Source organism: Triturus cristatus, chromosome 2_1, assembly GCF_964204655.1.
Source record: "Triturus cristatus chromosome 2_1, aTriCri1.1, whole genome shotgun sequence".
In the NCBI taxonomy this organism is placed as follows: domain Eukaryota; kingdom Metazoa; phylum Chordata; class Amphibia; order Caudata; family Salamandridae; genus Triturus; species Triturus cristatus.
In genome coordinates this window covers 1,098,598,744-1,098,887,101 of record NC_140581.1, presented here as the reverse complement: position 1 = coordinate 1,098,887,101, position 288,358 = coordinate 1,098,598,744, and positions in this window count along the sequence as shown.

Here is a 288,358-nt window from a genome sequence, read left to right as displayed (position 1 = left end):
CGCAAGTAAACATAAATCACTAAGAAGGTTGCCTTGTTAGGAGAGGTAAAGGTAACCGTGACATAGAGATGGAACAATAAAATCAATGTCCGATGGCAAGTCTGCTAATTGTATGAACAGTTCGACAGAAGCGGTGTTTCAAAACAACGGCCTAGGTGGAAAGAGCGGTGTTCCCATAATTATTCCTTGAAGAGTGGCATTACAACTAGTCAATTGAATAATAAACAATTTGCTAATTGAAAACAGTCTGTCACACAGAAAATGGTGCGGTGAAGGAAAGCAAATTATTGTTCCATCTCTATGTCATCTTATCTTTTGTCTCCTTCTTCCTTCCCAATTTTTCGTCAATTTGGTTATTGTTGTTATTCTTCACTTATGTAACACACTTCAGGCTTTTGTACATGGGCAATTTTTATTTAATTAGTCCTGATGATGATCTGATATCCCCCTGATAAGGATCGAAATGCCGTCAACATAGTTGTCTACCTTACACACCCTATTTATTGTATATAAATTATTGTGAAGGTGACTCTTTGTGTATCAGATGTTTCACTATCTGAAGTATTTACTGATTGAAACATCCATGAAATTGCCTGAACCCTCTTTCGCACTTTGTTTCCTATGTGATATGTGAGTTCTAGGATACAGGCTTGTATCCCACTGTGATTGAACTTACATCCCTTGAATTATTGGAATTTAAAGATTTTATGTATTAGAAGTGCCTCTGTCCGGCTGGACACTGGCTGAAATATAGTACAGATTGTGGCTATATTTATTGTACCATTGATCACTCTGTTTTCAGGGACTGCTGTTTCCTGTAACATATAAGTTCCCAAGGTCCCTGACCAATCCCATTGGGGGCCCTTGTGTTTTTTTCACCTAGGTATATAGTATACCATATACTAGGGACTTATAAGGGTAGCCCAGAATCCAATCTGAAGTGTACCTAAAGTACATGCAATCAATTTAGTGAGAAAGCAGCTAGGCTGGGGTCCTGGACAGCAGGATCCCAGCCAGACTAAGTCGAAAACAGTGAAACATCAGCAAAAAAGTGGGGGTAACTATAAGAAGCAGATCATACTCTCCTACAACGAACAGTTGTTGGTAATGTTCTATCACCTCCCTCCGTAACGATGATCCTGTTTTCTTGCGGACTGAACCGCGTCTTCCTCTTCTCCTTGGCCTTCCCCGACCCTGGGCTTCCCTGCTGGTCGTCTGTGGAGCTTGTGGAGTTCGCGTTGTCCTCCATGTTGCTATGCAGTTAAATTTTTTTGTGATGTATTTTTCTCTGCTTTTATAGTGCATTTTCCCGCATGACGCGTGGGAATTGCAGTCCTGTCGCTGGTTATCGCTGATTTTTGTATAGCGATTTGGGACATCGCAACTTTTTTCGCGATTGTGTTTCGCATTTTTTTGGCATCACGTTAATTTGAATGCTGTCATTTGGCACATTATCGTGAGACTATCGCATGGTGCCACCGAGTTGAGAATACAATGTTAACACTGCGTTATTTTCCCATGATAGACGGCGATGCGCAAAGTTGCCTTAAGCTAATTCTGTGATAATTAACACACGTTCTTAAGAATATCCCCCTGTATCTCATATATATGGTGCATTCTTGCCCTTTGATTTGGCGTAAGAAAGCACATTCAAAAAGAGTTGTGGTGTTTCCTTATGCCAAATCATTGTCCCATGCGGGTTTTAAGCTCCAACTGACGCTTCAGTAAGAACCGGGTTTTCCCGTTGTTCTCTCTGCAGCGAGCACGGAAGACGCTGAGCTGCTGCCTTGGGTCTCGCAGTTCACCAGCTCTTGGACCTCGGCCCCCAGCCCCCGCTGGTCCCCGTTGATTTTTTCTTCTACACAGGGGCCCGTGAAACCATCTTTGACGGAGGTGACCAGCTGAGTTCGTCCCCCGCGGTGGGCAGAGTGGGTTGAGCGGTGGCAGTTGAGCAGCAGTAACAAAGCGAGAGGCAGGAAGCACAAAGCGGAGAAGAGGTGACAAACTGAGAACTGAGAACGGTGACAGAGGGAAGCAGACTGAACAGCAACTGCAAGCCCCCCCTGTCTTTTTGCCCCGCAGAAGTGGCTAGGTGGTCTGAGACTGGGTGTAGATTGCGGGTGTGGCCAGTGGGCTCAAGGATAATTGTGGTAAGTGGTGTCACCACAAACAGGGGACCTCGCCGGAACTTAGGAAACCTTCCAAGGTCTTCCATGGTCCCCAACCTCAATAGGTACTGTTCTGCCTTACGTCTACATAGTGTCTGCCTCATAGTTGCCTCATAGCTGCTTCCGCATTAAAGTTAAAGTATAAATAAGTACAACATATTCAAAACGCTCGCTGGCTTGCTTGTCTGCCTGCTGCCCATTTTTCACAATCTACAACCCATAGCCCATGACCCATGGCTCATTAAATCATCAGTTATTGTTACTTATTACTTTACTTCGGATTAACCAGACTATAACCCATTCACTTACCAATTTTTGTCGGAATTACCAGACTATTAGACCCCCTGAAATGTAGCGGCAGAATTCCCTAAAGGAGTTGTCGACTGATCGAGTGAACTCCCCAGATATATGTTAATTCAAGTCTTATGCTCTCCCAGTGTGTTTTATTGGTGATTGTTGGCTACACTATGAGATCTGGTTGTGTAAGGGGTCAAGCGCAACTGTCATTTCAAGAACAGTTACAAAAAAGGGTTGCCAGGAAAATGCTAACTCGTTCCAAAAAGAATACCCAGGAGGCAAATGAGAAACCAAACGAGAGTGTATTGGGCAAAAATGGAATAAGAACAAGCCCGGGGGTTGCCTTGAGGACTGTGGGGTAAAGTAGTAACCCACTCTCTGTTGGAGGAGTAGGGGGACCACCTCAACCCAGCCAAGAATTAAGGATTTCTTTATACAGAAGGGTGTTGTTCAAAACAAATGCAATGGTGATGCTAAACTGCCCCACGTATTGGTAATTTAGAAAACAGATCTAGCCGCACTTGAGGACCCTACTCCCCCCAGGGAGGAGTTGAGAGATAGTGGAAACCAAGTATTCGGCTCTATACAATCAATACAACTAGTCAAATTAAACCAGAACGTATCTTCTGCTAAAAAATCACCGTACAAAATGGTAGTCAATGCACAAGTCCATGCTGTCCCAACCAACGAGTATATAAAGGTGGGGACAACCAAAATGATGACGCAGCTTGGTGCGAAAGTTGAACACCAGACAGCGGACACTTTCCTGGACTTTTCAAGCTGCTCCATGCCCTTGAATGACAGTAATGCCTCTGTTATCTGTATAGGGGAAGTGCAGGTTAACAAAGTGTTACAAGGCCTTTTGATACCTGGGATGCCTGCATTTGGGGTTGACGAGAAAAGTGAGAAACCAGGATCACCTATTTTTGAGATAACAAATTATAAGAATACATTAGGCATATTTGGTCCAGGAATATGTGATGATGAACAGGCTCCGGATGTTCATGCAATTTTAATTCCTGTAAAAAATGAAATTACAAAGAACCATCAGGGTGCTCATATTTTAGGTCAAGTTGATATATCACTGAATCCGGTAGATCTTATTCCTGGTAAGCCTGACAATTCACTGAACCCTGCTGACCTTTAATTCCTGGAAAAATATAATGTTTTACCCAATGTTGATACACATACTACAATGAATAAAAGTGCCGATGATATTGGTGTATGGAAAAGTTTGCTAAATACAATGAATGTTATAACAAGCGCACTTGACTTCCACTCAAATAAACTTGAAATTCAGGTGGACCTTCTAAATACTTTAGCACTGTATGTGGCCGGTATTGACTCAAAACTACAAAACCTGACAAGATCGGTGGTTAAGGCCCAGACTGAGGTTAATGACCAATTGATAAGATGCACATGTTTCCACATTTTGGATAAAATGTCTGATCTCCCAGAAATTGTAGGTTCCCTTGTGAAAGAAGTTAAAAAAACAGTGAGGTATCCTGTTTTGGATCGTAATTTAGTTTGTACTAAGAAAAGGGATGATAAAGTATATAGTGAAAACAAGAGGCAGCAAGAAGTTGCGACAAAGGTGGGTTGTGATAACTCTGGATTTCTAGAGGAAGTAGAAAGGGAGGCTGAGGTCAGCTTGTGTTCGGATGTACAAGTAGAGGATGGCCATGTCTTGCATGGAACCAAGTATGGCAAATCACTGATTACTGCTAAACCACAGTGCTCAAGCGCTGGGGATAGTCTAATCAATTGTTCGCCTTTATCTAAACGTTCAAGGAAAAGGCTGCGGAAAGTACGGATAAGGCCAGGAGGTCAGCTGCCTTAGTAGCTAAAGCAGCAAAACCTAAGGATTATTATCCTATACTTAAATCAGTTGTTAAAAAATGCTTACCCCAGGTTGGTGTCGTTGCAGATGGAGATTCCACTATAGCAGTGGTTCCCAAACTTTTGACTCCTGTGGACACTCACTGAGTCAGCACTGGAAGCCAGGGACCCCCAAGCAATTTGTATGATGTAAATTTCAAACACTAAAACAGTAATTCCCAAAACCTAAACACACATGTGCACACTTTTTCGACGTTACCTTGGCAATAGAGGGTTCGCCTTATTTACAAGGCAACGTTAAGCCACATAACATGGCTTAATGCTGCCTTTTAAATAAGCCCCCCTGTCACGCAATGCTTTGCATGAAAGGGGTGGGCAATGGGCGTTTCACCGCAACACACAGTGATTTTGACACTGCCTCCTATTTACAAGGGCAGCATAAATAGGAGGTAGCGCCAAACTTAAGACCAGGGAAAAACAGGTCTTAACTTGGCAAAACGAGGAGAAATCCTTTATTTCTCCTTGTTTTTGCCTTTTCCATGTGGCTTGCCTTGTACAGCACACATGGAAAAAGCAAAACACCTTGGATTCTTTATGTTCAGGAAGGTGACCCTTCCTGCACATAAACAACCTTTTTTAAAAAAATGCCATTTTGTAACTTCCATGTGTGCTGCATTAAGCAGCACACATAGAAGTGACAACACGGCATTTCAGGATTGTGTATGTGCAGGAAGGGGAACTTCCTGTACATAAAGAATCTTCCCCTGCATGCGCACACCCTTGCACTATGGTGTTGCCAGCACTGGGGAAAACGCAGGGCTGCACCATATTCTTGTAAATATGGTGCAGCCCTGCATTTCTGAAGTGGCGGAGCCTATCGGTAAGCCAAGGAGGCTAATGACACGCTCTGCCACTTCTGTTATAAATATCTCCCTTAGTTTTTTATATTCAAAGAATTTGCAAAAAACAAAACAATTTAATGGGAAGGTTGGTGCTGCAACTCCGTAACTAACTTTTAATTGGTTGGTTTATTTCGCAGTACGAGGCTCCTGCTCCTGCCAGGGCCAGACTGGAAACCCAAAGCATCCCTGGCAAATCTTTTCAAACCAGTCGCAATACGGTGCACACCAAGTGCAGTGAGTGAGCCTTACTACTACAAAGGGGGCTTTGGGAGGCTCTCCCCCCAAGAAATTTGGGAAACAGTGGTGCATTCTAAAACACATTTATCATGATATATTAAATTGTATTAGCTTTTAATGAATACTAAATGAAGACCTTGCTATGCACTAGGATACGACAGTCTTTGTTGGGGTTCTTCAATGATTCCCTTATTATCACCCTTCAACAGTGCCTCTCCTCTCTCCATAGCCTTTCAGTCACATGTATTTCATTTGTTTTATAGCATCTCTCATACCATTGTAGGATGTCAGAGCACTTTACATCACACACATATAGAGACAATGAATCATACGTGTAAATCAGTGTATAGAACATGGTACATAAGGCAAAGGGTAATACAAGGTGTAGGATTCACATGTCATTCATACTGGTAGGCATTTTTAAAGAGTGCTTGGTCTGGAGAAACACAAACTTGGAATTCAGAACATCACCCAGTGGTTAGCATTGACTTTAACAATAAAAATGTATTTTTGCCCAAATAAACCTTTTTAGCAGCATCAGGATAATGAAAGCCTGGGAAAAACATAAGTTACTAACTTGTACCATGCAGTTTGCAAGCAGCTCTTTAATCATAGTTTATAGGTCACTGTGCTAGATTTCGGTTGTCACTTATGAACTGCACAGTAACAAAAGAATCTCTGTGACAAAAGCAGTAACACACTCACCTATGCACATAAAATACTGCTTTTTTAAATGCATGGTACATGTTCTTTGCAGTAGGCATATTAACCCTCTGCCACTACATTAGATAACTCAAAGCTGCTACTGGACAAAACTCTCATCTCTCCAGCAGGTGCATTAATCACTGGCTTTATTTTGACACTTATATTGTTGCACGAAAACGGCTAATTAGACAAGGAACTTTGCAGTGCTTTTAAAACTGCCTCTTGCTAGCCCCCTGGAAATGTGTCACGGACCCCTGGGGGGTCAGCGGACCACAGTTTGGGAAACACTGCACTATAGTATTGCCGGTTCCAATAAGGGATAATGATCAGGGATTTGCAAATGGTAATAATAATGATGTTCTTAAACCTGATGGTACAACAAAATTGGATTTAGTAGTTTCCAATGATGAAGGGGTGACTAGGTTGAACAACAAACTACAGGGGCTTGGACTTTTGCCTAATGATCAGGGATTAACAAATGGTAGTAATAATGATGTTCTTAAACCCAATGGTAAAATAAAATCGGATCTGTGAATGGAGGACTGGTCTTGGTTGCCTGCATCATTGGCAAAGGTTTCTCGTGGAGACAGTAATTGAATAATCAGAGCTATGGATGTTAATGTAAATGAAGTAAGTCTATCCTCCTGGAATGTCCACGGATTGCTCCATTTATTGTCAGACCCAGATACAATATTATTTTTAAATTCATTTGCAATTCTATTATTCCAAGAAACATGGTGTGAACAGATGACCCCTTTGTCTGGATTTAATGAATATAGTATACCGGCAGTGAAAACCCAAAAATTTGGCTGTGCTAAATGTGGATTCGCATGTTACATTGCGGCCGACTTAAACCTAGTTGTGGATATGGTAGATTTCAATCTGGGTTGGCTACAATGTCTTGTGGTAAATACCACTGATCTGCGTATAATTATTCTTAACGTGTATCTGAGTGCCAGTAAAAACAAGTCTGCACAGTTATATATATTGAGTTATATATATTGTGGGATGTGCTGACCACATTAATAGTTCAACACCCAGATGCTGGTTTAATAGTAGCAGGTGATTTTAATTTGCAGCTAAGCCGGTTCTCAGATTTTAACTGTAAGTCTGAAGGTCTGGCAAAACAATGCTGTGACATTATGTCTGAGGCTGGAGTCAGCCAGTTAAAAGAAAAATCTAGGTTTACTCCAACGCTTAAGAATTCTAAACATGGTTCAATCATTGATTACACATTTGTATCAGACATCTTGAGATCAAATATGTCTGGGCTATAAGTTAATCGGCCGGCCAGAAAGTGATCACAACCCCCAGGTTGTAAAATGTAATCTTCTTGTGAAGTATCACTCTAAAACGAATGATCTTCCCAGTATGGCACATTCTGCATATAATCTGAAGAGGCTGGTTTGGCATTTAGCCAAAGAGGTGGAAATTATGCAAACCGCTCAGGTATTACTAAAGGAATGTGACTTGGGAGCCCAGGGCGATATCAATATGATTAATAAATGGAACTTTATTACAAGGTCCCTTGTGGGGAAATTTGTAGCCGGTAAGACTAGGAAAATTAATACCCATGTCAATACTCCAAAAATATGTTTTCCCGCCAAAATACAAACGTTAGAGAAATTACTGAACAGAGCTGTTCGGGTGGCATATGCACATAGATTTTGCCAGTCCTATTCTGTGTATTAAGAACATTTGAAGGAACGTAAGAAGACCTATAAACAAGAAGTCTGGAAAACTTAAACACCAAACTGGGTTATGGAATAGTTTATTATCCGCCTCAAAGCAAAACAATGCAAAACAAATTTGGGCGGTTATTAATAGCTCGCAAGGGGAGACTGTAGGGCTTTTTCTGTAAATATATCAGAATCAAGTTGGGTATAGTTTATAGCTAATTTGTATAGTTCGCCGGGCCAGAGGGAAAATCCTATTGATACATTAGATGGATGTGTGGGGAATAATATAATATCAACCAATGTGGGGAATGGAGAATGCCTGGATTTGAATTGCATTGACCATCTTATCGACCCCAGTTTTGATCCAAATCTTGACCTGGAAATCCCGAGTTGTGATCAAGTATTGACCCTGCTAAGTAGGCTTCGAGCAAATGGTGCCCCCGGACCCAATGGGTTACCTAATGCCCTGTTTCGTGCTAATGGTGACATGTGGGCTGGCATTTTGCATCGTCCATTCAGGGAAGCGTTGACTCTGGGAATGGTCCCAGAATCTTGGCAAGGCAGCATACTGCAAACCATTTATAAGAGCCGCCCGGTTGGCAACCCTTCTAACTATCGATTAATATCGCTTACCGATATCGATGCAAAGGTGTTCGCTTCTACTCTCTTGATAGAATTGGAAGATTGGGCTACGCAGGTGGGCATTATTCCATTTAATCAGACTGGTTTCTGGATAGGACAATCCACTATCACAAATCTTCTGGCTTTCACCTTACTTGCAGAGAGGGCTGTCTTAACTAAACAAAATGTATACATTGCTTTTATTGATCTTAAGGCAGCCTTCGACTCTGTGCCACAAAACTTGTAATGGAAAAAATTGGTGGATCGGGGCATTTCAAGGAAACTGTTGAAGGCTATCATTCTTTTGTATACCGATACTTGGGATCAAGTTAAGTTGGGTGATGGCAATTCCTTATCAAGGACATATAACGGCCTAAAGCAGGGATGTGTCCTTGCCCCTTGTCTATTTAATTTATTTTTATCAGATCTTTCCCAACATTTGGATGTTGTTACTGGACATGTTCCTAGGATGGGGGGGGGGGGGGGAGAAAATGAATTACCTCCAGTATGCCGATGACACCATCCTCGTGAGTCATATTCCTATCGGCCCACAAAGGCTTATTACCACCTTTGATGACTACATCCAACAGAATGGCCTTGAATTGAATGCCAAAAAAGCCAAAGTGATGAAAATTGGTGTAGCAAAACAGAAGTTTAATTCCTGGAGGGCCAGAGCAGGTATAATTGACACTGTTAAGACGTATAGATACCTGGGGGTGGTGTTTGACAACTGTGTGTCTTTTAAATTTCATCTTAAGGATATAAGGGCCAAGGCTGTGACCTTAATCCATGCTTTTAAATGTCTTAAAAAGTCACTGAACTGCCAATCATATGATTTTATTCTTAAAGTAATTAAAGCCAAATTACAACCAACCCTCATATATGGTTCTCCCATTATTAGAGGGAAAGATTTGAAGATGCTTGACCTATTGGTTGTCAAGGTCTTCAAAGCAACTTTTGGGATTGCCAAATCAGTGTGTCAAGCAGAAATATGAATGGAATTTGGTCTCCAGAGACAGAGCCTGGTATCAAAAGGAGCTTTTTTAACATCAGTACCAGCATCCTTAGGGAACATTTGTTGGCAAGAAATAGACAAGTCTGTCTATGCGGCTAAATGGAGATCTTATATTTTAGCTTCCCTAAGAGATATCGGCCTGCAAATTGCACTGCAAGATCTGAAAATGCACAATTACAAGTTAATTATAAAAAAGCTTATTAAAACTGAATCGCTTAAATTGGATAAAATTGAATTAGCAGAGGAAAATTATGCACGGTATGTGATTAATTCATACCAATCTCTGCGTATTCAGCCGTATTTGAATGTCTTTTTCTCAGTGAAGTTTAAAAATAAGTTTTTAAGGTTACGTATGGGATTAAACCCAACATAAGAGGGCACGAAATTGTGAATCAAGCAGTGGCCGGACTCTAACTGCAGACTTTGTGGTTGGCCACAGGAAAAACTACTTCATATAGTGTGTGTGTGCCCCAAGTTGATTAAGCTTCGACGTACAGTTTTGAGATCACATTTCTTGAAGAGCGGGGTGAGATCTGCTCACCAGGCCTTAATCATGTCACTATCTGGCGAATCGATTCCATTATTGTGTCATTTGGTAAAAAGTTTATTGGCAGTTGAAAAAATGTTTGATACAATATGGTAGATCTCCAGTATTTTTATGGTTGTGCTAACTAATAGTATTGTTTGGCTTATAATCATTACTACTTGCTACAAGGGTGACATTTTGACATGTTAAAACAGACGTGCCACTACTAAGATCATTTCAAGGCGAGAGGAAGACCAGAGTTTTCTCAACAGGTAGGTGTATCGACAGACCCTTCAGATACCCCTGTAAAGGTGGGAGGGAGACTAGCCCTTTTCTCTGGCAACTGGACATTGATAACCCAAGATCCGTGGGTCCTACAAACCGTTCAAGGTTACAAAATAGACTTTATAGACCTTCCCTTCCAATCAGAAACACCCGCGAAATATTCTTTTCCCAAGAACAGAAAAAACGAGTATCTCAGGAAGTCAAGGATCTTCTCGCCAAAGGGGCTATAAGAGAGAGCTCACAAATAGGTTTCATCAGCAATATTTTTCTTGGTCGAAAAGAAAGACAAGACACAGAGACCTGTCATAAACTTAAAAAGCCTGAACAGTTGGGTATCCTACCACCACTTCAAGATGGAGGGAATACATCTCCTCAGAGACGTTTTGAGAAAAGGCGACTGGCTAACGCGCCTAGACTTTAAAGACGCCTACCTCACAATTCCTATCTGGCCCCCACACAGGAAGTTCCTCCAATTCACCTGGGAGGAAAAACTCTGGGAATTTTCCAGTCTTCCATTCGGACTGTCATCAGCCCCCTGGTGCTTCACCAAGGTCCTACGTCCAGTAGTAGCATGGCTAAGGGAAAGGGGTGTAAGACTAATAATCTATCTAGACGACATCCTTATCATGGCTCAGTCCAAGACGACAATTTATCACCACACGGACCTTACTATCCGCCTTCTGGAACATCTAGGCTTCGTCATAAATACAAAGAAATCTTGCATTATCCCTTCTCAAGATACCCAATTCCTGGGGTTTATGGTAAACATGATATCGGGAGAATTAAAGTTACCAAAGGAAAAGATAAAGAAACTCAGAAAGGAGTTAAAAAAGCTTCTTTCTCTGGAATTTTTCCCCTTGAGACTTTTAGCGAGAATTCTAGGTCTCCTATCCTCAACCATTCAGGCAATATTTCCGGGCCCTCTTCACTACAGGGCCCTTCAGAGACTCAAAGCGAAAGCTTTGAAATCGAGTCTGTCTTACTCCCAGATGACTTCCTTAGACGTAGATTCGAGGAAGGAACTTTCTTGGTGGCTCAGAAATGCAGAAGCATGGAATGGCAAAGCCATGTTCGGAGAAACCACAGATTTGATAATAGAGTCGGATGTGAGTCTAGAGGGTTGGGGTGCAACTTGCGCCAACCTTTCCACAGGGGGGCGATGGACACGCAAGGAGAAGAATCTGCATATCAACTGCCTGGAACTTTTAGCTGGTTCCTTTGCGGTTCGAAGCTTTACCCAGAATTCAATGAAATGCTCTATAATGCTCCGAATGGACAATGTCTCTGCGGTAAAATACGTCAACAAGATGGGGGGACCACGTTCGAAAGGTCTGAGCGAAATAGCGAAAGTTTTCTGGGACTATTGTTTGAACAAGGGACTGTCAGTCACGGCAGAACACATCCCAGGTTTGTGCAACGGCGTAGCAGATTGGTTCTCAAGAAATTTCAGGGACTCCAGCAACTGGAAGTTGAACAGGGGGATATTCTTGATCATTCAAGACCAATAGGGCCCCTTCAAGACGGACCTCTTCGCAGACAGACTAAACACTCAGATGGGGAAGTTTTCCAGTTGGAGGCCGGACCCTCAGGCATCGGGGTGGATGCCTTCCTCCAGAACTGGCAAGGCTTAAGACCATATGCCTTCCTGCCCTTTGTAATGCTTCCGCGCCTTCTCTTACACACTCACCGATACCTTCAAAGTATGGTCATAATAACCCCCCTCTGGAGGTCTCAAGCATGGTTCCTGGTCATCTTGGAGATCCAGTTTCAGCTGATTTAGTTCACGAAGTCAATTTCCTATTGGAGAAATTTGCTTCTAGACCTAGCTATAGAACCGTTAATAACTATAGGTCAGCAATAGCTGCAGGTCATTCACTAATCGATGGTGTTTCTGTTGGTCAATCTGTCTTAACTAAAAAGATTATGAGAAGCATGCAGGTTCTCAATCCTCCAACTCCAAAATATACAGCCTTATGGGACGTGAGAAACATTTTACATCTTATCTCCTCCTGGGGAGATAATGCTTTTCTCTCTTTCAAACGTATTTCTTATAAACTTACTGTCTTACTCTGCTTGGTTTCCTTTAGAAGTATGTCAGATGTCAAAGCTTTAGATGTTACTAGCAGTGCTTATCAACCAGAGGGTGTTTGTTTTTATCTTAGAAAAAGGACCAAAACTATGTCTTCCTCTATCTTCTATCCTTACTTTCCTGAGAACGAAAGTTTGTGTGTTGCCAAATGTCTTAAAGAATATGAAAACAGAACTGTTAGTTTGAGAGGAACTGATACACAACTCCTGATCTCCCATAGATCTCCTCATAAACCAGTTTCTTCTCCCACTCTCGCAAGATGGGTGAAAGAAGTGATGAGTGAATGTGGTGTCGACATTTCTATTTTTGGCGCACACTCTCTTAGGGGTGCTTCAGCTTCTAAAGCTTTTATGCTTGGTGGACGGCTCCAAGATATTCTAAGAGCCGCTGACTGGTCTAATGAGAATATGTTTTAAAAGTGTTATTTTAGACCAATCAATAATGTGATTGACAAAGTTGTCAATTCACTTTAAACTTGCATAATGTTGGCCTCCGTGTCATGCCATAAAATTTTGATTTTTCACAGCCTGCTGGGTAGAAAATCTGGATTTTATTAAAGACACGGAGGCTAATATTATGCCTCCTCTAAATGTCCCTCCCTAAGGGTTTTATCTTTAACATTTTTTATTTCTTTCTTTTCAGAATAGAATCTCTACGTTTGGTTAATGGAAATGACTCCTTCAAACGTCATATTTGAAAGTTTGGATTTATTGACCTTATTCTTTTGGTTCGCAGCATTGGACAAAGAAGGATGATGGCTGTGTGCTCATGGACTTTATACTATTTCAAGAATGTTCACAAGTTCTGTATTCTCTTCATTGTTACTGCTGAGCTGTGGCAATAAAGGAGAATTTGCATAATATTAGCCTCCGTGTCTTTAATAAACTCCAGATTTTCTGCCCAGCAGTCTGTGAAAAATCTAAATTATTCGTTAGAATATCTTTCCATTATGTATAAGGAAATAGTATGCTGTGAACGCCGTCACATTTAAAATATAAAATGTGCAATATTATTCTGTAATTATTGATGTTATGTGATTGGATTTTATTTTATTGATAAGTTTTAAAATTGTATGTATAGGACTGTTTCTTATTTTATGTGATGGGAAAATGTTTTGCTCGTAATGAATTGAATTTCTAATGATTAATCTAGTTTTTAAGATTGAGATGTGAAGTTGTTATAATTGCAATGATTTTAAATAATCAAGCAATAAAGATTATCACTTACTATGCCAAATCATTGCAAATGAGGCCCTTAGTTTCAGCAGCAAACCAAGCAGATATCTGAAATCAGAGCTACCACTTGCAGAATTGTGGTGCATTGCAATAGGTTTAGTGCAGTTCGTGAGTTATCTTCTTTGCTCAAGTTGCACTCCCTCTGTATTATATTGTTTACATTCAAACCAAACCCATGCTGGCTGATGGCGCAGCAGGTGAGGATTCCAGCTGACTTGGTCAGTTCATCCTGGGATCCGACCTGGCCGTTCTCTGCCTGTCGTGGGTGAGTTCTGTGGCAATAACCTCCTAAATCCATCAACTGTTTCCTGCACATTTTTTTGACACAAGATTCAATGCTCAAGTGAATTCTATTAAAAAAGCAGTAGAGAAGGAAGCACTTCAATGAGGTAGAAAGTTTAAAAATGCATAAGGAGGTTCTGAAGATTAATATTTAATAATTGAAGATCTATTCATACAGACATAATATCTTCATTATTGTAATATCAAATGTGACAGATTAAGAGTTAAAATCCTTTATCTTTAAATGTTTTCATGAGAAATCGAAGGAACTTTCACCTTTGGCGGCAGGGATTAAGAGCATACATAGAGAATCGAACCCATGATAACCAGAGGGATCCATCATAATCAAACAAATTCTAGTACATTTACAGACATATTCCATAGTGGACAGAATACTTACAAAGACTTGTAAAACTATCACATAACAAAAATAAACAATTCCCTTTCATCTAGATACAAGTAAACAAACCAGAGACATTTGGAATTAAAACACTTGCATTGCTTAAAAACTGAGGGTACAGCGCTTATCTTGAGTTTCTCTCCAGATTAAAAGTAGGCTCAAGTGAAATTTCAATGACAGGGGTGTAATTCAAGTAAATTTGGGAATTTTGCTTTACCCTTGTTACAAAAATCCAAAATGATGCTCTTAAATCATGACGCCTAATTATTCGCTTTTCATGGCAAAGGTTTACAGTAAATGATTGAGAATAAAGCAAATGGCTAGAGCCAGAAGAGCTGTGGTCACACCACTTGTATTTATTACGCTATTTATTTACCCGCAATATAGCATCCTGTCAAAAATGTATGTCAGGATGCATTTTAAGCTATAATGCAGTGCTCAATTACGAATTTGCATTTTGCATAATTATTACGCAAATGCAAATTATGTAAATTTCACACACCCCTAATTAAAAGTAGATGTTAATGGGACACCTATATTTGTCTTATTTAAACTGGAGGCAAAGAGACTACTAGAATCACAATTCAGCAAGAATAGGGTTAAATAAAGTAACATCATCAAAGTAGTTTATTGTTCTCCATGTTTGAACCGCCTGCCAGATTAGGAGTTCTCTCCTGTCTGGCAGGTGGTTCTTTGGCATTCCCACAGTGAAATTGGCAAAAAATGGGAATGTTAAACTCAGTACCTGCACGGCATGGACTGCTGCAGTTAATGCCGTGCAGACATTGATGTGCATGCACAGATGGGGGCACATGTTGTGCCCCCCTGTGTGCATCCACATGGTGTGAGGTACCAAGGGTCCCTGCAGTGCCCCATTTGTTTCCTCACCACCACACTTTTCATGGCGGTTGCACCGCCATGAAAAGTGTTGCGGTGAGGAAGCTTGTAATATTCTTGCCAGGGCTGAAGCATATTGTGGCCTCAATACTGCAGCCCCACCGCCAGGGATTTCTGTTCCCTGGCGGTTGGGGTGGTCCTAGGGCAGCACGATCGCGCTCGTCGTTGGGGTCGTTGGGAAGAGCGCTACCACCGGCTCCCCCGAGTCTAGCGGTCTGTGGACCGCAGACTCGTAATAAAGCACTCAGACTTTGAGTATAAGGACATGGAATAGTAACCAACTGCTGAGTGATAGACAGAAAAATATCACAGTGCTCCAAATTCTGTTTAATTTGGGGATTGATGTATTGCTGTTACAATAGATTCTCATATAGTACAGTCAAATACACTTATCGGAGACTTAATGGGTCACAATAATTTCACCCTCTAAATGGGAAATTAGAGATAGGTACATTATGATTAGAAAAAACATTCAATTTGAGATAACTGCAATAATGGCCAAATTGATTGGCAGCTGCAGTGGGAGTAAAACCATACTCCGAAATGTGGACACCCTAAAATGTACCTCATTCAGTTTACCCAGACTTGGATTGTAGACAGTGTTGAATCTCAAATTTATGAGGCAATGTGTCCCATGCTAAGCCACTTCCTCAACCATCATTAAGTAATAGGGCCCACTCAATAACTGAGTTCTAGATCAATTAAATGTTAAAGGGATTTATTGCAGAAATGTAAAATAAGAGAATGCTTCAGAGACAGAGTTATACAGAGTATGTAAAAATCTAAAAAATGAAGTCTGAAATAAGCAGAAAAACTATAAGAAAATTGGGCAGCATTCCTAGCAGCGTAAGAAAGCTCAGAAAAATCTCTAGCTTAACCACAAAATAAAGGAGTTTTTATGCACAATTCTTACATAGTAAATTAGAAAAACTGCAGAAGTACGAGATGTTGAACTTTTGACAGAGCATTGATAAAGGATACCACATTTCTGGTTTTGATTACAAATCTAATTCAAGAATTCAGTATAAAGATCCCTTCATCATTTTCAGGTGAGGGATGTGTGTAAGGCTTCCACAAGGGGTATCATAACAGAATCTACAGCGAGGAAGTTGCAAAACTATAAATTAGAAAGGGGAAATTAGTTGCAGAATTTGGAGAGTTACAGCCATAAATCCATGTTTAAAAAGACTATTCATATCAAAGATAAAATTGTCGATACCCCCAAATGGGAATTCACTCAGGCAGCACGGTGGAAAGTAAACTATCAAGAGAGACTATATGAGATGAGTGAGAAAAGTGGCAAACTCTTAGCTTGGCAATTAGCACAAAGACTAAATATAAATCATATTAAAGCCATAAAGGATAAAGGGCACAATCTAAATACAGAGGGGCATATTAGCAAGACCGATGATAAAATCATTGCCGTTTTAGTGGCAGGAAACTTCAGCTAAAATGGCGATAATGGTCTTGCTAATATGCGTTATAGAATTCCAATAGAAGCCCAGGTTAGATGTCCTGCACATCTAACCTGGGCTTCTATTGGAATTCTATAACGCATATTAGCAAGTCCGTTATCGCCGTTTTAGTGGTAGTTTCCTGCCGCTAAAACTGAGAAAATGTTATCGCCGGTCTTGCTAATATGCCCCAGAGTTTGTCATACAAGATGCCTTTGTCAGATTGCCTGGCTGCCTGGCCTGGTAGCTCGGAAAGAATTGTTCTTAATGGAACAGGACCAAGGGGCTGATTTGCACATGGCTGGTTCCTGTCTGGCGTGGCATGGTGGGCACAAAACAATGGATTGGATTGCGGTCAGGAATAATTGCCATTGGCTGCGATTAATTCAAGCAATTTACCCATCACTTGTTTTCCTCAGAGTGATGCCCCTAAGTGCAATGGGTATTTCCAGACATGGATTCTGGGCTCACTGTGCCATATGACTCAAATTGCACTGTACTAGCAAGTCCACATATGATGAAACCAGTCTGGAGTTATTTGTGTTCCTGTTTAGAGGGGATGGGATACTTCCACCACCGTGTTAGAGATCTTCATACAGAAATGATAGAAGGCAGAGATCTCTAGCCGGACGTTTGTGAATTGTATTTTGAAATATGGAAAGTAGTTCTACTTTGCTTTAACTTTATTTTATCAAGACAAAAGTCAGATATCAAATCGCAGCCACCAATACGTCTCTTCATTTTTGGAGCAACCAGGAGAGAGGAAGTTGGTGATTGCATCAAATATATTGAGCAACTGCTAAGTTTCAACAAATTAAATTAATGCTGCTCTTTGAAAATGACAAAGCTTGTTGTATAAGCTCACAACCAAAACCTGATACTTGTAAATTGGTCAATTAATGTTTAATGTGTGTCAAACTCCACAAAGGAGGTCAAGGCGCAGGCAAGGGCTATTGCACCACAACTGTGGGGATTTAACCTCTTGCCAGTGGCTGCCCTGAGGCCTGTCTTACTATGGCTGTGCAAACTGGGCCAAGTACAACCCTTTCTGCACTTGGCTCTCAGTGGTAGCAAAGGCAGTCAAGTCACAGGCTTCTCAGGGAGGTTACTGTGGGGGTACTCAGGGATCAATACTACCATCTCAGCAGCAAAATAAGATCAAAGTCCAGTCCAGTGCTTCTCTTTGTATAAAAGACAACTGCTTTACGACACAGAATACATAGAATTCTACAACACATTAAATAGTGCTCAAATACCAGATGTACAGGTGTGAGTCTTTGTGCCCACAGGGGTCTCTGCCTGCTAATCCAGTTACCACCCCCACAACTGTCCCTTCTTTGGGTTTCCACTCCAGGTTCTGAGTTCTAGGGAAGGTCTATAGGTCCAACTTATGCTCCCATCGGTTTGTTCTCATTACTCAGTCTCTTGATCCTAGGCCCACTAAATCTCTCAACCAGTTTGTCTGACCAGTGCTGGCCCTCATTCTGCACTCCTGCCAGAGTGGGATCTCACCATTAGCAGGAAGCTTCCAGGTGGCACTGGGCAGTCTTCAATGAAGCTGTGCGGCAGAATGCATCACAGCATGTCACTTGGAGAGTCGTGGCAGGGGTAGATGCTTCTGTCAGTGGCCTTCTTTCATACAGCTAGCTGTAGATCATGGCTCATTCCGGCGCTCTGGTGGTTACTTCACTCACTGTGGAGATCACACCAACACTCCAGTGGGTATTTGCCCCTTGTCCTTGAGCGCTATGGCCACATGTCTGAAGGTGATGATTTTTAGCGTTGCATATGCAAGGCACTATCTAAGGCACATAGTGCCTCGAGGAGACAACTGTGATTCTTCATGAGCCACCCCAGGGGCACCTCTCTGGTCACTTGATATTCAGGACTTTCTCGACCCAACTGCACACTTAGGCTGTGCCATATTCACGCAGTCCACTTGTAGGGTACACTGGCCATCAACAGGCATTTATCCTGTCTTCAGTTGAGCCTAACACTTGGGCACACAGCTCCAGGTGCATTGGTAGCCATGATGAGAATACATCTCTGTGAGACGAACTCTACAGCAGGGTCAAATACAGCAGTTCCTTCCCATGATCAGCTCCTCCTGCAGGTCTGGCGCTTCCTTCCTTTAGAACAGGCTGACTCTCTTGGCACCCAGAGTAGTCCAGTAGGTCCTCCTCATATTGGAGTCCTTTAGATTGGATGCCAGGTGATGTCTCTCACCTCTGGGGAGTTGGCTGCCTTGGTTACATCATAGTCCCATAGTACTCTGCAGACTACTCGCTTCTCGGTAAAAGAGACCACAACAATGACCAACGATGGATCGTGGCTTCCCATATTTATACCAATTTTCAGACAGAGGATGTGTATTCCAGATGTGCTTCCTTTGAACCAGTCTAGGTTAATTCCCTTTTCATGTTTCCTCGCAAGGCCACCTTAAAGGCTTCATTTTTGTCGGCCATGATGCTCTGCCCAGTAGGAGAGTGTCCAGGTGGATTGCCTGCCACAGAAGTACGAAGAGGTATGAGTAGGCTACACAAAGCTATTTACAGGCCCTCTTCACAGAGATCAGGAAAAGAGACAAGAATCTGTGCCCCTTCAAAGGACTACTTTCCCTAACAACACATACTGCATGCTCCCCACCCCCCCCCCATTTACTAACAGCAGCCTCAGTCAAAGTCATTTACAACCAAATGCATTAGGAAAGACCCTGTCACTTCTAAAGAAGGCCGGTTTGCTTTTTCTTCTATATAATAACTGGTGTTCCCCCTCCAAAGTAGTAGATGCCAGCAAAACACATATGCTGGTTGGGGAAAGCAAACTCTCCTCCATATTGTACTCTGGTCCAGGCTATGGCCTTCCATAATGGAACCCGCAGGGCTGTATCACTCTTTCACGGCACACTGTCAATCAATCGGCATTCAGGGTTCCAGGTTCATCATCTGCTGGGGAACTTTAGATGAATGGACCTGTAAGGGCACATTTGTGTCTCACAGGTAAGAAGCCTGTCACTATAATTCACTAAGAATGGTACACTACTACCACCACTCTCCATGCATGGAACCCACAAGAGGGACAGTAGTTCTCTGTCACTATGAGGGTGTTCAAAACAAGGTCCATGACTGATCATAGTCAAAGACTGGGCCTATGTCCGTGCGTGCACATGAGATTAGTGAGTGGCATTATCAAAACTCAAAATACCAGGATCATAAATATATACAGTTCGGGCATGCAGGGCAGGGGTCACAACTGTACATCCTGCATGGAACATTCCTGTCCCAACAATGTGTTGTACCAGAAGTAAATGTTATTAATTAGACTATTATTCAAAAGGTTTCCAATTGCTTTACTAGGGTCATCTATGTACATCTGTAAAGATTTTGAAAAATAAACTGTGTTGACCCACAAATAATTCTATACGATCCATTTCCTGCTGAAAGTTGTCGGATATAGAGTTGATATTTCGCTTCAGCTACTAGTGGTTCAGTTCACAAATGCACCACAATCAAGAGCACTTGTGGCTCTTGATTGTGGTGGAAAATGCATTTATACCATGAAGGCCTAATCAGAAAATCAAAGAATTTGTGAATTAATCTACACTGTGGCGGATTTTCTGTCATCATTAGCATAGTCCTAGTGAAGATAAAAACGGAGGAGAAAAGGCCAGACGATGGGTGAACATGCAAAGGGGCCGATTTACAAGCCCCTTGCGAGACATTTACGCTGCCGTTGCATCACTTCTGTGACGCAGCGGCGGCGTAAGCCATGCGCCATGTTGCGCCTTATTTACAATGTGACGCATCTAGGGAGATGCGTCACGTTGTAAAGCCCTGCGCTACATTAAACCTGCGTCAGGTTTAATGTATGCAGGGTGGGCGTTCCGTCGGAAAAAGCCTCGGAAAAGTGACGCAGTGAAATCTACAAGATTTCACTGAGTCACTTTTCCGACGCTGCTGCGTCAAAACCCTGCGCCTGCTTGAAGCAGGCGTAAGGCATGACGCAGCATGTTCGGTATGGGCAGCCCCTGAGCATTGCTGGAGTTGCGTCGTGCTTGCGACACGACTCCAGCAATGTGCTGCCCTTATGCCATTAGATCAGTCATGCATCTGTTTATCCTTGCGCCATGATGCGCTGCATTGTAAATGCGGCGCATCTGTGGTGGCGCAAGGGTAAACTTGCGTGACGAATCTTTCCTGGCGCATCCCTGCTGATTTGCAGGGATGCGCCAGGAAACATAATTTTGCCCCAAAGTTTTTGGGAGCTCCCACAATGTCCGAATTCACAAAATATCTGCAGGCAGTTTCACACTTAACAAACATTAGTACATTTCGACCAAAAATATGCTGGTGTCAGGAGAAGGGTCACCCCCGAAACTCCATTGTAATATCAGGAAGTGATTCCACAGCATTATCATTTAAAAAGCAAGGAAATATGCTTAGGTGCACTGGCTACGACTCCACTGGTGAAAAATGGCCACAGCGGTGGTCAGTGTCGTAGCTAGGCCTTAGGCTGCCCTTGGCGGCCCTTGCGTTTACCGCCCACAGAGGCCTGATAGAAGAGGGGAGGGGTGAAGTGGTTCTGGCAATTCATGCAGTCGCTACGGCCGCAGGTAAGACCAGGGCAAGGAGGGGCTGGCCGCCGCCCCCTAAACTTGTGCTGCCTGGGGCGGTCCATCCCCACTGCCCCACCTAGCTATGCCACTGGCGGTGGTAGTGGTGATTAGACCTACAACTGCAAAGTTATAAACAGCATAGCTGCAAGACATATTTTTTGCTTCTGTGAATACTCAATAAGTTGCAAAATCTAAGACAGAGGTAGTCACTTTTCTACTGTCTTCCGGGAATAAATTCAAAATGAAGTCTCCAAATCATTTCATGATCCTTCCAAACTTATTTACTACATCATAATAATATATACATCAGTACATATGTCAAACCGAGTGCCATTTTGCATGCTTAGGTATTATGGAGTATTGACTATTTAAGCTTAACTTTCTCTTTCTGGTTTTGTTACTATTTGTCAGGATCTGGAGTTGTAGGCCTGTTGAAAACCCAATTTACAGGAATTGGGATAGAGGCAGGGAAAGAGGAAAATGCTTGACTGACATCCACACTCCTTCAAAGTTTGTATATTTGAAAGGATAGTATCACTTTGGTTAGATGTTGCAGAATGGGTAGATCTACACCAGTTGGAAGACAGAGGGAAGATAGTAGGTTAGCAGTCCGGCCGGAAATCAAATAGTCACAGATCACCAGGTTCATGAACTAACAAGTAACTGTGGGTAATATATATCAGGTTTCTCCCAAAACTATAAACTTGAATGTAAAAAAAAAAGAAAGAGAAACTATGGCTAAAACAATTATGTGTTTCTATACTCATTATTGTTCCTTATAGCTAGAAGAAAAATCATTGCCAACAATTAAAGATTCAACATTATTCTGCAAGGAAATTGACAGGTCTAGACAGATCGGCCCATACCCCTTCTACTCTGATGAGATTGCATTGCCTACCCACAACTGCAAAAATTGACTTTAAAATGTGTTGATCATTTTAAGAAAAGCTTCATTCTAGGGTGTGAAAAATTCTTGTAGTGATGTTTCGCATAATCATGTCAACCTATGATGCGAGAACATATTTCACGCAAAAAGAATAGTGCGAACAACAGAACTTTCGTGAGCAACAGCAGCTCGCGTTTTGGTTGTTCACGTTGTTCCCGTGTTCCAGCACTAAATTTTTACCATGGACAGAGGCATAATTACACATCATTTCAGGATAATAAGCGTAATGTACAATTGTCAAAAATACTCGAATTATGGCGGCATAATTTAAATTTTGCCTGGTCCTACTTAATACCTTATATAGGCAGCAATCATATTGATACAGGACTTTTTAATTGTTATAGAAAGATAACTGAATTGATTAGGATGAAATTTGAATTTGATGAAGTTAGATGGATAGAATGAAGAGTTTTTTTAGGACATTTAAATCAGGAATTCATATTTCTTGAGTTAAATGGAACACAAGAGAAGGGGGATAGCTGATTTGGAATTTCCAAATAGCTTGCCTAAAAATAAGTATATTCTCCATATTCAGAAAGCCATTTATGGCTACAATTCACTATTAAGCAAATGAATGGGTTATGCAGACACTAATGAAAAGGCTGTTTGTTTTGTGTTGGCGAATAACTATCGTAACCTGTTTAAAATTGAATAAAACAAATTATCTGCGCTAAAAGATTAGACGGTTCTGTGACTTCTCATACATTATTAACTATGGAGTAATGTGAAAGTAGTTCTAGTGCAATTGTTTATTAATCCTGCTAATCATTCAGATATAGCATTAAATCAATTTCTGAAAAATCCTGATCTTCCAAGGAAGTCATCAGATAATAGGCATTTGATGGATAAAACACTTCTAAAAGTCAAATAATTTCATCTATATACTCTGTAAATTTTCATTCATATAAACATTGTAAAAATGTTTCAGTGTTGGTTAAATCCCCATTTACTGATTTATATTTATTTCTCCCTCCAATGGCTTTAAGTAGAAGGTCCTTTATGTTTACAACAGTAAATCCAAGCACTGTACCTCAAAAAGACCACTATGATATTTCAAATTATCACTCTACTTCCTTAACTAATTTTAATTGTAAATGTTATGATAAAGTGTTTGCTGAAAGATTATCTAAAATAATTCAGAGATATTATACCCTGGTCAGGCTGGTTTTCTCAGAGATTGAATCTGTGGAAAATACTAGACTACTTTGCTGTATCATTTCAGAATATTATTATTATATATTCCCAGTGGGCCTCTTACCACAGGTTGCTCAAAAGGCCTTTTATCAGTTGTCATTTTCTTTTATCTTTAGTATACTCCAGCTATTTGATATAGGCACATTTTCTATTACAGTGATTAAGAACTTGTAGTCCCCATGCATTTTCATATGTCAAATGGGGTGTGCAACATATGTTCTGACATCCCTCAGGGGTACACACACATCAGTTACCAGTCTGTTTTAATGAATATGACATTGATGTTAAGAGATGTGAGCTTGTAATAAGGAGAGTAGTCTCACACACTGGTATGCTGCTACCATCATCTTGTAAGCACTGATGTGGAAATAGACTACTGCCACGATGGAGTTAAAGGAGGGCAAGCTATGTTCATGCCATCTCTCATGCCCTCCACATGCAGTACTCCCACTCATGATGACTTTAAGGCATGACAATACCAACTATATCACCTCCCCGTGATGATTCATTACATGATGACAGTCAGTGTTCTCGTAATGGTCTATGTCCTGCTGGTCTTTAGGTAAGAGGGCATCATCAGCCTTCTATTCAGAGGACTGCGTGTCAAGAGAAAGAAGTAGGTAGCCATTGGAGGTTGAGCAGGATGGATTCTTGTGTGGTGGCTCTTGCTGAGGGACACAGCTCCTATTTGTATGGCTCTGTAAATATCAAGAGATCCTACTGGTATCCAGGATGCTACCATCATGCTAAAACCCAAGTATGATTTGGAATACATTATGAAGCTGAAGACATTCCAAATCCAGGAAAGTCAAGGAGTACGGCCATTTGTTGGAATCTCTCCCTTATGTTGGCTAACCTCATCTTACAGCCTTCTCACATGAATGTGTGCTACCTGGACATGCATATTCATGAGGGCAAGCTATTCTGCCCGGCTGTTGTTATCACCATGGCTCACTGGGCAGAGCCTTTGTTATGTTTGGTTTGAGGGTTGAGACTGAAGTTATTCAATTGTAATACATATTGGGTCTATAGAAGTGCTTAGCTCTGCAGACCTACATATTACCATGTAGTGATTATGATTTTGCAGATATTTTTTGGAAATATGTTTTCTTACCTTTATCATTGCATTTTTCTTTGCATAGATTAAAATTTGTCCTTTGCACTAGCTTTAGTGTTTGCATTTTTTTCAATTGTAGGCTGGGGAGAGGATGTGGCCCTAAGGCTAGGGCGGTCGATCACGAACCTGGGGAACCGGGTTAGAGTCTCTGCAATGACCCTCAACATCCTGTGATTCTGGCCAAATCACTTACTCTCCCTGTGCCTAACAAAAAAAATGATTTTGTCAGTCTGTGACAGAACTGGTGCTCATGTAAAGCACTCTGATACCTTCGAGTCAAGTTTGCTCTATATAAAACTCCTGATTTTCTTGTTGTAAATTTATTTCTTTTATTGGTGATATTTTGTTCTTAGCGGGTGGGTGTGTTCAGCTGTTTTTGGCATAATTAAGGTTTTTGTCATATAAACAGTTTCTGTATGAACATTTGATTCAGTTGTAAGTGCACGTTTTCCTTTATTTGCTCCACTGCAGCACAATTGGGCATGATCAATCAACTATATCGGGAATCACACCACTCAGCCTCCGGTTTGGGCAGTACCAGCTAGGTTTACTTAAAGACGCATTAATATTCCTTCCTCATCTTAAAGTATTTTCTGATTATTATCCCTACTGGTGATGCCTCAATCACATTTGTCTGAGACTATTGCTTTATTCACTCTGATACCGTGGGGCCTTTGTATTTACGAGCTGGTTTGCGTCGCTGTTGCACCACACAACGTGGTGCAACAGCGACTCAAACCTTAAGTCTGATTTATGAAGCCAAACAAGGCCCTAAGTGGCTCCATAAATCTGGAGTAAGGCAACGCTGCGGAAATAGCTGCGTTGCCTTACTCTGCCCGGGGAAGGCTTTCCATATGCATTGTGTGGGTGTTCCCACACAACTCCCATGCTCTTTGATGCATTCCCAGATTTCCCAGAACTGGTGAACCTGGGAATGTGCCAAAAATATACTCCTTGCCAGAAGAGGAGAAACGAGGAGAAATATCTTGATCTCTCCTGCTTATTTCCTCTTTCTATGTGTTCTGCAATCCGCAGCACACATAGAAAGAGGAAAATGCCTCTCAAGATTGTTTTTGTGCAGGAAGATGTCCCTTCCTGGACAAATACAATCCTGCATGCAACACAGGGACCTTTGCACTCTGGTGCAAGGATGCCTGCTGTTGGCACCAGGCTGTCAAAAAGGCAGGCAGGAATGTATGGACTGCCTTAAATACAATGCATTTTCCCCTTTCTCTGTCATGCAGCGCAGCAAGATATCTTTTTTCATAAATATGCCCCTTACTACCTAATTAATTAATTTCAGCAGTGTTATTAAACAGAAATCAAACATTTTTTAAAGCATTATGATAAACTATTAACCAAAGTAATCTTCTTGCAAACAAATAGAATGAACCTGCAGGTTAGATTTCTGTAAGGTGTGAGAGCAGCATTAGAGTCCCTCAATACACATTGATATCCTGCCAACAAGCTAGGTAAATAGTGTGGGTAATACTTGGCTGCAATCTGTTATTTGTTGCTACTGATGTGAACAAGCTATGAATATTCACACATTTTAACATGCACGCTTTAAGGGCCTGAAACTATTGGAACGATTCAGGCCTATGCATACACAGCTGACCAGCTTTATCGTATTGAATTCCCTGATATTCTGATAGCTGAGTTTGTATTTCACACTCATGGTACCTTAGCCTTTCCATTTGAACATACCATCAGCAAATATTGACAAATCTGGTGATTTTCAGGTCAGCCCGACTTATTCTGCTCTGATGTTGGCATCTAATATAGCATTTCACTTTCACTGAAAAAGCCATGTGATCATCTTAAACACAAGGACTTAGCTTCGGGGGGTGGGTGTGTTTGGGGTGTTACACCCCCTTAATAAATGTATTATTTAGTAATTAGCTGGGTACAGGCGCTTTCAGTCGGGTATGTGTCTGTCGGATTTCCCCGGGGTTTTTAAATACTCACTCAAATACACACGCACACACTTCTGTTTTGAAGGCCATAAAACATGGGTATTTTACAAAACAAAGTGTTTTAAGTGCCCCTCAAAATTCACACTCCTTTCACTTTCTCTTGGCTCTTAAGCCCCCCTCATGCGCTGCTTCTCATATAATAGTTAACATGATATACCAGCGTGATTGTCGGAAAATCTGAAGCTCATCCTTACCCAGTCTTACTGACCAAGCTACGCCCCTGCTTATACACAGACCCAATGATGCGAGTTCCCACACACTGGATCAAAAATGGTAGTTTTAAGGGTTTTGAGATGTGTTTGTCCCAGTGAAGGAATGGTTCAGATGCCCAGATTTAAAAAGCTGCTGGGGGTAGAAGTCCATTCCCAATCTATAGAGTATCTGTGCTCACCAGGCAGGTTCTCAAGCTCAAAAGAAAAGAATAAGAATTTTACATTAGTGGAGGCTGCTTAGGTTAGGTAGTGTCTTCTAGTGACTTGTGGCTCTTCAAGAATGCTAACTCCACAGCCATTCAGGGGATCAATAAGAAGCAACTTCTGACCACTGACTTATTGTCAGTGAAATTGCTCTCCCACCCTCGCAGCTCCACCATCATGCGAGGCCTGTCTGAGCCCCTGCACTCTCGAGTGTTGGTGTTCGAGGCCCTCCTCCACCCGCAGGCTATACCCGTGCCTCATCCCTGGTGGTCCACTGGACCTCTCACTCTTTCTCTCGCTCTGTTTTTCCTTGCCTTTTCCTTTCATCTCTTTCCTTTCACCTTCGTTTTTCACCCTTTTACTGTTACTCTTTCTATCACTTTCCATCCTCCTTTTCACTTTTACTCTGTTTTCACTCTACTCTTTATTCTGTGCACCTCTCTCCCGCTTTTCCTTGCCGCTGCTACCCCCGAGGCTCCTCTCCCAGCGTGACCAGCCCAAGCCAGTTTCCCCTCCCTGCTCCCGCCTCCCAGCTGCCCAGACCTCCCCGACCCCTACTTAATGGCGGCCGCTGTGCAGGCACGCTACTGGTGCGCCAAAGGCCAGCCCGTCTGCACCCATCCATGACCCAAACACGCCCAGCGCCAGGAACCCAGGACCTCCGAACCACCAATGCTACAACCCAGCGGCACTCTATGCACTCAATCCAGCTCGCAACAACAACTGGAACCTAGCATCACCAGTCGACACCCACGGACCCTTCAGCTGTCACCGCTGCCACCACTCTTGCAGTACCGCCAAAACCACGGATCCAGCACATCCCACCCGCAACAATGCAACTGCACCAAAGACCCTGCAATGCATCCTCCTCAACATCCGATCCCTCCACAAACACGCCACCGAAATCTGGGACCTCCTCGACAGCATGACCCCGGACATTGCATTCTTCACTGAAACCTGGACAAACACCACCTCGGGACCCGACATTGCCATTCCCCAAGGATACAAAATCTCCCGGAAGGACCGCCCTGGGGGGGGGGTAATCGCCATCGTACACAAATCCAGCCTCTGACTGAGCACACTTTCCGATGAGCCCACAAACCTGATAGAACACCTACACTTCAAGATACAGGTCAGCCCTACCATCCCCCTCCAGGGAACCCTCATCTACCGACCCCACGGACCATTCACCAACTCCATCACGAACAGCATCACCCCGCAGGCCATCGCGTCCACCAACTACACCTTGCTGGGAGACCTCAACTTCCACCTCAACAACCAACAAGACCCCCAACACCACATCCCTCCTGGACGACCTCCACAACATAGGACTACGCCAGAATGTGACTGACCCACGCACTCAGCAGGACACACCCTTGAGCCCATCTTCACCACAGGAAACTCCATCACTTTCAGCCACACCACCGAACTCTCGTGGACAGACAATCGCTGCATCCATTTCACCTTCAGAACACCCACCATCCACAGAACCCAGCACCTGCTCCCACTCAGAAATTGGACTAAAATCACCAACTAACAGCTCACCACCTCACTTGGCAACTTCACCCCAACCATCACAGACAACGACGACCCCAACACTGCAGCCTGAACCCTGCACAGATGGATCTCCGACTGCCAACACCATAGCCTCCCTCAAGAAGAACAACAACACACACTCCAGGAAAGCCAGCTGGTTCACCACCGCCGCCACCTCAAAAAGGCCTGGAGAAACTCCAAATATACAGAAGCCTACAACAACTTCAGAGCTGCCACCAACTTATCAGAAATACAAGAAAGAAAGCGATCCAAGACAGAATCTCCACACACGCGCACAACAGCAAAGAACTCTTCAGCATCATCAAGGAGCTCGCCCAACCCATCAGCGAGTCCACAGACATCTCTCCCACACAAGACTTCTGCGACAAACTCAGCACCTTTGTCCACCACAAAATCAAGAACATTTACGACAATTTCGATGAAGACAGCCAACACACAGAACCCTCACCAACCACCCGACACCTTGAAGCCAATGATTGACAGCTGGATAGCCCTCACCACTGAATACACACTGAAGACAATGAAGTCAATCCACTCCGGGCCCCCACGGACCTCTGTCCCCACCACATGCTTCGCCACACCATCAACCGCTCCCTTGCGAACGCCTCCTTCCCCTATGACTGGAAGAACGCTGAGATCAACCCCCTCCTGAAGAAACCCTCAGTGGACCCCACTGACCTCAAGAACTACAGACTCATCTCCCTGCTCCCGTTCCCAGCGAAAGTCATCGAGAAAGCCATCAACAACCAACTCGCCACCTTCATCAAAGAGCGCAAATCCTTGACTCCTCCCAATCCGGCTTCAGAAAGAACCACAGCACAGCTCTCCTAGCTGCAACAGATGACATCCGCTCCCTCCTTGACAGAGGAGAGACAGTAGCCCTCATCCTCCTCGACCTTTCAGCAGCCTTCGAAACAGTCTCTCACCGCACCCTAACAAGCAGATTTCACGACGCAGGGATCCGGGACAAGGACCTCCACTGGATCCGCTCATTCCTCTCTGGCAGAACGCAGCGGGTCAGACTCCTTCCCTTCCTCTCAGACCCCACACCGACCACCTGCGGATTCCCTCAAGGATCCTCCCTCAGCCCCACATTGTTCAATATCTACATGGCTCCGCTCGCCCCCATCGTCAGAACCCACGAACTCAACATTGCTTCATACACAGATGACACTCAACTCATCCTCTCCCTATCCAACGAACCCAACGCAGCCAAATACAACTTTCAAGAAGGCATGGAAGCAGTCACCAAATGGATGAAGAGCAGCTGTCTACAACTCAACACGGACAAAACAGAAGTACTCATCATGGGCCCACACCGGAACGCGTGGAACGACACCCGGAGGCCCCCTGCCCTCGGAAGCCCGCTCACCCCTTCGGACCACGCACGCAACCTCGTAATCATCCTGGACTCCGAACTCAAAATGGACCGCCAGATCAATTCTGTTGCATCCTCCTGCTTCCACACCCTCCGCCTCCTACACAAGACCTTCAAATAGATACCCCTTAAACACAGAAAGACCGTCACACACGCCCTTGTCACCAGCAGACTTGACTATGGCAACGCACTCTATGCCTGAATCAACAAAAATCTCACCCTCAAACTTCAAAACATCCAGCACGCGGCCGCCAGACTAATCCTCAACCTGCCACGACACTGCCACATTACCCAGCACCTGCGCACACTACACTGGCTCCCCATCGAGGCAAGAATCACCTACAAGATTCTCACACACGCATACAAAGCCCTCCACAACACTGGACCAGCATACCTGAATAGCGGACTCACATTTCACGCACCCCAAATGACCCTACAATCAGCCCAGCTCTCCCACGCCATGGTCCCTCGCACCAGGAAGTCCAGATCGGAAGGCCGCTCCTTCTCCTTCCTCGCAGCCAGAGCCAGGAACACCCTCCCGCTCCACCTCAGACAGACGACATCACTCCCCAACTTCACGAGGGACCTCAAGACATGGCTCTTTGATAGACCCCCTCCTTGATGGACAGGACCCTGTGCCTCCCCCCGCCAGTGCCTTGAGAGCCTTACGGGTGAGTAGTCGTGCTCAACAAACCCATGATTGATTGATTGATTGACCCTGATTGGGAGACTCTGTCATTGCCGATTTTGGAGTATATCGTATTACTGCCGGTTTAGACAGAGAAACTTTTGGGCCTATTCACTAAGGTAAATCAAATCATCGGTTATCATGATATATTATTTACTTTTTTATCAATAAAAAATTTAGATTTTTTAAAAAAGAATTTGGAATAAACTAATTTTAGTTAAATCCCTACCTCCTTAATTATCAATGGGAGGGTATTTCAGTACCAGGGGCTGGCCATGTGTGGCGCTGGACCTGCTCCAGGTCTGAGCTGGATGACATTTAGTACTGTTTGGGGTAAGTTTTTGGCTTTAGTAACTTTAGAAATCCAGTTTGTGAATAGGAAGGTGCTTACTCTAGTGTGGGTAGGTGTATGTTCCTCTATAAGCCCGTTGTTAGCCTACCTTACACCCCTTCTTCCTACTGTATGAACACCTCCATTTAGTAGTAAGTATTCCCCATTTTCCAGCCACTCCCCTTGGCCCCACCCATATTTATTGCTAAGGAGTTAACTTATATGTGTGAGGATTACTCCATAGAAAATATAAAAGAGCTGGAGATGGGTATTGCCACCCGTAGGTTTGTAAACTGCATTTTGCAACAGGTAAGTAGTACTACGGTAGTACTACTTTACGTACTACAAAATGCTATTTTTTAATCAGGCGTTTTGTGTTTTAGTTATGTGCTTCTGCCAAAAGTAACATAGGAGTTCATTATTCTACTGAGTTAAGCATGATTCGTTGGAAGTTATTGACAAAAGATTTGGAGAGTTCATCCATCTGTTTTATCAAGGAACAAAATGTTACATGGACCATAATGGCTGCCATAAATGGTAACCCTGATTGCTCATACTACCTGGAATTATACATTGAGGATATTTAGAATCACCAAACCCATTGTATTATTTACTCTTCATCAAGACTCTAACACCTCTTGTTGGAGCACTTTTTTGTGGATCTGAGCAGTTGTTGCACCAATGCCAAGGTGACTTCTCAGATCTGCCTTTATCTGGAAAACCCAGTTAAGCTCAAGACCCACATGCCTCCCCCCCCCCAGTGAGCCTACTGCTCAGTAGGAGGAAGGTTACTTGAGATGGAAGTTGCACTCAAGACAATTTCACCCAAGGTACATTTATCACGAAAACCAGATGTTTAAACCCCAGGTTACTCAATGTATTCACACAAGGGAGCCTGAAGCAAAGAGAAGATGAAAGCAAGGGTGTCACCTGTTTGTGCTTGTTAGTGCAGGAGTCAAAAACGGATATATTTCCTGACTCCTGCGCAATTCCAGTCCACACAATCGCAACAACATTGCACTCATCAGAATGTGGCCTAAGAGCCTGGGCTGCTGACTTTGAAACTGGGAGGTCCCGTCTCCAATATGATGGTGGTCGGACGTGAGTCACTATGATGGTGTCCTGGAGAACCTATCTCCCTGGACACAGTCTCTTTCCTGCATGCAAGAGCGTGGGCACAGAGGTCTTCTGTGCTCCAATCAACGGGAGCAGAGAGGCTCCTGCCAGTTGGAAGCACAAAGGTTTCTCTCTGTCGAAGCTTCTACAGGAAGGGAAACATAGAAAATAATCTGCTCCCGGCAGGTAGGAGCAATGCTGCCTCCCACTGCACCCAGAATGGATTCTGGAAAAGGAGCTGGTGGGCCTAGAGGGTCTGTGGTCTACCCCACTGCCCCCTCTGTATAAAAGGCTGTGGAGTGCCGTGGGTGAGTACCAGGTCATCCCAGTATTAAATAAATAAACATAGTGTCGCCGGCTTCTGCCTTTCAGAGTGCCAATGGGGCTGCCTGATCCCCGGGGCTACCCTGCAGCACCAATGCCGAAAATGTTGTGGGGTGCGCAGGGTTGGCACAGGGGCTCCTCAGTGTTTTAAGTAACTTTAAGTAACTATAACTCATGCCCTCGCCATGCATTGCTTATGTCCTCACATACTATATGACTTATTACATATTCTATCACATTATTGATAACATCAATATGACAACTGAAATGAATCATTGTTGACAACACTGTGCATAGCAGGGGTGTGAGTTATTGTTACTTGAAATAACTATAACTGGGCATTTCAGTGTTTTTTTGTGTAAAATGCTGCATTTAAACTGACATATTCACCTAACTATGACATCACTTTAACGTTTGCTTTTTAAGTTAATTTTTAGGCATTTTTTAAATGTAAACTGATATTTTATGATGATGCGTAACTATGCCAACCCCTGCCATGCACGGCCTTTATTGTGGGGTTGGCCCTGCACTCAACCCCTTGCGGGTGGTCATTTGGTCAGCCAGAGCGCATGGAGTGTTGTTACTGTTGGCACTGTAGATAAAGCAGCTGGTTTTCAAGATGATACGAGCATGTTGGGGAGCCAGTGGCTATTTATCAGAGTACTGGTGATATGGTCAAATTTGTTAGGTCTTGGTGAGCTTTGCTGTGGCATGCTGTATGTCTTTCAGTGGGCCAGGATAGAACCTGAGCAGCCATGGAGCAATGCATTGCCTCCATCTATGTGTAAGAGGAGGGTGTACATGTCAGTTCTCAATTTATTTCAGAAAGAAAAGGTTCCACTCTTTTCACAAGAGAGAGAGAGAGAGAGAGAGAGAGCTTTTACCACTTAGTATCGGAATTCTTGGGGATGTCCTCCTTAACAGAGGTCGGTGGTGAATCCAAATTAATTGGTGCTGGATGATAGTTGGGTGTTTAAGCCATACAATTTCATGTTGCTGAGCCCGGTTTGGACTTGCTGTTGTTTATTGTTGTTGGCGAGCAGGAGTAACTCCATCTTGGAGAGGTTGAACGCCGATGTTCCTATGGTTGGCAAGCAACAACCCCTGTTCTACTGTAAGCAGGTGAAGTGGTTCTGTTGTCCAGAGCCGCAAACGGCCTTCAGTGCCTAATAGAAAATTTCTCTGCATACATGGAAGAAAAATATTTGAAGTTAAATGTTGAGAAAACATATACAATGACAATAGGGAAAGGGAAACCTAAAAAAAGAATGTATCAAATTAAGAGGGTGCCAGTAGCCAAAACCACACCTTCACATATCTGGGCATACCATTTTCATCTAATGGACATTGGGGTCCGCAGTTAGAAATTAGTAAATTAAAATTTCTATGATCAATGGGGGCTAATTTTAGATTTTCTGCCAAAATAGGAAACAATCCAATTAGAGTTATACTGACATTATAAGAACAAGTGCTTAAATGGTGCTCGTTATGGCACTGCACCATGTGGAATGTCTAACTGTGCTTTACTTCAGACTCAAAAGAATGTTTTTGTGCGAAGACTACTGGCAGTTTCAAGCTCAACTTTATCTTACATTGTAAATAAAGAGCTTGCAGTTCCCTATATAGAGGACTGCATTAGGGTGAGCCCAATCATTGCTTGGCATAGTATATGGAGCAGCACTGGAACTTAATATACCAAAGAAATTATAGCTGACTGCTTAGCTCTTGATCACAGTAAAACAAATCCCATGGTTTGTATATGTCAATAGTCTCTTAAAGGAGTTTGATGAGAACATAGGGGCAGATTTATGTTAGACTTGCGCCACTTTTACGCCGCCGTTGCATCACTTTTGTGACGCAGCGGTGGCGTAAACCATGCGCCATGTTGCGCCTTATTTACAACGTGACGCATCTAGGGAGATGCGTCACGTTGTAAAGCCCTGCGCTACATTAAACCTGCGTCAGGTTTAATGTATGCAGGATGGCCGTTCCATCGGAAAAAGCCTCGAAAAAGTAACGCAGTGAAATCTACAAGATTTCACTCAGTCACTTTTCCGACGCTGCTGCGTCAAAACCTTGCGCCTGCTTGAAGCAGGCGTAAGGCATGACGCAGCATGTTAGGTATGGGCAGCCCCTAAACATTGCTGGAGTTGCGTCGTGCTTGCGACGCGACTCCAGCAATGCGCCGCCCGTACGCCATCAGATGCGTCACGCATCTGTTTATCCTTGCGCCACGATGCGCTGCATTGTAAATGCGGCGCATCTGTGGTGGCGCAAGGGTAAACTTGCGTGACGCATCTTTCCTGGCGCATCCCTGCTGATTGGCAGGGATGCACCAGGAAACATAAATCTGCCCCATAGATATTAGTGAAACTACTAATGTCCTGTGTTACAGCAAAAAAGAACCGAAGACAGGTTTTATATGAGCCAGTAAGTCTGTAAGAGAAGCTCGTGAATGTGTGAAGACTACTATAAAGATTTAGGGGCAGATTTATGACGTCTGGCGCATCTCTGCTAATCAGCAGAGATGCGCCAGAAGAGTTGCGACGCATCTGCCCACCCGTGCGCCACCATTGATGCGCCGCATTTACAATGCGGCGCACCGTGGCACTCGGATGGGCAGATGCGTGACGCATCTTCTGTCGGAAAGGCGGCGCATTGCTGGAGTTGTGTCGCAAGCGCGATGCAGCTCCAGCAAGGCTCGGGGGTGCCCTATCTCTTACATGCTACGTCAATCCTGACGCAGCATGGCCTTAAAAGTGACTGAGTGAAATCTTGTAGATTTTAGGAGGCGTTCCTGTGCCGGAACACCCCCCCTGCTCCAGAACGCCTACATGTGGCGCAGGGCTTTACAACGTGACGCATCTGCCAGATGTGTCACGTTGTAAATACCCCATAGCATGGCGCAGGATTTGCGCCGCCGCTGCGTCACAAAAGTGACGCAACGGCGGCGTAAATGAGGCGCAAGGGGCTCATACATCTGCCCCTTAGAGTGAAGAGCTAAATGAGCAAGGAATTCAAAGATATTTGTTGCTGGTAACAAAAATACCAAAACAACAGTTGATGGACAGAATGCAGAACAATGTCATACATTCACCCCAGTACAGAGATCTGGGCCTAAATCCATCGTTTTTTTTGCTCACCATGCCATTCCAGTTTGAACCCAGCCATATGCAAATCAGTCTTGACCCTGTGCTTCATGGGAACAGTCCAGCCCGAACTGCCAAGCCAGGTCCTCCCAGGACTGGAAACAAGCATCCTAGGACCGGTTTCGGGGTTTCACCCCTCTTCAGCCAGGATAGCTTGATTCCAGTGGCATGGAGAGCACGGGACTCACGTCTGAGCATACCCGTCCCACTCGGGGGGACATATGCAAAAACAACAGTTGAAGGACAGAATGCAGAACAATGTCATACATTCACCCCAGTACAGAGATCTGGGCCTAAATGCATATTTTTTTTTGCTCACCATGCCATTCCAGTTTGAACCCAGCCATATGCAAATCAGTCTTGACCCTGTGCCTCATGGGAACAGTCTAGCCCGAACTGCCAAGCCAGGTCCTCCCTGGACTTGAAACAAGCATTCTAGGACCGGTTTCGGGGTTTCACCCCTCTTCAGCCAGGATAGATTGATTCTATTGGCATGGAGAGCACGGGACTCACGTCTGAGCATACCTGTCCAACTTGGGGTGACAAATGCAAAAACAACAGCTGATGGACAGAATGCAGAACAATGTCATACATTCACCCCAGTACAGAGATCTGGGCCTAAATCCATCGTTTTTATTGCTCACCATGCCATTCCAGTTTGAACACAGCCATATGCAAATCAGTCTTGACCCTGTTCCTCATGGGAACAGTCCAGCCCGAACTGCCAAGCCAGGTTCTCCCTGGAATGGACACAAGCATCCTAGGACCGGTTTCGGGGTTTCACCCCTCTTCAGCCAGGATAGCTTGATTCCAGTGGTATGGAGAGCACGGGACTCACGTCTGAGCATACCCGTCCCACTCGGGGTGCCAAATGCAAAAACAACAGTTGATGGACAGAATGCAGAACAATGTCATACATTCACCCCAGTACAGAGATCTGGGCCTAAATCCATCGTTTTTTTTGCTCGCCATGCCATTCCAGTTTGAACCGAGCCATATGCAAATCAGTCTTGACCCTGTGCCTCATGGGAACAGTCCAAACCGAACTGCCAAGCCAGGTTCTCCCTGGACTGGAAACAAGCATCCTAGGACCTGTTTCGGGGTTTCACCCCTCTTCAGCCAGGATAGCTTGATTCCAGTGGCATGGAGAGCACAGGACTCACGTCTGAGCATACCCGTCCCACTCGGGGTGACAAATGCAAAAACAACAGTTGATGGACAGAATGCTGAACAATGTCATACATTCACCCCAGTACAGAGATCTGGGCCTAAATCCATCGTTTTTTTTGCTCACCATGCCATTCCAGTTTGAACCCAGCCATATGCAAATCAGTCTTGACCCTGTGCCTCATGGGAACAGTCCAGCCCGAACTGCCAAGCCAGGTCCTCCCTGGACTGGGAACAAGCATCCTAGGACCGGTTTCGGGGTTTCACCCCTCTTCAGCCAGGATAGCTTGATTCCAGTGCCATGCAGAGCACGGGACTCACGTCTGAGCATACCCGTCCCACTCGGGGTGACAAATGCAAAAACAACAGTTGATGGACAGAAACAAAAAAAATACAGCATAGATTTTATCTTGCCAGATTAGGAATGGATACTCTGCACTTTATGGTAGCCTTTCCTGTAATGGGTAAATGGAGTCAAAAGCTACCAAAATGCCCATGTGATGGCAAATCGCGCCTGTCAGCCCTACATTTTATTCTCTTTTGTCATTTTTATAGGGATAGTAGGAAGTTTTCAGTCCCTTTTGTTATGAGAAAATATATTTTTACAAAGATGCATTTAATTTTATCTGTGGTCTTGAAAGTGAGGGATTGTGTGCAGTGGCGTTACAAAATCCCCCGCGGTGTGGGGGGGCCACGAGCTCCAGTGGCCCCCTCCGGCACTGGCAGACCTGTGGCCTGAGAGCTTCGGACTCGATCTGGAGTGTAGTGGGGGGACCTGCATGTACTTTGCAGGGGGGGTCCCCTCAAGTTTTGTTACGCCACCAATTGTGTTCTGCTGTGGTTGCTTATGTCCAATTAACTATTAAAAGAAGGAAGGCCAATTCACATCTTGAGTCCCTAGTTTATGAGATGGATTAAAATGTATAAGACTGGAGTAACTCCTGTGACTCAAAGTAAGTGTTATATCCCCTATTATTATTATATTTATGCTAAGCACTTTTGCACTCTATATTTTAATTGTGATTCTACAATTTGTGATTTGTGAAGCAAAATGAAATGTAAGATGACTTGTAGGTGAAACGTTTAGCATTTTCTCTTTGCTGCTTAGCATTTGTGAAATTCTGCCTCAGGGAGAGTATTTCAATGTCCCTTAATATGTGATAATTCTGTTCCTATGCTGTAAGTTTATTTTGTGGATTTTTATACTAAATAAGATTTTTGAAAATTGAATTTGAACTCCATCTTGGATTGGTTGAGTTTCCAGTAGGTGCTGAACATCCAGGTCTGAAAGAAGTGGACATACTACTTCAGTCGTTGACTATTGAGAGCAAAGGATACATTAATTTAGAGCTAGGAGCTAGGTGTAGTCAATGTGTTGTTGTATTTTGTTGTTGCTGTAAAAGAGTGCAATTCTCCGAGCCCCCATGTAAAGGTTGAAATTAACAAGAGACAGGATGAAGACTTTTTGTACTGTGAAGGTAACAAGGGGATCACTGACATGATATTGGAATCAACAATATAGTGTAACCTAGATATTGTTTCAAAAATATCATTTACAATAATGTTGATTTCCCATCCTTATAATGGTAAATACCAAAAAATCCTGAATTTTGTTTTTGTTTCACACTAATATAGTTAACACACATACACAAATATTGTTTCTTAATTTATATGTAGTTTAAAGCAGTAAATCTTATATATTTTAATCTAAACCATCAATATAATGTCAAAAAATAAATCTCACTAATATTTAATACTATATATAAATATATACTTACATAAACACATACATATAGATAAGTATATATGTCTGTGTAAGTTATATTTATATAAATATATATATACATATGTGTAATGTAACACAATTATTAAAAATATATATATTTAACATTTTATTTTATATTCTTTGTTCAATTCTTTAAATTCACTACTATAAAAACACATTTTATATATATAAATATTAACAATTCCATTCGAAAATATTAATTACCAAACAAATAAAATTTTAAACACATTAAAAATATATATATATATATTTAACAGCTATTAGGAAATGTTTGGAGTCTGGAAATAATAGATATACTATTTCCACTTCAGTTTATGCAACCCAGAGGAGTTAAATATATTATCACCACTCCAAACAGCGCAACAGTAAGGAAACCGTTGGACTTCAGTGGGATTAAATTCACTATTCCCACTCCAGTCTGTGCAACAGTACGGAAAACACTGAACTTTGCAGAGGTTAAATTTAGTAGTCCCACTCCAATCTAAGCAACAGTAGAAACAGCATTGGACTTCGGACAGGTTAAATGTACTATTCCCACTCCAGCCTGCGCAACAGTAGGGAAAGCTTTGGACTTCGGAGGGGTAAGATTTACTATTCCCATTCCAATCTGTGCACCAGTAGTTAAAGCATTGGACGTAGAAGGGGTCCAATTTGTTTTTCCTGCTTCAGTCTGTGCAACAGTAGGGAAAGAATTGGACTTCGTAAGGTTTACATTTGCTATTCTCACTTGAGTCTAAGCAACAGTAGGGAAAGTGTTGGACTTCAGAGGGGTTACATTTAATATTCCCACTCCAGTCTGTGCACCAGATGGGAAAGCTTTGGGCTTCATAAGGTTAAGATTTGCTATTCCATTTCCAGTCTGTGCAACAGTAGGGAAAGTGATTGAACTTCTAAGGGGTAAGATTTACAATGCCCATTAAAAAGTCTGTACAACGGCAGGGAAAGCATTTGACTTTGGGAGAGGGGGTTACATTTACTATTCTGATTTCAGTCTATGCAACAGTACTGAAAGCATTGGACTTTGGAGGGGTTACATTTGTTTTTCCAACTCCAGTCTGTGCAACAGTAGGGAAAATGATTGAACTTCTAAGGGGTAAGATTTACTATGCCCATTAAAGTCTGTGCAACGGCAGGGAAAGCATTTGACTTTGGGAGAGGGGGTTGCATTTACTGTTCTGACTTCAGTCTATGCAACAGTACTGAAAGCATTGGACTTCAGAGTGGTTACATTTGCTTTTCCAACTCCAGTCTGTGCAACCGTAGAGAAAGCATTGGAATTTGGGGGGGTAAGATTTACTATTACAACTCCAGTCTCAGCAACAGTAGGTAAACTACTTCACTCAAACACATTACATACTTGAATGACGCTATGAATATTGAAAAAAAAACTCTAAATATAAACATTATTACTTAACATACAGAATGTATAAAAATGTGAAAAATAAATACCAATTTTCCTATAAACAAAAATTCATAAACAATGTAATGCTTAATTTTCCAATACAAATATTGCCTATTTAATTATTACTTAATTAACGTTCCACCCTATACCCCCAGAAACCTAGCAACCCGCAACTAAAATATAACAAAAATAAATCAGTATTACATATAACAAAAATAAATCAATATTACGTAATGTACATAATTTATAATCAATTAAATAATTGATCATACATTATTAATTAATTGTTAATTATTAATTAACTTCCCATCATATACCACTACAAACCCAGCAGCTAGCACCTAAATATAACTCACATATGTGATTATTGCACAATTTACATAATGAATAATCAATTGAATAATTAATAATAAATGATAAATTAATTAACTAATTAACTTTCCATGATATACCCCCTAAAAATGTACCAACATGCACCTAAAATATAAGTATAATAAATCAATATTACATAAGTTACATAATGCATATCAATTACATACTTACTTAGAAATTAATAATTAATTGATTATTAATTATTACTTAATTAACTTCCCACCCTATCCCCTAAAAACCTAACAATGCTGTACAACACTATAAATTACTATTAACAAGTAAATTAAAAATTCTAAATTACTTAAAATTACAAATTATATTTAAAAAAAAGGTTTGACAATTATACAAAAAATACTAACACAGAAAACTAATATATAAACCAAAATACATTAAATTAATTAAAAAATTGTATTCTTTACAACTATACTATTGAAAACGATATTTACAACAACAATATTCTTAACAACTATATCACTAACCTGAAAAAAATAATACTCTTGACAATAATATTCCTGCATCGTAATATTTTTGTATTACAATTTTTTCCCCAATATTTAAAACTTTATATTTTGTTCTAATACCATGAGAAGGAGCTTCTGGATCTTTAGGTATCTAGCTGGATGACCTGATGTTGGTTAGAAAGGTGGATGGAGACCCAGTACGGAACATTGTCTGTGAATCCCATTGTAGGTAGTTGGCAAGGTAAAAAAGGGTTAAAGGTTGGATTATTGAGGAGTGAGAGAATCTGGCAGGTCTTAAGGGCTTCTGGGAAGATGCACTGGGTGTGTTAGTCATTGATGAAGAAGAGCAGAAATGCAAAAGCTTCTGCCACATGGACTTTGATGAAGATAACTTTGAGACAGTGTTTCTTTGGGAAATGAATTTGAGGGAATTTAGCATATCAGCGAAGAGAGAGGAGGTTGAATGATGACCAATGCAGGATGCTACACACTTAGGTAGTAAAATGGGTGTAGGCTTGATGCAGTCTACTTTTCTGTATTTTTTAGTTGAAGAATAGGTTGAAGGTATTGAGTCCTTGTTAGGTGAGAATACAAGGGGTCTCCATGGGAGGGGGATGCAAGATGATCATCCCAAAGAATGTTCTGCTACTGATGAATGCTGTAGTAAGGACTCCCTTAATACGTACATACATTGTTAAGTTAGCATAACCACGTCAGAAGTTAGAAAGCCATCTTGCTGCTTTTGCACACGACACTGCGTTCACATGTTATTGCTTAAACGAACTGCTGACTCGAGTTTTGCCTCACACGAGAGCAATCTGTTGTTACCATCCCGAGCTCTGCGAAGCGACCTTGGTCTGCACACGATGTGACAAACAGTCTGAGTTGTTAGACAATGCATGTTTTCCACTCTAGGTTGATCGACCCACTATTTAGTCATAACACAAGAGCAGCTGCACATACCTGAAAGTTGGTGCTTTTAATATCACGGACATCATGTTTATTATTCAGACCGAAGACGAGCCTTCCTGCGAGAAGACTCCTGATGCTCCTGTGATGTGATTTCACTAAGCTGATCTTTGAGGTATGGGGTCCCCTATTCAAGCCTAAGAGACCTTCTGTTAGTCTAATAATAATATTAGCTTCTTAGTAAAGGGAAGGTGGTAGTATCCACTGTCATTATAACATGATCACCCCTTTTATATTCTATGGAATTGTAACTATGTTGATGGTTTTGATTTTAATCATTTGTCTGCTTGTATTAGCCAAAGTACTGCATATTAGGACACGTGGTCTATAAAAATAAACTCTTTTTATTTTCACCGTGTCTCTGTTGATTCTTGTTGTGGACTGATGTGAGAATAATATACGAACAGGTATTTCCGATTCCCACCATTCCTGAGTATGTACTGAGTCGCGTGTTCTGGGTTGTCTTTTCATTGGGACCTCCGAGCTAAATCTCGGATAACGAATGGGACACTTATGCTAGCCGGATACTGGGTTCTGGGTTCTGAGGTGAGTTTCTGGTACACCACAACTCACTGAGGTCCTGGGGTTCTACGCATAGTTCTGTGTATAAGCAGAATCCCTGCAACATGGCGCACCTAACGTTTGGTCTATGAGTTGAAACGCCTTAGTAGTGCTCGCGTTTGTCCACAACACCCTCATTCTTGTTTCCGGATAACAAGTCTGACGGATTTAAAACCTACCTAGGTCTATTGATATAGGTTCTTTCAAGCTTGATAATTAAAAAGGTAATTGAACCCTTGTGCTACTGGTAGTTTCAAGTGTGTGTTGTCCTAATGTCGGTGGAGATTGCGGCGCACAGCCGTGCGGCTGTGAAACGTCATTTGACGCAGTATGGGGTACCGGACACTGGTATGAACGTCATCTTTGTAGTAGGAGCCGATGCGGCTCATCCCTATGAGTTGTTCTACTCTTGGGTGACGATTCCAGCGGTGGGGGATGATGACACCTTTCATTCTTACACTGCCGCTGCAGTGCCGGCGAACTATACGCCGTATAGGAGACAGGAAATACCAATATCTGCTTGGCAGCACCATATTTGGTTTAATGGCGCCCTTCCCCATGTGGTTATACCGCCGAGAATGGGCCCTTTGTCTATTGCAGGGGCCACTTGGCCGGTACTAGCCGGATTTACGCCTCATCCCCGTTACCTCACGGTGACGGTGGCTGAGTTGCGTGTACTACACACTGCCCTCATTACGGTATATAGGGCGTTAGTGCAGTATGTGTCGCGCAATATGCAGGCGAGGGCACCTGCTGTTGCGGGACAGCCTACTGATCATCACGCGGTGGTCATTAGTCCTGTTATGGTTAATTCTGTTATGGGCAAGCGCCCCCAAACTAGGGATGATTTCCCCTTTTGGCTTGCTGAAAAATTTGACCAAATAGAAGCGGTTTACCCGAATACTACTCCTGTGGAGAAACACAGGATCCTTACCATTAGTTTGCCTAAAGACTTGGTCCCCCACATTGATGATTGTGTAAATTGGGGCAAGGTCTTTGCAGCGACGTACGCGCAGTGCTTTGGCACTCCGTCTATGTTGCAGCTGCCCTCCGTTATCAAAAGAGTTCAAGAGAACCATGGTGCGGAGTCTGCGATAGAGTTAGGGATGCGGCTCCTCGGGCAATTTGACCTGGTGGCTACCATGATAATTGGTAACCTGAAGGGTGATGCTTTGCATTTCCAGGTTCGTAATGAACTGAAACGAGTTGCTGAGGAGGACAAACCGCAGGAATTTGCGAAAATAATCGCAGAGGCATATCGGGATTTGGGTCGTAGCACTTTAGGAGTTAAGCCTGTAATAAAGAATCCCGATCTAAAACAGCAGGGTAAGGCAGAAACGTCTGGTAAGGACGAACGGCCCTTTTTTCCTAAACAAAAATGGCAGGTTAAACAACAGGGAAAGCAGCAGCAACAGAAACAGGGCTCTCGGCCTGCCTCTCCCGTACAGTCTAGTAGTGAACGCACTTATGATCTGCGCGATCGTGCTGCTATAAAGTCTCCTGATAGATTTCAGGTTTCTGAACAGCGCTCTCCTCGTTCTTCACAGGAAACATCGGCTACACAGTCCGGTGGCGGAGGTGGTGGCAAAGGTCGGGGTGCTCCACAACAGCGTGACCAGCCCCGACAGACTGAGGGTAAAGGCAAGCAGGACGAATTTGCACGACAAAGACCCCCGTTTCAGAAGAAGAAAGTGGCGGCTCTGACGGCAAGGTATGCCTCAGATAGTGCGGACACAGCTTCGGAACCGGACATGGGCGCTGACGCTCCTGGACAGCGCAGCGGAAATTACCATAGTCCGTCAAGCTCTGCGTCCATTTCTGGCGGTGACAGCAACTGATATATCGGTTACTGTTGAAACAGCTGACACCAGAGTGGCTCCCCCTGACAGACTTTATGAAATAGTCTTATTAATAGAGGGTGACATACAACGTACAATAAAAGGGATTTTTTGGGATAATCTGACCACCACCTATGATATCCTCCTAGCGGAGGCAGATTGGCCCCCAGCTTTCATTTTAGAGGCTCCTAGAGGGGAGGAAGTAATCCTCCCGTCCTTTGCGCACACAGTGCCTAAGGACCAAGCTGAAGTGTATGCTGAGGAGTGGGCGCTTGCGCTTGCGCCGGCGGTGTATCGTACTCAGGTGGGATGGGACAGATTGTCCCCCTGCCATGAGATTCCATTGCGGTCTATGCCCCAGCCTCAACCTCAATATCCCATGCGTCGTGAAGCTAGACCCCACGTCGCGGCAATCCTTGAACAATTGGAATATCAGGGTGTTATTGAAACATGTGTGTCCCCTATGAATAACCCTTTATTCACTGTAACGAAGCCTGACGGCTCGTACCGTTTAGTTTTGGATTACCGGCACCTAAACTCCCATTGCCGGACCTGCGCGGTACAAAATACACATAGCTCGGCTTTGGTCGACAGTCTCGTGCGTAAAAGATTTAAAACGACACTTGACATTTCCAATGGCTTTTTTAGCCACAACCTGTCCACACTGAGTAGCCAGTGGACAGCGTTTACTTCAGGCGGAAAACAAAAACAGTTTACAAGATTAGCCATGGGTTACAAAAATAGCCCTGGCGTCTTTTCTGCTCGCGTGGTTTCTCTCTTAGAAAGAATAGACCCCGAAGCATACTCATATGTTGACGATATCTATCTTACGGATGATGAGCTGATGCCGCATCTGTCTCGGGTTGACAATATTATCGTGAGTTTTGCTGACTATGGCTACAAATTCAATTTTGCGAAGTCACACATCGCAGAATATACGGTGTTGTTTTTGGGCTACGAGCTCAACAATGAAGGTAAGGGGTTAGCCCCCCACTTTCTGGAAAAGTGTGCACGCTTAAGTGCTCCTACGACACTGAAGAAATTACAATCTCTGCTGGGTTTTCTGAATTTCGGCCGTACGTACATTCCTGATTATGCCCAGCGTATCAAGCCGCTTTACGCCTTGGTACAGCCTTCGTTTTCGAAATCTAGCTGGCAGCTAGAACACTCTGCAATTTTACAGTCTTTACAGGCTGACCTTCTTGCTTCACAATACTTGCTGACACGTGATAACCGCACTAACCTGGTAATAAGAATAGTACCAGGCGCCGTGGGGTTCACGTATTTGACGTTCAATGAGGGCGACACAGTCCCCATTGCCAACAAATCCCACTTGTACACCTCTGCTGAATTACGTTTTTCCACGGTCGACAAAGTTCTGACTGCTGTGCAGATGGCGATCCTCAAGGAACGCGCACTGTCGCATGGGAAACAGATTCTGGTTGTAACTCCATATCCTGCTTTAGAGGCAGTGACTAAAGCAAGTGTACCAAATTCTAAAGCTTTGCATCCACGGTGGATACAATGGGCCACAACACTGACGTCGCCAGACGTCACTTACATCTTTGATGCCTCATTACAGACTCAAGAGTACTTGCAGTATGAATTCGTTCATCCGGCACCTCTGTCTTTGCGCCCGCTCGAGGAATACCATTGTGTCATATACACTGACGGGTCTGCGCAACCCGCAATTGGATCGAAGCACGCTTATTCAGCGGCTTGCGCAATTGTCGTAGGTACATTCGTAAATGGTGAATTCCAATCTGATGCAGTGCATACGCAGTCATTGGGTGATTGTACCGCGCAATTAGCGGAGCTCCGGGCTCTGGTGCTTGCACTGGAGTTTGCTGATCCCCGAGTCACTACTCTTATAGTGAGTGACTCCTTCTACTGTGTCCAGTCCTACAATGACAATTTACACTTCTGGTCTCAGAATGATTATCGAGACACTAAAGGTAGCACAATTAAGCATAAAACGCTTTGGGTTCGAGTGGCAGACTTTAAAGAACGTCTCCCTCTCGTGAGTGTTATACACACTCTGGGTCACCAACGACTTGGTGTCCATGCTGTCGGCAACAGCTTAGCTGACGAGGCAGCGAAAACAGCAGTGGCTACATACTTAGTGGCAGCAGTTACAAGATCCAAAAGTAAGATTGATGATGACATCTTGGCAGCTATTGCTGCTACAGAGAAGGGAGGAGATTACCCGAAGGGTTTTCCCTCTCGGTATATTTATCATTTAAGTCCTGATAACGTCCCATTAGTGAGGATTAACGACGTTGGTGATAGAATTATTCCCAACGCGGACTGCAGACCAGCACTGATCTTGGCTGCGCACGAGGGGTTGGCGTCAGCCCACGCCGGTGTGTCAGCTACAATATCTCTGCTACAACAACGTTACTGGTGGTTTGGTTTATATAAACAAGCGCGCGCTTATGTTCTTGATTGTGACATTTGCCAACAGATTAAACCTTCTACTGTTGCGCGCCCACCACAGACACAGCTGTACATCTCTAATAAGCCATTTGGTTGTGTTTATTTAGATCACTGCGGTCCTTTTTCTTCTGATACTGCGTACAAGTACATCTTGGTTGCAGTGGATTCGTGCACACGTTTTCTATGGGTATGGCCACAAAGGAGTGCTGACTCGCGGACTGTCATCAGGGATTTGCGTGTCTTTGTGGGAACTTTTGCGTGTGGTACCTTCCATTCTGATCAGGGCCCTGCGTTCGCCTCTAAGGCTTACAAGGAGGCTATGAAAAATTTGGGGGTCCTAGTCAAATTTTCGTCTCCCTACCGACCTGAGGGTAATAGTGTGGTGGAGCGAATGAACCGTGACTTAAAGCAATCATTGACAGCACGTGTTTTAGGCACAGGCCGGAACTGGCTAGCCCATTTGTATAACGTCCAACGTGCACTAAATAATCTCCCTAGAAGGTCTCTGGGTGGGCGGACCCCGTACATGATGCTCTTCGGAATCAGAATGTTTGTTCCAGACCTTGATGGTCTAGACATTGCGGCGTCGACCGCACCCTTTGACGTAGATGATCACTGTGCTGTTTTGCAGACTCTACAAGAAGCCAGAGACTCTCTTTCGAAAGAACATTTGCCCTCCACGTCTGAAGCTGAGGTTCAGATTCCGGTAGTCGGCTGGCTACCCCGAGTTGGTGATCTGGTCCGTGAGAAGGTGGAGAACAAGAAGGAGTTCGGCCCCTCTTATCGTGCACCAGTTCCAGTGCTTGGAGTGCAGGGTACAAGAACAGTCATTTTACCTCCACTTCCTGGTCGCAAAGAAAACAGGTACATCTCTATTGACAATGTCAAACTTCAGCGAGTGGCCGATACTTCTTAGTATGACTCCGGCAGTTTCATGCCAGACAATGCAAAGTAATTCAATGATGGTTCCTGCTTCTACCACCTTGTCTGATGTTGCAATCGAGATGCATTCAGTTACTGATCCCTTGCTGATACCACCGGCTGGTGGTTTGCCCGAAGAGACTGAGTATGCTTATCCTACACGTGGACCTTCGCCTGTTTTACAATCTACAGCACTTGGCCAGTCCCGTTTTTCCTTTGACACTAACTCTTTGCCCTCAGCTCCCCCATCAAACATTGCTGTTTTTGTGAGCTGGTTTAAGAAACATTTTTTGATAGCTCCTTGGACATACATCTGGTTGATGCTTTTTGGTATTTTTTTGTTTATGTCCATTGGATTTGTTGTAGTTTTCTTCCGTTTGGTGGATGGCCATTATCTCAAAGAGAGATCGACAATTAGACTTATCAATGGAACTTTGGCCCCCCACTCCTCATCCCACATCATGTAAAGGGACCAGACTTTTGTGAATATTACTGCCTGGCCCGTCATGGATGGAATCGCATGGGATGCAGTTAAATTTCAAATTCATGGGCCTACAGAGGTCATTAATGTGCCTAATGTATTTCGTGTTTCTATGGGTGATGTAGTTAAACAGAACATACGTTCTGATGATTGGGATGTACACGCCATTGAAGCACTGTTTTCAGATTTGAAATATTATGCCGCCTTTGATGCTGAGGATTTGTATGAAAATGCGGCTAATTATGCGGAACAGTATTGTTTTCAACATTATGGCAATCACTTCCTGCATAAATCGAATTCGTTTAGAAATTTTGTAAATTTTACCCAGTGGGAACATTGTCCCACCCCCTCGTTTGGCAGTTCACATACATTAGTTGATAAGTTTACTTACTTTACTGATTTCGGTGTTACAGCCCCGGCATCCTTTTATTTTAAAGTTAAGCCTGAGTCTGCCTCCAAGGTTAGACTGACACACACCAAATTGCTATATTCTAAGTCCTTTATGGATGAGTTGTCAATCAAAGGTTATGATCTATGGAAGGCTACTATTGATCTTAAGTCGGTTTGGGGTTCCAAACCGTGGCAGGTTCAGGGAACTGAAGCTTTACACCGTGCCTGTCTAGTACCAAATCATATGTTGTTTTTAAATGCAACCATCTTCCAAACCACCTGTTTCGGATTGGCCACTTCTAAAAAACTAAATTCGCCTTCTGTGCCGGATCTGGGTGCTTACCCAAATTGGAATAATCACACAGATCTGTCCCTTCCTGCTTTGCAGTTATTAGTTTCTAATTCATCTTTCAATATTTCGAAATTTAATAGTGAGGGATGGTTAATTTGGCAAAGCAGTTCTGATACCTGTCAACGTCGTTTTCTAGGACTGAAACTGGGGTATACTCAAGATCGCGTGGACCCCCGGTTTGAGTCATCGCATACAGTAACTACATACTCTGTAGGGAAATTATGTCAGTCCTGGCTGCGACATTCCACCTTGGCATCTGTCAAAGTTCATTTATCAAAGTTACATGACAAAATAGATTTGAATGATTTTGTTAAAGGTCCTGTGGGTGGCAGATCCAAGAGATGGGCGTATGCTATTTACAACGAAGTATGGAAGCTGTCGCAAATTGAGGCAGCTTCAAGATTGAGAGCTATTGATCAGGCTAATATGGAAAAAGTATTAGCAGTTATTGATAACAGCATTAACACTCTTTCTTCTCGCATTTATACATTAGATAATATTGTTTCTTCAATTGTGGATATTGTGCAGGATGATATGTCTGTGTTGTATCATGGTCAAAACCAGTTGCGTTCTGTTATGCAGTTTGCATGGACATTACAAACATTGAAGGCAGGGAAGGTCCCTTGGGACTATCTGAATACAACATCGTTATTTCTTCCCTTTAACCTTACTGACAAACAGCAGTTCATGTCCATGAAGGATGCTACATATTCCTTGCTCCATATTGAGAAATTGGAGCCCTTACCTTTTTCTGTTGCGGAAGTCGACTCCGCTGTGTGGCTCTTACACGGATTGATAAGACTACCGTTTGCGCTTTTTAAGTTTACCTCTTGTATGAAACACTATGCTCTGGGTCGATATGAACAGCTGGGTACCGCTTTCATACATGAAGTCTGGTCCCTCCCCTTTACGTATAGATGTACAAGGGATGGTACTGAGGTTTATCTGAAGGGTGAAGAATGTACAACGTCACCTGATCATTCTGTTATATGTAGGCACATTCAATTGCACGGTGCTTGTAATGTACACGCTCCGAATTTGGCCTGCGTCCTCAAAGGTATCCCGGTACCAGTGATTACGCCATCTTTCACGCTGCTTGCAAACGGTAGTTATTTAATTTTAAACAATGAAGCTTGCTGCGGGATGTTAGTAGGGATCCCGTATATAGTAACTGTAACACAGAGGGTTGTCTGCTGCAATAACGTCCTGTTTCCACCCCCGCATGGGAGGCTGGATGCTTCTATCTGGCCTTCAATTCCAACCATGAAAGCAGAGTTCGACAAGATGAGCAGAATAAGAGCGCTATTGTCCCAAAAGGAGGTGCCATTGACTTCCTCCGGGGAAACATTTGTCCTTCACGTAGCAAATACGCGCACCGAGGTACAGGCGCTTTTGAATACTGACCTCCCCCTGCATTTTGGAGCTTTGATCCAAACAATTTTCAATGCCTCGTCCACGACTGGCCTGGCTCATTTTTTTAAACTTGTGGGCTCGGGCCTCGTGACCTCTTTCCAAACTATTTTTGGTGTGATTCCGGCATTTTTTCATTCTATTTTCTCCAGCGTCTTTGGAGGTGTCCCGTTAATTCTGGCGCTAGTGGCAGGTGTGCTACTTTTACTTTTCATCTTGCGGAATGGCTGCTCTTTCTGTGCCACACGACAGCCTGTCCCGTCTGCAGCTTCTTCGTGACAGGATGCTTGATTACTATGGTGTCCTGCCGTTGGCGACTTTGAGCCTGGCATATGGATTATCCTTCCGGTATTCCTACTTCACCTGCGTGCAACCTGTCTTCCACTGCCTAGATTGTCCCTTTGAATGGCCTATGGATTTATGCTTAACCAACATGGTGTCTCCGGACCCGGATTTGATCGACTGATGAGGCCCTTAGTGTCTCACGAGTCTGCCTGTTCTGGTGTTCGGATTATGGCCTGCGGTGCGGCGCATGGTATCCTGGGTAATTGGGACGTCGTGAGAGCGGCATATGACTTCTTGGATATGAGTTACTTGGAAGTACACGCTGGTTGCCCTCTGATGGTGCTAGAGGCTCCGCTGATAGAAGAACACGTATGTTCCTTTTCTTTACTTAACTGGATGGCTGAAACCTTCAGTGGCCATGCCAATGATTTTCTGCTGGAAGCAGTGGCCACATATGCTGCATATACTTTCATGGATTGAGTGAACTATCGTCCACTGTGTTTTCCTCACGTGTCTTGAACTGTCCCTGTACGTCTGCACTTCTGCCCGGTGAGGCGTTTTTTCATTTTTTCACCCCCCACGGCACGTTTGAGGTTTTTTGTTTTTTCTATCCATTTTTGGTTTTTTCCTGTTCGAACTTTGCCTGAACTGACCAGTTCTTTTTTAAATTGGATACGCCTTGTTCTGCTCTGTCGCGCTTGAACTCTGCGTTCTCGCTTTTCTTGCATACTAAGTAGTGCTTCGATCAAGGGGGCATGTAGTAAGGACTCCCTTAATACGTACATACATTGTTAAGTTAGCATAACCACGTCAGAAGTTAGAAAGCCATCTTGCTGCTTTTGCACACGACACTGCGTTCACATGTTATTGCTTAAACGAACTGCTGACTCGAGTTTTGCCTCACACGAGAGCAATCTGTTGTTACCATCCCGAGCTCTGCGAAGCGACCTTGGTCTGCACACGATGTGACAAACAGTCTGAGTTGTTAGACAATGCATGTTTTCCACTCTAGGTTGATCGACCCACTATTTAGTCATAACACAAGAGCAGCTGCACATACCTGAAAGTTGGTGCTTTTAATATCACGGACATCATGTTTATTATTCAGACCGAAGACGAGCCTTCCTGCGAGAAGACTCCTGATGCTCCTGTGATGTGATTTCACTAAGCTGATCTTTGAGGTATGGGGTCCCCTATTCAAGCCTAAGAGACCTTCTGTTAGTCTAATAATAATATTAGCTTCTTAGTAAAGGGAAGGTGGTAGTATCCACTGTCATTATAACATGATCACCCCTTTTATATTCTATGGAATTGTAACTATGTTGATGGTTTTGATTTTAATCATTTGTCTGCTTGTATTAGCCAAAGTACTGCATATTAGGACACGTGGTCTATAAAAATAAACTCTTTTTATTTTCACCGTGTCTCTGTTGATTCTTGTTGTGGACTGATGTGAGAATAATATACGAACAGGTATTTCCGATTCCCACCATTCCTGAGTATGTACTGAGTCGCGTGTTCTGGGTTGTCTTTTCATTGGGACCTCCGAGCTAAATCTCGGATAACAAATGGGACACTTATGCTAGCCGGATACTGGGTTCTGGGTTCTGAGGTGAGTTTCTGGTACACCACAACTCACTGAGGTCCTGGGGTTCTACGCATAGTTCTGTGTATAAGCAGAATCCCTGCAACAATGCTTTATTGATTTGTGCGGTATTTGGCTTTAGCTGATATAATAAGTTGAATACTTCTTCAGCCGAGAGATTCCAATTGAAAGAGGTCATCAGGGATGTATTTTGCATTCATTTCTTCTACTGTTTACAAATGATCTTGTCAGTACTGGTATGGAGTACCTACGTGCAGTTTTTGCTTCACTTCTGTGCTTTTACTGGGATATGTATGCTTACATTGCATTGGAGGAATATTTTGAAGTTGTTAATAAGGATGTAGACACAGCTGTCGTGATGGCAGTGACACAGCAAGAATTACATTTGTGTTGTTGGGTATTAATGGAGAAATCCTTGAAGGAGTGCAAGGCTTGTTGTGCTCAATTTGGTTGTTCTCGGGGAGTAGGTTTGGTGGAAAGTGGGGGGATAGGCTAAATGGTCAGACCAGTATACAGTGGTATGCTGTAAATGGTCGATGAGGTTGAGGGATCAGGACGTGGAGGTGGCCTGTGGAGTGAGTAGGTTTGGTGGTGTGCTGCACCACTTTGAGCCTATTCATCATACTGAGGAGAGTGTTTCTTGTTTTTTTAGCGATGAAAGTGCTGGTGGGTTTAAGTCTCAGAGGAGGGTTGTGTGTGTTTGTGTTGAAATGAGGAGCTTGTCCGAAGGACATGTGATTTTGCCTAAGCGCTCCTTGCCTGTAGAAGAGTTGTAAAGTGGTTCACTGTATTGCAGTGACCTGCAAGTGACATATGATGAGTTGCATGAAGTTGAATGTTGCTTGTTTGTCCAGTGTGCGTTACCACAAACACTTGTGGATGACGGCAATACCTTTCCCAGTCTTGTGTGTGTGTGATCTGAACATTAAACGCTAACGTCTGTGGCCACAAAGATAACTAATATGTGTGAGCATGTGGGGGTGCAGTCTGTTTCTGTGATTAATAGATCGTTTAGGTTGCATGAGAACTGTAATGTCTGGAGCATGGGATACTGCAGAGAATGAGATGGAGGGTGTCTGTTTTGTGTGAGTAAATAGTGGTTAGTGGGATGTGGTTCAGTTCGGAACTGTGTGCTGTGTCGGAACAGTGCATGTGCTTATGTTTGTGCTCACTGAGTCTGAGCGTGAGTATAGGAAAAACCAGGAAAGAGTGTGGAGTGAAGAACATGTTGGTGCATTAGTTGATATCCATACTTGGAGATACATATTTAGGCTGTCATGTTTTAGGTTTAAACCTATAATAACTGGTAAAACCCCACTGAAAGAAAAATAGCCCTCACCAGTGTAAACATATAAACACTGAAAAAACACCTTCGCAACCACAAACTAAATGCCATTCAAAGAAAGGAAAAGGTGAGTGAAAGAGTACTTTTTTTTCTTATTGAAGGGGCCAATACAATGTAACTTTGTAATGCAAGGCATCAGCAAGAAAGACTGGGCTAACATTATTCTGCTTGAGTTTTGTCGTTTAGGGATGTCATTAAAACTTTGTTTCTTTTTCCCTTTTTTCAGTGCTGCAATTTTTGGTCTAAAAATGCAGGGTTTAGAAGCATGTTTTAGGTCTTATTCGATTATTTTATCAGTTGTAGAGAATCATGAAATATCAAAATCATATTGTATTTTTGGGCTACGTTTGATTCTTTCACTGATAGGTAAAATGTCTGGTTTCATAAGATTCTTTCCAATATGTAGCATCACATTTACCCCCAGACAGAGAATGGGTTAGACCCTTTGATACATCAATCCCCTTTTCCAGCAAGTCAGTATAGATAGTAGGTGAATTGGCAAACACCCCAGGCATTTTACATTCAATGCAAAGTGTAGTGACAGGTATATGTGAAAAGAGTGCTGCCACCTAGCATCTGATATAGTGGTGAAAACATGACACCAGACGTTTGGAAAACATAGAATACAGTGTCAATTGGAATGCTGCTGCAAAATGTTCTTACCAAGTTCAACAAAGATTGGAGTAATATTGTTTGTATTTACAGTAACTCAGCTACGTACATAAAAAAGTTACGTGATGACCTGTCAAAATCAATACCTGAGGTGAAGTGCTTCCCTGTAAGAGATCCTTGCCACTTGCTAGATGGTATGCTGAAAGTCTCTTTACAATCTTCAGAGTTAATGAAGAATGCTATTGACTTTTTAGTCCATTCTGGTGCAATGTTTCGTTGTGCGCGGGAACTAAAACTCAAATATTTCTCATTTTGTTCTTTGTGTGGCATCAATGAAAGAGCCATCCCAACTGTATCATTTAGCCGGTGGTTCTCCAGTCCTAGAGGCTGTGAATGCTACATTATCCATGTGGTGACCGTCACTGAATTCTTTGCTAAGTGATGAAGCCAAAGGCAAGAAATGTGAGATCTTTGGTCACATATTGATAGTGATGTGAAATAAATGTACACTCTACTGCATTCTTAGATTTTTACAGGAAAACATGACTGCTGTAGTTGACATAATCAAAAAAAACTACAGTCTGAAAACACCCTTATCTACCAAGCGTTCAGCGTAATTGGTGTAGATGTGAAACATATCCTTGAGAGTAGGCTGGGCAACACTTTTATTGTCTTTGGCACTGCAACATGTTCCATTTTAGATTTCTTGCCACTTGCTCAGCACAGAAATGTTGAGGAGCAATGGAGGAAATGTTATTTCACAGTGCATGAGAAATGTCTTACAATGATGCATAGAAATGCCCCTTCCCCAATCAAGGCATTTGAAGTCAATGAAGCCTCACTGAGGTACCCTGCACAAGTTCTAGGTCCCTTCCATAAAGGGGAATTTTCTCCAAACTTTGAAAAGTACTGCTTCATTTTTGACTGCTTCAATTACTGAGGGCACATGTGCCCAGTTCAACGCATATGTTGCAGAACCTGTCCCAGAGAATCGCAATCCTCAGGTGCACCAGTATTGACACGGAAAGCTATGTCATTGGCCAGAGTTAGCAAATTGTGTACTGGCTGTTTTGGCGTTGCCAATGCTGAGACGGCCTTTTCACAGATAAACGTTTACATGGGAAGGAAAGAGCGAGCGCGCGTATGCATGACCAAAGAAACACTAAAGAAGTATTGTATGGTGTACTACAGTAAGTTTGATTTGTAAAAATATATTTGGAACCTCATATACCCTGTACGCATATTGTCTATACACATGCACAATTAGTGCAGAAGGCAAGCTATAAATAAAGGAAAACATTCCATAAACACCGGAAAAACATTGTTTCTGTTGTTTTTAATGCCGTGAAAATGTGTAACCACTGATAACCGCTATTTTTCGAAGGTACTGAAAACACTGAAAAAAAAACACCAGAATTTACCAAAAATAGAAACTGAAAAACAGGAAAGCCAATATATATTCCTTGAGATCTGATCATTTTTACATTGCTCATGGCATCATTCAATGCTCCATCTTCTCATCACAAAACATTAGCCTTTATTTGGAGTTCCTGAGAGTATTATATGCTGGCAAGGATGTCCAAGTCAATCAGTATGGAAGTAACAGGTACCTTTACAGAAAGCCGCAACTGACATTGATCACCTAAAAGACGACCTTAATGTGAGCCCAGCCTGGCTGCCGAAACTGAATGCCATCTAAACAAAATCTATACTCATTGTCAGTGACTGCAAACAGCAATAGATACTAACAAACTTGTCTATCTGAGACCAATGTATGAGCCTTCTACGCTGACCCCAAGAGTTATACACTAGACGAAGAGTGCCAGGGATCAATTGGGCCTACTTCGCAGACTAAATCTCTTCTTGTGAGAAGCGCACTTCACAACCACAATCCATTCTGCTGCCCTTCCCATCTCATAAAAAAGGCAAAATACTGCTGGCCGGAGTCCCTGAAATAGGCCTGACTCCCCTGATACGAGTCCTTCAGCAGCATGCCTCATCAAAGATGGCGAAATTCCACCCAGTGCAACTTCACATCAATGACACCAGCAGTTTGGTTACTTCTCTTCCTCCCCTCGCCTCTCTGTAAGCATCACATAGAGTTGCCACCTTTTCCATTGAAAAATACCTAACTGCCCGTCTAGTCACGTTTTAAGATTCTGCAAAGACCTGGGCATGATTTTTAAGTGGGACTTCACATGAAATCGTCTGTATTTTTAACATGTCTTTGTTTACTTTATCAATCAGGGATCACCAAGGCAGCTGTAGTTCACATTTTAAATTGTTTTCTTCAAACTTTTACTATTTAAGTATGTGTTGATAATGGCGAAAAATACCAGCTTCAAGTAATTTTGATCATTTTTGTACTTGTAGGGACATTGAAATACTGATCGTACCAATCTCGAACTGGGCAGGTGGCAACCCTAAACTCACATGAGCACCCTACGCCTCTCCACTGTAAGCCCTCACAGTGCTGTACCTCCACTCATCCTCTGCACTTCTCCCTTGTTGTGCACTCCCACTATAAATCCCCCAGTTGTGCCAAGTGTCACTCATTAGAGGTTACACTAACGCACTTGCTTTACTTACTGAAAAAAAGGGGGGGGCTTATTTATGAGAGCCCTGCATCATTTTTGCACCATTGAAAGTGGTGTACGTGTGTGACGCAGGGCTCTCACAAAGATTTACGAAGTTAGGACAGGCAGTAAGGTGCCATGCTGAACTGACCTACGCCAGAATGAGGCCCAACCATGAGCTGCTATGTCCAAACTCTGCTCTGGGAGCCTGGGCGTGTTTCCAGTCTCACTGATAAGTTAACTGACGCTGGCACGGACACATAAGATGTTGAAGCATCTGCGCCGAGCATATCCCTGCGTTTAGTTGCTGTCTGGGCTCCTCAGATTGTGATGAGCCCTCGCAAGGCAGATAAACAGACTCAGGCGCGTGCGTTGTAGCACTGGGATCCGGATGAGTGTACTCTACTTCCGGTGGTTTACATGCACCCAGCAGAGGCGCGTGAAACTGACTTGGCAGGAAAGGCGAGAAAAGACAGCCAACCTCCTTCGGCATTAGGACAAAAAGCAATTCATGAAATGTTCGGGTGATCTGAAATACTTCACTGGAAAGTGATACTATCAGCGGAAGTTTGGGCTCCTGTGGAGTGCTCCAGGTGTGAGCATTATTTTTAAATAACAATATGGTGGCTTAAGTGCCACCGCTCTCCAGCCGGACCAACTGAAGTTTGGACTTGGCCATGCTGTACAGGGAATATTTATAGGCTTATGCTGCGTCCCATGGCGGACAGCAAGGTACAGCCAGGGCTTGGCTGCTTTCTATACCTTCACAGTATGTGTTGACGGTCCATTTCAATATATGGGATCCTCGGGCCTACAGATAAAGTACAGGTTAACGTGTCTTTTTTTATCTATAAAACTGGCACTTTCTTAGGGGCATATTATCGAGGACGGCGTTAAAATTATCGCCGGTTTAGCGGCAGAAAACTGCCGCTAAACCGGCGATAATCTGCTTGATAATACACCCTGGAGAATTCCCATAGAAGCCCATGTTCACACCAGAACATGGGCTTCTATTGGAATTCTCAAGGGCATATTATCAAGGCCATTATCGCCGCTTTAGCGGCAGTTTTCTGCCGCTAAAGTGGCGATAATTTTTAACTCCGTCCTTAATAATATGCCCCCTAGTTAAGGATCAAACCATGCTCCATAAGCATTAGCAGATGGCGACCCGCAAGCAGATTCATACACACGTGCTCCTCTTGGCACTTTTTAAGGATTCTCAATCAAGAAACAAACATAGGGGCATATTAACAAGCCAGGTGATAAATTTATCGCCGCTTTAGCGGCAGAAAACTGCCGTTAAAACGGCGATAATGGGCTTGATAATATGCTCTACGGAATTCCAATTGAAGCCCATGTTAGATGTCCTTCACATCTAACATGGGCTTCAATTGGAATTCCATAGAGCATATTATCGAGCCCATTATCGCCGTTTTAGCGGCCGTTTTCTGCCGCTAAAGCGGCGATAATTTTATCGCCTGGCTTGTTAATATGCCCCATAATCTTGGGAGCATGTCAGTGCAAGAAAGAATGAGTATGGTTGATTGAGCACTAGTGTTTTATGGAGGAATTAGGATGTAGTCTATAATAATCCTTAATTGTTCCCAATATCCCTACAAAAAATAGCGCCTACGAATCTCTTGAAGTAAACTTGGTGCCCGCGTGGCTACGAGCGAGCAAAGCGACCATATGCAGGCTCACACTAATTGCAAACATTTCGATGAAGGGCTATCTCTCATACCCGTTTGAAGACTTATATATTCGAAATACAATGTGAATTTATACAAATTAATGTTGTTACACTTACATTCGGACTAAGCATATCTAACAATCACGTGTTACAGCTGCAACATAAAGTTTTTGCCCTTAAGTGCCCCGTCAATCTGGAAATATCACTCAGAAGCACGCTGAACCCTTGGTAGCCCTGAAGTCCCGGTGCTTTGAACCTGAGTTTGTACTATCATATTCAGGTATTAACTAATACATACATTACTAAAGTGATGATGTCGCCAAGGTGAAATATGATGATGCTTGTAACCTACTGTATCAGGAAACAATAAAATGCAATAAAGATATTTAAAAAAACAAAAAAAACTAATGCATACATTACTAGACACCTATTTCCCACACCTTCTAACCACAGATGCACAAAAGTGCGGCATTGTTATTCATTCATTAACAGCACCGTCTCAATATTTCCAAAGCTCTGGGAACGTGCCTTTCAGTATCTTGTTTCACAAGCAATAGTGTCAAATTGAACAGAACACACACATTTGTTAGTTAATTATCTGGACTTCAGAGAGGTAGAATCCAAGACATATATGCAAGTAGACGGCGAAAAGATACATGATGCTGAACCTTATAAAGTGAAAGCAGTTTTGCGTCCTGGGGGTGATATGCATTCTGCCTTTCTCTTCAGGGGCGGCTTCTCTGCTAAGGTGGAGGAGCGTCGCCCCACTGCTCTTTGAGCAGGAAAACTAAACTGACAAGAACGTAGTTATTATCATTTTATTTTTCGCAGGTTAGGGGCGGTGTTAGGGCTGGTCGGGGCTGGATGCACAGGGGGAGGAGTGGTTTGCAAACTCCAAGTGCCCATGACTGCTTGGCTAGCCATCTTGGCCTGACCAAAAATCATATGCACTTTGCATGTTCCCTACCAGGCTGCATTACACAGCCTGGTGAGGAACATGCCCAGGCCCCCAGGCCCCCAGTCCCCATTGAGCGCCGATCAACGGTGCTCAGACCAGTCACAATGCTGCATTGCAGTGTCGTGATTGGCTTAGGGGAGCCAATCACAATACTGATTTCAGCATTGTGATTGGCTATGGGGAGCATGGGTGCTTCCTGGTTCCGGGACTGGAGAAGCGGAGGAGAGACGTGGCTGGAGGAACCGGTAAGTGTTGGGTTTTTTTAAGTTCATGTTGTCCTCCGCCATCCCCATGCCTCCCGCCTCTCCACCCTCACTCCCTGCCAGCCGCTACTGTTTCTCTTTACCCACAAAAAGAAGATGTGCAGTCATAGGTGTAAAGAAACGTGGCTACAGTGCCAGAAATTATTGAAGGCACCACACTGGAAAGCATTGATGACAGTAGTTTTCCCTGAAATGGTGCAACAATAGGAATACTCACACAGAAGGCTAGAGATAACAGATTTGCAGCACTCTAGACACATAAGAATTTTGCCTAGTAGAGCACTCTCTGTATATTGCATCAGTGGAGTTTTTCTAGCCTTGCACGGTAACTGGTTGCCACTCCTCGATATTGCCCTATTGTCTTAGTTCATTGTGTGGAAGCACCGACCCTGACTAATCTTCCTGACCTCTGTGTAAACTCTGATGAAATCAACCTCAAACTCTATTGCAAAAATGTGATTGCTGGAAATGGGACATTGAGAAACAGTGTGCTAACAATTAACCTAGGACAAATGAGCGGATGTAGATACTCGTTTATGGGCTAAACAATCAACCTCATTTTGAATTTTGTGGATGTGGTGCAAACCTTTGGTCTGCAGCCCTCATTTTGATTCGGGCGGAACTTAAGTGTTCTGTTGATAGAGCCCTGTTGGCTTTATTGACAGAATACTTCCTCGAATGGCCGAACGGAAAAGGGTCTGCCAGAGAAAGGACATTACACTACCCGCCTTGTTTAGGGTGGACCGTGTAATTATTGTCCTGTCCATCACCGCCAGGAAAAACCTGGCTGCGAGGGACAGGAAAAAAATAATACTGACCCACATCTCGGGGAGAAAACTCATAGGGTGTGAGGTTCACTTGTGTTTCTCCTTGTTAAAAACAAACTTCCATTTTAGGTTGTTTTTTTAAAAAAACCAATACAAGTTAAAAGTTTGGTGGAAGGCCGTCAGAAATGACGGCTGCCATCCCCCAGATTTTTAGTTCATTGAAACAAGTTGCCCTGAAAGTGGTTCCTGTCAATGTACAGAGCTGACCGCTAGGCAGGCGGTCATCTCTAAATTTGGTGGGTGGATTTAAGTCGAGATGGCGAAAGTAATGTCCTCTTCACCGACAAGGCCCAATAAAGCCCAAAACAAGTCAGTGGTTTCTTGTGCTGCTGTTCAGAGGATAGATGGCATAGCTGTTGGGGAGGGACTGTCTATTGTGGAACGAGCCAAAACTAGTTTGCATATAGATGATCACTGCCCCAATTAGCTAGAAATGATAGAATGAATTGCAGAACACAGTGATTACCAGAGAATAAATCAAATATCCAACACATTGCCTTTTTGGTTATTTGTATAGTACTTTCCATACCTCTTGTGAGGCTTCATCATTTTTGTGCTACTTAGAGGCAACACAAATGTCAAATAATAATTAGTGGTAGGCGGACCTTGCAGAGTTACCTAAAAACTCCACGAGATTCTGCGGCGAGCGGCAGAGTTCTGTACATCGCGCTGCTCGTGCCATTTTTTGGCGCCGGGAGCTTGTCTTGCACTGTAAAATCATCGCGCAAGGCACCACGTGGCACACCAGAGGGCACTGCTTCTTTCTGCCCCTCAAGTAGATTTTCTACTCCAGCAGCAGCTTTCTCAGCATGAGTGGCAGCTTTCTCAATGCCATAGGTAGCGACCTGCCGCGCCCGCCACGTTGAGAAATCTTGCCAGGAGGTGGTCCAAACTCAATTTCCTCACTCGTGCATGCCAACTTAACGTTAGTAAGCCAGGTGTGAGAAAAAACTGTGCTACGCAACGGTTGGCTAACTTTCTCTAAAACTCTCCACTTCACACGGAGTGGGCTAAACTTCGCAAAATCCGCCGGAGGAGCAGAGTTTACCACCCAACCCTAACAATAATGGGAGGACACACATGAAGTTCATTACAGCTATGCTGAAGCATGCAGTGCACATCCACCAAACAAGTGCTCAGCAGCGCAAAAATAATTAATTGAGCAGACTACACCCTCCCCCACCAAAACAGAGAGTTTAGACACAACGTTTTATCTCTGGTATCAGAATGCTGGCACACAGTAAGCTTTTCGATATGCTTTACCCTAGAATATCATTCAGCTTGTGCCTTTGCTCCATCTTTGTAATGAAATGAAATGAAATTAGGATTTCTAAAGTGCACTCATACCCGCGGGTGTCTAGGCGCTGAAAAGTCCAGAGAGAAAAAGAAGGGTAGCAAAACACCAGACAACAATGAGACTTCCGAGAAATGAAGAAGCATATTAAGACTAATTATTAAAAAGCCAGGTTATAAGCGCTGTGCGAAAGGTAAGCAGATTGTTTGAGGTTTTGAGGGTAAGTGGCATGGTATTCCAGAGTTTAGCAGTCATGACTGCAAAACTCTTTCCTCCCCAAGTAGCTCTCCTAAACTTGGGGACAACCAGATTAGCCCGGGAGGCCGACCTTAGGTTTCTGGCCGGAATATAACGATGGAAGAGTTGACTAATAGAAACTGGTCCCTCGAAATTGAGGGCCCTGAAGGCTATGCACAGGGATTTCAACATAACCCTTTTCTTGACATGGAGCAAGTGAAGTGATGGGAGAGACTTAGACACCAACTGATGTTTTGAAGTCCCTAAAAGCAGCCTAGCAATTCTGGACCAATTGTAATTTGTCTAAGGCTTTCTTGTGGGCCGTCAAAAAGAGCCCGTTGCAGTAGTCTATTTTAGCAAAGACTAGAGTGGTAATCACCGCTTTCCGCAGGTCCAGAGGGATGCTAGGGAAAATCTTCCTGAGAGATTTGAAAATGAAAAAACACAGGATGAGGTGAAAGTATTGGCATGTCCCACAAAGGAAAGTTTTTCATCGAACTCAATTATTTTTCACCTTTGGCATAGGAGTGGGAAGTGGACCCATTTCCAGAGGCCACCAACTTGGGCCCCAAAATGATGGATTATTGCCAAACAGTAGCACCTGCGTTTTATCAGATTTCAGCTTCAAACAGTTGTTAGACATCCAGCCCCCTATCTGCAGCATACAGTTGTGGAAACAATTAGCTGTGCTGTCGGCATTCTCTGTGACTGACACCACAATTTGGGTGGCGTCAGCGTAGGATACAACTGAGAAGCCAAGGCCTTTGATCAGTGAGGCCAGGGGTGTAACACACAGATTAAAAAGAGTGGGACTCAGAGAAGGCCCCTGTGAAACACCACAGGGAAGGGTGAAAATAGATCTGTGACCGTTACATTCCACCTACTGAGTTCTGTCAGAGAGGAAAGAGCTGAGGAGACGAAGAGCAGTACCTCTGACACCTATCTCGAACAACAGGTTGATTAGGAGTTGATGGTTGACAGTATCGAACGCTGCCGAAAGATCAAGTAAAATTAGGGCAGCGTTCCCTCCTTTGTCTAAAGTTGTTCTGACGTATTCTCCGGCTGTGATCAAAGCTGTCTCGGTGCTATATTGGCATCTGAAGCCAAACTGGGAGAAATCCAGTAGATCGTGTTCTTGGATGTAAAGAGCGAGCTCAGTGTTTATGGCTTTCTCTATCAGTTTGGCCGGAAAAGGGAAGTTGTAACTTTGTAAACCTGCTTGAGAGTGCTGCATAAGTGTTACCTTTATTAAGCTACATATTAGCTGGTCCTTTTTTGTGCAGCAGAAGCAATAAATTGCTTATACTGGATTGGACTATATTGTGTTAATCAATTGTATGAAATGAGATACTCCAAGTTTGAACACATCTGCCATCACACAACCTCAGCGTCAATCATCAGTCATGTGGGATTTGACCGTATGCCTAAGTGTTTCAAGCAAAAAGCTCAACTGAGGCCCACCACCATGCCTAAATGTTGATATGCAACTAGTTATTAATTTCATCACAGCACTGACATACAACATAAAAAAGAAATACTTATGAAACTTGTTACCTATATGCTGTGTACAATGCTGAATTAATAAAAAATACGGAGGCCAAACGTTCTTCGTAGGATTCTGGAGCTATTGAAGAACAAAGCTGGCCAATCCTGATCCCAGCTCGAACCACTTTTTCCCATCACCCTACACTTACTCTCTCTTTTTAGGTCTCGCCTGACCCAGCGCATGCGCTGGTCTGGCGAGACTTATTGAGAGGGCTCCAAAAAGTTCTACCAGGCCAGCCTAGAGCTACAGTGCATGTGCGCGGCCGCGTGCGCCGCGCTTTACCGCGATTACTTTCACTTTCACTGCTGCACGGCCGCTTGTTCTACTCGCAAATGTGTTATGCAGAAGTACACCATAGTTTTCTGTGATGTATACCTTATACAGAACCTTTTTTCAAACTATGTCCCAGCACTTATCTAGCTTTTTCATTGCTTGACAGAATGTTACTTTCTACAAAACACTTTGAAGTGTGCGCAAGTTATGTTCTTAATAAATGCATAAAATCGAACCCACAAACCTTGTAAGTTCTCGCATTTCACGCAGTCTTAGGGGTCATGTGTTTCGTTGTATTTAAGTTGCTTCCATGCAGTAGCTTGTCTGATTTCATCGTCATCTGTTGCACCTCAGTCACCATGGACAGAAAGCAATGTGCTGTGCCAAGTTCAGCATGCCAGCCAGACCGAAGGCCTAAGAAAAGAGACGAGGTGGCTGAGCCCGCCCAGGTCTGTCCTCAAGTCCTTCTTCCCCCTTCTCATTAGCAAGTAGCAGTTTCTACCTTCTTGTTGCTGCTTACAACCATTCGATTAAATCCGTATTTTGATGTTTAGAGTAAGTATTACTTTAGCTTATGTTAATGTAATCTTTTTTCTATTTCTTTTATTATAAATTAATACAATTACAAGCAGCTTCAGGTCTTGTAATGCAGCATTAACATTAAGGATGAATGAATATGTTAAATTAAAATGACTGTTACACCTTCAATTTTCAAAAGGAGATTAGTTGCTGGTTTGAATATCTTGCAACCTCAATTTAAAAAAAAAAATAATAATGAAAAAAACATTTAATGGCTTGTCATGATGGTCTTAGTTTCTGATGTCCCTCCCCTTAATAACCTTGCGGGACAGCTTGTGTGATGTCACTTCCTCTCACACCTGTGATTTTTGGAGTAACAGTGCTACTGTGCTTGGAGGGTCGATAAGAAGTGGAGAGCTCTTGCGAAGAGGCAATGACTAAACGTAGTGCATGATTTTCACCTCTTTACATTTCGAACATTTTAATGAGTGCATTCTGCATCTTGACTTTAATATATATTTGTTGTGACTTATATCGGCGTGTCTTCAGCAATTCTGAATAGACCGCAAAATAACCTGCTGTAGCCCCCCTAAATTAGACGATCTCGCAAATTAACAAGGCAATTGATTTCAGAAGAGAAGTGTAAAATCACGTTCTCCTTAAATAAATTACTTAAAGTGTTTTAAAATTAATTGTGCAAATGGCCTAAATGTCAGTGTTATGACGAGTTTGTAAGTCATACTGAGGATGTAGTTATTGAAACATTTGCAGTTTTAACACCGTGTTTTCCAGAATATAAATAATTTTTTTGAGATTTGGTATTGCACTGGAGATGGAGTTACTGATGAAGGTCCTTCCTTATTTTTGAGGGCCTTTACTTATTGTAGTATTGTTTGTAGTCCAGTCATAATGAATGGTTTTCAGATGGCTTATTTACTACAATGTTTTGATAAAAGATTCATAGAAAATGTGTAGATGGTAATGTTCATATTTTTTTTAAGTGCCACCGCATTTTGGGGCATATCAACAACAACCGGCGATAATTATCGCTAAGCGCACTTAGCGCTAGGATAATTATCGCCGGCTAGCGTGGATTTTTATCGCTGAGATAGCATGCTATTAGCAACGCTTATCTCAATAGCGATAAAAATCCTCACGCTAAGTGGCTAACGTGAGATTATCGCTGGAAACCCAGCGATAATCTCACGTTAGCTTGTTGATAGGGACAGACAAACTTAGCCATGATATCCTCCTTCCATAGGATATCATGGCTAAGTCAGAAAAATACCAGACGTAAAAAAGCAGCGTTAACCGCGGTTAGCGCTGCTTTTTTTGTCTCTAACAGGGTTAGCGATATTCTTGATAATAGGAGAAATGTCGCTTATTTTACTCTGGAACGCCCCCTTTGCATCTCATTAGAGATGCAAGGGGAGGCGTAGAGTAAAAGGGTGCTAACATGCAAATTTGCATGTTAGCACCCTGTTGTTGATAGGGCGCTAGTTTTATCTCTGCTTTTTTGGCTTTTAAAGCCAAAAAAGCATAGATAAAGCCCTTGTTGATATGCCCCCTAGTTCGACAAATTTTAAGTTAGTGACGAGGTCTGACCTCCTCTTCTGATTCCAAAGAAATCTGTTTTCTTCCACACTTGGGTATAGCATAGTCCCTGGAAGACTTGGGCTGTTGCCAGCTTTTTGGTGTTTGTTCGCACAACTGATAATTGCATCAGTTTAAGGGAAGAAGACCAGTAATGCTGTGCATTTGGCTGAGAGTTTTTAAATGCCCGTGCTTGTTAAACCAGCTAGTTTGAGGACATACATCAAACAGCATCACCAATACGAGTGCGTCTAGGTGTCCATCGCTGGTGTGAGTTCAGCACTCACGTTGGTGGTCGTTGCATTGGTGGGCACATGCTGTTGTCGCCATGGGAAGGTGGATTACAGTGCTATTTGAGAGACAGTGTATTATCTATTTAGACCTATTGAAAGTATGTCCCGCTCCCAGGTTGGAATTCTCTAAGCAGGTAGACGGTGTTGTGTCACCTTCTTTCACTGTCTGTGGAAAACCGGTTTTGAGTTGTTGACACAAAATAAACTTGTCTGCAGGGTTTTGGAAAGATTACTGTTCTTGAATTTCATCCTCGGTGCATGTGATGTGGCAGTCTTTCAGCTCGGACTGTACTGTTCCAGGTCTAGTTCACCTGTTGTGGTGGTGCCAAGTAGTAGGATCGTCTAGATTGTCGGTGTTGAACTCTTTTCAAAACTGCTCTGATTGTGGCTGTTTAGGGAGGGCGTGGAATTAAAGACCACTCCAAGAGCTCCTCATTTCCTTATAGATGTGGCTGGAACTACAAGGTAAGGGACAAGCAGAGGTGTCTTCCACAGGTAATTAATCCCATGCACTTGTTGCCACTGAATGGCACAATTGTTGTTTCCTGCTGCACGTGTGTGGTATGCACAAGTGGTGTAGATGCCTCGCCATCCTTCCCTGAATTGACAAGGCACCAATGTGGGCATCAGAGCGCAGTATACAGAGGAACATTTTTTACAGGGCAAAGAAAATCAAATATTGTAAAAAATAAATGCATTCATGTACCGCACTTGTTTCCACAGAGTTGCGGCTTCACTGCGCTGTACATGCCAAGTGTTGGGATTCTCCCCACCAAACTAAGCATGCTTTAGTTTAGACAGTGGAAAGAGTGAAAGATATGAATGGGCGGGCACGCACAGATCTCTGCAGCAGCCCACCTACTGAGCAAATATGCTGTGATCCATCTACAAATTAACTCTCTGTAGTCTGAAATGGCAGCAGTGTGTCCTCGGTGCCACACAGCTTGTCACCGTGAAGCACAACAGTTTGGCGGGCTTATTGGAGGACTTATTTTTCACCATCAGACTTTGACCTACCTAAAGAGATAGGAATGAAAGAGGATGGAGAGGAAACAGGTGCGTCATACCACAAAAATTTAGGTACAATTACAACAAGCCCTCCTTGTTTATCAGTGCATCCCTGTTACTAGCCAGACACAGATGGAACAAGCATTGGCATATTCAATAGGTCTCGCCTTTGGGACCTTATAAGTGTTTAGCCATGCAACAGTTGATGCTGTTGTACCAATGATATTGTGCTGCATAACTAAATACTTATAAGGTCCCAAAGGCGAGACCTATTGGCTATGCCAATGCTTGTTCTATTTCTTGCAGGTTCTCTTTCATCCTTTCTCCCTTTGTCATTTCCTTTTGTTACTGTTTTCCTATCTTTCTCCTTTCCCTCTTTTCTGCCTTTTTCTCACCTGCTTTGAGTAAAACTCTAATAATGACAAATAAGTCTCGGTCCCAGAATATGAATGCTGGTGCCCACCACAGTCAAACCCGGGTACAACTTAAGCACTGAAGACTGTGTTGAGATCTAAAAAAATTCCACCCAGGGCAGTTTCCTCTTCGTGATGAGAGCCTCGGTATACATATCCTCATCTTTGGTGTGTGCCTTGAAAAGGAGATGGGGAGCTATTTTTGTGGAGCCGCACGAGGGGGCAGATTTATATGCCCTGTGCGTCACTTTTGCGCTGCCGTTGCGTCACTTTTGTGACGCAGCGGCGGCGCACAGCCAGCGCCATGCTGCGGCAGATTTACAACGTGACGCATCTAGGGAGATGTGTCACGTTGTAAAGCTTGCGCCACATGTGGGCGTACCTTCACAGGGGGGGGTTCCGGCACAGGAACGCCTCCGAAAAGTGGCTGAGTGAAATCTACAAGATGTCACTCAGTCACTTTTCCGGCCATGCTGCGTCAAATTCCTGCGCCTGCTTGAAGCAGGCGTAAGGATTGACGCAGCATTATACCGATAGGGCACCCCCGAGCCTTGCTGGAGCTGCGTCGCGCTTGCGACGCAACTCCAGCAATGCGCCGTCCTTCCGCCATCAGATGCGTCACGCATCAGTTTATCCTTGCGCCATGATGCGCTTCATTGTAAATGCGGCGCATCTATTGTGGCGCAAGGGTAAACTTGCGTGACGCATCTTCCTTGGCGCATCCATGCAGATTTGCAGGGATGCGCCAGGGAACATAAATCTGCCCCGAGGTCTGTGTTTTGTGTCGATGGTAAATTGAAACGTTTCTTTTCCACTGCAGTCCATGCCTACTTCTTCAGAGTCATTATTTAGCTAGCTAAGTCTAGCGCGTACGTGACTGACAACATCAGAATGTGAATAAAAAAGATGTGCAGTTACTACAAGGTAGAAATGGATAGAGCAAAATCTATTTGTGACTCACGGTTGCCTTTCTCTGAAGTAGGATAATGAAAGTGCATGTCTTGTCAGACAGGAAGTTGTGGTTTCCCACGCTGACTGTCACATTACTACACGAATTACTCATCAAAATCCAGGGTGAGGTTAGTTTACAGTGTGGCAGGCTGTTCGCTTCTTTGTATTTCTCTTCACCTAGAACTTAGGAGAAGGGTAAAAACATGCTGTAAAAAAATCGTGTCTTAAGCAGATAACACCTCGGCCTTGCTCCCTCAGAAACCTACTTCTGTAAACCTCTTAAAACCTGGCTCTTCTGCTCGGACTAATGCCGGCTCTATTCTCGGATTTGTCTTTGTTCTCTAGCATCCAAATGCCTGCTTTGTTCATCCATTTGCCCTCTGCAAACGTTTAATTAATTAGTTCATTCATTCATTTATTCATTCACAAGGGTACACGTGTTTAAAGGACCGCTGTTTGCAATCATAGACGGCCTAATCCAAAATACGGCCACTAATTGTTGCATTAAAAAATATATATATATTTTTACTGCACATTGTACCAGAGGGTTGTTGCAATTTCACGTTGTTAGTAGCAGGTGTTACTTTTTTCCAACTCAAACGTTCTTATTGTATCTACCTTAAGCAGACAGAATTTCTCGTTCGCCACTGGGGTATGTACCCGTCATCCAGGGGCTGACTCTAGACCTCAGCAGCAATTTTACCACTGTACAATGACCAACAGGCAAATTACTCTCTTAACACTGGGTCACATAGATGTTGGCACGCGATGCACATTTCCACCATGGTGCAGGGGTGTCCAACATAGATTCCGGTGTACTTCATCCACGACAGATATTATGTGGATAATTGCTTTCTGTGTTAAAGAGTAACATTTAGATTCATTACATGTCAATTTGTCTCCTGTGCAAAACATGTGATCTTGTCCAACATGTGCAGCCCGTCTTTGGGGAGTAGACATTATGCTGCTGCTAGAGGTGCCTGAGTCAACACTTCTGCCAGAGCATAAGAAGTTTAATTTATGGAATTTATCAATGCACAGGCAGGGCCGGACTGGGAACCAAAATCGGCCCTGGCAAAGTGCTCCGCCGCCCCCCTCCCGTTGGGGCGCCGCCGAGCTCTTTGCGAGGGCCGGTTTTCGTCCGACTTTGTTACAGGGCCGATTTTGCAGAAACGGCCCTGTAACAAAAACGGCCCCCAGGGGCCCAAAACCGGCCCCCACCCGTGTGGCGCAGGGGGGGGGGGGTGTTGCCCGGTGCCCGCTACGGCCAGTCCGGCCCTGTGCACAGGTGCTTTAGGAAGTACACATATTCCTGCTTGACCTTCTGTGACACCATCCCAAGATTATGGGTTAACACACGTGCATGTCTATCTACTAGTTAATCAATCAAACAAACAGCATTTGTAAAGCGCAACACTGTCACCCCTAGGGATATCTGGGCGCTGGTAGCTGAGGTGAATGAACTCAACCTTGGCCGGGTGGACTTAAAGGCTTCTCACCTAACCCTTTGCTCCTCCTCTCTGCCAAGCAGAGCTGCTTGCATGTGATTTCCAAAAACCCTGAGCTTCTATCACACACCCCCATTACCCCGGAGTCCACCACAATAGGTACCACACACCCTCTTGCCCAGACCACAAGACACGAGTGGACGTCTGTCCACTATTTTTAGAGAGGACGCTTGTCCCTGTTATTCCGAGGCTTGAAGGTGTCATCCTGTGCACTGTAAATCAACAGCTGGCATGTACAAACATGGGAGGCCATCACATGCACTGGCAAAGTGGCCTCAAGGTTTCCTTGAGAATGACCCAGATGGGGGTATCGATGGAGCTCTTAACTGAAGAGGGAACTGCATTGACCCTTTCAGAAGTGGAAAGAGAGGTGCAGTTTTGTGCTTTGCGCCAGGCCAGTTTGAAGGAGGTTTTTCATAATTAAATGATTTGCACACAAAATGATATTAACAAGCAACACCCAAACGTAGTTGCATTGTGGCTTTTCACGTTTCACTGTCTGCAGTTAACAAAGGATGCATTTTAAAATGGCAAATATTAGTCTCCCATGTTTGCCTTGTCTTGTATCTTCTTTTTCATTTCAGAGGAAAATCTCTACCAGGAACTTGAATGATGTATCTTTTATTTTACTTTTTCATGTGAATGTTTAACTTTGGGCAATCCTCAGAGTATGTCTCAAAGAGGGCCTGGGAAAGAGAATCTTGAAACAAGAGCATCTTGCTGATATGAAAGCTGAAGGACGCTTAGGAGAAGGACTTCATTGTGCTTTAGTTTGTGACAATAACGAGACTGTCTTATCCAAATGAACTTAATCTGATTGATTCCCTGGATGGAAACTGTGTGTAGGTGTAGAAATTGTTGAAACCTATGTTTTAAACGAATGCAACTTGCAGACTAGTACTCAGATTCCTTTCCAGCTTCCTTTAGGGCAGACAAATGATTTGCAAAAGGCGAGAGAACATAGAGCCCTGCATACATTCACTGATTTGACAACTCTACTATTCAGGTTTCTCGTAGCATAGACGAAGAAGAGTGCATGCAGCGATAATACAGTTAAATTAAGAGTTCCCAGGGCAGGGTTTCTAGACCACTGTGTTGTAGGTGACCATTGGCATGAGTACCCTGGGAAAGCTACCAGGCCGAGGTGAAAAAGGGACCCCTCAAATGCATTCTTGGCTTAGTAGTTGCTTCCGGGTGCCCTGAGTCAGGTTTGCTATGTCTGCGTCAGTTTTTCAAATCATTTAAATTTCGGCAAGAGTTTTAGGGGCAGATTTATAACGGACTTGCGCCACTTTTTCGTCGCCGTTGCGTCACTTTTGTGACGCAGCGGCGGCGTAAACCCTGCGCCATGTTGCGCCCCATTTACAACGTGACGCATCTAGGGAGATGCATCACGTTGTAAAGCTTGCGCCACATGTGGGCGTACCTGCACGGGGGGGGGCGTTCCGGCGCAGGAACGCCTCCGAAAAGTGGCTGAGTGAAATCTACAAGATTTCACTCAGTCACTTTTCCGACCATGCTGCGTCAAAACCCTGCGCCTGCTTGAAGCAGGCGTAAGGATTGACGCAGCATTGTAACAATAGGGCACCCCTGAGCCTTGCTGGAGCTGCATCGCGCTTGCGACGCAACTCCAGCAATGCGCCAACCTTCCGCCATCAGATGTGTCATGCATCTGTTTATCCTTGCGCCACGATGCGCTGCATTGTAAATGCGGCGCATCTATTGTGGCGCAAGGGTAAACTTTCGTGACGCATCTTCCCTGGCGCATCCATGCTGATTTGCAGGGATGCGCCAGGGAACATAAATCTGCCCCTTAATGTTTTCATTTTATGGAGCGGGAATGTATATGTACATTGTGACTTGTTTACGAAAGAAATACTAAATCTACACTCATAGTAGTACTCCTTGAATGGGTGAAAATTTGCTACTTTTTAGAATTCACAAACATTGGCAGCAGTAGGCTTGGAAAGCGGCGCCAGTCTCAGCTTTACAGGCACGACTAGAAATCAAACTCCCAAAAGGTGATGTGATGAATGCCTGAAAATAGTGTAACCAGAGGCAATCTAACACATGTTTTGCCCACTTTTGCGCTCTAGACAGTGGCCCACCTAATGCAAATCAGTACTGAACCTGTTCCACATGGAGTCCATCCTGAACCTTGGTCACCTCACCCCTCCAGCCTGCAACTCACTGCTTCTTCAGTCAGGAAACGTGAGATTCACACCTGCAAACCCCCCCCCAACTCCCCTCCACTTCCCCTGGCATCTCACTGACTAAGCTACGCCCTTAAAATGCTGAATTGAAATCAGAATGAGTATGCAGGGTAGATTTCTGAAGGCACATTTATTCGACTAAGTGGACAAATTGGGAAGAAAACGAAAACATTTGAGGAATCTATTTCAGTGTAGTGTAGGATTCTTCTGAATTCTTACATGCGTTATTGTTTGATAAGTTTCTCCTTTTATTGTTTTGAATTCTGAACCTGAAATATTTATTTTTTTATATAGCGGGAACTCGGCCCCAAGGTATCGGAGCGCTTTACATGGGCATCAGTCAGTAGCGTCACAATAGCCCCCGCAGCACCCGCGGTGTGGGGGGGTCGAGCTCCACGGGACCCCATCCTACACTGTGCAGGGGCGGCGGCTGGGAGCTCCAGACTGTGGGGCAGATTTATGTTCCCTGGCGCATCCCTGCAAATCAGCATGGATGCGCATGGGAAGATGCGTCACGCAAGTTTGCCCTTGCGCCACCGCAGGTGCGCCGCATTTACAATGTGGTGCATCGTGGCGCAAGGACAAGCAGATGCGTGACGTATCTGCCGGCGTAAGGTTGGCGCAGTGCTGAAGTTGTGTCGCAAGCACGACACAACTTCAGCACTGTTCCAACCTACCCCATACCTAACATGGTGCGTCAAGCCTTACGCCTGCTTCAAGCAGGCGCAGGGTTTTGACGCATCAGCGTTGGGAAAGTGACTCAGTGAAATCTAATAGATTTCACTGAGTCACTTTTCAGGGGCGTTCCTGCGATGGAACGCCCCCCTTGCGTGGACACGCCCACATGAAACCTGACGCAGGTTTCATGTGGCGCAGGGCTTTACACCGTGACGCATCTCCATAGATGCGTCACGATGTAAATAGGGCGCAACGTGGCGTAGGGTTTACGCCGCCGCTGCGTCACAAAAGTGACGCAACGGCGGCGTAAAAGTGGCGCAACTCCAACATAGATCTGCCCCTGTGTCCGGATCCTGGGGGAACTTGTTATGTTGTGTAAGTAACTTTGTCTTTGGCACGCTTGGTGTCTTCGCGTTCCATAGAACATGGAACGCGAAGCCGTGAGCAGCTCTTGGGTCATAGAGATCAGCCGACGGCCTGCTGACCGGTTGTGCTGCTGTACCTGCCTGTTTATCTTTGGAAATAAAGATACCTCCAACTTGAATCGTCTGTGGACTCTAACCTAACAATTGGCGACGAACGGGATATCAACGAATTTTGAAATTTTTGGATGGTAAGAAAATTGCAGGCAGAGTTGACGCGACGCATTGGGAAGAGTTCACTCTAATCTGCTACGTGTTGAAACTCATGCCGCCGAGGAGCACAAACCTTCGAATTGGTGAGCGATCTGTTTGCTATTTCACTCATTTTAGACATTGAACGTACGCTGGCTTGCTTCTCACCGTTATTTCGTTTTGAAATCCAACGGCATTTCAAGCCACCCGACTGTTCTCTGCTCGCGACCTCCTCCTCAAGCGGCGAGTCATTGAAGTGAACTTTGCGCGCGTCACACGTTCTCCTACTGAACGTGGTGTGTCACATGACACGTAGCGGCCATCTTGGATTGGGAAGGCCTTCTAAAGTTAAGAAGAGCGTTTGTTATTACAAGACGCATTTTCAAGTGATTTCTACTCTCCGATTGTCCTTCTCTACCATTTCCGCACATTTTGGGTGAATAATTTCAACCTTCACTGGAAAAAAAAATACATTTGAACAGCATTGTATTCTTGTGTGGAACTTCGACTCTGGAAATAAATTTATCCTTATCTGCTTATGTGGTGAAGAATGGACAGTGTGTGGTTTTAGTTTTCACTGAACAATTCCACTGCAGTTGGGCTGATATTCACGATTTAAAAAAAATATATATATATATTTATATATATATATAAATAAAACTTTATCCATTTTTTTTTTTTGTTTTTTTTTGCAACTTTAGCAACATGAGCCAACAGACATTTTCATTAAGTCACCCTGAACCTTTTTGGTCTTCTGGTTCAGAACCAACTTTAAAATGGACCGAATGGAAAGAATATTTTCTGAACTATATCGAGACTGTGGATTCGGACGGCAAGATGTCAGCTGATCAGAAAAAACGCATTTTGTTACACTCTTTAGGCCCACAAGGACTGTTGTCATACAATCAAATGAATAAACCCATAGTAGGGAGTGGGGATAGCAATGTCTTCACGGTTGCCTTGTCCAATTTAGATAAATACTATGCTCCTAGAGTGTGTATTGGTATCACCCGATACAAATTCTTCCAAAGGAAACAACAGAAGAATGAATCCGTTGATGATTATGTAAGCGAGTTAAAAAAATTGGCAACGGATTGTGCGTTTGGTGGATTATTAGAGGATTTTGTTCGTGATCAAGTAGTAATGCATGCCAGTAATCCTGCAATTCAGGAACGCCTATGGATGAATGGTGATGCCAGCCTTGATGACATTCTTGCAGTTGTCCGTAAAGCAGAAACATCCAGTAGATGTGCGAATGCCTTAAAGAATGAGAGTGTTGCTAAAGATCTGGTTGCCAAAGTAAATTTTAATGCAAAAAAAAGCTATAACAGTAAAACAAAATCTGATGGATGGAGTAAATCCAAATCGTACAGTGAACAGCCTAAATGCTATAGATGTGGAAGTTCGGAGCACTTAGCGTTTGCTAAATCTTGTCCCGCGAGAAAGACTAAATGTGGTGCGTGTGGTATATATGGGCATTACACCAAAGCATGTAGAAGGAGAAACAAAGCTGTGAAGTGTGTCCAGGTAGATACAGATTCTGAAGGTGATGCGAGCAGTAGTGATGAACAGGTCTCTGAATGTTCTGGGGCTGTAAAGAAAAAACTTCTTCTCAATATTAGGGACGGATGCTTGTTGATTGATAATAAACCCGAATGTTGGATCCACATAGGGGGAGTGCGTGTGAAAATATACGCTGACTCAGGTTCACCCTATTCCATAGTAAATGAAGAGGTATGGAAAAAAAACTTCATCGATAAGGTTGGTCCAAAACTTTTTCCTTCGGACATTGATCCTGAAGGTTATGGGGGTGAGAAAATCGATATTATCGGTTTTCGGTGGTTCAAATTTGAATTTAAAAATCGGCAATCCTATGGTAAATTATATATTTCCAAAAAGGGCCCATCAGTTTTGGGATGGAAAGACCAGGGAAATTTACATGTAATTCTTGACCCCAATTCAGCTGAGAAAGTACTGGTAATGGACGAGGGTACAAAGGTTGGTGAAAAACTTTTAAAGAAGTTTCCTTCTGTTTTTAAAAAAAATATTGGTATGTTAAGAGATTTTGAACACAAAATAATTCTCAAAGATGACGCAGTACCAAAAATCCATAAAGTCAGGAGTGTTCCAATTATCCTAAGGAATGATGTTGCTGCAGAATTAGATAGATTAGTCTCTTCAGACATAATTGAACCCATCGAAGCTTCATCTTGGGTTTCTCCCTTGGTCGTGGTTAAACGTAGTAATGGGAAATTGAGGCTGTGTGTTGATTTGCGTCACTTAAATGAAAATATTGTGGTTGATCAATTTCCTTTGCCGAAAATTAATGAAATGTTGGCTTTGTTAGAAGGTGCCAAGTGGTTCACCACGATTGATTTATCAGCCGCATATCACCAGATCCCACTTTCCAAAAGTAGCAAGAAACTCACTGCCTTTATCACTCCACAAGGATGTTTCCAGTTCAAAAGGATGCCTTTTGGCTTGGCATCTGCTGCGGCCGTTTTTCAACGCCTTATGCATAAACTGTTTGCCAATGTAAAGAATACCAAGTTTTTTCAAGACGACATTCTCATTTTTGGTAAAAAAAAAGTAGATCACGATAAAACTTTAGAGACAGTCCTATCTATATTGGAATCTAAAGGTTTGACCATTGAGTATTCCAAGTGTACCTTTGCCAGTGATCACGTCACCTATTTGGGCCATGTCATTGATAGTGAAGGAATTAGACCTAAGCCAAATCTAGTTGATGCTATAAAATGTGCGCCTGCTCCTAATTGTAAGGATGATGTCAGATCTTTTATTGGTCTTGCCGAATTTTGCTCAAAGTATATTCCAAACTTTGCTGCTAGAACCTATAACATTAGGCAACTCTTAAAGAACAAAGTTAAATTTGATTGGTCACCTGAGTGTGAACAGGATTTTATAGATATTAAGAGTTGTATCACCAAAATTGCGTCCCTGAAGAGTTTTGACCCTGATGTTCAGTCTATAATCACAACCGATGCGAGCATAAAAGGTTTAGGAGCTGTTCTTGCTCAGTTAGATCACAATGGCACAGAACGTATTGTGGCTTATGCCTCCAGATCCCTGTCACCCACTGAAGAGAAGTACTCAACTATAGAGAAAGAGACTTTAGCGTGTGTTTGGGCTGTTGATCATTTTCGTGCTTTTGTTTGGGGTAAGCAGTTCATTTTGCGTAGTGATCACAGACCTTTACTTAAAGTCTTGACCACTGAAGGAACCATAAACACTTCACCTAGGGTGGCTAGATTAGCAATTAGATTACAAGATTATTGTTACATAATGGAGTATCTTCCTGGAAAAAAAAATTGCATTGCAGACTTTCTGTCGAGAATGCCCAAACAATTAGATGCGTGCGAAGATGATATCTGGAATTCATTTCAAATTGCTTATGTACAGGATTTGGGGAATTCTGGCATTATGAAAGACAAATGGGAAAGTGAATATTCCAACGATGATGAATTATCACAGGTAAAATTACACCTTACACAATCTTGGCCAAGGAAAATAGCCAGTAATTTTCCTTTAAAACCTTTCTGGGAAGTTAGGTTCGATCTTAGTGTTCAAGATGGAAGCATTTGGCGTGGTGAAAGAGTCATTCCCCCCAAAAGCTTACGTACATCTATAATAGCGTTGTGTCATGAAGGACATTTCGGTATTGTCCGTTCCAAACGCACTGTCAAGACTTCGTTTTGGTGGCCTGGCATGGACTCTGAAATTGAAACATTTGTAAGGGAGTGTAAATCATGTAAAGCCGCGGATAAATCTTTGCTCACTTTCAAACCTCCGTTAGGTACAATGACCAGACCCAGTTCACCTTGGGAACATATTGCAATAGATATCATGGGTCCAATTGGTTTGGAACACAAGTATGTTTTGGTTTTAATGGATTTATATTCTAGATGGCCTTTTGTCAAAATTGTAAGTAAAGCTGACACCGATACTGTCCTTCATTTTCTTGATCAATCGTTTATAATGGAAGGTATTCCTTCCGTCTTATTAAGTGACAATGGTGTTCAGTTTTTGTCTAATAAGGCCAAAGAATATTTCAATAAGCTAGGAATTAAACACAAAACTACTTCTTTGTACAATCCGAATAGTAATGGTATGGTTGAGCGCTTCAACCGTGTTATTAAAAATACTATTCAGATGTCTGGTAAATGTGATGATTGGGAAACTCAAGTGCAAAAAATGGTTTGGTCTTACAGAGTTTCTATTTGTGATGCAACGGGATATCCGCCTTTTGTCCTTATGCGCGGAAGGAATCCCAGAACTAAATTTACACCTGGTTGGCTATTTAAATCCAATGTTGTACATTGGTCTGAGGATTTAGTAAAAGAAAAAGCTGATGCTGCTCATATCAAGAGTAAAGTGTGGTATGATTCAAAATATAGTACTAAATTTGTCAACATTGACATCGGACAATGGGTTAGAGTAAAAAAACCTGGTAAAACTTCTAAAGAAGACAGTAGTTTTTATGAACCTATGCAAATTATTGAAATCATGAACAATGCTGTACGTCTCACTGATGGCAAAGTGTGGAATCTTAAGAGGGTAGCAAAATGTTCTCCACCTTCAATTTCTACTGAGAAAGCTCCTTGCTGGTTTGATTTTGATGATTTGTTAGGTAATGACAATTCTGACACTGTCTCAGGTGCAAGTTCTCCTGAGGTAAATGACAACACTGTAACTGTTTCTCCTGTTCCAGATTCGCCTGTTTTAGGAACTGAATCAGGTAGTTCAAATGTTACTGTGCAAGATGATCCTAATTTGAATTCTAGGTTTTCAAAGCGTGAAAAAAGACCACCTGTCTGGTTAGGTGATTATATTTCTGAAAATTTTCCTTTGTAATGTTTTTGTTGTTGTTCCTGTTTTAATTTAATTTGTGCTTTATCACTCTGTTAATTCTTTTTCAACAGGAAGGGGATGCCATATATGCTGTCTTTATTCTTTTTCGTTTCATTTTATTTCTTTGTTGTTCAAGAGGGGATGTGTTATGTTGTGTAAGTAACTTTGTCTTTGGCACGCTTGGTGTCTTCGCGTTCCATAGAACATGGAACGCGAAGCCGTGAGCAGCTCTTGGGTCATAGAGATCAGCCGACGGCCTGCTGACCGGTTGTGCTGCTGTACCTGCCTGTTTATCTTTGGAAATAAAGATACCTCCAACTTGAATCGTCTGTGGACTCTAACCTAACAGAACTCCTCCATGTACTTTGCAGGGGGCGGTCCAGTTTTGTTACGTCACTGGCATTAGTTACATTACACAAGGATCCATTCATTTTTTGGTAGGCATGGGAGATTAAAAGATCTGCCCAGAATCACAAGATGTTGAGCCAACGTGGTGACTCGAACCTGGTACCCCAGTTCCAAAATCGGCAGATCTGACCGTTACCTTGTTCTGTATTGTGTTGGTTTATGTTTGTATGGACTTTGTTAATTGTAAAAGAAATGTTTTGCATGAACGTGGCATATGTTTTGTTCTTAGATCATGTATTGGGCAGAGCGTCACTTTTCCGGGACGCTGCTACCTGGCAGGGCTGGACAGGGATAGCAAACCAGCCCTGGCAATTACGGCCGTCTGGCCCGAGGGGGTGTGGTGGCGGGACCACTGCTGCTGCGCTTTTGTCACATGGCGCCAATTTGCCCACAGTAACAAAACGCCCCCCCCCCCACCCTTCCGGCCCACCGGGGAAACTCCCGGTGCCCCCCACACAGCCAGTCTGGCGCTGCTACCTGGGCTCTTAGAGATCTGGATGCCGCCCAGGTTGATTGCATCCTGTATCTTGTAGCCTGAATACATCTTCTAATGTTACATGCCGTATGCCGACCCGTTTTTGCAGTGCTTTGTGATTGCCTGAAAAGTGTGCAGAGGCCTTCTTGCTGTGTGTGTTTTTCTACTGTTGATAGCATTTGGCTATTTAAATAAACCCCACCCTCGCAAATGCAATTATTTGTGTTTTTATAGCCTTCATTTTTGGAGAGATTTTACCTGCTGGTATTGTTATTAATGTGAGTCAAGTATGGTGTTTCGAAAAGCTTTTTAAGGGGGTGAAGTTTCTAATAGCTGATTTATTTCACCTGTCAGACATTTCGTGCAACTTGTATGCTACTAGCTGTTAGCTCAGCTGTGCTGTGTTTTCTAATCATGTAACTATGGTGTCACAATGTAAAAACGTACACTAAACTTTCCATGAATTGAGTATGTTGGCGAGTTTTGATTGTTTCAGTACTATAATTACAATTAACCCCTTGTATTGTATTATAGCTGTTTTAGCCAGTGTGCCAATTCTAGGCCATAGGAACCCAGACCATACGTCACGCAGTCTACATGTCAACCCATGTCACCACAAGTGGTTTGCAGTGGCGAGAACATGAACTTGATCTGCCCTCACTTGAACATACCCGAGACGTGTAAGCCTGCCTGGAGCGGTAGGTTGATGCCTATAATTAGAAATGCGGTTTCCTGCTGTGCGAGCTGTCAGCATGACTTGTGTGGGCAAACTTGAGTGTGAAAGAGTTCATGGTGGAAATATCATCCGCTTTGCCGAGGTCTCTCTCTCTTTCTCTCCCCTCTGCCCTCTCGCAGAACATAATCCTGCAAATTGCTGGAATGTGTATGAGCGGGATCACCCGGGAGACCGTGGCTGGGAGCCAGATGTCACACTTGAAACCTCGCCAACCAGCGTGGCAGGAACATACCGGACAGGGCTTTGAACATTATCACAGATAGCTGCTACATATAGACTGTGGTAAAAATATACACGTTTATTCTGTGTCAGAGCCTTTTCGCTGCGTCATTAGTGCAAGGCTCAATATAGAGACCTCGAGCAGACTTTACAGACCAATGAAGGTTACAGAAGACACTTCATGCATTAAAACCATGGCGCGTCGATAGAGCCTTTATGGCTATGCGAGTTTTAGCTCCTAGGTATATCAATAACGTATAGCGTTTTGCAGGCAGACATATCTTGTCCTTTTTAACGCTCTCTGGGGCAGATTTATGTTTCCTGGCACATCCCTGCAAATCAGCAGGGATGCGCCAGGAAAGATGCGTCACGCAAGTTTACCCTTGCGCCACCACAGATGCGCCGCATTTACAATGCAGCGCATCGTGGCGCAAGGATAAACAGATGCGTGACGCATCTGATGGCATAAGGGCAGCGCATTGCTGGAGTTGTGTCGCAAGCACGACGCAACTCCAGCAATGCTCAGGGGCTGCCCATACCTAACATGCTGTGTCATGCCTTAAGCCTGCTTCAAGCAGGCGCAGGGTTTTGACGCAGCAGCGCCGGAAAAGTGACTCAGTGAAATCTTGTAGATTTCACTGCGTCACTTTTCCGAGGCTTTTTCCGAGGGAACGCCCACCCTGCATACATTAAACCTGACGCAGGTTTAATGTAGCGCAGGGCTTTACAACGTGACGCATCTCCCTAGATGCGTCACGTTGTAAATAAGGCGCAACATGGCGCATGGTTTACGCCGCCGCTGCATCACAGAAGTGACGCAACGGTGGCGTAAATGTCTCGCAAGGGGCTTGTAAATCTGCCCCTGTGTTTTTTCGAGCACTTTACATGGGAAGCAAATTCCATTAAACAGAAGAGTAAGGGGCATATTAACAAGGCGGCGCTGAAAAATTATCGCCCCTTTTGCGGCCGCTTTCGGCCAAAAAGCGGCGATAATTTTATCACCTAATCAGCAACGACACGCTATCACGTGTTTTGCTGACTTAGCGTCCGTTTCCAGCACGCCTAACTTTGCATTGCTAATGAGATGCAAAGTAGGCGTGGCTGTGAAACCAACCAGGGAAAATATCGCGAAGGCAGCTTAGCAATATTAACTAGGAAGGGTAGCGATTATTTAAATCGGGTTAAGTATGCCTTAACGCAGGAATTTAACGTCTATTAAATTCCTGACTAAGGCATACTTACCATGGGGGGTGGATTCTGTGGCTAAGACCACAGGCCCTATCATCTAGGATATTGCCGTTTTTCACCATGGAAAACGGCGATATCCACAGTATCTCTGGAATTTTTATCGCCTCGGTGATGCATGTTGTTGATAACGCGCTAACCGGGCGATAAATTCTAGAGATAGCCGAAAAAATGGACAATGATCCAGAATACAATGAGGAAGATGACAATACCTTCCCAAATGAGAATAACTTAATGATTTTATTAGAAAACCACCTTAAATCCTCCTTAAAAGAGGCTGTTGATTCAAGTCTGAATAAAAGGAAAAGAGATTTTGTGACTGAAGAAGACTCTATCGTCCTCTCTGAAGAATGCGAATCCTCACCCCAAAAGGGAGGCAAGGTTATTAAAAAAACCAAACATATGGAACCACATGGTAGCCCATGCGCTAACAAGGATCAAGCCTCTTCATCAGGTAGCCTTAGCGCTACAAAAGAAATATTATTTCAAGGTAGCCTACGCGCTACAAAAGATCAAATTACTTCAAAAAGAGGTGCCCCAAGTGACACAGTTAGAAAGAGCAGCCTTATTGGCGCAAAAAGATTCGGTGCCCCTCGCGACACAAGAAGATTCAGTGACCGTCCTGGCACAAATGACCTCATCATGCAAACGGATAACTTTGATTTCCGTTCTAATAATAGTTTTGACGAAGAAGAAGACAAATACATTTTTGACCCCCTTGAGAATCTAGACATCGACCTCCTTGACGAAGATCTAACAGAGGCTTTTAAGAATAATTCAATCAAAGACCCCTCAGGGGTAGAGAGGTTTAACTCTACTTTAATTACTCACCCAAGAGGATCCGAATGGTGGCCTTTGGACCATGTATCCAACTTTAATAAATACTGGATTCATAAACTCCTTGAAAGCGAAACCAGAAACCTCATGAGAGCCGAGTGCCCTAGACCCTTTATCGAAAATAAGTGTGCACTAACCCTTAACCTAGACCCTGAACTCTTAACCTTTCTCTTTAAAACAGGCATAGAATCTAGAAAAGGTCTCGAACGCTGCCTTAAACAGTGCCAAGATAGGGTGCTTGATATTCTTGGTCCCCTAGCCAAAATTCTAGATTTGGCAGAAGAAGCATCCCTAAACGACACCCCAGTAGATGTAGATCTTTTAAGGGGTTGGAGCCAACGCGCTCTTTGTTTGCTTGGAAATGCTAACGCAGGCCTAACTTCAGAGCGTAGAAGAGGAATTCTCATGAGAATCAACCCTAAAGTCCTTGGTGGACCTCGCTTCAAAAGAAGTCCAGGGTGACACCAAAGGACTACTATTTGGCAAAAACTTTGTTAAACTTCTAGGCTAATATGTCGCCACCTTTTCGGCCTTCAGTAAGGCTCAGTTTAATATGAGAAGGATGTTTGGAGGGAATAGAATTTTTGGACGGGCTGGCAGGAGGGGACTGGCTGCCAGCCGCGGACAATACAGGTTCCCATATTTCCAAAACCAACGTGGATATGGAAGAACCTTCAGAGGTCATAATCCCTCATTCTTCCCACAAAGAGGCAGAATCTTCCGTTCCCGTGGTGGTGGCACAAACCGATCTCAAAACTTTGGAGAACAAGGTAAGATCTCTAAATCCACATGTTTTTTCCCATGTAAAGGTAGGGGGAAGACGCCGACTTTTTTACCAAAACTGGCGTGCTATAACGAACGAACCTTGGGTTCTAGAAACCGCACAAGGATTCAAAATAGATTTTATTTCACCCCCCTTCCAAACACATCAACCCAGAGAATTAATTTTGGACAAAGAACAATCCACCCTTTGTCAGGCGCTGAGCATGGGCGCCTACCGGGAATTCAGAGGGAAAATAACTACATCCCCCAGAAATCCGGCGGCTGGAAGGGTGGGGCCGCGGCATTAAATCACAGTAACGCGACCAAGCCGGCGCGCGTAATACTGTTTGTTTGTTTGGAGCCTGGAGGACTCTCGGCTTTTGGAGCAGAAGCCTCGCACCTACCGCGTCCTGTGAGGTGTTTCCAGGGAGGCGGCATCCTTAATCAACGAGGCGCTGACGTAAGCGCCGCCGATTCTTGCCCGGCTTCTTTCCACGTATCGGTGGGAACGGAGGACCCTACATACTCCACGGGGCGCTGACGTAAGCGCTACCAAACTGTGCCCTGCTTCGCGCCGCGCTTCTGCGGGAACGCAGAGAGTACCTTATCGCAAACCGGAGTAGGTGTTGCGATCTTCAGGGAAACTGCATTGTGTTTTAAAGGTGGCGCTGACGTAAGCGCTACCTGTCTGTGCCATTTTCGCCAGCGGGAGAAGGAGAGGAGGTCTAGGATCTGAAACCTGCACGTCAAAGGAGCCGGGTCTCCAACGCTCCTCAGGCTCGAGTAGTGGTATTGAGAAAGCAGGAATAGTGCAGGCAAGACTGCTGAACATGTACTGTGATATCGTTTTTTGGTTCAGGACTCAGACACTCAAGGGGAACAGTGCTTCCTGGAACTTTTGGTTTAGTTCTTCTGTTTTCGTGGTTTAGGGGAGAGGAATGACTTACGTTTTGGGCCGCCTTTACTTTGCCACATCCTGATAAGACTGGAGTACAAGTCACTTATGAGGAACACTGGCCTTCTAAACTTCTGTGCGTTTCTGCTATGATTGAAGGGAGCAGCAGGGTATGTATGTGTGTGTGTGAGTACTCTTGGTCTGGTAGAGGAATGCAGGGAAGGTCTGATTTGTTTCTTTGCTTTATTGTACTAGGTGCGCAGTGACACTAATGGAGAGACGCATCTCTTGTTGACATACAGGAACACAGCGCACACTAAGAGAGGGCTGCAGGTAATAGGCGGGTGTAGTGAGACCATATGAGAGTAGCAGTCTTGTTATACTTGTGGTAACCTTGTATTCTTTTGTTACAGGTATCCTCATCCCCGCTGCTCCCTCCCTAATTCCTTTCCCTCGCCTGATTGCCCTATTACTCTGTGTGTGTGTTTAATCAAGAGTTGGGGATGTCTGGAGGTGGACCCCTTTGTGCTTCACCCAGATCCTAAGGAGTCGCAGTGGAACATTACACCCTTGTAGATACAGAAGTGAATCAAATGTTATTAAAGAATGCTATCTGCAGAGTATCCGACTCAAATCAGGGTTTCCTAAGTACGAATTTCTTAGTAAAAAAGAAAGACAAGGGCTGGCGTCCAGTTATAAACCTAAAAGAACTAAATTCCTTTCTGGTTTACCGACATTTCAAAATGGAGGGTATTCACCTCCTAAGAGATATCCTTCAAGAGAAGGACTGGCTTGTGAAACTGGATTTAAAAGACGCCTATTTCACAATTCCAAGGCACAAAGACTCCCAGAGATTTCTAAGATTCTCCTGGAGAGGTACAACATACCAATTTCAAAGCCTTCCCTTTGGACTCTCCTCAGCACCCTGGTGCTTCACAAAGATGTTAAGACCAGTTGTGGCAGCAATAAGAAGGAAAGGATTTAGATTAATAATTTATCTAGACGATAGCCTCCTAATGTCTCAACACAAGGAAGTCTTATTAAAACACATGAATTGGACAAGAGACCTCTTGGAACATTTGGGGTTCATTATCAATATAGAAAAATCTATTCTGACACCCTCTCAAAATTTAGAGTTCTTGGGATTCCAAGTAGACACAACTATAAGCCAATTACAACTTCCCTCAAAGAAACTCACCAAGATAAAGAAAGAGGTTTCTTAAGTGATGTCTAAGAACTTAGTCAGTTTACGCGAGCTGGCCAGAATAGTTGGCCTACTCTCCTCCTCTATTCAAGCAGTTTCTCCAGGCCCATTACATTACAGAGCCCTACAAAGACTAAAATCCTTGGGGTTAAAGAAGGGACTATGGTATTTAGATACACTCCCTCTTTCGGAAGAAGCTCGAGAGGATCTTCTTTGGTGGTGGAACAACCTAGACAGTTGGAATGGGAAGGCAATCTTCGGAAACACCCCCGAACACACAGTGGAATCAGACGCGAGCAATCTAGGATGGGGTGCCAGGATGGGTGCGTTAGAAACAGGTGGGAAGTGGTCTCGAGAAGAACTCTCTCTCCACATAAACTGTTTAGAGATGTTAGCTTGCCTTAACGCTCTTATGAGTTTCAAAACCACCCTGAAGAATAGTGTTGTCTTGATCAAATTAGACAATTTCATGGCTGTCTCTTATATCAACCGATTGGGGGGTGCAAGATCAAAAAATCCTTGCAGATCTAGCAAAAAAGATTTGGTATTTCTGTTGGAAACTATTTTAAAAGCAGAATTTATCCCTGGGCATCAGAATAAGGGCTGATTGGAACTCAAGGTTCCTGAAAGACTCCAGCGATTGGAAATTGAATCCTTTTATCTTCAGGAAGATACAGAACCTTTGGGGTCCCTTTCAGGTAGACCTCTTTGCCAGCAGACTTACCTTTCAGATCGAAACCTATGACAGCTGGAGACCAGACCCCAACGCACAAGCAGTAGATGCCCTAACCCAATCTTGGAACAATCTGAAATGTTATGTCTTCCCACCCTTTTCCCTAATTCAGAGAGTTCTGCTGAAAGTCAGATCAGATCAGTGCACGATAATCCTAATCACTCCCTTCTGGAATACACAAGTTTGGTTTCTGGGAACAATGGAACTAGCAATAGATGTTCCACGTTTTATCCCAGGAAAAATTGGTCTCCTTCAGGGTCAAAAAGGAGAAGAACACCCTCTTCTCCTAGAAGGCAAATTGAACCTTCTTGCCTGGAAGATTTCAGGAATTCAAAAAGATACTCAGGCCTTTCAGGACAAGCTAAAGACCTTTTGGACGAATCATGGGCTCCAGGCACAAGGAGAAGATACATCGGAGTTTGGAAAAAATTGTGTAGTTGGTGCCTGGAACGGGATCTGGATCCTGTGGAAGCCCCTATAGTGGATTTAGCTAATTTCCTTGCTAAGTTATTTGATTTAGGTCTATGTTACAGAACAATAAACTGTTATAGATCAGGCATTTCTGCAGGACACTCCTTAGTTAATGAATGTTCAATTGGTTCAGACCCACTGATCCGTAGAGTAATGAAAGGAATTAGACTAAAACGTCCCCCTAAGTCAAGATATGACTCTTTATGGAATGTTAACCTCATCTTTGAGCTTTTCTCTTCGTGGCCAGAAAATCCTTTGCTTTCAAGAAAACAACTAACGATTAAACTAGCAACCTTACTCTGTCTAATATCATTTAAAAGGGTTTCCGACATTAAGGCCCTAGATATATCTAGTAGATTTTATTCCCCAGGTGGAGTACATTTTGAAATTTGGAAAAGAACTAAAACTATGACCGAAAACATCTTTTATCCCTATTTCCCAGAATGTAAGAAATTGTGTGTAGTGGACTGCATGAAATCGTATGATTCTTTAATGCATAACCTTAGACCTATTGATCAAAAACAGCTTTTCATTTCTTTTGTGAAACCTTTCAAAGCGGTTTCAACAGCTACCATTGCTAGATGGTTTAAGCTTATAATGTGACAAGCAGGAATAGACGTATCTAAATTTGGGGCTCACTCTTCTCGTGGAGCTATGGCCAGTAAAGTATTCTGGTCTGGAGGTTCTCTCACTGATATCCTTAACACTGCTGATTGGGCAAGTGTTTCCACCTTTTCTCAATTTTATCTTAAACCTGTGGATCATGTGAGCAATTCAGCGTTAAAAAGCTTTAAACTTGCATAATGGTAGCCTCCGGTCTTGTAATGAAATGACGATTCTCCAATTATCATACAGAGAGAATCTTGATTTCATTAAAGACTACGGAGGCTAACATTATCCCACCCACCACTCCCTGGTGGAGATCTAACTATTTTATGTTACTAAACTTTTATCATTTTTAACCTTGTTTTTCTTCACTCCCTACAGATTAAGATACCTTTATATTTTTGATGTTTAAAAAAAAAAAAATGAAATACCTTCTTATTTGTTATTCATTTTAACTGGTTATCTTTCCCTCCATGATTACAGGACTTTTAATCCGTTTAAATCGGAACTACCGATTTGATCTCTCTTTTCTTCCAGATTCTTCATCCTTGTGAAATTCGCCTCTTCATCAGTACATCTAAGTTTGTCTGTCGCAGCTCTAGAGGATGTTAACCTGTTGCTATGGCGCTATGTATTATTGTTTGGAACTTTGTTATTCATGATGTATTGCATTTATGATGTAATGTGTTCTTTAAAGGGCTGCAGTTTGGGGCAGCAATAAAAGTATATTGCATAATGTTAGCCTCCGTAGTCTTTAATGAAATCAAGATCCTCTCTGTATGATAATTGGAGAATCGTCATTCTCTAAATATAGTTAAAAGGTTTTGTTGGATTTCCAATCAATCCAGTAAATATGCAAGCCAAGTGCAAATTCAATAAGTACATCAGTACAACAGGCAAAGTGAAATATCTCAGTGGAATGATACGCAACAGAATAAGGTATAGAATTGTGATAGGCACAATAATACAGAAACAAATAAAAGTAAACAGGTGTTTCCTAAAGAAATGTTCCTGCTCTCTTCTAAACATTAATCAGTTATAGGGTCATCTAACTAGAGTCTCCAAATCGGGAGCATAGAAGAAGGTGTTAGCATGATCAGACTTCAGTAGAAGTCGAAAGGAGATAAGTGTTTAGCATAATACTTCACACTTCCAAGAATAAGGAAAGGGGGGAGGTCTGTACCTCTCTAAGCCTAATGGAAATCTCACAGACTTGTCTTCTTTCACACCATCAGGAACCAAACAAACCATTATTTGAGTGCATCTGCAACGTTGCTCTGAATTCCCAACACATCGAACTGAGACTGAGGTTCTCAGCCTTGAATGTCTTGCCATCCTGGTATATGATGAACAGAAAGCTTCTTTCGACCATTGTTTTCCACGTTCACTTCCACGTTCAATCCAAACCTCATTATCAACAGTCTAATACAGACAATAAACCTCTCTCTAACTAACAAATAATAAACCTGCAACAACCAAAAAAGGAAAATATGCTGGCAAGCAAAATGCATTTGAACTGAGGCCTGAAGTTAAACTAACTTTAAGTAAGAATTTAATGTGCACTTCGAATACATGCTTATACATGTACATGTGTAACTTGAAACATAGATGCAAAATGTTAACAAAAGAATATATGTTTACATACCCAAATATTACTTGAAGTGTAAGTGTAAAAACGTGAATACAGAATGCATGCTTCATGTTTTAACTGAACATTAGTGCACTTGTATATAAATCTCTAGGGGCAGATTTATGTTAGACTTGCGCCACTTTTACGCCGCCGTTGCATCACTTTTGTGACGCAGTGGCGGCGTAAACCATGCGCCATGTTGCGCCTTATTTACAACGTGACGCATCTAGGGAGATGCGTCACGTTGTAAAGCCCTGCGCTACATTAAACCTGCGTCAGGTTTAATGCATGCAGGGTGGGCGTTCCATCGGAAAAAGCCTCGGAAAAGTGACGCAGTGAAATCTTGTCCGACACTGCTGCGTCAAAACCTTGCGCCTGCTTGAAGCAGGCGTAAGGCATTACGCAGCATGTTAGGTATGGGCAGCCCCTAAATATTGCTGGAGTTGCGTCGTGCTTGCGACGCGACTCCAGCAATGCACCGCCCTTACGCCATCAGATGCGTCACGCATCTGTTTATCCTTGCGCCACGATGCGCTGCATTGTAAATGCGGCGCATCTGTGGTGGCGCAAGGGTAAACTTGCGTGACGCATCTTTCCTGGCGCATCCCTGCTGATTTGCAAACTTGTTAAACCATAGCTCCAAGTGGATGAGTGCAAATGGCGTAGCTATATACACCAACATCAGATATGATGATATTCTATGAGGAGTTGAACATTATCAGTCTGTAAACTCTTTTCGAAATAAACACAACACTAGAGGCAGCTTATTATTGAGATGCAAATGTTTCCAGAGAGAGAGGAAAATGTAGGACAATTGGGTTACAACTAAATAGTTCTTTTCTGATATAATTTGTCTTCGAAGGACTAAAGACCAACAACACACAATTTGTTCCTGAAAAAAGACATGATGGGACGTTTCAGCATAAATTGTGTATGAATAACTGATTAGATTGTTCCAAAATATTAATTAGCAATTTAATTTGTTACTGCAGATTTCTGTGTCCGAACGATTTTGAATTGTCAATTGGATTAGAATGTTGCCATTGATTCTGGAAAAGACTGTACCTTTTGTAGAGGCACTCCTGAAGATGGAATTTGTTTTCCAAAAAGCATTAAATTACTGTTAATGAACTAAAGGAATGCTAAATTGCCCAAGATTTAAATGCTCTCGATTAAATATGCATTGAGCTCTAAATTAGATGAATTTATTTGCGCAACAAGATTTATAATGCTTTATGTTAAAAAAAACCTCTTTATATTACAACCACTGAATGTTTAAATCAATATATTTATAAGAGGATAGAATAATTCAATCAATCAATCAAGCATTTGTAGAGCGCACTACTCACCCGCTAGAGTCCCAAGGCACTAAGGGAGGGGGCTGCTACTGCTCGAACAGCCAGGTCTTGAGAAATCTCCTGAAGGTCAGCAGGTCCTGGGTATGTCGCAGGTGGATGGGGAGGGCGTTCCATGTCTTGGCGGCAAGGTGGGAGCAAGATCTGCCGCCGGTGGTTGTTCTGTGGATGCGTGGAAAGGTGGCAAGGGCGAGGTCAGTGGAGCGAAGCTAGCAGTTGGGAGTGTAGAAGGTGAGTCGTTTGTTGAGGTATGTTGGTCCGGCGTCGTGGAGTGCTTTGTGAGCGTGTGTGAGGAGCTTGAAGGTGATCCTCTTGTTGATGGGGAGCCAGTGCAGGTCTCTCAGATGGGCAGTGATGTGGCTGTGGCGGGGAATGTCGAGGACGAGGCGTGCGGAGGCGTTCTGTATGCGTTGAAGTCTTTTCTGGAGCTTGCCCGTGGTTCCCGCGTACAGGGTGTTGCCGTAGTCCAGCCTGCTGGTGATGAGGGCCTGGATGACCGTCCTTCTGGTTTTGGTGGGGATCCATCTGTAGATCTTGCGAAGCATGTGGAGGGTGTTGAAGCAGGAGGAGGAGACGGTGTTGACTTGCTGGGTCATTGACAGTGATGAGTCCAGGATGAACCCCAGGTTGCGTGTGTGGTCGGTGGGTGTCGGTGCACCTCCTAGTGAGGGCCAGCCACCAGGAGTCGTCCCAGGTGGAGGGGGTGGAGCTGAGGATGAGGACCTCTGTCTTGTCCGAGTTCAGTTTCAGGCAACTGTTCTTCATCAATTTGGCGACAGCCTTCATTCCTTCGTGGAAGTTGGTTTCGGCGGTGGTGGGGTCCTTGGTCAGGGAGAGGATCAGCTGGGTGTCGTCGGCGTATGAGACGATGTTGCGGTCTTGCGATCGGACGATGTTGGCGAGCGGGGTCATGTAGACGCTGAAAAGGGTCGGGCTGAGGGATGCTCCTTGGGGTACGCCGCAGGTGATCTTGGTGGCTTCGGTTCGGAATGGAGGCAGGCGGACTCACTGGGTTCTGTCGGTGAGGAAGGAGGTGATCCAGTCCAGGGCTTTATCGCGGATCCCGGCGTTGTGGAGGCGTGTTAGTAGGATGTGGTGGCAGATGGTGTTGAAGGCAGCCGAGAGGTCTAGGAGGATGAGGGCTGCAGTTTCACCATTGTCCAGCAGGGTCCTGATGTCGTCGGTGGCGGCGATGAGGGCGGTTTCGGTGCTGTGGTTGCTGAGGAATCCGGATTGGGACGAGTCCAGGGTGTCGTTCTCTTTAAGGAAGCGGGTCAGTTGTCTGTTAACGATCTTCTCGATGTCTTTCGCCGGGAACGGGAGCAGGGAGATGGTTCGGAAGTTCTTGATGTCTGGTCTAGAAGGAGCTGTTGATTATCTTCCGGATTTGGGGTGCGATGATGACGCTCACTTGTTGAAGATGTGGTGGGGACAGGGGTCTGACGGTGAGCCGGAGTGGATGGTGTTCATGGTTTTGATGGTGTCGTCGTCGTTGATGTGGTTCCAGGAGAGCAGGAGGCCATTGTGACTGGGGGTGGCGAGTCTGAGGTGTCGGCGGCTGTCGGGGGGGGTCAGAGTGTTGAAGCTGTCGTGGATGTCTATGATCTTGCAGTGGAAGAAGGTGGCTAGAGAGTCGCAGAGGTCTTGTGACGGCGGGATGTCGTTAGAGCTGGAGCTGGGGTTGGCGAGTTCCTTCGCGATGTTGAAGAGCTCTGTGCTGTTGTGTGCATTGTTGTCGATGCGATCCTTGAAGGAGGTCCTTTTGGCGGCTCGAATGAGTTGGTGGTGCCTGCGGCTGGCATTCTTGAGGGCTGCATGGTTGTCTGGTGTCTGTTCATGGCGCCACTTCTTCTCGAGTCTTCGGTGAGTCTGCTTGGATGTCTGGAGGTCGATGATGAACCAGATGGCCCTTCTGTCGGTGCGTCTGTTTGAGGGTTTCTTGAACGGGGTGAGGGTGTTTGCACAGTCGTCGATCCATTGCCTGAAGTTGCGGGCGGCTGTGTCGGTGTGGTCAGTTGGTGGGTCTCGGGCGAGGGTGGTGATTAGCTGGTCTTTGGTGACCTTGTTCCAGCTGCTGTGGGGGATTCATTGCAGGTGGTTGTGTGCAGTGTTTTCTAGAAGGAGAAGTGGATGCAGCGGTGGTCGGTCCAGTGGAGTTCGGTGGTGTGACTGAAGGTGACGTGGTTGCTGGCGGAAAAGATGGGGTCGAGGGTGTGTCCGGCGTAGTGGGTGGGTGTCGTGACGAGCTGTTTGAGTCTGAGGTTGGGAAGCTTGTCAAGCAGGGTGGTGGAATTGTTGTCGTTGGCGTTCTCGAGGTGGAAGTTCAGGTCTCCGAGGATGATGTAGTCTGTGGAGGCCAAGGCGTGCGGGCTGACGACATCTGTGATGGAGTCGCTGAACTGTGGTCAGGGTCCGGGGGGTCTGTAGACGAGGGTGGTGTTGGGATCAATGTGGATCTGGAAGTGCAGGTTTTCGGTGAGCTGAGGGGGTCTTCGGTTGCTGGTTGAAATTCTAAGGGTATTCCGGTGGACGATGTCGATTCCTCCTCCCAGTCTGTTGGTGCGGTCCCTGCGGGTGATCTTGTAGCCATCAGGGGTTCATCCAGGTCTCAGTCAGGAAGGTGACGTCCGGGGAGGATGAGTCAAGCAGGTCCCAGAGTTTGACGGCGTGCTTGTGGATGGAGCGGGTTTTGAGTAGTATGCATCTGAGATGATTGCGACCTGCCCTGGTGGGAGGGGCAGAACATGCAGGTTTTTGCTGGCTGGTGAGGCTGCAGTTTCGGCAGGTGAAGGGTTCATGGGTGAACTTTGGGATGGCCTGGAAGCAGGTGGTTGATCGGCCGGCGTTGAGTACGTGGAGGAGGTTGGCGTCGTAGCGGCGTCTGGTGTCGTGGTGCTCGCGGAGCCAGGGGGTCTGGCACTGGGTGCGGTCAAGGCGCACACAGGCTCAGACGGGCTTGCCTTAGGCGTGCCTTAGGCATCCCAGCGGCGCGGCCGTGCAGCGGCCACCATTAAGAAGTGGAGGTGGGAGGGAGGAGCAGCTGGGAGGCGTGTGGGAGGACGAATGGGCGAGCGAGGGTGTTGGGGCCGCAGGGGATGCAGCAGATGGAAAAAAGCAATCAGAGTGCTACGGGGAGATACAGGGAGAAAAAGGTAACCAGAGAGCTACGGGGAGAAGGAGGGCAGAAAAAACAAAAAGGAAAAAGGCATGGGGAGCGACCTGCCTGAACACAGGGTCAAGGGTCGCTCTCCTCACCGCGCAGCGGCTGCCATTAAGAAGTGGAGGTGGGAGGGTGGAGCAGCTGGGAGGTGGGTAGGAGGGCGAATGGGCGAGAGAGGGGTGCAGGCTGCAGGGGACGCAGCGGCGGGAAGAAAGCAATCAGAGTGCTACGGGGAGCTACGGGGAGAAAAAGGTAACCAGAGAGCTACGGGGAGAAGGAGAGCAGAAAAACAAAAAGGAAAAAGGCAAATACAGCAGCCCAGAAGGGCGGGCAAATTACGGAGTAAAACTAGAGCCGGCACACGAGGCAGCATCGGGAGGTAGGACACGGGCACAGTCAGGTGGAGCTGAGCGGCGTGGGGGGCGACCTGCCTGAATACAGGGTCAAGGGAAGCATCCCCTGAGTATTTTTGGGAATTATATCTTATCACAACTATTTGACTGCTTGTACAGCCAGTTTATGTAATGAGCTCCTTACACTGTTCATTGGCTTCTCAACATGTATGTGAGGAGGATGTTGCTATGTGGTATTGCTGTTGTATATAAAAAGGTTTACTACTCACTGTATTCCAGCATTGCTAGGGTGGCTGTACCAATGACGTACATATGACCTGAGTTTACATTGCATGGATGTTGCTATCTCTCAATTTACTTTGTTCTTTAAGAACAGGACAACATAATCCCGTGTTTCTTTGAGAGTGGAGAGCCCACTCCAAGAAATGACTTGCATGAATGAGAATATTGAACCTTGCCCTTTTTGCAGGGTCTTCGCCATATTTTTGCCTTCTCTTACTGAACCCATTTTTATTGGTGTTAGGACGCTGTGCACTTTTTCCCTGCTAACCAGTGGTAAAGTGCATGTGCTCTCTCCCTAAATCATGGTACAATTGGCATATATCTTATTGGTACATTTAATTTACTTGTAAGTCATTAGTAAATGGTACTAGTGGGCAGCAGCACCCAATGTTACACCTACTAAAGAAGCCATTTAAAACGTGCCTAAGGCCTGCCAATGCATCCTGTTGTGCAGTTTTATACTGCCATTTTAACTCTGCAAAAATAATCAATTTGCCAAGCCTAATCCTTCCTTTTAATACTTATAAGGCACCCGTAAGGTAGGCACTAATGGCTCACAGGGCAGGGTGCATTGTATTTAAAATGTTGTACTTGTATGTTTAGGTTTTACGTGTCCTGGCAGTGAAAAACTGCCAAGTAGTTTTTGACTGTTGTAAGGTCTATCTCTTCCGTTGCCTAACACTGGGTTATCTTTAGTAAACTTGATAAGTGCTAACTTTAGATTGGGAACAGATAGAAATGTACTGTTTAAAATGCTCTTTAATGCTAAAGTCAGATTTTAAGTCACAATTCTGAAAATCCCACTTTTAGAAAGTTGCCATTTCTTATCCAAACATTTGTGCCTCCTGCTAGTGTCAAGTGTCAAATGAATGTGAATAGATGTGCTGTTATGGTTTGGGTATTTCTTCCAGACAGTGTACAAAGGGAGCTTAGATGTGGACAGCATAGGCCATCCTACCAGGAAGACTGGGGAGGGACTGTACCCAGCCTCACCTACATTTCAAAGGGCTTGCCTGATCTGACGCCAGGCCTGTCCTGCCTTCTGTCACCCACAGACAGTTTGGAGCCTTGACAGGGGAAGTGAAAGAACTTTACAGAACCAGATGTGAGAATAAGATAGAGGGTTCCACCCACACAAAGACTGGTACCAGGTATAAGTATGGTACCTCCTGAGTCTCTCTTCAGAGCACTCATCGACCTGTGGAAGTTACAAAAGATGGCCTGTCCTATTGCAAGAAGACTACACTGCGGCTTGAAGTTTGAACCTGCTTTCCTTAACCCAGACTAACCAGTGTGACCCCAAGGGCCAGTTGACTGACCTCCCATGTGACCCTCAAGGACACAACATGTTTCAAATGCACCTACCCAGCTGATCATTTGAAACTGGACTTGCATGGTCCCCTACTGGCCTCTGCAGGAGTGAGTCTCTGATCCCCAATAGGTTCCTTTCCAGGTCCTGGATCCTTGGCTGGCAACAAGGTGCACTCCTACTCAAGCAAAAGTAGAAATCCTTCTGTTTGGGCTTCTTGCAACCCCAAATGGGCCAGTTCATGTCAAGCCCCTTCCGCCCGTGCCGACCGGCAATGACAGCCTGCGGTGACCGCCAACACGAAGCTACAGTAATGACCATCCACGATGTCCGACTGACTCTTCACTCTACAGTGCCACCACAAAGCTCTGGTGAACCTTGCTCTTCATACTATAGTAATGACTGCCCATGATGATGGCCAACATGTAGCTACAACAATGACAGTCCACAATGCCAGACCAGCTCTTTGCGCTGCAGCGACTACCATCCACCATGCTCAAACCGCTCTTTGTGCAGCAGTGCTGACCATCCGTGACGCTCAACCTCCTCCTCTCTGTCCTTCTCCAACATGAACTGAACTCTTTGCACTAGACTTGAGAAGGTAACTTTTCAGCAGGACTAACCTTGTGTCTGTATCCTACCCACATTGCATTGCAGTCAGCCTGAATTTGTGACTTTCCCTGGGTCCAGCGCAACCACTGACCACTATTTGGACTTTGTGCTATAGATGGTATTTTCTCTAAAAACTTTAACATTAGATGTCTCCAGTTCTACTGAATGGATTTGTGTCATTCTAGTATGATTTTACTTACTAAAATGTACTCTACTTTTCTAAAATGGTTTGGGATTTTTCTTGTGTTATTTTTCACTTTATTACTGGTTGTGTGCTGCATAAATACTTTACACAGTACCTCTATGTTAAGTAATTCAGGCGGAGCTGGCATAGTTGGAAAAAACACTATAGAACTCCACTCCGCTCCCCTCCACCCTCCCTAATTTAATTATTGTAAAAAAAGTACTTACCTGCTGTGGCGTCTCCAGGCTGCCTCCTCCTCATTATGGTCTCTCTCTCGCTTCTCCTCGTCCACGGAAACCCCTACATTGTATGTCTTGCGCACATGCAAAACCTGCGCAAAACGTACAATGTAGAGGTTTCCATGGATGAGGACGGCGAGGACAAGGAGGAAAGCGAGACCATGGCGAGGAGGAGACATTCACAGCAGGTAAGTGCCTTTTTAAAAATAATTAAATTAGGGAGTGTGGAGTCGCCGGCTAACTTCGCTCCACCACTAAATCAGAGTTTTGCCTGAACTCCGCGTTCTCAATGGAGTGGGACGTAGGCAAAACTCCATAAACTCCGATGGCGGAGCGGAGGTCTCCGCCTGGGCTTAATGTTAAGCCTAACTGCTTTTGTGCCAGGCTACCAGAGGGTAAAGCACAGGTTTATTTAGCGACTTATTGTTCACCCTGACAAGGATTGTGGATGTTGCCAGAGTGGAACTTCCACCCCCTCAACCACTGACCCAATTTCTTAAACCAATCAATGCCTTTTCTTTAAAAAGGAAAGACACTTTAATGCACACACAAAGAATAACTATATTCAGAATCACAAATATTAGAAGCGTTCGGGTGGAATTACAAATTTGATCCCCACCTTAACGGGGAAATTTGCCAGCATGCAAATCACATACCTAAAGAAATGTAACTGGGGAAACTAACCCTTTAAATGTACTCTCCTCCGATTATCTGTGAATTAACATGGGGGAATTAATGCACCATCAGGGTAGAATACTAAAAAGCAGCAGTGTTCCTGTTGGGCGTATTGGAAAACAGGTTGCTTTTCACAATCAAAAATGTTAAACATACAAGCTTTGTCAAGGTGTTCACAGTGTAAAATAAATGGTCACTGTCTTTGTCACCACATTTGATAAACAATAAAGCAAGCTATGTGACTTTAACTTGAAAATAAATACACATGCTAATGCGGTCTCTGACTAGTAAGACCCATCAAACAGTAAAGAAAGACTCATCGGGGCAGATTTACAAGCCCCTTGCGCCTCTTTTACGCCGCCGTTGCGTCACTTTTGTGACACAACGGCGGCGCAAAACCAGCGCCATGCTGCGGGGTATATACAACGTGACGCATCTGGGAGATGCGTCACGTTGTAAAGCCCTGCGCCAGAAGTAGGCATTCCTGCGCAGGGGGGGGAGTTCCGTCGCAGGAACGCCTCTTAAAAGTGGCTGAGTGAAATCTACAAGATTTCACTCAGTCACTTTTGAGCCCATGCTGCGTCAAAACCCTGCGCCTGCTTGAAGCAGGCGTAAGGATTGACGTAGCATTGTGGAGATAGGGCACCCCAGAGCCTTGCTGGAGCTGCGTCGCGCTTGCGACGCAACTCCAGCAATGCACTGCCTTTACGGCACAGATGCGTCACGCATCAGTCCGTTTTTGCCCCATGGTGCACCGTATTGTAACTGCGGCGCATCCATGGTGGCGGAGCCGTGACGCACAATAACTGGCGCATCCCTGCTGATATGCAGGGATGCATCAGTTATTGTAAATCTGCCCCAAGGTATACATTGAACTGAACCTTATCCTTACAACTCCCTCTGGAGATATGTGTCAAGAATTTTCCAGTGCCAGACCAAGAAAAGGGGTATATATTGCACTTGTCAGAGAGTTAAAAATGTAAATCCTCCTCCTGTAATATTTGTCAGATAGTTAAAAAGTAAAGCCCCTCCCTATGATGTTTGTCCTTGAGTTCACAATATAACACCTCTCCTTATTATATTTGCCAGAAGGTCCCCATATATAACCTCTTCCTATTGAATTTGAGGGGTCCAGTTCAGGAGGTCCTGGGGCAGTCAGAACTCACTAGCCCCAGTTGTGACAATGGACTTCTTTCACCTCTGGTGTCCTGGAGACTTGATACCCCAAACTCCCAAACTTGGGATCAAGTGCCCCTTTTAACACTTATATTGTAAGGAACAGTCTAAAGCTGACTCAGAGACGTGATGTGGGCTGCACATTCATAACACAGCAATGCACAACATTAAAAATAAATCAAGATCCAGTAAGTGCTTTTTCTTTAAAACGTACAAGTTAGTTAATGAACCATAAGATAAACGCTAGAATAAAAATGACTAATATTCGCAAGATTTCATGGAACATTAAAAATCGAAATCTCCACCCGTACAGGCCTGCAAATTAGCCAGAATGCAAAACATGATTAATAAATAAATTTTACAGGAGGGCAACTAACCCTGTATATGTAGTCAATTTGTACACCAGCAAGCTCTAATAATAACATGCATTGGCAAAGCCAAATGGTCCCACCATTTTGGACCAATTAGCTTTGCTAATGCAGTTTTGAGAGTGGGGTGGTTTCGTGGGGAAAAGCACATTTGAAAGAGAGACATATGGAACATAGGGGAGGGAGTACTCTCTGTGGAGTATCTGAGAGCACAACACTGATTAGAGGAGGGTCAGGGTGATGAGACAGGAAACACATAAGGGAGAAAGCAACATGGGATCGAGGAAGCACACGAGGCAGAGAGCAACACATAGAGTAGGTGGGTGCAGGTGTTTACATGGGTTGGAGTATCACACAAGGAAAAGAACAACAAGAAGCATGGGTGAGGGGGGAAGTTTGCAGGGAGCAGCACAAGAGGGAGAGAGAATCACATTGTGTGGGTGGGTGTTTTCCGCGGTAGAGGAGAAACATACAAAGGAGAGAGCAACACAGAGCATGGGATATTGGGTTTGGGTGCGAAGGAGGGAGAAGCACACAAGGGAGAGAGCAATATATAGTGTGGAGGGTGGGGAAGCACTCAAGAGAAAGGGCGACATAGAGACCAGGGGGCATATTTACAATAACTGGCGCATCCCTGCATATCAGCAGGGATGCGCCAGTTATTGTGCGCCACAGCTCCGCCACCATGGATGCGCCGCATTTACAATGCGGCGCACCAAGGGGCAAAAACGGCACAGATGCGTGATGCATCTGTGCCGTCAAAGTGGCGCATTGCTGGAGTTGCGTCGCAAGCGCGACGCAGCTCGAGCAATGCTCTGGGGGGCCCTATCTTGTTAATGCTGCGTAAAACCTTGCGCCTGCTTCAGGCAGGCGCAGGGTTTTGACGCAGCATGGGCATAAAAGTGACTGAGTGAAATCTTGTAGATTTCACTCAGCCCCCCCCCCCCCCCCCCTGTGCAGGAATGCCTACATGTTGCGCAGGGCTTTACAACGTGACGCATCTCCCAGATGCATCACGTTGTAAATACCCCGCACCATGGCGCAGGATTTGCGCCGCCGCTGCGTCACAAAAGTCACGCAACGGCGGCGTAAATTAGGCGCAAGGGGCTTGTAAATCTGCCCCCAGGTGTGTGGGGCTGCAGGGGAGCAAGCATAGGAGGGAGAGAGCAACACAGAGGGCAGGAGTGGACGTGTTTTGATGGGGGAGAAGCACATGAGGGAGAAAGCAACATAAAAAGCAGGGGGGGCAAAGCACAAGAAATAGAGCAACATGGAGCACTGTAGATGGATGTTTTTTGGGAGGGAGAAACACATGATGGAGAGAGCTTCACTGAGTGTAGGGGGATATGCACATGAGGAAGCATGGGAAAACCACACAAGGCAGAAAGCAACACAAGGCAGAGAGTATGGTATGGAATAATTAAAAGCATATTAGGGAAAATACTGTAAAACACATGCACTCTCATGGAGTGCATAACCAGAAAGAAAAAAAAGGAGTTTTCTAAAAGTGAGCAGTGGAAGGATTCAAGCCAGCCAAGCAAAAGGATGGTAAGAGGTCATGCTTGAAGGAAGGAACAAGATGGACAGGATGGAAAAAGGAAAGCCAGTGAATAAGAAGCAACCAAATAAGGAGCATATCAACAAGGGCTTTATCTCTGCTTTTTTGGCTTTAAAAGCCAAAAAAGCAGAGATAAAACTAGCACCCTATCAACATCAGGGTGCTAACATGCAAATTTGCATGTTAGCACCCTTTTACTCTACACTTCCCCTTGCATCTCTAATGAGATGCAAAGGGGGCGTTCCAGAGTAAAATAATAGGAGAAATGTCGCTAAGCGACATTTCTCCTATTATCAAGAATATCGCTAACCCTGTTAGAGACAAAAAAAGCAGCGCTAACCACGGTTAACGCTGCTTTTTTACGTCTGGTATTTTTCTGACTTAGCCATGATATCCTATGGAAGGAGGATATCATGGCTAAGTTTGTCTGTCCCTATCAACAAGCTAACGTGAGATTATCGCTGGGTTTCCAGCGATAATCTCACGTTAGCCACTTAGCGTGAGGATTTTTATTGCTATTGAGATAAGCGTTGCTAATAGCACGCTATCTCAGCGATAAAAATCAACGCTAGCCGGCGATAATTATCCTAGCGCTAAGTGCGCTTAGCAATAATTATCGCCGGTTGTTGTTGATATGCCCCTAAGAGTGAGACTTTCGCCAACCAATGGTAAGCAGCCTGAGTGTTGTAAGTTAACAATAAGTCTTTCAAGCAATGGACCTTTAGGGACCCACTCCAAAACTTGAACCTTTTCACAATCAGAAAGGTTAACTCTACAGACTTTGTCAAGTTGTTCACAATGTAAAATGAGGAACCTACTCCCTTTGTCACCAAATTAAAAAATCTATAAAATAAGTGTGTTGATTTTAATATGAACATAAACATGGACTGGTGGTCTTTGCCTAGAAGGACACATTAAACATTTTAGGCAGACCCAAAGTATATATGACACTATGGGGCCAATTTATATTTTGACAGAGAGCAAACTCCATTGCAACGGCGATGGAGTTGCCTTCCCTCCAACACGGTGGACCGCCCGCTCAATTTAAATGCGGGTGGACCATAGGTTTAGCCACAGTGGTGACTACTCTGTCACTGCCGTGGCCAAACTTCTCCAATGGCCTAACGAAGTAAGGGTAGTCGGGGAATAGTATATATGTTTGTCTGCACTTAGGACAGATGAACATACGGCCATGTTTTTTACTATCCGTCACCATCAGACAAACACTGCTGGAAATGGACAGTAAAAAAACACAAAATTACCCCCTCAGTGAGGTAGATGACTCCCATGGTAAGGGGGCATTATCTTTTTCTTTTTGAAAATAAATAAAAAAACAGTTTGGTGCAAGGCTCCGTCATGTTATCTTAGCCCTGCACCAAACTGCAAAACTGCAAAAATCATTGACAAGAACTGCAGTGACGTTGGTTCCTGGCAGTGCTTTATAATTACCACCAGCTTGGCATTTATTTTTAAATTCGGAGGGGTCATCTCTGTCAGGGCCATAGAATATATTACTCCACCGCCCTGGCCTCCAGCCGAGAAATAATTTGGCCCCTTAGTCTTCTTCTGGAGACTACAAAAATGTACTGAGTGTAAGGAAACAGGCATTTTTGTCAGGTTTTCCCCCACTTTTTGCCCCATTTGGACTATTAGAGCCTGGTGTTTTGGCTCTGACAGTGCACTGAGGCCTGCTAACCAGCCCCCAGTGCCAGTGGTCTGACCCATTGCAAACATTATGTTGAATTGGCTGTCCCCAATTGGCAAACACTGACTTACTTATAAGTCCATAGTATATGATACCCAGAGTACCAAAGGCATGTAAGGAAGAGTGTTCACCCAGGGCTGCAGCACTGTTTGTTCCACCCTGAGTGTGACAATTGGCAAAATGGCTACCAGCCTGCCACTGCAGACTGGAAGAGCAGTGTGTACACTGATAGTTCGAGTTTGCCATTACCATAAATGGCAACGCCACCCCTTCCCTTAATAAGTCTTGCCTAGGGAAGGCCTATCGAGACCTATGGCAGGAAGCTGTATCTGGTTAGGCAAGACATATAGGCTTATATATGTCTTAGCAGCAAGACCCTTAAAGTTGTCAGTTTGCTGAGGAACGTTATTAGTAAGGGTGGGCGTAGTTCGCGAAGTAGCACTTCGCGAAGCTACGCAAAGTGAAGTTCGCACTACGCGAGCTACGCGTAGCACTTCGCGAACTGCGAAGTAACATGTTCGCACTGTGCAAGATGTTGTTTTCAATGATTGCACAGTGCGGACAAGCAACCGGCACTGTGCAATCATTGAAAATGGCATCTTGCACAGTGCGAGCTGTAGTTTTCTGCTGCTCGAGTAGATTTTTACTCGAGCGGCAGCTTTCTCAACGCGAACTGGTAGTTTCTCATCGCGAGCGGTCGCGAGCATACGCGACCCCTCGCAATGAGAAACCTGACCTTCTCGCGTTGGGAATCTCGCCGGGAGGTTTATTTTCCATGCTCGCGATCGCGAACAAGGAAAAAGTCTCGCCAGGATGTCATTTTGCTTGCTCGCGGTCGCCAACTTGACGTTGAGGACCGCGAGCAATCAAAAAATGACCGCAGCACTACGCAACACTACGCTACGCGTGTTCGCACTGTGCTACGTGCAGTTCGCGTAGTGCGAAGTAGCGCGAACTTCGCAAACTACGCGAGCGTAGCGTAGTGCTTCGCCCAGGCCTAGTTATTAGCCCCATTGGCTACCACAGGGTTACTGGCTGGAATCCCAGCCAGGCTAACTTCTGAATGGGACTACCTAACTGGGTACTGTAAGGTATAAAATTAATTGTGGCATTAAATCCGACATGATGCCCAAGTTAACATTTATGTCACTTTTAAAGCTAAGCAATGTTTAGAAAGTTGCCACTCTGTGCCCCAGCTAGTCCAGTGGCCTCACAAAGGGCCCTGGCACACAGACATCCTCCTGCCCATCTGGGGAGCTATATGAATGACTCCCAGGCTTGGGAACTATGACAATTGCAGGCAAAGGACAGGAATGCACCGTATTTAATGTAATACAGCACATTGCTGCCTTTTCCTCTGCACTGCAGTACACAAGGGAGTGGTGATGGACGGCCATCAGAACCAATCGAACACTCACACCCAGTCAACAGATCAGGGTTTGATCCACCCCTGTTCTTTAGCCCACTCTGCCAGCCCAGTTCAGACATGGCCATATGCAAATCAGTCTGACTCTGTGCCTCATAGGAACAGTCCAGCCCGAACTGCCAAGCCATGCCTTCCCTGGACTGGAAACAAGCTTCCTAGGACCGGTTTCTGGCATTTCAGCCGTCTTCAGCCAGGCTTGCTGGAATCCAGTGGCAAAGTGAGCAAGGGACTCAACGTCCGAGCATACCCTGCCAACTTATGGCGAACAAAGCGGTACAAAAGGGGGTGGTGATGGACGTAGCATCAGCACCAATCAAACACTCACACCCAGTTAACAGATCTGGGTTTGATCCACCACCGTTCTTTAGCCCACTCTGCCACCCCAGTTCAGACATGGCCATATGCAAATCAGTCTGACCCTGTGCCTCATGGGAACAGTCCAGCCCGAACTGCCAAGCCATGACTTCCCTGGACCGGATACAAGCTTCCTAGGACCGGTTTCTGGCATATAAGCCGTCTTCAGCCAGGCTTGCTTGAATCCAGTGGCAAAGTGAGCAAGGGACTCAACGTCTGAGCATATCCTGCCAACTTATGGCGAACAAAGCGGGACAAAAGGGGGTGGTGATGGACGGTGCATCAGAACCAATCAAACACTCACACCCACTCAACAGATCTGGGTTTGATCCACCAACATTCTTTAGCTCACTCTGCAACCCCAGTTCAGACATGGCCATATGCAAATCAGTCTGACTCTGTGCCTCAGAGGAACAGTCCAGCCCGAACTGCCAAGCCATGACTTCCCTGGACCGGATACAAGCTTCCTAGGACCGGTTTCTGGCATATAAGCCGTCTTCAGCCAGGCTTGCTTGAATCCAGTGGCAAAGTGAGCAAGGGACTCAACGTCTGAGCATATCCTGCCAACTTATGGCGAACAAAGCGGGACAAAAGGGGGTGGTGATGGACGGTGCATCAGAACCAATCAAACACTCACACCCACTCAACAGATCTGGGTTTGATCCACCAACATTCTTTAGCTCACTCTGCAACCCCAGTTCAGACATGGCCATATGCAAATCAGTCTGACTCTGTGCCTCAGAGGAACAGTCCAGCCCGAACTGCCAAGCCCTGCCTTCCCTGGACTGGAAACAAGCTTCCTAGGACCGGTTTCTGGCATTTCAGCCATCTTCAGCCAGGCTTGCTGGAATCCAGTGGCAAAGTGAGCAAGGGACTCAACGTCCGAGCATACCCTGCCAACTTATGGCGAACAAAGCGGTACAAAAGGGGTGGTGATGGACGTAGCATCAGAACCAATCAAACACTCACACCCAGTTAACAGATCTGGGTTTGATCCACCACCGTTATTTAGCCCACTCTGCCACCCCAGTTCAGACATGGCCATATGCAAATCAGTCTGACCCTGTGCCTTATGGGAACAGTCCAGCCCGAACTGCCAAGCCATGACTTCCCTGGACCGGACACAAGTTTCCTAGGACCGGTGTCTGGCATTTCAGCTGTCTTCAGCCAGGCTTGCTTGAATCCAGTGGCAAAGTGAGCAAGGGACTCAACGTCTGAGCATACCCTACCAACTTATGGCGAACAAAGCGGTACAAAAGGGGGTGGCAATGGACGGAGCATCAGAATCAATCAAACACTCACACCCAGTCAACAGATCTGGGTTTGATCCACCACCGTTCTTTAGCCCACTCTGCCACCAAAGTTCAGATAAGGCCATATGCAAATCAGTCTAACCCTGTGCCTCATGGGAACAGTCCAGCACGAACTGTCAAGCCATGCCTTCCCTAGACCGGATACAAGCTTCCTAGGACCGGTTTCTGGCATATCAGCCGTCTTCAGCCAGGCTTGCATGAATCCAGTGGCAAAGTGAGCAAGGGACTCAACGTCTGAGCATATCCTGCCAACTTATGGCGAACAAAGCAGCACAAAAGGGGGTGGTGATGGACGGAGCATCAGAACCAATCAAACACTCACACCCACTCAACAGATCTGGGTTTGATCCACCAACATTCTTTAGCTCACTCTGCAACCCCAGTTCAGACATGGCCATATGCAAATCAGTCTGACTCTGTGCCTCAGAGGAACAGTCCAGCCCGAACTGCCAAGCCATGCCTTCCCTGGACTGGAAACAAGCTTCCTAGGACCGGTTTCTGGCATTTCAGCCATCTTCAGCCAGGCTTGCTGGAATCCAGTGGCAAAGTGAGCAAGGGACTCAGCGTCCGAGCATACCCTGCCAACTTATGGCGAACAAAGCGGTACAAAAGGGGTGGTGATGGACGTAGCATCAGAACCAATCAAACACTCACACCCAGTTAACAGATCTGGGTTTGATCCACCACCGTTATTTAGCCCACTCTGCCACCCCAGTTCAGACATGGCCATATGCAAATCAGTCTGACCCTGTGCCTCATGGGAACAGTCCAGCCCGAACTGCCAAGCCATGACTTCCCTGGACCGGACACAAGTTTCCTAGGACCGGTGTCTGGCATTTCAGCTGTCTTCAGCCAGGCTTGCTTGAATCCAGTGGCAAAGTGAGCAAGGGACTCAACGTCTGAGCATACCCTGCCAACTTATGGCGAACAAAGCGGTACAAAAGGGGGTGGCAAAGGACGGAGCATCAGAATCAATCAAACACTCACACCCAGTCAACAGATCTGGGTTTGATCCACCACCGTTCTTTAGCCCACTCTGCCACCAAAGTTCAGATAAGGCCATATGCAAATCAGTCTAACCCTGTGCCTCATGGGAACAGTCCAGCACGAACTGTCAAGCCATGCCTTCCCTAGACCGGATAAAAGCTTCCTAGGACCGGTTTCTGGCATATCAGCCGTCTTCAGCCAGGCTTGCATGAATCCAGTGGCAAAGTGAGCAAGGGACTCAACGTCTGAGCATATCCTGCCAACTTATGGCGAACAAAGCAGCACAAAAGGGGGTGGTGATGGACGGAGCATCAGAACCAATCAAACACTCACACCCACTCAACAGATCTGGGTTTGATCCACCAACATTCTTTAGCTCACTCTGCAACCCCAGTTCAGACATGGCCATATGCAAATCAGTCTGACCCTGTGCCTCATGGGAACAGTCCAGCACGAACTGCCAAGCCATGCCTTCCCTGGACCGGAAACAAGTTTCCTAGGACTGGTTTCTGGCATTTCAGCCGTCTTCAGCCAGGCTTGCTTGAATCTAGTGGTAAAGTGAGCAAGGGACTCAACGTCTGAGCATACCCTGCCAACTTATGGCGAACAAAGCGGTACAAAAGGGGGTGGTAATGGACGAAGCATCAGAACCAAACAAACACTCACACCCAGTCAACAGATCTGGGTTTGATCCACCACTGTTCTTTAGCCCACTCTGCCACCCCAGTTCAGACATGGCCATATGCAAATCAGTCTGACCCTGTGCCTCATGGGAACAGTCCAGCCCGAACTGCCAAGCCATGCCTTCCCTGGACCGGAAACAAGCTTCTTAGGACAGGTTTCTGGCATTTCAGCCGTCTTCAGCCAAGCTTGCTTGAATCCTGTGGCAAAGTGAGCAAGGGACTCAACGTCTGAGCATACCCTGCCAACTTATGGCGAACAAAGCGGTACAAAAGGGGATGGTGATGGACGGAGCATCAGAACCAATCAAACACTCACACCCAGTCAACAGATCTGGGTTTGATCCACCACCGTTCTTTAGCCCACTCTGCCACCCCAGTTTAGACACGGCCATATGCAAATCAGTCTGACCCTGTGCCTCATGGGAACAGTCAAGCCCAAACTGCCAAGCCATGCCTTCCCCGGACCGAAAACAATCTTCCTAGGACCGGTTTCTGGCATTTCAGCCGTCTTCAGCCAGGCTTGCTTGAATCCAGTGGCAAAGTGAGCAAGGGACTCAACGTCTGAGCATACCCTGCCAACTTATGGCGAACAAAGCGGTACAAAAGGGGGTGGTGATGGACGGAGCATCAGAACCAATCAAACACTCACACCCAGTCAACAGATCTGGGTTTGATCCACCACCGTTCTTTAGCCCACTCTGCCACCCCAGTTCAGACATGGCCATATGCATATCAGTCTGACCCTGTGCCTCATGGGAACAGTCCAGCCGGAACTGCCAAGCCATGCCTTCCCTGGACCGGAAACAAGCTTCCTAGGACAGTTTTCTGGCATTTCAACCGTCTTCAGCCAAGCTTGCTTGAATCCCGTGGCAAAGTGAGCAAAGGACTCAACGTCTGAGCACACCCTGCCAACTTATGGCGAACAAAGCGGTGCAAAAGGGGGTGGTGATGGACGGAGCATCAGAACCAATCAAACACTCACACCCAGTTAACAGATCTGGGTTTGATCCACCACCGTTATTTAGCCCACTCTGCCACCCCAGTTCAGACATGGCCATATGCAAATCAGTCTGACCCTGTGCCTCATGGGAACAGTCCAGCCCGAACTGCCAAGCCATGACTTCCCTGGACCGGACACAAGTTTCCTAGGACCGGTGTCTGGCATTTCAGCTGTCTTCAGCCAGGCTTGCTTGAATCCAGTGGCAAAGTGAGCAAGGGACTCAACGTCTGAGCATACCCTGCCAACTTATGGCGAACAAAGCGGTACAAAAGGGGGTGGCAATGGACGGAGCATCAGAATCAATCAAACACTCACACCCAGTCAACAGATCTGGGTTTGATCCACCACCGTTCTTTAGCCCACTCTGCCACCAAAGTTCAGATAAGGCCATATGCAAATCAGTCTAACCCTGTGCCTCATGGGAACAGTCCAGCACGAACTGTCAAGCCATGCCTTCCCTAGACCGGATACAAGCTTCCTAGGACCGGTTTCTGGCATATCAGCCGTCTTCAGCCAGGCTTGCATGAATCCAGTGGCAAAGTGAGCAAGGGACTCAACGTCTGAGCATATCCTGCCAACTTATGGCGAACAAAGCAGCACAAAAGGGGGTGGTGATGGACGGAGCATCAGAACCAATCAAACACTCACACCCACTCAACAGATCTGGGTTTGATCCACCAACATTCTTTAGCTCACTCTGCAACCCCAGTTCAGACATGGCCATATGCAAATCAGTCTGACCCTGTGCCTCATGGGAACAGTCCAGCACGAACTGCCAAGCCATGCCTTCCCTGGACCGGAAACAAGTTCCTAGGACTGGTTTCTGGCATTTCAGCCGTCTTCAGCCAGGCTTGCTTGAATCTAGTGGTAAAGTGAGCAAGGGACTCAACGTCTGAGCATACCCTGCCAACTTATGGCGAACAAAGCGGTACAAAAGGGGGTGGTAATGGACGAAGCATCAGAACCAAACAAACACTCACACCCAGTCAACAGATCTGGGTTTGATCCACCACTGTTCTTTAGCCCACTCTGCCACCCCAGTTCAGACATGGCTATATGCAAATCAGTCTGACCCTGTGCCTCATGGGAACAGTCCAGCTCGAACTGCCAAGCCATGCCTTCCCTGGACCGGAAACAAGCTTCTTAGGACAGGTTTCTGGCATTTCAGCCGTCTTCAGCCAAGCTTGCTTGAATCCTGTGGCAAAGTGAGCAAGGGACTCAACGTCTGAGCATACCCTGCCAACTTGTGGCGAACAAAGCGGTACAAAAGGGGATGGTGATGGACGGAGCATCAGAACCAATCAAACACTCACACCCAGTCAACAGATCTGGGTTTGATCCACCACCGTTCTTTAGCCCACTCTGCCACCCCAGTTTAGACACGGCCATATGCAAATCAGTCTGACCCTGTGCCTCATGGGAACAGTCAAGCCCAAACTGCCAAGCCATGCCTTCCCCGGACCGAAAACAATCTTCCTAGGACCGGTTTCTGGCCTTTCAGCCGTGTTCAGCCAGGCTTGCTTGAATCCAGTGGCAAAGAGAGCAAGGGACTCAACGTCTGGGCATACCCTGCCAACTTATGGCGAACAAAGCGGTACAAAAGGGGGTGGCAATGGACGGAGCATCAGAATCAATCAAACACTCACACCCAGTCAACAGATCTGGGTTTGATCCACCACCGTTCTTTAGCCCACTCTGCCACCAAAGTTCAGATAAGGCCATATGCAAATCAGTCTAACCCTGTGCCTCATGGGAACAGTCCAGCACGAACTGTCAAGCCATGCCTTCCCTAGACCGGATACAAGCTTCCTAGGACCGGTTTCTGGCATATCAGCCGTCTTCAGCCAGGCTTGCATGAATCCAGTGGCAAAGTGAGCAAGGGACTCAACGTCTGAGCATATCCTGCCAACTTATGGCGAACAAAGCAGCACAAAAGGGGGTGGTGATGGACGGAGCATCAGAACCAATCAAACACTCACACCCACTCAACAGATCTGGGTTTGATCCACCAACATTCTTTAGCTCACTCTGCAACCCCAGTTCAGACATGGCCATATGCAAATCAGTCTGACCCTGTGCCTCATGGGAACAGTCCAGCACAAACTGCCAAGCCATGCCTTCCCTGGACCGGAAACAAGTTCCTAGGACTGGTTTCTGGCATTTCAGCCGTCTTCAGCCAGGCTTGCTTGAATCTAGTGGTAAAGTGAGCAAGGGACTCAACGTCTGAGCATACCCTGCCAACTTATGGCGAACAAAGCGGTACAAAAGGGGGTGGTAATGGACGAAGCATCAGAACCAAACAAACACTCACACCCAGTCAACAGATCTGGGTTTGATCCACCACTGTTCTTTAGCCCACTCTGCCACCCCAGTTCAGACATGGCCATATGCAAATCAGTCTGACCCTGTGCCTCATGGGAACAGTCCAGCCCGAACTGCCAAGCCATGCCTTCCCTGGACCGGAAACAAGCTTCTTAGGACAGGTTTCTGGCATTTCAGCCGTCTTCAGCCAAGCTTGCTTGAATCCTGTGGCAAAGTGAGCAAGGGACTCAACGTCTGAGCATACCCTGCCAACTTGTGGCGAACAAAGCGGTACAAAAGGGGATGGTGATGGACGGAGCATCAGAACCAATCAAACACTCACACCCAGTCAACAGATCTGGGTTTGATCCACCACCGTTCTTTAGCCCACTCTGCCACCCCAGTTTAGACACGGCCATATGCAAATCAGTCTGACCCTGTGCCTCATGGGAACAGTCAAGCCCAAACTGCCAAGCCATGCCTTCCCCGGACCGAAAACAATCTTCCTAGGACCGGTTTCTGGCCTTTCAGCCGTGTTCAGCCAGGCTTGCTTGAATCCAGTGGCAAAGAGAGCAAGGGACTCAACGTCTGGGCATACCCTGCCAACTTATGGCGAACAAAGCGGTACAAAAGGGAGTGGTGATGGATGACGCATCAGAACCAATCAAACACTCACACCCAGTCAACAGATCTGAGTTTGATCCACCACCGTTCTTTAGCCCACTCTGCCACCCCAGTTCAGACATGGCCATATGCAAATCAGTCTGACCCTGTGCCTCATGGGAACAGTCCAGCCCGAACTGCCAAGCTATGCCTTCCCTGGACAGGAAACAAGCTTCCTAGGACCGGTTTCTGGCATTTCAGCCGTCTTCAGCCAGGCTTGCTTGAATCCAGTGGCAAAGTGAGCAAGGGACTCAACGTCTGAGCATACCCTGCCAACTTATGGCGAACAAAGCGGTACAAAAGGGGGTGGTGATGGACGGAGCATCAGAACCAATCAAACACTCACACCCACTCAACAGATCTGGGTTTGATCCACCAACATTCTTTAGCTCACTCTGCCACCCCAGTTCAGACCTGGCCATATGCAAATCAGTCTGACCCTGTGCCTCATGGGAACAGTACAGCCCGAACTGCCAAGCCATGCCTTCCCTGGACCGGAAACAAGATTCCTAGGACTGGTTTCTGGCATTTCAGCCGTCTTCAGCCAGGCTTGCTTGAATCCAGTGGTAAAGTGAGCAAGGGACTCAACGTCAGGGCATACCCTGCCAACTTATGGCGAACAAAGCGGTACAAAAGGGGGTGGTGATGGATGGTGCATCAGAACCAATCAAACACTCACACCCAGTCAACAGATCTGGGTTTGATCCACCACCGTTCTTTAGCCCACTCTGCCACCCCAGTTCAGACATGGCCATATGCATATCAGTCTGACCCTGTGCCTCATGGGAACAGTCCAGCCGGAACTGCCAAGCCATGCCTTCCCTGGACCGGAAACAAGCTTCCTAGGACAGTTTTCTGGCATTTCAACCGTCTTCAGCCAAGCTTGCTTGAATCCCGTGGCAAAGTGAGCAAAGGACTCAACGTCTGAGCACACCCTGCCAACTTATGGCGAACAAAGCGGTGCAAAAGGGGGTGGTGATGGACGGAGCATCAGAACCAATCAAACACTCACAACCAGTCAACAGATCTGGGTTTGATCCACCACCGTTCTTTAGCCCACTCTGCCACCCCAGTTCAGACATGGCCATATGCAAATCGGTCTGACCCTGTGCCTCATGGGAACAGTCCAGCCCGAACTGCCAAGCCATGCCTTCCCTGGACCGGAAACAAGCTTCCTAGGCCTGGTTTCTGGCTTTTCGGCCGTTTTCAGCCAGGCTTGCTTGAATCCAGTGGCAAAGTGAGCAAGGGACTCAACGTCTGAGCATATCCTGCCAACTTATGGTGAACAAAGCGGTACAAAAGGGGGTGGTGATGGACGGAGCATCAGAACCGTCAAACACTCACACCCAGTCAACAGATCTGGGTTTGATCCACCACCGTTCTTTAGCCCACTCTGCCACCCCAGTTCAGACATGGCCATATGCAAATGAGTCTGACACTGTGCCTCATGGAAACAGTCCAGCCCGAACTGCCATGCCATGCCTTCCCTGGACCGGAAACAAGCTTCCTAGGTCTGGTTTCTGGCATTTCAGCCATTTTCAGCCAGGCTTGCTTGAATCCAATGGCAAAGTGAGCAGGGGACTCAACGTCTGAGCATATCCTGCCAATTTATGGCGAACAAAGCAATACAAAAGGGTGTGGTGATGGACGGAGCATCACAACCAATCAAACACTCACACCCACTCAACAGATCTGGGTTTGATCCACCACTGTTCTTTAGCCCACTCTGCTACCCCAGTTCAGACATGGCCATATGCAAATCAGTCTGACCCTGTGCCTCATGGGAACAGTCCAGCCCGAACTGCCAATCCACGCCTTCCCTGGACCAGAAACAAGCTTCCTAGGAACGGTTTCTAGCATTTCAGCCGTGTTCAGCCAGGCATGCTTGAATCCAGTGGCAAAGTGAGCAAGGGACTCAACGTCTGAGCAGACCCTGCCAACTTATGGCGAACAAAGCGGTACAAAAGGGGGTGGTGATGGACGGAGCATCAGAACCAATCAAACACTCACACCCAGTCAACAGATCTGGGTTTGATCCACCACCGTTCTTTAGCTCACTCTGCCACCCCAGTTCAGACATGGCCATATGCAAATCAGCCTGACCCTGTGCTTCATGGGAACAGTCCAGCCCGAAATGCCAAGCTATGCCTTCCCTGGACCGGAAACAAGCTTCCTAGGACCAGTTTCTGGCATTTCAGCCGTCTTCAGCCAGGCTTGCTTGAATCCAGTGGCAAAGTGAGCAAGGGGCTCAACGTCTGAGCATACCCTGCCAACTTATGGTGAATAAAGCAGTACAAAAGGGGGTGGTGATGAACGGAGCATCAGAACCAATCAAACACTCACACCCAGTCAACAGATCTGGGTTTGATCCACCACCGTTCTTTAGCCCACTCTGCCACCCCAGTTCAGACATGGCCATATGCAAATGAGTCTGACCCTGTGCCTCATGGGAACAGTCAAGCCCGAACTGCCAAGCCATGCCTTCCCTGGACCGGAAACAAGCTTCCTAGGACCGGTTTCTCGCATTTCAGACATCTTCAACCAGGCTTGCTACAATCCTGTGGATAAGTGAGTAAGGGACTCAACTTCTGAGCATACCCTGCCAACTTATGGCGAACAAAGCGGTACAAAAGGTGGTGGTGATGGACGGAGCATCAGAACCAATCAAACACTCACACCCAGTCAACAGATCTGGGTTTGATCCACCACCGTTCTGTAGCCCACTCTGCCACTCCAGTTCAGACATGGCCATATGCAAATCAGTCTGGCCCTGTGCCTCATGGGAACAGACCAGCCCGAACTGCCAAGCCACGCCTTCCCTGGACCAGAAACAAGCTTCCGATGACCGGTTTCTGGCATTTCAGCCGTCTTCAGCAGGCTTGCTTGAATCCAGTGGCAAAGTGAGCAAGGGCTCAACGTCTGAGCATACCCTGCCAACTTATGGCGAACAACGCGGTACAAAAGGGAGTGGTGATGGACGGAGCATCACAACCAATCAAACACTCACACCCACTCAACAGATCTGGGTTTGATCCACCACCATTCTTTAGCCCACTCTGCCACCCCAGTTCAGACATGGCCATATGCAAATCAGTGTGACCCTGTGCCTCATGGGAACAGTCCAGCCAGAACTGCAAAGCCATGCCTTCCCTGGACCGGAAACAAGTTTCCTAGGACCGGTTTCTGGCATTTCAGCCGAGTTCAGCCAGGCTTGCTTGAATTCAGTGGCAAAGTGAGCAAGGGACTCAACGTCTGAGCATACCCTGCCAACTTATGGCAAACAAAGCGGTACAAAAGGGGGTGGTGATGGACGGAGCATTACAACCAATCAAACACTCAACAGATCTGGGTTTGATCCACCACCGTTCTTTAGCCCACTCTGCCACCAAAGTTCAGATAAGGCCATATGCAAATCAGTCTAACCCTGTGCCTCATGGGAACAGTCCAGCACGAACTGTCAAGCCATGCCTTCCCTAGACCGGATACAAGCTTCCTAGGACCGGTTTCTGGCATATAAGCCTTCTTCAGCCAGGCTTGCTTGAATCCAGTGGCAAAGTGAGCAAGGGACTGAACGTCTGAGCATATCCTGCCAACTTATGGCGAACAAAGCGGTACTAAAGGGGGTGGTGATGTACGGAGCATCAGAACCAATCAAACACTCACACCCACTCAACAGATCTGGGTTTGATCCACCAACATTCTTTAGCTCACTCTGCAACCCCAGTTCAGACATGGCCATATGCAAATCAGTCTGACTCTGTGCCTCATAGGAACAGTCCAGCCCGAACTGCCGAGCCATGCCTTCCCTGGACTGGACTGGAAACAAGCTTCCTAGGACCGGTTTCTGGCATTTCAGCCATCTTCAGCCAGGCTTGCTGGAATCCAGTGGCAAAGTGAGCAAGGGACTCAACGTCCGAGCATACCCTGCCAACTTATGGCGAACAAAGCGGTACAAAAGGGGGTGGTGATGGACGTAGCATCAGAACCAATCAAACACTCACACCCAGTTAACAGATCTGGGTTTGATCCACCACCGTTCTTTAGCCCACTCTGCCACCCCAGTTCAGACATGGCCATATGCAAATCAGTCTGACCCTGTGCCTCATGGGAACAGTCCAGCCCGAACTGCCAAGCCATGACTTCCCTGGACCGGACACAAGTTTCCTAGGACCGGTTTCTGGCATTTCAGCCGTCTTCAGCCAGGCTTGCTTGAATCCAGTGGCAAAGTGAGCAAGGGACTCAACGTCTGAGCATACCCTGCCAACTTATGGCGAACAAAGTGGTACAAAAGGGGGTGGTAATGGACGGAGCATCAGAATCAATCAAACACTCACACCCAGTCAACAGATCTGGGTTTGATCCACCACCGTTCTTTAGCCCACTCTGCCACCAAAGTTCAGATAAGGCCATATGCAAATCAGTCTAACCCTGTGCCTCATGGGAACAGTCCAGCACAAACTGTCAAGCCATGCCTTCCCTATACCGGAAACAAGCTTCCTAGGACCGGTTTCTGGCATTTCAGGCGTGTTCAGCCAGGCATGCTTGGATCCAGTGGCAAAGTGAGCAAGGGACTCAACGTCTGAGCATACCCTGCCAACTTATGGCGAACAAAGCGGTACAAAAGGGGGTGGTGATGGACGGAGCATCAGAACCAATCAAACACTCACACCCAGTCAACAGATCTGGGTTTGATCCACCACCGTTCTTTAGCTCACTCTGCCACCCCAGTTCAGACATGGCCATATGCAAATCAGCCTGACCCTGTGCTTCATGGGAACAGTCCAGCCCGAAATGCCAAGCTATGCCTTCCCTGGACCGGAAACAAGCTTCCTAGGACCAGTTTCTGGCATTTCAGCCGTCTTCAGCCAGGCTTGCTTGAATCCAGTGGCAAAGTGAGCAAGGGGCTCAACGTCTGAGCATACCCTGCCAACTTACGGTGAATAAAGCAGTACAAAAGGGGGTGGTGATGAACGGAGCATCAGAACCAATCAAACACTCACACCCAGTCAACAGATCTGGGTTTGATCCACCACCGTTCTTTAGCCCACTCTGCCACCCCAGTTCAGACATGGCCATATGCAAATGAGTCTGACCCTGTGCCTCATGGGAACAGTCCAGCCCGAACTGCCAAGCCATGCCTTCCCTGGACCGGAAACAAGCTTCCTAGGACCGGTTTCTGGCATTTCAGACGTCTTCAACCAGGCTTGCTACAATCCTGTGGATAAGTGAGTAAGGGACTCAACTTCTGAGCATACCATGCCAACTTATGGCGAACAAAGCGGTACAAAAGGTGGTGGTGATGGACGGAGCATCAGAACCAATCAAACACTCACACCCAGTCAACAGATCTGGGTTTGATCCACCACCGTTCTGTAGCCCACTCTGCCACTCCAGTTCAGACATGGCCATATGCAAATCAGTCTGGCCCTGTGCCTCATGGGAACAGACCAGCCCGAACTGCCAAGCCACGCCTTCCCTGGACCAGAAACAAGCTTCCGATGACCGGTTTCTGGCATTTCAGCCGTCTTCAGCAGGCTTGCTTGAATCCAGTGGCAAAGTGAGCAAGGGCTCAACGTCTGAGCATACCCTGCCAACTTATGGCGAACAACGCGGTACAAAAGGGGGTGGTGACGGACGGAGCATCACAACCAATCAAACACTCACACCCAGTCAACAGATCTGGGTTTGATCCACCACCGTTCTGTAGCCCACTCTGCCACTCCTGTTCAGACATGGCCATATGCAAATCAGTCTGGCCCTGTGCCTCATGGGAACAGACCAGCCCGAACTGCCAAGCCACGCCTTCCCTGGACCAGAAACAAGCTTCCGATGACCGGTTTCTGGCATTTCAGCCGTCTTCAGCAGGCTTGCTTGAATCCAGTGGCAAAGTGAGCAAGGGCTCAACGTCTGAGCATACCCTGCCAACTTATGGCGAACAACGCGGTACAAAAGGGGGTGGTGATGGACGGAGCATCACAACCAATCAAACACTCACACCCACTCAACAGATCTGGGTTTGATCCACCACCATTCTTTAGCCCACTCTGCCACCCCAGTTCAGACATGGCCATATGCAAATCAGTGTGACCCTGTGCCTCATGGGAACAGTCCAGCCAGAACTGCAAAGCCATGCCTTCCCTGGACCGGAAACAAGTTTCCTAGGACCGGTTTCTGGCATTTCAGCCGAGTTCAGCCAGGCTTGCTTGAATTCAGTGGCAAAGTGAGCAAGGGACTCAACGTCTGAGCATACCCTGCCAACTTATGGCAAACAAAGCGGTACAAAAGGGGGTGGTGATGGACGGAGCATTACAACCAATCAAACACTCAACAGATCTGGGTTTGATCCACCACCGTTCTTTAGCCCACTCTGCCACCAAAGTTCAGATAAGGCCATATGCAAATCAGTCTAACGCTGTGCCTCATGGGAACAGTCCAGCACGAACTGCCAAGCCATGCCTTCCCTGGACCGGAAACAAACTTCCTAGGACTGGTTTCTGGCATTTCAGCCGTCTTCAGCCAGGCTTGCTTGAATCCAGTGGTAAAGTGAGCAAGGGACTCAACGTCTGAGCATACCCTGCCAACTTATGGCGAACAAAGCGGTACAAAAGGGGGTAGTAATGGACGGAGCATCAGAACCAAACAAACACTCACACCCAGTCAACAGATCTGGGTTTGATCCACCACTGTTCTTTAGCCCACTCTGCCACCCCAGTTCAGACATGGCCATATGCAAATCAGTCTGACCCTGTGCCTCATGGGAACAGTCCAGCCCGAACTGCCAAGCCATGCCTTCCCTGGACCGGAAACAAGCTTCTTAGGACAGGTTTCTGGCATTTCAGCCGTCTTCAGCCAAGCTTGCTTGAATCCTGTGGCAAAGTGAGCAAGGGACTCAATGTCTGAGCATACCCTGCCAACTTATGGCGAACAAAGCGGTACAAAAGGGGATGGTGATGGACGGAGCATCAGAACCAATCAAACACTCACACCCAGTCAACAGATCTGGGTTTGATCCACCACCGTTCTTTAGCCCACTCTGCCACCCCAGTTCAGACACGGCCATATGCAAATCAGTCTGACCCTGTGCCTCATGGGAACAGTCCAGCCCAAACTGCCAAACCATGCCTTCCCTGGACCGAAAACAATCTTCCTAGGACCGGTTTCTGGCCTTTCAGCCGTGTTCAGCCAGGCTTGCTTGAATCCAGTGGCAAAGTGAGCAAGGAACTCAACGTCTGGGCATACCCTGCCAACTTATGGCGAACAAAGCGGTACAAAAGGGTCTGGTGATGGACGGAGCATCAGAACCAATCAAACACTCACACCCAGTCAACAGATCTGGGTTTGATCCACCACGGTTCTTTAACCCACTCTGCCACCCCAGTTCAGACATGGCCATATGCAAATCAGTCTGGCCCTGTGCCTCATGGGAACAGACCAGCCCGAACTGCCAAGCCACGCCTTCCCTGGACCAGAAACAAGCTTCCGATGACCGGTTTCTGGCATTTCAGCCGTCTTCAGCAGGCTTGCTTGAATCCAGTGGCAAAGTGAGCAAGGGCTCAACGTCTGAGCATACCCTGCCAACTTATGGCGAACAACGCGGTACAAAAGGGGGTGGTGATGGACGGAGTATTCACAACCAATCAAACACTCACACCCACTAAACAGATCTGGGTTTGATCCACCACCATTCTTTAGCCCACTCTGCCACCCCAGTTCAGACATGGCCATATGCAAATCAGTGTGACCCTGTGCCTCATGGGAACAGTCCAGCCAGAACTGCAAAGCCATGCCTTCCCTGGACCGGAAACAAGTTTCCTAGGACCGGTTTCTGGCATTTCAGCCGAGTTCAGCCAGGCTTGCTTGAATTCAGTGGCAAAGTGAGCAAGGGACTCAACGTCTGAGCATACCCTGCCAACTTATGGCGAACAAAGCGGTACAAAAGGGGATGGTGATGGACGGAGCATTAGAACCAATCAAACACTCACACCCAGTCAACAGATCTGGGTTTGATCCACCACTGTTCTTTAGCCCACTCTGCCACCCCAGTTCAGACATGGCCATATGCAAATGAGTCTGACCCTGTGCCTCATGGGAACAGTCCAGCCCGAACTGCCAAGCCATGCCTTCCCTGGACCGGAAACAAGCTTCCTAGGACCGGTTTCTGGCATTTCAGACGTCTTCAACCAGGCTTGCTACAATCCTGTGGATAAGTGAGTAAGGGACTCAACTTCTGAGCATACCCTGCCAACTTATGGCGAACAAAGCGGTACAAAAGGTGGTGGTGATGGACGGAGCATCAGAACCAATCAAACACTCACACCCAGTCAACAGATCTGGGTTTGATCCACCACCGTTCTGTAGCCCACTCTGCCACTCCAGTTCAGACATGGCCATATGCAAATCAGTCTGGCCCTGTGCCTCATGGGAACAGACCAGCCCGAACTGCCAAGCCATGCCTTCCCTGGACCAGAAACAAGCTTCCGATGACCGGTTTCTGGCATTTCAGCCGTCTTCAGCAGGCTTGCTTGAATCCAGTGGCACAGTGAGCAAGGGCTCAACGTCTGAGCATACCCTGCCAACTTATGGCGAACAACGCGGTACAAAAGGGGGTGGTGATGGACGGAGCATCACAACCAATCAAACACTCACACCCACTCAACAGATCTGGGTTTGATCCACCACCAATCTTTAGCCCACTCTGCCACCCCAGTTCAGACATGGCCATATGCAAATCAGTGTGACCCTGTGCCTCATGGGAACAGTCCAGCCAGAACTGCAAAGCCATGCCTTCCCTGGACCGGAAACAAGTTTCCTAGGACCGGTTTCTGGCATTTCAGCCGAGTTCAGCCAGGCTTGCTTGAATTCAGTGGCAAAGTGAGCAAGGGACTCAACGTCTGAGCATACCCTGCCAACTTATCGCAAACAAAGCGGTACAAAAGGGGGTGGTGATGGACGGAGCATCACAACCAATCAAACACTCACACCCAGTCAACAGATCTGGGTTTGATCCACCACCATTCTTTAGCCCACTCTGCCACCCCAGTTCCGACATGGCCATATGCAAATCAGTCTGACCCTGTGCCTCATAGGAACAGTCCAGCCCGAACTGCCAAGCCATGCCTTCCCTGGACCGGAAACAAGCCTCCTAGGACCGGTTTCTGGCATTTCAGCCGTGTTCAGCCAGGCTTTCCTGAATCCAGTGGCAAAGTAAGAAAGGGACTCAACGTCTGAGCATACCCTGCCAACTTATGGGAAATAAGGCGGTACAAGAGGGGTTGGTGATGGACGGAGCATCAGAACGAATCAAACACTCACACCCAGTCAACAGATCTGGGTTTGATCCACCACCGTTCTTTAGCCCACTCTGCCAGCCCAGTTCAGACATGGCTATATGCAAATCAGTCTGACCCTGTGCCTCGTGGGAACAGTCCAGCCCGAACTGCCAAGCCATGCCTTCCCTGGACCGGAAACAAGCTTCCTAGGACCGGTTTCTGGCATTTCAGCCGTGTTCAGCCAGGCTTGCTTGAATCCAGTGGCAAAGTGAGCAAGGGACTCAACGTCTGAGTATATCCTGCCAACTTATGGCGAACAAAGCGGTACAAAAGGGTCTGGTGATGGACGGAGCATCAGAACCAATCAAACACTCACACCCAGTCAACAGATCTGGGTTTGATCCACCACCGTTCTTTAACCCACTCTGCCACCCCTGTTCAGACAAGGCCATATGCAAATCAGTCTGACCCTGTGCCTCATGGGAACAGTCCATCCCGAACTGCCAAGCCATGCCTTCCCTGGACCGGAAACAAGCCTCCTAGGACCGGTTTCTGGCATTTCAGCCGTGTTCAGCCAGGCTTTCCTGAATCCAGTGGCAAAGTAAGCAAGGGACTCAACGTCTGAGCATACCCTGCCAACTTATGGGAAATAAGGCGGTACAAGAGGGGTTGGTGATGGACGGAGCATCAGAACGAATCAAACACTCACACCCAGTCAACAGATCTGGGTTTGATCCACCACCGTTCTTTAGCCCACTCTGCCACCCCAGTTCAGACATGGCTATATGCAAATCAGTCTGACCCTGTGCCTCGTGGGAACAGTCCAGCCCGAACTGCCAAGCCATGCCTTCCCTGGACCGGAAACAAGCTTCCTAGGACCGGTTTCTGGCATTTCAGCCGTGTTCAGCCAGGCTTGCTTGAATCCAGTGGCAAAGTGAGCAAGGGACTCAACGTCTGAGTATATCCTGCCAACTTTTGGCAAACAAAGCAGTACAAAAAGGGGTGGTGATGGATGGAGCATCAGAACCAATCAAACACTCACAACCAGTCAACAGATCTGGGTTTGATCCACCACCGTTCTTTAGCCCACTTTGCCACCCCGGTTCAGACAAAGCCATATGCAAATCAGTCTGACCCTGTGCCTCATGGGAACAGTCCAGCCCGAACTGCCAATCCATGCCTTCCCTGGACCAGAAACATGCTTCCTAGGACCGGTTTCTGGCATTTCAGCCGTCTTCAACCAGGCTTGCTTGAATCCTGTGGCTAAGTGAGCAAGGGACTCAACGTCTGAGTATACCCTGCCAACTTATGGCGAACAAAGCGGTACAAAAGGGTCTGGTGATGGACGGAGCATCAGAACCAATCAAACACTCACACCCAGTCAACAGATCTGGGTTTGATCCACCACGGTTCTTAAACCCACTCTGCCACCCCTGTTCAGACAAGGCCATATGCAAATCAGTCTGACCCTGTGCCTCATGGGAACAGTCCATCCCGAACTGCCAAGCCATGCCTTCCCTGGACAGGAAACAAGCTTCCTAGGACCGGTTTCTGGCATTTCAGCTGTCTTCAGCCAGGCTTGCTTGAATCCAGTGGCAAAGTGAGCAAGGGACTCAACGTCTGAGCATACCCTGCCAACTTATGGCGAACAAAGCGGTGCAAAAGGGGGTGGTGATGGACGGAGCATCAGAACCAATCAAACACTCACACCCAGTCAACAGATCTGGGTTTGATCCACCACCGTTCTTTAGCCCACTCTGCCACCCCAGTTCAGACATGGCCATATGCAAATCAGTCTGACCCTGTGCCTCATGGGAACAGTCCAGCCCGAACTGCCAAGCCAGGCCTTCCCTGGACCGGAAACAAGCTTCCTAGGCCTGGTTTCTGGCTTTTCGGCCGTTTTCAGCCAGGCTTGCTTGAATCCAGTGGCAAAGTGAGCAAGGGACTCAACGTCTGAGCATATCCTGCCAACTTATGGTGAACAAAGCGGTACAAAAGGGGGTGGTGATGGACGGAGCATCAGAACCAATCAAACACTCACACCCAGTCAACAGATCTGGGTTTGATCCACCACCATTCTTTAGCCCACTCTGCCACCCCAGTTCAGACATGGCCATATGCAAATGAGTCTGACACTGTGCCTCATGGGAACAGTCCAGCCCGAACTGCCATGCCATGCCTTCCCTGGACCGGAAACAAGCTTCCTAGGAATGGTTTCTGGCATTTCAGCCATTTTCAGCCAGGCTTGCTTGAATCCAATGGCAAAGTGAGCAGGGGACTCAACGTCTGAGCATATCCTGCCAATTTATGGCGAACAAAGCAATACAAAAGGGGGTGGTGATGGACGGAGCATCACAACCAATCAAACACTCACACCCACTCAACAGATCTGGGTTTGATCCACCACCGTTCTTTAGCCCACTCTGCTACCCCAGTTCAGACATGGCCATATGCAAATCAGTCTGACCCTGTGCCTCATGGGAACAGTCCAGCCCGAACTGCCAATCCATGCCTTCCCTGGACCAGAAACAAGCTTCCTAGGACCGGTTTCTGGCATTTCAGCCGTGTTCAGCCAGGCATGCTTGAATCCAGTGGCAAAGTGAGCAAGGGACTCAACGTCTGAGCATACCCTGCCAACTTATGGCGAACAAAGCAGTACAAAAGGGGGTGGTGATGGACGGAGCATCAGAACCAATCAAACACTCACACCCACTCAACAGATCTGGGTTTGATCCACCAATATTCTTTAGCTCACTCTGCAACCCCAGTTCAGACATGGCCATATGCAAATCAGTCTGACCCTGTGCCTCATGGGAACAGTCCAGCACGAACTGCCAAGCCATGCCTTCCCTGGACCGGAAACAAACTTCCTAGGACTGGTTTCTGGCATTTCAGCCGTCTTCAGCCAGGCTTGCTTGAATCCAGTGGTAAAGTGAGCAAGGGACTCAACGTCTGAGCATACCCTGCCAACTTATGGTGAACAAAGCAGTACAAAAGGGGGTAGTAATGGACGGAGCATCAGAACCAATCAAACACTCACACCCAGTCAACAGATCTGGGTTTGATCCACCACTGTTCTTTAGCCCACTCTGCCACCCCAGTTCAGACATGGCCATATGCAAATCAGTCTGACCCTGTGCCTCATGGGAACAGTCCAGCCCGAACTGCCAAGCCATGCCTTCCCTGGACCGGAAACAAGCTTCTTAGGACAGGTTTCTGGCATTTCAGCCGTCTTCAGCCAAGCTTGCTTGAATCCTGTGGCAAAGTGAGCAAGGGACTCAACGTCTGAGCATACCCTGCCAACTTATGGCGAACAAAGCGGTACAAAAGGGGATGGTGATGGACGGAGCATCAGAACCAATCAAACACTCACACCCAGTCAACAGATCTGGGTTTGATCCACCACCGTTCTTTAGCCCACTCTGCCACCCCAGTTCAGACACGGCCATATGCAAATCAGTCTGACCCTGTGCCTCATGGGAACAGTCCAGCCCAAACTGCCAAACCATGCCTTCCCCGGACCAAAAACAATCTTCCTAGGACCGGTTTCTGGCCTTTCAGCCGTGTTCAGCCAGGCTTGCTTGAATCCAGTGGCAAAGTGAGCAAGGGACTCAACGTCTGGGCATACCCTGCCAACTTATGGCGAACAAAGCGGTACAAAAGGGAGTGGTGATGGATGACGCATCAGAACCAATCAAACACTCACACCCAGTCAACAGATCTGGGTTTGATCCACCACCATTCTTTAGCCCACTCTGCCACCCCAGTTCAGACATGGCCATATGCAAATCAGTGTGACCCTGTGCCTCATGGGAACAGTCCAGCCAGAACTGCAAAGCCATACCTTCCCTGGACCGGAAACAAGCTTCCTAGGACCGGTTTCTGGCATTTCAGCCGAGTTCAGCCAGGCTTGTTTGAATTCAGTTGCAAAGTGAGCAAGGGACTCAACGTCTGAGCATACCCTGCCAACTTATGGCAAACAAAGCGGTACAAAAGGGGGTGGTGATGGACGGAGCATCACAACCAATCAAACACTCACACCCAGTCAACAGATCTGGGTTTGATCCACCACCATTCTTTAGCCCACTCTGCCACCCCAGTTCCGACATGGCCATATGCAAATCAGTCTGACCCTGCGCCTCATAGGAACAGTCCAGCCCGAACTGCCAAGCCATGCCTTCCCTGGACCGGAACCAAGCCTCCTAGGACCGGTTTCTGGCATTTCAGCCGTGTTCAGCCAGGCTTTCCTGAATCCAGTGGCAAAGTAAGCAAGGAACTCAACGTCTGAGCATACCCTGCCAACTTATGGGAAATAAGGCGGTACAAGAGGGGTTGGTGATGGACGGAGCATCAGAACGAATCAAACACTCACACCCAGTCAACAGATCTGGGTTTGATCCACCACCGTTCTTTAGCCCACTCTGCCACCCCAGTTCAGACATGGCTATATGCAAATCAGTCTGACCCTGTGCCTCGTGGGAACAGTCCAGCCCGAACTGCCAAGCCATGCCTTCCCTGGACCGGAAACAAGCTTCCTAGGACCGGTTTCTGGCATTTCAGCCGTGTTCAGCCAGGCTTGCTTGAATCCAGTGGCAAAGTGAGCAAGGGACTCAACGTCTGAGTATATCCTGCCAACTTATGGCGAACAAAGCGGTACAAAAGGGTCTGGTGATGGACGGAGCATCAGAACCAATCAAACACTCACACCCAGTCAACAGATCTGGGTTTGATCCACCACGGTTCTTTAACCCACTCTGCCACCCCTGTTCAGACAAGGCCATATGCAAATCAGTCTGACCCTGTGCCTCATGGGAACAGTCCATCCCGAACTGCCAAGCCATGCCTTCCCTGGACCGGAAACAAGCTTCCTAGGACCGGTTTCTGGCATTTCAGCTGTCTTCAGCCAGGCTTGCTTGAATTCAGTGGCAAAGTGAGCAAGGGACTCAACGTCTGAGCATATCCTGCCAACTTATGGCGAACAAAGCGGTACAAAACGGGGTGGTGATGGACAGAGCATTAGAACCAATCAAACACTCACACCCAGTCAACAGAACTAGGTTTGATCCACCACCGTTCTTTAGCTCACTCCGCCACCCCAATTCAGAGACGGCCATATGCAAATCAGTCTGACCCTGTGCCTCATGGGAACAGTCCAGCCCGAACTGCCAAGCCATGCCTTCCCTGGACCAGAAACAAGTTTCCTAGGACTGGTTTCTGGCATTTCAGCCGTCTTCAGCCAGGCTTGCTTGAATCCAGTGGCAAAGTGAGCAAGGGACTCAACGTCAGAGCATACCCTGCCAACTTATGGCGAACAAAGCGGTACAAAAGGGGGTGGTGATGGATGGAGCATCAGAACCAATCAAACACTCACACCCAGTCAACAGATCTGGGTTTGATCCACCACCGTTCTTTAGCCCACTCTGCCACCCCAGTTCAGACATGGCCATATGCAAATCAGTCTGACCCTGTGCCTCATGGGAACATTCCAGCCGGAACTGCCAAGCCATGCCTTCCCTGGACCGGAAACAAGCTTCCTAGGACAGGTTTCTGGCATTTCAGCCGTCTTCAGCCAAGCTTGCTTGAATCCCGTGGCAAAGTGAGCAAAGGACTCAACGTCTGAGCATACCCTAACAACTTATGGTGAACAAAGCGGTGCAAAAGGGGGTGGTGATGGACGGAGCATCAGAACCAATCAAACACTCACACCCAGTCAACAGATCTGGGTTTGATCCACCACCGTTCTTTAGCCCACTCTGCCACCCCAGTTCAGACATGGCCATATGCAAATCAGTGTGACCCTGTGCCTCATGGGAACAGTCCAGCCCGAACTGCCAAGCCATGCCTTCCCTGGACCGGAAACAAGCTTCCTAGGCCTGGTTTCTGGCTTTTCGGCCGTTTTCAGCCAGGCTTGCTTGAATCCAGTGGTAAAGTGAGCAAGGGACTCAACGTCTGAGCATATCCTGCCAACTTATGGTGAACAAAGCGGTACAAAAGGGGGTGGTGATGGACGGAGCATCACAACCAATCAAACACTCACACCCACTCAACAGATCTGGGTTTGATCCACCACCGTTCTTTAGCCCACTCTGCTACCCCAGTTCAGACATGGCCATATGCAAATCAGTCTGACCCTGTGCCTCATGGGAACAGTCCAGCCCGAACTGCCAATCCATGCCTTCCCTGGACCAGAAACAAGCTTCCTAGGACCGGTTTCTGGCATTTCAGCCGTGTTCAGCCAGGCATGCTTGAATCCAGTGGCAAAGTGAGCAAGGGACTCAACGTCTGAGCATACCCTGCCAACTTATGGCGAACAAAGCGGTACAAAAGGGGGTGGTGATGGACGGAGCATCAGAACCAATCAAACACTCACACCCAGTCAACAGATCTGGGTTTGATCCACCACCGTTCTTTAGCTCACTCTGCCACCCCAGTTCAGACATGGCCATATGCAAATCAGCCTGACCCTGTGCTTCATGGGAACAGTCCAGCCCGAAATGCCAAGCTATGCCTTCCCTGGACCGGAAACAAGCTTTCTAGGACCAGTTTCTGGCATTTCAGCCGTCTTCAGCCAGGCTTGCTTGAATCCAGTGGCAAAGTGAGCAAGGGGCTCAACGTCTGAGCATACCCTGCCAACTTATGGTGAATAAAGCAGTACAAAAGGGGGTGGTGATGAACGGAGCATCAGAACCAATCAAACACTCACACCCAGTCAACAGATCTGGGTTTGATCCACCACCGTTCTTTAGCCCACTCTGCCACCCCAGTTCAGACATGGCCATATGCAAATGAGTCTGACCCTGTGCCTCATGGGAACAGTCCAGCCCGAACTGCCAAGCCATGCCTTCCCTGGACCGGAAACAAGCTTCCTAGTACCGGTTTCTGGCATTTCAGACGTCTTCAACCAGGCTTGCTACAATCCTGTGGATAAGTGAGTAAGGGACTCAACTTCTGAGCATACCCTGCCAACTTATGGCGAACAAAGCGGTACAAAAGGTGGTGGTGATGGACGGAGCATCAGAACCAATCAAACACTCACACCCAGTCAACAGATCTGGGTTTGATCCACCACCGTTCTGTAGCCCACTCTGCCACTCCAGTTCAGACATGGCCATATGCAAATCAGTCTGGCCCTGTGCCTCATGGGAACAGACCAGCCCGAACTGCCAAGCCATGCCTTCCCTGGACCAGAAACAAGCTTCCGATGACCGGTTTCTGGCATTTCAGCCGTCTTCAGCAGGCTTGCTTGAATCCAATGGCACAGTGAGCAAGGGCTCAACGTCTGAGCATACCCTGCCAACTTATGGCGAACAACGCGGTACAAAAGGGGGTGGTGATGGACGGAGCATCACAACCAATCAAACACTCACACCCACTCAACAGATCTGGGTTTGATCCACCACCATTCTTTAGCCCACTCTGCCACCCCAGTTCAGACATGGCCATATGCAAATCAGTGTGACCCTGTGCCTCATGGGAACAGTCCAGCCAGAACTGCAAAGCCATGCCTTCCCTGGACCGGAAACAAGTTTCCTAGGACCGGTTTCTGGCATTTCAGCCGAGTTCAGCCAGGCTTGCTTGAATTCAGTGGCAAAGTGAGCAAGGGACTCAACGTCTGAGCATACCCTGCCAACTTATGGCGAACAAAGCGGTACAAAAGGGGGTGGTGATGGACGGAGCATCAGAACCAATCAAACACTCACACCCAGTCAACAGATCTGGGTTTGATCCACCACCGTTCTTTAGCTCACTCTGCCACCCCAGTTCAGACATGGCCATATGCAAATCAGCCTGACCCTGTGCTTCATGGGAACAGTCCAGCCCGAAATGCCAAGCTATGCCTTCCCTGGACCGGAAACAAGCTTTCTAGGACCAGTTTCTGGCATTTCAGCCGTCTTCAGCCAGGCTTGCTTGAATCCAGTGGCAAAGTGAGCAAGGGGCTCAACGTCTGAGCATACCCTGCCAACTTATGGTGAATAAAGCAGTACAAAAGGGGGTGGTGATGAACGGAGCATCAGAACCAATCAAACACTCACACCCAGTCAACAGATCTGGGTTTGATCCACCACCGTTCTTTAGCCCACTCTGCCACCCCAGTTCAGACATGGCCATATGCAAATGAGTCTGACCCTGTGCCTCATGGGAACAGTCCAGCCCGAACTGCCAAGCCATGCCTTCCCTGGACCGGAAACAAGCTTCCTAGGACCGGTTTCTGGCATTTCAGACGTCTTCAACCAGGCTTGCTACAATCCTGTGGATAAGTGAGTAAGGGACTCAACTTCTGAGCATACCCTGCCAACTTATGGCGAACAAAGCGGTACAAAAGGTGGTGGTGATGGACGGAGCATCAGAACCAATCAAACACTCACACCCAGTCAACAGATCTGGGTTTGATCCACCACCGTTCTGTAGCCCACTCTGCCACTCCAGTTCAGACATGGCCATATGCAAATCAGTCTGGCCCTGTGCCTCATGGGAACAGACCAGCCCGAACTGCCAAGCCATGCCTTCCCTGGACCAGAAACAAGCTTCCGATGACCGGTTTCTGGCATTTCAGCCGTCTTCAGCAGGCTTGCTTGAATCCAATGGCACAGTGAGCAAGGGCTCAACGTCTGAGCATACCCTGCCAACTTATGGCGAACAACGCGGTACAAAAGGGGGTGGTGATGGACGGAGCATCACAACCAATCAAACACTCACACCCACTCAACAGATCTGGGTTTGATCCACCACCATTCTTTAGCCCACTCTGCCACCCCAGTTCAGACATGGCCATATGCAAATCAGTGTGACCCTGTGCCTCATGGGAACAGTCCAGCCAGAACTGCAAAGCCATGCCTTCCCTGGACCGGAAACAAGTTTCCTAGGACCGGTTTCTGGCATTTCAGCCGAGTTCAGCCAGGCTTGCTTGAATTCAGTGGCAAAGTGAGCAAGGGACTCAACGTCTGAGCATACCCTGCCAACTTATGGCAAACAAAGCGGTACAAAAGGGGTTGGTGATGGACGGAGCATTACAACCAATCAAACACTCAACAGATCTGGGTTTGATCCACCACCGTTCTTTAGCCCACTCTGCCACCAAAGTTCAGATAAGGCCATATGCAAATCAGTCTAACCCTGTGCCTCATGGGAACAGTCCAGCACGAACTGTCAAGCCATGCCTTCCCTAGACCGGATACAAGCTTCCTAGGACCGGTTTCTGGCATATAAGCCGTCTTCAGCCAGGCTTGCTTAAATCCAGTGGCAAAGTGAGCAAGGGACTCAACGTCTGAGCATATCCTGCCAACTTATGGCGAACAAAGCGGTACAAAAGGGGGTGGTGATGTACGGAGCATCAGAACCAATCAAACACTCACACCCACTCAACAGATCTGGGTTTGATCCACCAACATTCTTTAGCTCACTCTGCAACCCCAGTTCAGACATGGCCATATGCAAATCAGTCTGACTCTGTGCCTCATAGGAACAGTCCAGCCCGAAATGCCGAGCCATGCCTTCCCTGGACTGGACTGGAAACAAGCTTCCTAGGACCGGTTTCTGGCATTTCAGCCATCTTCAGCCAGGCTTGCTGGAATCCAGTGGGAAAGTGAGCAAGGGACTCAACGTCCGAGCATACCCTGCCAACTTATGGGAAATAAGGCGGTACAAGAGGGGTTGGTGATGGACGGAGCATCAGAACGAATCAAACACTCACACCCAGTCAACAGATCTGGGTTTGATCCACCACCGTTCTTTAGCCCACTCTGCCACCCCAGTTCAGACATGGCTATATGCAAATCAGTCTGACCCTGTGCCTCGTGGGAACAGTCCAGCCCGAACTGCCAAGCCATGCCTTCCCTGGACCGGAAACAAGCTTCCTAGGACCGGTTTCTGGCATTTCAGCCGTGTTCAGCCAGGCTTGCTTGAATCCAGTGGCAAAGTGAGCAAGGGACTCAACGTCTGAGTATATCCTGCCAACTTATGGCGAACAAAGCGGTACAAAAGGGTCTGGTGATGGACGGAGCATCAGAACCAATCAAACACTCACACCCAGTCAACAGATCTGGGTTTGATCCACCACCGTTCTTTAACCCACTCTGCCACCCCTGTTCAGACAAGGCCATATGCAAATCAGTCTGACCCTGTGCCTCATGGGAACAGTCCATCCCGAACTGCCAAGCCATGCCTTCCCTGGACCGGAAACAAGCCTCCTAGGACCGGTTTCTGGCATTTCAGCCGTGTTCAGCCAGGCTTTCCTGAATCCAGTGGCAAAGTAAGCAAGGGACTCAACGTCTGAGCATACCCTGCCAACTTATGGGAAATAAGGCGGTACAAGAGGGGTTGGTGATGGACGGAGCATCAGAACGAATCAAACACTCACACCCAGTCAACAGATCTGGGTTTGATCCACCACCGTTCTTTAGCCCACTCTGCCACCCCAGTTCAGACATGGCTATATGCAAATCAGTCTGACCCTGTGCCTCGTGGGAACAGTCCAGCCCGAACTGCCAAGCCATGCCTTCCCTGGACCGGAAACAAGCTTCCTAGGACCGGTTTCTGGCATTTCAGCCGTGTTCAGCCAGGCTTGCTTGAATCCAGTGGCAAAGTGAGCAAGGGACTCAACGTCTGAGTATATCCTGCCAACTTATGGCAAACAAAGCAGTACAAAAAGGGGTGGTGATTGATGGAGCATCAGAACCAATCAAACACTCACAACCAGTCAACAGATCTGGGTTTGATCCACCACTGTTCTTTAGCCCACTTTGCCACCCCGGTTCAGACAAAGCCATATGCAAATCAGTCTGACCCTGTGCCTCATGGGAACAGTCCAGCCCGAACTGCCAATCCATGCCTTCCCTGGACCAGAAACATGCTTCCTAGGACCGGTTTCTGGCATTTCAGCCGTCTTCAACCAGGCTTGCTTGAATCCTGTGGCTAAGTGAGCAAGGGACTCAACGTCTGAGTATACCCTGCCAACTTATGGCGAACAAAGCAGTACAAAAGGGTCTGGTGATGGACGGAGCATCAGAACCAATCAAACACTCACACCCAGTCAACAGATCTGTGTTTGATCCACCACCGTTCTTTAGCCCACTCTGCCACCCCAGTTCAGACATGGCCATATGCAAATCAGTCTGACCCTGTGCCTCATGGGAACAGTCCAGCCCGAACTGCCAAGCCATGCCTTCCCTGGACGGGAAACAAGCTTCCTAGGCCTGGTTTCTGGCTTTTCGGCCGTTTTCAGCCAGGCTTGCTTGAATCCAGTGGCAAAGTGAGCAAGGGACTCAACGTCTGAGCATATCCTGCCAACTTATGGTGAACAAAGCGGTACAAAAGGGGGTGGTGATGGACGGAGCATCAGAACCAATCAAACACTCACACCCAGTCAACAGATCTGGGTTTGATCCACCACCATTCTTTAGCCCACTCTGCCACCCCAGTTCAGACATGGCCATATGCAAATGAGTCTGACACTGTGCCTCATGGGAACAGTCCAGCCCGAACTGCCATGCCATGCCTTCCCTGGACCGGAAACAAGCTTCCTAGGAATGGTTTCTGGCATTTCAGCCATTTTCAGCCAGGCTTGCTTGAATCCAATGGCAAAGTGAGCAGGGGACTCAACGTCTGAGCATATCCTGCCAATTTATGGCGAACAAAGCAATACAAAAGGGGGTGGTGATGGACGGAGCATCACAACCAATCAAACACTCACACCCACTCAACAGATCTGGGTTTGATCCACCACCGTTCTTTAGCCCACTCTGCTACCCCAGTTCAGACATGGCCATATGTAAATCAGTCTGACCCTGTGCCTCATGGGAACAGTCCAGCCCGAACTGCCAATCCATGCCTTCCCTGGACCAGAAACAAGCTTCCTAGGACCGGTTTCTGGCATTTCAGCCGTGTTCAGCCAGGCATGCTTGAATCCAGTGGCAAAGTGAGCAAGGGACTCAACGTCTGAGCATACCCTGCCAACTTATGGCGAACAAAGCAGTACAAAAGGGGGTGGTGATGGACGGAGCATCAGAACCAATCAAACACTCACACCCACTCAACAGATCTGGGTTTGATCCACCAATATTCTTTAGCTCACTCTGCAACCCCAGTTCAGACATGGCCATATGCAAATCAGTCTGACCCTGTGCCTCATGGGAACAGTCCAGCACGAACTGCCAAGCCATGCCTTCCCTGGACCGGAAACAAACTTCCTAGGACTGGTTTCTGGCATTTCAGCCGTCTTCAGCCAGGCTTGCTTGAATCCAGTGGTAAAGTGAGCAAGGGACTCAACGTCTGAGCATACCCTGCCAACTTATGGTGAACAAAGCAGTACAAAAGGGGGTAGTAATGGACGGAGCATCAGAACCAAACAAACACTCACACCCAGTCAACAGATCTGGGTTTGATCCACCACTGTTCTTTAGCCCACTTTGCCACCCCAGTTCAGACATGGCCATATGCAAATCAGTCTGACCCTGTGCCTCATGGGAACAGTCCAGCCTGAACTGCCAAGCCATGCCTTCCCTGGACCGGAAACAAGCTTCTTAGGACAGGTTTCTGGCATTTCAGCCGTCTTCAGCCAAGCTTGCTTGAATCCTGTGGCAAAGTGAGCAAGGGACTCAACGTCTGAGCATACCCTGCCAACTTATGGCGAACAAAGCGGTACAAAAGGGGATGGTGATGGACGGAGCATCAGAACCAATCAAACACTCACACCCAGTCAACAGATCTGGGTTTGATCCACCACCGTTCTTTAGCCCACTCTGCCACCCCAGTTCAGACACGGCCATATGCAAATCAGTCTGACCCTGTGCCTCATGGGAACAGTCCAGCCCAAACTGCCAAACCATGCCTTCCCCGGACCGAAAACAATCTTCCTAGGACCGGTTTCTGGCATTTCAGCTGTCTTCAGCCAGGCTTGCTTGAATCCAGTGGCAAAGTGAGCAAGGGACTCAACGTCTGAGCATATCCTGCCAACTTATGGCGAACAAAGCGGTACAAAACGGGGTGGTGATGGACAGAGCATTAGAACCAATCAAACACTCACACCCAGTCAACAGAACTAGGTTTGATCCACCACCGTTCTTTAGCTCACTCCGCCACCCCAATTCAGAGACGGCCATATGCAAATCAGTCTGACCCTGTGCCTCATGGGAACAGTCCAGCCCGAACTGCCAAGCCATGCCTTCCCTGGACCAGAAACAAGTTTCCTAGGACTGGTTTCTGGCATTTCAGCCGTCTTCAGCCAGGCTTGCTTGAATCCAGTGGCAAAGTGAGCAAGGGACTCAACGTCAGAGCATACCCTGCCAACTTATGGCGAACAAAGCGGTACAAAAGGGGGTGGTGATGGATGGAGCATCAGAACCAATCAAACACTCACACCCAGTCAACAGATCTGGGTTTGATCCACCACCGTTCTTTAGCCCACTCTGCCACCCCAGTTCAGACATGGCCATATGCAAATCAGTCTGACCCTGTGCCTCATGGGAACAGTCCAGCCGGAACTGCCAAGCCATGCCTTCCCTGGACCGGAAACAAGCTTCCTAGGACAGGTTTCTGGCATTTCAGCCGTCTTCAGCCAAGCTTGCTTGAATCCCGTGGCAAAGTGAGCAAAGGACTCAACGTCTGAGCATACCCTAACAACTTATGGCGAACAAAGCGGTGCAAAAGGGGGTGGTGATGGACGGAGCATCAGAACCAATCAAACACTCACACCCAGTCAACAGATCTGGGTTTGATCCACCACCGTTCTTTAGCCCACTCTGCCACCCCAGTTCAGACATGGCCATATGCAAATCAGTCTGACCCTGTGCCTCATGGGAACAGTCCAGCCCGAACTGCCAAGCCATGCCTTCCCTGGACCGGAAACAAGCTTCCTAGGCCTGGTTTCTGGCTTTTCGGCCGTTTTCAGCCAGGCTTGCTTGAATCCAGTGGCAAAGTGAGCAAGGGACTCAACGTCTGAGCATATCCTGCCAACTTATGGTGAACAAAGCGGTACAAAAGGGGGTGGTGATGGACGGAGCATCACAACCAATCAAACACTCACACCCACTCAACAGATCTGGGTTTGATCCACCACCGTTCTTTAGCCCACTCTGCTACCCCAGTACAGACATGGCCATATGCAAATCAGTCTGACCCTGTGCCTCATGGGAACAGTCCAGCCCGAACTGCCAATCCATGCCTTCCCTGGACCAGAAACAAGCTTCCTAGGACCGGTTTCTGGCATTTCAGCCGTGTTCAGCCAGGCATGCTTGAATCCAGTGGCAAAGTGAGCAAGGGACTCAACGTCTGAGCATACCCTGCCAACTTATGGCGAACAAAGCGGTACAAAAGGGGGTGGTGATGGACGGAGCATCAGAACCAATCAAACACTCACACCCAGTCAACAGATCTGGGTTTGATCCACCACCGTTCTTTAGCTCACTCTGCCACCCCAGTTCAGACATGGCCATATGCAAATCAGCCTGACCCTGTGCTTCATGGGAACAGTCCAGCCCGAAATGCCAAGCTATGCCTTCCCTGGACCGGAAACAAGCTTCCTAGGACCAGTTTCTGGCATTTCAGCCGTCTTCAGCCAGGCTTGCTTGAATCCAGTGGCAAAGTGAGCAAGGGGCTCAACGTCTGAGCATACCCTGCCAACTTATGGTGAATAAAGCAGTACAAAAGGGGGTGGTGATGAACGGAGCATCAGAACCAATCAAACACTCACACCCAGTCAACAGATCTGGGTTTGATCCACCACCGTTCTTTAGCCCACTCTGCCACCCCAGTTCAGACATGGCCATATGCAAATGAGTCTGACCCTGTGCCTCATGGGAACAGTCCAGCCCGAACTGCCAAGTCATGCCTTCCCTGGACCGGAAACAAGCTTCCTAGGCCTGGTTTCTGGCTTTTCGGCCGTTTTCAGCCAGGCTTGCTTGAATCCAGTGGCAAAGTGAGCAAGGGACTCAACGTCTGAGCATATCCTGCCAACTTATGGTGAACAAAGCGGTACAAAAGGGGGTGGTGATGGACGGAGCATCAGAACCAATCAAACACTCACACCCAGTCAACAGATCTGGGTTTGATCCACCACCGTTCTTTAGCCCACTCTGCCACCCCAGTTCAGACATGGCCATATGCAAATCAGTCTGACCCTGTGCCTCATGGGAACAGTCCAGCCCGAACTGCCAAGCCATGCCTTCCCTGGACCGGAAACAAGCTTCCTAGGCCTGGTTTCTGGCTTTTCGGCCGTTTTCAGCCAGGCTTGCTTGAATCCAGTGGCAAAGTGAGCAAGGGACTCAACGTCTGAGCATATCCTGCCAACTTATGGTGAACAAAGCGGTACAAAAGGGGGTGGTGATGGACGGAGCATCACAACCAATCAAACACTCACACCCACTCAACAGATCTGGGTTTGATCCACCACCGTTCTTTAGCCCACTCTGCTACCCCAGTACAGACATGGCCATATGCAAATCAGTCTGACCCTGTGCCTCATGGGAACAGTCCAGCCCGAACTGCCAATCCATGCCTTCCCTGGACCAGAAACAAGCTTCCTAGGACCGGTTTCTGGCATTTCAGCCGTGTTCAGCCAGGCATGCTTGAATCCAGTGGCAAAGTGAGCAAGGGACTCAACGTCTGAGCATACCCTGCCAACTTATGGCGAACAAAGCGGTACAAAAGGGGGTGGTGATGGACGGAGCATCAGAACCAATCAAACACTCACACCCAGTCAACAGATCTGGGTTTGATCCACCACCGTTCTTTAGCTCACTCTGCCACCCCAGTTCAGACATGGCCATATGCAAATCAGCCTGACCCTGTGCTTCATGGGAACAGTCCAGCCCGAAATGCCAAGCTATGCCTTCCCTGGACCGGAAACAAGCTTCCTAGGACCAGTTTCTGGCATTTCAGCCGTCTTCAGCCAGGCTTGCTTGAATCCAGTGGCAAAGTGAGCAAGGGGCTCAACGTCTGAGCATACCCTGCCAACTTATGGTGAATAAAGCAGTACAAAAGGGGGTGGTGATGAACGGAGCATCAGAACCAATCAAACACTCACACCCAGTCAACAGATCTGGGTTTGATCCACCACCGTTCTTTAGCCCACTCTGCCACCCCAGTTCAGACATGGCCATATGCAAATGAGTCTGACCCTGTGCCTCATGGGAACAGTCCAGCCCGAACTGCCAAGTCATGCCTTCCCTGGACCGGAAACAAGCTTCCTAGGACCGGTTTCTGGCATTTCAGACGTCTTCAACCAGGCTTGCTACAATCCTGTGGATAAGTGAGTAAGGGACTCAACTTCTGAGCATACCCTGCCAACTTATGGCGAACAAAGCGGTACAAAAGGGGGTGGTGATGGACGGAGCATCAGAACCAATCAAACACTCACACCCAGTCAACAGATCTGGGTTTGATCCACCACGGTTCTTTAACCCACTCTGCCACCCCTGTTCAGACAAGGCCATATGCAAATCAGTCTGACCCTGTGCCTCGTGGGAACAGTCCATCCCGAACTGCCAAGCCATGCCTTCCTAGGACCGGTTTCTGGCATTTCAGCTGTCTTCAGCCAGGCTTGCTTGAATCCAGTGGCAAAGTGAGCAAGGGACTCAACGTCTGAGCATATCCTGCCAAATTATGGCGAACAAAGCGGTACAAAACGGGGTGGTGATGGACAGAGCATTAGAACCAATCAAACACTCACACCCAGTCAACAGAACTAGGTTTGATCCACCACCGTTCTTTAGCTCACTCCACCACCCCAATTCAGAGACGGCCATATGCAAATCAGTCTGACCCTGTGCCTCATGGGAACAGTCCAGCCCGAACTGCCAAGCCATGCCTTCCCTGGACCAGAAACAAGTTTCCTAGGACTGGTTTCTGGCATTTCAGCCGTCTTCAGCCAGGCTTGCTTGAATCCAGTGGCAAAGTGAGCAAGGGACTCAACGTCAGAGCATACCCTGCCAACTTATGGCGAACAAAGCGGTACAAAAGGGGGTGGTGATGGATGGAGCATCAGAACCAATCAAACACTCACACCCAGTCAACAGATCTGGGTTTGATCCACCACCGTTCTTTAGCCCACTCTGCCACCCCAGTTCAGACATGGCCATATGCAAATCAGTCTGACCCTGTGCCTCATGGGAACAGTCCAGCCGGAACTGCCAAGCCATGCCTTCCCTGGACCGGAAACAAGCTTCCTAGGACAGGTTTCTGGCATTTCAGCCGTCTTCAGCCAAGCTTGCTTGAATCCCGTGGCAAAGTGAGCAAAGGACTCAACGTCTGAGCATACCCTAACAACTTATGGCGAACAAAGCGGTGCAAAAGGGGGTGGTGATGGACGGAGCATCAGAACCAATCAAACACTCACACCCAGTCAACAGATCTGGGTTTGATCCACCACCGTTCTTTAGCCCACTCTGCCACCCCAGTTCAGACATGGCCATATGCAAATCAGTCTGACCCTGTGCCTCATGGGAACAGTCCAGCCCGAACTGCCAAGCCATGCCTTCCCTGGACCGGAAACAAGCTTCCTAGGCCTGGTTTCTGGCTTTTCGGCCGTTTTCAGCCAGGCTTGCTTGAATCCAGTGGCAAAGTGAGCAAGGGACTCAACGTCTGAGCATATCCTGCCAACTTATGGTGAACAAAGTGGTACAAAAGGGGGTAGTGATGGACGGAGCATCACAACCAATCAAACACTCACACCCACTCAACAGATATGGGTTTGATCCACCACCGTTCTTTAGCCCACTCTGCTACTCCAGTTCAGACATGGCCATATGCAAATCAGTCTGACCCTGTGCCTCATGGGAACAGTCCAGCCCGAACTGCCAATCCATGCCTTCCCTGGACCAGAAACAAGCTTCCTAGGACCGGTTTCTGGCATTTCAGCCGTGTTCAGCCAGGCATGCTTGAATCCAGTGGCAAAGTGAGCAAGGGACTCAACGTCTGAGCATACCCTGCCAACTTATGGCGAACAAAGCGGTACAAAAGGGGGTGGTGATGGACGGAGCATCAGAACCAATCAAACACTCACACCCAGTCAACAGATCTGGGTTTGATCCACCACCGTTCTTTAGCTCACTCTGCCACCCCAGTTCAGACATGGCCATATGCAAATCAGCCTGACCCTGTGCTTCATGGGAACAGTCCAGCCCGAACTGCCAAGCCATGCCTTCCCTGGACCGGAAACAAGCTTCCTAGGACCGGTTTCTGGCATTTCAGACGTCTTCAACCAGGCTTGCTACAATCCTGTGGATAAGTGAGTAAGGGACTCAACTTCTGAGCATACCCTGCCAACTTATGGCGAACAAAGCGGTACAAAAGGTGGTGGTGATGGACGGAGCATCAGAACCAATCAAACACTCACACCCATTCAACAGATCTGGGTTTGATCCACCACCGTTCTGTAGCCCACTCTGCCACTCCAGTTCAGACATGGCCATATGCAAATCAGTCTGGCCCTGTGCCTCATGGGAACAAACCAGCCCGAACTGCCAAGCCATGCCTTCCCTGGACCAGAAACAAGCTTCCGATGACCGGTTTCTGGCATTTCAGCCGTCTTCAGCAGGCTTGCTTGAATCCAATGGCACAGTGAGCAAGGGCTCAACGTCTGAGCATACCCTGCCAACTTATGGCGAACAACGCGGTACAAAAGGGGGTGGTGATGGACGGAGCATCACAACCAATCAAACACTCACACCCACTCAACAGATCTGGGTTTGATCCACCACCATTCTTTAGCCCACTCTGCCACCCCAGTTCAGACATGGCCATATGCAAATCAGTGTGACCCTGTGCCTCATGGGAACAGTCCAGCCAGAACTGCAAAGCCATGCCTTCCCTGGACCGGAAACAAGTTTCCTAGGACCGGTTTCTGGCATTTCAGCCGAGTTCAGCCAGGCTTTCTTGAATTCAGTGGCAAAGTGAGCAAGGGACTCAACGTCTGAGCATACCCTGCCAACTTATGGCAAACAAAGCGGTACAAAAGGGGGTGGTGATGGACGGAGCATTACAACCAATCAAACACTCAACAGATCTGGGTTTGATCCACCACCGTTCTTTAGCCCACTCTGCCACCAAAGTTCAGATAAGGCCATATGCAAATCAGTCTAACCCTGTGCCTCATGGGAACAGTCCAGCACGAACTGTCAAGCCATGCCTTCCCTAGACCGGATACAAGCTTCCTAGGACCGGTTTCTGGCATATAAGCCGTCTTCAGCCAGGCTTGCTTAAATCCAGCGGCAAAGTGAGCAAGGGACTCAACGTCTGAGCATCTCCTGCCAACTTATGGCGAACAAAGCGGTACAAAAGGGGGTGGTGATGTACGGAGCATCAGAACCAATCAAACACTCACACCCACTCAACAGATCTGGGTTTGATCCACCAACATTCTTTAGCTCACTCTGCAACCCCAGTTCAGACATGGCCATATGCAAATCAGTCTGACTCTGTGCCTCATAGGAACAGTCCAGCCCGAACTGCCGAGCCATGCCTTCCCTGGAGTGGACTGGAAACAAGCTTCCTAGGACCGGTTTCTGGCATTTCAGCCATCTTCAGCCAGGCTTGCTGGAATCCAGTGGCAAAGTGAGCAAGGGACTCAACGTCCGAGCATACCCTGCCAACTTATGGCGAACAAAGCGGTACAAAAGGGGGTGGTGATGGACGTAGCATCAGAACCAATCAAACACTCACACCCAGTTAACAGATCTGGGTTTGATCCACCACCGTTCTTTAGCCCACTCTGCCACCCCAGTTCAGACATGGCCATATGCAAATCAGTCTGACCCTGTGCCTCATGGGAACAGTCCAGCCCGAACTGCCAAGCCATGACTTCCCTGGACCGGACACAGGTTTCCTAGGACCGGTTTCTGGCATTTCAGCCGTCTTCAGCCAGGCTTGCTTGAATCCAGTGGCAAAGTGAGCAAGGGACTCAACGTCTGAGCATACCCTGTCAACTTATGGCGAACAAAGCGGTACAAAAGGGGGTGGTAATGGACGGAGCATCAGAATCAATCAAACACTCACACCCAGTCAACAGATCTGGGTTTGATCCACCACCGTTCTTTAGCCCACTCTGCCACCAAAGTTCAGATAAGGCCATATGCAAATCAGTCTAACCCTGTGCCTCATGGGAACAGTCCAGCACAAACTGTCAAGCCATGCCTTCCCTAGACCGGATACAAGCTTCCTAGGACCGGTTTCTGGCATTTCAGCCGTGTTCAGCCAGGCATGCTTGAATCCAGTGGCAAAGTGAGCAAGGGACTCAACGTCTGAGCATATCCTGCCAACTTATGGTGAACAAAGCGGTACAAAAGGGGGTGGTGATGGACGGAGCATCAGAACCAATCAAACACTCACACCCAGTCAACAGATCTGGGTTTGATCCACCACCGTTCTTTAGCCCACTCTGCCACCAAAGTTCAGATAAGGCCATATGCAAATCAGTCTAACCCTGTGCCTCATGGGAACAGTCCAGCACGAACTGTCAAGCCATGCCTTCCCTAGACCGGATACAAGCTTCCTAGGACCGGTTTCTGGCATATAAGCCGTCTTCAGCCAGGCTTGCTTAAATCCAGTGGCAAAGTGAGCAAGGGACTCAACGTCTGAGCATATCCTGCCAACTTATGGCGAACAAAGCGGTACAAAAGGGGGTGGTGATGTACGGAGCATCAGAACCAATCAAACACTCACACCCACTCAACAGATCTGGGTTTGATCCACCAACATTCTTTAGCTCACTCTGCAACCCCAGTTCAGACATGGCCATATGCAAATCAGTCTGACTCTGTGCCTCATAGGAACAGTCCAGCCCGAACTGCCGAGCCATGCCTTCCCTGGACTGGACTGGAAACAAGCTTCCTAGGACCGGTTTCTGGCATTTCAGCCATCTTCAGCCAGGCTTGCTGGAATCCAGTGGCAAAGTGAGCAAGGGACTCAACGTCCGAGCATACCCTGCCAACTTATGGCGAACAAAGCGGTACAAAAGGGGGTGGTGATGGACGTAGCATCAGAACCAATCAAACACTCACACCCAGTTAACAGATCTGGGTTTGATCCACCACCGTTCTTTAGCCCACTCTGCCACCCCAGTTCAGACATGGCCATATGCAAATCAGTCTGACCCTGTGCCTCATGGGAACAGTCCAGCCCGAACTGCCAAGCCATGACTTCCCTGGACCGGACACAAGTTTCCTAGGACCGGTTTCTGGCATTTCAGCCGTCTTCAGCCAGGCTTGCTTGAATCCAGTGGCAAAGTGAGCAAGGGACTCAACGTCTGAGCATACCCTGCCAACTTATGGCGAACAAAGCGGTGGGGGTGGTAATGGACGGAGCATCAGAATCAATCAAACACTCACACCCAGTCAACAGATCTGGGTTTGATCCACCACCGTTCTTTAGCCCACTCTGCCACCAAAGTTCAGATAAGGCCATATGCAAATCAGTCTAACCCTGTGCCTCATGGGAACAGTCCAGCACAAACTGTCAAGCCATGCCTTCCCTAGACCGGATACAAGCTTCCTAGGACCGGTTTCTGGCATTTCAGCCGTGTTCAGCCAGGCATGCTTGAATCCAGTGGCAAAGTGAGCAAGGGACTCAACGTCTGAGCATATCCTGCCAACTTATGGTGAACAAAGCGGTACAAAAGGGGGTGGTGATGGACAGAGCATCAGAACCAATCAAACACTCACACCCAGTCAACAGATCTGGGTTTGATCCACCACCGTTCTTTAGCCCACTCTGCCACCCCAGTTCAGACATGGCCATATGCAAATGAGTCTGACACTGTGCCTCATGGGAACAGTCCAGCCCGAACTGCCATGCCATGCCTTCTCTGGACCGGAAACAAGCTTCCTAGGACCGGTTTCTGGCATTTCAGCCGTGTTCAGCCAGGCATGCTTGAATCCAGTGGCAAAGTGAGCAAGGGACTCAACGTCTGAGCATACCCTGCCAACTTATGGCGAACAAAGCGGTACAAAAGGGGGTGGTGATGGACGGAGCATCAGAACCAATCAAACACTCACACCCAGTCAACAGATCTGGGTTTGATCCACCACCGTTCCTTAGCTCACTCTGCCACCCCAGTTCAGACATGGCCATATGCAAATCAGCCTGACCCTGTGCTTCATGGGAACAGTTCAGCCCGAAATGCCAAGCTATGCCTTCCCTGGACCAGAAACAAGCTTCCTAGGACCAGTTTCTGGCATTTCAGCCGTCTTCAGCCAGGCTTGCTTGAATCCAGTGGCAAAGTGAGCAAGGGGCTCAACGTCTGAGCATACCCTGCCAACTTATGGTGAATAAAGCAGTACAAAAGGGGGTGGTGATGGACGTAGCATCAGAACCAATCAAACACTCACACCCAGTTAATAGATCTGGGTTTGATCCACCACCGTTCTTTAGCCCACTCTGCCACCCCAGTTCAGACATGGCCATATGCAAATCAGTCTGACCCTGTGCCTCATGGGAACAGTCCAGCCCGAACTGCCAAGCCATGACTTCCCTGGACCGGACACAAGTTTCCTAGGACTGGTTTCTGGCATTTCAGCCGTCTTCAGCCAGGCTTGCTTGAATCCAGTGGCAAAGTGAGCAAGGGACTCAACGTCTGAGCATACCCTGCCAACTTATGGCGAACAAAGCGGTACAAAAGGGGGTGGTAATGGACGGAGCATCAGAATCAATCAAACACTCACACCCAGTCAACAGATCTGGGTTTGATCCACCACCGTTCTTTAGCCCACTCTGCCACCAAAGTTCAGATAAGGCCATATGCAAATCAGTCTAACCCTGTGCCTCATGGGAACAGTCCAGCACAAACTGTCAAGCCATGCCTTCCCTAGACCGGATACAAGCTTCCTAGGACCGGTTTCTGGCATTTCAGCCGTATTCAGCCAGGCATGCTTGAATCCAGTGGCAAAGTGAGCAAGGGACTCAACGTCTGAGCATACCCTGCCAACTTATGGCGAACAAAGCGGTACAAAAGGGGGTGGTGATGGACGGAGCATCAGAACCAATCAAACACTCACACCCAGTCAACAGATCTGGGTTTGATCCACCACCGTTCTTTAGCTCACTCTGCCACCCCAGTTCAGACATAGCCATATGCAAATCAGCCTGACCCTGTGCTTCATGGGAACAGTCCAGCCCGAAATGCCAAGCTATGCTTTCCCTGGACAGGAAACAAGATTCCCAGGACCAGTTTCTGGCATTTCAGCCGTCTTCATTCAACCAGGCTTGCTTGAATCCAGTGGCAAAGTGAGCAAGGGGCTCAACGTCTGAGCATACCCTGCCAACTTATGGTGAATAAAGCAGTACAAAAGGGGGTGGTGATGAACGGAGCATCAGAACCAATCAAACACTCACACCCAGTCAACAGATCTGGGTTTGATCCACCACCGTTCTTTAGCCCACTCTGGCACCCCAGTTCAGACATGGCCATATGCAAATGAGTCTGACCCTGTGCCTCATGGGAACAGTCCAGCCCGAACTGCCAAGCCATGCCTTCCCTGGACCGGAAACAAGCTTCCTAGGACCGGTTTCTGGCATTTCAGACGTCTTCAACCAGGCTTGCTACAATCCTGTGGATAAGTGAGTAAGGGACTCAACTTCTGAGCATACCCTGCCAACTTATGGCGAACAAAGCGGTACAAAAGGTGGTGGTGATGGACGGAGCATCAGAACCAATCAAACACTCACACCCAGTCAACAGATCTGGGTTTGATCCACCACCGTTCTGTAGCCCACTCTGCCACTCCAGTTCAGACATGGCCATATGCAAATCAGTCTGGCCATGTGCCTCATGGGAACAGACCAGCCCGAACTGCCAAGCCACGCCTTCCCTGGACCAGAAACAAGCTTCCGATGACCGGTTTCTAGCATTTCAGCCGTCTTCAGCAGGCTTGCTTGAATCCAGTGGCAAAGTGAGCAAGGGCTCAACGTCTGAGCATACCCTGCCAACTTATGGCGAACAACGCGGTACAAAAGGGGGTGGTGATGGACGGAGCATCACAACCAATCAAACACTCACACCCACTCAACAGATCTGGGTTTGATCCACCACCATTCTTTAGCCCACTCTGCCACCCCAGTTCAGACATGGCCATATGCAAATCAGTGTGACCCTGTGCCTCATGGGAACAGTCCAGCTAGAACTGCAAAGCCATGCCTTCCCTGGACCGGAAACAAGTTTCCTAGGACCGGTTTCTGGCATTTCAGCCGAGTTCAGCCAGGCTTGCTTGAATTCAGTGGCAAAGTGAGCAAGGGACTCAACGTCTGAGCATACCCTGCCAACTTATGGCAAACAAAGCGGTACAAAAGGGGGTGGTGATGGACGGAGCATTACAACCAATCAAACACTCAACAGATCTGGGTTTGATCCACCACCGTTCTTTAGCCCACTCTGCCACCAAAGTTCAGATAAGGCCATATGCAAATCAGTCTAACGCTGTGCCTCATGGGAACAGTCCAGCACGAACTGTCAAGCCATGCCTTCCCTAGACCGGATACAAGCTTCCTAGGACCGGTTTCTGGCATATAAGCCGTCTTCAGCCAGGCTTGCTTGAATCCAGTGGCAAAGTGAGCAAGGGACTCAACGTCTGAGCATATCCTGCCAACTTATGGCGAACAAAGCGGTACAAAAGGGGGTGGCGATGTACGGAGCATCAGAGTCAATCAAACACTCACACCCACTCAACAGATATGGGTTTGATCCACCAACATTCTTTAGCTCACTCTGCAACCCCAGTTCAGACATGGCCATATGCAAATCAGTCTGACTCTGTGCCTCATAGGAACAGTCCTGCCCGAACTGCCGAGCCATGCCTTCCCTGGACTGGACTGGAAACAAGCTTCCTAGGACCGGTTTCTGGCATTTCAGCCATCTTCAGCCAGGCTTGCTGGAATCCAGTGGCAAAGTGAGCAAGGGACTCAACGTCCGAGCATACCCTGCCAACTTATGGCGAACAAAGCGGTACAAAAGGGGGTGGTGATGGACGTAGCATCAGAACCAATCAAACACTCACACCCAGTTAACAGATCTGGGTTTGATCCACCACCGTTCTTTAGCCCACTCGGCCACCCCAGTTCAGACATGGCCATATGCAAATCAGTCTGACCCTGTGCCTCATGGGAACAGTCCAGCCCGAACTGCCAAGCCATGACTTCCCTGGACCGGACACAAGTTTCCTAGGACCGTTTTCTGGCATTTCAGCCGTCTTCAGCCAGGCTTGCTTGAATCCAGTGGCAAAGTGAGCAAGGGACTCAACGTCTGAGCATACCCTGCCAACTTATGGCGAACAAAGCGGTACAAAAGGGGGTGGTAATGGACGGAGCATCAGAATCAATCAAACACTCACACCCAGTCAACAGATCTGGGTTTGATCCACCACTGTTCTTTAGCCCACTCTGCCACCAAAGTTCAGATAAGGCCATATGCAAATCAGTCTAACCCTGTGCCTCATGGGAACAGTCCAGCACAAACTGTCAAGCCATGCCTTCCCTAGACTGGATACAAGCTTCCTAGGACCGGTTTCTGGCATATCAGCCGTCTTCAGCCAGGCATGCATGAATCCAGTGGCAAAGTGAGCAAGGGACTCAACGTCTGAGCATATCCTGCCAACTTATGGCGAACAAAGCAGTACAAAAGGGGGTGGTGATGGACGGAGCATCAGAACCAATCAAACACTCAAAACCACTCAACAGATCTGGGTTTGATCCACCAACATTCTTTAGCTCACTCTGCAACCCCAGTTCAGACATGGCCATATGCAAATCAGTCTGACCCTGTGCCTCATGGGAACAGTCCAGCACGAACTGCCAAGCCATGCCTTCCCTGGACCGGAAACAAACTTCCTAGGACTGGTTTCTGGCATTTCAGCCGTCTTCAGCCAGGCTTGCTTGAATCCAGTGGTAAAGTGAGCAAGGGACTCAACGTCTGAGCATACCCTGCCAACTTATGGCGAACAAAGCGGTACAAAAGGGGGTAGTAATGGACGGAGCATCAGAACCAAACAAACACTCACACCCAGTCAACAGATCTGGGTTTGATCCACCACTGTTCTTTAGCCCACTCTGCCACCCCAGTTCAGACATGGCCATATGCAAATCAGTCTGACCCTGTGCCTCATGGGAACAGTCCAGCCCGAACTGCCAAGCCATGCCTTCCCTGGACCGGAAACAAGCTTCTTAGGACAGGTTTCTGGCATTTCAGCCGTCTTCAGCCAAGCTTGCTTGAATCCTGTGGCAAAGTGAGCAAGGGACTCAACGTCTGAGCATACCCTGCCAACTTATGGCGAACAAAGCGGTACAAAAGGGGATGGTGATGGACGGAGCATCAGAACCAATCAAACACTCACACCCAGTCAACAGATCTGGGTTTGATCCACCACCGTTCTTTAGCCCACTCTGCCACCCCAGTTCAGACACGGCCATAAGCAAATCAGTCTGACCCTGTGCCTCATGGGAACAGTCCAGCCCAAACTGCCAAACCATGCCTTCCCCGGACCGAAAACAATCTTCCTAGGACCGGTTTCTGGCATTTCAGCCGTGTTCAGCCAGGCTTGCTTGAATCCAGTGGCAAAGTGAGCAAGGGACTCAACGTCTGGGCATACCCTGCCAACTTATGGCAAACAAAGCGGTACAAAAGGGAGTGGTGATGGATGACGCATCAGAACCAATCAAACACTCACACCCAGTCAACAGATCTGGGTTTGATCCACCACCATTCTTTAGCCCACTCTGCCACCCCAGTTCAGACATGGCCATATGCAAATCAGTGTGACCCTGTGCCTCATGGGAACGGTCCAGCCAGAACTGCAAAGCCATACCTTCCCTGGACCGGAAACAAGCTTCCTAGGACCGGTTTCTGGCATTTCAGCCGAGTTCAGCCAGGCTTGCTTGAATTCAGTGGCAAAGTGAGCAAGGGACTCAACGTCTGAGCATACCCTGCCAACTTATGGCAAACAAAGCGGTACAAAAGGGGGTGGTGATGGACGGAGCATCACAACCAATCAAACACTCACACCCAGTCAACAGATCTGGGTTTGATCCACCACCATTCTTTAGCCCACTCTGCCACCCCAGTTCCGACATGGCCATATGCAAATCAGTCTGACCCTGTGCCTCATGGGAACAGTCCAGCCCGAACTGCCAATCCATGCCTTCCCTGGACCAGAAACAAGCTTCCTAGGACCGGTTTCTGGCATTTCAGCCGTGTTCAGCCAGGCATGCTTGAATCCAGTGGCAAAGTGAGCAAGGGACTCAACGTCTGAGCATACCCTGCCAACTTATGGCGAACAAAGCGGTACAAAAGGGGGTGGTGATGGACGGAGCATCAGAACCAATCAAACACTCACACCCAGTCAACAGATCTGGGTTTGATCCACCACCGTTCTTTAGCTCACTCTGCCACCCCAGTTCAGACATGGCCATATGCAAATCAGCCTGACCCTGTGCTTCATGGGAACAGTCCAGCCCGAAATGCCAAGCTATGCCTTCCCTGGACCGGAAACAAGCTTCCTAGGACCAGTTTCTGGCATTTCAGCCGTCTTCAGCCAGGCTTGCTTGAATCCAGTGGCAAAGTGAGCAAGGGTCTCATCGTCTGAGCATACCCTGCCAACTTATGGTGAATAAAGCAGTACAAAAGGGGGTGGTGATGAACGGAGCATCAGAACCAATCAAACACTCACACCCAGTCAACAGATCTGGGTTTGATCCACCACCGTTCTTTAGCCCACTCTGCCACCCCAGTTCAGACATGGCCATATGCAAATGAGTCTGACCCTGTGCCTCATGGGAACAGTCCAGCCCGAACTGCCAAGCCATGCCTTCCCTGGACCGGAAACAAGCTTCCTAGGACCGGTTTCTGGCATTTCAGACGTCTTCAACCAGGCTTGCTACAATCCTGTGGATAAGTGAGTAAGGGACTCAACTTCTGAGCATACCCTGCCAACTTATGGCGAACAAAGCGGTACAAAAGGGGGTGGTGATGGACGGAGCATCAGAACCAATCAAACACTCACACCCAGTCAACAGAACTAGGTTTGATCCACCACCGTTCTTTAGCTCACTCCGCCACCCCAATTCAGAGACGGCCATATGCAAATCAGTCTGACCCTGTGCCTCATGGGAACAGTCCAGCCCGAACTGCCAAGCCATGCCTTCCCTGGACCAGAAACAAGTTTCCTAGGACTGGTTTCTGGCATTTCAGCCGTCTTCAGCCAGGCTTGCTTGAATCCAGTGGCAAAGTGAGCAAGGGACTCAACGTCAGAGCATACCCTGCCAACTTATGGCGAACAAAGCGGTACAAAAGGGGGTGGTGATGGATGGAGCATCAGAACCAATCAAACACTCACACCCAGTCAACAGATCTGGGTTTGATCCACCACCGTTCTTTAGCCCACTCTGCCACCCCAGTTCAGACATGGCCATATGCAAATCAGTCTGACCCTGTGCCTCATGGGAACAGTCCAGCCGGAACTGCCAAGCCATGCCTTCCCTGGACCGGAAACAAGCTTCCTAGGACAGGTTTCTGGCATTTCAGCCGTTTTCAGCCAAGCTTGCTTGAATCCCGTGGCAAAGTGAGCAAAGGACTCAACGTCTGAGCATACCCTAACAACTTATGGCGAACAAAGCGGTGCAAAAGGGGGTGGTGATGGACGGAGCATCAGAACCAATCAAACACTCACACCCAGTCAACAGATCTGGGTTTGATCCACCACCGTTCTTTAGCCCACTCTGCCACCCCAGTTCAGACATGGCCATATGCAAATCAGTCTGACCCTGTGCCTCATGGGAACAGTCCAGCCCGAACTGCCAAGCCATGCCTTCCCTGGACCGGAAACAAGCTTCCTAGGCCTGGTTTCTGGCTTTTCGGCCGTTTTCAGCCAGGCTTGCTTGAATCCAGTGGCAAAGTGAGCAAGGGACTCAACGTCTGAGTATATCCTGCCAACTTATGGTGAACAAAGCGGTACAAAAGGGGGTGGTGATGGACGGAGCATCACAACCAATCAAACACTCACACCCACTCAACAGATATGGGTTTGATCCACCACCGTTCTTTAGCCCACTCTGCTACCCCAGTTCAGACATGGCCATATGCAAATCAGTCTGACCCTGTGCCTCATGGGAACAGTCCAGCCCGAACTGCCAATCCATGCCTTCCCTGGACCAGAAACAAGCTTCCTAGGACCGGTTTCTGGCATTTCAGCCGTGTTCAGCCAGGCATGCTTGAATCCAGTGGCAAAGTGAGCAAGGGACTCAACGTCTGAGCATACCCTGCCAACTTATGGCGAACAAAGCGGTACAAAAGGGGGGTGGTGATGGACGGAGCATCAGAACCAATCAAACACTCACACCCAGTCAACAGATCTGGGTTTGATCCACCACCGTTCTTTAGCTCACTCTGCCACCCCAGTTCAGACATGGCCATATGCAAATCAGCCTGACCCTGTGCTTCATGGGAACAGTCCAGCCCGAAATGCCAAGCTATGCCTTCCCTGGACCGGAAACAAGCTTCCTAGGACCAGTTTCTGGCATTTCAGCCATCTTCAGCCAGGCTTGCTTGAATCCAGTGGCAAAGTGAGCAAGGGGCTCAACGTCTGAGCATACCCTGCCAACTTATGGTGAATAAAGCAGTACAAAAGGGGGTGGTGATGAACGGAGCATTAGAACCAATCAAACACTCACACCCAGTCAACAGATCTGGGTTTGATCCACCACCGTTCTTTAGCCCACTCTGCCACCCCAGTTCAGACATGGCCATATGCAAATGAGTCTGACCCTGTGCCTCATGGGAACAGTCCAGCCCGAACTGCCAAGCCATGCCTTCCCTGGACCGGAAACAAGCTTCCTAGGACCGGTTTCTGGCATTTCAGACGTCTTCAACCAGGCTTGCTACAATCCTGTGGATAAGTGAGTAAGGGACTCAACTTCTGAGCATACCCTGCCAACTTATGGCGAACAAAGCGGTACAAAAGGTGGTGGTGATGGACGGAGCATCAGAACCAATCAAACACTCACACCCAGTCAACAGATCTGGGTTTGATCCACCACCGTTCTGTAGCCCACTCTGCCACTCCAGTTCAGACATGGCCATATGCAAATCAGTCTGGCCCTGTGCCTCATGGGAACAGACCAGCCCGAACTGCCAAGCCATGCCTTCCCTGGACCAGAAACAAGCTTCCGATGACCGGTTTCTGACATTTCAGCCGTCTTCAGCAGGCTTGCTTGAATCCAATGGCACAGTGAGCAAGGGCTCAACGTCTGAGCATACCCTGCCAACTTATGGCGAACAACGCGGTACAAAAGGGGGTGGTGATGGACGGAGCATCACAACCAATCAAACACTCACACCCACTCAACAGATCTGGGTTTGATCCACCACCATTCTTTAGCCCACTCTGCCACCCCAGTTCAGACATGGCCATATGCAAATCAGTGTGACCCTGTGCCTCATGGGAACAGTCCAGCCAGAACTGCAAAGCCATGCCTTCCCTGGACCGGAAACAAGTTTCCTAGGACCGGTTTCTGGCATTTCAGCCGAGTTCAGCCAGGCTTTCTTGAATTCAGTGGCAAAGTGAGCAAGGGACTCAACGTCTGAGCATACCCTGCCAACTTATGGCAAACAAAGCGGTACAAAAGGGGGTGGTGATGGACGGAGCATTACAACCAATCAAACACTCAACAGATCTGGGTTTGATCCACCACCGTTCTTTAGCCCACTCTGCCACCAAAGTTCAGATAAGGCCATATGCAAATCAGTCTAACCCTGTGCCTCATGGGAACAGTCCAGCACGAACTGTCAAGCCATGCCTTCCCTAGACCGGATACAAGCTTCCTAGGACCGGTTTCTGGCATATAAGCCGTCTTCAGCCAGGCTTGCTTAAATCCAGTGGCAAAGTGAGCAAGGGACTCAACGTCTGAGCATATCCTGCCAACTTATGGCGAACAAAGCGGTACAAAAGGGGGTGGTGATGTACGGAGCATCAGAACCAATCAAACACTCACACCCACTCAACAGATCTGGGTTTGATCCACCAACATTCTTTAGCCCACTCTGCCACCAAAGTTCAGATAAGGCCATATGCAAATCAGTCTAACCCTGTGCCTCATGGGAACAGTCCAGCACGAACTGTCAAGCCATGCCTTCCCTAGACCGGAAACAAGCTTCCTAGGACCGGTTTCTGGCATTTCAGCCATCTTCAGCCAGGCTTGCTGGAATCCAGTGGCAAAGTGAGCAAGGGACTCAACGTCCGAGCATACCCTGCCAACTTATGGCGAACAAAGCGGTACAAAAGGGGGTGGTGATGGACGTAGCATCAGAACCAATCAAACACTCACACCCTGTTAACAGATCTGGGTTTGATCCACCACCGTTCTTTAGCCCACTCTGCCACCCCAGTTCAGACATGGCCATATGCAAATCAGTCTGACCCTGTGCCTCATGGGAACAGTCCAGCCCGAACTGCCAAGCCATGACTTCCCTGGACCGGACACAAGTTTCCTAGGACCGGTTTCTGGCATTTCAACCGTCTTCAGCCAGGCTTGCTTGAATCCAGTGGCAAAGTGAGCAAGGGACTCAACGTCTGAGCATACCCTGCCAACTTATGGCGAACAAAGCGGTACAAAAGGGGGTGGTAATGGACGGAGCATCAGAATCAATCAAACACTCACACCCAGTCAACAGATCTGGGTTTGATCCACCACCGTTCTTTAGCCCACTCTGCCACCAAAGTTCAGATAAGGCCATATGCAAATCAGTCTAACCCTGTGCCTCATGGGAACAGTCCAGCACAAACTGTCAAGCCATGCCTTCCCTAGACCGGATACAAGCTTCCTAGGACCGGTTTCTGGCATTTCAGCCGTGTTCAGCCAGGCATGCTTGAATCCAGTGGCAAAGTGAGCAAGGGACTCAACGTCTGAGCATATCCTGCCAACTTATGGTGAACAAAGCGGTACAAAAGGGGGTGGTGATGGACGGAGCATCAGAACCAATCAAACACTCACACCCAGTCAACAGATCTGGGTTTGATCCACCACCGTTCTTTAGCCCACTCTGCCACCAAAGTTCAGATAAGGCCATATGCAAATCAGTCTAACCCTGTGCCTCATGGGAACAGTCCAGCACGAACTGTCAAGCCATGCCTTCCCTAGACCGGATACAAGCTTCCTAGGACCGGTTTCTGGCATATAAGCCGTCTTCAGCCAGGCTTGCTTAAATCCAGTGGCAAAGTGAGCAAGGGACTCAACGTCTGAGCATATCCTGCCAACTTATGGCGAACAAAGCGGTACAAAAGGGGGTGGTGATGTACGGAGCATCAGAACCAATCAAACACTCACACCCACTCAACAGATCTGGGTTTGATCCACCAACATTCTTTAGCTCACTCTGCAACCCCAGTTCAGACATGGCCATATGCAAATCAGTCTGACTCTGTGCCTCATAGGAACAGTCCAGCCCGAACTGCCGAGCCATGCCTTCCCTGGACTGGACTGGAAACAAGCTTCCTAGGACCGGTTTCTGGCATTTCAGCCATCTTCAGCCAGGCTTGCTGGAATCCAGTGGCAAAGTGAGCAAGGGACTCAACGTCCGAGCATACCCTGCCAACTTATGGCGAACAAAGCGGTACAAAAGGGGGTGGTGATGGACGTAGCATCAGAACCAATCAAACACTCACACCCAGTTAACAGATCTGGGTTTGATCCACCACCGTTCTTTAGCCCACTCTGCCACCCCAGTTCAGACATGGCCATATGCAAATCAGTCTGACCCTGTGCCTCATGGGAACAGTCCAGCCCGAACTGCCAAGCCATGACTTCCCTGGACCGGACACAAGTTTCCTAGGACCGGTTTCTGGCATTTCAGCCGTCTTCAGCCAGGCTTGCTTGAATCCAGTGGCAAAGGGAGCAAGGGACTCAACGTCTGAGCATACCCTGCCAACTTATGGCGAACAAAGCGGTGGGGGTGGTAATGGACGGAGCATCAGAATCAATCAAACACTCACACCCAGTCAACAGATCTGGGTTTGATCCACCACCGTTCTTTAGCCCACTCTGCCACCAAAGTTCAGATAAGGCCATATGCAAATCAGTCTAACCCTGTGCCTCATGGGAACAGTCCAGCACAAACTGTCAAGCCATGCCTTCCCTAGACCGGATACAAGCTTCCTAGGACCGGTTTCTGGCATTTCAGCTGTGTTCAGCCAGGCATGCTTGAATCCAGTGGCAAAGTGAGCAAGGGACTCAACGTCTGAGCATATCCTGCCAACTTATGGTGAACAAAGCGGTACAAAAGGGGGTGGTGATGGACAGAGCATCAGAACCAATCAAACACGCACACCCAGTCAACAGATCTGGGTTTGATCCACCACCGTTCTTTAGCCCACTCTGCCACCCCAGTTCAGACATGGCCATATGCAAATGAGTCTGACACTGTGCCTCATGGGAACAGTCCAGCCCGAACTGCCATGCCATGCCTTCCCTGGACCGGAAACAAGCTTCCTAGGACCGGTTTCTGGCATTTCAGCCGTGTTCAGCCAGGCATGCTTGAATCCAGTGGCAAAGTGAGCAAGGGACTCAACGTCTGAGCATACCCTGCCAACTTATGGCGAACAAAGCAGTACAAAAGGGGGTGGTGATGGACGGAGCATCAGAACCAATCAAACACTCACACCCAGTCAACAGATCTGGGTTTGATCCACCACCGTTCCTTAGCTCACTCTGCCACCCCAGTTCAGACATGGCCATATGCAAATCAGCCTGACCCTGTGCTTCATGGGAACAGTTCAGCCCGAAATGCCAAGCTATGCCTTCCCTGGACCAGAAACAAGCTTCCTAGGACCAGTTTCTGGCATTTCAGCCGCCTTCAACCAGGCTTGCTTGAATCCAGTGGCAAAGTGAGCAAGGGGCTCAACGTCTGAGCATACCCTGCCAACTTATGGTGAATAAAGCAGTACAAAAGGGGGTGGTGATGAACGGAGCATCAGAACCAATCAAACACTCACACCCAGTCAACAGATCTGGGTTTGATCCACCACCGTTCTTTAGCCCACTCTGGCACCCCAGTTCAGACATGGCCATATGCAAATGAGTCTGACCCTGTGCCTCATGGGAACAGTCCAGCCCGAACTGCCAAGCCATGCCTTCCCTGGACCGGAAACAAGCTTCCTAGGACCGGTTTCTGGCATTTCAGACGTCTTCAACCAGGCTTGCTACAATCCTGTGGATAAGTGAGTAAGGGACTCAACTTCTGAGCATAACCCGCCAACTTATGGCGAACAAAGCGGTACAAAAGGTGGTGGTGATGGACGGAGCATCAGAACCAATCAAACACTCACACCCAGTCAACAGATCTGGGTTTGATCCACCACCGTTCTGTAGCCCACTCTGCCACTCCAGTTCAGACATGGCCATATGCAAATCAGTCTGGCCCTGTGCCTCATGGGAACAGACCATCCCGAACTGCCAAGCCACGCCTTCCCTGGACCAGAAACAAGCTTCCGATGACCGGTTTCTGGCATTTCAGCCGTCTTCAGCAGGCTTGCTTGAATCCAGTGGCAAAGTGAGCAAGGGCTCAACGTCTGAGCATACCCTGCCAACTTATGGCGAACAACGCGGTACAAAAGGGGGTGGTGATGGACGGAGCATCACAACCAATCAAACACTCACACCCACTCAACAGATCTGGGTTTGATCCACCACCATTCTTTAGCCCACTCTGCCACCCCAGTTCAGACATGGCCTTATGCAAATCAGTGTGACCCTGTGCCTCATGGGAACAGTCCAGCTAGAACTGCAAAGCCATGCCTTCCCTGGACCGGAAACAAGTTTCCTAGGACCGGTTTCTGGCATTTCAGCCGAGTTCAGCCAGGCTTGCTTGAATTCAGTGGCAAAGTGAGCAAGGGACTCAACGTCTGAGCATACCCTGCCAACTTATGGCAAACAAAGCGGTACAAAAGGGGGTGGTGATGGACGGAGCATTACAACCAATCAAACACTCAACAGATCTGGGTTTGATCCACCACCGTTCTTTAGCCCACTCTGCCACCAAAGTTCAGATAAGGCCATATGCAAATCAGTCTAACGCTGTGCCTCATGGGAACAGTCCAGCACGAACTGTCAAGCCATGCCTTCCCTAGACCGGATACAAGCTTCCTAGGACCGGTTTCTGGCATATAAGCCGTCTTCAGCCAGGCTTGCTTGAATCCAGTGGCAAAGTGAGCAAGGGACTCAACGTCTGAGCATATCCTGCCAACTTATGGCGAACAAAGCGGTACAAAAGGGGGTGGCGATGTACGGAGCATCAGAGCCAATCAAACACTCACACCCACTCAACAGATCTGGGTTTGATCCACCAACATTCTTTAGCTCACTCTGCAACCCCAGTTCAGACATGGCCATATGCAAATCAGTCTGACTCTGTGCCTCATAGGAACAGTCCTGCCCGAACTGCCGAGCCATGCCTTCCCTGGACTGGACTGGAAACAAGCTTCCTAGGACCGGTTTCTGGCATTTCAGCCATCTTCAGCCAGGCTTGCTGGAATCCAGTGGCAAAGTGAGCAAGGGACTCAACGTCCGAGCATACCCTGCCAACTTATGGCGAACAACGCGGTACAAAAGGGGGTGGTGATGGACGGAGCATCACAACCAATCAAACACTCACACCCACTCAACAGATCTGGGTTTGATCCACCACCATTCTTTAGCCCACTCTGCCACCCCAGTTCAGACATGGCCATATGCAAATCAGTGTGACCCTGTGCCTCATGGGAACAGTCCAGCCAGAACTGCAAAGCCATGCCTTCCCTGGACCGGAAACAAGTTTCCTAGGACCGGTTTCTGGCATTTCAGCCGAGTTCAGCCAGGCTTGCTTGAATTCAGTGGCAAAGTGAGCAAGGGACTCAACGTCTGAGCATACCCTGCCAACTTATGGCAAACAAAGCGGTACAAAAGGGGGTGGTGATGGACGGAGCATTACAACCAATCAAACACTCAACAGATCTGGGTTTGATCCACCACCGTTCTTTAGCCCACTCTGCCACCAAAGTTCAGATAAAGCCATATGCAAATCAGTCTAACCCTGTGCCTCATGGGAACAGTCCAGCACGAACTGTCAAGCCATGCCTTCCCTAGACCGGATACAAGCTTCCTAGGACCGGTTTCTGGCATATAAGCCGTCTTCAGCCAGGCTTGCTTAAATCCAGTGGCAAAGTGAGCAAGGGACTCAACGTCTGAGCATATCCTGCCAACTTATGGCGAACAAAGCGGTACAAAAGGGGGTGGTGATGTACGGAGCATCAGAACCAATCAAACACACACACCCACTCAACAGATCTGGGTTTGATCCACCAACATTCTTTAGCTCACTCTGCAACCCCAGTTCAGACATGGCCATATGCAAATCAGTCTGACTCTGTGCCTCATAGGAACAGTCCAGCCCGAACTGCCGAGCCATGCCTTCCCTGGACTGGACTGGAAACAAGCTTCCTAGGACCGGTTTCTGGCATTTCAGCCATCTTCAGCCAGGCTTGCTGGAATCCAGTGGCAAAGTGAGCAAGGGACTCAACGTCCGAGCATACCCTGCCAACTTATGGCGAACAAAGCGGTACAAAAGGGGGTGGTGATGGACGTAGCATCAGAACCAATCAAACACTCACACCCAGTTAATAGATCTGGGTTTGATCCACCACCGTTCTTTAGCCCACTCTGCCACCCCAGTTCAGACATGGCCATATGCAAATCAGTCTGACCCTGTGCCTCATGGGAACAGTCCAGCCCGAACTGCCAAGCCATGACTTCCCTGGACCGGACACAAGTTTCCTAGGACTGGTTTCTGGCATTTCAGCCGTCTTCAGCCAGGCTTGCTTGAATCCAGTGGCAAAGTGAGCAAGGGACTCAACGTCTGAGCATACCCTGCCAACTTATGGCGAACAAAGCGGTACAAAAGGGGGTGGTAATGGACGGAGCATCAGAATCAATCAAACACTCACACCCAGTCAACAGATCTGGGTTTGATCCACCACCGTTCTTTAGCCCACTCTGCCACCAAAGTTCAGATAAGGCCATATGCAAATCAGTCTAACCCTGTGCCTCATGGGAACAGTCCAGCACAAACTGTCAAGCCATGCCTTCCCTAGACCGGATACAAGCTTCCTAGGACCGGTTTCTGGCATTTCAGCCGTATTCAGCCAGGCATGCTTGAATCCAGTGGCAAAGTGAGCAAGGGACTCAACGTCTGAGCATACCCTGCCAACTTATGGCGAACAAAGCGGTACAAAAGGGGGTGGGGATGGACGGAGCATCAGAACCAATCAAACACTCACACCCAGTCAACAGATCTGGGTTTGATCCACCACCGTTCTTTAGCTCACTCTGCCACCCCAGTTCAGACATAGCCATATGCAAATCAGCCTGACCCTGTGCTTCATGGGAACAGTCCAGCCCGAAATGCCAAGCTATGCTTTCCCTGGACAGGAAACAAGCTTCCTAGGACCAGTTTCTGGCATTTCAGCCGCCTTCAACCAGGCTTGCTTGAATCCAGTGGCAAAGTGAGCAAGGGGCTCAACGTCTGAGCATACCCTGCCAACTTATGGTGAATAAAGCAGTACAAAAGGGGGTGGTGATGAACGGAGCATCAGAACCAATCAAACACTCACACCCAGTCAACAGATCTGGGTTTGATCCACCACCGTTCTTTAGCCCACTCTGGCACCCCAGTTCAGACATGGCCATATGCAAATGAGTCTGACCCTGTGCCTCATGGGAACAGTCCAGCCCGAACTGCCAAGCCATGCCTTCCCTGGACCGGAAACAAGCTTCCTAGGACCGGTTTCTGGCATTTCAGACGTCTTCAACCAGGCTTGCTACAATCCTGTGGATAAGTGAGTAAGGGACTCAACTTCTGAGCATAACCCGCCAACTTATGGCGAACAAAGCGGTACAAAAGGTGGTGGTGATGGACGGAGCATCAGAACCAATCAAACACTCACACCCAGTCAACAGATCTGGGTTTGATCCACCACCGTTCTGTAGCCCACTCTGCCACTCCAGTTCAGACATGGCCATATGCAAATCAGTCTGGCCCTGTGCCTCATGGGAACAGACCAGCCCGAACTGCCAAGCCACGCCTTCCCTGGACCAGAAACAAGCTTCCGATGACCGGTTTCTGGCATTTCAGCCGTCTTCAGCAGGCTTGCTTGAATCCAGTGGCAAAGTGAGCAAGGGCTCAACGTCTGAGCATACCCTGCCAACTTATGGCGAACAACGCGGTACAAAAGGGGGTGGTGATGGACGGAGCATCACAACCAATCAAACACTCACACCCACTCAACAGATCTGGGTTTGATCCACCACCATTCTTTAGCCCACTCTGCCACCCCAGTTCAGACATGGCCATATGCAAATCAGTGTGACCCTGTGCCTCATGGGAACAGTCCAGCTAGAACTGCAAAGCCATGCCTTCCCTGGACCGGAAACAAGTTTCCTAGGACCGGTTTCTGGCATTTCAGCCGAGTTCAGCCAGGCTTGCTTGAATTCAGTGGCAAAGTGAGCAAGGGACTCAACGTCTGAGCATACCCTGCCAACTTATGGCAAACAAAGCGGTACAAAAGGGGGTGGTGATGGACGGAGCATTACAACCAATCAAACACTCAACAGATCTGGGTTTGATCCACCACCGTTCTTTAGCCCACTCTGCCACCAAAGTTCAGATAAGGCCATATGCAAATCAGTCTAACGCTGTGCCTCATGGGAACAGTCCAGCACGAACTGTCAAGCCATGCCTTCCCTAGACCGGATACAAGCTTCCTAGGACCGGTTTCTGGCATATAAGCCGTCTTCAGCCAGGCTTGCTTGAATCCAGTGGCAAAGTGAGCAAGGGACTCAACGTCTGAGCATATCCTGCCAACTTATGGCGAACAAAGCGGTACAAAAGGGGGTGGCGATGTACGGAGCATCAGAGCCAATCAAACACTCACACCCACTCAACAGATCTGGGTTTGATCCACCAACATTCTTTAGCTCACTCTGCAACCCCAGTTCAGACATGGCCATATGCAAATCAGTCTGACTCTGTGCCTCATAGGAACAGTCCTGCCCGAACTGCCGAGCCATGCCTTCCCTGGACTGGACTGGAAACAAGTTTCCTAGGACCGGTTTCTGGCATTTCAGCCATCTTCAGCCAGGCTTGCTGGAATCCAGTGGCAAAGTGAGCAAGGGACTCAACGTCCGAGCATACCCTGCCAACTTATGGCGAACAAAGCGGTACAAAAGGGGGTGGTGATGGACGTAGCATCAGAACCAATCAAACACTCACACCCAGTTAACAGATCTGGGTTTGATCCACCACCGTTCTTTAGCCCACTCGGCCACCCCAGTTCAGACATGGCCATATGCAAATCAGTCTGACCCTGTGCCTCATGGGAACAGTCCAGCCCGAACTGCCAAGCCATGACTTCCCTGGACCGGACACAAGTTTCCTAGGACCGTTTTCTGGCATTTCAGCCGTCTTCAGCCAGGCTTGCTTGAATCCAGTGGCAAAGTGAGCAAGGGACTCAACGTCTGAGCATACCCTGCCAACTTATGGCGAACAAAGCGGTACAAAAGGGGGTGGTAATGGACGGAGCATCAGAATCAATCAAACACTCACACCCAGTCAACAGATCTGGGTTTGATCCACCACTGTTCTTTAGCCCACTCTGCCACCAAAGTTCAGATAAGGCCATATGCAAATCAGTCTAACCCTGTGCCTCATGGGAACAGTCCAGCACAAACTGTCAAGCCATGCCTTCCCTAGACTGGATACAAGCTTCCTAGGACCATTTTCTGGCATATCAGCCGTCTTCAGCCAGGCATGCATGAATCCAGTGGCAAAGTGAGCAAGGGACTCAACGTCTGAGCATATCCTGCCAACTTATGGCGAACAAAGCAGTACAAAAGGGGGTGGTGATGGACGGAGCATCAGAACCAATCAAACACTCACAACCACTCAACAGATCTGGGTTTGATCCACCAACATTCTTTAGCTCACTCTGCAACCCCAGTTCAGACATGGCCATATGCAAATCAGTCTGACCCTGTGCCTCATGGGAACAGTCCAGCACGAACTGCCAAGCCATGCCTTCCCTGGACCGGAAACAAACTTCCTAGGACTGGTTTCTGGCATTTCAGCCGTCTTCAGCCAGGCTTGCTTGAATCCAGTGGTAAAGTGAGCAAGGGACTCAACGTCTGAGCATACCCTGCCAACTTATGGCGAACAAAGCGGTACAAAAGGGGGTAGTAATGGACGGAGCATCAGAACCAAACAAACACTCACACCCAGTCAACAGATCTGGGTTTGATCCACCACTGTTCTTTAGCCCACTCTGCCACCCCAGTTCAGACATGGCCATATGCAAATCAGTCTGACCCTGTGCCTCATGGGAACAGTCCAGCCCGAACTGCTAAGCCATGCCTTCCCTGGACCGGAAACAAGCTTCTTAGGACAGGTTTCTGGCATTTCAGCCGTCTTCAGCCAAGCTTGCTTGAATCCTGTGGCAAAGTGAGCAAGGGACTCAACGTCTGAGCATACCCTGCCAACTTATGGCGAACAAAGCGGTACAAAAGGGGATGGTGATGGACGGAGCATCAGAACCAATCAAACACTCACACCCAGTCAACAGATCTGGGTTTGATCCACCACCGTTCTTTAGCCCACTCTGCCACCCCAGTTCAGACACGGCCATATGCAAATCAGTCTGACCCTGTGCCTCATGGGAACAGTCCAGCCCAAACTGCCAAACCATGCCTTCCCCGGACCGAAAACAATCTTCCTAGGACCGGTTTCTGGCCTTTCAGCCGTGTTCAGCCAGGCTTGCTTGAATCCAGTGGCAAAGTGAGCAAGGGACTCAACGTCTGGGCATACCCTGCCAACTTATGGCGAACAAAGCGGTACAAAAGGGAGTGGTGATGGATGACGCATCAGAACCAATCAAACACTCACACCCAGTCAACAGATCTGGGTTTGATCCACCACCATTCTTTAGCCCACTCTGCCACCCCAGTTCAGACATGGCCATATGCAAATCAGTGTGACCCTGTGCCTCATGGGAACAGTCCAGCCAGAACTGCAAAGCCATACCTTCCCTGGACCGGAAACAAGCTTCCTAGGACCGGTTTCTGGCATTTCAGCCGAGTTCAGCCAGGCTTGCTTGAATTCAGTAGCAAAGTGAGCAAGGGACTCAACGTCTGAGCATACCCTGCCAACTTATGGCAAACAAAGCGGTACAAAAGGGGGTGGTGATGGACGGAGCATCACAACCAATCAAACACTCACACCCAGTCAACAGATCTGGGTTTGATCCACCACCATTCTTTAGCCCACTCTGCCACCCCAGTTCCGACATGGCCATATGCAAATCAGTCTGACCCTGTGCCTCATAGGAACAGTCCAGCCCGAACTGCCAAGCCATGCCTTCCCTGGACCGGAAACAAGCCTCCTAGGACCGGTTTCTGGCATTTCAGCCGTGTTCAGCCAGGCTTTCCTGAATCCAGTGGCAAAGTAAGCAAGGGACTCAACGTCTGAGCATACCCTGCCAACTTATGGGAAACAAGGCGGTACAAGAGGGGTTGGTGATGGACGGAGCATCAGAACGAATCAAACACTCACACCCAGTCAACAGATCTGGGTTTGATCCACCACCGTTCTTTAGCCCACTCTGCCACCCCAGTTCAGACATGGCTATATGCAAATCAGTCTGACCCTGTGCCTCGTGGGAACAGTCCAGCCCGAACTGCCAAGCCATGCCTTCCCTGGACCGGAAACAAGCTTCCTAGGACCGGTTTCTGGCATTTCAGCCGTGTTCAGTCAGGCTTGCTTGAATCCAGTGGCAAAGTGAGCAAGGGACTCAACGTCTGAGTATATCCTGCCAACTTATGGCAAACAAAGCAGTACAAAAAGGGGTGGTGATGGATGGAGCATCAGAACCAATCAAACACTCACACCCAGTCAACAGATCTGGGTTTGATCCACCACCGTTCTTTAGCCCACTCTGCCACCCCAGTTCAGACATGGCCATATGCAAATCAGTCTGACCCTGTGCCTCATGGGAACAGTCCAGCCCGAACTGCCAAGCCATGCCTTCCCTGGACCGGTAACAAGCTTCCTAGGACTGGTTTCTGGCATTTCGGCCGTTTTCAGCCAGGCTTGCTTGAATCCAGTGGCAAAGTGAGCAAGGGACTCAACGTCTGAGCATATCCTGCCAACTTATGGTGAACAAAGCGGTACAAAAGGGAGTGGTGATGGACGGAGCATCAGAACCAATCAAACACTCACACCCAGTCAACAGATCTGGGTTTGATCCACCACCGTTCTTTAGCCCACTCTGCCACCCCAGTTCAGACATGGCCATATGCAAACCAGCCTGACCCTGTGCTTCATGGGAACAGTCTAGCCCGAACTGCCAAGCTATGCCTTCCCTGGACCTGAAACAAGCTTCCGATGACCGGTTTCTGGCATTTCAGCCGTCTTCAGCAGGCTTGCTTGAATCCAGTGGCAAAGTGAGCAAGGGCTCAACGTCTGAGCATACCCTGCCAACTTATGGCGAACAACGCGGTACAAAAGGGGGTGGTGATGGACGGAGCATCACAACCAATCAAACACTCACACCCACTCAACAGATCTGGGTTTGATCCACCACCATTCTTTAGCCCACTCTGCCACCCCAGTTCAGACATGGCCATATGCAAATCAGTGTGACCCTGTGCCTCATGGGAACAGTCCAGCCAGAACTGCAAAGCCATGCCTTCCCTGGACCGGAAACAAGTTTCCTAGGACCGGTTTCTGGCATTTCAGCCGAGTTCAGCCAGGCTTGCTTGAATTCAGTGGCAAAGTGAGCAAGGGACTCAACGTCTGAGCATACCCTGCCAACTTATGGCAAACAAAGCGGTACAAAAGGGGGTGGTGATGGACGGAGCATTACAACCAATCAAACACTCAACAGATCTGGGTTTGATCCACCACCGTTCTTTAGCCCACTCTGCCACCAAAGTTCAGATAAGGCCATATGCAAATCAGTCTAACCCTGTGCCTCATGGGAACAGTCCAGCACGAACTGTCAAGCCATGCCTTCCCTAGACCGGATACAAGCTTCCTAGGACCGGTTTCTGGCATATAAGCCGTCTTCAGCCAGGCTTGCTTAAATCCAGTGGCAAAGTGAGCAAGGGACTCAACGTCTGAGCATATCCTGCCAACTTATGGCGAACAAAGCGGTTCAAAAGGGGGTGGTGATGTACGGAGCATCAGAACCAATCAAACACTCACACCCACTCAACAGATCTGGGTTTGATCCACCAACATTCTTTAGCTCACTCTGCAACCCCAGTTCAGACATGGCCATATGCAAATCAGTCTGACTCTGTGCCTCATAGGAACAGTCCAGCACGAACTGCCGAGCCATGCCTTCCCTGGACTGGACTGGAAACAAGCTTCCTAGGACCGGTTTCTGGCATTTCAGCCATCTTCAGCCAGGCTTGCTGGAATCCAGTGGCAAAGTGAGCAAGGGACTCAACGTCCGAGCATACGCTGCCAACTTATGGCGAACAAAGCGGTACAAAAGGGGGTGGTGATGGACGTAGCATCAGAACCAATCAAACACTCACACCCAGTTAATAGATCTGGGTTTGATCCACCACCGTTCTTTAGCCCACTCTGCCACCCCAGTTCAGACATGGCCATATGCAAATCAGTCTGACCCTGTGCCTCATGGGAACAGTCCAGCCCGAACTGCCAAGCCATGACTTCCCTGGACCGGACACAAGTTTCCTAGGACTGGTTTCTGGCATTTCAGCCGTCTTCAGCCAGGCTTGCTTGAATCCAGTGGCAAAGTGAGCAAGGGACTCAACGTCTGAGCATATCCTGCCAACTTATGGCGAACAAAGCGGTACAAAAGGGGGTGGTAATGGACGGAGCATCAGAATCAATCAAACACTCACACCCAGTCAACAGATCTGGGTTTGATCCACCACCGTTCTTTAGCCCACTCTGCCACCAAAGTTCAGATAAGGCCATATGCAAATCAGTCTAACCCTGTGCCTCATGGGAACAGTCCAGCACAAACTGTCAAGCCATGCCTTCCCTAGACCGAATACAAGCTTCCTAGGACCGGTTTCTGGCATTTCAGCCGTATTCAGCCAGGCATGCTTGAATCCAGTGGCAAAGTGAGCAAGGGACTCAACGTCTGAGCATACCCTGCCAACTTATGGCGAACAAAGCGGTACAAAAGGGGGTGGTGATGGACGGAGCATCAGAACCAATCAAACACTCACACCCAGTCAACAGATCTGGGTTTGATCCACCACCGTTCTTTAGCTCACTCTGCCACCCCAGTTCAGACATGGCCATATGCAAATCAGCCTGACCCTGTGCTTCATGGGAACAGTCCAGCCCGAAATGCCAAGCTATGCTTTCCCTGGACAGGAAACAAGGTTCCTAGGACCAGTTTCTGGCATTTCAGCCGTCTTCAACCAGGCTTGCTTGAATCCAGTGGCAAAGTGAGCAAGGGGCTCAACGTCTGAGCATACCCTGCCAACTTATGGTGAATAAAGCAGTACAAAAGGGGGTGGTGATGAACGGAGCATCAGAACCAATCAAACACTCACACCCAGTCAACAGATCTGGGTTTGATCCACCACCGTTCTTTAGCCCACTCTGGCACCCCAGTTCAGACATGGCCATATGCAAATGAGTCTGACCCTGTGCCTCATGGGAACAGTCCAGCCCGAACTGCCAAGCCATGCCTTCCCTGGACCGGAAACAAGCTTCCTAGGACCGGTTTCTGGCATTTCAGACGTCTTCAACCAGGCTTGCTACAATCCTGTGGATAAGTGAGTAAGGGACTCAACTTCTGAGCATACCCTGCCAACTTATGGCGAACAAAGCGGTACAAAAGGTGGTGGTGATGGACGGAGCATCAGAACCAATCAAACACTCACACCCAGTCAACAGATCTGGGTTTGATCCACCACCGTTCTGTAGCCCACTCTGCCACTCCAGTTCAGACATGGCCATATGCAAATCAGTCTGGCCCTGTGCCTCATGGGAACAGACCAGCCCGAACTGCCAAGCCACGCCTTCCCTGGACCAGAAACAAGCTTCCGATGACCGGTTTCTGGCATTTCAGCCGTCTTCAGCAGGCTTGCTTGAATCCAGTGGCAAAGTGAGCAAGGGCTCAACGTCTGAGCATACCCTGCCAACTTATGGCGAACAACGCGGTACAAAAGGGGGTGGTGATGGACGGAGCATCACAACCAATCAAACACTCACACCCACTCAACAGATCTGGGTTTGATCCACCACCATTCTTTAGCCCACTCTGCCACCCCAGTTCAGACATGGCCATATGCAAATCAGTGTGACCCTGTGCCTCATGGGAACAGTCCAGCTAGAACTGCAAAGCCATGCCTTCCCTGGACCGGAAACAAGTTTCCTAGGACCGGTTTCTGGCATTTCAGCCGAGTTCAGCCAGGCTTGCTTGAATTCAGTGGCAAAGTGAGCAAGGGACTCAACGTCTGAGCATACCCTGCCAACTTATGGCAAAAAAGCGGTACAAAAGGGGGTGGTGATGGACGGAGCATTACAACCAATCAAACACTCAACAGATCTGGGTTTGATCCACCACCGTTCTTTAGCCCACTCTGCCACCAAAGTTCAGATAAGGCCATATGCAAATCAGTCTAACGCTGTGCCTCATGGGAACAGTCCAGCACGAACTGTCAAGCCATGCCTTCCCTAGACCGGATACAAGCTTCCTAGGACCGGTTTCTGGCATATAAGCCGTCTTCAGCCAGGCTTGCTTGAATCCAGTGGCAAAGTGAGCAAGGGACTCAACGTCTGAGCATATCCTGCCAACTTATGGCGAACAAAGCGGTACAAAAGGGGGTGGCGATGTACGGAGCATCAGAGCCAATCAAACACTCACACCCACTCAACAGATCTGGGTTTGATCCACCAACATTCTTTAGCTCACTCTGCAACCCCAGTTCAGACATGGCCATATGCAAATCAGTCTGACTCTGTGCCTCATAGGAACAGTCCTGCCCGAACTGCCGAGCCATGCCTTCCCTGGACTGGACTGGAAACAAGCTTCCTAGGACCGGTTTCTGGCATTTCAGCCATCTTCAGCCAGGCTTGCTGGAATCCAGTGGCAAAGTGAGCAAGGGACTCAACGTCCGAGCATACCCTGCCAACTTATGGCGAACAAAGCGGTACAAAAGGGGGTGGTGATGGACGTAGCATCAGAACCAATCAAACACTCACACCCAGTTAACAGATCTGGGTTTGATCCACCACCGTTCTTTAGCCCACTCGGCCACCCCAGTTCAGACATGGCCATATGCAAATCAGTCTGACCCTGTGCCTCATGGGAACAGTCCAGCCCGAACTGCCAAGCCATGACTTCCCTGGACCGGACACAAGTTTCCTAGGACCGTTTTCTGGCATTTCAGCCGTCTTCAGCCAGGCTTGCTTGAATCCAGTGGCAAAGTGAGCAAGGGACTCAACGTCTGAGCATACCCTGCCAACTTATGGCGAACAAAGCGGTACAAAAGGGGGTGGTAATGGACGGAGCATCAGAATCAATCAAACACTCACACCCAGTCAACAGATCTGGGTTTGATCCACCACTGTTCTTTAGCCCACTCTGCCACCAAAGTTCAGATAAGGCCATATGCAAATCAGTCTAACCCTGTGCCTCATGGGAACAGTCCAGCACAAACTGTCAAGCCATGCCTTCCCTAGACTGGATACAAGCTTCCTAGGACCGGTTTCTGGCATATCAGCCGTCTTCAGCCAGGCATGCATGAATCCAGTGGCAAAGTGAGCAAGGGACTCAACGTCTGAGCATATCCTGCCAACTTATGGCGAACAAAGCAGTACAAAAGGGGGTGCTGATGGACGGAGCATCAGAACCAATCAAACACTCACAACCACTCAACAGATCTGGGTTTGATCCACCAACATTCTTTAGCTCACTCTGCAACCCCAGTTCAGACATGGCCATATGCAAATCAGTCTGACCCTGTGCCTCATGGGAACAGTCCAGCACGAACTGCCAAGCCATGCCTTCCCTGGACCGGAAACAAACTTCCTAGGACTGGTTTCTGGCATTTCAGCCGTCTTCAGCCAGGCTTGCTTGAATCCAGTGGTAAAGTGAGCAAGGGACTCAACGTCTGAGCATACCCTGCCAACTTATGGCGAACAAAGCGGTACAAAAGGGGGTAGTAATGGACGGAGCATCAGAACCAAACAAACACTCACACCCAGTCAACAGATCTGGGTTTGATCCACCACTGTTCTTTAGCCCACTCTGCCACCCCAGTTCAGACATGGCCATATGCAAATCAGTCTGACCCTGTGCCTCATGGGAACAGTCCAGCCCGAACTGCCAAGCCATGCCTTCCCTGGACCGGAAACAAGCTTCTTAGGACAGGTTTCTGGCATTTCAGCCGTCTTCAGCCAAGCTTGCTTGAATCCTGTGGCAAAGTGAGCAAGGGACTCAACGTCTGAGCATACCCTGCCAACTTATGGCGAACAAAGCGGTACAAAAGGGGATGGTGATGGACGGAGCATCAGAACCAATCAAACACTCACACCCAGTCAACAGATCTGGGTTTGATCCACCACCGTTCTTTAGCCCACTCTGCCACCCCAGTTCAGACACGGCCATATGCAAATCAGTCTGACCCTGTGCCTCATGGGAACAGTCCAGCCCAAACTGCCAAACCATGCCTTCCCCGGACCGAAAACAATCTTCCTAGGACCGGTTTCTGGCCTTTCAGCCGTGTTCAGCCAGGCTTGCTTGAATCCAGTGGCAAAGTGAGCAAGGGACTCAACGTCTGGGCATACCCTGCCAACTTATGGCGAACAAAGCGGTACAAAAGGGAGTGGTGATGGATGACGCATCAGAACCAATCAAACACTCACACCCAGTCAACAGATCTGGGTTTGATCCACCACCATTCTTTAGCCCACTCTGCCACCCCAGTTCAGACATGGCCATATGCAAATCAGTGTGACCCTGTGCCTCATGGGAACAGTCCAGCCAGAACTGCAAAGCCATACCTTCCCTGGACCGGAAACAAGCTTCCTAGGACCGGTTTCTGGCATTTCAGCCGAGTTCAGCCAGGCTTGCTTGAATTCAGTGGCAAAGTGAGCAAGGGACTCAACGTCTGAGCATACCCTGCCAACTTATGGCAAACAAAGCGGTACAAAAGGGGGTGGTGATGGACGGAGCATCACAACCAATCAAACACTCACACCCAGTCAACAGATCTGGGTTTGATCCACCACCATTCTTTAGCCCACTCTGCCACCCCAGTTCCGACATGGCCATATGCAAATCAGTCTGACCCTGTGCCTCATAGGAACAGTCCAGCCCGAACTGCCAAGCCATGCCTTCCCTGGACCGGAAACAAGCCTCCTAGGACCGGTTTCTGGCATTTCAGCCGTGTTCAGCCAGGCTTTCCTGAATCCAGTGGCAAAGTAAGCAAGGGACTCAACGTCTGAGCATACCCTGCCAACATATGGGAAACAAGGCGGTACAAGAGGGGTTGGTGATGGACGGAGCATCAGAACGAATCAAACACTCACACCCAGTCAACAGATCTGGGTTTGATCCACCACCGTTATTTAGCCCACTCTGCCACCCCAGTTCAGACATGGCTATATGCAAATCAGTCTGACCCTGTGCCTCGTGGGAACAGTCCAGCCCGAACTGCCAAGCCATGCCTTCCCTGGACCGGAAACAAGCTTCCTAGGACCGGTTTCTGGCATTTCAGCCGTGTTCAGTCAGGCTTGCTTGAATCCAGTGGCAAAGTGAGCAAGGGACTCAACGTCTGAGTATATCCTGCCAACTTATGGCAAACAAAGCAGTACAAAAAGGGGTGGTGATGGATGGAGCATCAGAACCAATCAAACACTCACACCCAGTCAACAGATCTGGGTTTGATCCACCACCGTTCTTTAGCCCACTCTGCCACCCCAGTTCAGACATGGCCATATGCAAATCAGTCTGAGCCTGTGCCTCATGGGAACAGTCCAGCCCGAACTGCCAAGCCATGACTTCCCTGGACCGGACACAAGTTTCCTAGGACTGGTTTCTGGCATTTCAGCCGTCTTCAGCCAGGCTTGCTTGAATCCAGTGGCAAAGTGAGCAAGGGACTCAACGTCTGAGCATATCCTGCCAACTTATGGCGAACAAAGCGGTACAAAAGGGGGTGGTAATGGACGGAGCATCAGAATCAATCAAACACTCACACCCAGTCAACAGATCTGGGTTTGATCCACCACCGTTCTTTAGCCCACTCTGCCACCAAAGTTCAGATAAGGCCATATGCAAATCAGTCTAACCCTGTGCCTCATGGGAACAGTCCAGCACAAACTGTCAAGCCATGCCTTCCCTAGACCGAATACAAGCTTCCTAGGACCGGTTTCTGGCATTTCAGCCGTATTCAGCCAGGCATGCTTGAATCCAGTGGCAAAGTGAGCAAGGGACTCAACGTCTGAGCATACCCTGCCAACTTATGGCGAACAAAGCGGTACAAAAGGGGGTGGTGATGGACGGAGCATCAGAACCAATCAAACACTCACACCCAGTCAACAGATCTGGGTTTGATCCACCACCGTTCTTTAGCTCACTCTGCCACCCCAGTTCAGACATGGCCATATGCAAATCAGCCTGACCCTGTGCTTCATGGGAACAGTCCAGCCCGAAATGCCAAGCTATGCTTTCCCTGGACAGGAAACAAGGTTCCTAGGACCAGTTTCTGGCATTTCAGCCGTCTTCAACCAGGCTTGCTTGAATCCAGTGGCAAAGTGAGCAAGGGGCTCAACGTCTGAGCATACCCTGCCAACTTATGGTGAATAAAGCAGTACAAAAGGGGGTGGTGATGAACGGAGCATCAGAACCAATCAAACACTCACACCCAGTCAACAGATCTGGGTTTGATCCACCACCGTTCTTTAGCCCACTCTGGCACCCCAGTTCAGACATGGCCATATGCAAATGAGTCTGACCCTGTGCCTCATGGGAACAGTCCAGCCCGAACTGCCAAGCCATGCCTTCCCTGGACCGGAAACAAGCTTCCTAGGACCGGTTTCTGGCATTTCAGACGTCTTCAACCAGGCTTGCTACAATCCTGTGGATAAGTGAGTAAGGGACTCAACTTCTGAGCATACCCTGCCAACTTATGGCGAACAAAGCGGTACAAAAGGTGGTGGTGATGGACGGAGCATCAGAACCAATCAAACACTCACACCCAGTCAACAGATCTGGGTTTGATCCACCACCGTTCTGTAGCCCACTCTGCCACTCCAGTTCAGACATGGCCATATGCAAATCAGTCTGGCCCTGTGCCTCATGGGAACAGACCAGCCCGAACTGCCAAGCCACGCCTTCCCTGGACCAGAAACAAGCTTCCGATGACCGGTTTCTGGCATTTCAGCCGTCTTCAGCAGGCTTGCTTGAATCCAGTGGCAAAGTGAGCAAGGGCTCAACGTCTGAGCATACCCTGCCAACTTATGGCGAACAACGCGGTACAAAAGGGGGTGGTGATGGACGGAGCATCACAACCAATCAAACACTCACACCCACTCAACAGATCTGGGTTTGATCCACCACCATTCTTTAGCCCACTCTGCCACCCCAGTTCAGACATGGCCATATGCAAATCAGTGTGACCCTGTGCCTCATGGGAACAGTCCAGCTAGAACTGCAAAGCCATGCCTTCCCTGGACCGGAAACAAGTTTCCTAGGACCGGTTTCTGGCATTTCAGCCGAGTTCAGCCAGGCTTGCTTGAATTCAGTGGCAAAGTGAGCAAGGGACTCAACGTCTGAGCATACCCTGCCAACTTATGGCAAAAAAGCGGTACAAAAGGGGGTGGTGATGGACGGAGCATTACAACCAATCAAACACTCAACAGATCTGGGTTTGATCCACCACCGTTCTTTAGCCCACTCTGCCACCAAAGTTCAGATAAGGCCATATGCAAATCAGTCTAACGCTGTGCCTCATGGGAACAGTCCAGCACGAACTGTCAAGCCATGCCTTCCCTAGACCGGATACAAGCTTCCTAGGACCGGTTTCTGGCATATAAGCCGTCTTCAGCCAGGCTTGCTTGAATCCAGTGGCAAAGTGAGCAAGGGACTCAACGTCTGAGCATATCCTGCCAACTTATGGCGAACAAAGCGGTACAAAAGGGGGTGGCGATGTACGGAGCATCAGAGCCAATCAAACACTCACACCCACTCAACAGATCTGGGTTTGATCCACCAACATTCTTTAGCTCACTCTGCAACCCCAGTTCAGACATGGCCATATGCAAATCAGTCTGACTCTGTGCCTCATAGGAACAGTCCTGCCCGAACTGCCGAGCCATGCCTTCCCTGGACTGGACTGGAAACAAGCTTCCTAGGACCGGTTTCTGGCATTTCAGCCATCTTCAGCCAGGCTTGCTGGAATCCAGTGGCAAAGTGAGCAAGGGACTCAACGTCCGAGCATACCCTGCCAACTTATGGCGAACAAAGCGGTACAAAAGGGGGTGGTGATGGACGTAGCATCAGAACCAATCAAACACTCACACCCAGTTAACAGATCTGGGTTTGATCCACCACCGTTCTTTAGCCCACTCGGCCACCCCAGTTCAGACATGGCCATATGCAAATCAGTCTGACCCTGTGCCTCATGGGAACAGTCCAGCCCGAACTGCCAAGCCATGACTTCCCTGGACCGGACACAAGTTTCCTAGGACCGTTTTCTGGCATTTCAGCCGTCTTCAGCCAGGCTTGCTTGAATCCAGTGGCAAAGTGAGCAAGGGACTCAACGTCTGAGCATACCCTGCCAACTTATGGCGAACAAAGCGGTACAAAAGGGGGTGGTAATGGACGGAGCATCAGAATCAATCAAACACTCACACCCAGTCAACAGATCTGGGTTTGATCCACCACTGTTCTTTAGCCCACTCTGCCACCAAAGTTCAGATAAGGCCATATGCAAATCAGTCTAACCCTGTGCCTCATGGGAACAGTCCAGCACAAACTGTCAAGCCATGCCTTCCCTAGACTGGATACAAGCTTCCTAGGACCGGTTTCTGGCATATCAGCCGTCTTCAGCCAGGCATGCATGAATCCAGTGGCAAAGTGAGCAAGGGACTCAACGTCTGAGCATATCCTGCCAACTTATGGCGAACAAAGCAGTACAAAAGGGGGTGCTGATGGACGGAGCATCAGAACCAATCAAACACTCACAACCACTCAACAGATCTGGGTTTGATCCACCAACATTCTTTAGCTCACTCTGCAACCCCAGTTCAGACATGGCCATATGCAAATCAGTCTGACCCTGTGCCTCATGGGAACAGTCCAGCACGAACTGCCAAGCCATGCCTTCCCTGGACCGGAAACAAACTTCCTAGGACTGGTTTCTGGCATTTCAGCCGTCTTCAGCCAGGCTTGCTTGAATCCAGTGGTAAAGTGAGCAAGGGACTCAACGTCTGAGCATACCCTGCCAACTTATGGCGAACAAAGCGGTACAAAAGGGGGTAGTAATGGACGGAGCATCAGAACCAAACAAACACTCACACCCAGTCAAGAGATCTGGGTTTGATCCACCACTGTTCTTTAGCCCACTCTGCCACCCCAGTTCAGACATGGCCATATGCAAATCAGTCTGACCCTGTGCCTCATGGGAACAGTCCAGCCCGAACTGCCAAGCCATGCCTTCCCTGGACCGGAAACAAGCTTCTTAGGACAGGTTTCTGGCATTTCAGCCGTCTTCAGCCAAGCTTGCTTGAATCCTGTGGCAAAGTGAGCAAGGGACTCAACGTCTGAGCATACCCTGCCAACTTATGGCGAACAAAGCGGTACAAAAGGGGATGGTGATGGACGGAGCATCAGAACCAATCAAACACTCACACCCAGTCAACAGATCTGGGTTTGATCCACCACCGTTCTTTAGCCCACTCTGCCACCCCAGTTCAGACACGGCCATATGCAAATCAGTCTGACCCTGTGCCTCATGGGAACAGTCCAGCCCAAACTGCCAAACCATGCCTTCCCCGGACCGAAAACAATCTTCCTAGGACCGGTTTCTGGCCTTTCAGCCGTGTTCAGCCAGGCTTGCTTGAATCCAGTGGCAAAGTGAGCAAGGGACTCAACGTCTGGGCATACCCTGCCAACTTATGGCGAACAAAGCGGTACAAAAGGGAGTGGTGATGGATGACGCATCAGAACCAATCAAACACTCACACCCAGTCAACAGATCTGGGTTTGATCCACCACCATTCTTTAGCCCACTCTGCCACCCCAGTTCAGACATGGCCATATGCAAATCAGTGTGACCCTGTGCCTCATGGGAACAGTCCAGCCAGAACTGCAAAGCCATACCTTCCCTGGACCGGAAACAAGCTTCCTAGGACCGGTTTCTGGCATTTCAGCCGAGTTCAGCCAGGCTTGCTTGAATTCAGTGGCAAAGTGAGCAAGGGACTCAACGTCTGAGCATACCCTGCCAACTTATGGCAAACAAAGCGGTACAAAAGGGGGTGGTGATGGACGGAGCATCACAACCAATCAAACACTCACACCCAGTCAACAGATCTGGGTTTGATCCACCACCATTCTTTAGCCCACTCTGCCACCCCAGTTCCGACATGGCCATATGCAAATCAGTCTGACCCTGTGCCTCATAGGAACAGTCCAGCCCGAACTGCCAAGCCATGCCTTCCCTGGACCGGAAACAAGCCTCCTAGGACCGGTTTCTGGCATTTCAGCCGTGTTCAGCCAGGCTTTCCTGAATCCAGTGGCAAAGTAAGCAAGGGACTCAACGTCTGAGCATACCCTGCCAACATATGGGAAACAAGGCGGTACAAGAGGGGTTGGTGATGGACGGAGCATCAGAACGAATCAAACACTCACACCCAGTCAACAGATCTGGGTTTGATCCACCACCGTTATTTAGCCCACTCTGCCACCCCAGTTCAGACATGGCTATATGCAAATCAGTCTGACCCTGTGCCTCGTGGGAACAGTCCAGCCCGAACTGCCAAGCCATGCCTTCCCTGGACCGGAAACAAGCTTCCTAGGACCGGTTTCTGGCATTTCAGCCGTGTTCAGTCAGGCTTGCTTGAATCCAGTGGCAAAGTGAGCAAGGGACTCAACGTCTGAGTATATCCTGCCAACTTATGGCAAACAAAGCAGTACAAAAAGGGGTGGTGATGGATGGAGCATCAGAACCAATCAAACACTCACACCCAGTCAACAGATCTGGGTTTGATCCACCACCGTTCTTTAGCCCACTCTGCCACCCCAGTTCAGACATGGCCATATGCAAATCAGTCTGAGCCTGTGCCTCATGGGAACAGTCCAGCCCGAACTGCCAAGCCATGCCTTCCCTGGACCGGTAACAAGCTTCCTAGGACTGGTTTCTGGCATTTCGGCCGTTTTCAGCCAGGCTTGCTTGAATCCAGTGGCAAAGCGAGCAAGGGACTCAACGTCTGAGCATATCCTGCCAACTTATGGTGAACAAAGCGGTACAAAAGGGAGTGGTGATGGACGGAGCATCAGAACCAATCAAACACTCACACCCAGTCAACAGATCTGGGTTTGATCCACCACCGTTCTTTAGCCCACTCTGCCACCCCAGTTCAGACATGGCCATATGCAAACCAGCCTGACCCTGTGCTTCATGGGAACAGTCTAGCCCGAACTGCCAAGCTATGCCTTCCCTGGACCTGAAACAAGCTTCCGATGACCGGTTTCTGGCATTTCAGCCGTCTTCAGCAGGCTTGCTTGAATCCAGTGGCAAAGTGAGCAAGGGCTCAACGTCTGAGCATACCCTGCCAACTTATGGCGAACAACGCGGTACAAAAGGGGGTGGTGATGGACGGAGCATCACAACCAATCAAACACTCACACCCACTCAACAGATCTGGGTTTGATCCACCACCATTCGTTAGCCCACTCTGCCACCCCAGTTCAGACATGGCCATATGCAAATCAGTGTGACCCTGTGCCTCATGGGAACAGTCCAGCCAGAACTGCAAAGCCATGCCTTCCCTGGACCGGAAACAAGTTTCCTAGGACCGGTTTCTGGCATTTCAGCCGAGTTCAGCCAGGCTTGCTTGAATTCAGTGGCAAAGTGAGCAAGGGACTCAACGTCTGAGCATACCCTGCCAACTTATGGCAAACAAAGCGGTACAAAAGGGGGTGGTGATGGACGGAGCATTACAACCAATCAAACACTCAACAGATCTGGGTTTGATCCACCACCGTTCTTTAGCCCACTCTGCCACCAAAGTTCAGATAAGGCCATATGCAAATCAGTCTAACCCTGTGCCTCATGGGAACAGTCCAGCACGAACTGTCAAGCCATGCCTTCCCTAGACCGGATACAAGCTTCCTAGGACCGGTTTCTGGCATATAAGCCGTCTTCAGCCAGGCTTGCTTAAATCCAGTGGCAAAGTGAGCAAGGGACTCAACGTCTGAGCATATCCTGCCAACTTATGGCGAACAAAGCGGTACAAAAGGGGGTGGTGATGTACGGAGCATCAGAACAAATAAAACACTCACACCCACTCAACAGATCTGGGTTTGATCCACCAACATTCTTTAGCTCACTCTGCAACCCCAGTTCAGACATGGCCATATGCAAATCAGTCTGACTCTGTGCCTCATAGGAACAGTCCAGCCCGAACTGCCGAGCCATGCCTTCCCTGGACTGGACTGGAAACAAGCTTCCTAGGACCGGTTTCTGGCATTTCAGCCATCTTCAGCCAGGCTTGCTGGAATCCAGTGGCAAAGTGAGCAAGGGACTCAACGTCCGAGCATACCCTGCCAACTTATGGCGAACAAAGCGGTACAAAAGGGGGTGGTGATGGACGTAGGATCAGAACCAATCAAACACTCACACCCAGTTAATAGATCTGGGTTTGATCCACCACCGTTCTTTAGCCCACTCTGCCACCCCAGTTCAGACATGGCCATATGCAAATCAGTCTGACCCTGTGCCTCATGGGAACAGTCCAGCCCGAACTGCCAAGCCATGACTTCCCTGGACCGGACACAAGTTTCCTAGGACTGGTTTCTGGCATTTCAGCCGTCTTCAGCCAGGCTTGCTTGAATCCAGTGGCAAAGTGAGCAAGGGACTCAACGTCTGAGCATACCCTGCCAACTTATGGCGAACAAAGCGGTACAAAACGGGGTGGTAATGGACGGAGCATCAGAATCAATCAAACACTCACACCCAGTCAACAGATCTGGGTTTGATCCACCACCGTTCTTTAGCCCACTCTGCCACCAAAGTTCAGATAAGGCCATATGCAAATCAGTCTAACCCTGTGCCTCATGGGAACAGTCCAGCACAAACTGTCAAGCCATGCCTTCCCTAGACCGGATACAAGCTTCCTAGAACCGGTTTCTGGCATTTCAGCCGTATTCAGCCAGGCATGCTTGAATCCAGTGGCAAAGTGAGCAAGGGACTCAACGTCTGAGCATACCCTGCCAACTTATGGCGAACAAAGCGGTACAAAAGGGGGTGGTGATGGACGTAGCATCAGAACCAATCAAACACTCACACCCAGTCAACAGATCTGGGTTTGATCCACCACCGTTCTTTAGCCCACTCTGGCACCCCAGTTCAGACATGGCCATATGCAAATGAGTCTGACCCTGTGCCTCATGGGAACAGTCCAGCCCGAACTGCCAAGCCATGCCTTCCCTGGACCGGAAACAAGCTTCCTAGGACCGGTTTCTGGCATTTCAGACGTCTTCAACCAGGCTTGCTACAATCCTGTGGATAAGTGAGTAAGGGACTCAACTTCGGAGCATACCCTGCCAACTTATGGCGAACAAAGCGGTACAAAAGGTGGTGGTGATGGACGGAGCATCAGAACCAATCAAACACTCACACCCAGTCAACAGATCTGGGTTTGATCCACCACCGTTCTGTAGCCCACTCTGCCACTCCAGTTCAGACATGGCCATATGCAAATCAGTCTGGCCCTGTGCCTCATGGGAACAGACCAGCCCGAACTGCCAAGCCACGCCTTCCCTGGACCAGAAACAAGCTTCCGATGACCGGTTTCTGGCATTTCAGCCGTCTTCAGCAGGCTTGCTTGAATCCAGTGGCAAAGTGAGCAAGGGCTCAACGTCTGAGCATACCCTGCCAACTTATGGCGAACAACGCGGTACAAAAGGGGGTGGTGATGGACGGAGCATCACAACCAATCAAACACTCACACCCACTCAACAGATCTGGGTTTGATCCACCACCATTCTTTAGCCCACTCTGCCACCCCAGTTCAGACATGGCCATATGCAAATCAGTGTGACCCTGTGCCTCATGGGAACAGTCCAGCTAGAACTGCAAAGCTATGCCTTCCCTGGACCGGAAACAAGTTTCCTAGGACCGGTTTCTGGCATTTCAGCTGAGTTCAGCCAGGCTTGCTTGAATTCAGTGGCAAAGTGAGCAAGGGACTCAACGTCTGAGCATACCCTGCCAACTTATGGCAAACAAAGCGGTACAAAAGGGGGTGGTGATGGACGGAGCATTACAACCAATCAAACACTCAACAGATCTGGGTTTGATCCACCACCGTTCTTTAGCCCACTCTGCCACCAAAGTTCAGATAAGGCCATATGCAAATCAGTCTAACGCTGTGCCTCATGGGAACAGTCCAGCACGAACTGTCAAGCAATGCCTTCCCTAGACCGGATACAAGCTTCCTAGGACCGGTTTCTGGCATATAAGCCGTCTTCAGCCAGGCTTGCTTGAATCCAGTGGCAAAGTGAGCAAGGGACTCAACGTCTGAGCATATCCTGCCAACTTATGGCGAACAAAGCAGTACAAAAGGGGGTGGCGATGTACGGAGCATCAGAGCCAATCAAACACTCACACCCACTCAACAGATCTGGGTTTGATCCACCAACATTCTTTAGCTCACTCTGCAACCCCAGTTCAGACATGGCCATATGCAAATCAGTCTGACTCTGTGCCTCATAGGAACAGTCCTGCCCGAACTGCCGAGCCATGCCTTCCCTGGACTGGACTGGAAACAAGCTTCCTAGGACCGGTTTCTGGCATTTCAGCCATCTTCAGCCAGGCTTGCTGGAATCCAGTGGCAAAGTGAGCAAGGGACTCAACGTCCGAGCATACCCTGCCAACTTATGGCGAACAAAGCGGTACAAAAGGGGGTGGTGATGGACGTAGCATCAGAACCAATCAAACACTCACACCCAGTTAACAGATCTGGGTTTGATCCACCACCGTTCTTTAGCCCACTCGGCCACCCCAGTTCAGACATGGCCATATGCAAATCAGTCTGACCCTGTGCCTCATGGGAACAGTCCAGCCCGAACTGCCAAGCCATGACTTCCCTGGACCGGACACAAGTTTCCTAGGACCGTTTTCTGGCATTTCAGCCGTCTTCAGCCAGGCTTGCTTGAATCCAGTGGCAAAGTGAGCAAGGGACTCAACGTCTGAGCATACCCTGCCAACTTATGGCGAACAAAGCGGTACAAAAGGGGGTGGTAATGGACGGAGCATCAGAATCAATCAAACACTCACACCCAGTCAACAGATCTGGGTTTGATCCACCACTGTTCTTTAGCCCACTCTGCCACCAAAGTTCAGATAAGGCCATATGCAAATCAGTCTAACCCTGTGCCTCATGGGAACAGTCCAGCACAAACTGTCAAGCCATGCCTTCCCTAGACTGGATACAAGCTTCCTAGGACCGGTTTCTGGCATATCAGCCGTCTTCAGCCAGGCATGCATGAATCCAGTGGCAAAGTGAGCAAGGGACTCAACGTCTGAGCATATCCTGCCAACTTATTGCGAACAAAGCAGTACAAAAGGGGGTGGTGATGGACGGAGCATCAGAACCAATCAAACACTCAACAGATCTGGGTTTGATCCACCAACATTCTTTAGCTCACTCTGCAACCCCAGTTCAGACATGGCCATATGCAAATCAGTCTGACCCTGTGCCTCATGGGAACAGTCCAGCACGAACTGCCAAGCCATGCCTTCCCTGGACCGGAAACAAACTTCCTAGGACTGGTTTCTGGCATTTCAGCCGTCTTCAGCCAGGCTTGCTTGAATCCAGTGGTAAAGTGAGCAAGGGACTCAACGTCTGAGCATACCCTGCCAACTTATGGCGAAGAAAGCAGTACAAAAGGGGGTAGTAATGGACGGAGCATCAGAACCAAACAAACACTCACACCCAGTCAACAGATCTGGGTTTGATCCACCACTGTTCTTTAGCCCACTCTGCCACCCCAGTTCAGACATGGCCATATGCAAATCAGTCTGACCCTGTGCCTCATGGGAACAGTCCAGCCCGAACTGCCAAGCCATGCCTTCCCTGGACCGGAAACAAGCTTCTTAGGACAGGTTTCTGGCATTTCAGCCGTCTTCAGCCAAGCTTGCTTGAATCCTGTGGCAAAGTGAGCAAGGGACTCAACGTCTGAGCATACCCTGCCAACTTATGGCGAACAAAGCGGTACAAAAGGGGATGGTGATGGACGGAGCATCAGAACCAATCAAACACTCACACCCAGTCAACAGATCTGGGTTTGATCCACCACCGTTCTTTAGCCCACTCTGCCACCCCAGTTCAGACACGGCCATATGCAAATCAGTCTGACCCTGTGCCTCATGGGAACAGTCCAGCCCAAACTGCCAAACCATGCCTTCCCCGGACCGAAAACAATCTTCCTAGGACCGGTTTCTGGCCTTTCAGCCGTGTTCAGCCAGGCTTGCTTGAATCCAGTGGCAAAGTGAGCAAGGGACTCAACGTCTGGGCATACCCTGCCAACTTATGGCGAACAAAGCGGTACAAAAGGGAGTGGTGATGGATGACGCATCAGAACCAATCAAACACTCACACCCAGTCAACAGATCTGGGTTTGATCCACCACCATTCTTTAGCCCACTCTGCCACCCCAGTTCAGACATGGCCATATGCAAATCAGTGTGACCCTGTGCCTCATGGGAACAGTCCAGCCAGAACTGCAAAGCCATACCTTCCCTGGACCGGAAACAAGCTTCCTAGGACCGGTTTCTGGCATTTCAGCCGAGTTCAGCCAGGCTTGCTTGAATTCAGTGGCAAAGTGAGCAAGGGACTCAACGTCTGAGCATACCCTGCCAACTTATGGCAAACAAAGCGGTACAAAAGGGGGTGGTGATGGACGGAGCATCACAACCAATCAAACACTCACACCCAGTCAACAGATCTGGGTTTGATCCACCACCATTCTTTAGCCCACTCTGCCACCCCAGTTCCGACATGGCCATATGCAAATCAGTCTGACCCTGTGCCTCATAGGAACAGTCCAGCCCGAACTGCCAAGCCATGCCTTCCCTGGACCGGAAACAAGCCTCCTAGGACCGGTTTCTGGCATTTCAGCCGTGTTCAGCCAGGCTTTCCTGAATCCAGTGGCAAAGTAAGCAAGGGACTCAACGTCTGAGCATACCCTGCCAACTTATGGGAAACAAGGCGGTACAAGAGGGGTTGGTGATGGACGGAGCATCAGAACGAATCAAACACTCACACCCAGTCAACAGATCTGGGTTTGATCCACCACCGTTCTTTAGCCCACTCTGCCACCCCAGTTCAGACATGGCTATATGCAAATCAGTCTGACCCTGTGCCTCGTGGGAACAGTCCAGCCCGAACTGCCAAGCCATGCCTTCCCTGGACCGGAAACAAGCTTCCTAGGACCGGTTTCTGGCATTTCAGCCGTGTTCAGTCAGGCTTGCTTGAATCCAGTGGCAAAGTGAGCAAGGGACTCAACGTCTGAGTATATCCTGCCAACTTATGGCAAACAAAGCAGTACAAAAAGGGGTGGTGATGGATGGAGCATCAGAACCAATCAAACACTCACACCCAGTCAACAGATCTGGGTTTGATCCACCACCGTTCTTTAGCCCACTCTGCCACCCCAGTTCAGACATGGCCATATGCAAATCAGTCTGACCCTGTGCCTCATGGGAACAGTCCAGCCCGAACTGCCAAGCCATGCCTTCCCTGGACCGGTAACAAGCTTCCTAGGACTGGTTTCTGGCATTTCGGCCGTTTTCAGCCAGGCTTGCTTGAATCCAGTGGCAAAGTGAGCAAGGGACTCAACGTCTGAGCATATCCTGCCAACTTATGGTGAACAAAGCGGTACAAAAGGGAGTGGTGATGGACGGAGCATCAGAACCAATCAAACACTCACACCCAGTCAACAGATCTGGGTTTGATCCACCACCGTTCTTTAGCCCACTCTGCCACCCCAGTTCAGACATGGCCATATGCAAACCAGCCTGACCCTGTGCTTCATGGGAACAGTCTAGCCCGAACTGCCAAGCTATGCCTTCCCTGGACCTGAAACAAGCTTCCTAGGACCGGTTTCTGGCATTTCAGCCGTCTTCAGCCAGGCTTTCTTGAATCCAGTGGCAAAGTGAGCAAGGGACTCAACGTCTGAGCATACCCTGCCAACTTATGGCGAAAAAAGCGGTACAAAATGGGGTGGTGATGGACGGAGCATCACAACCAATCAAACACTCACACCCAGTTAACAGATCTGGGTTTGATCCACCACCGTTCTTTAGCCCACTCTGCCACCCCAGTTCAGACATGGCCATATGCAAATCAGTCTGACACTGTGCCTCATGGGAACAGTCCAGCCCAAACTGCCATGCCATGCCTTCCCTGGACCGGAAACAAGCTTCCTATGACTGGTTTCTGGCATTTCAGCCATTTTCAGCAAGGCTTGCTTGAATCCAATGGCAAAGTGAGCAGGGGACTCAACGTCTGAGCATATCCTGCCAACTTATGGTGAACAAAGCAATACAAAAGGGGGTGGTGATGGACGGAGCATCAGAACCAATCAAACACTCACACCCAGTCAACAGATCTGGGTTTGATCCACCACCGTTCTTTAGCTCACTCTGCCACCCCAGTTCAGAAATGGCCATATGCAAATCAGTCTGACCCTGTGCCACATGGGAACAGTCCAGCCCTAAATGCCAAGCTATGCCTTCCCTGGACCGGAAACAAGCTTCCTAGGACCAGTTTCAGGCATTTCAGCCGTCTTCAGCCAGGCTTGCTTGAATCCAGTGGCAAAGTGAGCAAGGGACTCAACGTCTGAGCATACCTTGCCAACTTATGGCGAACAAAGCGGTACAAAAGGGGGGGGGGTGATGGACGGAGCATCAGAACCAATCAAACACTCACACCCACTCAACAGATCTGGGTTTGATCCACCAACGTTATTTAGCTCACTCTGCCACCCCAGTTCAGACATGGCCATATGCAAATCAGTCTGACCCTGTGCCACATGGGAACAGTCCAGCCCGAACTGCCAAGCCATGCCTTCCCTGGACCGGAAACAAGCTTCGTAGGACAGGTTTCTGGCATTTCAGCCGTCTTCAGCCAAGCTTGCTTGAATCCCGTGGCAAAGTGAGCAAAGGACTCAACGTCTGAGCATACCCTGCCAACTTATGGCGAACAAAGCGGTACAAAAGGGGGTGGTGATGGACGGAGCATCAGAACCAATCAAACACTCACACCCAGTCAACAGATCTGGGTTTGATCCACCACCGTTCTTTAGCCCACTCTGCCACCCCAGTTCAGACACGGCCATATGCAAATCAGTCTGACCCTGTGCCTCATGGGAACAGTCCAGCCCGAACTGCCAAGCCATGCCTTCCCCGGACCGGAAACAATCTTCCTAGGACCGGTTTCTGGCCTTTCAGCCGTGTTCAGCAGGCTTGCTTGAATCCAGTGGCAAAGTGAGCAAGGGACTCAACGTCTGGGCATACCCTGCCAACTTATGGCGAACAAAGCGGTACAAAAGGGAGTGGTGATGGATGACGCATCAGAACCAATCAAACACTCACACCCAGTCAACAGATCTGGGTTTGATCCACCACAGTTCTTTAGCCCACTCTGCCACCCCAGTTCAGACATGGCCATATGCAAATCAGTCTGACCCTGTGCCTCATGGGAACAGTCCAGCCCGAACTGCCATGCTATGCCTTCCCTGGACAGGAAACAAGTTTCCTAGGACCGGTTTCTGGCATTTCAGCCGTCTTCAGCCCGGCTTGCTTGAATCCAGTGGCAAAGTGAGCAAGGGACTCAACGTCTGAGCATACCCTGCCAACTTATGGCGAACAAAGCGGTACAAAAGGGGGTGGTGATGGACGGAGCATCAGAACCAATCAAACACTCACACCCACTCAACAGATCTGGGTTTGATCCACCAACATTCTTTAGCTCACTCTGCCACCCCAGTTCAGACCTGGCCATATGCAAATCAGTCTGACCCTGTGCCTCATGGGAACAGTACAGCCCGAACTGCCAAGCCATGCCTTCCCTGGTCCGGAAACAAGCTTCCTAGGACCAGTTTCTGGCACTTCAGCCGTCTTCAACCAGGCTTGCTTGAAAACTGTGGCTAAGTGAGTAAGAGACTCAACGTCTGAGCATACCCTGCCAACTTATGGCGAACAAAGCGGTACAAAACGAGGTGGTGATGGACGGAGCATCAGAACCAATCAAACACTCACACCCAGTTAACAGATCTGGGTTTGATCCACCACCGTTCTGTACCCACTCTGCCACCCCAATTCAGACACGGCCATATGAAAATCAGTCTGACCCTGTGCCTCATGGGAACAGTCCAGCCCGAACTGACAAGCCACACCTTCCCTGGACTGGAAACAAGCTCCCTAGGACCGGTGTCTGGCATTTCAGCCGTATTCAGCCAGGCTTGCTTGAATCCAGTGGCAAAGTGAGCAAGGGACTCAACATCTGAGCATACCCTGCCAACTTATGGCGAACAAAGCGGTACAAAATGGGGTGGTGATGGACGGAACATCACAACCAATCAAACACTCACACCCACTCAACAGATCTGGGTTTTATCCACCACCGGTATTTAGCCCACTCTGCACCCCAGTTCAGACACGGCCATATGAAAATCAGTCTGACCCTGTGCCTCATGGGAACAGTCCAGCCCGAACTGACAAGCCACACCTTCCCTGGACCGGAAACAAGCCTCCTAGGACCGGTTTCTGGCATTTCAGCCGTGTTCAGCCAGGCTTTCCTGAATCCAGTGGCAAAGTAAGCAAGGGACTCAACGTCTGAGCATACCCTGCCAACTTATGGGAAACAAGGCGGTACAAGAGGGGTTGGTGATGGACGGAGCATCAGAACGAATCAAACACTCACACCCAGTCAACAGATCTGGGTTTGATCCACCACCGTACTTTAGCCCACTCTGCCACCCCAGTTCAGACATGGCTATATGCAAATCAGTCTGACCCTGTGCCTCGTGGGAACAGTCCAGCCCGAACTGCCAAGCCATGCCTTCCCTGGACCGGAAACAAGCTTCCTAGGACCGGTTTCTGGCATTTCAGCCGTGTTCAGCCAGGCTTGCTTGAATCCAGTGGCAAACTGAGCAAGGGACTCAACGTCTGAGTATATCCTGCCAACTTATGGCAAACAAAGCAGTACAAAAAGGGGTGGTGATGGACGGAGCATCAGAACCAATCAAACACTCACAACCAGTCAACAGATCTGGGTTTGATCCACCACCGTTCTTTAGCCCACTTTGCCACCCCGGTTCAGACAAAGCCATATGCAAATCAGTCTGACCCTGTGCCTCATGGGAACAGTCCAGCCCGAACTGCCAATCCATGCCTTCCCTGGACCAGAAACATGCTTCCTAGGACCGGTTTCTGGCATTTCAGCCGTCTTCAACCAGGCTTGCTTGAATCCTGTGGCTAAGTGAGCAAGGGACTCAACGTCTGAGCATACCCTGCCAACTTATGGCGAACAAAGCGGTACAAAAGGGTCTGGTGATGGACGGAGCATCAGAACCAATCAAACACTCACACCCAGTCAACAGATCTGGGTTTGATCCACCACGGTTCTTTAACCCACTCTGCCACCCCTGTTCAGACAAGGCCATATGCAAATCAGTCTGACCCTGTGCCTCATGGGAACAGTCCATCCCGAACTGCCAAGCCATTCCTTCCCTGGACCGGAAACAAGCTTCCTAGGACCGGTTTCTGGCATTTCAGCTGTCTTCAGCCAGGCTTGCTTGAATCCAGTGGCAAAGTGAGCAAGGGACTCAACGTCTGAGCATATCCTGCCAACTTATGGCGAACAAAGCGGTACAAAACGGGGTGGTGATGGACAGAGCATTAGAACCAATCAAACACTCACACCCAGTCAACAGAACTAGGTTTGATCCACCACCGTTCTTTAGCTCACTCCGCCACCCCAATTCAGAGACGTCCATATGCAAATCAGTCTGACCCTGTGCCTCATGGGAACAGTCCAGCCCGAACTGCCAAGCCATGCCTTCCCTTGACCGGAAACAAGCTTCCTAGGACCAGTTTCTGGCATTTCAGCCGTCTTCAACCAGGCTTGCTTGAATCCTGTGGCTAAGTGAGTAAGGGACACAACGTCTGAGCATACCCTGCCAACTTATGGCGAACAAAGCAGTACAAAAGGGGGTGGTGATGGACGGAGCATGAGAACCAATCAAACACTCACACCCAGTCAACAGATCTGAGTTTGATCCACCCCAGTTCAGACATAGCCATATGCAAATCAGTCTGACCCTGTGCCGCATGGGAACAGTCGAGCCCGAACTGCCAAGCCACGCCTTCCCTGGACCAGAAACAAGCTTCCTAGGACTGGTTTCTGGCATTTCAGCCGTCTTCAGCCAGGCTTGCTTGAATCCAGTGGCAAAGTGAGCAAGGGACTCAACGTCTGAGCATACCCTGCCAACTTATGGTGAACAAAGCGGTATAAAAGAGGGTGGTGATGGACGGAGCATCATATCCAATGAAACATTCACACCCACTCAACAGATCTGGGTTTGATCCACCTCCGTTCTTTGGCCAACTCTGCCACCCCAGTTCAGACATGGCCATATGCACATCAGTGTGACCCTGTGCCTCATGGGAACAGTCCAGCCCGAGCTGCCAAGCCATGCCTTCCCTGGACCGGAAACAAGCTTCCTAAGACCGATTTCTAGCATTTCAGCCGTGTTCAGCCAGGCTTGCTTGAATCCAGAGGCAAAGTGAGCAAGGGACTCAACGTCTCAGCATACCCTGCCAACTTATGGCAAACAAAGCGGTACAAAAGGGGGTGGTGATGGATGGAGCATCAGAACCAATCAAACACTCACACCCAGTCAACAGATCTGGGTTTGATCCACCACCGTTCTTTAGCCCACTCTGCCACCCCAGTTCAGACATGGCCATATGCAAATCAGTCTGACCCTGTGCCTCATGGGAACAGTCCAGCCCGAACTGCCAAGCCATGCCTTCCCTGGACCGGTAACAAGCTTCCTAGGACTGGTTTCTGGCATTTCAGCCGTTTTCAGCCAGGCTTGCTTGAATCCAGTGGCAAAGTGAGCAAGGGACTCAACGTCTGAGCATATCCTGCCAACTTATGGTGAACAAAGCGGTACAAAAGGGAGTGGTGATGGACGGAGCATCAGAACCAATCAAACACTCACACCCAGTCAACAGATCTGGGTTTGATCCACCACCGTTCTTTAGCCCACTCTGCCACCCCAGTTCAGACATGGCCATATGCAAACCAGCCTGACCCTGTGCTTCATGGGAACAGTCTAGCCCGAACTGCCAAGCTATGCCTTCCCTGGACCGGAAACAAGCTTCCTAGGACCGGTTTCTGGCATTTCAGTCGTCTTCAGCCAGGCTTTCTTGAATCCAGTGGCAAAGTGAGCAAGGGACTCAACGTCTGAGCATACCCTGCCAACTTATGGCGAACAAAGCGGTACAAAATGGGGTGGTGATGGACGGAGCATCACAACCAATCAAACACTCACACCCACTCAACAGATCTGGGTTTGATCCACCACCGTTCTTTAGCCCACTCTGCCACCCCAGTTCAGACATGGCCATATGCAAATCAGTCTGACACTGTGCCTCATGGGAACAGTCCAGCCCGAACTGCCATGCCATGCCTTCCCTGGACCGGAAACAAGCTTCCTAGGACTGGTTTCTGGCATTTCAGCCGTTTTCAGCAAGGCTTGCTTGAATCCAATGGCAAAGTGAGCAGGGGACTCAACGTCTGAGCATATCCTGCCAACTTATGGTGAACAAAGCAATACAAAAGGGGGTGGTGATGGACGGAGCATCAGAACCAATCAAACACTCACACCCAGTCAACAGATCTGGGTTTGATCCACCACCGTTCTTTAGCTCACTCTGCCACCCCAGTTCAGAAATGGCCATATGCAAATCAGTCTGACCCTGTGCCACATGGGAACAGTCCAGCCCGAAATGCCAAGCTATGCCTTCCCTGGACCGGAAACAAGCTTCCTAGGACCAGTTTCAGGCATTTCAGCCGTCTTCAGCCAGGCTTGCTTGAATCCAGTGGCAAAGTGAGCAAGGGACTCAACGTCTGAGCATACCTTGCCAACTTATGGCGAACAAAGCGGTACAAAAGGGGGTGGTGATGGACGGAGCATCAGAACCAATCAAACACTCACACCCAGTCAACAGATCTGGGTTTGATCCACCACCGTTCTTTAGCCCACTCTGCCACCCCAGTTCAGACACGGCCATATGCAAATCAGTCTGACCCTGTGCCTCATGGGAACAGTCCAGCTCGAACTGCCAAGCCATGCCTTCCCCGGACCGGAAACAATCTTCCTAGGACCGGTTTCTGGCCTTTCAGCCGTGTTCAGCCAGGCTTGCTTGAATCCAGTGGCAAAGTGAGCAAGGGACTCAACGTCTGGGCATACCCTGCCAACTTATGGCGAACAAAGCGGTACAAAAGGGAGTGGTGATGGATGACGCATCAGAACCAATCAAACACTCACACCCAGTCAACAGATCTGGGTTTGATCCACCACAGTTCTTTAGCCCACTCTGCCACCCCAGTTCAGACATGGCCATATGCAAATCAGTCTGACCCTGTGCCTCATGGGAACAGTCCAGCCCGAACTGCCATGCTATGCCTTCCCTGGACAGGAAACAAGTTTCCTAGGACCGGTTTCTGGCATTTCAGCCGTCTTCAGCCAGGCTTGCTTGAATCCAGTGGCAAAGTGAGCAAGGGACTCAACGTCTGAGCATACCCTGCCAACTTATGGCAAACAAAGCGGTACAAAAGGGGGTGGTGATGGACGGAGCATCAGAACCAATCAAACACTCACACCCACTCAACAGATCTGGGTTTGATCCACCAACATTCTTTAGCTCACTCTGCCACCCCAGTTCAGACCTGGCCATATGCAAATCAGTCTGACCCTGTGCCTCATGGGAACAGTACAGCCCGAACTGCCAAGCCATGCTTTCCCTGGACCGGAAACAAGCTTCCTAGGACCAGTTTCTGGCACTTCAGCCGTCTTCAACCAGGCTTGCTTGAAAACTGTGGCTAAGTGAGTAAGGGACTCAACGTCTGAGCATACCCTGCCAACTTATGGCGAACAAAGTGGTACAAAACGAGGTGGTGATGGACGGAGCATCAGAACCAATCAAACACTCACACCCAGTCAACAGATCTGGGTTTGATCCACCACCGTTCTGTACCCACTCTGCCACCCCAATTCAGACACGGCCATATGAAAATCAGTCTGACCCTGTGCCTCATGGGAACAGTCCAGCCCGAACTGACAAGCCACACCTTCCCTGGACTGGAAACAAGCTCCCTAGGACCGGTGTCTGGCATTTCAGCCGTATTCAGCCAGGCTTGCTTGAATCCAGTTGCAAAGTGAGCAAGGGACTCAACATCTGAGCATACCCTGCCAACTTATGGCGAACAAAGCGGTACAAAATGGGGTGGTGATGGACGGAACGTCACAACCAATCAAACACTCACACCCACTCAACAGATCTGGGTTTTATCCACCACCGTAATTTAGCCCACTCTGCCACCCCAGTTCAGACATGGCCATATGCAAATCAGTCTGACCCTGTGCCTCATGGGAACAGTCTAGCCCAAACTGCCAAGCCATGCCTTCCCTGGACTAGAAACAAGCTTCCTAGGATCGGTTTCTGGCATTTCAGCAGTGTTCAGCCAGGCATGCTTGAATCCAGTGGCAAAGTGAGCAAGGGACTCAACATCTGAGCATACCCTGCCAACTTATGGTGAACAAAGCAGTACAAAAGGGGGTGGTGATGGACTGAGCATCAGAACCAATCAAACACTCACACCCAGTCAACAGATCTGGGTTTGATCCACCACCGTTCTTTAGCCCACTCTGCCACCCCAGTTCAGACATGGCCATATGCAAATCAGTCTGACCCTGTGCCTCATGGGAACAGTCCAGCCTGAACTGCCAAGCCATGCCTTCCCCGGACAGGAAACAATCTTCCTAGGACCGGTTTCTGGCATTTCAGTCGTCTTCAGCCAGGCTTGCTTGAATTCAGTGGCAAAGTGAGCAAGGGACTCAACATCTGAGCATACCCTGCCAACTTATGGCGAACAAAGCGGTACAAAAGGGAGTGGTGATGGATGACGCATCAGAACCAATCAAACACTCACACCCAGTCAACAGATCTGGTTTTGATCCACCACAGTTCTTTAGCCCACTCTGCCACTCCAGTTCAGACATGGCCATATACAAATCAGTCTGACCCTGTGCCTCATGGGAACAGTCCAGCCCGAACTGCCAAGCTATGCCTTCCCTGGACAGGAAACAAGCTTCCTAGGACCGGTTTCTGGCATTTCAGCCGTCTTCAGCCAGGCTTGCTTGAATCCATTGGCAAAGTGAGCAAGGGACTCAACGTCTGAGCATACCCTGCCAACTTATGGCGAACAAAGCGGTACAAAAGGGGGTGGTGATGGACGGAGCATCAGAACCAATCAAACACTCACACCCACTCAACAGATCTGGGTTTGATCCACCAACATTCTTTAGCTCACTCTGCCACCCCAGTTCAGACATGGCCATATGCAAATCAGTCTGACCCTGTGCCTCATGGGAACAGTCCAGCCCGAACTGCCAAACCATGCCTTCCCTGGACCGGAAACAAGCTTCCTAGGACTGGTTTCTGGCATTTCAGCCGTCTTCAGCCAGGCTTGCTTGAATCCAGTGGTAAAGTGAGCAAGGGACTCAACGTCAGAGCATACCCTGCCAACTTATGGTGAACAAAGCGGTACAAAAGGGGGTGGTGATGGATGGAGCATCAGAACCAATCAAACACTCACACCCAGTCAACAGATCTGGGTTTGATCCACGACCGTTCTTTAGCCCACTCTGCCACCCCAGTTCAGACATGGCCATATGCAAATCAGTCTGACCCCGTGCCTCATGGGAACAGTCCAGCCGGAACTGCCAAGCCATGCCTTCCCTGGACCGGAAACAAGCTTCCTAGGACAGGTTTCTGGCATTTCAGCCGTCTTCAGCCAAGCCTGCTTGAATCCCGTGGCAAAGTGAGCAAAGGACTCAACGTCTGAGCATACCCTGCCAACTTATGGCGAACAAAGCGGTACAAAAGGGGGTGGTGATGGACGGAGCATCAGAACCAATCAAACACTCACACACAGTCAACAGATCTGGGTTTGATCCACCACCGTTCTTTAGCCCACTCTGCCACCCCAGTTCAGACATGGCCATATGCAAATCAGTCTGACCCTGTGCCTCATGGGAACAGTCCAGCCCGAACTGCCAAGCCATGCCTTCCCTGGACCGGAAACAAGCTTCCTAGGACTGGTTTCTGGCATTTTGGCTGTTTTCAGCCAGGCTTGCTTGAATCCAGTGGCAAAGTGAGCAAGGGACTCAACGTCTGAGCATATCCTGCCAACTTATGGTGAACAAAGCGGTACAAAAGGGGGTGGTGATGGACGGAGCATCAGAACCAATCAAACACTCACACCCAGTCAACAGATCTGGGTTTGATCCACCACCGTTCTTTAGCCCACTCTGCCACCCCAGTTCAGACATGGCCATATGCAAACCAGCCTGACCCTGTGCTTCATGGGAACAGTCTAGCCCGAACTGCCAAGCTATGCCTTCCCTGGACCGGAAACAAGCTTCCTAGGACCGGTTTCTGGCATTTCAGCCGTCTTCAGCCAGGCTTGCTTTAATCCAGTGGCAAAAAGAGCAAGGGACTCAACGTCTGAGAATACCCTGCCAACTTATGGCGAACAAAGCCGTACAAAATGGGGTGGTGATGGACGGAGCATCACAACCAATCAAACACTCACACCCACTCAACAGATCTGGGTTTGATCCACCACCGTTCTTTAGCCCACTCTGCCACCCCAGTTCAGACATGGCCATATGCAAATCAGTCTGACCCTGTGCCTCATGGGAACAGTCCAGCCCGAACTGCCAATCCATGCCTTCCCTGGACCAGAAACAAGCTTCCTAGGACCGGTTTCTGGCATTTCAGCCGTGTTCAGCCAGGCATGCTTGAATCCCGTGGCAAAGTGAGCAAGGGACTCAACGTCTGAGCATACCCTGCCAACTTATGGCGAACAAAGCGGTACAAAAGGGGGTGGTGATGGACGGAGCATCAGAACCAATCAAACACTCACACCCAGTCAACAGATCTGGGTTTGATCCACCACCGTTCTTTAGCTCACTCTGCCACCCCAGTTCAGACATGGCCATATGCAAATCAGCCTGACCCTGTGCTTCATGGGAACAGTCCAGCCCGAAATGCCAAGCTATGCCTTCCCTGGACCGGAAACAAGCTTCCTAGGACCAGTTTCTGGCATTTAAGCCGTTTTCAGCCAGGCTTGCTTGAATCCAGTGGCAAAGTGAGCAAGGGACTCAACGTCTGAGCATACCTTGCCAACTATGGCAAACAAAGCGGTACAAAAGGGGGGGGGGTGATGGACGGAGCATCAGAACCAATCAAACACTCACACCCACTCAACAGATCTGGGTTTGATCCACCAACGTTATTTAGCTCACTCTGCCACCCCAGTTCAGACATGGCCATATGCAAATCAGTCTGACCCTGTGCCACATGGGAACAGTCCAGCCCGAACTTCCAAGCCATGCCTTCCCTGGACCGGAAACATGCTTCCTAGGACCGGTTTCTGGCATTTCAGCCGTGTTCAGCCAGGCTTGCTTGAATCCAGTGGCAAAGTGAGCAAGGGGCTCAACGTCTGAGCATACCCTGCCAATTTATGGTGAATAAAGCAGTACAAAAGGGGGTGGTGATGAACGGAGCATCAGAACCAATCAAACACTCACACCCAGTCAACAGATCTGAGTTTGATCCACCACCGTTCTTTAGCCCACTCTGCCACCCCAGTTCAGACATGGCCATATGCAAATGAGTCTGACCCTGTGCCTCATGGGAACAGTCAAGCCCGAACTGCCAAGCCATGCCTTCCCTGGACCGGAAACAAGCTTCCTAGGACCGGTTTCTGGCATTTCAGACGTCTTCAACCAGGCTTGCTACAATCCTGTGGATAAGTGAGTAAGGGACTCAACTTCTGAGCATACCCTGCCAACTTATGGCGAACAAAGCGGTACAAAAGGGGGTGGTGATGGACGGAGCATCAGAACCAATCAAACACTCACACCCAGTCAACAGATCTGGGTTTGATCCACCACCGTTCTTTAGCCCACTCTGCCACCCCAGTTCAGACATGGCCATATGCAAACCAGCCTGACCCTGTGCTTCATGGGAACAGTCTAGCCCGAACTGCCAAGCTATGCCTTCCCTGGACCGGAAACAAGCTTCCTAGGACCAGTTTCTGGCATTTCAGCCGTCTTCAGCCAGGCTTGCTTGAATCCAGTGGCAAAAAGAGCAAGGGACTCAACGTCTGAGAATACCCTGCCAACTTATGGCGAACAAAGCGGTAAAAAATGGGGTGGTGATGGACGGAGCATCACAACCAATCAAACACTCACACCCACTCAACAGATCTGGGTTTGATCCACCACCGTTCTTTAGCCCACTCTGCCACCCCAGTTCAGACATGGCCATATGCAAATCAGTCTGACACTGTGCCTCATGGGAACAGTCCAGCCCGAAATGCCATGCCATGCCTTCCCTGGACCGGAAACAAGCTTCCTAGGACTGGTTTCTGGCATTTCAGCCATTTTCAGCCAGGCTTGCTTGAATCCAATGGCAAAGTGAGCAGGGGACTCAACGTCTGAGCATATCCTGCCAACTTATGGCGAACAAAGCAATACAAAAGGGGGTGGTGATGGACGGAGCATCACAACCAATCAAACACTCACACCCACTCAACAGATCTGGGTTTGATCCACCACCGTTCTTTAGCCCACTCTGCCACCCCAGTTCAGACATGGCCATATGCAAATCAGTCTGACCCTGTGCCTCATGGGAACAGTCCAGTCCTGCCCGGACTGCCAATCCATGCCTTCCCTGGACCAGAAACAAGCTTCCTAGGACCGGTTTCTGGTATTTCGGCCGTGTTCAGCCAGGCATGCTTGAATCCAGTGGCAAAGTGAGCAAGGGACTCAACGTCTGAGCATACCCTGCCAACTTATGGCGAACAAAGCGGTACAAAAGGGGGTGGTGATGGACGGAGCATCAGAACCAATCAAACACTCACACCCAGTCAACAGATCTGGGTTTGATCCACCACCGTTCTTTAGCTCACTCTGCCACCCCAGTTCAGACATGGCCATATGCAAATCAGCCTGACCCTGTGCTTCATGGGAACAGTCCAGCCCGAAATGCCAAGCTATGCCTTCCCTGGACCGGAAACAAGCTTCCTAGGATCAGTTTCTGGCATCTAAGCCGTCTTCAGCCAGGCTTGCTTGAATCCAGTGGCAAAGTGAGCAAGGGACTCAACGTCTGAGCTTACCTTGCCAACTTATGGCGAACAAAGCGGTACAAAAGGGGAGGGGGGGTGATGGACAGAGCATCAGAACCAATCAAACACTCACACCCACTCAACAGATCTGGGTTTGATCCACCAACGTTATTTAGCTCACTCTGCCACCCCAGTTCAGACATGGCCATATGCAAATCAGTCTGACCCTGTGCCACATGGGAACAGTCCAGCCCGAACTTCCAAGCCATGCCTTCCCTGGACCGGAAACAAGCTTCCGATGACCGGTTTCTGGCATTTCAGCCGTCTTCAGCCAGGCTTGCTTGAATTCAGTGGCAAAGTGAGCAAGGGCTCAACGTCTGAGCATACCCTGCCAACTTATGGCGAACAAAGCGGTACAAAAGGGGGTTATGATGGACGGAGCATCACAACCAATCAAACACTCACACCCACTCAACAGATCTGGGTTTGATCCACCACCATTCTTTAGCCCACTCTGCCACCCCAGTTCAGACATGGCCATATGCAAATCAGTGTGACCCTGTGCCTCATGGGAACAGTCCAGCCAGAACTGCAAAGCCATGCCTTCCCTGGACCGGAAACAAGTTTCCTAGGACCGGTTTCTGGCATTTCAGCCGAGTTCAGCCAGGCTTGCTTGAATTCAGTGGCAAAGTGAGCAAGGGACTCAACGTCTGAGCATACCCTGCCAACTTATGGCAAACAAAGCGGTACAAAAGGGGGTGGTGATGGACGGAGCATTACAACCAATCAAACACTCAACAGATCTGGGTTTGATCCACCACCATTCTTTAGCCCACTCTGCCACCCCAGTTCAGACATGGCTATATGCAAATCAGTCAGACCCTGTGCCTCGTGGGAACAGTCCAGCCCGAACTGCCAAGCCATGCCTTCCCTGGACCGGAAACAAGCTTCCTAGGACCGGTTTCTGGCATTTCAGCCGTGTTCAGCCAGGCTTGCTTGAATCCAGTGGCAAAGTGAGCAAGGGACTCAACGTCTGAGTATATCCTGCCAACTTATGGCAAACAAAGCAGTACAAAAAGGGGTGGTGATGGATGGAGCATCAGAACCAATCAAACACTCATACCCAGTCAACAGATCTGGGTTTGATCCACCACCGTTCTTTAGCCCACTCTGCCACCCCAGTTCAGACAAAGCCATATGCAAGTCAGTCAGACCCTGTGCCTCGTGGGAACAGTCCAGCCCGAACTGCCAAGCCATGCCTTCCCTGGAAAGGAAACAAGCTTCCTAGGACCGGTTTCTGGTATTTCAGCCGTGTTCAGCCAGGCTTGCTTGAATCCAGTTGCAAAGTGAGCAAGGGACTCAACGTCTGAGTATATCCTGCCAACTTATGGCAAACAAAGCAGTACAAAAAGGGGTGGTGATGGATGGAGCATCAGAACCAATCAAACACTCACACCCAGTCAACAGATCTGGGTTTGATCTACCACCGTTCTTTAGCCCACTCTGCCACCCCAGTTCAGACAAAGCCATATGCAAATCAGTCTGACCCTGTGCCTCATGGGAACAGTCCAGCCCGAACTGCCAATCCATGCCTTTCCTGGACCGGAAACATGCTTCCTAGGACCGGTTTCTGGCATTTCAGCCGTCTTCAACCAGGCTTGCTTGAATCCTGTGGCTAAGTGAGCAAGGGACTCAACGTCTGAGCATACCCTGCCAACTTATGGCGAACAAAGCGGTACAAAAGGGTCTGGTGATGGACGGAGCATCAGAACCAATCAAACACTCACACCCAGTCAACAGATCTGGGTTTGATCCACCACGGTTCTTTAACCCACTCTGCCACCCCTGTTCAGACAAGGACATATGCAAATCAGTCTGATCCTGTGCCTCATGGGAACAGTCCATCCCGAACTGCCAAGCCATGCCTTCCCTGGACCGGAAACAAGCTTCCTAGGACCGGTTTCTGGCATTTCAGCCGTCTTCAGCCAGGCTTGCTTGAATCCAGTGGCAAAGTGAGCAAGGGACTCAACGTCTGAGCATATCATGCCAACTTATGGCGAACAAAGCGGTACAAAAGGGGGTGGTGATGGACAGAGCATTAGAACCAATCAAACACTCACACCCAGTCAACAGATCTAGGTTTGATTCACCACCGTTCTTTAGCTCACTCTGCCACCCCAATTCATAGATGGCCATATGCAAATCAGTCTGACCCTGTGCCTCATGGGAACAGTCCAGCCCGAACTGCCAAGCCATGGCTTCCCTGGACCAGAAACAAGTTTCCTAGGACTGGTTTCTGGCATTTCAGCCGTCTTCAGCCAGGCTTGCTTGAATCCAGTGGCAAAGTGAGCAAGGGACTCAACGTCTGAGCATACCCTGCCAACTTATGGCGAACAAAGCGGTACAAAAGGGGGTGGTGATGGACAGAGCATGAGAACCAATCAAACACTCACACTCAGTCAACAGATCTGAGTTTGATCCACCCCAGTTCAGACATGGCCATATGCAAATCAGTCTGACCCTGTGCCGCATGGGAACAGTCCAGCCCGAACTGCCAAGCCACGCCTTCCCTGGACCAGAAAAAAGCTTCCTAGGACTGGTTTCTGGCATTTCAGCCGTCTTCAGTCAGGCTTGCTTGAATCCAGTGGCAAAGTGAGCAAGGGACTCAACGTCTGAGCATACCCTGCCAACTTATGGTGAACAAAGCGGTATAAAAGGGGGTGGTGATGGACGGAGCATCATATCCAATGAAACATTCACACCCACTCAACAGATCTGGGTTTGATCCACCACCGTTCTTTGGCCAACTCTGCCACCCCAGTTCAGACATGGCCATATGCAAATCAGTGTGACCCTGTGCCTCATGGGAACAGTCCAGACCGAACTGCCAAGCCATGCCTTCCCTGGACCGGAAACAAGCTTCCTAGGACCGATTTCTGACATTTCAGCCGTGTTCAGCCAGGCTTGCTTGAATCCAGTGGCAAAGTGAGCAAGGGACTCAACGTCTGAGCATACCCTGCCAACTTATGGCAAACAAAGCGGTACAAAAGGGGCTGGTGATGGACGGAGCATCAGAACCAATCAAACACTCACACCCAGTCAACAGATCTGGGTTTGATCCACCACCGTTCTTTAGCCCACTCTGCCACCCCAGTTCAGACGTGGCCATATGCAAATCAGTCTGAACCTGTGCCTCATGGGAACAGTCCAGCCCGAACTGCCAAGCCATGCCTTCCCTGGACCGGTAACAAGCTTCCTAGCACTGGTTTCTGGCATTTCGGCCGTTTTCAGCCAGGCTTGCTTGAATCCAGTGGCAAAGTGAGCAAGGGACTCAACGTCTGAGCACATCCTGCCAACTTATGGTGAACAAAGCGGTACAAAAGGGGGTGGTGATGGACGGAGCATCAGAACCAATCAAACACTCACACCCAGTCAACAGATCTGGGTTTGATCCACCACCGTTCTTTAGCCCACTCTGCCACCCCAGTTCAGACATGGCCATATGCAAATAAGTCTGACCCTGTGCCTCATGGGAACAGTCCAGCCCGAACTGCCAAGCCATGCCTTCCCTGGACCGGAAACAAGCTTCCTAGGACCGGTTTCTGGCATTTCAGACGTCTTCAACCAGCCTTGCTACAATCCTGTGGATAAGTGAGTAAGGAACTCAACTTCTGAGCATACCCTGCCAACTTATGGCGAACAAAGCGGTACAAAAGGGGGTGGTGATGGACGGAGCATCAAAACCAATCAAACACTCACACCCAGTCAACAGATCTGGGTTTGATCCACCACCGTTCTGTAGCCCAGTCTGCCACTCCAGTGCAGACATGGCCATATGCAAATCAGTCTGACACTGTGCCTCATGGGAACAGTCCAGCCCGAACTGCCATGCCATGCCTTCCCTGGACCAGAAACAAGCTTCCTAGGACTGGTTTCTGGCATTTCAGCCATTTTCAGCAAGGCTTGCTTGAATCCAATGGCAAAGTGAGCAGGGGACTCAACGTCCGAGCATATCCTGCCAACTTATGGCGAACAAAGCAATACAAAAGGGGGTGGTGATGGACGGAGCATCACAACCAATCAAACACTCACACCCACTCAACAGATCTGGGTTTGATCCACCACCGTTCTTTAGCCCACTCTGCCACCCCAGTTCAGACATGGCCATATGCAAATCAGTCTGACCCTGTGTCTCATGGGAACAGTCTGACCCTGTGTCTCATGGGAACAGTCCAGCCCGAACTGCCAATCCATGCCTTCCCTTGACCGGAAACAAGCTTCCTAGGACCGGTTTCTGGCATTTCAGCCGTGTTCAGCCAGGCATGCTTGAATCCAGTGGCAAAGTGAGCAAGGGACTCAACGTCTGAGCATACCCTGCCAACTTATGGCGAACAAAGAGGTACAAAAGGGGGTGGTGATGGATGGCGCATCAGAACCAATCAAACACTCAAACCCAGTCAACAGATCTGGGTTTTATCCACCACCGTTCTTTAGCTCACTCTGCCACCCCAGTTCAGACATGGCCATATGCAAATCAGTCTGACCCTGTGCCACATGGGAACAGTCCAGCCCGAAATGCCAAGCTATGCCTTCCCTGGACCGGAAACAAGCTTCCTAGGACCAGTTTCTGGCATTTCAGCTGTCTTCAGCCAGGCTTGCTTGAATCCAGTGGCAAAGTGAGCAAGGGACTCAACGTCTGAGCATACCTTGCCAACTTATGGCGAACAAAGCGGTACAAAAGGGGGGGTGATGGACGGAGCATCAGAACCTATCAAACACTCACACCCACTCAACAGATCTGGGTTTGATCCACCAATGTTATTTAGATCACTCTGCCACCCCAGTTCAGACATGGCCACATGCAAATCAGTCTGACCCTGTGCCACATGGGAACAGTCTAGCCCGAACTGCCAAGCCATGCCTTCCCTGGACCGGAAACAAGCTTCCTAGGACCGGTTTCTGGCATTTCAGCCGTGTTCAGCCAGGCTTGCTTGAATCCAGTGGCAAAGTGAGCAATGGGCTCAACGTCTGAGCATACCCTGCCAACTTATGGTGAATGAAGCAGTACAAAAGGGGGTGGTGATGAACGGAGCATCAGAACCAATCAAACACTCACACCCAGTCAACAGATCTGGGTTTGATCCACCACCGTTCTTTAGCCCACTCTGCCACCCCAGTTCAGACATGGCCATATGCAAATCAGTCTGACCCTGTGCCTCATGGGAACAGTCCAGCCCGAACTGCCAAGCCATGCCTTCCCTGGACCGGAAACAAGCTTCCTAGGACCGGTTTCTGGCATTTCAGACGTCTTCAACCAGGCTTGCTACAATCCTGTGGATAAGTGAGTAAGGAACTCAACTTCTGAGCATACCCTGCCAACTTATGGCAAACAAAGCGGTACAAAAGGGGGTGGTGATGGACGGAGCATCAAAACCAATCAAACACTCACACCCAGTCAACAGATCTGGGTTTGATCCACCACCGTTCTGTAGCCCACTCTGCCACTCCAGTTCAGACATGGCCATATGCAAATCAGTCTGACCCTGTGCCTCATGGGAACAGACCCGCCCGAACTGCCAAGCCACGCCTTCCCTGGACCGGAAACAAGCTTCCGATGACCGGATTTTGGCATTTCAGCAGTCTTCAGCCAGGCTTGCTTGAATCCAGTGGCAAAGTGAGCAAGGGCTCAACGTCTGAGCATACCCTGCCAACTTATGGCGAACAAAGCGGTACAAAAGGGGTGGTGATGGATGGAGCATCACAACCAATCAAACCCTCACACCCACTCAACAGATCTGGGTTTGATCCACCACCATTCTTTAGCCCACTCTGCCACCCCAGTTCAGACATGGCCATATGCAAATCAGTGCGACCCTGTGCCTCATGGGAACAGTCCAGCCAGAACTGCAAAGCCATGCCTTCCCTGGACCGGAAACAAGCTTCCTAGGACCGGTTTCTGGCATTTTAGCCGAGTTCAGCCAGGCTTGCTTGAATTCAGTGGCAAAGTGAGCAAGGGACTCAACGTCTGAGCATACCCTGCCAACTTATGGCAAACAAAGCGGTACAAAAGGGGGTGGTGATGGACAGAGCATTACAACCAATCAAACACTCAACAGATCTGGGTTTGATCCACCACAGTTCTTTAGCCCACTCTGCCACCTCAGTTCCGACATGGCCATATGCAAATCAGTCTGACCCTGTGCCTCATAGGAACAGTCCAGCCCGAACTGCCAAGCCATGCCTTCCCTGGACCGGAAACAAGCCTCCTAGGACCGGTTTCTGGCATTTCAGCCGTGTTCAGCCAGGCTTGCCTGAATCCAGTGGCAAAGTAAGCAAGGGACTCAACGTCTGAGCATACCCTGCCAACTTATGGGAAACAAGGCGGTACAAAAGGGGTTGGTTATGGACGGAGCATCAGAACCAATCAAACACTCACACCCAGTCAACAGATCTGGGTTTGATCCACCACCGTTCTTTAGACCACTCTGCCACCCCAGTTCAGACATGGCTATATGCAAATCAGTCTGACCCTGTGCCTCGTGGGAACAGTCCATCCCGAACTGTCAAGCCATGCCTTCCCTGGACCGTAAACAAGCTTCCTAGGACCTGTTTCTGGCATTTCAGCCGTCTTCAGTCAGGCTTGCTTGAATTCAGTGGCAAAGTGAGCAAGGGACTCAACGTCTGAGAATATCCTGCCAACTTATGACGAACAAAGCGGTACAAAAGGGGGTGGTGATGGACAGAGCATTAGAACCAATCAAACACTCACACCCAGTCAACAGATCTAGGTTTGATCCACCACCGTTCTTTAGCTCACTCTGCCACCCCAATTCAGACATGGCCATATGCAAATCAGTCTGACCTTGTGCCTCATGGGAACAGTCCAGCCTGATCTGCCAAGCCATGCCTTCCCTGGACCGGAAAAAAAGGTTCCTAAGACTCGTTTCTGGCATTTTAGCCGTTTTCAGCCAGGCTTGCTTGAATCCAGTGGCAAAGTGAGCAAGGCACTCAACGTCTGAGCATATCCTGCCAACTTATGGCGAACAAAGCGGTACAAAATGGGGTGGTGATGGACGGAGCATCAGAACCAATCAAACACTCACACCCAGTCGACACATCTGGGTTTGATTCACCACCGTTCTTTAGCCCACTCTGCCACCCCAGTTCAGACATAGCCATATGCAAATCAGTCTGACCCTGTGCCTCATGGAAACAGTCCAGCCCGAACTGCCAAGCCATGCCTTCCCTGGACCGGAAACAAGCTTCCTAGGACCGGTTTCTGGCATTTCAGCCGTCTTCACCCAGGCTTGCTTGAATACTGTGGCTAAATGAGCAAGGGACTCAACATCTGAGCATACCCTGCCAACTTATGGCGAACAAAGCTGTACAAAAGGGGGTGGTGATGGACGGAGCATCAGAACCAATCAAACACTCACACCCAGTCAACAGATCTGGGTTTGATCCACCACCGTTCGTTAGCCCACTCTGCCACCCCAGTTCAGACAAGGCCATATGCAAATCAGTCTGACCCTGTGCCTTATGGGAACAGTCCAGCCCGAACTGCCAAGCCATGCCTTCCCTGGACCGGAAACAAGCTTCCTAGGACAGGTTTCTGGCCATTCAGCCGTTTTCAGCCAAGCTTGCTTGAATCCAGTGGCAAAGTGAGCAAGGGACTCAACTTCTGAGCATACCCTGCCAACTTATGGCGAACAAAGCGGTACAAAAGGGGGTGGTGATGGACGGAGCATCAGAACCAAACAAACACTCACACTCAGTCAACAGATCTGGGTTTGATCCACCACCGTTCTTTAGCCCACGCTGCCACCCCAGTTGAGACATGGCCATATGCAAATCAGTCTGACCCTGTGCCTCATGGGAACAGTCCAGCCCGAACTGCCAAGCCATGCCTTCCCTGGACCGGAAAAAAAGGTTCTTAGGACTGGTTTCTGGCATTTCAGCCGTTTTTAGCCAGGCTTGCTTGAATCCAGTGGCAAAGTGAGCAAGGGACTCAACGTCTGAGCATACCCTGCCAAGTTATGGCGAACAAAGCGGTACAAAAGGGGCTGGTGATGGACGGAGCATCAGAACCAATCAAACACTCACACCCAGTCAACCGATCTGGGTTTGATCCACCACGGTTCTTTAACCCACTCCGCCACCCCAGTTCAGACATGGCCATATGGAAATCAGTCTGACCCTGTGCCTTATGGGAACAGTCCAGCCCGAACTGTCAAGCCATGCCTTCCCTGGACCGGAAACAAGCTTCCTAGGACCGGTTTCTGGCATTTCAGCCGTCTTCAGCCAGGCTTGCTTGAATCCAGTGGCAAAGTGAGCAAGGGACTCAACGTCTGAGCACATCCTGCCAACTTATGGCGAACAAGGCGGTACAAAAGGGGGTGGTGATGGACGGAGCATCAGAACCAATCAAACACTCACACCCAGTCAACAGATCTGGGTTTGATCCACCACCGTTCTTTAGCCCACTCTGCCACCCCAGTTCAGACATGGCCATATGCAAATAAGTCTGACCCTGTGCCTCATGGGAACAGTCCAGCCCGAACTGCCAAGCCATGCCTTCCCTGGACCGGAAACAAGCTTCCTAGGACCGGTTTCTGGCATTTCAGACGTCTTCAACCAGCCTTGCTACAATCCTGTGGATAAGTGAGTAAGGAACTCAACTTCTGAGCATACCCTGCCAACTTATGGCGAACAAAGCGGTACAAAAGGGGGTGGTGATGGACGGAGCATCAAAACCAATCAAACACTCACACCCAGTCAACAGATCTGGGTTTGATCCACCACCGTTCTGTAGCCCAGTCTGCCACTCCAGTGCAGACATGGCCATATGCAAATCAGTCTGACACTGTGCCTCATGGGAACAGTCCAGCCCGAACTGCCATGCCATGCCTTCCCTGGACCAGAAACAAGCTTCCTAGGACTGGTTTCTGGCATTTCAGCCATTTTCAGCAAGGCTTGCTTGAATCCAATGGCAAAGTGAGCAGGGGACTCAACGTCCGAGCATATCCTGCCAACTTATGGCGAACAAAGCAATACAAAAGGGGGTGGTGATGGACGGAGCATCACAACCAATCAAACACTCACACCCACTCAACAGATCTGGGTTTGATCCACCACCGTTCTTTAGCCCACTCTGCCACCCCAGTTCAGACATGGCCATATGCAAATCAGTCTGACCCTGTGTCTCATGGGAACAGTCTGACCCTGTGTCTCATGGGAACAGTCCAGCCCGAACTGCCAATCCATGCCTTCCCTTGACCGGAAACAAGCTTCCTAGGACCGGTTTCTGGCATTTCAGCCGTGTTCAGCCAGGCATGCTTGAATCCAGTGGCAAAGTGAGCAAGGGACTCAACGTCTGAGCATACCCTGCCAACTTATGGCGAACAAAGAGGTACAAAAGGGGGTGGTGATGGATGGCGCATCAGAACCAATCAAACACTCAAACCCAGTCAACAGATCTGGGTTTTATCCACCACCGTTCTTTAGCTCACTCTGCCACCCCAGTTCAGACATGGCCATATGCAAATCAGTCTGACCCTGTGCCACATGGGAACAGTCCAGCCCGAAATGCCAAGCTATGCCTTCCCTGGACCGGAAACAAGCTTCCTAGGACCAGTTTCTGGCATTTCAGCTGTCTTCAGCCAGGCTTGCTTGAATCCAGTGGCAAAGTGAGCAAGGGACTCAACGTCTGAGCATACCTTGCCAACTTATGGCGAACAAAGCGGTACAAAAGGGGGGGTGATGGACGGAGCATCAGAACCTATCAAACACTCACACCCACTCAACAGATCTGGGTTTGATCCACCAATGTTATTTAGATCACTCTGCCACCCCAGTTCAGACATGGCCACATGCAAATCAGTCTGACCCTGTGCCACATGGGAACAGTCTAGCCCGAACTGCCAAGCCATGCCTTCCCTGGACCGGAAACAAGCTTCCTAGGACCGGTTTCTGGCATTTCAGCCGTGTTCAGCCAGGCTTGCTTGAATCCAGTGGCAAAGTGAGCAATGGGCTCAACGTCTGAGCATACCCTGCCAACTTATGGTGAATGAAGCAGTACAAAAGGGGGTGGTGATGAACGGAGCATCAGAACCAATCAAACACTCACACCCAGTCAACAGATCTGGGTTTGATCCACCACCGTTCTTTAGCCCACTCTGCCACCCCAGTTCAGACATGGCCATATGCAAATCAGTCTGACCCTGTGCCTCATGGGAACAGTCCAGCCCGAACTGCCAAGCCATGCCTTCCCTGGACCGGAAACAAGCTTCCTAGGACCGGTTTCTGGCATTTCAGACGTCTTCAACCAGGCTTGCTACAATCCTGTGGATAAGTGAGTAAGGAACTCAACTTCTGAGCATACCCTGCCAACTTATGGCAAACAAAGCGGTACAAAAGGGGGTGGTGATGGACGGAGCATCAAAACCAATCAAACACTCACACCCAGTCAACAGATCTGGGTTTGATCCACCACCGTTCTGTAGCCCACTCTGCCACTCCAGTTCAGACATGGCCATATGCAAATCAGTCTGACCCTGTGCCTCATGGGAACAGACCCGCCCGAACTGCCAAGCCACGCCTTCCCTGGACCGGAAACAAGCTTCCGATGACCGGATTTTGGCATTTCAGCAGTCTTCAGCCAGGCTTGCTTGAATCCAGTGGCAAAGTGAGCAAGGGCTCAACGTCTGAGCATACCCTGCCAACTTATGGCGAACAAAGCGGTACAAAAGGGGTGGTGATGGATGGAGCATCACAACCAATCAAACCCTCACACCCACTCAACAGATCTGGGTTTGATCCACCACCATTCTTTAGCCCACTCTGCCACCCCAGTTCAGACATGGCCATATGCAAATCAGTGCGACCCTGTGCCTCATGGGAACAGTCCAGCCAGAACTGCAAAGCCATGCCTTCCCTGGACCGGAAACAAGCTTCCTAGGACCGGTTTCTGGCATTTTAGCCGAGTTCAGCCAGGCTTGCTTGAATTCAGTGGCAAAGTGAGCAAGGGACTCAACGTCTGAGCATACCCTGCCAACTTATGGCAAACAAAGCGGTACAAAAGGGGGTGGTGATGGACAGAGCATTACAACCAATCAAACACTCAACAGATCTGGGTTTGATCCACCACAGTTCTTTAGCCCACTCTGCCACCTCAGTTCCGACATGGCCATATGCAAATCAGTCTGACCCTGTGCCTCATAGGAACAGTCCAGCCCGAACTGCCAAGCCATGCCTTCCCTGGACCGGAAACAAGCCTCCTAGGACCGGTTTCTGGCATTTCAGCCGTGTTCAGCCAGGCTTGCCTGAATCCAGTGGCAAAGTAAGCAAGGGACTCAACGTCTGAGCATACCCTGCCAACTTATGGGAAACAAGGCGGTACAAAAGGGGTTGGTTATGGACGGAGCATCAGAACCAATCAAACACTCACACCCAGTCAACAGATCTGGGTTTGATCCACCACCGTTCTTTAGACCACTCTGCCACCCCAGTTCAGACATGGCTATATGCAAATCAGTCTGACCCTGTGCCTCGTGGGAACAGTCCATCCCGAACTGTCAAGCCATGCCTTCCCTGGACCGTAAACAAGCTTCCTAGGACCTGTTTCTGGCATTTCAGCCGTCTTCAGTCAGGCTTGCTTGAATTCAGTGGCAAAGTGAGCAAGGGACTCAACGTCTGAGAATATCCTGCCAACTTATGACGAACAAAGCGGTACAAAAGGGGGTGGTGATGGACAGAGCATTAGAACCAATCAAACACTCACACCCAGTCAACAGATCTAGGTTTGATCCACCACCGTTCTTTAGCTCACTCTGCCACCCCAATTCAGACATGGCCATATGCAAATCAGTCTGACCTTGTGCCTCATGGGAACAGTCCAGCCTGATCTGCCAAGCCATGCCTTCCCTGGACCGGAAAAAAAGGTTCCTAAGACTCGTTTCTGGCATTTTAGCCGTTTTCAGCCAGGCTTGCTTGAATCCAGTGGCAAAGTGAGCAAGGCACTCAACGTCTGAGCATATCCTGCCAACTTATGGCGAACAAAGCGGTACAAAATGGGGTGGTGATGGACGGAGCATCAGAACCAATCAAACACTCACACCCAGTCGACACATCTGGGTTTGATTCACCACCGTTCTTTAGCCCACTCTGCCACCCCAGTTCAGACATAGCCATATGCAAATCAGTCTGACCCTGTGCCTCATGGAAACAGTCCAGCCCGAACTGCCAAGCCATGCCTTCCCTGGACCGGAAACAAGCTTCCTAGGACCGGTTTCTGGCATTTCAGCCGTCTTCACCCAGGCTTGCTTGAATACTGTGGCTAAATGAGCAAGGGACTCAACATCTGAGCATACCCTGCCAACTTATGGCGAACAAAGCTGTACAAAAGGGGGTGGTGATGGACGGAGCATCAGAACCAATCAAACACTCACACCCAGTCAACAGATCTGGGTTTGATCCACCACCGTTCGTTAGCCCACTCTGCCACCCCAGTTCAGACAAGGCCATATGCAAATCAGTCTGACCCTGTGCCTTATGGGAACAGTCCAGCCCGAACTGCCAAGCCATGCCTTCCCTGGACCGGAAACAAGCTTCCTAGGACAGGTTTCTGGCCATTCAGCCGTTTTCAGCCAAGCTTGCTTGAATCCAGTGGCAAAGTGAGCAAGGGACTCAACTTCTGAGCATACCCTGCCAACTTATGGCGAACAAAGCGGTACAAAAGGGGGTGGTGATGGACGGAGCATCAGAACCAAACAAACACTCACACTCAGTCACCAGATCTGGGTTTGATCCACCACCGTTCTTTAGCCCACGCTGCCACCCCAGTTGAGACATGGCCATATGCAAATCAGTCTGACCCTGTGCCTCATGGGAACAGTCCAGCCCGAACTGCCAAGCCATGCCTTCCCTGGACCGGAAAAAAAGGTTCTTAGGACTGGTTTCTGGCATTTCAGCCGTTTTTAGCCAGGCTTGCTTGAATCCAGTGGCAAAGTGAGCAAGGGACTCAACGTCTGAGCATACCCTGCCAAGTTATGGCGAACAAAGCGGTACAAAAGGGGCTGGTGATGGACGGAGCATCAGAACCAATCAAACACTCACACCCAGTCAACCGATCTGGGTTTGATCCACCACGGTTCTTTAACCCACTCCGCCACCCCAGTTCAGACATGGCCATATGGAAATCAGTCTGACCCTGTGCCTTATGGGAACAGTCCAGCCCGAACTGTCAAGCCATGCCTTCCCTGGACCGGAAACAAGCTTCCTAGGACCGGTTTCTGGCATTTCAGCCGTCTTCAGCCGGGCTTGCTTGAATCCAGCGGCAAAGTTAGCAAGGGACTCAACGTCTGAGCATACCCTGCCAACTTATGGCGAACAAGGCGGTACAAAAGGGAGTGGTGATGGATGGCGCATCAGAACCAATCAAAAACTCACACCCAGTCAACAGATCTGGGTTTGATCCACCACAGTTCTTTAGCCCACTCTGCCACCCCACTTCAGACATGGCCATATGCAAATCAGTCTGACCCTGTGCCTCATGGGAACAGTCCAGCCCAAACAGAAAAGCAATGCCTTCCCTGGACCGGAAACAAGCTTCCTAGGACGTGTTTCTGGCATTTCAGCCTTCTTCAGCCAGGCTTGCTTGAATCCAGTGGCAAAGTGAGCAAGGGACTCAACATCTGAGCATACCCTGCCAAGTTATGGCGAACAAAGCGGTACAAAAGGGGCTGGTGATGGACGGAGCATCAGAACCAATCAAACACTCACACCCAGTCAACAGATATGGGTTTGATCCACCACGGTTCTTTAACCCACTCCGCCACCCCAGTTCAGACATGGCCATTTGGAAATCAGTCTGACCCTGTGCCTCATGGGAACAGTCCAGCCCGAACTGCCAAGCCATGCCTTCCCTGGACCGGAAACAAGCTTCCTAGGACCGGTTTCTGGCATTTCAGCCGTCTTCAACCAGGCTTGCTTGAATCCTGTGGCTAAGTGAGCATGAGACTCAACGTCTGGGCATACCCTGCCAACTTATGGCGAACAAAGCTGTACAAAAGGGGGTGGTGATGGACGAAGCATCAGAACCAATCAAACACTCACACCCAGTCAACAGATCTGGGTTTGATCCACCACCGTTCGTTAGCCCACTCTGCCACCCCAGTTCAGACAAGGCCATATGCAAATCAGACTGACCCTGTGCTTCATTGGAACAGTCCAGCCCGATCTGCCAAGCCATGCCTTCCCTGGACCGGAAACAAGCTTCCTAGGACCGGTTTCTGGCATTTCAGCCGTCTTCAGCCGGGCTTGCTTGAATCCAGTGGCAAAGTTAGCAAGGGACTCAACGTCTGAGCATACCCTGCCAACTTATGGCGAACAAGGCGGTACAAAAGGGAGTGGTGATGGATGGCGCATCACAACCAATCAAACACTCACACCCAATCAACAGATCTGGGTTTGATCCACCACGGTCCTTTATCCCACTCCGCCACCCCAGTTCAGACATGGTCATATGGAAATCAGTCTGACCCTGTGCCTCATGGGAACAGTCCAGCCCGAACTGCCAAGCCATGCCTTCCCTGGATCGGAAACAAGCTTCCTAGGACCGGTTTCTGGCATTTCAGCCGTCTTCAACCAGGCTTGCTTGAATCCTATGGCTAAGTGAGCAAGGGACTCAACGTCTGAGCATACCCTGCCAACTTATGGCGAACAAAGCTGTACAAAAGGGGGTGGTGATGGACGGAGCATCAGAACCAATCAAACACTCACACCCAGTCAACAGATCTGGGTTTGATCCACCACCGTTCGTTAGCCCACTCTGCCACCCCAGTTCAGACAAGGCCATATGCAAATCAGTCTGACCCTGTGCTTCATGGGTACAGTCCAGCCCGATCTGCCAAGCCATGCCTTCCCTGGACGGGAAACAAGCTTCCTAGGACCGGTTTCTGGCATTTCAGCCGTCTTCAGCCGGGCTTGCTTGAATCCAGTGGCCAAGTTAGCAAGGGACTCAACGTCTGAGCATACCCTGCCAACGTATGGCGAACAAGGCGGTACAAAAAGGAGTGGTGATGGATGGCTCATCACAACCAATCAAACACTCACACCCAGTCAACAGATCTGGGTTTGATCCACCACGGTTCTTTAACCCACTCCGCCACACCAGTTCAGACATGGCCATATGGAAATCAGTCTGACCCTGTGCCTCATGGGAGCAGTCCAGCCCAAACTGCCAAGCCATGCCTTCCCTGGACCGGAAACAAGCTTCCTAGGACCGGTTTCTGGCATTTCAGCCGTCATCAACCAGGCTTGATTGAATCCTGTGGCTAAGTGAGCAAGGGACTCAACGTCTGAGCATACCCTGCCAACTTATGCGAACAAAGCTGTACAAAAGGGGGTGGTGATGGACGTAGCATCAGAACCAATCAAACACTCACACCCAGTCAACAGATCTGGGTTTGATCCACCACCGTTTGTTAGCCCACTCTGCCACCCCAGTTCAGACAAGGCCATATGCAAATCAGTCTGACCCTGTGCTTCATGGGAACAGTCCAGCCCGATCTGCCAAGCCATGCCTTCCCTGGACCGGAAACAAGCTTCCTAGGACCGGTTCCTGGCATTTCAGCCGTCTTCAGCCGGGCTTGCTTGAATCCAGTGGCAAAGTTAGCAAGGGACTCAACGTCTGAGCATACCCTGCCAACTTATGGCGAACAAGGCGGTACAAAAGGGAGTGGTGATGGATGGCGCATCACAACCAATCAAACACTTACACCCAGTCAACAGATCTGGGTTTGATCCACCACGGTTCTTTAACCCACTCCGCTACCCCAGTTCAGACATGGCCATCTGGAAATCAGTCTGACCCTGTGCCTCATGGGAACAGTCCAGTCCGAACTGCCAAGCCATGCCTTCCCTGGACCGGAAACAAGCTTCCTAGGACCGGTTTCTGGCATTTCAGCCGTCTTCAACCAGGCTTGCTTGAATCCTGTGGCTAAGTGAGCAAGGGACTCAACGTCTGAGCATACCCTGCCAACTTATGGCGAACAAAGTTGTACAAAAGGGGGTGGTGATGGACGGAGCATCAGAACCAATCAAACACTCACACCCATTCAAAAGATCTGGGTTTGATCCACCACCGTTTGTTAGCCCACTCTGCCACCCCAGTTCAGACAAGGCCATATGCAAATCAGTCTGACCCTGTGCTTCATGGGAACAGTCCAGCCCGATCTGCCAAGCCATGCCTTCCCTGGACCGGAAACAAGCTTCCTAGGACCAGTTTCTGGCATTTCAGCCGTCTTCAGCCGGGCTTGCTTGAATCCAGTGGCAAAGTTAGCAAGGGACTCAATGTCTGAGCATACCCTGCCAACTTATGGCGAACAAGGCGGTACAAAAGGGAGTGGTGATGGATGGCGCATCACAACCAATCAAACACTTACACTCAGTCAACAGATCTGGGTTTGATCCACCACGGTTCTTTAACCCACTCCGCCACCCCAGTTCAGACATGGCCATATGGAAATCAGTCTGACCCTGTGCCTCATGGGAACAGTCCAGCCCGAACTGCCAAGCCATGCCTTCCCTGGACCGGAAACAAGCTTCCAAGGACCGGTTTCTGGCATTTCAGCCGTCTTCAACCAGGCTTGCTTGAATCCTGTGGCTAAGTGAGCAAGGGACTCAACGTTTGAGCATACCCTGCCAACTTATGGCGAACAAAGTTGTACAAAAGGGGGTGGTGATGGACGGAGCATCAGAACCAATCAAACACTCACACCCAGTCAAAAGATCTGGGTTTGATCCACCACCGTTCGTTAGCCCACTCTGCCACCCCAGTTCAGACAAGGCCATATGCAAATCAGTCTGACCCTGTGCCTCATGGGAACAGTCCAGCCCGATCTGCCAAGCCATGCCTTCCCTGGACCGGAAACAAGCTTCCTAGTACGGGTTTCTGGCATTTCAGCCGTCTTCAGCCGGGCTTGCTTGAATCCAGTGGCAAAGTTAGCAAGGGACTCAACGTCTGAGCATACCCTGCCAACTTATGGCGAACAAGGCGGTACAAAAGGGAGTGGTGATGGACGGAGCATCAGAACCAATCAAAAACTCACACCCAGTCAACAGATCTGGGTTTGATCCACCACAGTTCTTTAGCCCACTCTGCCACCCCACTTCAGACATGGTCATATGCAAATCAGTCTGACCCTGTGCCTCATGGGAACAGTCCAGCCCGAACTGCCAAGCCATGTCTTCCCTGGACCGGAAACAAGCTTCCTAGGACCGGTTTCTGGCATTTTCAGCCATCTTCAGCCAGGCTTGCTTGAATCCAGCGGCAAAGTGAGCAAGGGACTCAATGTCTGAGCATACTCTGCCAACTTATGGCGAACAAAGCGGTACAAAAGGGGGTGGTGATGAACGGAGCATCAGAACCAATCAAACACTCACACCCAGTCGACACATCTGGGTTTGATCCACCACTGTTTTTTAGCCCACTCTGCCACCCCAGTTCAGACATGGCCATATGCAAATCAGTCTGACCCTCTGCCTCATGGGAACAGTCCAGCCCGAACTTCCAAGCCATACCTTCCCTAGACCGGAAACAAGCTGCCTAGGACAGGTTTCTGGCCATTCAGCCGTTTTCAGCCAAGCTTGCTTGAATCCAGTGGCAAAGTGAGCAAGGGACTTAACTTCTGAGCATACCCTGCCAACTTATGGCGAACAAAGCGGTGCAAAAGGGGGTGGTGATGGACGGAGCATCAGAACCAAACAAACACTCACACTCAGTCAACAGATCTTGGTTTGATCCACCACGGTTCTTTAGCCCACGCTGCCACCCCAGTTCAGACATGGCCATATGCAAATCAGTCTGACCCTGTGCCTCATGGGAACAGTCCAGCCCGAACTGCCAAGCCATGCCTTCCCTGGACCGGAAACAAGCTTCCTAGGACTGGTTTCTGGCATTTCAGCCTTCTTCAGCCAGGCTTGCTTGAATCCAGTGGCAAAGTGAGCAAGGGACTCAACGTCTGAGCATACCCTGCCAAGTTATGGCGAACAAAGCGGTACAAAAGGGGCTGGTGATGGACGGAGCATCAGAACCAATCAAACACTCACACCCAGTCGACACATCTGGGTTTGATCCACCATCGTTCTTTAGCCCACTCTGCCACCCCAGTTCAGACATAGCCATATGCAAATCACTCTGACCCTCTGCCTTATGGGAACAGTCCAGCCCGAACTTCCAAGCCATGCCTTCCCTAGACCGGAAACAAGCTTCCTAGGACAGGTTTCTTGCCATTCAGCCGTTTTCAGCCAAGCTTGCTTGAATCCAGTGGCAAAGTGAGCAAGGGACTCAACTTCTGAGCATACCCTGCCAACTTATGGCGAACAAAGCGGTACAAAAGGGGGTGGTGATGGATGGAGCATCAGAACCAAACAAACACTCACACTCAGTCAACAGATCTGGGTTTGATCCACCACCATTCTTTAGCCCACGCTGCCACCCCAGTTCAGACATGGTCATATGCAAATCAGTCTGACACTGTGCCTCATGGGAACAGTCCAGCCCGAACTGCCAAGCCATGCCTTCCCTGGACCGGAAACAAGCTTCCTAGGACTGGTTTCTGGCATTTCAGCCTTCTTCAGCCAGGCTTGCTTGAATCCAGTGGCAAAGTGAGCAAGGGACTCAACGTCTGAGCATACCCTGCCAAGTTATGGTGAACAAAGCGGTACAAAAGGGGCTAGTGATGGACGGAACATCAGAACCAATCAAACACTCACACCCAGTCAACAGATCTGGGTTTGATCCACCACGGTTCTTTAACCCACTCCGCCACCCCAGTTCAGACATGGCCATATGGAAATCAGTCTGACCCTGTGCCTTATGGGAACAGTCCAGCCCGAACTGCCAAGCCATGCCTTCCCTGGACCGGAAACAAGCTTCCTAGGACCGGTTTCTGGCATTTCAGCTGTCTTCAGCCGGGCTTGCTTGAATCCAGCGGCAAAGTTAGCAAGGGACTCAACGTCTGAGCATACCCTGCCAACTTATGGCGAACAAGGCGGTACAAAAGGGAGTGGTGATGGATGGCGCATCAGAACCAATCAAAAACTCACACCCAGTCAACAGATCTGGGTTTGATCCACCACAGTTCTTTAGCCCACTCTGCCACCCCACTTCAGACATGGCCATATGCAAATCAGTCTGACCCTGTGCCTCATGGGAACAGTCCAGCCCAAACAGGAAAGCAATGCCTTCCCTGGACCGGAAACAAGCTTCCTAGGACCGGTTTCTGGCATTTCAGCCGTCTTCAGCCGGGCTTGCTCGAATCCAGTGGCAAAGTGAGCAAGGGACTCAACGTCTGAGCATACCCTGCCAACTTATTGCGAACAAGGTGGTACAAAAGGGAGTGGTGATGGATGACGCATCAGAACCAATCAAACACTCACACCCAGTCAACAGATCTGGGTTTGATCCACCACAGTTCTTTAGCCCACTCTGCCACCCCAGTTCAGACATGGCCATATGCAAATCAGTCTGACCCTGTGCCTCATGGGAACAGTCCAGCCCGAACTGCCAAGCCATGCCTTCCCTGGACCGGAAAAAAAGGTTCCTAGGACTGGTTTCTGGTGTTTCAGCCGTTTTCAGCCAGGCTTGCTTGAATCCAGTGGCAAAAAGAGCAAGGGACTCAACGTCTGAGAATACCCTGCCAACTTATGGCGAACAAAGCGGTACAAAATGGGGTGGTGATGGACGGAGCATCACAACCAATCAAACACTCACACTCACTCAACAGATCTGGGTTTGATCCACCACCGTTCTTTAGCCCACTCTGCCACCCCAGTTCAGACATGGCCATATGCAAATCAGTCTGACCCTGTGCCTCATGGGAACAGTCCAGCCCAAACTGCCAAGCCATGCCTTCCCTGGACCAGAAACAAGCTTCCTAGGACTGGTTTCTGGCATTTCAGCCTTCTTCAGCCAGGCTTGCTTGAATCCAGTGGCAAAGTGAGCAAGGGACTCAACATCTGAGCATACCCTGCCAAGTTATGGCGAACAAAGCGGTACAAAAGGGGCTGGTGATGGACGGAGCATCAGAACCAATCAAACACTCACACCCAGTCAACAGATATGGGTTTGATCCACCATGGTTCTTTAACCCACTCCGCCACCCCAGTTCAGACATGGCCATATGGAAATCAGTCTGACCCTGTGCCTCATGGGAACAGTCCAGCCCGAACTGCCAAGCCATGCCTTCCCTGGACCGGAAACAAGCTTCCTAGGACCGGTTTCTGGCATTTCAGCCGTCTTCAACCAGGCTTGCTTGAATCCTGTGGCTAAGTGAGCATGGGACTTAACGTCTGGGCATACCCTGCCAACTTATGGCGAACAAAGCTGTACAAAAGGGGGTGGTGATGGACGGAGCATCAGAACCAATCAAACACTCACACCCAGTCAACAGATCTGGGTTTGATCCACCACTGTTCGTTAGCCCACTCTGCCACCCCAGTTCAGACAAGGCCATATGCAAATCAGACTGACCCTGTGCTTCATGGGAACAGTCCAGCCCGATCTGCCAAGCCATGCCTTCCCTGGACCGGAAACAAGCTTCCTAGGACCGGTTTCTGGCATTTCAGCCGTCTTCAGCCGGGCTTGCTTGAATCCAGTGGCAAAGTTAGCAAGGGACTCAACGTCTGAGCATACCCTGCCAACTTATGGCGAACAAGGCGGTACAAAAGGGAGTGGTGATGGATGGCGCATCACAACCAATCAAACACTCACACCCAGTCAACAGATCTGGGTTTGATCCACCACGGTCCTTTAACCCACTCCGCCACCCCAGTTCAGACATGGCCATATGGAAATCAGTCTGACCCTGTGCCTCATGGGAACAGTCCAGCCCGAACTGCCAAGCCATGCCTTCCCTGGACCGGAAACAAGCTTCCTAGGACCGGTTTCTGGCATTTCAGCCGTCTTCAACCAGGCTTGCTTGAATCCTGTGGCTAAGTGAGCAAGGGACTCAACGTCTGAGCATACCCTGCCAACTTATGGCGAACAAAGCTGTACAAACGGGGGTGGTGATGGACGGAGCATCAGAACCAATCAAACACTCACACCCAGTCAACAGATCTGGGTTTGATCCACCACCTTTCGTTAGCCCACTCTGCCACCCCAGTTCAGACAAGGCCATATGCAAATCAGTCTGACCCTGTGCTTCATGGGAACAGTCCAGCCCGATCTGCCAAGCCATGCCTTCCCTGGACGGGAAACAAGCTTCCTAGGACCGGTTTCTGGCATTTCAGCCGTCTTCAGCCAGGCTTGCTTGAATCCAGTGTCCAAGTTAGCAAGGGACTCAACGTCTGAGCATACCCTGCCAACTTATGGCGAACAAGGCGGTACAAAACGGAGTGGTGATGGATGGCTCATCACAACCAATCAAACACTCACACCCAGTCAACAGATCTGGGTTTGATCCACCACGGTTCTGTAACCCACTCCGCCACCCCAGTTCAGACATGGCCATATGGAAATCAGTCTGACCCTGTGCCTCATGGGAGCAGTCCAGCCCAAACTGCCAAGCCATGCCTTCCCTGGACCGGAAACAAGCTTCCTAGGACCGGTTTCTGGCATTTCAGCCGTCATCAACCAGGCTTGCTTGAATTCAGTGGCAAAGTGAGCAAGGGACTCAACGTCTGAGAATATCCTGCCAACTTATGGCGAACAAAGCGGTACAAAAGGGGGTGGTGATGGACAGAGCATTAGAACCAATCAAACACTCACACCCAGTCAACAGATCTAGGTTTGATCCACCACCGTTCTTTAGCTCACTCTGCCACCCCAATTCAGTGATGGCCATATGCAAATCAGTCTGACCCTGTGCCTCATGGGAAGAGTCCAGCCCGAACTGCCAAGGCATGCCTTTCCTGGACCAGAAACAAGTTTCCTAGGACTGGTTTCTGGCATTTCAGCCGTCTTCAGCCAGGCTTGCTTGAATCCAGGGGCAAAGTGAGCAAGGGACTCAACGTCTGAGCATACCCTGCCAACTTATGGCGAACAAAGCGGTACAAAAGGGGGTGGTGATGAACGGAGCATCAGAACCAATCAAACACTCACACCCAGTCAACAGATCTGGGTTTGATCCACCATCGTTCTTTAGCCCACTCTGCCACCCCAGTTCAGACATGGCCATATGCAAATCAGTCTGACCCTGTGCCTCATGGGAACAGTCCAGCCTGATCTGCCAAGCCATGCCTTCCCTGGACCGGAAAAAACGGTTCCTAAGACTCGTTTCTGGCATTTCAGCCGTTTTCAGCCAGGCTTGCTTGAATCCAGTGGCAAAGTGAGCAAGGCACTCAACGTCTGAGCATATCCTGCCAACTTATGGCGAACAAAGCGGTACAAAATGGGGTGGTGATGGACGGAGCATCAGAACCAATCAAACACTCACACCCAGTCGACACATCTGGGTTTGATTCACCACCGTTCTTTAGCCCACTCTGCCACCCCAGTTCAGACATAGCCATATGCAAATCAGTCTGACCCTGTGCCTCATGGGAACAGTCCAGCCCGAACTGCCAAGCCATGCCTTCCCTGGACCGGAAACAAGCTTCCTAGGACAGGTTTCTGGCCATTCAGCCGTTTTCAGCCAAGCTTGCTTGAATCCAGTGGCAAAGTGAGCAAGGGACTCAACTTCTGAGCATACTCTGCCAACTTATGGCGAACAAAGCGGTACAAAAGGGGGTGGTGATGGACGGCGCATCAGAACCAAACAAACACTCACACTCAGTCAACAGATCTGGGTTTGATCCACCACCGTTCTTTAGCCCACGCTGCCACCCCAGTTCAGACATGGCCATATGCAAATCAGTCTGACCCTGTGCCTCATGGGAACAGTCCAGCCCGAACTGCCAAGCCATGCCTTCCCTGGACCGGAAAAAAAGGTTCTTAGGACTGGTTTCTGGCATTTCAGCCGTTTTTAGCCAGGCTTGCTTGAATCCAGTGGCAAAGTGAGCAAGGGACTCAACGTCTGAGCATACCCTGCCAAGTTATGGCGAACAAAGCGGTACAAAAGGGGCTGGTGATGGACGGAGCATCAGAACCAATCAAACACTCACACCCAGTCAACAGATCTGGGTTTGATCCACCACGGTTCTTTAACCCACTCCGCCACCCCAGTTCAGACATGGCCATATGGAAATCAGTCTGACCCTGTGCCTTATGGGAACAGTCCAGCCCGAACTGCCAAGCCATGCCTTCCCTGGACCGGAAACAAGCTTCCTAGGACCGGTTTCTGGCATTTCAGCCGTCTTCAGCCGGGCTTGCTTGAATCCAGCGGCAAAGTTAGCAAGGGACTCAACGTCTGAGCATACCCTGCCAACTTATGGCGAACAAGGCGGTACAAAAGGGAGTGGTGATGGATGGCGCATCAGAACCAATCAAAAACTCACACCCAGTCAACAGATCTGGGTTTGATCCACCACAGTTCTTTAGCCCACTCTGCCACCCCACTTCAGACATGGCCATATGCAAATCAGTCTGACCCTGTGCCTCATGGGAACAGTCCAGCCCAAACAGGAAAGCAATGCCTTCCCTGGACCGTAAACAAGCTTCCTAGGACTGGTTTCTGGCATTTCAGCCTTCTTCAGCCAGGCTTGCTTGAATCCAGTGGCAAAGTGAGCAAGGGACTCAACATCTGAGCATACCCTGCCAAGTTATGGCGAACAAAGCGGTACAAAAGGGGCTGGTGATGGACGGAGCATCAGAACCAATCAAACACTCACACCCAGTCAACAGATATGGGTTTGATCCACCACGGTTCTTTAACCCACTCCGCCACCCCAGTTCAGACATGGCCATATGGAAATCAGTCTGACCCTGTGCCTCATGGGAACAGTCCAGCCCGAACTGCCAAGCCATGCCTTCCCTGGACCGGAAACAAGCTTCCTAGGACCGGTTTCTGGCATTTCAGCCGTCTTCAACCAGGCTTGCTTGAATCCTGTGGCTAAGTGAGCATGGGACTCAACGTCTGGGCATACCCTGCCAACTTATGGCGAACAAAGCTGTACAAAAGGGGGTGGTGATGGACGAAGCATCAGAACCAATCAAACACTCACACCCAGTCAACAGATCTGGGTTTGATCCACCACCGTTCGTTAGCCCACTCTGCCACCCCAGTTCAGACAAGGCCATATGCAAATCAGACTGACCCTGTGCTTCATTGGAACAGTCCAGCCCGATCTGCCAAGCCATGCCTTCCCTGGACCGGAAACAAGCTTCCTAGGACCGGTTTCTGGCATTTCAGCCGTCTTCAGCCGGGCTTGCTTGAATCCAGTGGCAAAGTTAGCAAGGGACTCAACGTCTGAGCATACCCAGCCAACTTATGGTGAACAAGGCGGTACAAAAGGGAGTGGTGATGGATGGCGCATCACAACCAATCAAACACTCACACCCAATCAACAGATCTGGGTTTGATCCACCACGGTCCTTTATCCCACTCCGCCACCCCAGTTCAGACATGGCCATATGGAAATCAGTCTGACCCTGTGCCTCATGGGAGCAGTCCAGCCCAAACTGCCAAGCCATGCCTTCCCTGGACCGGAAACAAGCTTCCTAGGACCGGTTTCTGGCATTTCAGCCGTCATCAACCAGGCTTGATTGAATCCTGTGGCTAAGTGAGCAAGGGACTCAACGTCTGAGCATACCCTGCCAACTTATGGCGAACAAAGCTGTACAAAAGGGGGTGGTGATGGACGTAGCATCAGAACCAATCAAACACTCACACCCAGTCAACAGATCTGGGTTTGATCCACCACCGTTTGTTAGCCCACTCTGCCACCCCAGTTCAGACAAGGCCATATGCAAATCAGTCTGACCCTGTGCTTCATGGGAACAGTCCAGCCCGATCTGCCAAGCCATGCCTTCCCTGGACCGGAAACAAGCTTCCTAGGACCGGTTCCTGGCATTTCAGCCGTCTTCAGCCGGGCTTGCTTGAATCCAGTGGCAAAGTTAGCAAGGGACTCAATGTCTGAGCATACCCTGCCAACTTATGGCGAACAAGGCGGTACAAAAGGGAGTGGTGATGGATGGCGCATCACAACCAATCAAACACTTACACCCAGTCAACAGACCTGGGTTTGATCCACCACGGTTCTTTAACCCACTCCGCTACCCCAGTTCAGACATGGCCATATGGAAATCAGTCTGACCCTGTGCCTCATGGGAACAGTCCAGCCCGAACTGCCAAGCCATGCCTTCCCTGGACCGGAAACAAGCTTCCTAGGACCGGTTTCTGGCATTTCAGCCGTCTTCATCCAGGCTTGCTTGAATCCTGTGGCTAAGTGAGCAAGGGACTCAACGTCTGAGCATACCCTGCCAACTTATGGCGAACAAAGTTGTACAAAAGGGGGTGGTGATGGACGGAGCATCAGAACCAATCAAACACTCACACCCAGTCAAAAGATCTGGGTTTGATCCACCACCGTTTGTTAGCCCACTCTGCCATCCCAGTTCAGACAAGGCCATATGCAAATCAGTCTGACCCTGTGCTTCATGGGAACAGTCCAGCCCGATCTGCCAAGCCATGCCTTCCCTGGACCAGAAACAAGCTTCCTAGGACCAGTTTCTGGCATTTCAGCCGTCTTCAGCCGGGCTTGCTTGAATCCAGTGGCAAAGTTAGCAAGGGACTCAACGTCTGAGCATACCCTGCCAACTTATGGCGAACAAGGCGGTACAAAAGGGAGTGGTGATCGATGGCGCATCACAACCAATCAAACACTTACACCCAGTCAACAGATCTGGGTTTGATCCACCACGGTTCTTTAACCCACTCCGCCACCCCAGTTCAGACATGGCCATATGGAAATCAGTCTGACCCTGTGCCTCATGGGAACAGTCCAGCCCGAACTGCCAAGCCATGCCTTCCCTGGACCGGAAACAAGCTTCCAAGGACCGGTTTCTGGCATTTCAGCCGTCTTCAACCAGGCTTGCTTGAATCCTGTGGCTAAGTGAGCAAGGGACTCAACGTCTGAGCATACCCTGCCAACTTATGGCGAACAAAGTTGTACAAAAGGGGGTGGTGATGGACGGAGCATCAGAACCAATCAAACACTCACACCCAGTCAACAGATCTGGGTTTGATCCACCACAGTTCTTTAGCCCACTCTGCCACCCCACTTCAGACATGGTCATATGCAAATCAGTCTGACCCTGTGCCTCATGGGAACAGTCCAGCCCGAACTGCCAAGCCATGTCTTCCCTGGACCGGAAACAAGCTTCCTAGGACCGGTTTCTGGCATTTTCAGCCATCTTCAGCCAGGCTTGCTTGAATCCAGCGGCAAAGTGAGCAAGGGACTCAACGTCTGAGCATACCCTGCCAACTTATGGCGAACAAAGTTGTACAAAAGGGGGTGGTGATGGACGGAGCATCAGAACCAATCAAACACTCACACCCAGTCAACAGATCTGGGTTTGATCCACCACAGTTCTTTAGCCCACTCTGCCACCCCACTTCAGACATGGTCATATGCAAATCAGTCTGACCCTGTGCCTCATGGGAACAGTCCAGCCCGAACTGCCAAGCCATGTCTTCCCTGGACCGGAAACAAGCTTCCTAGGACCGGTTTCTGGCATTTTCAGCCATCTTCAGCCAGGCTTGCTTGAATCCAGTGGCAAAGTGAGCAAGGGACTCAACGTCTGACCATACTTTGCCAACTTATGGCGAACAAAGCGGTACAAAAGGGGCTGGTGATGGACGGAGCATCAGAACCAATCAAACACTCACACCCAGTCAACAGATATGGGTTTGATCCACCACGGTTCTTTAACCCACTCCGCCACCCCAGTTCAGACATGGCCATATGGAAATCAGTCTGACCCTGTGCCTCATGGGAACAGTCCAGCCCGAACTGCCAAGCCATGCCTTCCCTGGACCGGAAACAAGCTTCCTAGGACCGGTTTCTGGCATTTCAGCCGTCTTCAACCAGGCTTGCTTGAATCCTGTGGCTAAGTGAGCATGGGACTCAACGTCTGGGCATACCCTGCCAACTTATGGCGAACAAAGCTGTACAAAAGGGGGTGGTGATGGACGAAGCATCAGAACCAATCAAACACTCACACCCAGTCAACAGATCTGGGTTTGATCCACCACCGTTCGTTAGCCCACTCTGCCACCCCAGTTCAGACAAGGCCATATGCAAATCAGACTGACCCTGTGCTTCATTGGAACAGTCCAGCCCGATCTGCCAAGCCATGCCTTCCCTGGACCGGAAACAAGCTTCCTAGGACCGGTTTCTGGCATTTCAGCCGTCTTCAGCCGGGCTTGCTTGAATCCAGTGGCAAAGTTAGCAAGGGACTCAACGTCTGAGCATACCCAGCCAACTTATGGTGAACAAGGCGGTACAAAAGGGAGTGGTGATGGATGGCGCATCACAACCAATCAAACACTCACACCCAATCAACAGATCTGGGTTTGATCCACCACGGTCCTTTATCCCACTCCGCCACCCCAGTTCAGACATGGCCATATGGAAATCAGTCTGACCCTGTGCCTCATGGGAGCAGTCCAGCCCAAACTGCCAAGCCATGCCTTCCCTGGACCGGAAACAAGCTTCCTAGGACCGGTTTCTGGCATTTCAGCCGTCATCAACCAGGCTTGATTGAATCCTGTGGCTAAGTGAGCAAGGGACTCAACGTCTGAGCATACCCTGCCAACTTATGGCGAACAAAGCTGTACAAAAGGGGGTGGTGATGGACGTAGCATCAGAACCAATCAAACACTCACACCCAGTCAACAGATCTGGGTTTGATCCACCACCGTTTGTTAGCCCACTCTGCCACCCCAGTTCAGACAAGGCCATATGCAAATCAGTCTGACCCTGTGCTTCATGGGAACAGTCCAGCCCGATCTGCCAAGCCATGCCTTCCCTGGACCGGAAACAAGCTTCCTAGGACCGGTTCCTGGCATTTCAGCCGTCTTCAGCCGGGCTTGCTTGAATCCAGTGGCAAAGTTAGCAAGGGACTCAATGTCTGAGCATACCCTGCCAACTTATGGCGAACAAGGCGGTACAAAAGGGAGTGGTGATGGATGGCGCATCACAACCAATCAAACACTTACACCCAGTCAACAGACCTGGGTTTGATCCACCACGGTTCTTTAACCCACTCCGCTACCCCAGTTCAGACATGGCCATATGGAAATCAGTCTGACCCTGTGCCTCATGGGAACAGTCCAGCCCGAACTGCCAAGCCATGCCTTCCCTGGACCGGAAACAAGCTTCCTAGGACCGGTTTCTGGCATTTCAGCCGTCTTCATCCAGGCTTGCTTGAATCCTGTGGCTAAGTGAGCAAGGGACTCAACGTCTGAGCATACCCTGCCAACTTATGGCGAACAAAGTTGTACAAAAGGGGGTGGTGATGGACGGAGCATCAGAACCAATCAAACACTCACACCCAGTCAAAAGATCTGGGTTTGATCCACCACCGTTTGTTAGCCCACTCTGCCATCCCAGTTCAGACAAGGCCATATGCAAATCAGTCTGACCCTGTGCTTCATGGGAACAGTCCAGCCCGATCTGCCAAGCCATGCCTTCCCTGGACCGGAAACAAGCTTCCTAGGACCAGTTTCTGGCATTTCAGCCGTCTTCAGCCGGGCTTGCTTGAATCCAGTGGCAAAGTTAGCAAGGGACTCAACGTCTGAGCATACCCTGCCAACTTATGGCGAACAAGGCGGTACAAAAGGGAGTGGTGATCGATGGCGCATCACAACCAATCAAACACTTACACCCAGTCAACAGATCTGGGTTTGATCCACCACGGTTCTTTAACCCACTCCGCCACCCCAGTTCAGACATGGCCATATGGAAATCAGTCTGACCCTGTGCCTCATGGGAACAGTCCAGCCCGAACTGCCAAGCCATGCCTTCCCTGGACCGGAAACAAGCTTCCAAGGACCGGTTTCTGGCATTTCAGCCGTCTTCAACCAGGCTTGCTTGAATCCTGTGGCTAAGTGAGCAAGGGACTCAACGTCTGAGCATACCCTGCCAACTTATGGCGAACAAAGTTGTACAAAAGGGGGTGGTGATGGACGGAGCATCAGAACCAATCAAACACTCACACCCAGTCAACAGATCTGGGTTTGATCCACCACAGTTCTTTAGCCCACTCTGCCACCCCACTTCAGACATGGTCATATGCAAATCAGTCTGACCCTGTGCCTCATGGGAACAGTCCAGCCCGAACTGCCAAGCCATGTCTTCCCTGGACCGGAAACAAGCTTCCTAGGACCGGTTTCTGGCATTTTCAGCCATCTTCAGCCAGGCTTGCTTGAATCCAGCGGCAAAGTGAGCAAGGGACTCAACGTCTGAGCATACCCTGCCAACTTATGGCGAACAAAGTTGTACAAAAGGGGGTGGTGATGGACGGAGCATCAGAACCAATCAAACACTCACACCCAGTCAACAGATCTGGGTTTGATCCACCACAGTTCTTTAGCCCACTCTGCCACCCCACTTCAGACATGGTCATATGCAAATCAGTCTGACCCTGTGCCTCATGGGAACAGTCCAGCCCGAACTGCCAAGCCATGTCTTCCCTGGACCGGAAACAAGCTTCCTAGGACCGGTTTCTGGCATTTTCAGCCATCTTCAGCCAGGCTTGCTTGAATCCAGCGGCAAAGTGAGCAAGGGACTCAACGTCTGACCATACTTTGCCAACTTATGGCGAACAAAGCGGTACAAAAGGGGGTGGTGATGAACGGAGCATCAGAACCAATCAAACACTCACACCCAGTCGACACATCTGGGTTTGATCCACCACTGTTTTTTAGCCCACTCTGCCACCCCAGTTCAGACATGGCCATATGCAAATCAGTCTGACCCTCTGCCTCATGGGAACAGTCCAGCCCGAACTTCCAAGCCATACCTTCCCTAGACCGGAAACAAGCTGCCTAGGACAGGTTTCTGGCCATTCAGCCGTTTTCAGCCAAGCTTGCTTGAATCCAGTGGCAAAGTGAGCAAGGGACTTAACTTCTGAGCATACCCTGCCAACTTATGGCGAACAAAGCTGTACAAAAGGGGGTGGTGATGGACGGAGCATCAGAACCAATCAAACACTCACACCCAGTCAACAGATCTGGGTTTGATCCACCACCGTTCGTTAGCCCACTCTGCCACCCCAGTTCAGACAAGGCCATATGCAAATCAGTCTGACCCTGTGCTTCATGGGTACAGTCCAGCCCGATCTGCCAAGCCATGCCTTCCCTGGACGGGAAACAAGCTTCCTAGGACCGGTTTCTGGCATTTCAGCCGTCTTCAGCCGGGCTTGCTTGAATCCAGTGGCCAAGTTAGCAAGGGACTCAACGTCTGAGCATACCCTGCCAACGTATGGCGAACAAGGCGGTACAAAAAGGAGTGGTGATGGATGGCTCATCACAACCAATCAAACACTCACACCCAGTCAACAGATCTGGGTTTGATCCACCACGGTTCTTTAACCCACTCCGCCACACCAGTTCAGACATGGCCATATGGAAATCAGTCTGACCCTGTGCCTCATGGGAGCAGTCCAGCCCAAACTGCCAAGCCATGCCTTCCCTGGACCGGAAACAAGCTTCCTAGGACCGGTTTCTGGCATTTCAGCCGTCATCAACCAGGCTTGATTGAATCCTGTGGCTAAGTGAGCAAGGGACTCAACGTCTGAGCATACCCTGCCAACTTATGGCGAACAAAGCTGTACAAAAGGGGGTGGTGATGGACGTAGCATCAGAACCAATCAAACACTCACACCCAGTCAACAGATCTGGGTTTGATCCACCACCGTTTGTTAGCCCACTCTGCCACCCCAGTTCAGACAAGGCCATATGCAAATCAGTCTGACCCTGTGCTTCATGGGAACAGTCCAGCCCGATCTGCCAAGCCATGCCTTCCCTGGACCGGAAACAAGCTTCCTAGGACCGGTTCCTGGCATTTCAGCCGTCTTCAGCCGGGCTTGCTTGAATCCAGTGGCAAAGTTAGCAAGGGACTCAATGTCTGAGCATACCCTGCCAACTTATGGCGAACAAGGCGGTACAAAAGGGAGTGGTGATGGATGGCGCATCACAACCAATCAAACACTTACACCCAGTCAACAGACCTGGGTTTGATCCACCACGGTTCTTTAACCCACTCCGCTACCCCAGTTCAGACATGGCCATATGGAAATCAGTCTGACCCTGTGCCTCATGGGAACAGTCCAGCCCGAACTGCCAAGCCATGCCTTCCCTGGACCGGAAACAAGCTTCCTAGGACCGGTTTCTGGCATTTCAGCCGTCTTCATCCAGGCTTGCTTGAATCCTGTGGCTAAGTGAGCAAGGGACTCAACGTCTGAGCATACCCTGCCAACTTATGGCGAACAAAGTTGTACAAAAGGGGGTGGTGATGGACGGAGCATCAGAACCAATCAAACACTCACACCCAGTCAAAAGATCTGGGTTTGATCCACCACCGTTTGTTAGCCCACTCTGCCATCCCAGTTCAGACAAGGCCATATGCAAATCAGTCTGACCCTGTGCTTCATGGGAACAGTCCAGCCCGATCTGCCAAGCCATGCCTTCCCTGGACCGGAAACAAGCTTCCTAGGACCAGTTTCTGGCATTTCAGCCGTCTTCAGCCGGGCTTGCTTGAATCCAGTGGCAAAGTTAGCAAGGGACTCAACGTCTGAGCATACCCTGCCAACTTATGGCGAACAAGGTGGTACAAAAGGGAGTGGTGATCGATGGCGCATCACAACCAATCAAACACTTACACCCAGTCAACAGATCTGGGTTTGATCCACCACGGTTCTTTAACCCACTCCGCCACCCCAGTTCAGACATGGCCATATGGAAATCAGTCTGACCCTGTGCCTCATGGGAACAGTCCAGCCCGAACTGCCAAGCCATGCCTTCCCTGGACCGGAAACAAGCTTCCAAGGACCGGTTTCTGGCATTTCAGCCGTCTTCAACCAGGCTTGCTTGAATCCTGTGGCTAAGTGAGCAAGGGACTCAACGTCTGAGCATACCCTGCCAACTTATGGCGAACAAAGTTGTACAAAAGGGGGTGGTGATGGACGGAGCATCAGAACCAATCAAACACTCACACCCAGTCAACAGATCTGGGTTTGATCCACCACAGTTCTTTAGCCCACTCTGCCACCCCACTTCAGACATGGTCATATGCAAATCAGTCTGACCCTGTGCCTCATGGGAACAGTCCAGCCCGAACTGCCAAGCCATGTCTTCCCTGGACCGGAAACAAGCTTCCTAGGACCGGTTTCTGGCATTTTCAGCCATCTTCAGCCAGGCTTGCTTGAATCCAGCGGCAAAGTGAGCAAGGGACTCAACGTCTGAGCATACCCTGCCAACTTATGGCGAACAAGGCGGTACAAAAGGGAGTGGTGATGGATGGCGCATCACAACCAATCAAACACTTACACCCAGTCAACAGACCTGGGTTTGATCCACCACGGTTCTTTAACCCACTCCGCTACCCCAGTTCAGACATGGCCATATGGAAATCAGTCTGACCCTGTGCCTCATGGGAACAGTCCAGCCCGAACTGCCAAGCCATGCCTTCCCTGGACCGGAAACTAGCTTCCTAGGACCGGTTTCTGGCATTTCAGCCGTCTTCATCCAGGCTTGCTTGAATCCTGTGGCTAAGTGAGCAAGGGACTCAACGTCTGAGCATACCCTGCCAACTTATGGCGAACAAAGTTGTACAAAAGGGGGTGGTGATGGACGGAGCATCAGAACCAATCAAACACTCACACCCAGTCAAAAGATCTGGGTTTGATCCACCACCGTTTGTTAGCCCACTCTGCCATCCCAGTTCAGACAAGGCCATATGCAAATCAGTCTGACCCTGTGCTTCATGGGAACAGTCCAGCCCGATCTGCCAAGCCATGCCTTCCCTGGACCGGAAACAAGCTTCCTAGGACCAGTTTCTGGCATTTCAGCAGTCTTCAGCCGGGCTTGCTTGAATCCAGTGGCAAAGTTAGCAAGGGACTCAACGTCTGAGCATACCCTGCCAACTTATGGCGAACAAGGCGGTACAAAAGGGAGTGGTGATCGATGGCGCATCACAACCAATCAAACACTTACACCCAGTCAACAAATCTGGGTTTGATCCACCACGGTTCTTTAACCCACTCCGCCACCCCAGTTCAGACATGGCCATATGGAAATCAGTCTGACCCTGTGCCTCATGGGAACAGTCCAGCCCGAACTGCCAAGCCATGCCTTCCCTGGACCGGAAACAAGCTTCCAAGGACCGGTTTCTGGCATTTCAGCCGTCTTCAACCAGGCTTGCTTGAATCCTGTGGCTAAGTGAGCAAGGGACTCAACGTCTGAGCATACCCTGCCAACTTATGGCGAACAAAGTTGTACAAAAGGGGGTGGTGATGGACGGAGCATCAGAACCAATCAAAAACTCACACCCAGTCAACAGATCTGGGTTTGATCCACCACAGTTCTTTAGCCCACTCTGCCACCCCACTTCAGACATGGTCATATGCAAATCAGTCTGACCCTGTGCCTCATGGGAACAGTCCAGCCCGAACTGCCAAGCCATGTCTTCCCTGGACCGGAAACAAGCTTCCTAGGACCGGTTTCTGGCATTTTCAGCCATCTTCAGCCAGGCTTGCTTGAATCCAGCGGCAAAGTGAGCAAGGGACTCAACGTCTGAGCATACTTTGCCAACTTATGGCGAACAAAGCGGTACAAAAGGGGGTGGTGATGAACGGAGCATCAGAACCAATCAAACACTCACACCCAGTCGACACATCTGGGTTTGATCCACCACTGTTTTTTAGCCCACTCTGCCACCCCAGTTCAGACATGGCCATTTGCAAATCAGTCTGACCCTCTGCCTCATGGGAACAGTCCAGCCCGAACTTCCAAGCCATACCTTCCCTAGACCGGAAACAAGCTGCCTAGGACAGGTTTCTGGCCATTCAGCCGTTTTCAGCCAAGCTTGCTTGAATCCAGTGGCAAAGTGAGCAAGGGACTTAACTTCTGAGCATACCCTGCCAACTTATGGCGAACAAAGCTGTACAAAAGGGGGTGGTGATGGACGGAGCATCAGAACCAATCAAACACTCACACCCAGTCAACAGATATGGGTTTGATCCACCACCGTTCGTTAGCCCACTCTGCCACCCCAGTTCAGACAAGGCCATATGCAAATCAGTCTGACCCTGTGCTTCATGGGTACAGTCCAGCCCGATCTGCCAAGCCATGCCTTCCCTGGACGGGAAACAAGCTTCCTAGGACCGGTTTCTGGCATTTCAGCCGTCTTCAGCCGGGCTTGCTTGAATCCAGTGGCCAAGTTAGCAAGGGACTCAACGTCTGAGCATACCCTGCCAACGTATGGCGAACAAGGCGGTACAAAAAGGAGTGGTGATGGATGGCTCATCACAACCAATCAAACACTCACACCCAGTCAACAGATCTGGGTTTGATCCACCACGGTTCTTTAACCCACTCCGCCACACCAGTTCAGACATGGCCATATGGAAATCAGTCTGACCCTGTGCCTCATGGGAGCAGTCCAGCCCAAACTGCCAAGCCATGCCTTCCCTGGACCGGAAACAAGCTTCCTAGGACCGGTTTCTGGCATTTCAGCCGTCATCAACCAGGCTTGATTGAATCCTGTGGCTAAGTGAGCAAGGGACTCAACGTCTGAGCATACCCTGCCAACTTATGGCGAACAAAGCTGTACAAAAGGGGGTGGTGATGGACGTAGCATCAGAACCAATCAAACACTCACACCCAGTCAACAGATCTGGGTTTGATCCACCACCGTTTGTTAGCCCACTCTGCCACCCCAGTTCAGACAAGGCCATATGCAAATCAGTCTGACCCTGTGCTTCATGGGAACAGTCCAGCCCGATCTGCCAAGCCATGCCTTCCCTGGACCGGAAACAAGCTTCCTAGGACCGGTTCCTGGCATTTCAGCCGTCTTCAGCCGGGCTTGCTTGAATCCAGTGGCAAAGTTAGCAAGGGACTCAATGTCTGAGCATACCCTGCCAACTTATGGCGAACAAGGCGGTACAAAAGGGAGTGGTGATGGATGGCGCATCACAACCAATCAAACACTTACACCCAGTCAACAGACCTGGGTTTGATCCACCACGGTTCTTTAACCCACTCCGCTACCCCAGTTCAGACATGGCCATATGGAAATCAGTCTGACCCTGTGCCTCATGGGAACAGTCCAGCCCGAACTGCCAAGCCATGCCTTCCCTGGACCGGAAACAAGCTTCCTAGGACCGGTTTCTGGCATTTCAGCCGTCTTCATCCAGGCTTGCTTGAATCCTGTGGCTAAGTGAGCAAGGGACTCAACGTCTGAGCATACCCTGCCAACTTATGGCGAACAAAGTTGTACAAAAGGGGGTGGTGATGGACGGAGCATCAGAACCAATCAAACACTCACACCCAGTCAAAAGATCTGGGTTTGATCCACCACCGTTTGTTAGCCCACTCTGCCATCCCAGTTCAGACAAGGCCATATGCAAATCAGTCTGACCCTGTGCTTCATGGGAACAGTCCAGCCCGATCTGCCAAGCCATGCCTTCCCTGGACCGGAAACAAGCTTCCTAGGACCAGTTTCTGGCATTTCAGCCGTCTTCAGCCGGGCTTGCTTGAATCCAGTGGCAAAGTTAGCAAGGGACTCAACGTCTGAGCATACCCTGCCAACTTATGGCGAACAAGGCGGTACAAAAGGGAGTGGTGATCGATGGCGCATCACAACCAATCAAACACTTACACCCAGTCAACAGATCTGGGTTTGATCCACCACGGTTCTTTAACCCACTCCGCCACCCCAGTTCAGACATGGCCATATGGAAATCAGTCTGACCCTGTGCCTCATGGGAACAGTCCAGCCCGAACTGCCAAGCCATGCCTTCCCTGGACCGGAAACAAGCTTCCAAGGACCGGTTTCTGGCATTTCAGCCGTCTTCAACCAGGCTTGCTTGAATCCTGTGGCTAAGTGAGCAAGGGACTCAACGTCTGAGCATACCCTGCCAACTTATGGCGAACAAAGTTGTACAAAAGGGGGTGGTGATGGACGGAGCATCAGAACCAATCAAACACTCACACCCAGTCAACAGATCTGGGTTTGATCCACCACAGTTCTTTAGCCCACTCTGCCACCCCACTTCAGACATGGTCATATGCAAATCAGTCTGACCCTGTGCCTCATGGGAACAGTCCAGCCCGAACTGCCAAGCCATGTCTTCCCTGGACCGGAAACAAGCTTCCTAGGACCGGTTTCTGGCATTTTCAGCCATCTTCAGCCAGGCTTGCTTGAATCTAGCGGCAAAGTGAGCAAGGGACTCAACGTCTGAGCATACTTTGCCAACTTATGGCGAACAAAGCGGTACAAAAGGGGGTGGTGATGAACGGAGCATCAGAACCAATCAAACACTCACACCCAGTCGACACATCTGGGTTTGATCCACCACTGTTTTTTAGCCCACTCTGCCACCCCAGTTCAGACATGGCCATATGCAAATCAGTCTGACCCTCTGCCTCATGGGAACAGTCCAGCCCGAACTTCCAAGCCATACCTTCCCTAGACCGGAAACAAGCTGCCTAGGACAGGTTTCTGGCCATTCAGCCGTTTTCAGCCAAGCTTGCTTGAATCCAGTGGCAAAGTGAGCAAGGGACTTAACTTCTGAGCATACCCTGCCAACTTATGGCGAACAAAGCGGTGCAAAAGGGGGTGGTGATGGACGGAGCATCAGAACCAAACAAACACTCACACTCAGTCAACAGATCTTGGTTTGATCCACCACGGTTCTTTAGCCCACGCTGCCACCCCAGTTCAGACATGGCCATATGCAAATCAGTCTGACCCTGTGCCTCATGGGAACAGTCCAGCCCGAACTGCCAAGCCATGCCTTCCCTGGACCGGAAACAAGCTTCCTAGGACTGGTTTCTGGCATTTCAGCCTTCTTCAGCCAGGCTTGCTTGAATCCAGTGGCAAAGTGAGCAAGGGACTCAACGTCTGAGCATACCCTGCCAAGTTATGGCGAACAAAGCGGTACAAAAGGGGCTGGTGATGGACGGAGCATCAGAACCAATCAAACACTCACACCCAGTCGACACATCTGGGTTTGATCCACCATCGTTCTTTAGCCCACTCTGCCACCCCAGTTCAGACATAGCCATATGCAAATCACTCTGACCCTCTGCCTTATGGGAACAGTCCAGCCCGAACTTCCAAGCCATGCCTTCCCTAGACCGGAAACAAGCTTCCTAGGACAGGTTTCTGGCCATTCAGCCGTTTTCAGCCAAGCTTGCTTGAATCCAGTGGCAAAGTGAGCAAGGGACTCAACTTCTGAGCATACCCTGCCAACTTATGGCGAACAAAGCGGTACAAAAGGGGGTGGTGATGGATGGAGCATCAGAACCAAACAAACACTCACACTCAGTCAACAGATCTGGGTTTGATCCACCACCATTCTTTAGCCCACGCTGCCACCCCAGTTCAGACATGGTCATATGCAAATCAGTCTGACACTGTGCCTCATGGGAACAGTCCAGCCCGAACTGCCAAGCCATGCCTTCCCTGGACCGGAAACAAGCTTCCTAGGACTGGTTTCTGGCATTTCAGCCTTCTTCAGCCAGGCTTGCTTGAATCCAGTGGCAAAGTGAGCAAGGGACTCAACGTCTGAGCATACCCTGCCAAGTTATGGTGAACAAAGCGGTACAAAAGGGGCTGGTGATGGACGGAACATCAGAACCAATCAAACACTCACACCCAGTCAACAGATCTGGGTTTGATCCACCACGGTTCTTTAACCCACTCCGCCACCCCAGTTCAGACATGGCCATATGGAAATCAGTCTGACCCTGTGCCTTATGGGAACAGTCCAGCCCGAACTGCCAAGCCATGCCTTCCCTGGACCGGAAACAAGCTTCCTAGGACCGGTTTCTGGCATTTCAGCTGTCTTCAGCCGGGCTTGCTTGAATCCAGCGGCAAAGTTAGCAAGGGACTCAACGTCTGAGCATACCCTGCCAACTTATGGCGAACAAGGCGGTACAAAAGGGAGTGGTGATGGATGGCGCATCAGAACCAATCAAAAACTCACACCCAGTCAACAGATCTGGGTTTGATCCACCACAGTTCTTTAGCCCACTCTGCCACCCCAGTTCAGACATGGCCATATGCAAATCAGTCTGACCCTGTGCCTCATGGGAACAGTCCAGCCCAAACAGGAAAGCAATGCCTTCCCTGGACCGGAAACAAGCTTCCTAGGACCGGTTTCTGGCATTTCAGCCGTCTTCAGCCGGGCTTGCTCGAATCCAGTGGCAAAGTGAGCAAGGGACTCAACGTCTGAGCATACCCTGCCAACTTATTGCGAACAAGGTGGTACAAAAGGGAGTGGTGATGGATGACGCATCAGAACCAATCAAACACTCACACCCAGTCAACAGATCTGGGTTTGATCCACCACAGTTCTTTAGCCCACTCTGCCACCCCAGTTCAGACATGGCCATATGCAAATCAGTCTGACCCTGTGCCTCATGGGAACAGTCCAGCCCGAACTGCCAAGCCATGCCTTCCCTGGACCGGAAAAAAAGGTTCCTAGGACTGGTTTCTGGTGTTTCAGCCGTTTTCAGCCAGGCTTGCTTGAATCCAGTGGCAAAAAGAGCAAGGGACTCAACGTCTGAGAATACCCTGCCAACTTATGGCGAACAAAGCGGTACAAAATGGGGTGGTGATGGACGGAGCATCACAACCAATCAAACACTCACACTCACTCAACAGATCTGGGTTTGATCCACCACCGTTCTTTAGCCCACTCTGCCACCCCAGTTCAGACATGGCCATATGCAAATCAGTCTGACCCTGTGCCTCATGGGGACAGTCCAGCCCGAACTGCCAAGCCATGCCTTCCCTGGACCAGAAACAAGCTTCCTAGGACTGGTTTCTGGCATTTCAGCCTTCTTCAGCCAGGCTTGCTTGAATCCAGTGGCAAAGTGAGCAAGGGACTCAACATCTGAGCATACCCTGCCAAGTTATGGCGAACAAAGCGGTACAAAAGGGGCTGGTGATGGACGGAGCATCAGAACCAATCAAACACTCACACCCAGTCAACAGATATGGGTTTGATCCACCATGGTTCTTTAACCCACTCCGCCACCCCAGTTCAGACATGGCCATATGGAAATCAGTCTGACCCTGTGCCTCATGGGAACAGTCCAGCCCGAACTGCCAAGCCATGCCTTCCCTGGACCGGAAACAAGCTTCCTAGGACCGGTTTCTGGCATTTCAGCCGTCTTCAACCAGGCTTGCTTGAATCCTGTGGCTAAGTGAGCATGGGACTTAACATCTGGGCATACCCTGCCAACTTATGGCGAACAAAGCTGTACAAAAGGGGTTGGTGATGGACGGAGCATCAGAACCAATCAAACACTCACACCCAGTCAACAGATCTGGGTTTGATCCACCACCGTTCGTTAGCCCACTCTGCCACCCCAGTTCAGACAAGGCCATATGCAAATCAGACTGACCCTGTGCTTCATGGGAACAGTCCAGCCCGATCTGCCAAGCCATGCCTTCCCTGGACCGGAAACAAGCTTCCTAGGACCGGTTTCTGGCATTTCAGCCGTCTTCAGCCGGGCTTGCTTGAATCCAGTGTCCAAGTTAGCAAGGGACTCAACGTCTGAGCATACCCTGCCAACTTATGGCGAACAAGGCGGTACAAAAGGGAGTGGTGATGGATGGCTCATCACAACCAATCAAACACTCACACCCAGTCAACAGATCTGGGTTTGATCCACCACGGTTCTTTAACCCACTCCGCCACCCCAGTTCAGACATGGCCATATGGAAATCAGTCTGACCCTGTGCCTCATGGGAACAGTCCAGCCCAAACTGCCAAGCCATGCCTTCCCTGGACCGGAAACAAGCTTCCTAGGACCGGTTTCTGGCATTTCAGCCGTCATCAACCAGGCTTGATTGAATCCTGTGGCTAAGTGAGCAAGGGACTCAACGTCTGAGCATACCCTGCCAACTTATGGCGAACAAAGCTGTACAAAAGGGGGTGGTGATGGACGTAGCATCAGAACCAATCAAACACTCACACCCAGTCAAAAGATCTGGGTTTGATCCACCACCGTTTGTTAGCCCACTCTGCCATCCCAGTTCAGACAAGGCCATATGCAAATCAGTCTGACCCTGTGCTTCATGGGAACAGTCCAGCCCGATCTGCCAAGCCATGCCTTCCCTGGACCGGAAACAAGCTTCCAAGGACCGGTTTCTGGCATTTCAGCCGTCTTCAACCAGGCTTGCTTGAATCCTGTGGCTAAGTGAGCAAGGGACTCAACGTCTGAGCATACCCTGCCAACTTATGGCGAACAAAGCGGTACAAAAGGGGGTGGTGATGAACGGAGCATCAGAACCAATCAAACACTCACACCCAGTCAACAGATCTGGGTTTGATCCACCACAGTTCTTTAGCCCACTCTGCCACCCCACTTCAGACATGGCCATATGCAAATCAGTCTGACCCTCTGCCTCATGGGAACAGTCCAGCCCGAACTTCCAAGCCATACCTTCCCTAGACCGGAAACAAGCTGCCTAGGACAGGTTTCTGGCCATTCAGCCGTTTTCAGCCAAGCTTGCTTGAATCCAGTGGCAAAGTGAGCAAGGGACTTAACTTCTGAGCATACCCTGCCAACTTATGGCGAACAAAGCTGTACAAAAGGGGGTGGTGATGGACGGAGCATCAGAACCAATCAAACACTCACACCCAGTCAACAGATCTGGGTTTGATCCACCACCGTTCGTTAGCCCACTCTGCCACCCCAGTTCAGACAAGGCCATATGCAAATCAGTCTGACCCTGTGCTTCATGGGTACAGTCCAGCCCGATCTGCCAAGCCATGCCTTCCCTGGACGGGAAACAAGCTTCCTAGGACCGGTTTCTGGCATTTCAGCCGTCTTCAGCCGGGCTTGCTTGAATCCAGTGGCCAAGTTAGCAAGGGACTCAACGTCTGAGCATACCCTGCCAACGTATGGCGAACAAGGCGGTACAAAAAGGAGTGGTGATGGATGGCTCATCACAACCAATCAAACACTCACACCTAGTCAACAGATCTGGGTTTGATCCACCACGGTTCTTTAACCCACTCCGCCACACCAGTTCAGACATGGCCATATGGAAATCAGTCTGACCCTGTGCCTCATGGGAGCAGTCCAGCCCAAACTGCCAAGCCATGCCTTCCCTGGACCGGAAACAAGCTTCCTAGGACCGGTTTCTGGCATTTCAGCCGTCATCAACCAGGCTTGATTGAATCCTGTGGCTAAGTGAGCAAGGGACTCAACGTCTGAGCATACCCTGCCAACTTATGGCGAACAAAGCTGTACAAAAGGGGGTGGTGATGGACGTAGCATCAGAACCAATCAAACACTCACACCCAGTCAACAGATCTGGGTTTGATCCACCACCGTTTGTTAGCCCACTCTGCCACCCCAGTTCAGACAAGGCCATATGCAAATCAGTCTGACCCTGTGCTTCATGGGAACAGTCCAGCCCGATCTGCCAAGCCATGCCTTCCCTGGACCGGAAACAAGCTTCCTAGGACCGGTTCCTGGCATTTCAGCCGTCTTCAGCCGGGCTTGCTTGAATCCAGTGGCAAAGTTAGCAAGGGACTCAATGTCTGAGCATACCCTGCCAACTTATGGCGAACAAGGCGGTACAAAAGGGAGTGGTGATGGATGGCGCATCACAACCAATCAAACACTTACACCCAGTCAACAGACCTGGGTTTGATCCACCACGGTTCTTTAACCCACTCCGCTACCCCAGTTCAGACATGGCCATATGGAAATCAGTCTGACCCTGTGCCTCATGGGAACAGTCCAGCCCGAACTGCCAAGCCATGCCTTCCCTGGACCGGAAACAAGCTTCCTAGGACCGGTTTCTGGCATTTCAGCCGTCTTCATCCAGGCTTGCTTGAATCCTGTGGCTAAGTGAGCAAGGGACTCAACGTCTGAGCATACCCTGCCAACTTATGGCGAACAAAGTTGTACAAAAGGGGGTGGTGATGGACGGAGCATCAGAACCAATCAAACACTCACACCCAGTCAAAAGATCTGGGTTTGATCCACCACCGTTTGTTAGCCCACTCTGCCATCCCAGTTCAGACAAGGCCATATGCAAATCAGTCTGACCCTGTGCTTCATGGGAACAGTCCAGCCCGATCTGCCAAGCCATGCCTTCCCTGGACCGGAAACAAGCTTCCTAGGACCAGTTTCTGGCATTTCAGCCGTCTTCAGCCGGGCTTGCTTGAATCCAGTGGCAAAGTTAGCAAGGGACTCAACGTCTGAGCATACCCTGCCAACTTATGGCGAACAAGGCGGTACAAAAGGGAGTGGTGATCGATGGCGCATCACAACCAATCAAACACTTACACCCAGTCAACAGATCTGGGTTTGATCCACCACGGTTCTTTAACCCACTCCGCCACCCCAGTTCAGACATGGCCATATGGAAATCAGTCTGACCCTGTGCCTCATGGGAACAGTCCAGCCCGAACTGCCAAGCCATGCCTTCCCTGGACCGGAAACAAGCTTCCAAGGACCGGTTTCTGGCATTTCAGCCGTCTTCAACCAGGCTTGCTTGAATCCTGTGGCTAAGTGAGCAAGGGACTCAACGTCTGAGCATACCCTGCCAACTTATGGCGAACAAAGTTGTACAAAAGGGGGTGGTGATGGACGGAGCATCAGAACCAATCAAACACTCACACCCAGTCAACAGATCTGGGTTTGATCCACCACAGTTCTTTAGCCCACTCTGCCACCCCACTTCAGACATGGTCATATGCAAATCAGTCTGACCCTGTGCCTCATGGGAACAGTCCAGCCCGAACTGCCAAGCCATGTCTTCCCTGGACCGGAAACAAGCTTCCTAGGACCGGTTTCTGGCATTTTCAGCCATCTTCAGCCAGGCTTGCTTGAATCCAGCGGCAAAGTGAGCAAGGGACTCAACGTCTGAGCATACTTTGCCAACTTATGGCGAACAAAGCGGTACAAAAGGGGGTGGTGATGAACGGAGCATCAGAACCAATCAAACACTCACACCCAGTCGACACATCTGGGTTTGATCCACCACTGTTTTTTAGCCCACTCTGCCACCCCAGTTCAGACATGGCCATATGCAAATCAGTCTGACCCTCTGCCTCATGGGAACAGTCCAGCCCGAACTTCCAAGCCATACCTTCCCTAGACCGGAAACAAGCTGCCTAGGACAGGTTTCTGGCCATTCAGCCGTTTTCAGCCAAGCTTGCTTGAATCCAGTGGCAAAGTGAGCAAGGGACTTAACTTCTGAGCATACCCTGCCAACTTATGGCGAACAAAGCGGTGCAAAAGGGGGTGGTGATGGACGGAGCATCAGAACCAAACAAACACTCACACTCAGTCAACAGATCTTGGTTTGATCCACCACGGTTCTTTAGCCCACGCTGCCACCCCAGTTCAGACATGGCCATATGCAAATCAGTCTGACCCTGTGCCTCATGGGAACAGTCCAGCCCGAACTGCCAAGCCATGCCTTCCCTGGACCGGAAACAAGCTTCCTAGGACTGGTTTCTGGCATTTCAGCCTTCTTCAGCCAGGCTTGCTTGAATCCAGTGGCAAAGTGAGCAAGGGACTCAACGTCTGAGCATACCCTGCCAAGTTATGGCGAACAAAGCGGTACAAAAGGGGCTGGTGATGGACGGAGCATCAGAACCAATCAAACACTCACACCCAGTCGACACATCTGGGTTTGATCCACCATCGTTCTTTAGCCCACTCTGCCACCCCAGTTCAGACATAGCCATATGCAAATCACTCTGACCCTCTGCCTTATGGGAACAGTCCAGCCCGAACTTCCAAGCCATGCCTTCCCTAGACCGGAAACAAGCTTCCTAGGACAGGTTTCTGGCCATTCAGCCGTTTTCAGCCAAGCTTGCTTGAATCCAGTGGCAAAGTGAGCAAGGGACTCAACTTCTGAGCATACCCTGCCAACTTATGGCGAACAAAGCGGTACAAAAGGGGGTGGTGATGGATGGAGCATCAGAACCAAACAAACACTCACACTCAGTCAACAGATCTGGGTTTGATCCACCACCATTCTTTAGCCCACGCTGCCACCCCAGTTCAGACATGGTCATATGCAAATCAGTCTGACACTGTGCCTCATGGGAACAGTCCAGCCCGAACTGCCAAGCCATGCCTTCCCTGGACCGGAAACAAGCTTCCTAGGACTGGTTTCTGGCATTTCAGCCTTCTTCAGCCAGGCTTGCTTGAATCCAGTGGCAAAGTGAGCAAGGGACTCAACGTCTGAGCATACCCTGCCAAGTTATGGTGAACAAAGCGGTACAAAAGGGGCTGGTGATGGACGGAACATCAGAACCAATCAAACACTCACACCCAGTCAACAGATCTGGGTTTGATCCACCACGGTTCTTTAACCCACTCCGCCACCCCAGTTCAGACATGGCCATATGGAAATCAGTCTGACCCTGTGCCTTATGGGAACAGTCCAGCCCGAACTGCCAAGCCATGCCTTCCCTGGACCGGAAACAAGCTTCCTAGGACCGGTTTCTGGCATTTCAGCTGTCTTCAGCCGGGCTTGCTTGAATCCAGCGGCAAAGTTAGCAAGGGACTCAACGTCTGAGCATACCCTGCCAACTTATGGCGAACAAGGCGGTACAAAAGGGAGTGGTGATGGATGGCGCATCAGAACCAATCAAAAACTCACACCCAGTCAACAGATCTGGGTTTGATCCACCACAGTTCTTTAGCCCACTCTGCCACCCCAGTTCAGACATGGCCATATGCAAATCAGTCTGACCCTGTGCCTCATGGGAACAGTCCAGCCCAAACAGGAAAGCAATGCCTTCCCTGGACCGGAAACAAGCTTCCTAGGACCGGTTTCTGGCATTTCAGCCGTCTTCAGCCGGGCTTGCTCGAATCCAGTGGCAAAGTGAGCAAGGGACTCAACGTCTGAGCATACCCTGCCAACTTATTGCGAACAAGGCGGTACAAAAGGGAGTGGTGATGGATGACGCATCAGAACCAATCAAACACTCACACCCAGTCAACAGATCTGGGTTTGATCCACCACAGTTCTTTAGCCCACTCTGCCACCCCAGTTCAGACATGGCCATATGCAAATCAGTCTGACCCTGTGCCTCATGGGAACAGTCCAGCCCGAACTGCCAAGCCATGCCTTCCCTGGACCGGAAAAAAAGGTTCCTAGGACTGGTTTCTGGTGTTTCAGCCGTTTTCAGCCAGGCTTGCTTGAATCCAGTGGCAAAAAGAGCAAGGGACTCAACGTCTGAGAATACCCTGCCAACTTATGGCGAACAAAGCGGTACAAAATGGGGTGGTGATGGACGGAGCATCACAACCAATCAAACACTCACACTCACTCAACAGATCTGGGTTTGATCCACCACCGTTCTTTAGCCCACTCTGCCACCCCAGTTCAGACATGGCCATATGCAAATCAGTCTGACCCTGTGCCTCATGGGGACAGTCCAGCCCGAACTGCCAAGCCATGCCTTCCCTGGACCAGAAACAAGCTTCCTAGGACTGGTTTCTGGCATTTCAGCCTTCTTCAGCCAGGCTTGCTTGAATCCAGTGGCAAAGTGAGCAAGGGACTCAACATCTGAGCATACCCTGCCAAGTTATGGCGAACAAAGCGGTACAAAAGGGGCTGGTGATGGACGGAGCATCAGAACCAATCAAACACTCACACCCAGTCAACAGATATGGGTTTGATCCACCATGGTTCTTTAACCCACTCCGCCACCCCAGTTCAGACATGGCCATATGGAAATCAGTCTGACCCTGTGCCTCATGGGAACAGTCCAGCCCGAACTGCCAAGCCATGCCTTCCCTGGACCGGAAACAAGCTTCCTAGGACCGGTTTCTGGCATTTCAGCCGTCTTCAACCAGGCTTGCTTGAATCCTGTGGCTAAGTGAGCATGGGACTTAACATCTGGGCATACCCTGCCAACTTATGGCGAACAAAGCTGTACAAAAGGGGTTGGTGATGGACGGAGCATCAGAACCAATCAAACACTCACACCCAGTCAACAGATCTGGGTTTGATCCACCACCGTTCGTTAGCCCACTCTGCCACCCCAGTTCAGACAAGGCCATATGCAAATCAGACTGACCCTGTGCTTCATGGGAACAGTCCAGCCCGATCTGCCAAGCCATGCCTTCCCTGGACCGGAAACAAGCTTCCTAGGACCGGTTTCTGGCATTTCAGCCGTCTTCAGCCGGGCTTGCTTGAATCCAGTGGCAAAGTTAGCAAGGGACTCAACGTCTGAGCATACCCTGCCAACTTATGGCGAACAAGGCGGTACAAAAGGGAGTGGTGATGGATGGCGCATCACAACCAATCAAACACTCACACCCAGTCAACAGATCTGGGTTTGATCAACCGCGGTCCTTTAACCCACTCCGCCACCCCAGTTCAGACATGGCCATATGGAAATCAGTCTGACCCTGTGCCTCATGGGAACAGTCCAGCCCGAACTGCCAAGCCATGCCTTCCCTGGACCGGAAACAAGCTTCCTAGGACCGGATTCTGGCATTTCAGCCGTCTTCAACCAGGCTTGCTTGAATCCTGTGGCTAAGTGAGCAAGGGACTCAACGTCTGAGCATACCCTGCCAACTTATGGCGAACAAAGCTGTACAAAGGGGGGTGGTGATGGACGGAGCATCAGAACCAATCAAACACTCACACCCAGTCAACAGATCTGGGTTTGATCCACCACCTTTCGTTAGCCCACTCTGCCACCCCAGTTCAGACAAGGCCATATGCAAATCAGTCTGACCCTGTGCTTCATGGGAACAGTCCAGCCCGATCTGCCAAGCCATGCCTTCCCTGACCGGGAAACAAGCTTCCTAGGACCGGTTTCTGGCATTTCAGCCGTCTTCAGCCGGGCTTGCTTGAATCCAGTGTCCAAGTTAGCAAGGGACTCAACGTCTGAGCATACCCTGCCAACTTATGGCGAACAAGGCGGTACAAAAGGGAGTGGTGATGGATGGCTCATCACAACCAATCAAACACTCACACCCAGTCAACAGATCTGGGGGGTTTGATCCACCACGGTTCTTTAACCCACTCCGCCACCCCAGTTCAGACATGGCCATATGGAAATCAGTCTGACCCTGTGCCTCATGGGAACAGTCCAGCCCAAACTGCCAAGCCATGCCTTCCCTGGACCGGAAACAAGCTTCCTAGGACCGGTTTCTGGCATTTCAGCCGTCATCAACCAGGCTTGATTGAATCCTGTGGCTAAGTGAGCAAGGGACTCAACGTCTGAGCATACCCTGCCAACTTATGGCGAACAAAGCTGTACAAAAGGGGGTGGTGATGGACGTAGCATCAGAACCAATCAAACACTCACACCCAGTCAAAAGATCTGGGTTTGATCCACCACCGTTTGTTAGCCCACTCTGCCATCCCAGTTCAGACAAGGCCATATGCAAATCAGTCTGACCCTGTGCTTCATGGGAACAGTCCAGCCCGATCTGCCAAGCCATGCCTTCCCTGGACCGGAAACAAGCTTCCTAGGACCAGTTTCTGGCATTTCAGCCGTCTTCAGCCGGGCTTGCTTGAATCCAGTGGCAAAGTTAGCAAGGGACTCAACGTCTGAGCATACCCTGCCAACTTATGGCGAACAAAGTTGTACAAAAGGGGGTGGTGATGGACGGAGCATCAGAACCAATCAAACACTCACACCCAGTCAACAGATCTGGGTTTGATCCACCACAGTTCTTTAGCCCACTCTGCCACCCCACTTCAGACATGGTCATATGCAAATCAGTCTGACCCTGTGCCTCATGGGAACAGTCCAGCCCGAACTGCCAAGCCATGTCTTCCCTGGACCGGAAACAAGCTTCCAAGGACCGGTTTCTGGCATTTCAGCCGTCTTCAACCAGGCTTGCTTGAATCCTGTGGCTAAGTGAGCAAGGGACTCAACGTCTGAGCATACCCTGCCAACTTATGGCGAACAAAGCGGTACAAAAGGGGGTGGTGATGAACGGAGCATCAGAACCAATCAAACACTCACACCCAGTCAACAGATCTGGGTTTGATCCACCACAGTTCTTTAGCCCACTCTGCCACCCCACTTCAGACATGGCCATATGCAAATCAGTCTGACCCTCTGCCTCATGGGAACAGTCCAGCCCGAACTTCCAAGCCATACCTTCCCTAGACCGGAAACAAGCTGCCTAGGACAGGTTTCTGGCCATTCAGCCGTTTTCAGCCAAGCTTGCTTGAATCCAGTGGCAAAGTGAGCAAGGGACTTAACTTCTGAGCATACCCTGCCAACTTATGGCGAACAAAGCTGTACAAAAGGGGGTGGTGATGGACGGAGCATCAGAACCAATCAAACACTCACACCCAGTCAACAGATCTGGGTTTGATCCACCACCGTTCGTTAGCCCACTCTGCCACCCCAGTTCAGACAAGGCCATATGCAAATCAGTCTGACCCTGTGCTTCATGGGTACAGTCTAGCCCGATCTGCCAAGCCATGCCTTCCCTGGACGGGAAACAAGCTTCCTAGGACCGGTTTCTGGCATTTCAGCCGTCTTCAGCCGGGCTTGCTTGAATCCAGTGGCCAAGTTAGCAAGGGACTCAACGTCTGAGCATACCCTGCCAACGTATGGCGAACAAGGCGGTACAAAAAGGAGTGGTGATGGATGGCTCATCACAACCAATCAAACACTCACACCCAGTCAACAGATCTGGGTTTGATCCACCACGGTTCTTTAACCCACTCCGCCACACCAGTTCAGACATGGCCATATGGAAATCAGTCTGACCCTGTGCCTCATGGGAGCAGTCCAGCCCAAACTGCCAAGCCATGCCTTCCCTGGACCGGAAACAAGCTTCCTAGGACCGGTTTCTGGCATTTCAGCCGTCATCAACCAGGCTTGATTGAATCCTGTGGCTAAGTGAGCAAGGGACTCAACGTCTGAGCATACCCTGCCAACTTATGGCGAACAAAGCTGTACAAAAGGGGGTGGTGATGGACGTAGCATCAGAACCAATTAAACACTCACACCCAGTCAACAGATCTGGGTTTGATCCACCACCGTTTGTTAGCCCACTCTGCCACCCCAGTTCAGACAAGGCCATATGCAAATCAGTCTGACCCTGTGCTTCATGGGAACAGTCCAGCCCGATCTGCCAAGCCATGCCTTCCCTGGACCGGAAACAAGCTTCCTAGGACCGGTTCCTGGCATTTCAGCCGTCTTCAGCCGGGCTTGCTTGAATCCAGTGGCAAAGTTAGCAAGGGACTCAATGTCTGAGCATACCCTGCCAACTTATGGCGAACAAGGTGGTACAAAAGGGAGTGGTGATGGATGGCGCATCACAACCAATCAAACACTTACACCCAGTCAACAGACCTGGGTTTGATCCACCACGGTTCTTTAACCCACTCCGCTACCCCAGTTCAGACATGGCCATATGGAAATCAGTCTGACCCTGTGCCTCATGGGAACAGTCCAGCCCGAACTGCCAAGCCATGCCTTCCCTGGACCGGAAACAAGCTTCCTAGGACCGGTTTCTGGCATTTCAGCCGTCTTCATCCAGGCTTGCTTGAATCCTGTGGCTAAGTGAGCAAGGGACTCAACGTCTGAGCATACCCTGCCAACTTATGGCGAACAAAGTTGTACAAAAGGGGGTGGTGATGGACGGAGCATCAGAACCAATCAAACACTCACACCCAGTCAAAAGATCTGGGTTTGATCCACCACCGTTTGTTAGCCCACTCTGCCATCCCAGTTCAGACAAGGCCATATGCAAATCAGTCTGACCCTGTGCTTCATGGGAACAGTCCAGCCCGATCTGCCAAGCCATGCCTTCCCTGGACCGGAAACAAGCTTCCTAGGACCAGTTTCTGGCATTTCAGCCGTCTTCAGCCGGGCTTGCTTGAATCCAGTGGCAAAGTTAGCAAGGGACTCAACGTCTGAGCATACCCTGCCAACTTATGGCGAACAAGGTGGTACAAAAGGGAGTGGTGATCGATGGCGCATCACAACCAATCAAACACTTACACCCAGTCAACAGATCTGGGTTTGATCCACCACGGTTCTTTAACCCACTCCGCCACCCCAGTTCAGACATGGCCATATGGAAATCAGTCTGACCCTGTGCCTCATGGGAACAGTCCAGCCCGAACTGCCAAGCCATGCCTTCCCTGGACCGGAAACAAGCTTCCAAGGACCGGTTTCTGGCATTTCAGCCGTCTTCAACCAGGCTTGCTTGAATCCTGTGGCTAAGTGAGCAAGGGACTCAACGTCTGAGCATACCCTGCCAACTTATGGCGAACAAAGTTGTACAAAAGGGGGTGGTGATGGACGGAGCATCAGAACCAATCAAACACTCACACCCAGTCAACAGATCTGGGTTTGATCCACCACAGTTCTTTAGCCCACTCTGCCACCCCACTTTAGACATGGTCATATGCAAATCAGTCTGACCCTGTGCCTCATGGGAACAGTCCAGCCCGAACTGCCAAGCCATGTCTTCCCTGGACCGGAAACAAGCTTCCTAGGACCGGTTTCTGGCATTTTCAGCCATCTTCAGCCAGGCTTGCTTGAATCCAGCGGCAAAGTGAGCAAGGGACTCAACGTCTGAGCATACCCTGCCAACTTATGGCGAACAAGGCGGTACAAAAGGGAGTGGTGATGGATGGCGCATCACAACCAATCAAACACTTACACCCAGTCAACAGACCTGGGTTTGATCCACCACGGTTCTTTAACCCACTCCGCTACCCCAATACAGACATGGCCATATGGAAATCAGTCTGACCCTGTGCCTCATGGGAACAGTCCAGCCCGAACTGCCAAGCCATGCCTTCCCTGGACCGGAAACTAGCTTCCTAGGACCGGTTTCTGGCATTTCAGCCGTCTTCATCCAGGCTTGCTTGAATCCTGTGGCTAAGTGAGCAAGGGACTCAACGTCTGAGCATACCCTGCCAACTTATGGCGAACAAAGTTGTACAAAAGGGGGTGGTGATGGACGGAGCATCAGAACCAATCAAACACTCACACCCAGTCAAAAGATCTGGGTTTGATCCACCACCGTTTGTTAGCCCACTCTGCCATCCCAGTTCAGACAAGGCCATATGCAAATCAGTCTGACCCTGTGCTTCATGGGAACAGTCCAGCCCGATCTGCCAAGCCATGCCTTCCCTGGACCGGAAACAAGCTTCCTAGGACCAGTTTCTGGCATTTCAGCCGTCTTCAGCCGGGCTTGCTTGAATCCAGTGGCAAAGTTAGCAAGGGACTCAACGTCTGAGCATACCCTGCCAACTTATGGCGAACAAGGCGGTACAAAAGGGAGTGGTGATCGATGGCGCATCACAACCAATCAAACACTTACACCCAGTCAACAAATCTGGGTTTGATCCACCACGGTTCTTTAACCCACTCCGCCACCCCAGTTCAGACATGGCCATATGGAAATCAGTCTGACCCTGTGCCTCATGGGAACAGTCCAGCCCGAACTGCCAAGCCATGCCTTCCCTGGACCGGAAACAAGCTTCCAAGGACCGGTTTCTGGCATTTCAGCCGTCTTCAACCAGGCTTGCTTGAATCCTGTGGCTAAGTGAGCAAGGGACTCAACGTCTGAGCATACCCTGCCAACTTATGGCGAACAAAGTTGTACAAAAGGGGGTGGTGATGGACGGAGCATCAGAACCAATCAAACACTCACACCCAGTCAACAGATCTGGGTTTGATCCACCACAGTTCTTTAGCCCACTCTGCCACCCCACTTCAGACATGGTCATATGCAAATCAGTCTGACCCTGTGCCTCATGGGAACAGTCCAGCCCGAACTGCCAAGCCATGTCTTCCCTGGACCGGAAACAAGCTTCCTAGGACCGGTTTCTGGCATTTTCAGCCATCTTCAGCCAGGCTTGCTTGAATCCAGCGGCAAAGTGAGCAAGGGACTCAACGTCTGAGCATACTTTGCCAACTTATGGCGAACAAAGCGGTACAAAAGGGGGTGGTGATGAACGGAGCATCAGAACCAATCAAACACTCACACCCAGTCGACACATCTGGGTTTGATCCACCACTGTTTTTTAGCCCACTCTGCCACCCCAGTTCAGACATGGCCATTTGCAAATCAGTCTGACCCTCTGCCTCATGGGAACAGTCCAGCCCGAACTTCCAAGCCATACCTTCCCTAGACCGGAAACAAGCTGCCTAGGACAGGTTTCTGGCCATTCAGCCGTTTTCAGCCAAGCTTGCTTGAATCCAGTGGCAAAGTGAGCAAGGGACTTAACTTCTGAGCATACCCTGCCAACTTATGGCGAACAAAGCTGTACAAAAGGGGGTGGTGATGGACGGAGCATCAGAACCAATCAAACACTCACACCCAGTCAACAGATATGGGTTTGATCCACCACCGTTCGTTAGCCCACTCTGCCACCCCAGTTCAGACAAGGCCATATGCAAATCAGTCTGACCCTGTGCTTCATGGGTACAGTCCAGCCCGATCTGCCAAGCCATGCCTTCCCTGGACGGGAAACGCGCTTCCTAGGACCGGTTTCTGGCATTTCAGCCGTCTTCAGCCGGGCTTGCTTGAATCCAGTGGCCAAGTTAGCAAGGGACTCAACGTCTGAGCATACCCTGCCAACGTATGGCGAACAAGGCGGTACAAAAAGGAGTGGTGATGGATGGCTCATCACAACCAATCAAACACTCACACCCAGTCAACAGATCTGGGTTTGATCCACCACGGTTCTTTAACCCACTCCGCCACACCAGTTCAGACATGGCCATATGGAAATCAGTCTGACCCTGTGCCTCATGGGAGCAGTCCAGCCCAAACTGCCAAGCCATGCCTTCCCTGGACCGGAAACAAGCTTCCTAGGACCGGTTTCTGGCATTTCAGCCGTCATCAACCAGGCTTGATTGAATCCTGTGGCTAAGTGAGCAAGGGACTCAACGTCTGAGCATACCCTGCCAACTTATGGCGAACAAAGCTGTACAAAAGGGGGTGGTGATGGACGTAGCATCAGAACCAATCAAACACTCACACCCAGTCAACAGATCTGGGTTTGATCCACCACCGTTTGTTAGCCCACTCTGCCACCCCAGTTCAGACAAGGCCATATGCAAATCAGTCTGACCCTGTGCTTCATGGGAACAGTCCAGCCCGATCTGCCAAGCCATGCCTTCCCTGGACCGGAAACAAGCTTCCTAGGACCGGTTCCTGGCATTTCAGCCGTCTTCAGCCGGGCTTGCTTGAATCCAGTGGCAAAGTTAGCAAGGGACTCAATGTCTGAGCATACCCTGCCAACTTATGGCGAACAAGGCGGTACAAAAGGGAGTGGTGATGGATGGCGCATCACAACCAATCAAACACTTACACCCAGTCAACAGACCTGGGTTTGATCCACCACGGTTCTTTAACCCACTCCGCTACCCCAGTTCAGACATGGCCATATGGAAATCAGTCTGACCCTGTGCCTCATGGGAACAGTCCAGCCCGAACTGCCAAGCCATGCCTTCCCTGGACCGGAAACAAGCTTCCTAGGACCGGTTTCTGGCATTTCAGCCGTCTTCATCCAGGCTTGCTTGAATCCTGTGGCTAAGTGAGCAAGGGACTCAACGTCTGAGCATACCCTGCCAACTTATGGCGAACAAAGTTGTACAAAAGGGGGTGGTGATGGACGGAGCATCAGAACCAATCAAACACTCACACCCAGTCAAAAGATCTGGGTTTGATCCACCACCGTTTGTTAGCCCACTCTGCCATCCCAGTTCAGACAAGGCCATATGCAAATCAGTCTGACCCTGTGCTTCATGGGAACAGTCCAGCCCGATCTGCCAAGCCATGCCTTCCCTGGACCGGAAACAAGCTTCCTAGGACCAGTTTCTGGCATTTCAGCCGTCTTCAGCCGGGCTTGCTTGAATCCAGTGGCAAAGTTAGCAAGGGACTCAACGTCTGAGCATACCCTGCCAACTTATGGCGAACAAGGCGGTACAAAAGGGAGTGGTGATCGATGGCGCATCACAACCAATCAAACACTTACACCCAGTCAACAGATCTGGGTTTGATCCACCACGGTTCTTTAACCCACTCCGCCACCCCAGTTCAGACATGGCCATATGGAAATCAGTCTGACCCTGTGCCTCATGGGAACAGTCCAGCCCGAACTGCCAAGCCATGCCTTCCCTGGACCGGAAACAAGCTTCCAAGGACCGGTTTCTGGCATTTCAGCCGTCTTCAACCAGGCTTGCTTGAATCCTGTGGCTAAGTGAGCAAGGGACTCAACGTCTGAGCATACCCTGCCAACTTATGGCGAACAAAGTTGTACAAAAGGGGGTGGTGATGGACGGAGCATCAGAACCAATCAAACACTCACACCCAGTCAACAGATCTGGGTTTGATCCACCACAGTTCTTTAGCCCACTCTGCCACCCCACTTCAGACATGGTCATATGCAAATCAGTCTGACCCTGTGCCTCATGGGAACAGTCCAGCCCGAACTGCCAAGCCATGTCTTCCCTGGACCGGAAACAAGCTTCCTAGGACCGGTTTCTGGCATTTTCAGCCATCTTCAGCCAGGCTTGCTTGAATCCAGCGGCAAAGTGAGCAAGGGACTCAACGTCTGAGCATACTTTGCCAACTTATGGCGAACAAAGCGGTACAAAAGGGGGTGGTGATGAACGGAGCATCAGAACCAATCAAACACTCACACCCAGTCGACACATCTGGGTTTGATCCACCACTGTTTTTTAGCCCACTCTGCCACCCCAGTTCAGACATGGCCATATGCAAATCAGTCTGACCCTCTGCCTCATGGGAACAGTCCAGCCCGAACTTCCAAGCCATACCTTCCCTAGACCGGAAACAAGCTGCCTAGGACAGGTTTCTGGCCATTCAGCCGTTTTCAGCCAAGCTTGCTTGAATCCAGTGGCAAAGTGAGCAAGGGACTTAACTTCTGAGCATACCCTGCCAACTTATGGCGAACAAAGCGGTGCAAAAGGGGGTGGTGATGGACGGAGCATCAGAACCAAACAAACACTCACACTCAGTCAACAGATCTTGGTTTGATCCACCACGGTTCTTTAGCCCACGCTGCCACCCCAGTTCAGACATGGCCATATGCAAATCAGTCTGACCCTGTGCCTCATGGGAACAGTCCAGCCCGAACTGCCAAGCCATGCCTTCCCTGGACCGGAAACAAGCTTCCTAGGACTGGTTTCTGGCATTTCAGCCTTCTTCAGCCAGGCTTGCTTGAATCCAGTGGCAAAGTGAGCAAGGGACTCAACGTCTGAGCATACCCTGCCAAGTTATGGCGAACAAAGCGGTACAAAAGGGGCTGGTGATGGACGGAGCATCAGAACCAATCAAACACTCACACCCAGTCGACACATCTGGGTTTGATCCACCATCGTTCTTTAGCCCATTCTGCCACCCCAGTTCAGACATAGCCATATGCAAATCACTCTGACCCTCTGCCTTATGGGAACAGTCCAGCCCGAACTTCCAAGCCATGCCTTCCCTAGACCGGAAACAAGCTTCCTAGGACAGGTTTCTGGCCATTCAGCCGTTTTCAGCCAAGCTTGCTTGAATCCAGTGGCAAAGTGAGCAAGGGACTCAACTTCTGAGCATACCCTGCCAACTTATGGCGAACAAAGCGGTACAAAAGGGGGTGGTGATGGATGGAGCATCAGAACCAAACAAACACTCACACTCAGTCAACAGATCTGGGTTTGATCCACCACCATTCTTTAGCCCACGCTGCCACCCCAGTTCAGACATGGTCATATGCAAATCAGTCTGACACTGTGCCTCATGGGAACAGTCCAGCCCGAACTGCCAAGCCATGCCTTCCCTGGACCGGAAACAAGCTTCCTAGGACTGGTTTCTGGCATTTCAGCCTTCTTCAGCCAGGCTTGCTTGAATCCAGTGGCAAAGTGAGCAAGGGACTCAACGTCTGAGCATACCCTGCCAAGTTATGGTGAACAAAGCGGTACAAAAGGGGCTGGTGATGGACGGAACATCAGAACCAATCAAACACTCACACCCAGTCAACAGATCTGGGTTTGATCCACCACGGTTCTTTAACCCACTCCGCCACCCCAGTTCAGACATGGCCATATGGAAATCAGTCTGACCCTGTGCCTTATGGGAACAGTCCAGCCCGAACTGCCAAGCCATGCCTTCCCTGGACCGGAAACAAGCTTCCTAGGACCGGTTTCTGGCATTTCAGCTGTCTTCAGCCGGGCTTGCTTGAATCCAGCGGCAAAGTTAGCAAGGGACTCAACGTCTGAGCATACCCTGCCAACTTATGGCGAACAAGGCGGTACAAAAGGGAGTGGTGATGGATGGCGCATCAGAACCAATCAAAAACTCACACCCAGTCAACAGATCTGGGTTTGATCCACCACAGTTCTTTAGCCCACTCTGCCACCCCAGTTCAGACATGGCCATATGCAAATCAGTCTGACCCTGTGCCTCATGGGAACAGTCCAGCCCAAACAGGAAAGCAATGCCTTCCCTGGACCGGAAACAAGCTTCCTAGGACCGGTTTCTGGCATTTCAGCCGTCTTCAGCCGGGCTTGCTCGAATCCAGTGGCAAAGTGAGCAAGGGACTCAACGTCTGAGCATACCCTGCCAACTTATTGCGAACAAGGCGGTACAAAAGGGAGTGGTGATGGATGACGCATCAGAACCAATCAAACACTCACACCCAGTCAACAGATCTGGGTTTGATCCACCACAGTTCTTTAGCCCACTCTGCCACCCCAGTTCAGACATGGCCATATGCAAATCAGTCTGACCCTGTGCCTCATGGGAACAGTCCAGCCCGAACTGCCAAGCCATGCCTTCCCTGGACCGGAAAAAAAGGTTCCTAGGACTGGTTTCTGGTGTTTCAGCCGTTTTCAGCCAGGCTTGCTTGAATCCAGTGGCAAAAAGAGCAAGGGACTCAACGTCTGAGAATACCCTGCCAACTTATGGCGAACAAAGCGGTACAAAATGGGGTGGTGATGGACGGAGCATCACAACCAATCAAACACTCACACTCACTCAACAGATCTGGGTTTGATCCACCACCGTTCTTTAGCCCACTCTGCCACCCCAGTTCAGACATGGCCATATGCAAATCAGTCTGACCCTGTGCCTCATGGGGACAGTCCAGCCCGAACTGCCAAGCCATGCCTTCCCTGGACCAGAAACAAGCTTCCTAGGACTGGTTTCTGGCATTTCAGCCTTCTTCAGCCAGGCTTGCTTGAATCCAGTGGCAAAGTGAGCAAGGGACTCAACATCTGAGCATACCCTGCCAAGTTATGGCGAACAAAGCGGTACAAAAGGGGCTGGTGATGGACGGAGCATCAGAACCAATCAAACACTCACACCCAGTCAACAGATATGGGTTTGATCCACCATGGTTCTTTAACCCACTCCGCCACCCCAGTTCAGACATGGCCATATGGAAATCAGTCTGACCCTGTGCCTCATGGGAACAGTCCAGCCCGAACTGCCAAGCCATGCCTTCCCTGGACCGGAAACAAGCTTCCTAGGACCGGTTTCTGGCATTTCAGCCGTCTTCAACCAGGCTTGCTTGAATCCTGTGGCTAAGTGAGCATGGGACTTAACATCTGGGCATACCCTGCCAACTTATGGCGAACAAAGCTGTACAAAAGGGGTTGGTGATGGACGGAGCATCAGAACCAATCAAACACTCACACCCAGTCAACAGATCTGGGTTTGATCCACCACCGTTCGTTAGCCCACTCTGCCACCCCAGTTCAGACAAGGCCATATGCAAATCAGACTGACCCTGTGCTTCATGGGAACAGTCCAGCCCGATCTGCCAAGCCATGCCTTCCCTGGACCGGAAACAAGCTTCCTAGGACCGGTTTCTGGCATTTCAGCCGTCTTCAGCCGGGCTTGCTTGAATCCAGTGGCAAAGTTAGCAAGGGACTCAACGTCTGAGCATACCCTGCCAACTTATGGCGAACAAGGCGGTACAAAAGGGAGTGGTGATGGATGGCGCATCACAACCAATCAAACACTCACACCCAGTCAACAGATCTGGGTTTGATCCACCACGGTCCTTTAACCCACTCCGCCACCCCAGTTCAGACATGGCCATATGGAAATCAGTCTGACCCTGTGCCTCATGGGAACAGTCCAGCCCGAACTGCCAAGCCATGCCTTCCCTGGACCGGAAACAAGCTTCCTAGGACCGGATTCTGGCATTTCAGCCGTCTTCAACCAGGCTTGCTTGAATCCTGTGGCTAAGTGAGCAAGGGACTCAACGTCTGAGCATACCCTGCCAACTTATGGCGAACAAAGCTGTACAAAGGGGGGTGGTGATGGACGGAGCATCAGAACCAATCAAACACTCACACCCAGTCAACAGATCTGGGTTTGATCCACCACCTTTCGTTAGCCCACTCTGCCACCCCAGTTCAGACAAGGCCATATGCAAATCAGTCTGACCCTGTGCTTCATGGGAACAGTCCAGCCCGATCTGCCAAGCCATGCCTTCCCTGACCGGGAAACAAGCTTCCTAGGACCGGTTTCTGGCATTTCAGCCGTCTTCAGCCGGGCTTGCTTGAATCCAGTGTCCAAGTTAGCAAGGGACTCAACGTCTGAGCATACCCTGCCAACTTATGGCGAACAAGGCGGTACAAAAGGGAGTGGTGATGGATGGCTCATCACAACCAATCAAACACTCACACCCAGTCAACAGATCTGGGTTTGATCCACCACGGTTCTTTAACCCACTCCGCCACCCCAGTTCAGACATGGCCATATGGAAATCAGTCTGACCCTGTGCCTCATGGGAACAGTCCAGCCCAAACTGCCAAGCCATGCCTTCCCTGGACCGGAAACAAGCTTCCTAGGACCGGTTTCTGGCATTTCAGCCGTCATCAACCAGGCTTGATTGAATCCTGTGGCTAAGTGAGCAAGGGACTCAACGTCTGAGCATACCCTGCCAACTTATGGCGAACAAAGCTGTACAAAAGGGGGTGGTGATGGACGTAGCATCAGAACCAATCAAACACTCACACCCAGTCAACAGATATGGGTTTGATCCACCACCGTTTGTTAGCCCACTCTGTCACCCCAGTTCAGACAAGGCCATATGCAAATCAGTCTGACCCTGTGCTTCATGGGAACAGTCCAGCCCGATCTGCCAAGCCATGCCTTCCCTGGACCGGAAACAAGCTTCCTAGGACCGGTTTCTGGCATTTCAGCCATCTTCAGCCGGGCTTGCTTGAATCCAGTGGCAAAGTTAGCAAGGGACTCAACGTCTGAGCATACCCTGCCAACTTATGGCGAACAAGGCGGTACAAAAGGGAGTGGTGATGGATGGCGCATCACAACCAATCAAACACTTACACCCAGTCAACAGATCTGGGTTTGATCCACCACGGTTCTTTAACCCACTCCGCCACCCCAGTTCAGACATGGCCATATGGAAATCAGTCTGACCCTGTGCCTCATGGGAACAGTCCAGCCCGAACTGCCAAGCCATGCCTTCCCTGGACCGGAAACAAGCTTCCTAGGACCGGTTTCTGGCATTTCAGCCGTCATCAACCAGGTTTGATTGAATCCTGTGGCTAAGTGAGCAAGGGACTCAACGTCTGAGCATACCCTGCCAACTTATGGCGAACAAGGCGGTACAAAAGGGAGTGGTGATGGATGGCGCATCACAACCAATCAAACACTTACACCCAGTCAACAGATCGGGGTTTGATCCACCACGGTTCTTTAACCCACTCCGCCACCCCAGTTCAGACATGGCCATATGGAAATCAGTCTGACCCTGTGCCTCATGGGAGCAGTCCAGCCCAAACTGCCAAGCCATGCCTTCCCTGGACCGGAAACAAGCTTCCTAGGACCGGTTTCTGGCATTTCAGCCGTCATCAACCAGGCTTGATTGAGTCCTGTGGCTAAGTGAGCAAGGGACTCAACGTCTGAGCATACCCTGCCAACTTATGGCGAACAAGGCGGTACAAAAGGGAGTGGTGATGGATGGCGCATCAGAACCAATCAAACACTCACACCCAGTCAACAGACCTGGGTTTTATCCACCACAGTTCTTTAGCCCACTCTGCCACCCCACTTCAGACATGGCCATATGCAAATCAGTCTGACCCTGTGCCTCATGGGAACAGTCCAGCCCGAACTGCCAAGCCATGCCTTCCCTGGACCGGAAACAAGCTTCCTAGGACCGGTTTCTGGCATTTCAGCTCTCTTCAGCCGGTCTTGCTTGAATCCAGTGGCAAAGTGAGCAAGGGACTCAACGTCTGAGCATACCCTGCCAACTTATGGCGAACAAGGCGGTACAAAAGGGAGTGGTGATGGATGACGCATCAGAACCAATCAAACACTCACACCCAGTCAACAGATCTGGGTTTGATCCACCACAGTTCTGTAGCCCACTCTGCCACCCCAGTTCAGACATGGCCATATGCAAATCAGTCTGACCCTGTGCCTCATGGGAACAGTCCAGCGCGAACTGCCAAGCCATGCCTTCCCTGGACCGGAAACAAGCTTCCTAGGACCGGTTTCTGGCCTTTTTTTTTTTTTAAACTTTGTTTATTGAAATTTTATGGTTCACTGTCACATACATACAGAACGAAAAAGAAAACAAATGCAGGTTCAAATGGCAATGAGGGTGAAACAGTACATGTGCATCATATATACCTCTCCCCATGGAGGCGATGGAGTCTCGTCACATAGCAATGCATATGGCCAGTGGCCTACCCAACTAAGGGGGACATCAAGCAGGGAATTAATGTATATCGTAGTTGTCCATAATCAGCTTGGGAGCCTTCAAATCAATCGTAGCAGTCTGTTCGATCCCCTCTGACGCCTGTCCCCCTCCCAGCAGCTGGGCCTCCCCAGCACAGAAACAAGCGACACGCCGTATGTAACAGAAGATCATTATCTCATCATTCCCAAGGTTCCTCTACAGGGAAGCAAAATTAACAGAGCGGGTGCACCTATAGCGCCCCAGCTATATACCCCCCTCACTATGCAGGGTGTCAACCTTGGGTATTGGAAATAGGATCGTCAGGGGCCACAGGGGGGGCGCCCTCCGCCAGAACCTCAGGATACTGCAACAAATAATTCTGCAACGGCCCCCAGATGTCAGCAGGGCGGGACCGGGCGGGAAGTAGCTCGGAGTATATCAGTACTTGCTCTTGACAATATATAAGGTCTTTGAGCCACTCCTTAAATTTCGGGGCCCGGCCCCGTCCCCAGCGGCAAGCAATACACCGTTTCGCTAATAAAAGCGCTATCATGACAAATCGACGACAGGAGCGCGGAACCTGTTTGGTATATCCTAGCAATGCCTGTACCGGCTCAGGCGCAAGAGGAAGCTCTATCATGTGCGCAAGAGCAGAGTACACCTGTCCCCAGTAACTTTGAATAGCAGGGCATATCCAGGAGAGGTGGAGGAAATCCGCCCGAGGGGCGCGACATCTCTCGCAATTATCAGTGTCCTGCAGTCGAAATTTGTGCTTGGTTACAGGAGTGCAGTAGAGGCGGTTCAGAAATTTAAAATGGATGATCCGATGCCTACTACTCGCTGAGATCTGCTCTGTCTGCAAGCAACAGTAGGTCCACCTGTCATCACCGAGCTCCAGCCCCAACTCACGCTCCCATTCCCCACGAGCCCTCGAGGCGGAAACAGGCGCATCCGAGCGAACCGTATGATATAATATCGAGACCATATGGGAGGGTGAGGCTGCCTGTAGGAGCCTATGTAGGGGAGCAAGGGTCTCGGGCTCTGCCGGGAACGTCCGCAGTAGGGCCTTCATGCCGTGTCTCAGTCGAAAGTAAGTAAAAAGCTCCAGAGGGGTGGGCGAGTGGCTCGCAAAGAAGTGATCCCTGTCACGAAACTGCCCACTCGCAAACAGATCACCCCAAGTCAGAATCCCCAATTTGCGACTCAAGTTTTGAAACAGCTTCTCCTGCAAAAGGGGGAGCTGAGGATGGTAAGCGATGGGGAGGAGAGGCGAGTACAGAAAGGGGCTCCCCACTCGCTTTGAAATTGCCAACCACGCATCCACCGTACCCTGGAGGGCGTTGTAGTTAGCGGTGGTATGTGGGAGCACGCTATGCAACAGGCCAGGTAGGGGCAAAGGCGCCGCAAGCCAGTCCTCAGCAGCAAGTTGGGGCATGAAGGCAATGGGATGGAACCAGTAGTACGCGTAATGCGCCTGGGCACAGTAATAGTATAGCTCCAGATCCGGAATATCAAAGCCCCCCATGGAGTAAGGAGAGGTCATCACAGCCCATTTCAATCTAGGTCTCCTCCCTCCCCACACCAGCCGTATCAGTTCCGAACGCAACCGGGAGAAGAAGTGTCTCCCCGGAGGAAAAGGAATATTCAGGAACAAGTATAAGAGCTTAGGAAGCACCACCATCTTGATCAGAGCGGCCCGTCCGGCCATCGATAATGGGAGCGCAAGCCAGCGGTCAACGCAAGAGGCGATATGCAGCAGCGTCGTGCCATAGTTTAGGCGCATCAACTCCTCCCTATCTCGAGAGACCTTAATGCCAAGATATTTGACCTCGGAGTCGCTCCATTCGATGGGGTAGTCAAGCGAAAATTTCCGGGAGCCGTCTGTCAGATGGAAAATCTGAGACTTAGACCAGTTAATCCGTACTCCCGACACCTCCCCGAAGACTACAAATTCCCGAAGCAGAGGGTTCAGATTAGTTTGAGGGTCCCGAACATATAGGGTAATGTCATCTGCATACAGCGACAGCAAAATCTGTCGCTGCTCACAGAATAGCGCCCTGTTCTGATGGTGCTGCCGCAGCCTCGAGGCCAGTGGCTCAATCGCCAGTGCGAATAAAAGTGGGGAGAGAGGGCACCCCTGTCGGGTCCCTCTGGCGACCCGGAAAGGCTCTGACACTTTGCCATTAACCAAGACTCTAGCGCACGGGCTACCATAGAGGATAGCTATCCACCCCAGGAACACCAGGGGGAAGCCCATGTGGGACAGCGCGGCCACCAGGTAGTCCCATTCCAGGGAGTCAAATGCTTTTGTGGCGTCCAAAAGGACCGCCACCATCTGCAAATCGGGATCCACGTTCTGTAGAGTAGCGAATAGTGTACGCAAGTTGTGCGTCGTCGCCCTGCCAGGTATAAATCCCGATTGGTCCGGGAGAACCAATCCATCCATGAGGAGTGTCACCCGATTAGCCAAAGTCTTAGCAAGAATCTTCGCATCGCTATTAAGGAGGGACAGTGGGCGATAAGAGTCCGGGGAGGTTGCCGGCTTACCCGGTTTTAAGAGGGAGGTGATTAGTGCCTTTCTCATGGAAGGCGGAAGCACTCCCAGCGTATGGGCCTCATCAAACACCACCTTCAGTATCGGCGCAAGAATATCGATTTAAGTTTTATAGAATTCTATCGGGAAGCCATCAAGGCCGGGGGCCTTTCCTGAGGCCATTTGCATTATAGCCTCCCGGATTTCATCTAGGCCTAGCGGAGCCATAAGGAACTTTCTCTGCGTATCAGAGAGCCATCCCAGGGTGATCTCTCCCAAGTAGCGGTCCAGCTCCGGTGGGTGTGCGTGAGCGGAGGAATATAAGTCAGTGTAATGAGTAACAAACTCATGCATTATAGCCCGGGTATCTCTGTGGAGGTCTCCCGAGTGTCCCCGTAATTCGAGGACGTGATTAGTAAATCGAGGCGGTCGCGTCGCCCAAGCCAAAAACTTGCCCGGCCGTTCACCCTCCCCGTACCGTCGGGCCTGAAAGTATTTCCCCCTGAATCGAACCTCTCTGTCCGCAGTTGCCGTATAGTCAGACAGCAGGTCTCGGAATTTGGTTTGCGCTTCAGCATCACTGGTGAACGTAGGGCGAGACTCCAGATCTCTAAGGTCGGATTCCAATTTACGAAGAGTGTTACGTAGATCTTTGAGAATGCCCCCCCCCCTTGGAAATGCACATCCCCCGAATGGTGACCTTGAAGGCCTCCCAAACCACCGCCACACTATCCACCGTCCCACCATTACGCTGGAAGAAACTCTCAATTTCCTGTGCTAGTTCAGACCGGAAGACGTCGTCTAGTAGGACAGTAGGCTGCAATCTCCACGCCATCGGAGATCCAACCAGGTCCACTAAATCCACACCCATCGAGACAGGGGCATGATCGGAGTAAGTGCGGGCCAAGTGTTTCACCCAACGGAGCCTGGGAGCCAGCCCAGGGGAAATAAGGATATAATCCAGTCGTGCCCAAGTGGAGTGTGCAGCCGACCAGTGTGTGCCCTCAAGGGTCGCAGGGTGTCCATGGCGCCACGCGTCAATCAGATGGCGATCAGTAAGGAGGCCATGGACATAAGCCTGGGAGCGGGAGTAGTGCTGAGGGCCAGGGTTCGCTCTGTCCTGTGCGGGGTCTGCAACTAGGTTAAAGTCACCCCCCACACTAGGTACGTGGAGCCAATGCGCAAAATCTCAGTCCAAAGCGTCTGGAGGCAATGCGGATCATCCGAGTTGGGGCCATAATAACAAGCTAAAGTAAGCGTATCCATACCCAGACGTCCCCAAATAACACAGTATCTGCCCTCTCTGTCGGTGTGCTCTCCTATGTACGCAAAGGGGGTATGCTTCCGAATAAGGATTGCAACGCCTCGAGAATATGTGGAGTAGGAGGAAAAAGCACGATGATCGGCCCATCGTGATGCAAACAGCGAGGGCCTGGAGGGGTCGAGGTGTGTCTCCTGAAGGAAAGCTACCCCAATGTGATGTCTATCTAGGTATGCCAGAATTTGCCTACGCTTTCTAGGGTTTCCCAAGCCCCTCACATTCCACGTGAGGAAGGTGAGCTGATTAGTACGGTCCCCACCCGTTAGCGGATCACTCATAATAAATCACCAAATTCATATAGCACAACACAATGCCCCCGTCGCCCCCCACATGATGCAAAAAGAACAATGCAAATGTCACTACCTGCCAATCAGAACCATCAAATACCTTAAATCCCCAACATCCCCCTCCTCCCCCCACCCACAGCAGCATCCCAATCATGCCATCTGGATCAACCCCCTGCCCTCCTCCCCCCCCCAAAACTCCCCCACAGCAAGTACCATGAGGGTTCAACATATAACAATGAACAGTCAATGGGGTGGTACCCTTGAGGGCGCGAACTAGGTGGAAACACTATGCCCCCTGAGCCATTAGAGCATACCCAGTAGGAGACCGAGCTCTCACCATGGACAGAGGGTGCTCAGCAAAGCATAACGTCCTGAAAGTCTGACGCGCCGGGAGTAGGAGCGAGACACCGACAGCTGCCCCCCAATACAGTTCAGGGACCTGACACAGTAATAACCCCCCCTTTTGGTCAAACAGTTCAGGTAGGCTCGCAGGCCATCATATCCAGTGTCGTATCAGCTGGCACTCGCAGTACCCTATCAGTCACTGAGCCTCCGGTCCCAGCGTTGCACAACAGTGGCCTGGTTCCATCAGTCCGAGGTCGGCGTGGAGGGGCGCTCAAGGTGGCGCTTCTTGACACGCTTCAGGAATTCCTCTGCTTGTTGAGGACTCGTGCAAAAGGTCTGTTTCCCCTGATGCGTGATGCGCAAGCGGGCTGGGTATAACAGCGCATAGTCAATTTGTGCCGCCCTCAGTTTTTGCTTTACTGCAATGAACTTCTTTCGTTCTTCCTGAACCACGGGGGTGAAGTCCGGGAATATAGTGAAGGAGTTGCCATCATAGGATAGGGTACTCTGTTCCCTCGCCGTCCGAAGGGCCGCATCGCGGTCCCGAAAGTTCAGCAGGCGAGCAATGATGGGGCGAGGAGGAGCCCCCGGCGGTGGCCTCAAGGCTAGCGATCGATGCGCCCTTTCGACAATAAAATGAGTAGAGAGGGAATCCGCGCCCACCACTGCTCGCAGCAAGCCCTCAACATAGTCCTCCATCTTACCCGTGTGGGTGGACTCCGGTACGCCAATGATGCGTATGTTATTTCTGCGACTACGCGCCTCCAACTCCTCGTTCTTGGCTGCTATCACTCGGAGGACTTTATCCATACGGGTCACCGTAGCCGATAATTGTGTGGTTCGGTCTTCTGAATCCGAAATACGGCGCTCCGTCTCTGTGAGGCGTTCACCATGGCTATCCACCTTGTGGACTATGGAGTCCATACGTGATTGCATAGAGTCCATCTTGTCAACGATAGTCTCCAGACTCTGCCTCATGTCCAGTAGGATGGACTTGACATCGTCCACCGGCGGAGCGGCGGACTGGGCCGACCCTCCCGCGTCGTCTCCGGGCTGGGATTTAGTGGATTTTTTCGCCTCGAAGGTGAGACGAGGCTGACGGCTGTCCAGCTTCCCCATGCCAGTCCCGATAGCCAGACCACTGCAGGCGTGAAGTCGGAAACACGCGACCCAATGTAGCCGGGGCGCAGCAATACAAGGCAGTCCACCCGCTCCCCAATGAGCAACACCGGGTCCTCCTCGCGGTATCACTAGGGCGACCTTCGTCTCCGGCTCTGCGCCCGGATTCAGCCCCAAACGTGCGGGCAGACCGCGCACTCCCTCAGCAGGCCATCCGCCGTCAGGATTTTGGGAGCGATAGGGACCTCCGCACCCACAGCCGCCGGCTTCCAACAGGGGGGGAGCAGGGTCAGGGTGACAGGAGTCGGGGCACCCCAGAGCGCACGGCAAGCCTCTCACCTCCGCCGCAACGCCGTCCAGGCCCAGCAGGGGAGGAGCGCGACACTCCGACCAGCGCCCCCAGGCAAACAGCAACCGCCGCAGTCCAGGGAGGGCGCTCTCGCGGGCGCCAACACGGACCCCTCGGTCGCAACACTCACGTCCTCTAGACCGGGGGCAGCGACGTTTCAGCCTCCTCACCCAAGCACCAGCACCTGCCCTCCGGCTGGACAGGCAGGCCGCAGGATCAAGCAGGAGGCAGCTGGTCACAGCGGGATGGATCGGGGAGGACCGCTTCGCACCGGGCAAGAAACCCGCGTCCTCACCGCCCTATGTCCCAACGCCAGTGGGTTCCTCAGGTATGGGCGTTAGGAAGGAGTCCGCAGCCCCCCAGCACCTCCAACGTAGGTCCGATTGTCCGGGACCCAGAGGACGCGGCCGGGCCTCTCCGCCCACGTGTGCAGCACCGGCCTCTCGTAGCAGTCACCGCCCGGCTCCGGCACCAACAGGGATTTCACGCCAGTCGGCGGTCGCGCCAGCGACCGTTTATCCAGCAAACGCCTGGCCCCCAGCTCCACGAGGGTCACGATCGGTGGCAGAGTTAGCAAGGCGCCTTCCGAGACCCTTTCTGACAGGATTCGCGACGTTCAGGAAGGATTATAGCAGGATTTCAGTGCTGAGCAGCGGGAGCTTCACCCAGAGGCAGCCATTCCGCCGTGCGCCACCTAGCGCCCCGATTTCTGGCATTTTCAGCCGTCTTCAGCCAGGCTTGCTTGAATCCAGCGGCAAAGTGAGCGAGGGACTCAACGTCTGAGCATATCCTGCCAACTTATGGTGAACAAAGCGGTACAAAATGGGGTGGTGATGGACGGAGCATCAGAACCAATCAAACACTCACACCCAGTCAACAGTTCTGGGTTTGATCCACCACGGTTCTTTAACCCACTCCGCCACCCCAGTTCAGACATGGCCATATGGAAATCAGTCTGACCCTGTGCCTCATGGGAACAGTCCAGCCCGACCTGCCAAGCCATGCCTTCCCTGGACCGGAAACAAGCTTCCTAGGACCGGTTTCTGGCATTTCAGCCGTCTTCAACCAGGCTTGCTTGAATCCTGTGGCTAAGTGAGCAAGGGACTCAACATCTGAGCATACCCTGCCAACTTATGGCGAACAAAGCTGTACAAAATGAGGTGGTGATGGACGGAGCATCAGAACCAATCAAACACTCACACCCAGTCAACAGATCTGGGTTTGATCCACCACCGTTCGTTAGCCCACTCTGCCACCCCAGTTCAGACAAGGCCATATGCAAATCAGTCTGACCATGTGCCTCATGGGAACAGTCCATCCCGAACTGCCAAGCCATGCCTTCCCTGGACCGGAAACAAGCTTCCTAGGACCGGTTTCTGGCATTTCAGCCGTCTTCAGCCGGGCTTGCTTGAATCCAGTGGCAAAGTGAGCAAGGGACTCAACGTCTGAGCATACCCTGCCAACTTATGGCGAACAAGGCGGTACAAAAGGGAGTGGTGATGGATGGCGCATCAGAACCAATCAAACACTCACACTCAGTCAACAGATCTGGGTTTGATCCACCACAGTTCTTTAGCCCACTCTGCCACCCCACTTCAGACATGGCCATATGCAAATCAGTCTGACCCTGTGCCTCATGGGAACAGTCCAGCCCGAACTGCCAAGCCATGCCTTCCCTGGACCGGAAACAAGCTTCCTAGGACCGGTTTCTGGCATTTCAGCTCTCTTCAGCCGGTCTTGCTTGAATCCAGTGGGAAAGTGAGCAAGGGACTCAACGTCTGAGCATACCCTGCCAACTTATGGCGAACAAGGCGGTACAAAAGGGAGTGGTGATGGATGACGCATCAGAACCAATCAAACACTCACACCCAGTCAACAGATCTGGGTTTGATCCACCACAGTTCTGTAGCCCACTCTGCCACCCCAGTTCAGACATGGCCATATGCAAATCAGTCTGACCCTGTGCCTCATGGGAACAGTCCAGCGCGAACTGCCAAGCCATGCCTTCCCTGGACCGGAAACAAGCTTCCTAGGACCGGTTTCTGGCCTTTTTTTTTTTTTAAACTTTGTTTATTGAAATTTTATGGTTCACTGTCACATACATACAGAACGAAAAAGAAAACAAATGCAGGTTCAAATGGCAATGAGGGTGAAACAGTACATGTGCATCATATATACCTCTCCCCATGGAGGCGATGGAGTCTCGTCACATAGCAATGCATATGGCCAGTGGCCTACCCAACTAAGGGGGACATCAAGCAGGGAATTAATGTATATCGTAGTTGTCCATAATCAGCTTGGGAGCCTTCAAATCAATCGTAGCAGTCTGTTCGATCCCCTCTGACGCCTGTCCCCCTCCCAGCAGCTGGGCCTCCCCAGCACAGAAACAAGCGACACGCCGTATGTAACAGAAGATCATTATCTCATCATTCCCAAGGTTCCTCTACAGGGAAGCAAAATTAACAGAGCGGGTGCACCTATAGCGCCCCAGCTATATACCCCCCTCACTATGCAGGGTGTCAACCTTGGGTATTGGAAATAGGATCGTCAGGGGCCACAGGGGGGGCGCCCTCCGCCAGAACCTCAGGATACTGCAACAAATAATTCTGCAACGGCCCCCAGATGTCAGCAGGGCGGGACCGGGCGGGAAGTAGCTCGGAGTATATCAGTACTTGCTCTTGACAATATATAAGGTCTTTGAGCCACTCCTTAAATTTCGGGGCCCGGCCCCGTCCCCAGCGGCAAGCAATACACCGTTTCGCTAATAAAAGCGCTATCATGACAAATCGACGACAGGAGCGCGGAACCTGTTTGGTATATCCTAGCAATGCCTGTACCGGCTCAGGCGCAAGAGGAAGCTCTATCATGTGCGCAAGAGCAGAGTACACCTGTCCCCAGTAACTTTGAATAGCAGGGCATATCCAGGAGAGGTGGAGGAAATCCGCCCGAGGGGCGCGACATCTCTCGCAATTATCAGTGTCCTGCAGTCGAAATTTGTGCTTGGTTACAGGAGTGCAGTAGAGGCGGTTCAGAAATTTAAAATGGATGATCCGATGCCTACTACTCGCTGAGATCTGCTCTGTCTGCAAGCAACAGTAGGTCCACCTGTCATCACCGAGCTCCAGCCCCAACTCACGCTCCCATTCCCCACGAGCCCTCGAGGCGGAAACAGGCGCATCCGAGCGAACCGTATGATATAATATCGAGACCATATGGGAGGGTGAGGCTGCCTGTAGGAGCCTATGTAGGGGAGCAAGGGTCTCGGGCTCTGCCGGGAACGTCCGCAGTAGGGCCTTCATGCCGTGTCTCAGTCGAAAGTAAGTAAAAAGCTCCAGAGGGGTGGGCGAGTGGCTCGCAAAGAAGTGATCCCTGTCACGAAACTGCCCACTCGCAAACAGATCACCCCAAGTCAGAATCCCCAATTTGCGACTCAAGTTTTGAAACAGCTTCTCCTGCAAAAGGGGGAGCTGAGGATGGTAAGCGATGGGGAGGAGAGGCGAGTACAGAAAGGGGCTCCCCACTCGCTTTGAAATTGCCAACCACGCATCCACCGTACCCTGGAGGGCGTTGTAGTTAGCGGTGGTATGTGGGAGCACGCTATGCAACAGGCCAGGTAGGGGCAAAGGCGCCGCAAGCCAGTCCTCAGCAGCAAGTTGGGGCATGAAGGCAATGGGATGGAACCAGTAGTACGCGTAATGCGCCTGGGCACAGTAATAGTATAGCTCCAGATCCGGAATATCAAAGCCCCCCATGGAGTAAGGAGAGGTCATCACAGCCCATTTCAATCTAGGTCTCCTCCCTCCCCACACCAGCCGTATCAGTTCCGAACGCAACCGGGAGAAGAAGTGTCTCCCCGGAGGAAAAGGAATATTCAGGAACAAGTATAAGAGCTTAGGAAGCACCACCATCTTGATCAGAGCGGCCCGTCCGGCCATCGATAATGGGAGCGCAAGCCAGCGGTCAACGCAAGAGGCGATATGCAGCAGCGTCGTGCCATAGTTTAGGCGCATCAACTCCTCCCTATCTCGAGAGACCTTAATGCCAAGATATTTGACCTCGGAGTCGCTCCATTCGATGGGGTAGTCAAGCGAAAATTTCCGGGAGCCGTCTGTCAGATGGAAAATCTGAGACTTAGACCAGTTAATCCGTACTCCCGACACCTCCCCGAAGACTACAAATTCCCGAAGCAGAGGGTTCAGATTAGTTTGAGGGTCCCGAACATATAGGGTAATGTCATCTGCATACAGCGACAGCAAAATCTGTCGCTGCTCACAGAATAGCGCCCTGTTCTGATGGTGCTGCCGCAGCCTCGAGGCCAGTGGCTCAATCGCCAGTGCGAATAAAAGTGGGGAGAGAGGGCACCCCTGTCGGGTCCCTCTGGCGACCCGGAAAGGCTCTGACACTTTGCCATTAACCAAGACTCTAGCGCACGGGCTACCATAGAGGATAGCTATCCACCCCAGGAACACCAGGGGGAAGCCCATGTGGGACAGCGCGGCCACCAGGTAGTCCCATTCCAGGGAGTCAAATGCTTTTGTGGCGTCCAAAAGGACCGCCACCATCTGCAAATCGGGATCCACGTTCTGTAGAGTAGCGAATAGTGTACGCAAGTTGTGCGACGTCGCCCTGCCAGGTATAAATCCCGATTGGTCCGGGAGAACCAATCCATCCATGAGGAGTGTCACCCGATTAGCCAAAGTCTTAGCAAGAATCTTCGCATCGCTATTAAGGAGGGACAGTGGGCGATAAGAGTCCGGGGAGGTTGCCGGCTTACCCGGTTTTAAGAGGGAGGTGATTAGTGCCTTTCTCATGGAAGGCGGAAGCACTCCCAGCGTATGGGCCTCATCAAACACCACCTTCAGTATCGGCGCAAGAATATCGATATAAGTTTTATAGAATTCTATCGGGAAGCCATCAAGGCCGGGGGCCTTTCCTGAGGCCATTTGCATTATAGCCTCCCGGATTTCATCTAGGCCTAGCGGAGCCATAAGGAACTTTCTCTGCGTATCAGAGAGCCATCCCAGGGTGATCTCTCCCAAGTAGCGGTCCAGCTCCGGTGGGTGTGCGTGAGCGGAGGAATATAAGTCAGTGTAATGAGTAACAAACTCATGCATTATAGCCCGGGTATCTCTGTGGAGGTCTCCCGAGTGTCCCCGTAATTCGAGGACGTGATTAGTAAATCGAGGCGGTCGCGTCGCCCAAGCCAAAAACTTGCCCGGCCGTTCACCCTCCCCGTACCGTCGGGCCTGAAAGTATTTCCCCCTGAATCGAACCTCTCTGTCCGCAGTTGCCGTATAGTCAGACAGCAGGTCTCGGAATTTGGTTTGCGCTTCAGCATCACTGGTGAACGTAGGGCGAGACTCCAGATCTCTAAGGTCGGATTCCAATTTACGAAGAGTGTTACGTAGATCTTTGAGAATGCCCCCCCCCCTTGGAAATGCACATCCCCCGAATGGTGACCTTGAAGGCCTCCCAAACCACCGCCACACTATCCACCGTCCCACCATTACGCTGGAAGAAACTCTCAATTTCCTGTGCTAGTTCAGACCGGAAGACGTCGTCTAGTAGGACAGTAGGCTGCAATCTCCACGCCATCGGAGATCCAACCAGGTCCACTAAATCCACACCCATCGAGACAGGGGCATGATCGGAGTAAGTGCGGGCCAAGTGTTTCACCCAACGGAGCCTGGGAGCCAGCCCAGGGGAAATAAGGATATAATCCAGTCGTGCCCAAGTGGAGTGTGCAGCCGACCAGTGTGTGCCCTCAAGGGTCGCAGGGTGTCCATGGCGCCACGCGTCAATCAGATGGCGATCAGTAAGGAGGCCATGGACATAAGCCTGGGAGCGGGAGTAGTGCTGAGGGCCAGGGTTCGCTCTGTCCTGTGCGGGGTCTGCAACTAGGTTAAAGTCACCCCCCCACACTAGGTACGTGGAGCCAATGCGCAAAATCTCAGTCCAAAGCGTCTGGAGGCAATGCGGATCATCCGAGTTGGGGCCATAATAACAAGCTAAAGTAAGCGTATCCATACCCAGACGTCCCCAAATAACACAGTATCTGCCCTCTCTGTCGGTGCGCTCTCCTATGTACGCAAAGGGGGTATGCTTCCGAATAAGGATTGCAACGCCTCGAGAATATGTGGAGTAGGAGGAAAAAGCACGATGATCGGCCCATCGTGATGCAAACAGCGAGGGCCTGGAGGGGTCGAGGTGTGTCTCCTGAAGGAAAGCTACCCCAATGTGATGTCTATCTAGGTATGCCAGAATTTGCCTACGCTTTCTAGGGTTTCCCAAGCCCCTCACATTCCACGTGAGGAAGGTGAGCTGATTAGTACGGTCCCCACCCGTTAGCGGATCACTCATAATAAATCACCAAATTCATATAGCACAACACAATGCCCCCGTCGCCCCCCACATGATGCAAAAAGAACAATGCAAATGTCACTACCTGCCAATCAGAACCATCAAATACCTTAAATCCCCAACATCCCCCTCCTCCCCCCACCCACAGCAGCATCCCAATCATGCCATCTGGATCAACCCCCTGCCCTCCTCCCCCCCCCAAAACTCCCCCACAGCAAGTACCATGAGGGTTCAACATATAACAATGAACAGTCAATGGGGTGGTACCCTTGAGGGCGCGAACTAGGTGGAAACACTATGCCCCCTGAGCCATTAGAGCATACCCAGTAGGAGACCGAGCTCTCACCATGGACAGAGGGTGCTCAGCAAAGCATAACGTCCTGAAAGTCTGACGCGCCGGGAGTAGGAGCGAGACACCGACAGCTGCCCCCCAATACAGTTCAGGGACCTGACACAGTAATAACCCCCCCTTTTGGTCAAACAGTTCAGGTAGGCTCGCAGGCCATCATATCCAGTGTCGTATCAGCTGGCACTCGCAGTACCCTATCAGTCACTGAGCCTCCGGTCCCAGCGTTGCACAACAGTGGCCTGGTTCCATCAGTCCGAGGTCGGCGTGGAGGGGCGCTCAAGGTGGCGCTTCTTGACACGCTTCAGGAATTCCTCTGCTTGTTGAGGACTCGTGCAAAAGGTCTGTTTCCCCTGATGCGTGATGCGCAAGCGGGCTGGGTATAACAGCGCATAGTCAATTTGTGCCGCCCTCAGTTTTTGCTTTACTGCAATGAACTTCTTTCGTTCTTCCTGAACCACGGGGGTGAAGTCCGGGAATATAGTGAAGGAGTTGCCATCATAGGATAGGGTACTCTGTTCCCTCGCCGTCCGAAGGGCCGCATTGCGGTCCCGAAAGTTCAGCAGGCGAGCAATGATGGGGCGAGGAGGAGCCCCCGGCGGTGGCCTCAAGGCTAGCGATCGATGCGCCCTTTCGACAATAAAATGAGTAGAGAGGGAATCCGCGCCCACCACTGCTCGCAGCAAGCCCTCAACATAGTCCTCCATCTTACCCGTGTGGGTGGACTCCGGTACGCCAATGATGCGTATGTTATTTCTGCGACTACGCGCCTCCAACTCCTCGTTCTTGGCTGCTATCACTCGGAGGACTTTATCCATACGGGTCACCGTAGCCGATAATTGTGTGGTTCGGTCTTCTGAATCCGAAATACGGCGCTCCGTCTCTGTGAGGCGTTCACCATGGCTATCCACCTTGTGGACTATGGAGTCCATACGTGATTGCATAGAGTCCATCTTGTCAACGATAGTCTCCAGACTCTGCCTCATGTCCAGTAGGATGGACTTGACATCGTCCACCGGCGGAGCGGCGGACTGGGCCGACCCTCCCGCGTCGTCTCCGGGCTGGGATTTAGTGGATTTTTTCGCCTCGAAGGTGAGACGAGGCTGACGGCTGTCCAGCTTCCCCATGCCAGTCCCGATAGCCAGACCACTGCAGGCGTGAAGTCGGAAACACGCGACCCAATGTAGCCGGGGCGCAGCAATACAAGGCAGTCCACCCGCTCCCCAATGAGCAACACCGGGTCCTCCTCGCGGTATCACTAGGGCGACCTTCGTCTCCGGCTCTGCGCCCGGATTCAGCCCCAAACGTGCGGGCAGACCGCGCACTCCCTCAGCAGGCCATCCGCCGTCAGGATTTTGGGAGCGATAGGGACCTCCGCACCCACAGCCGCCGGCTTCCAACAGGGGGGGAGCAGGGTCAGGGTGACAGGAGTCGGGGCACCCCAGAGCGCACGGCAAGCCTCTCACCTCCGCCGCAACGCCGTCCAGGCCCAGCAGGGGAGGAGCGCGACACTCCGACCAGCGCCCCCAGGCAAACAGCAACCGCCGCAGTCCAGGGAGGGCGCTCTCGCGGGCGCCAACACGGACCCCTCGGTCGCAACACTCACGTCCTCTAGACCGGGGGCAGCGATGTTTCAGCCTCCTCACCCAAGCACCAGCACCTGCCCTCCGGCTGGACAGGCAGGCCGCAGGATCAAGCAGGAGGCAGCTGGTCACAGCGGGATGGATCGGGGAGGACCGCTTCGCACCGGGCAAGAAACCCGCGTCCTCACCGCCCTATGTCCCAACGCCAGTGGGTTCCTCAGGTATGGGCGTTAGGAAGGAGTCCGCAGCCCCCCAGCACCTCCAACGTAGGTCCGATTGTCCGGGACCCAGAGGACGCGGCCGGGCCTCTCCGCCCACGTGTGCAGCACCGGCCTCTCGTAGCAGTCACCGCCCGGCTCCGGCACCAACAGGGATTTCACGCCAGTCGGCGGTCGCGCCAGCGACCGTTTATCCAGCAAACGCCTGGCCCCCAGCTCCACGAGGGTCACGATCGGTGGCAGAGTTAGCAAGGCGCCTTCCGAGACCCTTTCTGACAGGATTCGCGACGTTCAGGAAGGATTATAGCAGGATTTCAGTGCTGAGCAGCGGGAGCTTCACCCAGAGGCAGCCATTCCGCCGTGCGCCACCTAGCGCCCCGATTTCTGGCATTTTCAGCCGTCTTCAGCCAGGCTTGCTTGAATCCAGCGGCAAAGTGAGCGAGGGACTCAACGTCTGAGCATATCCTGCCAACTTATGGTGAACAAAGCGGTACAAAATGGGGTGGTGATGGACGGAGCATCAGAACCAATCAAACACTCACACCCAGTCAACAGTTCTGGGTTTGATCCACCACGGTTCTTTAACCCACTCCGCCACCCCAGTTCAGACATGGCCATATGGAAATCAGTCTGACCCTGTGCCTCATGGGAACAGTCCAGCCCGACCTGCCAAGCCATGCCTTCCCTGGACCGGAAACAAGCTTCCTAGGACCGGTTTCTGGCATTTCAGCCGTCTTCAACCAGGCTTGCTTGAATCCTGTGGCTAAGTGAGCAAGGGACTCAACATCTGAGCATACCCTGCCAACTTATGGCGAACAAAGCTGTACAAAATGAGGTGGTGATGGACGGAGCATCAGAACCAATCAAACACTCACACCCAGTCAACAGATCTGGGTTTGATCCACCACCGTTCGTTAGCCCACTCTGCCACCCCAGTTCAGACAAGGCCATATGCAAATCAGTCTGACCATGTGCCTCATGGGAACAGTCCATCCCGAACTGCCAAGCCATGCCTTCCCTGGACCGGAAACAAGCTTCCTAGGACCGGTTTCTGGCATTTCAGCCGTCTTCAGCCGGGCTTGCTTGAATCCAGTGGCAAAGTGAGCAAGGGACTCAACGTCTGAGCATACCCTGCCAACTTATGGCGAACAAGGCGGTACAAAAGGGAGTGGTGATGGATGGCGCATCAGAACCAATCAAACACTCACACTCAGTCAACAGATCTGGGTTTGATCCACCACAGTTCTTTAGCCCACTCTGCCACCCCACTTCAGACATGGCCATATGCAAATCAGTCTGACCCTGTGCCTCATGGGAACAGTCCAGCCCGAACTGCCAAGCCATGCCTTCCCTGGACCGGAAACAAGCTTCCTAGGACCGGTTTCTGGCATTTCAGCCGTTTTCAGCCGGGCTTGCTTGAATCCAGTGGCAAAGTGAGCAAGGGACTCAACGTCTGAGCATACCCTGCCAACTTATGGCGAACAAGGCGGTACAAAAGGGAGTGGTGATGGATGACGCATCAGAACCAATCAAACATTCACACCCAGTCAACAGTTCTGGGTTTGATCCACCACAGTTCTTTAGCCCGCTCTGCCACCCCAGTTCAGACATGGCCATATGCAAATCAGTCTGACCCTGTGCCTCATGGGAACAGTCCAGCCGAACTGCCAAGCTATTCCTTCCCTGGACCGGAAACAAGCTTCCTAGGACCCGTTTCTGACATTTTCAGCCGTCTTCAGCCAGGCTTGCTTGAATCCAGCGGCAAAGTGAGCAAGGGACTCAACGTCTGAGCATACCCTGCCAACTTATGGCGAACAAAGCGGTACAAAAGGGGGTGGTGATGAACGGAGCATCAGAACCAATCAAACACTCACACCCAGTCGACACATCTGGGTTTGATCCATCACCGTTCTTTAGCCCACTCTGCCACCCCAGTTCAGACATGGACATATGCAAATCAGTCTGACCCTCTGCCTCATGGGAACAGTCCAGCCAAAACTTCCAAGCCATGCCTTCCCTAAACCGGAAACAAGCTTCCTAGGACAGGTTTCTGGCCATTCAGCCGTTTTAAGCCAAGCTTGCTTGAATCTAGTGGCAAAGTGAGCAAGGGACTCAACTTCTGAGCATACCCTGCCAACTTATGGCGAACAAACCGGTACAAAAGGGGGTGGTGATGAACGGAGCAGCAGAACCAAACAAACACTCACACCCAGTCAACAGATCTGGGTTTGATCCACCACCGTTCTTTAGCCCACGCTGCCACCCCAGTTCAGACATGGCCATATGCAAATCTGTCTGACCCTGTGCCTCATGGGAACAGTCCAGCCCGAACTGCCAAGCCATGCCTTCCTTGCACCGAAAAAAAGGTTCCTAGGACTGGTTTCTGGCATTTCAGCCGTTTTCAGCCAGGCTTGCTTGAATCCAGTGGCAAAGTGAGCAAGAGACTCAACGTCTGAGCATATCCTGCCAACTTATGGCGAACAAAGCGGTACAAAATGGGGTGGTGATGGACGGAGCATCAGAACCAATCAAACTCTCACACCCTGTCAACAGATATGGGTTTGATCCAGCACCGTTCTTTAGCCCACTCTGCCACCCCAGTTCAGATATGGCCGTATGCAAATAAACCTGACCCTGTACCTCATGGGAACACTCCAGCCCTAACTGCCAAGCCATGCCTTCCCTGGACCGGAAACAAGCTTCCTAGGACCGGTTTCTGGCATTTCAGCCGTCTTCAGCCAGGCTTGCTTGAATCCAGTGGCAAAGTGAGCAAGGGACTCAACGTCTGAGCATACCCTGCCAACTTATGGCGAATAATGCGGTACAAAAGGGGGTGGTGATGGACGGAGCATCAGAACCAATCAAACACTCACACCCACTCAACAGATCTGGGTTTGATCCCCCACCGTTCTTTAGCCCACTCTGCCACCCCAGTTCAGACATGGCCATATGCAAATCAGACTGACCCTGTGCCTCATGGGAACAGTCCAGCCCGAACTGCCAAGCCATGCCTTCCCTGGACCGGAAACAAGCTTCCTAGGTCCGGTTTCTGGCATTTTCAGCCGTCTTCAGCCAGGCTTGCTTGAATCCAGCAGCAAAGTGAGCAAGGGACTCAACGTCTGAGCATACCCTGCCAACTTATGGCGAACAAAGCGGTACAAAAGGGGGTGGTTATAAACGGAGCATCAGAACCAATCAAACACTCACACCCAGTCGACACATCTGGGTTTGATCCACCACCGTTCTTTAGCCCACTCTGCCACCCCAGTTCAGACATGGCCATATGCAAATCAGTCTGACCCTCTGCCTCATGGGAACAGTCCAGCCCGAACTTCCAAGCCATGCCTTCCCTGGACCGGATACAAGCATCCTAGGACATGTTTCTGGCCATTCAGCCATTTACAGCCAAGCTTGATTGAATCCAGTGGCAAAGTGAGCAAGGGACTCAACTTCTGAGCATACCCTGCCAACTTATGGCGAACAAAGCGGTACAAAAGGGGGTGGTGATGGACGGAGCATCAGAACCAAACAAACACTCACACCCAGTCAACAGATCTGGGTTTGATCCACCACCGTTCTTTAGCCCACGCTGCCACCCCAGTTCAGACATGGCCATATGCAAATCAGTCTGACCCTGTGCCTCATGGGAACAGTCCAGCCCGAACTGCCAAGCCATGCCTTCCCTGGACCGGAAAAAAATGTTCCTAGGACTGGTTTCTGGCATTTCAGCCGTTTTCCGCCAGGCTTGCTTGAATCCAGTGGCAAAGTGAGCAAGGGACTCAACGTCTGAGCATATCCTGCCAACTTATGGCGAACAAAGCGGTACAAAAAGGGATGGTGATGGACGGAGCATCAGAACCAATCAAACACTCACACCCTGTCAACAGATGTGGGTTTGATCCACCACCGTTCTTTAGCCCACTCTGCCACCCCAGTTCAGACATGGCCATATGCAAATCAGCCTGACCCTGTACCTAATGGGAACAGTCTAGCCCGAACTGCCAAGCCATGCCTTCCCTGGACCGGAAACAAGCTTCCTAGGACCGGTTTCTGGCATTTCAGCCGTCTTCAGCCAGGCTTGCTTGAATCCAGTGGCAAAGTGAGCAAGGGACTCAACATCTGAGCATACCCTGCCAACTTATGGTGAACAAAGAGGTACAAAAGGGGGTGGTGATGGACGGAGCATCAGAACCAATCAAACACTCACACCCAGTCAACAGATCTGGGTTTGATCCACCACCGTTCGTTAGCCCACTCTGCCACCCCAGTTCAGACAAGGCCATATGCAAATCAGTCTGACCATGTGCCTCATGGGAACAGTCCATCCCGAACTGCCAAGCCATGCCTTCCCTGGACCGGAAACAAGCTTCCTAGGACCGGTTTCTGGCATTTCAGCCGTCTTCAGCCGGGCTTGCTTGAATCCAGTGGCAAAGTGAGCAAGGGACTCAACGTCTGAGCATACCCTGCCAACTTATGGCGAACAAGGCGGTACAAAAGGGAGTGGTGATGGATGGCGCATCAGAACCAATCAAACACTCACACTCAGTCAACAGATCTGGGTTTGATCCACCACAGTTCTTTAGCCCACTCTGCCACCCCACTTCAGACATGGCCATATGCAAATCAGTCTGACCCTGTGCCTCATGGGAACAGTCCAGCCCGAACTGCCAAGCCATGCCTTCCCTGGACCGGAAACAAGCTTCCTAGGACCGGTTTCTGGCATTTCAGCCGTTTTCAGCCGGGCTTGCTTGAATCCAGTGGCAAAGTGAGCAAGGGACTCAACGTCTGAGCATACCCTGCCAACTTATGGCGAACAAGGCGGTACAAAAGGGAGTGGTGATGGATGACGCATCAGAACCAATCAAACATTCACACCCAGTCAACAGTTCTGGGTTTGATCCACCACAGTTCTTTAGCCCGCTCTGCCACCCCAGTTCAGACATGGCCATATGCAAATCAGTCTGACCCTGTGCCTCATGGGAACAGTCCAGCCGAACTGCCAAGCTATTCCTTCCCTGGACCGGAAACAAGCTTCCTAGGACCGGTTTCTGACATTTTCAGCCGTCTTCAGCCAGGCTTGCTTGAATCCAGCGGCAAAGTGAGCAAGGGACTCAACGTCTGAGCATACCCTGCCAACTTATGGCGAACAAAGCGGTACAAAAGGGGGTGGTGATGAACGGAGCATCAGAACCACTCAAACACTCACACCCAGTCGACACATCTGGGTTTGATCCATCACCGTTCTTTAGCCCACTCTGCCACCCAGTTCAGACATGGACATATGCAAATCAGTCTGACCCTCTGCCTCATGGGAACAGTCCAGCTCAAACTTCCAAGCCATGCCTTCCCTAAACCGGAAACAAGCTTCCTAGGACAGGTTTCTGGCCATTCAGCCGTTTTAAGCCAAGCTTGCTTGAATCTAGTGGCAAAGTGAGCAAGGGACTCAACTTCTGAGCATACCCTGCCAACTTATGGCGAACAAACCGGTACAAAAGGGGGTGGTGATGGACGGAGCAGCAGAACCAAACAAACACTCACACCCAGTCAACAGATCTGGGTTTGATCCACCACCGTTCTTTAGCCCACGCAGCTACCCCAATTCAGACATGGCCATATGCAAATCTGTCTAACCCTGTGCCTCATGGGAACAGTCCAGCCCGAACTGCCAAGCCATGCCTTCCTTGCACCGAAAAAAAAGGTTCCTAGGACTGGTTTCTGGCATTTCAGCCGTTTTCAGCCAGGCTTGCTTGAATCCAGTGGCAAAGTGAGCAAGAGACTCAACGTCTGAGCATATCCTGCCAACTTATGGCGAACAAAGCGGTACAAAATGGGGTGGTGATGGATGGAGCATCAGAACCAATCAAACACTCACACCCTGTCAACAGATGTGGGTTTGATCCAGCACCGTTCTTTAGCCCACTCTGCCACCCCAGTTCAGATATGGCCGTATGCAAATAAACCTGACCCTGTACCTCATGGGAACACTCCAGCCCTAACTGCCAAGCCATGCCTTCCCTGGACCGGAAACAAGCTTCTTAGGACCGGTTTCTGGCATTTCAGCCGTCTTCAGCCAGGCTTGCTTGAATCCAGTGGCAAAGTGAGCAAGGGACTCAACGTCTGAGCATACCCTGCCAACTTATGGCGAATAATGCGGTACAAAAGGGGGTGGTGATGGACGGAGCATCAGAACCAATCAAACACTCACACCCACTCAACAGATCTGGGTTTGATCCCCCACCGTTCTTTAGCCCACTCTGCCACCCCAGTTCAGACATGACCATATGCAAATCAGACTGACCCTGTGCCTCATGGGAACAGTCCAGCCCGAACTGCCAAGCCATACCTTCCCTGGACCGGAAACAAGCTTCCTAGGACCGGTTTCTGGCATTTTCAGCCGTCTTCAGCCAGGCTTGCTTGAATCCAGCAGCAAAGTGAGCAAGGGACTCAACGTCTGAGCATACCCTGCCAACTTATGGCGAACAAAGCGGTACAAAAGGGGGTGGTTATAAACGGAGCATCAGAACCAATCAAACACTCACACCCAGTCGACACATCTGGGTTTGATCCACCACCGTTCTTTAGCCCACTCTGCCACCCCAGTTCAGACATGGCCATATGCAAATCAGTCTGACCCTCTGCCTCATGGGAACAGTCCAGCCCGAACTTCCAAGCCATGCCTTCCCTAGACCGGATACAAGCATCCTAGGACATGTTTCTGGCCATTCAGCCATTTACAGCCAAGCTTGATTGAATCCAGTGGCAAAGTGAGCAAGGGACTCAACTTCTGAGCATACCCTGCCAACTTATGGCGAACAAAGCGGTACAAAAGGGGGTGGTGATGGACGGAGCATCAGAACCAAACAAACACTCACACCCAGTCAACAGATCTGGGTTTGATCCACCACCGTTCTTTAGCCCACGCTGCCACCCCAGTTCAGACATGGCCATATGCAAATCAGTCTGACCCTGTGCCTCATGGGAACAGTCCAGCCCGAACTGCCAAGCCATGCCTTCCCTGGACCGGAAAAAAATGTTCCTAGGACTAGTTTCTGGCATTTCAGCCGTTTTCCGCCAGGCTTGCTTGAATCCAGTGGCAAAGTGAGCAAGGGACTCAACGTCTGAGCATATCCTGCCAACTTATGGCGAACAAAGCGGTACAAAATGGGATGGTGATGGACGGAGCATCAGAACCAATCAAACACTCACACCCTGTCAACAGATGTGGGTTTGATCCACCACCGTTCTTTAGCCCACTCTGCCACCCCAGTTCAGACATGGCCATATGCAAATCAGCCTGACCCTGTACCTAATGGGAACAGTCTAGCCCGAACTGCCAAGCCATGCCTTCCCTGGACCGGAAACAAGCTTCCTAGGACCGGTTTCTGGCATTTCAGCCGTCTTCAGCCAGGCTTGCTTGAATCCAGTGGCAAAGTGAGCAAGGGACTCAACATCTGAGCATACCCTGCCAACTTATGGTGAACAAAGAGGTACAAAAGGGGGTGGGGATGGACGGAGCATCCGAACCAATCAAACACTCACACCCAGTCAACAGATCTGGGTTTGATCCACCACCGTTCTTTAGCCCACTCTGCCACCCCTGTTCAGACATGGCCATATGCAAATCAGTCTGACCCTGTGCTTCATGGGAACAGTCCAGCCCGAACTGCCTAGCCACGCCTTCCCTGGACCGGAAACAAGCTTCCTAGGACCGGTTTCTGGCATTTCAGCCGTCTTCAGCCAGGCTTGCTTGAATCCCGTGGCAAAGTGAGCAAGGGACTCAACGTCTGAGCATACCCTGCCAACTTATGGCGAACAAAGCGGTACAAAAGGGGCTGGTGATGGACGGAGCTTCAGAACCAATCAAACACTCACACCCAGTCAACAGATCTGGGTTTGATCCACCACCGTTCTTTAACCCACTCTGCCACCCCAGTTCAGACATGGCCATATGCAAATCAGTCTGACCCTGTGCCTCATGGGAACAGACCAGCCCGAACTGCCAAGCCATGCCTTCCCTGGACCGTAAACAAGCTTACTAGGACCGGTTTCTGGCATTTCAGCCGTGTTTAGCCAGGCTTGCTTGAATCCAGTGGCAAAGTGAGCAAGGGACTCAACGTCTGAGCATACCCTGCCAACCTATGGCAAACAAAGCGGTACAAAAGGGGGTGGTGATGGACAGAGAATCAGAACCAATCAAACAATCACACCCAGTCAACAGATCTGGGTTTGATCCACCACCGTTCTTTAGCCCATTCTGCCACCCCAGTTCAGACATGGCCATATGCTAATCAGCCAGACCCTGTGCTTCATGGGAGCAGTCCAGCCCGAACTGCCAAGCCATGCCTTTCCTGGACCGGAAACAAGATTCCTAGGACCGGTTTCTGGCATTTCAGCCGTCTTCAGCCAGGCGTGCCTTGAATCCAGTGGCAAAGTGAGCAAGGGACTCAACGTCTGAGCATACCCTGCCAACTTATGGCGAACAAAGCGGTATAAAAGGGGGTGGTGATGGACAGAGCATCACAACCAATCAAACATTCACACCCAGTCAACAGATCTGAGTTTGATCCATCACCGTTTTTGAGCCCACTCTGCCACCCCAGTTCAGACATGGCCATATGCAAATCAGTCTGACCCTGTGCCTCATGGGAACAGTCCAGCCCGAACTGCCAAGCCATGCCTTCCCTGGACCGGAAACAAGCTTCCTAGGACTGGTTTCTGGCATTTCAGCCGTCTTCAACGAGGCTTGCTTGAATCCTGTGGCTAAGTGAGTAAGGGACACAACGTCTGAGCATACCCTGCCAACTTATGGCGAACAAAGCGGTACAAAAGGGGGTGGTGATGGACGGAGCATCAGAACCAATCAAACACTCACACCCACTCAACAGATCTGGGTTTGATCCCCCACCGTTCTTTAGCCCACTCTGCCACCCCAGTTCAGACATGGCTATATGCAAATCAGTCTGACCCTGTGCCTCATGGGAAAAGTCCAGCCCGAACTGCCAAGAAATGCCTTCCCTGGACCAGAAACAAGCTTCCTAGGACTGGTTTCTGGCATTTCAGCCGTCTTCAGCCAGGCTTGCTTGAATCCAGAGGCAAAGTGAGGAAGGGACTCATAGTCTAAGCATACCCTGCCAACTTGTGGCGAACAAAGCGGTACAAAAGGGGGTGGTGATGAACGGAGCATCAGAACCAATCAAACACTCACACCCAGTCAACAGATCTGGGTTTGATCCACCATCGTTCTTTAGCCCACTCTGCCACCCTAGTTCAGACATGGCCATATGCAAATCAGTCTGACGCTGTGCCTCATGGGAACAGTCCAACCCGAACTGCCAAGCCATGCCTTCCCTCGACCGGAAACAAGCTTCCTAGGACCAGTTTCTGGCATTTCAGCCGTCTTCAACCATGCTTGCTTGAATCCTGTGGCTAAGTGAGTAAGGGACTCAACGTCTGAGCATACCCTGCCAACTTATGGCAAACAAAGCGGTACAAAAGGGGGTGGTGATGGACGGAGCATCAGAACCAATCAAACACTCACACCCAGTCAACAGATCTGGGTTTGATCCACCACCGTTCTGTAGCCCACTCTGCCACCCCAGTTCAGACATGGCCATATGCAAATCAGTCTGACCCTGTGCCTCATGGGAACAGTCCAGCCCGAACTGCCAAGCCATGCCTTCCCTGGACCGGAAACAAGCTTCCTAGGACCGGTTTCTGGCATTTCAGCCGTTTTCAGCCAGGCTTGCTTGAATCCAGCGGCAAAGTGAGCAAGGGACTCAACGTCTGAGCATACCCTGCCAACTTATGGCGAATAAAGCGGTATAAAAGGGGGTGGTGATGTACGGAGCATCACAACCAATCAAACATTCACACCCACTCACCAGATCTGGGTTTGATCCGCCACTGTCCTTTGGCCCACTCTGCCACCCCAGTTCAGACATGGCCATATGCAAATCAGTCTGACCCTGTGCCTCATGGGAACAGTCCAGCCCGAACTGCCAAGCCATGCCTTCCCTGGACCGGAAACAAGCTTCCTAGGACCGGTTTCTGGCATTTCAGCCGTTTTCAGCCAGGCTTGCTTGAATCCAGTGTCAAAGTGAGCAAGGGACTCAACGTCTGAGCATATCCTGGCAACTTATGGTGAACAAAGCGGTACAAAAGGGGATGGTGATGGACGGAGCATTAGAACCAATCAAACACTCACACCCAGTTAACAGATCTGGGTTTGATCCACCACCGTTCTTTAGCCCACTCTGCCACCCCAATTCAGACATGGCCATATGCAAATCAGCCCGAACTGCCAAGCCATGCCTTCCCTGGACCGGAAACAAGCTTCCTAGGACTGGTTTCTGGCATTTCAGCCGTTTTCAGCCAGGCTTGGTTGAATCCAGTGGCAAAGTGAGCAAGGGACTCAACGTCTGGGCATACCCTGCCAACTAATGGCGAACAAAGCGGTATAAAAGGGGGTGGTGATGGACGGAACATCACAACCAATCAAACACTCATACCCACTCAATAGATCTGGGTTTGAACCACCATCGTTTTTTAGCCCACTCTGTCACCCCAGTTCAGACATAGCCATATGCAAATCAGACTGACCCTGTGCTTCATGGGAACAGTCCAGCCCGAACTGCCAAGCCATGCCTTCCCTGGACCAGAAACAAGCTTCCTAGGACCGGTTTCTGGCATTTCAGACGTGTTCAGCCAGGCTTGCTTGAATCCAGTGGCAAAGTGAGCAAGGGACTTAACGTCTGAGCATACCCTGCCAAATTATGGCGAACAAACCGGTACAAAAGGGGGTGGTGATGGACGGAGCATCACAACCAATCAAACACTCACACCCACTCAACAGATCTGGGTTTGAACCACCACCGTTCTTTAGACCACTCTGCCACCCCAGTTCAGACATGGCCATATGCAAATCATTCTGACCCTGTGCCTCTTGGTAACAGTCCAGCCTGAATTGCCAAGCCATGCCTTCCCTGGACTGAAAACAAGCTTCCTAGGACTGGTTTCTGGCATTTTAGCCGTCTTCAGCTAGGCTTGCTTGAATCCAGTGGCAAAGTGAGCAAGGGACTCAACGTCTGAGCATACCCTGCCAACTTATGGCGAACAAAGCGGTACAAAAGGAGCTGGTGATGGACGGAGCATCAGAACCAATCAAACACTCACACCCAGTCAACAGATCTGGGTTTGAATCACCACGGTTCTTTAACCCACTCCGCCACCCCAGTTCAGACATGGCCATATGCAAATCAGTCTGACCCTGTGCCTCATGGGAACAGTCCAGCCCGAACTGCCAAGCCATGCCTTCCCTGGACCGGAAACAACATTCCTAGACTTGGTTTCTGGCATTTCAGCCGTCTTCAGCCAGTCTTGCTTGAATCCAGTGGCAAAGTGAGCAAGGGACTCCACGTCTGAGCATATCCTGCCAACTTATGGTGAACAAAGCGGTACAAAAGGGGGTGGTGATGGACGGAGCATTAGAACCAATCAAACACTCACACCCAGTCAACAGATCTGGGTTTGATCCACCACCATTCTTTAGCCCACTCTGCCACCCCAATTCAGACGGCCATATGCAAATCAGTCTGACCCTGTGCCTCATGGGGACAGTCCAGCCCGAACTGCCAAGCCATGCCTTCCCTGGACCGGAAACAAGCTTCCTAGAACCAGTTTCTGGCATTTCAGCCGACTTCAACCAGGCTTGCTTGAATCCTGTGGCTAAGTCAGTAAGGGACTCAAAGTCTGAGCATACCCTGCCAACTTATGGCGAACAATGCGGTACAAAAGAGGGTGGTGATGGACGGAGCATCAGAACCAATCAAACACTCACACCCAGTCAACAGATCTGGGTTTGATCCACCACCATTCTTTAGCCCACTCTGCCACCCCAGTTCAGACATGGCCATATGCAAATCAGTCTGACCCTGTGCCTCATGGGAACAGTCCAGCCTGAACTGCCAAGCCATGCCTTTCCTGGACCGGAAACAAGATTCCTAGGACCGGTTTCTGTCATTTCAGCGGTCTTCAGTAAGGCTTGCTTGAATCCAGTGGCAAAGTGAGCAAGGGACTCAACGTCTGAGCAAACCCTGCCAACTTATGATGAACAAAGCGGTACAAAAGGGGGTGGTGATGGACGGAGCATCAGAACCAATCAAACACTCACACCCACTCAACAGATCTGGGTTTGATCCACCGACGTTCTTTAGTTCACTCTGCCACCCCAGTTCAGACATGGCCATATGCAAATCAGTCTGACCCTGTGCCTCATGGGAACAGTCCAGCCCAAACTGCCAAGCCATGCCTTCCCTGGACCGGAAACAAGCTTCCTAGGACCGGTTTCTGGCATTTCAGCCGTCTTCAACCAGGCTTGCTTGAATCCTGTGGCTAAGTGAGTAAGGGACTCAACGTCTGAGCATACCCTGCCAACTTATGGCGAACAAAACAGTACAAAAGGGGGTGGTGATGGACAGAGCATCACTGTAGGAGAGTAGGGTCTGCAATCCTATGATCACCCAGATTTTTTGCTTTTGCTTCATTGGTTTACGACTTTCCCCGGCTGTGGGCCTGCCAATCAGACCCACAGCCTAGCTGTTCTCTCTCGAAATTACACACATGTACATTAGGTGCATCCACCAATTGGAACTGGGCCGCCTTGTCAGTCCCTGTCCCAGCATACCACAGGTATCCAGGGCATCGGTGTACCCAGGGCCTACCAGGGGCTGCAGCATGTATTATGCCACCCCTGGAATGGCCGCCCAAATCTGACACAACTGGCTGCACGACAGCTGGGGCAACGTGGTGTAATCACCCGTTGCTGTAGGTGTAGTATTCCTACACCTAACCCTAAGATGGACACATGGGTTCCTATCAGTCACTCCTATGGCAGGCCTTATCAATCCTGAAGGCAGAGTGCAGGGAATCATGTGGGACGGTGCTCTGGCGCGAGCTGAGCCCGTCGACGGCTTGCGGAACCAAGTCCTAATAGCCGTTCCATGGTGACGCGGGCCAACTACTTTTAAATGCATTATAATCCTCGCGGTTATTTGCTAACTTTGGCATCGCATCACCTACACATGTCGAGTAAGGTGTCATACGAATGGGAATACGAACCCCTCGCCAGTTCTGGCAACAGGGTTAGCATTCCCCCCTTTTAGAGGGGCACGACATGGAAGTAACCTTGAACCCCGGTTAAAGTTGACTCAAGCCTCAGCATCACAAAATGGATGCTGCCACCAGACACAAGTCTGACCTCCTGCTGCTGGGAGACCTTCCAGCGAGGGGAGCTTGGACAAAGGGTTTCCTGTCGAGGGCGGTGTTAGCACCATCCCAGACAGGGTTTGTGTATCCCAGGTAGGCAGGGCTGAAAGGAAGGTGATTGCCAGTGGCACCCCGGTGCTCACTGCGCATAGCCCGGCTCAAACCAGTTTCGGGGGCACACCAGCCCCTGAGCTGGGGCGAAGCCGGACAAAGGATAGGGGTGTAACCACCCCCCTCCTGGCTCCACCCATAGGTAGAACCTAGTCACGGGCCAGCCCCTTTTCTTAGAATAAAGGTAGGAGCGAGTCCCCTTCCCAAATTGGATAATTCTGAATCTTGAACTACTTTCCACGAAAGGAACTCTTGACTATTTCTGAAGACTCTCCCTTGTGGCTAAGGAGTAGCCACCCTGCACCAGCAGGCACCACCTGAGCGCTTGCGGTTTGCTGTAAGTCTCTCCTACGGATCAAGACTGCCCAGCTCGACGAGACCCGAGTTCCCTGCCATCTCCGACCTTTTACCTCCCTCATCAGCTCATCTGAGAGTCGTAGGTGTGACGAGACCTGCAGGACCGGCTATCCTCAGAACCAGCACGACGCTTATCTAAGCACGCCCACCGAGGGACCCTCGAGTGAGTGCACCTAGGGTTTGAGAAGCCCTAACCCTGAGCAGCTCCAGCACCGAAGTCTGCCTCCCCAGCATCCCCGAGATCTGCGTGGGGGCCCTTCCGCTCCTTGCTGTTCACCGCGTTGTTCGACCACTTGCCGACCGGCTTGTGGCCCTCTTCACGACGCACCACATTTGTTTCATCACTAGTCTGGTTGCTCCAGACTGGCTCTTGCTCCCCTTCAACAGAGGAGTACCACGGACCCTCCTGGTCCACTCCAGACGCCATCTTGACTCCACCGCGTGGACTTGCCACTGCCAAGATCCGCTGCCCCATTCCTGGGCCCAGCCTCATCGACAGCAGACACCTGCGTGGGACAGCTCGCCCTCCATCCTGGTCGCCGCCGCGCCTCCTGGTCCGAGGAACAGCTGAGTCCGACGTCATCCACCCACCTGGTCGAGGTGACTTCAGCCGGTACCCTCCTGGTGCCCCACGATCGCTGGCTAGCGGTTGAGAACTGAGTCCCCTCTGCTTTCAGGTTTCCTCCATCACCGATCCAGGTTTGGATCTCGCTGAACATCGACACTGGTCGCCTGCCAGCAACTCTTCTTTCAGGCTCCTGAGACTACAACGAGGACTTCCGACATCTTGCCGAACCTTCCACAGCCGCAGCCTCTGGGCTAGATAACTCGAGCATTTCGGTGCTCCATCGCAGGTTCGCTTTACAAGTGTCCAGTTCCTTTTACGTTTAGTCCCACTGATCGGATCACTCCGGAATCAGTCACTTTAGACTTTCTACACTCCTCCCCTTCCACTTGCAGTGTAATGGTTTCGTGCCCTCGGGCATTTGTGTAAATTGTGCAACCAGAAGTATTCTCCTAAGAGTTTTGTATTGTGCTTAGCTCCCTGACTCATAAAGAGCCAGGGTAGTCTTGTTATAAATAAATATCCTTTATCTTCATAACAACTTGTGTGGTGTCCTTTCACTTGGTGTTCAAGGGGTATATGTGATGGTAAACAGCTGGCTTAACACGCCCTCTAGAGTTTAGCCTAAGACTGCTCGTATCCACGCTACTAGGATAGCTGGTCTATAAGGTTGACTTACAACCAATCATCAATAAGGGTCGTTTGGAATGATACACAGTGATCACTAGAATAGTGAGCACTACATATCAGGCCAACTTCTCACATTGGTGAGCAGCGGTTGGGATTTGAGCTTGCTGTTGTTTTACCACACACGTATCCTATGAATATCGAAGTGAAAGATCACATAAGTACCCAGGTACATATAACTTAACTTAGAATACTCCGAGTTCTACTGAACCGGCTGTTGTAGTGTAACAGGGCTTAGCACACCCTGGCTACAACTCTTAGCAAGGGATCAGTAGGTAAACACATAGTGTAGGTAGGTGCATCACTTACACCTCACTAGAAAAGCATGTCGGTCCACGGAGAGTCTTCGCAGACCCCCCTAGTGGTCAGTGACCCTCCACAGGTCGTGTCACGATATGCAACTCTTAGCTTCAAGGAGATGAGACAACTGTGTGCCTCCAGGAAGCTAAACCAGGGTTCTAACCCTACCATCGCAATACTGATAGGTCTCTTAGAGGCGTACGATGCTAGGAGGTCCTCTAACACAGGTCCCCCCAGTGCTGATGGGAACATGCCTCCCTTAGAGGGAACCCTCGGTGACCCAGACCTCGACCTCCACACAGAGGAGGAGGACGAGGAGGAGTTATCAGGAGACGAGGCAGACAAAGGTCCAGTGGTAGTCGGCAGGCTTACAAGGACCAACTTAAGCAGGCATGAGAATGGAACTGGGGGAGCCCCGGGCCCACGCTCAAGCAGGCCTAACCTTGGGAACGGACGAGCTAGGTCTCTCTCCAGAGGCTCTGGCAGATCGGTTCATACACATGTCTCTCAGGCATCTTCTCAGAGAGGAATGACGTCCCCTCAGAGAAGGGAGCATGAAGCGAAGATGAGGGAAGTCAATCTGAGGATCGAGCGGGAAGAACTTGCCCTCGCCAAGGAAAGACTGGCCCTAGCCCGAGAGCAGAAATTAAGTGGGTTAGATCCCACTGGTGGCAGCATTCTCAATAGAGAGAAAGACAGGGGTATAGACACTAGACACCTGAGTAAAATAGTGCCCCCCTTTAAACAAGGGGACGACATCCACAAGTGGATAACTGCCTTGGAGAGGGCCTGCACTGTCCAGTGCGTCCCCCCAAGTCAGTGGGCAGCTATACTGTGGCTTTCCTTTGAAGGTAAAGGAAGGGACAAGCTCCTCACTACTAGAGCTGAGGATGCTAACAACTACCAAGTCCTGAAGAACACACTGATTGATGGGTTCGGCTTAACCACGGAACAGTACCGGGTGCTGTTCCGGGACACCCAGAAAATTCAGTCTCAGGATTGGACTGACTTTGTCGATTGTGCCACTAAGGCTTTGGAAGGCTGGTTGCTGGGTAGCAAGGTTACTGATTACACAGGATTGTACAATCTTATCATGCGAGAACAGATTTTAAACAACTGTCAGAACCAATTGTTGCATCAGCACCTTGTCGACTCGGATCTGACCTCTCCCCAAGAATTGGGAAAGAAGGCAGACAGATGGGTCAGAACAAGGGTCAAGCAGAACCAGAACCAGAACCAGGGTGGTCAGAAGAAAGCAGACCAGAAGGGTAGTAACAAGAATGAACAAAATGACCAGAAGTCTTCGACAGGTCCCCAACAAACCAAAGAGGGTGGGGGTCAGGCTTCACAGAAGAAGAAGACTCAAGAAGGCCAGTCCAAAAGGTGGTGCCAATACTGTAAAAGTAAGACTCACTGGTTTAGTGAGTGCACCAAGAAAGGAGGGCAAACTCCTGCCACTGCAGCCCCTAAGGCACCTGCACCCCCTAGTACAGTCAGCAGTGGTAGTGCGCCTCCCAAGGCATTAGTTGGGTTAACCTTGGGAACCGAGGGGAGTGACGACTTAGTCGGCACACTCACTCAGGCCGTCCTTGTCTGTACAGGGGATATGGATATGTCCCCTGATGCCAGTCCCAATACTTTGGGCAAATACAGACAGACACCTTTGATTAATGGAAAAGTGGCTCAGGCCTACAGGGACACTTGTGCCAGTGTCACCATGGTGACGCCTAACTTTGTGGACCCTGGACAGATCATGCTAGGTACCAGTTACCTAGTGACCAATGCCAGCAACGTCACTACCAATCACAGTATGGCAGTTGTTGATTTCTCCTGGGGAGGGGTAAGTGGCCCGAAAAAGGTAGTGGTTAGTTCAGACCTCCCCGTAGAATGTCTGTTGGGCAATGATTTGGAAACGTCACAATGGTCAGAAGTGGAGCAGAGGACTCACATGGAAATGTTAGGCTTGCCAGCACATGTCCTTGCTGTGACCAGGTCACAGGCCAAAAGGTGCCCCACTGAACAGGCGCTGGATCCTGGAAGAACGGACCAGACACCTTCCAAGAAGAGGAGCAGTAAGGGTAAGGCTTCCCCTTCCCCCTTGCCCCAGGTCGTGGATCAAGTCTCTGAGGAGGCTGACCTTAAAGAACTAAGGGAAACTGAGCCGCAAGAGCTTGAACCTGGTCAGGTTGAGTTTCTGGGCTCAGGGGGACCCTCCAGGGAAGACCTGGGGAAGGCACAGTTAGACTGCCCCTCACTTGAACCCCTCAGACAGCAGGCTGCTGCTGAGGCTGCAGGGAACGCCACAGGTACCCACAAAGTGTACTGGGACGATGGACTCCTGTACTCCGAGGCAAGAGACCCCAAACCTGGCGCGACCAGGAGGCTGGTCATCCCCTTGTCTCTGAGAGGTTTCCTTCTTACCTTGGCCCACGAGATTCCCCTTGCAGGTCACTTAGGCCAGAATAAGACTTGGGACAGAATTGTTCCACACTTTCACTGGCCCCACATGTCCGAAGATACGAAGGAGTTTTGCCGCTCCTGTGTCACTTGCCAAGCCAGCGGTAAGTCAGGTGGCACGACAAAGGCCCCCCTCATACCACTACCGGTGGTGGGGGTACCCTTTGAACGAGTGGGGATCGACATTGTCGGACCAATGGAACCCCAGACAGCATCAGGGCACAAGTTTATACTGGTGGTGGTGGACCACGCCACTAGGTATCCTGAAGCTATTCCACTTAGGACCACTACAGCACCTGTGGTGGCACGGGCCCTACTTGGAGTGTTCTCCAGAGTGGGCTTCCCTAAGGAGGTCGTCTCAGACAGAGGTGCAAACTTCATGTCGGGATATCTGACTGCAATGTGGAAGGAGTGTGGTGTCAACTACAAGTTCACCACACCCTATCACCCACAATGCAATGGGCTTGTTGAGAGATTCAACAGGACCCTAAAAGGGATGATTCACGGACTACCGGAAAAGCTTCGGCGGAGATGGGATGTCCTGATACCCTGCCTCTTGTTCGCCTACAGAGAGGTCCCGCAGAAGGGGGTTGGCTACAGCCCTTTTGAGCTTCTGTTCGGACATCCTGTAAGGGGACCCCTTTGTTTGGTAAAGGAAGGATGGGAGAGACCTCTCAGAAAGCCGGCATCAAACATTGTGGACTATGTGCTCGGTCTCCGCTCGCGGATGGCAGAGTACATGGAAAAGGCATCTAAAAACCTTGAGGCGAGCCAAGAATTACAGAAAGCTTGGCACGACCAAAAGGCTGTCCTGACTGTGTACCAGCCTGGACAGAAGGTGTGGGTGCTGGAGCCAGTGGCCCCAGCAGCACTCAAAGACAAATGGTCTGGGCCCCACACGATCATTGAGCAAAAGGGAGAGGTCACCTACTTGGTAGACCTGGGAACTCCCCGGAGCCCCCACAGGGTGCTCCATGTAAACAGGCTCAAGGCATATGTCGACAGGGAGGGCATGGGCTTGCTCATGGCCACAGACGAGGGACAGGAGGAGGAGAGTGACCCTCTCCCGGACCTGCTCTCTCAGAACCCTGACGATGGGTCAGTAGACGGTGTTGTCTTTTGTGGCAGCCTCTCTGGACATCAACAAAAGGATTGTAAACAGGTTCTTCAATCCTTTCGACATATGTTCTCTCTGACGCCCAGTCAGACCAATTGGTGTACCCATGAGGTCGACACTGGGGACAGTCTGCCCGTAAAGAGTAAAATCTATCGGCAACCTGATCATGTCAGAGACTGCATCAAGACGGAGGTGCAGAAAATGTTGGAGCTGGGAGTCATTGAACCCTCGGACAGCCCCTGGGCTAGTCCCGTAGTTCTCGTGCCGAAACCTCACACCCAGGGCGGTAAGAAAGAGATGAGGTTTTGCGTGGACTACAGAGGTCTCAATGCAGTCACTAAGACTGACGCCCACCCAATACCAAGAGCAGACGAACTTATCGACCGGTTGGCTTCGGCCAGCTACTTAAGTACGTTTGACCTGACAGCTGGGTATTGGCAAATCAGGTTAGCTGAGGAGGCCAAGCCCAAAACAGCATTTTCTACCCCGGGTGGGCATTATCAGTTCGTGGTAATGCCCTTTGGTTTGAAAAATGCACCTGCCACCTTCCAAAGGCTGGTGAATCGAGTTCTCACTGGGCTGGACGACTTCTGTGCGGCGTATCTGGACGATATCGCTGTCTTTAGCTCCACCTGGGAGGATCACCTGGTCCACCTGAGGAAAGTGTTAGAGGCCCTGCAAAAGGCAGGCCTCACTATCAAGGCCACCAAGTGCCAGATAGGGCAGACACAGGTTGAATACCTGGGCCACCTGGTAGGTGGAGGCCAGGTTCAACCATTGGAGAGCAAAATACAGGCCATCCAGGACTGGGCTCCTCCAACCACCCAGACTCAGGTTCGAGCTTTCTTGGGCCTGACTGGTTATTACCGAAAGTTTGTCAGAAATTATGGATCCATTGTGACCCCGCTAAACGACCTGACAAGTAAAAAGATGCCAAAAAAGTTCAGTGGACAGCAAGCTGTCAGAAGGCATTCGATGACCTAAAGCAGGCCATGTGCACAGCACCTATCCTAAAGAGTCCAGACCACTCCAAACCATTCATTGTCCAAACAGACGCTTCGGAACTGGGTGTGGGAGCTGTTCTATCTCAACTGAATTTTGATGGTCATGACCAGCCCATAGCTTTTATTAGCAGGAGGCTGACCCCTAGAGAGAAGAATTGGTCAGCCATTGAGAGGGAGGCCTTTGCTGTGGTTTGGGCCCTGAAGAAGTT